At 40.1% G+C, this 231,433-nt stretch overlaps 23 protein-coding genes across 40 annotated transcripts; 12 read left to right on the top strand and 11 right to left on the bottom strand.

Moving 5' to 3' along the window:
* The first annotated feature begins 1,416 nt into the window (after window positions 1–1,416).
* On the top strand, window positions 1,417–20,213 carry LOC114548066 (vesicular glutamate transporter 1). Its single transcript, XM_028567762.1, has 13 exons — window positions 1,417–1,478; window positions 6,541–6,793; window positions 9,277–9,395; window positions 9,498–9,612; window positions 9,727–9,814; window positions 13,926–14,012; window positions 15,122–15,258; window positions 15,759–15,908; window positions 16,193–16,325; window positions 16,918–17,028; window positions 17,236–17,363; window positions 17,856–17,925; window positions 18,112–20,213. The coding sequence occupies exons 1-13, from the start codon at window positions 1,417–1,419 to the stop codon at window positions 18,402–18,404; spliced, it is 1,746 nt and encodes a 581-aa protein (XP_028423563.1). The 3' UTR covers window positions 18,405–20,213.
* Window positions 20,214–25,194: 4,981 nt separating this feature from the next.
* LOC114548585 (B-cell receptor CD22) lies at window positions 25,195–31,046 on the bottom strand. Its single transcript, XM_028568570.1, has 8 exons — window positions 30,949–31,046; window positions 27,999–28,037; window positions 27,603–27,824; window positions 27,216–27,494; window positions 26,710–26,988; window positions 26,340–26,558; window positions 25,582–25,686; window positions 25,195–25,505 (listed from the first exon to the last, which is right to left on the bottom strand). Exons 1-8 carry the CDS (start codon window positions 30,980–30,982, stop codon window positions 25,195–25,197), a joined length of 1,488 nt encoding a protein of 495 aa, XP_028424371.1. The 5' UTR covers window positions 30,983–31,046.
* A 27,425-nt stretch (window positions 31,047–58,471) lies between these two features.
* On the top strand, window positions 58,472–81,955 carry shank1 (SH3 and multiple ankyrin repeat domains 1). The gene is made up of 25 exons (XM_028568569.1): window positions 58,472–58,519; window positions 58,608–58,716; window positions 58,920–59,071; window positions 59,971–60,138; window positions 60,436–60,477; window positions 61,214–61,330; window positions 61,439–61,516; window positions 61,705–61,771; window positions 62,034–62,209; window positions 62,367–62,497; window positions 63,530–63,669; window positions 64,149–64,262; window positions 65,405–65,483; window positions 70,405–70,487; window positions 70,650–70,774; window positions 73,140–73,275; window positions 73,456–73,536; window positions 73,986–73,994; window positions 74,025–74,108; window positions 74,205–74,231; window positions 74,326–74,382; window positions 74,555–74,676; window positions 75,268–75,391; window positions 75,481–78,712; window positions 78,808–81,955. Exons 2-25 carry the CDS (start codon window positions 58,659–58,661, stop codon window positions 79,706–79,708), a joined length of 6,303 nt encoding a protein of 2,100 aa, XP_028424370.1. The 5' UTR covers window positions 58,472–58,519; window positions 58,608–58,658; the 3' UTR covers window positions 79,709–81,955.
* Window positions 81,956–84,129: 2,174 nt separating this feature from the next.
* Window positions 84,130–92,702, top strand: LOC114548358 (protein kinase C and casein kinase substrate in neurons protein 3). 2 transcript variants are annotated; one of them, XM_028568256.1, is made up of 11 exons: window positions 84,131–84,358; window positions 84,485–84,686; window positions 85,879–85,949; window positions 86,101–86,257; window positions 86,497–86,732; window positions 87,976–88,131; window positions 88,525–88,700; window positions 88,795–88,915; window positions 89,322–89,389; window positions 89,525–89,604; window positions 91,654–92,702. In XM_028568256.1, the coding sequence occupies exons 3-11, from the start codon at window positions 85,893–85,895 to the stop codon at window positions 91,764–91,766; spliced, it is 1,164 nt and encodes a 387-aa protein (XP_028424057.1). In that variant the 5' UTR covers window positions 84,131–84,358; window positions 84,485–84,686; window positions 85,879–85,892; the 3' UTR covers window positions 91,767–92,702. The 2 variants fall into 2 exon arrangements, with proteins under 2 accessions (XP_028424058.1, XP_028424057.1); XM_028568257.1 differs by lacking the exon at window positions 84,485–84,686 and having other exon boundaries at window positions 84,130–84,358.
* Window positions 92,703–93,065: 363 nt separating this feature from the next.
* Window positions 93,066–102,078, top strand: LOC114548106 (circularly permutated Ras protein 1-like). Of its 2 annotated transcripts, XM_028567834.1 has the most exons (21): window positions 93,067–93,393; window positions 93,675–93,790; window positions 95,054–95,290; window positions 95,764–95,997; window positions 96,102–96,236; window positions 96,342–96,419; window positions 96,522–96,595; window positions 96,860–97,036; window positions 97,128–97,169; window positions 97,441–97,530; window positions 97,724–97,875; window positions 97,992–98,073; window positions 98,294–98,424; window positions 98,633–98,717; window positions 98,819–98,925; window positions 99,038–99,150; window positions 99,779–99,896; window positions 100,440–100,580; window positions 101,566–101,662; window positions 101,767–101,793; window positions 101,901–102,078. In XM_028567834.1, exons 2-21 carry the CDS (start codon window positions 93,706–93,708, stop codon window positions 101,988–101,990), a joined length of 2,295 nt encoding a protein of 764 aa, XP_028423635.1. In that variant the 5' UTR covers window positions 93,067–93,393; window positions 93,675–93,705; the 3' UTR covers window positions 101,991–102,078. The 2 variants fall into 2 exon arrangements, with proteins under 2 accessions (XP_028423636.1, XP_028423635.1); XM_028567835.1 differs by lacking the exon at window positions 97,128–97,169 and having other exon boundaries at window positions 93,066–93,393.
* A 1,166-nt stretch (window positions 102,079–103,244) lies between these two features.
* On the bottom strand, window positions 103,245–106,800 carry znf668 (zinc finger protein 668). The gene is made up of 2 exons (XM_028567053.1): window positions 106,402–106,800; window positions 103,245–105,822 (listed from the first exon to the last, which is right to left on the bottom strand). The coding sequence occupies exon 2, from the start codon at window positions 105,812–105,814 to the stop codon at window positions 103,811–103,813; it is 2,004 nt and encodes a 667-aa protein (XP_028422854.1). The 5' UTR covers window positions 105,815–105,822; window positions 106,402–106,800; the 3' UTR covers window positions 103,245–103,810.
* Window positions 106,047–115,244, top strand: znf646 (zinc finger protein 646). Of its 5 annotated transcripts, XM_028567051.1 has the most exons (5): window positions 106,911–107,099; window positions 107,831–110,670; window positions 110,898–111,262; window positions 111,521–111,977; window positions 113,546–115,244. In XM_028567051.1, exons 2-5 carry the CDS (start codon window positions 108,050–108,052, stop codon window positions 114,438–114,440), a joined length of 4,338 nt encoding a protein of 1,445 aa, XP_028422852.1. In that variant the 5' UTR covers window positions 106,911–107,099; window positions 107,831–108,049; the 3' UTR covers window positions 114,441–115,244. The 5 variants fall into 5 exon arrangements, with proteins under 5 accessions (XP_028422851.1, XP_028422850.1, XP_028422852.1 ...); XM_028567050.1 differs by lacking the exon at window positions 106,911–107,099 and adding an exon at window positions 106,047–106,212 and having other exon boundaries at window positions 110,898–111,977; XM_028567049.1 differs by lacking the exon at window positions 106,911–107,099 and adding an exon at window positions 106,229–106,554 and having other exon boundaries at window positions 110,898–111,977.
* A 2,096-nt stretch (window positions 115,245–117,340) lies between these two features.
* On the bottom strand, window positions 117,341–126,778 carry si:rp71-1c10.7 (tumor necrosis factor receptor superfamily member 12A). Its single transcript, XM_028568007.1, has 5 exons — window positions 126,419–126,778; window positions 120,202–120,300; window positions 119,974–120,120; window positions 119,313–119,361; window positions 117,341–118,874 (listed from the first exon to the last, which is right to left on the bottom strand). The coding sequence occupies exons 1-4, from the start codon at window positions 126,498–126,500 to the stop codon at window positions 119,321–119,323; spliced, it is 369 nt and encodes a 122-aa protein (XP_028423808.1). The 5' UTR covers window positions 126,501–126,778; the 3' UTR covers window positions 117,341–118,874; window positions 119,313–119,320.
* Window positions 126,779–128,278: 1,500 nt separating this feature from the next.
* rnf40 (ring finger protein 40) lies at window positions 128,279–142,644 on the bottom strand. Of its 2 annotated transcripts, none has more exons than XM_028567826.1 (20): window positions 142,357–142,644; window positions 141,699–141,847; window positions 141,392–141,559; window positions 140,726–141,026; window positions 138,995–139,195; window positions 138,276–138,397; window positions 137,932–138,078; window positions 137,546–137,620; window positions 137,251–137,370; window positions 136,924–137,103; window positions 136,577–136,712; window positions 136,077–136,198; window positions 135,649–135,908; window positions 135,331–135,448; window positions 135,101–135,250; window positions 131,631–131,843; window positions 131,412–131,537; window positions 130,485–130,625; window positions 130,254–130,355; window positions 128,279–128,981 (listed from the first exon to the last, which is right to left on the bottom strand). In XM_028567826.1, exons 2-20 carry the CDS (start codon window positions 141,834–141,836, stop codon window positions 128,805–128,807), a joined length of 2,997 nt encoding a protein of 998 aa, XP_028423627.1. In that variant the 5' UTR covers window positions 141,837–141,847; window positions 142,357–142,644; the 3' UTR covers window positions 128,279–128,804. The 2 variants fall into 2 exon arrangements, with proteins under 2 accessions (XP_028423627.1, XP_028423628.1); XM_028567827.1 differs by having other exon boundaries at window positions 131,631–131,840.
* A 1,302-nt stretch (window positions 142,645–143,946) lies between these two features.
* phkg2 (phosphorylase kinase, gamma 2 (testis)) lies at window positions 143,947–147,361 on the top strand. Of its 2 annotated transcripts, none has more exons than XM_028567665.1 (10): window positions 143,947–144,178; window positions 144,470–144,581; window positions 144,673–144,848; window positions 144,943–144,997; window positions 145,116–145,181; window positions 145,260–145,423; window positions 145,545–145,635; window positions 145,748–145,901; window positions 146,075–146,200; window positions 146,344–147,361. In XM_028567665.1, exons 2-10 carry the CDS (start codon window positions 144,487–144,489, stop codon window positions 146,587–146,589), a joined length of 1,173 nt encoding a protein of 390 aa, XP_028423466.1. In that variant the 5' UTR covers window positions 143,947–144,178; window positions 144,470–144,486; the 3' UTR covers window positions 146,590–147,361. The 2 variants fall into 2 exon arrangements, with proteins under 2 accessions (XP_028423466.1, XP_028423465.1); XM_028567664.1 differs by lacking the exon at window positions 143,947–144,178 and adding an exon at window positions 144,196–144,303.
* cfap119 (cilia and flagella associated protein 119) lies at window positions 147,189–149,307 on the bottom strand. Of its 5 annotated transcripts, none has more exons than XM_028567666.1 (10): window positions 149,243–149,307; window positions 149,078–149,143; window positions 148,955–148,989; window positions 148,772–148,837; window positions 148,507–148,670; window positions 148,335–148,405; window positions 148,102–148,218; window positions 147,883–147,961; window positions 147,653–147,742; window positions 147,189–147,564 (listed from the first exon to the last, which is right to left on the bottom strand). In XM_028567666.1, the coding sequence occupies exons 2-10, from the start codon at window positions 149,093–149,095 to the stop codon at window positions 147,410–147,412; spliced, it is 795 nt and encodes a 264-aa protein (XP_028423467.1). In that variant the 5' UTR covers window positions 149,096–149,143; window positions 149,243–149,307; the 3' UTR covers window positions 147,189–147,409. The 5 variants fall into 5 exon arrangements, with proteins under 5 accessions (XP_028423467.1, XP_028423469.1, XP_028423468.1 ...); XM_028567668.1 differs by having other exon boundaries at window positions 148,507–148,658; XM_028567670.1 differs by having other exon boundaries at window positions 147,457–147,564; window positions 147,869–147,961.
* A 502-nt stretch (window positions 149,308–149,809) lies between these two features.
* Window positions 149,810–156,208, top strand: LOC114548306 (tubby protein homolog). Of its 3 annotated transcripts, none has more exons than XM_028568171.1 (14): window positions 149,810–150,187; window positions 150,583–150,642; window positions 152,757–152,916; window positions 153,054–153,284; window positions 153,480–153,605; window positions 153,717–153,872; window positions 153,962–154,113; window positions 154,199–154,378; window positions 154,494–154,606; window positions 155,024–155,138; window positions 155,240–155,338; window positions 155,433–155,604; window positions 155,704–155,829; window positions 156,125–156,208. In XM_028568171.1, exons 2-14 carry the CDS (start codon window positions 150,601–150,603, stop codon window positions 156,130–156,132), a joined length of 1,680 nt encoding a protein of 559 aa, XP_028423972.1. In that variant the 5' UTR covers window positions 149,810–150,187; window positions 150,583–150,600; the 3' UTR covers window positions 156,133–156,208. The 3 variants fall into 3 exon arrangements, with proteins under 3 accessions (XP_028423972.1, XP_028423971.1, XP_028423973.1); XM_028568170.1 differs by having other exon boundaries at window positions 149,811–150,187; window positions 150,580–150,642; XM_028568172.1 differs by lacking the exon at window positions 156,125–156,208 and having other exon boundaries at window positions 149,812–150,187; window positions 150,580–150,642; window positions 154,199–154,360; window positions 155,704–155,970.
* Window positions 156,209–159,141: 2,933 nt separating this feature from the next.
* Window positions 159,142–163,244, top strand: LOC114547911 (interleukin-21 receptor). Of its 2 annotated transcripts, none has more exons than XM_028567438.1 (8): window positions 159,142–159,285; window positions 160,137–160,266; window positions 160,353–160,558; window positions 160,694–160,851; window positions 161,683–161,860; window positions 162,038–162,137; window positions 162,232–162,310; window positions 162,386–163,244. In XM_028567438.1, the coding sequence occupies exons 1-8, from the start codon at window positions 159,165–159,167 to the stop codon at window positions 162,842–162,844; spliced, it is 1,431 nt and encodes a 476-aa protein (XP_028423239.1). In that variant the 5' UTR covers window positions 159,142–159,164; the 3' UTR covers window positions 162,845–163,244. The 2 variants fall into 2 exon arrangements, with proteins under 2 accessions (XP_028423239.1, XP_028423240.1); XM_028567439.1 differs by lacking the exon at window positions 159,142–159,285 and adding an exon at window positions 159,811–159,895.
* ube2ib (ubiquitin-conjugating enzyme E2Ib) lies at window positions 163,237–179,481 on the bottom strand. Its single transcript, XM_028567440.1, has 7 exons — window positions 179,120–179,481; window positions 177,709–177,787; window positions 177,518–177,601; window positions 174,736–174,808; window positions 166,777–166,886; window positions 165,618–165,697; window positions 163,237–164,022 (listed from the first exon to the last, which is right to left on the bottom strand). The coding sequence occupies exons 2-7, from the start codon at window positions 177,772–177,774 to the stop codon at window positions 163,959–163,961; spliced, it is 477 nt and encodes a 158-aa protein (XP_028423241.1). The 5' UTR covers window positions 177,775–177,787; window positions 179,120–179,481; the 3' UTR covers window positions 163,237–163,958.
* Window positions 179,482–180,154: 673 nt separating this feature from the next.
* Window positions 180,155–197,110, bottom strand: kctd5b (potassium channel tetramerization domain containing 5b). Its single transcript, XM_028568320.1, has 6 exons — window positions 196,688–197,110; window positions 190,404–190,512; window positions 190,003–190,094; window positions 189,789–189,884; window positions 186,246–186,371; window positions 180,155–183,441 (listed from the first exon to the last, which is right to left on the bottom strand). The coding sequence occupies exons 1-6, from the start codon at window positions 197,009–197,011 to the stop codon at window positions 183,412–183,414; spliced, it is 777 nt and encodes a 258-aa protein (XP_028424121.1). The 5' UTR covers window positions 197,012–197,110; the 3' UTR covers window positions 180,155–183,411.
* A 184-nt stretch (window positions 197,111–197,294) lies between these two features.
* Window positions 197,295–206,424, bottom strand: pdpk1b (3-phosphoinositide dependent protein kinase 1b). Of its 2 annotated transcripts, none has more exons than XM_028568371.1 (14): window positions 206,160–206,424; window positions 203,865–204,155; window positions 203,607–203,649; window positions 203,360–203,497; window positions 203,078–203,222; window positions 202,871–202,968; window positions 202,668–202,743; window positions 202,476–202,544; window positions 202,153–202,249; window positions 201,813–201,986; window positions 201,394–201,611; window positions 201,122–201,179; window positions 199,764–199,916; window positions 197,295–199,621 (listed from the first exon to the last, which is right to left on the bottom strand). In XM_028568371.1, exons 1-14 carry the CDS (start codon window positions 206,181–206,183, stop codon window positions 199,508–199,510), a joined length of 1,698 nt encoding a protein of 565 aa, XP_028424172.1. In that variant the 5' UTR covers window positions 206,184–206,424; the 3' UTR covers window positions 197,295–199,507. The 2 variants fall into 2 exon arrangements, with proteins under 2 accessions (XP_028424172.1, XP_028424174.1); XM_028568373.1 differs by lacking the exon at window positions 206,160–206,424 and adding an exon at window positions 205,191–205,543.
* Window positions 206,425–206,776: 352 nt separating this feature from the next.
* tsr3 (TSR3 ribosome maturation factor) lies at window positions 206,777–210,306 on the bottom strand. Its single transcript, XM_028567443.1, has 6 exons — window positions 209,820–210,306; window positions 208,839–209,049; window positions 207,819–208,012; window positions 207,524–207,691; window positions 207,323–207,377; window positions 206,777–206,956 (listed from the first exon to the last, which is right to left on the bottom strand). The coding sequence occupies exons 1-6, from the start codon at window positions 209,938–209,940 to the stop codon at window positions 206,794–206,796; spliced, it is 912 nt and encodes a 303-aa protein (XP_028423244.1). The 5' UTR covers window positions 209,941–210,306; the 3' UTR covers window positions 206,777–206,793.
* On the top strand, window positions 210,258–213,269 carry gnptg (N-acetylglucosamine-1-phosphate transferase subunit gamma). The gene is made up of 11 exons (XM_028567444.1): window positions 210,258–210,452; window positions 210,556–210,610; window positions 210,701–210,768; window positions 210,925–210,979; window positions 211,154–211,237; window positions 211,359–211,452; window positions 211,766–211,880; window positions 211,957–212,039; window positions 212,272–212,400; window positions 212,504–212,585; window positions 212,670–213,269. The coding sequence occupies exons 1-11, from the start codon at window positions 210,407–210,409 to the stop codon at window positions 212,747–212,749; spliced, it is 891 nt and encodes a 296-aa protein (XP_028423245.1). The 5' UTR covers window positions 210,258–210,406; the 3' UTR covers window positions 212,750–213,269.
* chlsn (cholesin) lies at window positions 213,005–227,433 on the bottom strand. Its single transcript, XM_028567445.1, has 6 exons — window positions 227,327–227,433; window positions 226,863–227,005; window positions 226,617–226,736; window positions 219,927–220,138; window positions 216,608–216,689; window positions 213,005–214,366 (listed from the first exon to the last, which is right to left on the bottom strand). The coding sequence occupies exons 1-6, from the start codon at window positions 227,373–227,375 to the stop codon at window positions 214,187–214,189; spliced, it is 786 nt and encodes a 261-aa protein (XP_028423246.1). The 5' UTR covers window positions 227,376–227,433; the 3' UTR covers window positions 213,005–214,186.
* LOC114547913 (uncharacterized) lies at window positions 221,084–223,094 on the top strand. Its single transcript, XM_028567442.1, has 2 exons — window positions 221,084–221,248; window positions 221,840–223,094. Exons 1-2 carry the CDS (start codon window positions 221,246–221,248, stop codon window positions 222,923–222,925), a joined length of 1,089 nt encoding a protein of 362 aa, XP_028423243.1. The 5' UTR covers window positions 221,084–221,245; the 3' UTR covers window positions 222,926–223,094.
* Window positions 225,026–226,141, top strand: LOC114547851 (G-protein coupled estrogen receptor 1-like). Its single transcript, XM_028567335.1, is given in 1 exon segment — window positions 225,026–226,141. A coding segment is annotated over 1 exon segment (1,116 nt).
* Window positions 227,434–227,795: 362 nt separating the features above from the next.
* Window positions 227,796–228,857, top strand: uqcc4 (ubiquinol-cytochrome c reductase complex assembly factor 4). 2 transcript variants are annotated; one of them, XM_028567134.1, is made up of 2 exons: window positions 227,796–228,033; window positions 228,375–228,857. In XM_028567134.1, exons 1-2 carry the CDS (start codon window positions 227,936–227,938, stop codon window positions 228,700–228,702), a joined length of 426 nt encoding a protein of 141 aa, XP_028422935.1. In that variant the 5' UTR covers window positions 227,796–227,935; the 3' UTR covers window positions 228,703–228,857. The 2 variants fall into 2 exon arrangements, with proteins under 2 accessions (XP_028422935.1, XP_028422936.1); XM_028567135.1 differs by having other exon boundaries at window positions 227,798–228,033; window positions 228,378–228,857.
* Window positions 228,858–229,043: 186 nt separating this feature from the next.
* h3f3d (H3 histone, family 3D) lies at window positions 229,044–230,940 on the bottom strand. The gene is made up of 4 exons (XM_028567136.1): window positions 230,835–230,940; window positions 229,909–230,051; window positions 229,600–229,753; window positions 229,044–229,497 (listed from the first exon to the last, which is right to left on the bottom strand). The coding sequence occupies exons 2-4, from the start codon at window positions 230,034–230,036 to the stop codon at window positions 229,369–229,371; spliced, it is 411 nt and encodes a 136-aa protein (XP_028422937.1). The 5' UTR covers window positions 230,037–230,051; window positions 230,835–230,940; the 3' UTR covers window positions 229,044–229,368.
* Window positions 230,941–231,433: the final 493 nt, after the last annotated feature.

Raw genomic sequence — 231,433 nt, 5'->3', positions numbered from 1 at the left:
TTATGAAAAAGGAAATGTGGGAACATAGGGACTAATTTTGAAAAAAATCGTAGAAATGTGGGAACATGGGGCCGTGGCAACATAGGCACGCTCCCGTTTTTTCTACAGTGACAGGTCAAGATATCATCAGTGATAAAAAGGACTATTGCCTTTTTTCTTTCATGGACCTTAATTCCAGACTCAGCTACACCGTAGGACTTCAGCTATCAGAATAAAAACAAAACGTGTGCACCACTTACCATGCAATGATGAATTAATGAAAAAGTAGATTTAAGAGCTTCAAATCATGCATACAGTCAAATTTTTAAATGATTGGTAGATGGCATATTTATAACTGCAATGTAGTGTGTTTCTTTTAAACTCTATGTTCTTGATAGCACATCACTAACTACAGTAAATATTAAAATTACCTTTTTGGTTTTTGAGCTCTTTTGGCCACTTCAATACACAGTAAGCTCCATATCAGTAGCCTATATGTAAAGGGAACATCGCTGTAATAAATTGAAGGTATGAGGTATATAGGTATATGCAGTAATGGGTTATGGCAGCTCTGCCACTGTTGGTATGACGCACAGGACTCATAGCTGAGACGAGAAAGTAAAACCACAAAATCTTGAACCTGTCGTTTTTTTTTGTTTGTTTTTTAAATCAATTTCAATTCAATTTTATTTATAGTATCAATCACGTTCTTTTTTTTTTTCTTCTACTGTGGATCTAGTCCTTACATTTGTTTTATAAAGAATCTCAGGTCATTTAATCTCAAATAAATCCAACTAGGAATCATAACAGCATCCTGGGAGCAGCCTGCCCGTCCCCTGTTACAAATAGCCGATACCTGGGAACTCTGATAATATGCTTCGATCCGTCAGTGTTTTATCTAACCTCTATTCAAGCCTTGTGCCGGTCCAAGAATAGCCGCTGCTTGAATAGTCATTACTTACGCCCGGCTGCGAGAAAGGAAGTGACATGCTACCTTCCACTCACTACACACAACTTGGAGAGATTAGCGCGCAGGCAGCGGTAATCTGGTTTCAGGACCACGGCCAGAGCAACCGTTTGGCCACGAATCCTGTCGAAAGTTGCCTCCAGAGCGGTGTGAACCTAAAGCGGATACCACAGAGTGTGAAGAAGTTCATTTGGACGTTAAAGACTCAAAGTGGGACTGACAATGTTTGCACGGGTCATTTTAAAGACAGTTAAAGCAGATTAAATCTCAGGGTCGCTGGCTACAGATTCCACTGCACAGGAAACTACGGGTTAAGGAGTCATTCAGTAAAATCAAGTTGTTATTTATTTATTTTATTTTTTTAAATGTGTGAGTGAGAAACAAGGGGCGGAGGTAGTAGAGGAGAAGGCTGTGCGCTCAATCGGGAGCGCGCAAAGTCTGCACATTGGTCGGATCCTGGAGTCGTGAGGATGGAGATCCGGCCGGAAAGGTTTAAGGTCGTGGCGGCCAGGACTCTCGGGAAAATATACGGGTATGTAGAATCTCCCTGGTATATATTACAACTGGAAAATGTTAAAGAGCTGCAGGTGTGATTACCTTGTGTTAAAAAAGAAAGTGTATCTTTTGAATTGAATTTATAACAGTCTACAGTGGCTTAAACGTGATTGTATGAGAGTATTTGTCTTATAATAGAGAAGCAAACTGCTCCTTTGAAGATCAAGGTGTCCAGAGGCCTGGGTTAGAGTGTTTTTGGATGACCTGCCACAACATCTGTCCCTCTATAGGCTACTGAATCTGTCACATAAGAAACTGGCATACATAATTTATCACTTTAAGCAACTGCAGTCATGCAGTGGCTGATGAAAAAAAAAAAACTAACAAATATTGTTTCTGAGCACACAAATGCTGTGAATCTAAAACCTAAAATAAGTCTCATAAAGTCTCTTTCTCCTTTGCATCTGAGGAACAAATAAACAGTATTAAATTTCATTTTAGGCCCATCGGTGTAATCTGAAGCCTCGGATCGATAGCTGAATTCATTTCTTCCAGGCTTTTTCTGCAGTGTTTTCACTTTGTTAAATTATGGAAGCCTTGTCACGGTTTTATGTGGAGGCTGGCAATGTTGTTCAGTTTCTACACAAAGTATGTTTGATAAGGTTGTCCATTCTTCCAGAGAGAGTAACTATTTGTTGAGTGTAAAACAGGCCTCTGCGGCCTGTTATTCTGTCTCCCCTGTCATTATGGGACAGCTTAAGGAGACCTTCATTAACCCTCACTCTGGTAAAGGCTTCGACTTTTCAAAAACAGCCAAACTTATGATGATGGGACTGATGGGCTCATGGACCAAGGTAACATGGCAGGAAATAGGTCATTTTTGACATAATGTGGCATTTTAGACCCACAAGACACATGCGCAAATAATTCAAGTGTGAGTTTTTGAGAACTTCCATAGCTCTGCTTTATAACCAGTCCTAATGGCAATAAGCTGTATATTCCGTGACACAACTTCCTCGCTGAGAAAAGGTGTGTGAGGTAATCAGGAGTCTGGCCAGTGATGGATATCTGAACGCGAGAAGGCATTGATGAACTCCCCTTCTTCCTCTCGGGATTTGATGTAGCGTCTAAACACTTAAATCCTCTCCAGAAATAGCCTCTGCTCGTCCAAGCTGTCGGCCCACGTAAATCCCCGCACGCCGTACACCTTGCACACCTCTCTCTCTCTCTCTCTCTCTCTCTCTCTCTCTCTCTCTCTCTCTCTCTCCCTAAGTAGCCCGACAGCTCGTCATCGTGTCCCTTCCCCCCCTCAGGGCACCTCATAGCCAGGATTAGGCCACTCCATATATATATTTTAGCTTTCATTTACTTGGAGCGCACGTGCTCTCAGGTGCTTCCTTGGTACCTTGCTGCCGTGCGTAACGCGCACCGGCCCGTCCCCCGGTGCTGTTCTCTGCGCGCAGCATGCATGCTTAACGGGCTCACAGAGAGCAGGCATAGCCGCGTTGACAGTTGTATTCTTTTATTTATTTTGCACGGAGCTGTATCCGGTCTTTTATTTGTATTTCATTGTTTTCCCTATTCGGTCGTGTTGCTATTAGTTATAGCAATTATTAGTAGTATTTTCCTAGGCTATAGACAACAGTGATTAAATCACCTGAAGTCAACATAAGTTAGACCAAACAGAAGCTTTATCCCATTGAGGTAGAGCTCATAAAGTCACCTGTCATGTAGCTATTTATATAAGGGCTGTAATCGTTTGGTCTATTTAAAACCAGGGAACAACAAAAAATGCCCATCACATTTTCAAAACCCCAAGGGGATGTCATGAAATGTCTTGTTATGTCCAAACAGCAGTGCAAAGCCCAACAAATTACATTACTATAATGATAATTCACATTCACACTTGAGAGCCCTAAACAAGAGAATGTTTGAATTGTTTTTACATAAAAATGACTTAAATTACTAATCAATTATCAAAATAGTTACTGACTGACTAATGTATTAATTTAATAATCATTGCAGGTCAAATCTATAGATATTTATAAATAAATAATGTGCAGTTCCCCTTTGTGCTTCCTGCATCTCATTCCTGAATCTTTTACCTAAATGAACTGCCTTCAGTATAACAATTCAATTCATTTAAATGATCTCCAAAGTGTACTTCAGTTCTGTGACTACAGTGCTTGTAACAGTCCACAGTTGATATTCTAACAATTGAAGTCCAGCAGGAGGTCCTTCGTAGTAGTGCCATGAGGAGCTTTTCAACCTTTAAAACAATCTTCCCCAGTTATTTGACTCTCTCTTATCCAATCAATGATTCCAAGCTGTTGACTCAACTGTGAACCAAGCTGCTGAACCACCCAGACATTTGTCCTTGATGTATGAATTAAGAGATTAACTTGGAGAGAGAACTGGGAATACTCACTTAGAATAGGTCATGGGAATTCAGATTTCCTATATTCCTATATGATTAAAAACCGAGCACTTTTTTTATTGGGTTGAATTGGTTCACAGAAGCGTTGTCATAGTGTAACCAATACAACGGAGAGAACATCAGGTAGCTTGTGAGGATTACAACGGCTTTTCTTTAACTCAGGGTCAGTCATGAAAAGTCACTGCAGCAGATGCAGTACATGTGAAATACAGGCATGTACATTTTGGCAATCGTATTGCAGTGAATGAAAACTCCATGTGGACATCCTCTGGATACTGCGAATAAATTGGTGTTGAAGAAAAAGGAAATGTTGCGAATTGTTGTGCGAGACTGTGCGTGAGCCAGAGGAGTTGACGATAAAAGGCAGGGTTAAAGATGAAGAGGAGACAGGAAGAATGAAGACAGAAGCCCGCCCAGACAAAAATAGTCCAAGAGAGCCAGAGATATTAATAATTCAAGAGTGAGAATCATTAATACTTGATCAGTGTCGGAGACTGTTAGAACCTCTGCTTACAGTAACTAATAAAGCATGTATGTTGCATAACTGTGAAGCTGTTATTTTACTGTTGTTGGGAGTTTTTAGGTGGCTGCTCTGAAAAAGTCCAGTTTTTTAATATGTTAGTATCCATGAAAATTTTAAGTCTCTACGGGAAGTATATCTTCTGGACCTAGATAGCTGCAATAATGGTTGTATAAAGAGCAGCCAGTGCTTTTCTGTGATAGTTTACTGTAAGCTACATTGCAACTGTTTTTCTTTGGTTAACATTGCAAGATAAGGGTATGTCTTTGGCTGAGGTCTGCACTCTCCTGAGTGGCCTTATGGTTTAAGCTGTGTTTATTATTTTTGTGCATTTCAACATTTCATTGTTGTAATGGGGTCTTTCTGGGGTAGCCTGCAGTTTTGACTTTGGCTATTGCGTCAAATTGGCCAAACAGCACAGCATTACACTGTCAGTGGTCACCATAAAACACTGACCTACTGCACAGATAACACATTTTAATTTCAGTGCGTTTGTCCCTGAGGAACTGATAATAATTTGTCAGTTTCCATATGTTTATATGATGTAAATCTCACATACAGTATTCAGTCTATACTTTTTCTTCCAGTTACAGTAGAGATTTTCAACCCAACCACGATGAAGGTTCACAATGGTCGCTGTGGGAGCAGAACGCTGTTATTAATGGTGCGCCCCCGTGGCTCAGTCGGCTAAGAATCATAATGCACTTAAATGTGGTTCAGTTCTAGACCAGGATCCCAGTCCCATTTTCTGTACTGTACAACCAGCTGTCAAATAAAATAGTCTATAAAATACACCCCCATCCCCCAATCCAAGCATTATTCATGCTCTGCGCTGTTGGGTGTTGTATTTTGGCTAAAAGCTGCAGGGCTGAGTGGACTGATATACACTCTTATGTACTGTATGTATCTCTCTACGGTGGTTGTGAATTACATTTACCAGAGGAAATGAGAGGCAGTAGGGATATTTGCTTTTAACCTTTACATGTAGTTATATGAAAACATAAATATGTATAACAAATAAAGATGTGATATAAAAGGGGCTCTATGCTGTATCATCTGGACCTGCAGTGCTCCAGTCTGAACTGAGAACTCAGCATTGCACATGTCATGTTTTATAGAAGACCTGCTGTGTTTAGATACATATTTGATGCCTGTTAGACTGGAGGCTGGCAGAGGTCATGGTTTCTCGGGGTTTCTCAGCAAGACATATGGATGTTATAGACAAAAACAGAAAAAAAGAGTGGAGTAGTTAACGTTGTTTGGAAGGAGAAGAGGGGCATGGATGCACCAGGATTAGAAAAGCTTTTTTTTTTACTCACACTGTATTCCTCCCTTTCGGCCAGTTCTGTCAGGAGATGAATGTCTGCAATAACAATACCCGATATATTAACACCTTGAGAAGACAGGATAAGTCAAAGTTATGTCAGCAAGCTCCAGTGGTGGAAGGCTGACAGATAACTGTGCTGACTGTCTCTTGTGAAGATGCTAGAGTTACCAGTCAAATTGACAGCGAAAGATTGTGTGAACATCTTTTATGAAGCCAAGCTGTCAGTCTACAAGAACAGGATCTGTTTTCACTGCAGCAACCAGAGTTTGGAAAACCTGAGTGGCTCACTGTTTGCTCTTAAAGAAAATCCGCAATATATAAATCTAAGAGTAAACTAAATGTATTTTCATTTTGAGGGCTCAATAACTGTTATAGTTGGGCAGTTGACTTTTTTTTTTATAAAAACAAATATATAAAAATAAATCAGCTGAATCAGCAAACAGTACACTGACTATTGTTTTCCTCAAATATCAGTGTGTTTTGGTGTATATTGGCCAGGTTGCTTCTGTGGAAAGCTATCTTGATAGGGCAAGGGTTGCTATACAACATTGCAAAGGGATATTACAAGAGATAGATAGCCTAGACAATCACATAAACTACACAAGGTGACAGAAGAAATATACAAAGATTTTGGCTCTATCAAACTATTAAAAACAACTTCTTAAAAAAACAGATTCACTACCCCTTACTTTAAGTCTCGGTGTGTATATTCTTGATACAGAACAAAGTGATTGACTTGAGTCTAAACTACAATACTTTTACATATTATGTTTTCCATTCCCTCCCTTTTGGGGTTTCCAATCCCTTCTTAACAGAGCTCTTGAGAAGAAACAGGAAAATGGCGAGACCATCGAGCTGTCGGCGGAGGGACGGCCGGAGATGGTGGAGGAGAAGGAGATGCCCGTAGTGGACTGCACATGCTTCGGCCTGCCCAGGCGCTACATCATCGCCATCCTCTCTGGCCTCGGCTTCTGCATCTCCTTTGGTATCCGATGTAACTTGGGCGTGGCCATCGTCAGCATGGTCAACAGCCACACCGTCTTCAGAGACAACAAGGAGATCATAGTGGTGAGTGGCAGTGGATGAACTGGGAAGTCCACAACAGCAAGGCAAAATAAATATGATTATGTTTCTAGATGATTTATGTATGAGATAAGAGACACTATAATGCCAAAAGTATGTGGTGGATTGCTCTGATTTTTGTGCACTTTTTGTTTGGGGCTGTTTTTTTAAATAGTTTGAGATAGGCCCCTTTATCCCAACTAAGGGCAATCTTAATGCTACAGTACACAATGACATTTTAGACCGCAGTGCACTTCCAACGTTGCATGGGAAAAGTCCTTTCCTGTTTCAAAGTGAGATCCATGAGGAAAAGTTTTTACTAGTTTACAGTCTCTTACTTTATTAATGGTGCAAATGGAAATGGTCAGGTCAAACAAAGGATTGGGTCATCCTAAAGTCTGTCAGTCAATGTTACAGTCAGTGGGGTGATCAGCGTTAAAGTTTGACACAGCTAAGCGATGTGAAGGAATGTTAGATGGATAGATAGATCAGTGGTCGAGCATATGCCCCAGGGGGACCAGTAATCAATTACCAGTGTTGGGCAAGTTAGTTACAGTTACTAGTTACTTCTTCCAAAAAGTAACTAAATTAGTTACTCAGTTACAAATTATGAAAGTAACTAGTTACTTCAGAAAGTAATTATTGCGTTACTTTCAAGTACATTTTTAAATGCTCAAATGTGACCCCACCTCCACCCCTCTTTAACAGAACTTAAAATACATGTGCATGTTCAATTATTTGTGATAAATCTGAATATTATAATGAAATGGACACTTTATACAATACATTATTAACAGAAACAATGTACACAAATCTAAACTATTTTAATGTTGCTGTGGGACAAAGTGAGAGTAGCCTCCAAGCATGTATGTAGATATCATGTTTATATAGTGGATCGATACAAATAACACAACACCTCAACAGGCCACAACTGGGCAAAATTATGCTTGTTAAGCACTATACCAAAAATAAATAACATACACACATATATATATATATATATAGTAAAGTAAAACTTATGTTATTTGCACTACAAAGAGTTTATATACATACACTCTTTGTAGTGCAAATAACATAAGTTTTACTTGTGCGCTGTGCATCGAGCCGGCGTGTGTGTGTGTGTGGAGTGGGTGATAGAGCGAGGGAGAAGTGAGAGAGTGACGGCAATTAGCTTTCGAGCGAGTAACGACTCTAGAGTCATAGTGAGAGAAACAGTGTCTCCCCTGTTCTTTCTGACCACGGTGGGAAATCTGTAGCAGGACAAGTTAACCCTCTCCTTGATTTCATAATGCCATACCTGTCTCTCTCATTGACTGACTCGCTTGTAGGGCTGGGCGTATCAATCTAAATATCGATAGTATCGATACCAAGATAAGCATTGGTATCGGACCGATACTGATGAGATCGATACTTTTGTTACAGTTTCTCTCTGAGTTCATGCGAACACAGCGTCTCTCCAAGTCTGTGCGCAGTGTGCACAGCGCACCTCTCTCTCTCTCTCTCTCTCTCTCTCTCTCTCTCTCTCTGCCCCCTCCCCCTCCCTGCTCTGCCAGAGGCGGAGAGCGGAGAGTCAGAACAGTGAGAGAAGCCTGTGATGATGGCGGAAAGAAAGAGAAGTGGTGTGTGGAGTTTATTCACTCCAGCTGATACAGACACTGCCACATGTGATGTGTGCCAAAAAGTAATTTGCCACTGTGGTAACACCACCAATTTGCATTACATTGTTATATTTATATTTTGTTATATTAATTTATTATTTTTAATACCGTTACATTGTTTTATATTGTTCTAGTTAGTAAATAAAAACATTTAGATTTGCCTAAAATCTTTGTCCTGTGTTTTATCATAATCATAATCAACTAAGGGCAAAATCACAAAATTATTCAATGATCGTGACGTTACAAGTAAAAAGTATCGCTATCGGTATTGGTATCGGCAATATTAGCCCTGTATTTACTTGGTATTGGATCGATACCAAAATTCCCAGTATCGCCCACCCCTACTCGCTTGTGTTGTTCGTTGTGTGTCTGACTATGCGTGCTTTCAAACACCCACCTACCCAACTCTACCTCTGATTGGCTTACCATGACATTTTACTCAACCTCAGCTAATCGTCAGCATTTATGCGCTTGTGTTGTGCACTGCCCACTAACCAAGGATGAACAGTAAAAAAAAAGTCTTTGCCCTCGGCTCAGAGATCTATAGTTGGTCTGATGAAAAAAACAGCTTCAATTATAGTAACGCGCCGTATTTTTTGGCAGTAACGGTGTTATTAAGCTACTGACGCTACTGACTGGCGTTACTTTTTTTCAGGCTACTGAAAAAAAGTAACGCCATTATTCGCATCACTGTCAATCACATCAGTTATCTTGTTTTGATTGTTCTTCCGTCAGCTGTTCTGGCAGATAAAATATCACCTCAGTATGTTTCAGGGATCAAACTCTTATTCAGGTACATGTGCAGATTGATAATGTTTTGCCTCCCAACAGAAAGCTCAGTTTGACTGGGATCCAGAAACAGTGGGAATGATCCACGGCTCCTTCTTCTGGGGATACATAGTAACCCAAATCCCAGGAGGCTTCATCTGTCAAAAGTTTGCAGCAAACAGGTCTGTTAATCCACTATTAATGGTATGCAAGGGATACCTGTAAATTTTTTTGTACGTACTAAACTGAATGTTTCTTCCTGTCTCTATTCTTTCCTCTTCCAGAGTGTTTGGCTTTGCTATAGTGGCCACGTCTTGCCTGAATATGCTCATCCCTACAGCTGCACGGATGCACTTTGGCTGTGTTATCATTGTCAGAATATGTCAAGGACTTGTGGAGGTGATTGACTTTATAGCTTGCTCATAAACACAAGAAATGGGTAACAAGAACGATTTCTATTTACATTTTTATTAAGAACATTTATCATAGTGTAATTTCTTCCCTATCCTGCAGGGGGTTTCATATCCGGCCTGTCATGGCATTTGGGCAAAATGGGCACCACCTCTTGAAAGAAGTCGCCTGGCCACAACAGCCTTTTGTGGTGAGACCATTATCACTGTGCCTGTTTCTCTTTTTGTTTTCACTTTAAGAAAACATTGCTAGTTTAATGCAGCCACATTTGTTGGTTCCAGCAGGGCCGGTTCTAGCCCTTTGGTTGCCCTAGGTGAGATTGAGTCTGAAAATTTTGAGCATTAAATACTTAATTTCCTGCATTCTGGTGAATTTTTATGCACTTATTTTTGTTTACCTTTTTCTGAAACAATTTATACTGGAAATATCTTTATCTAAAAAGGAAACATAGATTACAATCCAAATATAAAAACATAATGTAATATATTGCAGTAAGGCTCTCAGGCATTCTATATTGCTTTTAACTATTTATTCTCCTGTAGATCGACATTTTTTAAATATATCTGAGTCACAACACATGTATCCTAGGCATCATTTACTCTTCCCACTTTTGCTTCTTTTGTTGAGAAAGTAACCTCCTTAAATGTGCATATTAAAATTATTCACCTGAATGATACATGAATTTATTTTAATAAATATATAAACCCCTGGACTGTAATATTTCAGATGTGTTTGAGCAAGATTTCTGCTCATGTTCAAAACTTTGTGCACATTCAAAATACAGTATATCTCATCTGTGTTCTCTGAGGTTTGGAGGAGTCATAAAATAAAGTGATAATACAATAAGCTATTACAAGAATAAAGTCACTATATTTCAGAAAATAATCCACCTGCACCATAGTCTGCTGTGCAGTACGTGATATCTCTGCTGAGACGGTAGATGTCAGACCTCCTGACAGACTTAGAGCCCTGTTTGGGACGCTGGTCTCTGAATGAGACAGTTTAGGGAAGTGGCTGTAGGATACGCTGCTCTACATCGGAGGTGGAAACACAAAACTACGCAGAAATAGGGACACATCTGCTGCAGCATGTCCACAGCAGACCGCGTCCATAGTCCTGGATCCTTTGGCAAAAACTGGTCTGCACTGCTCTGCCGACTTTCCAGTTCCTCATCTCTCATTTCCACACTGTGCTCAGAGCTCCCTGCTGTCTTCACTCCCATCATCCTCAATCACATCTTCTCCATCATCTTTCTCTATGAAAGATACATCTGATATTAACCTCTTATCCTAATTATAACCTAATATAATAAAACACACTAACATGTTAGTGTTACTTAACACCTTTCACTCAAAATGGCTAAACATGGTTTGCTTTAATTTTGATATAAGCTCACCTTGTCTCAAATCCAAAGAGGAGGATGAGGGGTCTGTTGCTACTCCACTCCCTGGTGGGACAGTTTCTGAAACTGAGGGCCATGTGTTCCACAATGTTAACATCTGCTTCTACTGAATCTGACATAACTATAATGTTGACATGATATGTATCTACCGATGAGCTATCAAGCTACCTATGACACTGATTAGCCTATTACTGCTAATTATAGACATTATAGCCTATTCATTTAAAATTAAACATGTTTTAAATGAGGCTACTACAATGGTGTGTTGTATGCAAACAGCATTGTTTGTGTTTATGTATTTAGCCTTTACCTCAGATTACATGTATAACCAAATGATCAAGTGCATGTTCTGCTCTTTATAAGGGTTGTCTCAGTCCGTTTTTAGCACTAACAGTCACGGAGATATTCAAGCAGTTTAGCACCATGGATTTGGTTTTCTAGTTAGTGCTCACCTTTCTTTGAAAAGAAGTCTGTTACCAATTGTTTCCCCTTATTCTCTCCCCCCCCTCCTCCTGTCTTTCCTTTCTTTTTGGTAGCCTGATTTGGCTTTCTTTGAGAAAGACATTTCTACAGCAGAAGTTTGCGCTCCACCAGATGCTCAACTAACAAACAAAATGCGTGCAGATGGACTAAACCATTTGGCGCATTAGCAAGGGTGGGGGGGGTGAGACCTTTTTGTATACACAATGTAGTGGGTCAATCTACCAAGTTATTCAGCCAATACACTAAATTTACATTTCATCTGATATGCATTATGAAATAGAAATATCCAGGTAAAATCAAATATATTCCAGACTTTTCAAGGGCCCTCTCTCCCCTTGGGCCCTGGTAATCAGTATTGGTTTTACCCCCGGTCCGATGCCCCTGGTGTCTGTGCCGCTGCTCGTCTCTATTTCCCCAGAGAGAGTGGACACTAAGTGACGCACAGGTCTGCTTCAGAGCTCCGTGTGTTTTAGTCTGACCTGAGACGGGAAACGTCGCGTAATGAAAGGTTGACCAGTAAACGTGTGGCTGAGGGGGCACCTTAGGATGATCATGTTTAATAAACACGTTTTATTTCGCTTGTCGTTCTAATTCTATTATTAATGGGAAGTAGACCTAAGGGCGACACGGCGCCCCCAACACATTTGACGCCCTAGGCAGTCGCCTAGGTCGCCTATAGCAATCGCCGGCCCTGGGTTCCAGTTTCTCAAAAGTTGATTCCATCTTCTTTTTCGTTTTGGACTGTTGATCAAACAACACCAGGGGCCTCATTTATAAAACTGTGCATAGATTCTATTCTGAAAATTTCCATACGCAAAAACAATATTCTGATTTATAACACCTTGCGGCGCACACTGGTACGCACTCTTCTCGTTATAAATACGGACGTGCGTTACCTTATGCGGTCGTGCACGAGCCTCACGGTCCTCCCAAGGTCGTCCCATATTTGTCCTAATAAGGTCCATGTTAATCAATCAATGAATATTCCAGCCTTGAAACTAGCCCTTGATCACCAATCACGAAACGGAAAAATGGGGGAAAAACGATTCCGTGATTGTGAGATCGATGTGCTCCTAACAGAGGTAGAACGTCGAAACAAAATCCTGTTTGGAAGCCGTAACCCTTGTGTAGTGTTCATATTGTTGTTGCACAGCCTTAATACTTAACAGATTTAGCTCAATTACCAATGATATACATCATTTATGGTTCATATTTGCCATTTATCCCTGTGAGATCACATTTATGATCATATGATCATTTTGTTTTTTGTGAGAAAGGAAATTCAATTATTAAAAAGGTAAAAAATAGAAACAAGATTTTGGATCATTATTGGTGCAAAACAGGTGAAAGTGCTTGAAATGTGACAATTTGGTAACTTCTATGGTAACTGTGTGGGAATAGCATGTGCAGAAAGACAACATTCACACACATACACCTACAATCAGACACGACCACATAAAGACGCACAGACACACACACACACACACACACACACACACACACACACACACACACACACACACACACACACACACACACACACACACATCCACATCAAACAAACATCAAACAAACAGCGCATTTCCCGCGGAGAGCAGCGGAGGAAAAGCGCATTTCCTCCGCTGCACGGTGTGGGAGGAGCCCTGCCTCTCCCCCGTTGCTGGCAGCCCCTCGCCGGGCACCGTTACCGGCTCTGGGTCGGTTTAGCAAGAACGGTATTGTTGGGTTCAGGAAAACAAAAACTGGGTTAGGTTCGGAAAACGGGCATACCATCGGAGTTCACTAAAACGCAGTCTACAAAACCTTGGGAGCATTACGCCCGATCACACGTGTGGTCAAAAGTTTGCGGAAAACTGGGAACATTTTTACGCATGGAAATTCTTTATAAATCCCGACTATTGCGAGGAATGTTGCGACAACAAATTTCACCCTGCTTCAAGCAACTTTTTCTTGCGTAACAGGTTTTATAAATGAGGTCCCAGCAGTCTGAGAACGCAATTTTTTTCAACTGTTTGACATGGTATAGACGACAGTTAAAGGTCCCATTTTGTAAAAATATAAATACTGAGAAAGTATCAAAGCGCTCAATCCACGAGCTGTCAGGACTTCTGTACAGTGTTGATGTCACAACTATACTATAGGTAGAAAGAGCAGCTACAGTGCTGTCAATCAATCAATCCACCTGCTGCAATGATGGTACAGAGATGCCAAGAGTGTAGATTTGGGACTAATCAGAGCAGACTGGGCTTTTTCGGGACAGGGTATAAAGAGACCGGCGTTAAAATGGAGCGTTATAGATAGAAGGTGAATACAGGTATATCGAGACAGACAATGTGTTTTTTTTTTACTTTAAGGTTGTCAGATTAATTGAAATTAATTGAAATTGCAGCCCTAAACAGCTTTCTTTTTTTTCTAGGATCTTATGCTGGTGCTGTGATTGCCATGCCATTAGCTGGAATCCTAGTCCAGTACTCAGGATGGTCATCAGTCTTCTACGTCTACGGTAAGAGACCCTGGACCTTTTAGAATGGAGGTGAAGAAAATCAAATGTAGAGACTTTACACAGGGGCTACTTTTTTCAGACCAAACCATAACTTGGGAAACTACATTAACTTGTGTAGTGAACTGTAAATACATAATTTGGCTATGACTGATTTCAATAGTTGTGTAACGTTAGACCAGTGTTTTAGTCAAGACCATCAAAATCGAGACCAAATCATCACCAAGACCAGAGTGTATCAAGACCGAGACAAGACCAAGACTTTTAGGGGCTGAGACCAAGACAAGACCAAGACCAGACCAGTGCGAGTCCCACACTGCATAAAATGGGAAAATGTTAACCAACCAGTATATACACAACTAGCTTATATTTATAGCTAATATTTCCTAAACCACTTTGTGTGAGGGGTTGAATAGAATTTTGAAGACTTTGAGGCCAGCTTGCTTCGCCAGCATCACTTAGCATACCTTTCTTTATGCTTCCTTTCTAAGTGCCAATAAAAATGTGAGGTGGTCCCAGCTGTCTCAGTTAGTGTTTTCTTTTACATGTTTTTTTTTTCTCCATATAAACTCCTTATGGTTTAAGTAGCCACATTTTATTACCCACAAGTTAGAGCTAGAGCTTTTTCTCCTGTCACCTGCATTCACTTTGTTGGGAGTGCGTATTTAACAGTCACACATTTCAAATTAGAAATGAGTCAAGTTATTGGTTAAATTTAAAGCAGGAAGTTTTACATCCAATCACAGTAATGATGTTAACACATAAATCAGACAATGCACAGGGCAGGGAGTTTAGTGACCTCCCTGCAGCTGTGGTCTTGACCGATTTTGAACTAAAATCCTGAGTCCTCTTTATCTGAGAACGATTAAAAATGCAGTCGATTCCGAGACTTTCAAAAAGTCTGGTCTCAAGACCAAGACCCATCTTGAGTACTATACATTGGTGTAGACACATGAAACCAGCATTCAATCCCTGTCTGTACCGAGGCAGAAGCTACAGTCAAGGTGTCTCCTTTTACAGCTTGTTCTTTTTGACCTTTCTTTCTGGTTTTGACACCTACATTACTCCTCTTTTCCCTGCCCGCCTTCCTTCCTTCCCTTCTCCAACCCCAGGAACTTTTGGCATCATGTGGTATTGCTTCTGGATCCTGGTGTCTTATGAAAGTCCAGCAGCCCATCCCACCATCACTGAGGAGGAGCAAAAATATATTGAGGAAAGCATTGGCCAATCATCACAACATGCAGTAACGGTCAGTACATAGAGTAGATTTCTCAGGTACAATATGATTCAAACACTGTATCACACCACATTGGCTGATGTTAACAGTACTGATGTATCCGCCCTGTCATTTACATTTCCCTCAATTGAATGTGAAAGCACTTTTTTAGTTTTATGCTAAATGTTGAAATAAGGAGTAGATTTGAAGGAAGACTGTAGAGATGGTAAACAAGCAGAGCAATGTCAGAGAAATAAGGGTGGAGCTTAAGAGGGTGTCAAAATTCATCATGAGCTGATTCTAATAATAGTATAGAATATATTTCATCAAAATGAAAGCAAGTCTGTATCAGTGGTGACCTCTGCTCATTTTTGTATGCATTCATGCATTCAATTTACTCCACCCATCCTCCTCTTGTTGATCACAATGTCCTGTTTTTTTTAACAAACAAAGTGGTCATTAATTAAGGTTGACAACATTTTTTTTGTTTTATGGCAAGTCAGTGAAATAAGTAATGCATTTTTCTGTTACAGAAATTCAACACACCATGGAGGTGCTTCTTTACGTCCATGCCAGTATATGCCATCATTGTGGCTAATTTCTGCAGAAGTTGGACTTTCTACTTGCTTCTCATCAGCCAGCCTGCATACTTCGAGGAGGTGTTTGGTTTTGAGATTAGCAAGGTAACAGAAACCAGATGCAGTGTTTCCCACACATAGACTATTGTGTGGATCCGCCTCACTATCAACACCGGCTACCACACATTAAGACAGGGGAGAGAAAGAGATAGATTTGTTGGGCATTGAAGTAGGAGATGAGGACAGCATCCAAATGCGTGCGTGTGTGTGTCTCTCTCTCCCCCCCCCCTCTCTCCTAATCTGTGGAAAACACGTGTACTTCCCCAGAAACAAGACAGAAGTTTCTGTCTTAAATCTATTACATAAAATATATTTTTTTCTCTCTCTAGGTGGGCATAGTTTCTGCGCTTCCTCACCTTGTCATGACCATTATCGTGCCCATTGGTGGCCAGATCGCTGATTATCTGCGCACCAACCAAATCATGACCACCACTAACGTCAGGAAACTTATGAACTGTGGAGGTAAGAAAGGGCCAAAAAGAAGGGAAAGCAAAACTAGATTTGCAGATAAATGCAGTACGCAAGAAATGTAGCTGACTTGCTGTGCTCATAATAGCAGGTAGTTTTTTTCAAAGACATCAAAACTGGAACCATATTAGTATGTACTCAAAATATGATATACAGTATGATGCCATTTTAGAATTTTATCTGGATATAATTAGAAGCTTTTGTAAATGCCCTATTTTTAGTCAGAAGGCTGGTTTAGTCATGTGATGCTGATAAACTGCACAGTATCTCACTGGCTAATTATGGGGTTAACTACCGTATTTAGTCAGCTGCGTGAAAAAACTTGCTGCATAAGGGAAATGATGACTCACTGTAAAAGCAGAAGTCTCTGTCGGCTATTTTTGAACTACAGAGAGAAATCGATAGCAAAGTGAAATGGAGAAGCGGTGTACTTTTCTGGAAGCTGTCAGTGCTGGGGAGAGGTTAGTCAACAGCATTTTATGAAAAGGGAGAAGAGGAAGGCGTCAAGAAAAATGGCCTCAAGTTGACTTAAAAAAGCATCTTGCATTGAGACTTTCTCTGTTTCTATTCTATTGCTCTACATCAGGGTTTGGGATGGAGGCAACCCTGCTGCTGGTGGTGGGCTTCTCTCATACAAAAGTTGTTGCCATCACATTCCTGGTCCTGGCTGTGGGTTTCTCTGGCTTTGCAATTTCAGGTGAAACCATGTTTTTTGTCTTCTTACTGTTCAGGACACTTTCTGCATATACATTGCCCCCATCGATATCAATAAGACCCTTTTAATCAATTTGTTCTTTGAAACCTTTTGGCCACAAATATTACTGTAGAATTTGTAAAGCTTGTGAATATATAACCATTTCCTATCATTTTATGCGATAATATTGTATTTATCCTTCCTCATAAGGTTTCAATGTCAACCACCTTGACATTGCACCGCGCTATGCTAGTATCCTCATGGGTATCTCCAACGGTGTGGGCACTTTGTCTGGTATGGTTTGCCCAATTATAGTTGGTGCCATGACAAAGCATAAGGTGAGAATTTGTGTTAAGGTGATACATTTCTGTCCTCAGTTTGTTGTCTGAGGGTGTGTTTCTGCATATGTAAGTCAACTGTGCATCTCCAACTGAGTCTGGTCATAGAAAATGTTTCTAAAACAACAGCAGAGGTTTCACTTCCTCAGAAAGACTTCTTTTAAATGTTGCCATTTTGCATGTCCAATAGTCTTACAGGGAGAAACTGACCACTAAGAGGGACTGATATTAATCTAATTTTGCACTGAAATTAGCTCATTCGAACAGAGGTCCCAGCCAGAAGTAAGGTTAAATCTTAAGGTGTTTAAGCATCAAGTTTTATTGACCAGAGTAAAAGGTATTCAGGGTTTAAGCAAATGTATCGACACAATACATCAGCAAGCCTCTCTTTGACTGGTTTGATTTAATGTGTTTAACTTAAATAAAACACAAACTTTTTTTCATGCTCGTAATCTCTCTTCCTGTTTTTTTCCTCTCACTCTCCTTTGATAGACACGGGAGGAGTGGCAGGGAGTGTTTCTTATCGCCTCGCTTGTTCATTATGGAGGAGTTATATTCTATGGTGTGTATATTTCCCTCTTAATTTCTGTTTCCACTCATTCCTCCATAACCAGAGCATTAGGGTGTTTAAGTATGCAACAATCTGTGCATTGTTCTTGGTGCAATCTCCTGAAGATTGGTTGTCAAAAGTCTGAATACTATACAAAAACTCTGTATCTTACGGACTGATCATGTCTCTGGGCCGCAGGCCTCTTTGCATCTGGAGAGAAGCAATATTGGGCGGAGCCGGAGGAGCTGAGTGATGAGAAATGTGGCATCCTGGATGAGGATGAGCTTGCAAACGAGACAGAGGAGCTGTATCGCACAAGTGGCGGGGGAGGCTACGGAGCCATGAACCAGGGAGCGGATCCCAACGGAGCCGGAGGCATGGGGGGAGGAGGAGGCTGGGTCTCAGACTGGGACAAAACTGAGGAGTATGTCCAACCAGCCGGAACCAATAATTACCTTTATAGAGGAGAGGGGGACCAAGGGTTAACATAGAACCAGCAGATCTTCTGCCCATAGCCTTTAGTGAGGCAGAAACAGTACATCAACAGCGTGGAGTTTCACTTGATGGCATGAAGAACTTTGAAAGTGCGGATTTAAAAACGAATGTGGGATGGGACCATTTTCAGCAAGTCTGACTGTATTATCTGAACTGAATTCAAAGAGACTCCACAGTGGAGGTGAAGACAATAGTAAATGTAAAATGTGTGTTTGTGTGTGCAATTGTGTACCTTGTGTGACAGAAAATTTAAATAATTTAATTTAGGACTCATCGCCCTCTCGGCAAGCTGTCTTGGGGGTGGGTTGTGTTTTAGGCCTGCTGTGGCTTTTTTTGATGTTTATTGACTGTAATAATTGTAGACATTTCTATATTATCTGACAGGATTTCATTTGTATGCCTCTCACTTAAAATTGAATTATTACAAATCCTTTGGCACACATTAGTCGCAAGCGCACTTCTATTGTTGGGTGAAAACCTATTGAGTTTGATTAATTGGGTTTAAAAAAGTTTCATAAATGGTTGTTGAATTTCCGCAAGCAGAGTATGCCCCTCCATTGAAGTTAAAACGGGGGAAAAAAAACAACACTACAAGAGCTACAAGGTTTTCACACAATATTATGAAAGCTTTTTTTCCCTAAAAACAATGTTTTGTCCTTAATGTGCACACTTTTAAGAAAAAGCATGTTACTTGTGCCAATACAACAACATATTTTTGCCCTGTAGTATTGGTTTACTCATCCACTGAGAAAATAATTGAATATAATAACACTTGCAAATATTACTGTACACAGCTTTCTCTGAAGTCTAAATAGCCCATACGGATATTTTTAGATGCAGCATTTTGATTTCCTTGTGCAAAAATGTTTTATGTACTAGGCCTCGAACCTGTCTGCCTGCTGACAAACTGGGCAATAAAAATGCCTCGTATAGTTTAGAGACACTTTATCAGGTCTCCTTCAGGCCGTTTTCTTCAAAATCCAACATCAGAATTTTGTTTAATATGATTCATCGTTGTTATTTTACTTAATTTACTGTTGTGTTCAGGCGATTCATGCTCTAAGTGTAAACATCAGGAAAAACACTTTGCTGTTGTCAGCATATAACCTAACTACCCCCAAACATGCCAGTCTCTGCTCTCTGTCAGAGTGGCAAGGCACAAAAACCACTGAGCCAAGGCTACGCCAGTTATGTAGCAAAAGTCAAATTTAAAAACTGTGCAAGTAAATGAGAATTTTCGCTATCACATAGTTCTCAGTCAATCTCGTTTAAAGGTGGACTTTCATTACTCTTCCCTTTGTTTGAATTATCATAGTGCAGCAAGCTGAAGATATGTTAAATCATCAGTAAACGAAAGACCAATTAACAATAAAAGGTTGATTATGGACATCAACACAATGACATTTCACCTACATGACCAATTTCTTTTACTTTTATTAGTAGATGTTCTAATGTATCTAGCTATAGCCCCCCAAAAAAAGGTATAAGATTGAAGAATATCCCTGCAACTAACAATTATTTTCCTTGTTGATTAACTGGTCGATTATTTACTCAAATAATTGATTAATTGTTTGGTCTAAAAATGTCAAGAAGCTCTAGCAGCTCTAGATCATGGAACAGTATCACTTTGGCTGATACTGTTCATTGAATGGAGTACTTCACTGATAGATGAAATGTTAGGGTTTTTATTGGTTTTGTCATTTTTCATGAATTTTTTTTTTCTGGATTGTAAACTAAAACAGAGTATGTAAAACTCATGTACACGTGGAAAATATTGTATAATAAAACCTAGAGGTGATAATTCCTGTACGATAATTATAGATATTAGTTATTATTAATAGGCAGTTTATTCTTGTGCATTATTCCAATTTTCCTGTTTTAATGTTTGATATTAGTTGGTGCATAACCTATCTTGCTAAAAAAAGATGATTACAGCTGAGTTAAATTTTTAATCAACTTTTTTATATATTTTTTCAGCACCTGTATTGTCTTGATCGATCCAACTTTTCTTGGCATCACGTATGATTTGGGCACTAAAAATGTAGGTCTTTAAACCTTTGGATACAGTGGTTTCATGTTACCAATAATGCCGTACCCCACTCCAGACAATGTATCGATCACTGAGATAAAGTATAAAAGCATGAAAATGAAGAAGAAAAATAGATTATGATGGCACTAGAACAAGGGACTCTTCCTCGAAAGCATGGTATTATCCTGCATCCATCTGCCAGTGAGAGAAATAGTAGTTACCTGGATGTAACTCTAGTTCTTCTAGCAGGCTTTACTATTGGTTTACCACATCAAAGCTCCGCCTTGGCACCCTGAAACTGATCTTTGCACTCACTGCCCAATCAGGAGGTAGCAACCACACACTATAAAACACACACACTGTTCATCTTTCTTTTGAACGCAGCAACTGGAATAGAACAGGGGCCAGCTGGGCCTGTAGTTAGAGGGCTATTAGTCTCGCATTGGCAGACCTTCCTCCACAGCGCTGCGGAGGAAGGTCTGGCTATAGTCTACACAGCATTCCGGGATAGGAGAAAAACATGCTCTAGTTTATTGGCATTTTTTAAAACTAAATAAACAATGGTCTTTGGTGTCGCTAAGCCCCAGACGGAAAAACGATGCATCTGCAACATCAGACAGGAACTTGTTTCGTGGAACACTTTGAAAGGTTGTTTTAGTTGGGCAACAGAAAACTCAGATTGGACAGATAGTCTAGCTAGCTGTCTGGATTTACCCTGCAGAGATCTGAGGACCAGTTAACCATAGTCCTTATAAATCAACCAGAGTTAAAATGCCAACACAAAGAAAGCGGAAGGTGATGTACATCCGGCTGCAATGAGGGACATCTGGCAGAATTTCTGGCGGCACCTTAAAAATCCCGGAAATGAAACATTGTCGATATAGTCCAGGTAAGGCTGGGTACCGAATTCAATACTTTTTAGGCACCGAACAAATTACCTCTAAAGTATCGAGTATTGAAAAATGCGCACCACAAGCCTAGGGGTCCCACAACCCAACCACACACTCCAGACTCTGAGCGAAAAATGACCAAAAGGCATCAATCTGACCCAGATGGTGCCTCCACTGCAGCAGCCCAAGGTGCGCCACTAGGTAAGCAGCTGACCTCAGTCCGAGCAGGGCAGGAGTCGGCCTCTACCTGGTGCCTCCAGCCAAGGTAGCACAAGTAGCCTAGGCAGCACAAGTAGCCAAGGCAGCACAAGTAGCCTAGGCAGCACAAGTAGCCTAGGCAGCACAAGTAGCCAAGGCAGCACAAGTAGCCTAGGCAGCACAAGTAGCCTAGGCAGCACAAGTAGCCTAGGCAGCACAAGTAGCCAAGGCAGCACAAGTAGCCTAGGCAGCACAAGTAGCCTAGGCAGCGTGCCCGTCCGAGGCCAGCGACGAGTAGCAGCCGCAAAGCTTGCTGGTAGTCGAGGCCACACAGCAACACTGGTGGGTAGCTGGAGATTGTGAGAGTAAATCTCTGCTTTAAGGTGGCTGAGTGAAAAAAAAAAGATGTACAGTACTGGTGCTTTATAGTGTGTGGTTGCTACCTCCTAATTGGGAGGTGAGTGCAAAGATTTGTCTCAGGGTGCCAAGGAGGGGCCCATTAAAGAGTGTAGCTGTATGAAAGCTGAGGGGGAGTTTTGGCATCCGATGATGGTCCCTATTGAAAATACCAAAATAAGCTATTGTTTTACCTCAAAATACAAAGTAACGATAATACCACGATACTGAATACAGTTCTGTCTGTAAACAATTATTGTTGACCTTTAAACACCCATTGAGCACGCTGTCACCATAAAACCTAAAAACAACAATAGTTTCTTGTGTTTAAAAAAAATATACATATTACTGGTCCATATTCCACTAAAACCCGAGCCATACTGTCAGCTAGCTAAGGATCATACTTACAGTAACTTGAATTTTACCAAATTGGTTCAAATATTAGCTAGCTAGACATCCTCAATTGACTAATAATTAGTGACTTTAAAAATAAAATAACCAAACAACATTAACTATAGCCTGTTGACTTTTATTTAATTTAATAAAACTAACGTTTGAGTGGCTTGTCAATGTTTTACATACACTCTCATACCTAGCTAGTCGTTGAACAGATAACGTCAGGTTGTTTTGGAGTCGCCATCTTTTCCAACATCATGACAAAAGTAGTTAATGTTAGTTTGCGGTTTAAAGATAGTCCTCGTTTACATGTCAGCGGTAAATACGTCAATACAGGTGGATTTCAACAAACGTTGAGTCCTCGGATAAATTCCTGTGGTTAAAATATGGACACTTTTGAGGCTGACTTAGGAGTGATAGATAAAGGCCATGTCTGCTAGCAGTTTACCATTGTGAACTGTATGACAGTGTTGCATGGCCTTCTCTATCAACACAGAAACTTCCACACTGGCATATATTTATATACAAGGCTATTTTAGGTCTCCTTCCATCCTACCTTCTGACCTATATCAGTGTAAATTGTACCGGGACTTACAATCTTTATTCCCAGGATCTTTTCCTTCTGTCTGTTCCAAAGGTTGGAACTGAGCTGGGGAAAAAGGCCTTTAAGTTTGCAGCTCCCTCTACATGGAACAAGTTACAGAAATCCCTGAAACAAGAGGATGTTGATTGACTTGGAGGCAGCCACATCTGGCTGTAGATGTTTTGCCTGATGTGTTTAGGATTGTGGTTGACTTTAAAGGACTTGCTGTTTCAGTTGTTTTATATTTCTAGTGTTTTTGTGTATTTTGTGTTTGTATGTACTATATGTGTGGTTGTACTGCTGCCTATCTTGGCCAAGAGTCAAGAGTCAAGAGTTTGAAAAAGAGATTTTTAATCTCACTGAGTCTCTTACTTGTTAAATCAAGGTAAAATAAATTAAAAATAAATAAATAAACAACGCTAACGTCACAAACAAATAACCCATAACGCTCTTTAAGTAACAACAGGCTTAGCCTGGAACACAAGAGGGACTATTGTGTTACTAGCTGCAATCAAAGGTAAGTTAAGTAGTCATTAAATATAGCACCTGTTTTAGGGCCAATAGCATTGCATTATTGCTTTTATGCTTTTAGAATTGCTTTTATGTTGCCCTTCAATGTTGCTTCATGTCTCATTTCAGAGTGTCAGAAGAGAGGAAGTATCTCTTGGAATCAACAATATGATGTTTAAAGAAGGACCAGTCATGTTTACTGAAAGTGATGCAAAGAAAGTGATGGGTATGAGTTTTATTTTATTCCCTAAAAGTTTAACTAGGGTTGTCTCCTCTTCTTTCTGAACTAAACACACTGGTTGTTGTCTTGACCTAATGCAACCTTTCTAAAGATTGTCAAAAGACCAGTTTTGTCGATTTGATTGACCCTTATTTTCATTCCACCCTCTGCATCAGAAACATTTAGAAAGAGTACACCTGGTTTGTAAGCGTAATGGATTCTGATTTTTGAACCTTCATTGGCATTAATTGATTGAAGTTAGAAAGGCATCCAGAGGTTCATCATGTCCATACAGTTTGTAATTAAGTAATTGTACAAACCACACATTTAATCAAAATGGCTTTATTTCAGCACATAAAATACAACAGGAATGACACTCTCTCTCAAGTTCATCAATATTATGCCATTTTTAAATTTTAATGCAACCGCAGAAATTATAGAAACATCACAAAAAGCGTTGGTAAGGTAAATACATTTTAAGACACAAAAGTCAAATCCTTAGACTATTCTACATCTAAAAATGAAACTATATAATTTTATAAGTAAACATAAAAAGAATACACATAAAAAAACTTCTAAAACTGAAACTAGAATTTTATAAGGAAACATAAGCAAATACACATAAAAAAACTTCTAAAAATAAAACTATATAATTTTATAAGGAAACATAAGCAAATACACGTTAAAAAAAACTTCTAAAAATAAAACTATATAATTTTATAAGGAAACATAAGCAAATACACATTAAAAAAAATGTCGAAACAGTTGTTATTATTGTGGAAAATCTTCATAATGCTGTTAGTTGGAGTATATATACATAAATGACTATGCAGGTTGGAATTTAGTTAGTTGACAGGATCAGAGCTAATACAATATTTGGTGTCTTTGTTTTTGTTGGTGTCACAAAATGAATAATTTTCTTTTCTGCTAACTTGTGATGGAAATTTACATTTTACAGAATATTTCATATAATTACCATGATAAATATAATTAAGAAGGAAGGGCATCACTTATTAGTAACTGCACAATGCAACAAAAATCCTCCTTGTTGTATTATTAGGCAGTCTTGCTATTTTTTAACTGACTGTTGTTGTTAGGTCAAAGTATTTCTCCCTGCCAATCGTATGAATACTATTATGATCTAAGATATTTGATACAAATCTCTAGGCTTTTCTTATAGTCCGACACATATAATTCTACAGATTTGAACTTCAGGATTGTGACCAAGACATCACTTGACTTTTCTGGTTTGCGGGAAAAATTACTTTTCTTAAGAATAAAAGCTACTGAGAAGAACTATCTTTCCTTTCATGACTCAGTCTTTTGCTCCTCTGCCTAGGCCTCCATCTTTTCCTCCACTATCTCATATTCTCAGTCTTTGTCCTTCTTCTCTACTTCTTCGTATCCTCCTCACTCACCTCACCTGCTACCCCCTCCATCCCCAGGGTGTGGTATACCCCCTCTTTCCTTCCCTCTTTCTTCAGTGCTTCGTATCCCCCCCCTCCTCCTGCTTCCCCCTCCATACCCAGGGTGTGGTATACCCCCTCTTTCCTTCCCTCTTTCTTCAGTGCTTCGTATCCCCCCCTCCTCCTGCTTCCCCCTCCATACCCAGGGTGTGGTATACCCCCTCTTTCATTCCCTCTTTCTTCAGTGCTTCATACCCTCCCTCTCCACCAACTGCCCCCTCCATCCTAACAGTTTGGTACTCCCCACTTGTCATTTCCTCTTTCTTCAGTGCCTCATATTCACCCTCTTTCTTCTGTCTGCCTGGTGCTTCTGGATTAAGGGTGTCGTACTCGCCCTCCTTTTGGGCACGCTTCTGCAGCTTCTCATATTCGTCTCGTGACCTCAGTGGCATATCCTCGTAAATCCGTCCTAAAAATAAGAAAGGAGTGCATGTGATGCCTTCAGTGTGCTTACAAAAAACTGAAAACAAGTAGTAGTTACTCACCTGTGGCATTTCTCTTCTTATACCATATAAAAAAACCCACAGCTGCTAAAATTAGTATTGCCAGCACGATGAATACACCTGTTAGAATGGGTATCGGAGATTGATCTGAAACAGAGACAGCACATACATAACAATAAATATCTGTGACCCTGTGATAGTTCATAATAGTTGAATTCACATTATTTGTCAGTATAAAAGTGTACTTTGATATATGAATTTCAAAGCATGTGACAACTAACAGAGCTCTGACAGGCCAAATAATCTGTAGGCAAACTGAAGTTGCATTGTTTAGTATTGCACTACTAAAAAGTTGTACAGCTCACACAAGTTGCATTAAAAAAATGGTCAAAATTGATGCCTGATATGCAGAGACATCCTGACGTTTAATCCCTAGCATTGGTTGAGATCCAAAAACACTGGATCCTGCAATTACCATAATGCAATTAAATTATATATATTCTATTGCATAATGAATAGACCCTCGCTGCTTGGTAAATTATTTTGTCATCCTCCTTTACGTAAGAAACTGTGACTAACTGTTTCTCCAAGTTCCTGTTAAGAATTTAAAGTCTCGAAGCCGAAGGTAAGATAACACTGAAGACATCATCAGGGTTATTTTTTAGTCACAAAATACATTATACAGCTTTTCTTACAGGCTAGGCAGTACTCACGATGAGTTAACTGCTCTAAATGTATATAAATGTGTCAGGGGGAAACAATGTCAAAGACCTTTAGCAGAAACAAAAGCAGGAACTCACAAACATAATCAATGCTGAGAGAAGACCTCCCGTTGTTCCACACAGCTCTACATGCGTAAGTACCACTCGCTTTTGGCATCATGACTGCTTGTGTGTAATCCATAACTGCCCATTGCCCATTATTCTTGTGGTACCAACGATAGGAGCTATTATCAGGACAACGTAAACAAGAACATGACAAGCCACTGTTTGCAGAGAGAAATGCCTTCATAGGAGATGCTGAAAAAAAGAACAAATGAGAAGACTGACTTAAAAGGTGTCTACTGGAGAAACAAGTGGAAAGCATACACTATCGTACAAAATAGGGAAAACTTAATTCAATACACCAACAGTCAAAGGCAGTCAAAGAGTGTTTGTTGGATTTCCTTACCTTGGACAAACACATCTTGATCATCAGAGACCACTCTGTATGGGGGCCCTTCAGTGTACGCCTTGTGTTTGAAGGTAGCAATACACCTATAACGTCCCATTGCAGATTCTGTTACATTAGAGATTTTGTAGGTGGGACGGTTACTGTTATCAAGGATTTCATTGTTTTTGTAGAAAACAGTGTGGCTTATTAGATCTGTGCCCCAGGCAAGGCACTTCAGAATCAGACTCTCCCCAACTACAGCAGGCAGAGGATACATTTCCAGCGATACGTCCTTCACTGAAAGAAAATGAAGATTGGATTGGATTTATACCCTATAGTTAAATGACTAAACTAAATATGTATAAATAATAACATTTCTGTGGCAAATATATTATGCAAATAACGGTAACGCTACACTGTGAAAGGGGTCGCTCATAGTCATGAATCTACAGGAAAATGCTCACCTGAATCTGCAGCTCCCATTGGCTTTGTATTACAGAGCATTAAAATAAAAGTAGGCTTACCTGAGGTCCTGACTGTGATTTGGTTACTTCTGTTTTGTTCAGTTTTATCAGTACACCAGAAAACGGTCTCCGGTACATCCAGTCTCCTGGATTGAAAGACCACACTCCTACTGTCATTGCTCAACTTCAACTGAATCTTCTTTATGGGCCCTCCACTGTAGACACAGCATTTCCATCCCCACAGACCATCCTCATTTTCAAGCTGCAGGACAACAGAACTGTCCGTCCGCACCACTGGCTGTCCTGACTTGATGGTGAGTGAGGCACTAGGAACGTAATCTGAATGGTAGGTAAATAAACGATACAATTATTTGTATGGAATGTGTAGCTCCCTTTACATGTTTGGGAGTTTGAACTGTAACACTTATGTTCATGTGGTACATTTACCCAGGACGTTGATTTTGAAATTGTCACTCTTTTGCCCGCTCTCGCTCTGGCATTGATAATTGCCTGAGTGCTTGGGTGAGGCAGCTCCTATCTTCCAGGTGTCGTTTGTGATCGTTTTTTTGTCATTGTCGATGTACCATGTCACGCTGCTCCCACTGCTGTTACATCTCAGAAAAAATAAGTCCCCAGAGAAGATCTGGTTGAGCATGGGTGACACAGAAACTATGGATGCAGGAGAGAAAGGAAAAAAAGACAGAGTAAAGTATTTTTGGAGGCACAATTAATGATATTACAAGAAACCACAAAAGTTGGTTGTTGCTGCAAACTATTGACATTTTACACCTCTGCAAGGTAAGATGGAGGGCTGACACCTTGTCATGTGTGAACACTGATTACCTTGTGGCTTTTGTTGACATCTTGCCAGAAGTGCGAACACTGTAACAAAATATAAACAAATGTCATTCTTTAATAAAAGTCTTTCATGACTAATATTACACAGTTTACAATAGTGTCTTCCATTTAGTGCAGGGCATTTCAATCACTAAGTCAAAATTCTAAATGTTGAATCGTAACTTTTGTTGGGGCGAAATCTTCAAATATTTTATTGTAACTCCAACGGTGTGCCCCGGGTTTACTTTATGGATGTTGAGCTAATTGGGTGTAGTACAGTAGGGGGTGCTGTTTTATTTTGTCTCATCAGACACTGTGTCTATCAGGTACTTCCTGAACTAAGTATTTAGTAAAGAAGCTGTAAAGAAAAAAACTAAGCACTAACGGATAAAGTCCAAGACCTGTCAAGCTAAATTCACGAACATAACATCAACTTCTTCCTCTTCCTCTCTAGTATTTTGTCATTCAAAAATACTTTTTTTATTATTATTTTTTTTACAGCATATCACAATATACTTTTAAAAACATCATAAAACACTGATTGTTATTTGTTTGGCAGCTTAATTGTATAATTTAGGATGACAGGACAGTCTCTGTTTATCGACGGTGTACAAAGGACTATGGAGATTAGCCTGTATGTGCTGTGCGTAAATACCTTATTTAGCTGTAGCTTTACTCAATGTGTTAGTATGCAGATATATAGTCTCACATGCTGTGCAGTTGCACCTACAGCTGATCTGTAGTATTTGGGCTAATTATTGCATAAATAAGGTTTATAGTCCCGTGTATTATCATTCATTTTTTTCATCGACCCAAAGTTCTGCAGTAGCACAAAGTATTCATTAGGTTTTAAATAGTCATTTAAATCTTTTTTTAAAAGTACTATATGTTATACTTCACATGACTTCTGTTTTTTTTTTCATTTTATTATACACGGCTGTAAACATCTTCCTGCTGTGTGTGTGTGTGTGTGTGTTTGTGTGTGTGTGTGTGTGTGTGTGTGTGTGTGTGTGTGTGTGTGTGTGTGTGTGTGTGTGTGTGTGTGTGTGCGCGTGTGTCTGCACACAGTATTTGTTTCCGAATTGTTTTGCAGCATTGTACATTTTATTTTACTCTATTTTTTATGATGCAGTGAATTCTAATCAATATTAAGAGACATATGATTAACTTGCATTAATATTAGCTTCTATAAATCTTTGTATCTAAATCTAAATATTTGGCTTTATGATATAATAATAGAGGATATTGAGAATATAGTGATGTTTCTCTCATAAAATGACTGCAGCAAAATTGTTGATTTTAAATAAATAACTAAATATCGAATCTTGTATGCATGCAATTTAATACTTTTATGAATGACGTACCTACTGTATGTAATTATTACATAGAAAATGCAAATAAAGTTCTGAGCCTTCTCTTAGAATTGATCAATCATTTCATTATTATCAATCTAGTACAGAACAATACTTTGCACATCTACAACGAGACACAGGTGCGTTGGAGGGGGACAAGCAGGTCAAAAGTTGCAAAGAAAACTCCCGCACACTGTCTAACTTGCAAAAAATATATAAAGTTTAATAATAGGCAACGTTTCGGTACTAGACCATCTTCATTCCATTTTTCCTGAAGATGGTCTAGTACCGAAACGTTGCCTTTTATTAAACTTTTATATGACTATATGACTTTCATAATGACAGTGTGCGGGAATTATTTTTGCAGCATTATTATCAATCTACACATTTCTACACAAAATGTTTAGCAGATGTGTAAAAGGTTGTTGTTTTTATTCTAAAATCAGAATAAATGAAAATATTGAAAATATTTTCACATATTCAAATTTGAAAGGATATTCAACATTTTCAAAAATATCGAAAACTATTTAATTTGAATGTTCCGATAAAATTTTTATAAATTGGATTTGTAACTTTCTGCTCCTCGTTTGTTTGCATGCCTAGTACACACCATTCTCTCTTCTTTTAGATATTCAACATTGTTCTAATGCTGATGCAATGCATGATTAATTTGGAAATTATTAATACAATTTTAATTAACCCTAACACCTTGAGTTAATTGTGTTAGTGTAGTCCTGCAAAGAATGAATGTAAATGAAAATACAGTTTACCTACAAGTGTATGAAAACCAGTGTCTGCATGTACGTACATCTGAGTTTACATCAATCAATCATCAATCATTCAGCATCGTTCAGCAATATAGCTCAGTGTAATTCAGTAAAATAACGTCTTCCAGCTAAAAATACTAATCACACAGCTTCATGAAAACATTCAGCTTAATGCACAAAAGGTTTGTAATTTATTGCATTTAAAATTCTGTAATGACTGTATGGAGAGCAAACATGACAACAAATGTATTTACTTATTTCTATTAGCTAAGATAAATGTCTGTATATGATCTCACCTTTTAAATCAAAATATATGTATTAGTTTTCAGATTTTGTTTTAACATTTATTTTTCCTGTCTAGAGATGATGAGAAGTGGCTTTGCCAACGCCCTGCTCCCCTCTCCCCTCTCATCTGTTGCACTGCCTAATTACCTCAGTGATCTTAATGTAGGCAAAACTTTTACACATTTGTTAAATCTTAAATGCAATTCCTAATTTTTTTTAGCTATATGTAAGAACATTTAAATATGTTTTAAGATTTGAAATGGCACTTAGTTGTATGTTTGATTAATTGCCTTTATCACCAAGATTGGCAGCTGCAGTGACTCCACCCGAGGCCTCACCCTTAGTTTCTGTGTTATAATTTCATACACTGCAAAATGTGAGATATGATGTTATAAATACATAAAACATTTGTATAAAAGCAATAGAAAATCTCACCAAATTCCAGCTGAGCATGATATAACTAATAATACTAACAAAAAGGAAAACCTTACAATCCTAAAACAACCTTTAACCCCAGATATCTGGCTTTGTGTTCCATTGGATCCCGCTTACCTGCCAGTAGCAGCAGATGTTGTACCCCCCTCATGACCCTGCCAGAGTTACACAAGCAGAGGAGAAACAACTCAATGTCTAAAGGCGCTGAGAAGTGACCAAACACTGACTGACTGTTTTGAGTCAAGTTGAGGAAGTTGCTATTAAGGCTGAGTCAGTGTTGCAATTCCAGTATCTAAGTATATTTCCCCTCTGCAAAACTATTTCTCGTCAATGGTGTTCCCAGTAGCATATCTTAACCGAACTTAACTGGTACAATTATAAATTTTAACAGAGGAAAAAAGAGAGCAACTTGAGAACTACCCCACAAAGTACTGTATGCAATACTTGGGAACCTTAACACACAATATCATAACTAAGAAAAACAGAGATGAAGGGGACACAGGGCGATTCAAAGTAAATATAGAACGCAAAGAAAAAAGAAGGTGAAACTGGAAGTAGATGCTTGAGAAAGCTTTTAGAGTAGTTACTTCTTTATGACCTCCTGCAAAAAGTTACTACTTTCTATATTACAATTTGGAATGGAAACATATGCAAATGCTTTACCTGCCCAGTCTCTGCTGCACTAAAACAGGAAGTCTGACAAACTACAGTACAGTATAAGGGTTAACTGAAAAGCAGTGGAAGAGATGATTACTAAACATGACAGAAAACCCATGTGGTTTAAAAGCAACTAAGACAGCTAATGGTGAACTCATAGGTCTATAACTAGAGAACCCCAGCTAAACTAAAATGGCAAGCCAGAGTCAAAATAAAAGTGACTCACTCAACTCACTCAGTAAACAAGGCTGGTAGGGAGGCTCTAGAGGTAGCAATAAAGGCACAGACAGAAGAAGATAGGAGCAAGAGAAGCGCTTATATGTTCTGCATCCCAATTTAGGGCCTGAATCCTTTGATTAATAATAATTATTATTATTGTAATTTGGGCTGCAATTCACTATTTCATTGTTGATTAATCTGTTGATTATTTTCTTGATTAATGGATTGGTTGTGTGGTCCATAAAATATCAGAAAATCAGTGTTTCTAAAGCCCAAGATGACGTCCTCAAATATCTTTTTTTGTCCACAACTCAAAAATATTGTGTTTACTGTCACAGAGGAGTAAAGAAACTACAAAATATTCACATTTAAGAAGCTGGTATCAGAGAATATTTTATTTTTTCCATAAAAAATGACTCAAACCGATTAATTGATTTTTCTAAAGAGTTGAGTCGATAATCTAAATATAATAATAATAAATAATAATAATAATCAAAAATGACCTCTGTTTATTAATTGCTTTCCAAGTTAAACGTTTCTGAGAAATGAAGGAGAAACTGCCACAGCTGAAGGATTCCGCCCTTACACAGATCAAAAGCAGAAAACACATGAATCATGTTCATTATTGGTGACCACTGACACCAGTGGGGTGTGAATAAAACAGACAGCGAGGTTTGAGGCTAAAAGAGGAAATCAAAATATGGTTTTGTTTTAAAATGACATTAAAATCATCAGTCAACATGTGACAATTACTATTAATCGATACACAGGTAAGAAGGGATGTTGTGAACCTGTCGGTACACACTCAAAGAGCTTAATAGGATATAGTTATATAGCACTTTGTAATGGTTTATGTGCAGGTCATTTCAGGACACTGTGGTTTTAGGTAGAATAGGAACCAGCTCTTGCTCAGATATTATCTTGCATATCCGATTTGCTCTGGTAGTGTCAGTTTTAAGTTAGATAAAGACAACTGGATCATGGTCAGCAACTTCTTCTTTCATACTTTCTTGAAAAAAACAGAACACATATTTTAATGCATGAAAACTCACGTACTGCTCTCCTGCACCTGAGAAAAGGTTGCATGCAAGCTAAGTGACTTAAACATCCGAAAGCTTCAAAAGATCGGTGTGTTCTCCTGTTCAGAAAAACTGTATGCAGATGTTTCAAAGCTAAAATGCTAAAAAGGCACCAACATATACATGGTATGAAACATGACAAAAACCAAATGTGTTGTTTCTGTTTCTTTATCTTGTTTCTCAGAATCCAAACAGTGTTTCATTTAGTGCAGTGGAGACATTTTTGACTTACTGTAGCAACACTTAATTCCTGTTATTACACATAGAGTTCCATGATTCTCTTTACTTTAATAAGAGGATGTTAAAACCAGACCAACCAGCCACAGTATGACGGTTGAAACACACATTTTGAGCAACTACATTCCAAGAACTACAACGAATGTTGACACATTTCTGAGCAGAAAAAAGAGCAACATTCTCTTTTCTTTTTCTAATTGCTCACAATTAAAAAAACAAAACACAGTTTGATGTCTCTGTTTCAGTTACTTGAAATGGCCACCAGAGTCCAGCACTGCATTGAGAAAATAATTGATGAAAAAGGCCTTACTGCAGGTTGGAGCCTGTATGTGGCTGACGGTGTCTGCACAGTAAGCAGCAGTTTCATTGCACATCATATGATATATAAAATGTTTTAATTTCAATAGTGAGTATGTTATAAGCCATTGATTTGAAGCAAAACCCTCTTTGTGCCTCACAGCTTAATAACTATCAATAATCAATAATTTTCTCTTGCCCTCTACTCTCATCTCTTCTTCTGCTTTGTTTTCATTTTCATTCTGACTCTACTACTCTACTAAGTAAGGGCACTCACTAAAACACACAAATAAATAAATAATAAAAAACCTAGCCAGCATATTCTCACTACTGTATGGTCCATCTGCCCGTGACCCACTTTTCTCTCCTTGCCTTTGGCATGAGAGGCATTCACACAGAAAGCACAAGTTTCTCATTCTCAGAAAAAAAGGACACTGGGCAGCGAAGGCAGCGGAAGCACCAAGGTAGGATGCAAGTGTGATGAATACACACCATAGAGTGTAGCACCATTAAAGGAGAGCACCCACTAGAGCTCTTATCAAGAGTTACAATGCAGGTGTCATGTTGTCCTTAAGAGGTGGGATATGGCAGGATTCAGAGTGTACAGAGTGTACTATTGTGTGCATTAATGTATTTCAACCCAGCTCGCCTTCCTCTGTCCTCCAATGTTCTTTTTTGTTGTCTCTAAAAGCAACCCTAAAGCAAGCATAAGGACAGTTATCACTCAAACACTCCAACTGAATGATTGGGGGGGTGCAATGTGCACGTCATACCTTTCTCTCGCTCTCTCAGCATTGTTTCCCTGTCATGTTCACTAACTAATAGAGACAACAATACCATACAAATAATCAGCGCTATCAGTCCTTAGTGTATTTGTTAATTAACACTGGCACAAGCAGTGACTTACAGATCAGTATGTTTCAACCGAAGTGCTTGTTGAACCATCTCCCACCACACCTTTTCAACGGCCTGAATCTGACAATTTCCTTAACCTTTCAAAACAGACAATCACCCCCCTTTATGATTGCCATGTGTGAGGAGGTGAGAAACTTGGTAGGTTTGAAACCTCTCAAGCTCTCTTTTTTCATTCTTCCATCATTGTTGAGCGCAGAACCGAATACCGAACACCATGGTCTTGATTGCGGTTATTTGAACGCTTATCACGTCTCGCCCCTCTCTACAATGGAAGAGTGTGGTAGTTGTCAACATCTATACACACTTTTGTCTTCAGACGTGATCAGACGACATGTCGTAATAGCTAATTAGTTTGAACCATCTCCCAACCTTAAGATAACACATCAGTGTTAAGGTCATTGGTCTTTAGATTTTAGAACAAGGACAGAAATACATGTTGTTGTTTTTTTGTTAACACTGTATGAACCTTAAGATCACACACAGGTCCGATCCTGTGTTCTAAGATAAGGTGTAGAGGATGCAAAAAAATATATGATTAAAAACATCAAATTCCATGTTTTTGTTATATTAGTCTGTATATTTTAATCTTCATTTTTCAGTTGTATATTTTATGTTTTTACGTAAAGTACACCATGTTTTCCTTCTTCATTAAATATGCTATATACATTAGATAGTTTGCCATGCTTGTAGTTATGGCGTTTGCATCAGGTCTGTCAGTTTGTGTCAGGATTCTAATTTAAAACTTAAATTGTAGCACACTCATTTCATCGGTTTTAATTCTGAATGGATATCTGTTACATTACTATCTTTTAAAGTAGGACAAATTTGACGTTTGATTGTAGTTCTCCCCCCATAGGTTAATCAGTGTATGTTTTTAAAGGGTCAGTTCACCCAAAGCACTAAAAACGTAGGCTGCAACTGTAGGCTGAGGTCTGTGGATCATGCAGAAATAACGGGACATGGTTTCTGCTGCTGTTGATCCTTTCAAATATAATTTTTCAATCTGGTCAGCATAAGAAACACAATGCTCTTTAGCTTCACTGATCTGGGATTTGGTCAGAATTCCCAGCAGCAAGTATTTTAAAAGCTCACTTATAAAACCAGAAATGTCTGCATGGCAAGATACCACAAGGGGTAACTGAAAAAATTGTTTTTTGTATTTTTGTGTGAGTGATTTAGTGATTTAAATGAGTCAGACCAGTGGTCGGTCACCTCCTTGACAGATTCATGAACATTGCACAAACTATTCCACACATGTAAATGCAATATCTGTCATCTTCTATTTCTACCACATAGGTAATAAAGCCACATTTTATGAATGGAAAAAATGAGTCAGGAAAAGCAGTTCTTTATTTCTATGAGGACCTGTTAGAATCAAAGACACAAGGGAGACAAAGAAGCGGCCTGGATCCATCCACTGTGCGTGAAAGACAGGGAAAGATAAAGGGGGAGGGAATGGTATCATGTCTTTTGATTGATAGAGTGACTGAAATAATGAGCAAGAGAGGGAGGAGAGGTTTGAATGTGTGGTGAAACAGTGAGAGACAAAAAAGACAAGAGTGAGATGGAGTAATGAAGAAAAGTGGGGATAATTTAATAGAAGAGCACTTGGGTGCGAGAAAAGAAAGCAGAGAGAGCAACTGACAGATGGATGGTGGAGAGTCGGTACCCAGTGGAAGTACAAAGAGAGGAAGGAGAACGGAGAGAGATCCATCTGAAGTAAGAGAGAGAGAGAGGACGCCACGCTGGAGAGAGGGTGCATGAATGTGTGTGTAATAGAGAGAGAGGGAGAGAGAGTCGGCTTTACTGGGGCATAGAGTAGGTGAAAGAGTGTGTGTGTGCGAATGAAAAACAGAAAGAGAGGCTGCACAATACACTGGCTCAATACTGGCTCACACCGATTTAAAGACTAGAAGGCATGAAAATGTGATTTTGAAAGAGAAAAAACATGTCACTTTTTCTTGTTTTTCAACTGGATCTTTTTCTCAATTTATAATCCCGGCCCCCTTTTTTACTCTCTTTGTGGTTTATCAAGGAGGTCACTGCGGATTCAACGAGGAGCAACACAGCCTGAACTGCAGACTAAAAGGTATTTACTTTTTCATGTTCATGTTTACTCTCATTTTTGGCTAACCCTTTGAAATGAATAACCTCAATACAATTGCTGTGCTTATCTCACAATAAAAGTAATGTAAAGTGTTTATAATACAAAAAGAAACAGTGAATGATTATAGTATACTAAAGACAGTGATGGTAGCATTGTGTGTGAACTATAAAATTAATTTAAAAGACAGGCATTTAGAAGTATTGGGCACACAAAGAAAGAAGAAATGATCTTTAGCAGCAAGGTGTGTGTGTGTGTGTTTGAGGGTGAAAGTCACAGCGCTTTACAAAAAGAATTGTGTGCTGCTAAAAATGTGACGGGGGGGGGTGTTACACGTCCTCTGAGGTCTGATTCCTATGATTTATGTAGGTGGGCAGGAAAAGCAAAGTGGGACAGAGAAAGAATTACAAAGATCACAAAGCCTATAAAGAAAGCTGTATAGTAGTTGCACAGATCACTCCAAGACAGTTTTAAGACTGGTGAGAGTGCTCTGTTGTTTATTAGCTATGGTATACAGCATGAGGAAGATGTAATGAAGATTATGAAGATTTGTCTGCTTGCAGTTAATATGAGTCATGGAAATTAAATTACAAAAAGAAACATTAGGGTGACATTCTAACTAAAAGCATTGTTGTCTGGCATTTTCTTCTGGATACAGTGGGCAGTGATGGGGGAGAAGTTCATTTCTCTAAATGAGCCTTTCATGCTGAATCCAACTCTATGGCCATAATTGAATCCCTTGTGACTAGTTAAGACCCTGTTTCATGTAGATTATTCCATGTTCATTAGGAATCAGAATTGCACATTGCAATATTTTACATCCTCTCCCCCATGGTTACGAAGCAGGCTATGACCTGTTGTTTTACAGTGATACATGCACCAGAATTAATGGGGGGGATAATTGATATAGATAACATAAGGTAGAAATCAGCCAGGGAGTCAGGTGAAAGGAATATTAATACTTGTGCTTATGTAAAGCCTACATTTATGTAATACCTATATTAATACCATCCAGACAGACACTTACAGCGTTGTATTACATTTAACAAATTCAAACGAGAGCTCATCAACACCCACATTTCACACACTTCTTTAGCTGCGACTTGTCAAACTCGTTACCTGCTCACAGTATTTATGGAGTCAGCTGGTGGAGGACTCCAGAGAACTAACTCTCACACATTTGCATGCACACACACACACACGCACGCACGCACACACGCACGCACGCACGCACGCACACACACACACATATGACCAAACTGTCTCTGTGCACTTTCATCCTATAGCGGCAACATAATTGACTTTGCACAGCCTCCTAAGACCTGCCCCACACGCTGTAATGCACAATAAGCAATACTGGCTTTAAAAGCAAATGTTTCTATTGGCAAAGTGCACCTGGGGGAATTAATTTGGAAAAGGAAGAAAAAAAACAGGGCAATTTAAAACAGAGTTGGCACACTAAGATTTATGGCTTCCAAAGAAACACAGAACAATTGATTATAATGGAACAAAGAACATTGGGTGACGTTATCAACGCCAAGGAGGGACTGAGTGATTATACGTAATGTGTTAATGCCAAAAGACAAGTAATGCCAAAAGACAATGGGCCTCATTCACCAACCGTTCTTACGAAGAAATCTTCTTACGCACTTTTTACGAAGATTCTGGCATACACTAATGTTTTCTTAACTTGGATTTGTTCTTAGCTAAGAACAAAATCTACGAACACCGAAAAGCACTCTTACGCACATTTGAGTGATAACAATTTGCTACAAATGATTACTTACTGCATTTTATTTAATTCTACAGTCGTTTACAATGATAGTATTGTACTGTAATGTATTTCTGATCATTTGTTGAAAAAAAATGAACTAAACTGATTAAATCATGCGTTATTTGGTGATTAATCGCTATTTATAGGGCCAAAATGCAGTGGTAGAATGTAACAAAGTACAAATTCTTCGTAACTGTACTTAAGTACATTTTTCACGTATCTGTACTTTACTTAGCGATAAGTAGACTCAATAGTGCATAGCCTACTTTTTACTTTTACTTTGTTACATTTTGCAGCAATTATCTATACTTTCTACTCCACTACGTTTCTACAATGTTCCGTTACATTTTCTGATCAGTTTCCCCCCTGCCAAAACGTCTTCCTGACCGTCACACGTTTGTCTCACCAGTAAAGTTTGGTTGCCATAGATACTGTATATATGGGGCACCGCTGATCCAAGCCGGCTCTGGTGCTGCAGAGCCCGGGCGCAGCGCCGCTGACCCTCGGTAATACAACCTCCGGTAAAAGTGAAAATGTTTGTTTTATATTATTCCCGTTTTTAAATCATAGTTACCATCTATTTCTCTCCACAGCGTCGTTTACTATCCGCCAGGCTGCGTAAGACGCGTTCATATCTCATTTATTTGGCTGGACCTCTTCACATCTTCCCATTTGCGCTGCTTCACACACTTTATTTGCTTACTTGCATGGTTAAAGAAAATAAAATACATCCATGAATAAAACCAACCGCATTCCGATTCTAACAACACATTTCCGTTTTATGCTGGTTAGGATAGGAACTTCAAGCCAGGCCTTGTTTGTGGTAGTGGACATATTCTACTTTTACTAAAGTAAATATGTCTCTGGTTATTTGTACTTTTATTTAAGTTCTGAGATTCAGTACTTCCTCCACCGCGGCTCCGACAATCTCCGAAAACCTGTCTCCCAGGAGGTGCACAGGAAGCGTCATGGGAATTTGCGGGGCGTTTTCTTATGCTAATTGGGAACAACTGGCACGCGCTTTCAGTTACGAAGATGTGGGATTCATCAATCCTAAGAACACAGGTGCGAACAAATCTGCTGTTTAAGAACACGTCATGAATCCGACGTAGACTTTTCTTAGGAACCTTCTTAAGAACATATTTAAGAGAAAACTTAGGAAGATATTGGTGAATGAGGCCCAGTGTTATTATGAAACAATTGAGCGGAAGATATACAGAAATTAATAAATACATAAATTACACTGAATTGGCCAGAAAGCTTAATGTGTCTGTGGAGATGTTTGTGTCTCTCTGATTCAGAAAATTTCCACCACCACTGCCTACTTATTTCCACTCCATCCTGTCCTGTCTCATGCTGTTCTTTCCTGCCTGGTCCTGTTCTGTCCTCTCCGATCTCTGCAGGAAGAGCTTGAGTCGATACACAGGCCGGTCAGTGCAGCAGATGTGACAGTGCTATATGGTCCAGTAATTCTCCAGGGTTTGGTGTGGAGAAAGGGTAGGACAAAAAACTGACATGCTGAGAAAATATTTTCAGTGACAGCTCACTGCTGTGGAGGAGTACAGTTAGACTCTATTAGCTGCAAGCTACTACTGTATCTATGCAGCAGAAATGCAAAACCCACAACAAAATGTTCCTTAAATCAGTCCCATGGGAGTATTAAACTGGACTACAGCTGTATGGAGCTAAGTCTGTGCAAAGAAATGCCACAGACCATCTTTGGTCTGACATTTAAAGTGATTTCATTTAAAAATAACCTTGAAAAGTAATTTCATGTTTAAATAAAAATTTGCATCTAATATGATTTTGAATTAACTTCTAATTGTTATTTGGGGAGCTGGCAGTCTTATTGTTGAGCTCATTAAGATAATACGGGAGAGAAGAGCTGTTTCCCCTGACTCTGCAGGCTTTTATTATTACATACAGAGAGATTTCCCCCAGGGAAAAGATCTGGAGGATTGCCGTAAGCCTTGAAAACAGAAGTCAGCAAACTGCAACACATCCACCATTATGAAGAACTGAAATAGCTCACGTTTACAACTTTTAGTTAATATTTGCACTGATTACAGGGACTTTATCAGGAAACAGTTCTATGTACTTGGCCGTGTTTAAAGCAGGACACCAGTTAGAGTCAAGTGTGTAAATCAACAGGAGTAATACATCACACGATGACAGAGCTGTAGCACAAGTGGGTGATAGACCTTTAGCTATAGCATATAAGACTTACCTCATTAACCTCACTGTTTGCTGATGTAATCTAGCTTCTGGGTTGCTGAGCAGTCTGTTTCAAGCCAGCAGGGTCAGATGGCACTTTAGCTGGTGTTTTTTTGACTCAGTTTAGAGTTGTAACAAGGTAGTGTATATCTGATTAGAGTCGAGAGCAGGTGTAAAGAACACACTTTCCACAAAATATCTTGGAGGTAAAGTGCACATTTAATACCTTCATTGCTTTTCCTGTCTAACATTCAACCTCGTTTTCTAAAGCGATGCTCTCCCAAAACAGATGATGGTTCCATTTGATTGCAAATACTACATGTATCCCCACACTTTCTCTTACCATCTTGCTTATTAGACAATCCAAAGTATATAGTGTAATAGTCATAAGTAGAGTATAAAGTTAAGAATGAAGGGTCTTCCTGTCTGTAGAGCCAATTACACCCCATTACATGGTAGGTGGATGAACTGTAATGGGGCCCGACAGGCATCGACATGGTCCTCACTTTGTCAGCCATGTCTAACCGCATTTATTAGTATCTTGTTGACTTTTGTCTCTCAGTGTTACCTTTATGTCAATGGACGTGCAAGGTAAGTGCAACTGTCACTAGTGGACAGTCTATTTGCGGCTATTTATCTGCCATAAAATCCACCCTAAAGCCTTAATCCTGCACCCATCTCCGTGTGTCTGACTAGCTTGTCTGTGGCCTGCTTTCATTGTATTTGAGGCCTGAGGTCTAGTCAGCTCTGGGACAAGTATAAAAAGTAAAAGATGCCCTTGAAAAAGTTACTTGATACCAGGAATTGTAGTAGGTATAGGTCTGTTTTATTAGAAATGTTTGACTCGGCATCAGCACTTCCCGAATTCATTTGTTGTTGCGAAGCATAAGGCAATCAGCTGCACAGTTGCCTTTGAAGTCTCTGTTTTCATGACATTTTAATGCACTTTCTGTCATATCATGTGTGGAGAGGGAAAGGGAAGTTTGTGTTATATGAAATCAGCTATTTTACTTTTGGTCGCAATTGCACCAACTTATGTTTATGTATTTCAGATAATCAGTCTAAGTTATTAGAGACTGGGTGTTGTGGTGTTGTGCACCCACACAAACTAGTGTCATACACTTAAGTTTAGTTTCAGTGCTGCTACAGACATGGGCACGTGGACCTGGGACCTGGTGTCATTTAATTCGTTGCCGAAGGGAAACTTAATTACTAAACAGGAACAATGTGTCTCATAGATTGGCCCACATGAATGAGCTCATTAAATTGAAATACTAACCGACAATAACAACTGGGAAATATCAAGTTGTTCTGAGACATTAAGTGTGCTTCTTCATTAATATTATGTTAAGACTGAAGGTGCAGATTAAATCATGTTTGCATGGTTTGAAACATTATATTGTGCAGAGGTTCTCAATCTTGGAGTTGGTATCTCACATGGGGGTGACTTGATTTGGGGACGGGGGATGTAGGAAATTTGTAAAACAGAAATATTTGATTCATATATTTAAACAAAAGAGTTGACTTGGCATACATTTTGCTTTCTATATCATCCATGTATAGTTTAGGAATATAATACAAATCTATGCTATACTTAGATTCACATAACTTCATCAAAATGTGCAGACCTGAAAACGGGATCATGGGCCAGAAAAAGTAAAAGTTTAGAACCCTGATTTAGGGATTTCTGTTGTGTGTAAGCTTTAGCTACTGTATCAAACAATGTTTACGGGAAGGGGGAAGTCTCAAAAATAGCGCAGGGGATGTTCACTCCTAAATCAGTGCTGCATTGAGGTCTCCCAGTCCATCCAGCCAAGTTTAGCCCAAGCAAGGCCCTCAGCGCATGCTCCACCTGACCCAATTATATCCAATCTGAGGGGAAAGATAGCCCACTTTGATCTACACGAGACCGTCAGCCAAGCTCAAGCTGACTGGTCTGACACTAAATGCTTATTTCTGCTAGACATTCAGGACAGATGTGTTTTGAGTGCTGCTTAAAGAGTCAAACTTTGTGTGCGATCACAGGGTATGTGTGTATGTGCATGCACACGTGCTTGGAACATCAGGCGAGCAGTGTGTAACCTACAAAGTAAGCCGTGGCCCCTTTTTTCTTAAAAAAGATCGTCCTTGGTGAGGTGGCGATAGGGAGGATCAAGCTGAAACGCAGATCAAAGGAGCAGCATGTTTATTGTGAAATAGAGAGCTGGGAGTGATTATTTTAATCATCCACTTACTTACTGATTAGCAGTGTTATCGTTTTTTGTTTGATTAACATCAGATATGCAATTTGACTAACAGGCGTCTGTTTGTGTTGGATAGGAGAAGTTCCCCTCCCCCGCTGAGGGAGATGCCAGAATGGGTGCATGGAGGATGAATCTATTGCTGGTATTGTTATCTGCCTGTAAAATGAATGAAGGGCGCCATGATTATCAGTTAAGCATTTGCATTTCATCTGATTTTATCAATCACAGATTTAATTACAACTTGAAAATGCTGAGCCCTGTCATCGCAACAGGAAGGCATACAAATCAATGTTTGAGTTCCTCAATACATTTGAATCCTTATTTTCTACGTTTTAGAGAACATAGACATTAAAACTTAAATGATTTGTCCACTGTATTGTGCTTTTGAGTTACCTTTAAAGGGGTGATAGAATGGTTATATATGGTATTTCATGCTGTTCCTTAAGGTCTCCTAATAGGGTATGTAACATTGGTTGGGCTGAAAATGTCTCTTTTGCTGTTTTACTCTGTTAAATGGGACTGGACTGAAACGAGAGCTTTTCTGCCTTATATGGTCTGCTCATGAATATTTAGATGAGCTGCACGCTGATTGGTAGAGCTTAGCAGCACACACACACACAGACACACACATACATTCCCCTCTGTGCCCATGTTCATCCTCCTGTGTGTCAAACACACACACACACACCAATGCTTTCGACACCAGTCCCTGAAGATCCATGTTGAAAAAAAATTTAACATACCGTGAAACGCCGCCGGTAGGCAGCTCCTGCACACCGCCCATTGGGAGTCCACTGCGCCATAGATTTAAATCCACACGTCCCGCTCAATTGTCCGATATCTACTCCTTTTCTCTGGGCCAGTATTCCGTATCTCCTGAGAGAGCTCCAGCCAGCGTGCAGCGGGGTCTTACAGTCCAGGCAGAAAGCCAGCGATCCGGGCAGGCACTGCGCCGCTGTCACAGCATAGGCTAGGCTACTGTGGAGCTGCTGAACTCCGAAACAGTCGTACTAAATTTGCAATTAGCCATACATTTTTGTAAAACGGCCCATATTTGAGCTTTATGTAGTTGATTTCTTGCATAAAAAAGTCTCAGAAGGGAATTTAGTAATGCTACAGCAGACGAACAATGTATAAAGTGTCTGAGATTTGCGCGACCTAGATTTAGAAGACTAACTGACCTCAGATTAGTTAGTGGCCCCTTTTGGGACGTTACAAAGATGGAAGGTAGAGCCAAATGAGAAGGAGTTCAGAAGTTGACGTCAACTTTTAGCTTTGTTCAGATTCGCCCGTTTTCAGCAGCAGCAGTTTCAAATTGTGAGATTTGCAGAGGAAAGAGGTATCAATGGGATTTTGAGGTTCTATGTATGTCTTATTTACCCACCAAACTGTCGTTTTTCAACTATGACTAGGTAAAATCGGTTTTGCATTCTATCACCCCTTTAATGAGTGCTGATGCTACAGACACAGTCATGGTACCCAATTCTCATACCCCAGCTTGGCCCTTCCCCCTTAAACTCCTACGTCAGAGCACCACCCCCAGACCTGATGGCTAGTGATGCACCATTCATATAAACCAAGCACCCTCTCCCCCCCTGTTTAGTGACTCATCCCATCCATCCTGTGTTGGAGTAGGCTTAGAGTGTTCTTGACGGTTCCTCATCACTGGCAGCGTGAAAGAGGCCGAAGGGTGGAGACCCAGTGAAAGAGAGGGATATAGAGGACAGAACTTGGCCGCTCCACTTTTGCAGGACGTAAAAGTGGGACAATCTGTTCCTTGGATCCTCTCCAATTCTACTTTCCGGGGACCGATACACTGAAAATATATCTATACTCATGCTCTGTCCTACATAGGGAGAGAGTGAATGAGAAGAGGAGGAAGAGAGATTGACAAAAAGAGGAACTGACTGTCCATTAAGGTCTTTATAGTATATATTCATTTAAGACTTGCCAAAAGACACTGTCACATCAGCTATCACAGCAAACTCTACAGAGTACTGACAGTAAGATATTTTAACAGAAGATAATTTATATTGATATTTTTATGAATATAATACAATTCAGTGAAAGTGACACATTCAAATCAGTTCAACAGATCCAACATTATTTTTCATTGTGCATAATTTGCATCGTAGTAAACTTGAGTTTGACTTATTAGCCAAAAACATGCATAATGTTTTATTTATATGGAAACTCCAAGGACTAAAATAAACCAAATGAGACGTGAAGTCATTACTACAACTTTGCTGCGCTTTGCAAAAAGCAAGATGTACAGATAAGATCTCAGAAAAGACAAAGACGAATAGAGACGAGAGATATCAGCAACCTCTCTGCAAATCTCTCCATCCATCCATCTTAGCTGTCCAGGTGCTCAAGGAGGGTATCCATTTCTGTCCTCGTTATCATGATTAATCAGTTCCTGATTCTTCATCTTGCTCTCCCTCCATTTCCTTACTGTCTGTGGATCCATGTCGGCCCAGATCTATCGAAAGCCTCTCTCTGAGCCTCTACATGGCTTCTACTCATCAGAAGTCAAGCTGCTCTATCGGTCTCCCATGGGTAGGCCGACTCGCCAACTTCTGAAATCTTCAGACGTCCCTGTTTTCTACTCTTATATTACATGACTGACCCAAGTGTTGAGACAGGAGCTCATAAGCACAGGAAAAACAATTGTATGACAAAATTACATAATGTAGTTATGTAAAAAAGTGGAATAAGCCTTAAGTCTTGCTGACATTACAAGCAACCAGTGAGTGGCTGAAATAAAAGAAGAGATTCAGTGTAAGACAGTGAAAAATGAGTTTTCTGCCTCTGGCAGAAGATGGAGAAAGACTGTTCTTGTCAGGAGAGTGAAATTCATACATCTCTACCACCACTGTTCTCCCAAGAGAAAGAAAAGTCAAGAGTAGTTGTATAGCTGATGGCCAGCACAGGGACAGGAGAGCCAAACAGCTGGCAAAAGTGGCAGAGCGTAGGAGTTGAGTGATGTGACGGGGAAGGCAAAAGCGACACGAGTTGCGACGTACATAATGAGTTGTACAGGCTGAGGAGAATGTTTCAGGAGGTGTGATTGGAGTTGCCATAGTTAGAATGTAAAATCAAACAGCACTCTAAACATGACTCTATCCCTCCTGTCATCCTGTTTATATCCTCACGTTACTGTTGATTTTGGCTCAGTTCTCCACTTACTCTCATTCCTTTTCCAGTCACGGCTGTCCTCACCCTGCTTTTTTTCCCTCAATCTGATTACTCTGCTTTATGCTAACTACAACTCTCACTGTCTTCCTCTCTTGTGTATTCCCCTTTCACTTTTACATCCCAATTATTAGGCTCCTGTCTACGCTCAGCCTGTCCTTCGAATTCCTTATCTTGCCTAGTGCAGACTCAATGTTGTTCAATATTTGATGAGACTTTGTTCATGAATCAACCTCCTCTATTCCCTCCTGGTGTACTTGAATGATAGTGTTAATCTCCCAAACTTTGTGAGTGTTAACACACTGCTCTTTGTCAGCTTTTGATAAGAGAGGTTTTCGGCCTAAATGTGATACATGTGAACATTTTAATCATCCATACAACAGTGGCCAGTGGTTGGTCCTGTAGTGTGATATTCCCTATGAATACAGGCCATTGGTAACAGCTGAGCTTTATTGTGATTATTAATAAGCGCTGAGACCCTTAAATGTACTGCCAGCGCTAGAAAAGTTTGTTTGCCAGCCACACACTTTCTCCAAAACCTTTATTTATGCATTTATCACATCACGTTCCCCTAATGTATCGTAAGTGGTCAGATACTTTTTTCCTCCAGTTTTCTCTTTCTTTCCTCACTGGTTCACTTGCTCTGACAGACGCTGTGTTTGTGTTGAAGTGGCCCACCCTATCACTGACAGAGCATCTTGGGGAATCGACCACAGCCAGCCCTGATCCCTCTGTGGTATCGCTCTTTCGCCCAGAAATGCTCGACTAGCAGACTTCCTTTAGGTCATTGAGACATTAACAGACCAGGCTTGGATTGTTTTGCATACATCCGGTCAATCATCCAAACACTGCTGACTTTGTAATTATTGCTTTCAAAATATGGTTGTCTTGGAAGATGCAGTAACTGCCGTTTGGATTGTCCCATTGCATGAAACAAACCATGATAGGTAGCTGCAGGGATTGGCCATTGGCCAGGTTTTGTACATACTGACCAATTTCTTGGTCAGTCTCTCTTTATCACTTTATATTTTTACAGTCTCTCTTTATCACTTTATATTTTTACAAGTTCTAAAAATGTATTGATTCCATTTCCCTAAACCCTGACCCTAATTCAACCCAGTGGTTCTCAACCTGAGGGACCCCGACAAGGGGTCACAAGATAAGTTGGGGAGTCGCAAGATGAATAACGGTACAGGAAAGCAGAAAAAAACATATTTCTGCAACCCAAAGTTAAGCTTATGTTCTCAGACTTCTTTTTTTGTGAACTGTGAACAGATTGCAAGGAGTCACAAGCCAAAAAGGTTGCCTGAACCCATAAACAAAATCCTGAGCCTAACTCTAATGCCTAACATTACTTAATACTAGAAAAAACTCTAACCTCAACCAACCAGCCAACCTGCATACCCTTGGAGTTTTCTTGGTCCTCACAAAGGACTACAAAGGCATGCAGACACATTTTAAACTGTTCAACAATCAGAGGTGGAGCCAAAGTTGAAAAACCAGCACCTTTTTTTGTTTTCAAGCTAAAAAAACAAACAAAGCAGTCCTCTTGTTACAGTATTTTGAATATGGGTATGCTATGACCTCTTCATCAAATGTTTCTGTTGGATCTCTGGCTATTGGCTAGCTTCTTCATCTCAACGTTATTATTCATGTCAATTACAGGCCACTGTAAGCTGTGCCAGACACCTGTCGATGCCCTTGGTCACCGATAGAGGTTTATAAGTCAAAAGTCATAGATCACTTACTGCTCCTTTAACCTTCATTGGCACCATGTTTTCTACATATTTTACTAAAAACCGATTGACTCTTAAAGTATCTGCATGTTGGTGATCCTTGATTGAATGAGATTAGATCTGTGTCCTAATTTCATCTGATATTTTATTGAGTTCCATCTGTCCTGATACCCATCTATTTCAGACTCCCAACTCATATGATATTCAGAGCACCAAACTGGGAGATTCCCTGCGTCATTCACCATCATTAAGGCGGCTGTTGGCAATGGTCCAGATCTGCATGATGGCAAAGCCCCTGTAGCCAGACTTCACCACAAAAAAAACAGGGCAGAACATATGGAGGCACCAGTATGCCAAATCTGAAACACACTGAAAAAAATGAAACCACCTTAAAGCAAAAAATCCACCCAAAGACACTGTTTTAAAATAACTGTTGTATTTGTGGGTCAATTTTATTGTTTGATAGTACTTTCTTCTCCCTGCAGATAACTGGCCAAATGCAGATGACCTGACATCATGTCAATCAGGATATTTTTTTTAATGTAATGTCAGTTGAGGAAAATGCTTCAGCTATCTGAATCATCGATAGTTATGATCCTCCAGTTTTTATTAAGGGGCCTGCACTTCAAATTAAATTAAATTTGGCATATTCTCGAATTATATCAACAACTGCACACTTCTGGATACTTTTGCTGCGTAAAACCCCTTTAAATCTGGAACGGGGACCAATTTTAAATTATCCAAATAACATCCTCCTTAATGGTGTCCAGGCTGGATAAAACTTACAAGTAGTGGAAGAACAGAGCATGCAGAGATGTGGCAGATAGAACTCCTAAAAGTCAATAACCCCTATGTATTAGAACTAATAGAGTTTAACTAAAAACACAGAGCCCAAAATGATTTACATATACTGTATGTAACCAAACAGTTTGCACCTACTCCAGCTGAGGGTGTGCTAGAGGGTATCAAAAAAAGGTCTGTAGAATAAGTGACATATTGACATGTCATAGACTTTCTACACTGCAACAATCAATGCACCAGCCCTATGTTTTTCTTTTTTGCAAATCCATGAACTCGCCTTGTCAAATAAACCAACTTTTATTTGGTTGAAAGTATACCGCCAGCCATATTGTTGTTATTAAAGCTGTTAGAGCTGCATCGAACTTTGTGCAACAAGTTCAGCCATGTTTCTGGAGGTTGTCACAAAGTATTGTGGGAAAACTATTACCTTGCTGAACCATGTCAACATGCTCAAGGCAGTGAGTACACCAAGAGGTCAGTCACAACACCTCATTTAGAGCAGCATCACAATGACTGATGATGTCTAACAGTGTACATGTATCTGAGGGTGGAATTTTTTCTTTATGGAGCTCACATTTAGCTGTTAGCCCTGGGCTGTGCCTCAGACATAGGTCGGCTCCATTACGTAGCAATGATCTTGACCTCATGTGAAGCTAAATTTCATATCCAAGTCATTCTCTTCTGCCATGAACCTGTGATGCAAATTCATAGAGTTTATATATAGCCTGTCTTTCATCAGCCTGCTATTCCCCGTTGGATTCCCAGTGGCTAAATGGAAAATGTGGACCAGCTGTGTGCTCATTCACACATGTGGATTTATTAGCATTGCCGGTGGCTAGTTTTCTATTATTGCACGTGTCTTTTTACATACTTTCTAATTTTTTTGCTAAGTTCACTCTACAGTATTAATGTAATGCTCAGAGTTAAATGACCAAAGTTTACTCCCTTCTCTGCCTGTTTCCCACAGCATGTTTCTAAGGATGAAGCCAGTCTCATGGGATAGCCATGTTTTGTCTCCATGACAGCTATGTCACTCAGCCCTCTCGGCAGTGACCCCCTGCACAGCAAAGGATGCTGGGAAATAACGAGCACTTTTATCCCGGTCAGGATGACAAAGATGGGGAGGATGAGGAGGAGGAAGAGGAGCAGGGAAGAGAAAACAGAGAAGGGGAAGATGGACGTAACACGGAGAATGGAGGGTTAGAGGGTCTAGAGGAGAAGGAAATGACGGGAGGACGACAATCCTGGGAAGGGAAAGGTGGCGAGGTGGTGAAACCAGCAGCCATTGTGGTCGGTAGACAGAGAGCAGACCGACCACTGAGGCCGGGCAACCTGGTCAACCGGGGTATTGCATACATGTCCAATCAAGCCCTGCTACATCATCAACCAGCCAATAAGCAACAGCAGCATCTCATTGGAGGCAATCAGCAGCCTCATAACGCAGGCCTGAATGCGCTGCAGAAGAGACGAGCTCTCATGGAGCGCAGCATGACCACAGTGACTCCCATGGACGACACTTTCCTGACCATGATGGTGTTCCGCATTGGAATTCCTGATATCAAACAAACAGTAAGTGCATGTTCTCATAAAAAACACTACAGTTTATGCAAACATTTCATAAAACAAACTACACACGGTTCTTCTTGACCCTTAATCTGACGCTGATATAAATCTACAAAACCTGGAATCCAAAGATTCAGTAAAGTCAAGGCAGACAAAATTAATGTAGCACAGGTCAGTTCCTCATATCTAAAATTTGTGAGAAAAATAAGTAAAAATGTTGTCGAGCTCCAATCAAAATCTAACATTTAAAAGAAAAAAAAAGTCTCCCTTGCAAACAGGGCACTGACTGGAGGTCTTTCCAAATGAGGAAGTAGTTCAAGCCAATTCTCTGTGGTATAACTGCCTCAGAGAGAGAGAGAGAGAGAGAGAGATTACTTCAATTCGACAAACTGAATTTCTCTACAAATTAAGGATAGCTCAGGCTACTTTACAATGTTAAGGCAATGATGCATTTGTAAGCTTTACGATTCTCATCTTTGTGCAAGTACAGACAAAACCAAACTTTTTTTCAATAATTTTACTGCAGTGTTTTCCTCTTCATCTGTTTCAAATTAGTTGCTGAGAAGAACCCATGGGTGCTTGCTACATACAGTACATTTTATTTTACATCAGCCAAATAGTTTGCACAAATGTACAAACACATCTCTCATTTCAAAGCATTTTCATTCCAGTCATACAGGGGATTAATCCCAAAAGGAAATAGGAAAAAACACAGAGCTTGTCTTGTGTTGAGCAACCTGCCAGGGCAGACATTCAGTCAACACCATGTAAGCATCTACCTTGGGTCAGGTATGGTCATAATTACTTTCCAAAACTGAAGTCGTATCAATTCACACTTACGGCAGCTTTCCGCTGTACTGCAGTGACAGGTGAGAATTGGCCCGCCCACACACGCCATATCCAGGTGAGAATGATAAATGGACAATCTTCCCTTCTCCATTTTCAACTCCCTGAACATGCTGACTGTTCTACATGTCAGCTAATCTGCCCTCAATATAACAGTAATTGCTAATTATCTAATAGGTTTTTAATGAGTTTGGGGAGAGCTGGGAAAGTGAGAGACTCTGGGAAAGAAGGGATATGTGGGAGTCATATGTGTTGCTCCTAGGTCTCCATCAGCCACAGGCATCATATTCAGCTCTGTAAACCACTGACAAACAGACCTTGCAGCTGAAATAATATTGAGTTGAATTAGGCGAGATGAAGAGAGGGAGAGAGTATTAGGAGCTTGTAAAGAGAGTGAGGGGGGGAAATAAATGCTCTGAAGAGAGAGATGGGGAATGAATAAGAAACAAGGAAGATGTATGCATTTACAAAAACCATAATACTGCACAGTGAAGGTCCAAATAACTCTCCTGAGTGGGGACAACTACTGCCAGAAAATCCTTGATTGTATAAAACGGAACGATGGGTAAAAGTGTCACTGTAATATACAGTGTACATTACATTAGACTTCTCTCCCAATGATTAGCCACTCAATGTCTCTTTCTAACACACGCACGCACATACGCATGCACGCACATCCTCATCATGTGGTCTACCTCCCAGGGACCACCAAGACATTGCTACGGCAACGGGTGCCTGCCTTCACTAATGAACTGGTTGCCATGCCAATGGAGTTGGCAACACTATTAAATAGTGCAACCTAGCGGGGGGTGTGGGCTCGAGGGGAGGGGGGGGGGGCAAAAGGGACATGAAAGTGTGCTGAGCTGTGCAATTTTACTTACAGTTCTCTGAAATGGAACAATAGCATTGATGCATACATCTCATTCAGACCTCCCAGGCCTGTTGTTAAAGCCCTACCCCGGTCAGCTCTGTCCTCGGGCTCCAGACTTTAATAAGAAAAGGACAGAAAAGATGGTCTTCCTGTGTAAATGCAAGAAAATGTAATCATATGAGGAAATGGGCAGTGCACAAATCAGCGTGAAATCTAGTTAGGCATACCACATACACATGATACAGCCAAGGTATTTTTTTCATTGAGGCCAGTGAGCCTCTGGTGTATCACACACAGACATATAGTAAGAGGCGAGGGAGCTTTTCTCTTCAAGGTTTTGTTTGTTCTTTCTCTTCTGGATTGTGGCGCAAATTTGACATTATGCATGCATAGATCAAAGAAGAAAAACACGAAAGGGAAATATTTATTCCGGTATAGAATATTTACTTCTTCATTAGGGGTATAAAGAAAAAGTGATATGAACATAAATAGACCCGAATATCCTGATAGCACAGACCGTAAGGACAGCATAAGTCATCTTATTTCCACGAATGTGGCAGATGATTAATTATTTAAAAGTAATGCATTCATATTCTGCACACGCCACATTCTCATGCGTTCATCATTCACCAACTGATGTTAATGCTACATTATTAATCCATAGTAATAAAATGCTACATATAGCTAAATTGTGTGTATTAATATACTTGTGTGCACACTCAGGCAGTGGTGGAAGAAGTATTCAGATCCTTGAATTAAGTAAAAGTACTAATACTACACAGTAAAAGTACTTAAGTAAAAGTTTGTAAGTATCATCAGGAAAATGTACTTAAAGTATTAAAAGTAAAAGTACTCAATGCAGAAAGATCCTCACATTTTAGAAACTGGAAACGATCAAAACAGTTCTATGTTTGATTAGCTGGACTTGTAGGCCTATATATTGTTGGGTAGTTTAATTGATAATAAAGCATTGTATTTTTATTTTGTGTTTTGTGTGCAAAAATCTTAATTTGTAAAGTAATTAGTAACTAAAGCTGTCAGATTAATGTAGTGGAGTAAAAGGTCCAACATTTCTCTCTGAAATGTAGTGGAGTAGAAGTAGAAAGTGGCATGAAAAGAAAAGACTCAAGTAAGTAAATGTACCTCAACTTTGTACTTAAGTACAGTACTTGAGTAAATCTACTTAGTAACATTCCACCACTGCACTCAGGTTTGCACACACACACACACACACACACACACACACACACACACACACACACACACACACACACACACACACACACAACCACACAACCATTAAATGAGTTTTAATGATATTGACTCTCTCAGGGTAAGAGCTGTTTAATTTTTGAGAAAAAAAACACAAGTAGACTAAGCTCAGAGAAATAGTGTTAGACTAAGAAAGATTATAGCTTCTATTGTGAAGCCTGGCACTTAGAAGCAGAGTCGCCAACCGGGGGGGAACACTGGGTCTACTGTCCCGGGCCCTGGGTCTAAATAATCTGCTGGGGGGGCCAAACACAAACTCCTGGGCTTGAGCAAGACACATGACGGCCCTGCTTAGTAGTATTCAAACTCTTGACTTAAGTAAAAGTAAAAATACCACAATATAAAAAATACTCTATTACAAGCAAAAGTCCTGCTTTTAAAGCTTTACTGAAGATAAAGTAGGGGAGAGCAGGGTAAGTTTTCACACTGCTCATAACCAGAGGTGTGAGCCCCATACTTGAGTAAAAGTACAAGTGTTCTATCAAAAAAGTGACTTGAGTAGAAGTTGAAGTGCTCTTTAAGCACCCTACTTAAATGGAAGTACTAAAGTATTCAACATTTTTTGTACTTAAGTATTGCAAGTAGTTTATTTTAAAATGTACTACTCAAGTACTAAAAGTAAAAGTACAAGTATTGTGTTATGTAGTTATTAAAGAAAGCAGTCAAATTTTGAATATCATATTGTTGGAGTTCAACTTTTTACTTGGTATTAAGGCAGTCACAAGCTGTACATTGCTGGATATGAAGGAAGTTTCTGAAATAAACCCCAAAAGGTACATTAATGTCACAGCTGTTATAACTACTATTATCTGATATAACAGTGGGTTATTAATCACTTATTAACAAATACTGAAATAAAATGTGTGATGTAGTAGAAAGTTAGCAAGCTAGCAAAATACAGATAAACTAGCATCTTCACATCACAGGGTCAAACGGTTAACATTCAGTACACACTGCAGACTGAAACAACTCAGGAATAGCTGAAAGAGTAGCTAGAAAGAGTACAAACTTACATCGTCTCTGACTTCTGAAAAGGCGATCGCCATAATGAAAAGAAACATGACGCGATCAAGGGGATATCTTACGTAACTTACATAATTATTATTACGTAGCCGTATACCTACACACACTGTAACCTACGCAGTCTCCATAGCGTGAGGAATTCACAACAGTAACTATGCAGCACATAAAAAATGTATCCGAGTAAAAGTATTAAACTCATCGAAAATATGTACTCAAGTAAAAGTGGAAGTAGGAGAAAAAAATAATACTCCAGTAGAGTACAGATACAGCCTTTTAGTACTTAAGTACAGTAGTGAAGTAGTTCTACTTCGTTACTATACAACTCTGCTCATAACTCCACCACTAGAAGCTCTATCTCAAAAATCAAATAGCCACTTTGTGTGACTTCTTCTTCTATAGTTAACTTCCTGTTCACATGTGGTCAAGGTCGCAGGTTAGCACAATTTTCTTATTTTTCTGCTTAAAAAGTAAAAAATTTGCACTTTCAATTTTATGCAACTTTGTTAGGTATGAATGTTAAAAATAATTATTTTTCACAAAATAGAGGAGACAATAACGTATCTTTTGATACTTTAGCTGAAGTGCTATGTTGAGCTAACCTTGAGATTAAGCCAACATTAGCACACACGTCAGTTTGGGGCAAGTTGTCACATGTGACCAGCCAGCAAAGGACGAAAACGACGCAAATAAGCAATTCTTACTGACACGCCAGTGAAGACACAACTAGAAATAGAAAAGAATAAGGCTCAATCTTGCAAAAAGCTGTTTCAAAAGTAAGGGAAAATCTGGACCTACGAGGACTAAAGCAGCTAAAAGAAGAAAAATTATCAGATGATGCAGAGTGCTTCTGCCTCGTCTGTGTGGAGCCATTTTCAAACAGTCGTCCAAAAGAGACCTGCGTAAAATGTGTAAAATGAAACAAATGGGCCCATGATGCTTGCACCTTAGGCCAGGCAATTTATGTGTGCCAGAATTGTGACTCTGAAGATGAGTCTGATACAGGGCATCTGTTTAGTTCAGGTTAAACATGTTAAGTTAAGCAAGTTATCTGCAGCATTCCATGCAGTTATCATGAATCTATGTGCAAGCCAGAGAACATTAGAGTTTAAAGTTCAAAGTAAAGTGATCTTGCCACTTAATGTGTTTTGATTGAAATGTGTATTGTTTTTCCAGATTCTCTAGGCATGATTGTTTATATTTCCAGTTCTGGAAATCAATAGTCACAAATTAGTTGTGTTTTTATTTTTAGATAATCTAGTGTGACAATTTACCCGCCGATGGGGCAAATTGTCCCAAGTGCACATTCTCTATTCAACAGTCTACAACTCCGTAATGAGATAAGATATGAAAATGTTATGAATACAACATATGTTGCCAAGACTTCTTTCATTTGGTATGACATTTATACCATTGTGATGTATGGTGCTCAGTAAATGTTAGACTGTGTGTAAAGTGTGACAACATACCCCGCTCTCCCCTACAGAAGTATTATCCGCAAAATATACAAAAAGTATCAAAAGTAGATGTCATCCTTTAACTCATTATGCAGAATGGCCTCTGTTATATTATCATATGTGATTAGTTTAATATTCCTGATGTATGAACATGTAAACTAGTTAGCCATTAGCCGATTAGCTACTTGGTTAGCCAGCTGATTCTTGTTCGTGTGTAGCTATTAGCATGGTTAGAAAAAAACGTTGTCATATTTTGACTTTTTGGGGTGAACCGACCCTTTCATTTTGATACGTGGCATTTTTTCCTCTAAAAACTGACATTATTAACCATTATGATTTCCAACCCAGAGCAGGTGTGTAGATGAGAGAAACATTAGCTTCCTGCTGCCATGTGCTCTCTGTGTGTCTGTCAGAGGTGTCTCCAGTTTGACCCGGACTGCACGGTGTGGAGCGCTAAGCAGCAAATCATCTGCTCCCTCAGCGAGTCGTTGTGGGACACCTACAACTATGGCCTCTTCCAGCCGGCTGGAGATGGACGGGACGCCAAGTTCCTGGAAGAGGAGCGGGCCCTGCGAGACTACTCACAGACCTTTGAGAAAGGGGTGCCTTACCTGGAGGTATGGTCGGAGGTGGAAATAAAAAAAAAAATAACTCAGTGCAGGGGTCATAGCCAGGATTTTAGATTTACTGTAGTCTTGAGTCCAAGTATCCACGTAGCATCGACACCCCCAGGAAGATTCTGACTAGATGCTAAACTTGAAGAGTCTTAACTTTTACAGTTAACTTTTCAGTTACATTGCCTATCAATTTTATTTCCCAAAATGAAAATCTAAATGCTGTTTCTCCACAATCTGGTGACAAAATACTTGATGCATGTACTTGTTGGCCTAAAGGTTGTCAAATTTAAGTATACTAAGTCTAAAGAAATACTTAGAATCAGAATCATCATAAAATATCCAAAAAGTGTTGCTACAACCCCCCAAATTCTCACAAAAGATACAGAGGACATGACTACTGCCCTGACTAAGTGCACTCTATTACTGGACACAAAATACAGCATTGTTGTCAGCACCAAATTGCATAAATGAAAATTTGCCGATTGGTTAACACTGGCGCATTTACAGAAATGTTGATTAATGTGCATTGTCCTAATATAAATATATAAAAAAAAAATAAAAAATCATACAGGAAAAAAAAGAAAAAAAAAGAAAAAGCTTTTTGTGTGCACCTTTCCTCTTTTGCTACGTCTGTAGTTTGATGACATTAACTATTGCACTGCATCATAGTTTGAAAACGTTATTGCTCATAACTAAGTAAAAACCATAGCAATGTTCTACAATTGCAGACAAATAACTCAAAAGTTCACTTTTATTATTAGAATTCCCTTGTTCAACACAGTAAATGAATGAATCTTGACAAAAATAATATCCAACCCATGGATTTAATTTCATTCTGTGTTTTATGTAACCTACAAATTATATTATATTTCTCCACTTTTTAGGAAGTGGGCTGTGAGATGACATCAATACAAAGTTGTCATGCTGTGATACAATTATCTCACAGTGCCCTCTGGTGGTCCAGCTGCTGTAAATGTTGATGTTGCTGGGTGGGGCTGACAGAGTATCCCGCACTCTGGGTTTGGCTTCAAACCAGAGTGTTTATATTCCTGATGAGGCCTTGTAACTAAATTCTGCGCCACAGCAGAATGTATCTCGCAGCTCCGTGAGTGTATGTATTTATAACATGAGTAATGCCATTTTGAATCACTTCAATGCTTGAATTGGACCAGTATTCACGAGTACAGAGTAGTTTCTGTTAGTTTTAACTGCGTGCCACTACTTACTAATACATATATTGCATTTATTTTAATCTTCAGTATTAGGCCAGATTGCTGCTTTTATCCTGGCCAAATACACCTCTGATGCATGAAATATGCAGCGGTATTCTGGCTGTCTGAGGTGCAGTATGTGGTTCAGCTGTCAGCTGCCAGATAGTTTGCGATCCCAGTATGGTACTGATGTGGAGAAAGCACATCCGGTCAGGTGTTTTTCTTTGACATGGTCTCCCATTCAGAGAAAGCGGAAGGCAAACCCACCTAAACACAGCGCATTCACCTTTTGAAGGATGTTGTGTTTATGATTCTATGGGGTTTTTGAAGACAGATTCTCTAGAACAAATCTTTTTTATTTTACCACCTCATTAAACCATAGTATACAGTAGGTGTTAAAATAGACGTATTATCAGTGAGTGCATTATATTTTGATATATGTTAGATCCTTTGATGTATATACATTTTATTTAGACTATCTCTGTAGGGAACCTTTCCATAATGTTGTCAGACACTTAGAATAACAATCTCAGTCAGTGGCTCATGTAGTTTTTTGCTGTGGTTAAAAGAAAACTGCCCAAGATACCTTTATATTAGGTCTGTAAAATATATTTTATGACTATTAGTATAGACCTTTTCACAGATGTAAACATAAAGATTCTAAATGGACCCAAGTTGATTTCCTGTTGCAGTGTATGTGAATGGCATCAACTGACAGGAAGTTAACAAGGGGCCAGGCTGTTGCCTAGCAATGGAATTCCATTGAAAAGGTCTATACATAATCAACATTAAGTCTCTTTTATTGAGCAATTATCTTTTTTTTTAGTATTGACACTTCACAGCTTCACATGCGATGATATAAGCTTTTGCCAAGAAACAGACAACCAAATCTGACTTCATATTTTAAAGAAATAACTCATGGAGCTGTTCCAATGACTTTGAGTGGGAGAATGAATTTCTGGGAACAGTGAGAGAGTTTAGCTGCAGTTAACAAAAGTAATGGTGTTTTAAAGCTACATTGCTGAAATTAACTACATTCAATGATTTGCTCAAAAAGCACAGGCCATCTATCATTCAATAAATCCCCCCCCAAAAAACTATTTTAATTAAATTTCGATTCCCAGCTTTGCTTCTCTGCTTTAAATAAAACTTTCAAATTGTATAACACCATCTGAAGTACAGATTTACAACAAAAAAATAATACTCTTTTTGTTATTTCTACTATGTACACTATCACTGATAAACTGATGAATCATATTTTTCACACACATCTTTTTCTGGTTTTCAGTTTAGGTACAAAACCAGAGTTTATAAACAGACGAATCTGGATGAAAAGGCGCTCTCCAAACTCAGCACAAAGGTATTTCTTCTTGTGTGTCTATTGACTATTGCTGGTGCACATCATTTCCACTCAGACATTCTTTTCCTTCCTCTTCTTCCCCTCTCAGGCCAGTCTGAAGAAGTTCCTGGATTACATTCAGACTGGAGCAATAGAGAAAATGGCAAAAGTCCTCGATAAAGGTCTTGATCCAAATTTTCATGACCCTGACAATGGAGGTGAGTTTGTCGCAACCCTGTGTGTGCTGACTCACACAGTGGAACTCACATTTCTTGACTAGATTCATTCTTTTATTTTAAATACATTATTTTATAAGTGGTATTGAGTAATGATATGAAATACTATAAGAGTAGTAAGTAAGAGAGGGTGGAATTTCACTTACACCTTTCCTTCCTGACCCCTTCCCTCTTCTGTGGGTCAGAGACCCCGCTCTCTGTGGCCATGCAGTCAGGCCTGCAGGTGGAAGGCATCAGGTTGCTGGTTCAGGGCGGTGCTCATTTGGACTTTAGGAGCAGAGATGGCTTCACGCCGGTGCACAAAGCTGTTAGGGCTCACAATCACACTGGGCTGCTGGTAAGGACTTTGAATTAAAGTCACATACATATTGCAAGCACACTCAAGTAGGACAGGCGAAGTGGACACAATAAATCAAATGATTATTTTATGAATTTACAGGGTTTAGGCAAAGTCACATAAACATCTTATATAAAAAGTATTTAATGTTGCAGTGAATACTAGATTGCAAATGCTGTGTCAAATGTGGGAGGGCATAAGATTGTAAGATGATTTGAAGTATTTGACAGTTCCCTAAATACTGTAGGCATAACACTATTGGTTAGTTTAAAGTTGTGACTGCTGTTTCCTTTAAACAATGCACTTGCAATTGGGAACAGACAAGTTTGCCTTTTTGCAGCTCTGGCTGCCTCATGTTGCTTTCAAACACCATGTTAAAGCCACTTTTTTAGGTGACAACTGCTAAACATGACCCACCTTTGTAAAAGTGTTTCTTTGCCAGGAAAGTCATTAATTTGAATATCCCTGCTGCAGCTTCAACATGTAGTATCACACTATCTGGTAGTATATGAGATATCAGTTAAATAATCACTCTATATGATTATTATATAGAGAATTATGTTAAGGTATATAATAGGAAATGTAGTAATATATAACAGGGCTACAGACTGCAACCAAAATTTGAGAGTGTGTGACTGAATTTTACATCCAGTCGCACATATGCGACCAGTAAATTTGTCCCCTTTTTTTACACGTTAAATGTTGAAATGTCGGTACCTATATATATATATATATATATATACATATATAATTAACTTAGGCATGAAAATGTTGCAATTGTATTGATCAGCAGCAGCATCACAAATAAAATAAGGGCCCAGCAATACACCCAATTCTTTTTTCTTTGCCCTTTTTCTTTTACTTATTTCTTTTTCTTTTTTTTTGTCTCTCCATGCAAGGCTCTCTTGTCCCTCGGAGCATCTCCAAACTACAAAGACCTCTGTGGCCTGACCCCGCTGTACCACACTGTACTGACAGGAGGCGACACCTCCTGCTGCGAGACCTTGCTGTATTACAGGGCCAGGCTGGGGACGAGGGACGAGAACGGCTGGGACGAGTCCCATCAGGTACCACTGGACAGTTTAATATTACAAAATATAAATATAAATAAATATCTATCTGTCCATCCATTAATTACCATGTGGTTTCATAATTTCCTTCTTTATTTATATGTTAAGCATCTCTGGTCTTTGTCTCTCTTCGTGTAAACTTAAGCAATGCACCAACATGTCCATATCTGATCTCTGTGTTTGATGTCATGTACCATCGCCCTCACTCTCTTTCAGCATTTTCTCACACCCCTCTCCTCTCAGCCTTCCTCACTCGTCTCTCCATTCTCTCTCCTTCCTTCTCTCTTTCCATAGCACAGGGATGAAGAGGAGTTTGGAATGGAAGAAATACATAAGGTACCCTTCTTCCTACCATCTCATCTTCCCCACCAGACTTTCAGAGGCAAAGGCACTGAGAATCGTGATGTGATATAAAATGCAGATAAACTGAATCAAGTGACATCGTTTTCCTAACCTGTTTAAATCTGGGCCATCTCAAGCTGAGTCCAGTTCAGAAAGAGCATTGGTACTATCTCTTTCTTATTGTAGATATGGGTGCATTGCCTACATTATCTGTCTCTGTGACATTCTGGTAAATTTGCGTTTGTGCTGCGAGCTGGTTGTCATGGTATTTTATTTTGGTTTTGCCGTGCTCTGTGTTTTCTTTTACTTTGTACGTATCTTGTGATATTTTAGTCCCTGCAGAAAAATATCAGGATACATCTCCGACTGCAGAAGGCTCATTTCTGTTGTTTTAATGATTTTTTTTATTCCTTTCTTTTCACCGTGGTGCAATGTAATTGCCTCTGACCTGTTTTTCTATAAGAGTAATTATGGATCTAAATGTAAATGCAACACATATTATCACCTATCATCTTTCTCTTTGTATCTCCTTTGCAATATATATATATATATATATATATATATATATATATATATATATATATATTTTTTTTTTTTTTTTTTTTTTTTTTTGTGCCTAATTTTATTCTACTGAAACAGTCCTGTTTGAACTCACCCACTTCTGTCTCTTCCTATACTTTCCAAATCTAACAATTTGTGGATATTTCTATCACACTCTTGACACTGAAAGGCTTGCCAGAATGGCTTTGCCCAGCATTTGGAGCATCTGCTGTTTTATGGGGCAGACACCTCTTCTCAAAATGCCTCAGGGAATACTGCACTTCACATTTCTGCCCTGTACAACAAGGCAAGTATGGTAACAGATTCCCTTTTATGAAATCATTATTACCATAATTACTACTGCTGTTTTTTTTTAAAGGTGTTAACTCATCACTTTCCCTCTCTGAATGATCAGGAAAGCTGTATCCGCGTTCTTCTGTACAGGGGAGCAAACAGGGAGGCAAAGAACAAGCATGGTCAGACCCCTTTTCAGGTAAATGGTTTAACTATCAATTCAAACTATGCATTTTTTAAATCATGTTTGCGAAGTGAAATTGCATTTGTAGAGTACCTTTGACCAACAGTTTTGTCCAAAACTAAAAGAGAAAAAAGGAGACAACACAATGAAAGAAGAAAAAGCAATAGCTGGAATAATTAAATGGTTTTCTTTTGTATTTGCAGCTAGCTATAATGTCTGGTCACTTTGAACTCGGGGAAATCATCAAAAACCACAAAGATTCTGACGTAGGTAAGCTTTTGTACAAAACTGTCTCTCCTGAGGAGGCTATCGAGTGTTACAATCAGTTCCCAACACCTGCTTTTTTGTACTTTCCTGAATCTATCATGTATTTGCCCTTACAATCTCCCTTTTTTTCCCCCTAACAATCTACTGAATTTCTCCCTCCATTTCATCCTGTCACATCAAACCCCACTGCCCTTCCTCACTTCTTACTCTTTCTTACACTTCACCTGTGATCACTCACCCGTAAACCTCACACCCCCATCTTCAGTGCCCTTTTTGGAATCGCCAAAGTATGTACCCAAGCGAAAAGAGAGCGCCCACACTCTGCCTCTCCCCTCACTTCATTCCCACCCCCTACTGCGCGCTAACAGCGATAACTCCATGACCCAGTCTGACCCTCTGGCCCTACCCATCAAGGCTGCAACCAATCCCAACCCGGGACAGGTACTGAGGACCATTAGGTGGATGCTCATCTGCTGGCTCTTTGTGATATTACATATGCTTTGCTGATGTTACATTTCTTTCTCAGTCTTTGACTCCTAGTAAGTTACAGGATCAGCTTTGACGATCTGTCTTTATGGGACTTGGTGTGTTTCTACAGGGCCAGCGCAGGGCCTCCATTGGCGTGAGAAGCTCCAGCAGCCCCAGAACTCGTACCCGCTCCCCATCCAGAGGGAGAGGAGGCCAAAGTGACACAGAGGAGAGGCACCGGCAGCCAAGAGGCAGACAGGGGTAAGGAGCCTGTGGAGGGACATGAAGAGAGGGAGAGTGCTGGGTTCTTATTCTGAATTCTGTCCTATTCTGTCTTCTAAGGCCACTAACAGGGGTCATTCAATCTCCAGTTACCATCAGCTTTATGCAGGACAATTACTATTTGTGTCTCAGAAGCATTATGTGTACTATTTTTAACTGCAAGAATGTCAACTATTTTAAGTGTGGTATTGATGGACATTTTGTTGTTCTGCAAGTCAACATTAATGGAGGAGCTAGTCAAGGCCTGAAAAACACAGTCTAAAGTCCACAGCCATGCTCTGTGAGGCTGTACAATGGTGCTTACAATGACAAATGTTAACATACTGTTGTTTACCATGTTCACCATCATGGTTTAGCATGTAAGCATGCTAACATTAGCTAATTAAGACTAAACTTAAAGTACAGCTGAGGCTGATGGGAAGGTTATTTGTTTAGCAGATATAAACCAAAGAATTGCACAAATGAAAAGGAAGATTTTGACAAGATGATGTCGCTAGGTACGCCAGATCACCAAAGTCATTCATCGTTTAGGAACTATGTACAGTATGTACCAATTGTTGTCCTGATCCATTCAAAAGTTGTTGAGGGACTTCAGTCTGGATCAAAGTGGGGGACTGACCGACAGACTGGCATTGCCATCTCTTCTAGTTCTTCTAGTTCTAGTGTGTGTGTGTAAAAAAATACATAAAAACATAAAAGAAATCCACAGACATTTTCAAATTTAAAACGATAATTCCTTATATATTAAATTGCATTAATTTCTACCCTACATTCATTTCTTGTATACTAACTGCCAAAACAATAGTCAAAAGTCAATACAAGATTGCGGCATACATTCTTACTGTTGGTGTGACTGATTAGTATGACTCAACTACTGACTGTCTCTGACAAGCTGTATGTTGTCACACTTTGTCTCACTTGTTTTTCCACAGAGTGCAACACAGTCTTATCTCTTGGTTTTATAAGAGTCTCTCTCTCTCTCTTTCTCTCTCTCTCTGTCTCCCACTGTAGTGCAACCTCAACGAGTAGTGGGGGAGGTCAGATGAAGCGTATGTACAGCGCAGTGCCAGGGCGGGTTTACGTGGCCACTCGTGCCCATTCTGCTAGTGGAGACCGAGAGCTCTCACTTAACAAAGGCGACAAAGTTAAAGGTGAGATGTAGCCAAAACTTACAAATGGTGATTTATGAGGAGAAAATGTGCACTACATATAATTTTAATCATGTTGTTTGACAGATAATTAGCAAAACATTCTCCACTGCAGATGATTTTGTGGATTGTTGAGATACTTCACAGTGCAGCTGCAATACAGTCTGATTCTGAAAAATATTCAAGCTACTGCCCCTAAAACGTCAACAGCGAGGAGATGTACATGAGGAAAAAGTGGATTGTAAACAATAGAAATGAGAAGCACAAGCAGACACATTCAGTCATCACAACGCAATACATTTTCTTTGGCATTTCACAGTGGATCTTACAATGTAATAATTAAAAAGGTAGCTTAAGGTAAACAAGGAATGTTGAGGTACAGATATATAACAGTATAAGAGTTTGTGATAGTACTACTACCCAAATCACAAGATATCCATGTATCTATGCTATTCATGTATCTGTTTTTCTATCTGTCTCAGTGTTAAGTGTAGGAGAGGGGGGATACTGGGAGGGAACAGCAAAAGGTCGCACTGGCTGGTTTCCTTCAGACTGCGTGGAAGAGGTGGCGGCTCTGAGCAAAGACAGTCGACCAGGTAAGACTAGCTGGAACTTCATCTCACTTTGGAATTTAAAGGTCCCATGGCATGAACATTTCACTTTATGAGGTTTTTTAACATTAATATGAGTTCCCCCAGCCTGCCTATGGTCCCCCAGTGGCTAGAAATGGAGATAGGTGTAAACCGAGCCCTGGGTATCCTGCTCTGCCTTTGAGAAAATGAAAGCTCAGATGAGCCGTTTTGGAATCTGCTTGTTATGAGGTCATAACAAGCAAGGTTACCTCCCCTTTCTCTGCTTTGCCCACCCAGAGAATTTGGCCAACCCATGAGAGAGAGACATCACGGCATTTCAAACGAGAAAAGTGGCAGTTGGTCAAGGCCACACCCCCATCCTCCACCTTGCCCCTCCCACTCTCCTCCTCAATAGCTTCAGACACAGAAATAACACATCCTAAGGAAAGCTCATTGTGGGACTGGCTCTAGTGGCTGTAGTTCTGCACCAAAGCTGAATTTCGGGAAAGAGACTTCAGATACAGTATTAGGGGACCACTAAGGTCTATATAAAAGCATCCAAAGAGCACCATGTCATGGTACCTTTAAAAAAAATGATTCTGTTGACGGCAATATGTGTAGCTTTTTGGGTTTTGTGGTAATCTATTGAGAGACGGATTTAGCAGCTGACCTACGGTTAAGTTTCATATAAAAAAAATGTTTTTTCTTTTTTTTATCATTCATGTATAAATTAAAAGAAATGTGATATGGCTAGTTGTGAGATAACTCATAAATTTAACAAGACACTTACAGTAATAAGAAATAGCACATAGATTGTAGAAAGGTAATGTTGAAAAATGGGTTACATACTCCCTCAGGCTGGAATTATCCTTTAAGTCACTGTAACACCCAGCACATGTCACAATCATGTTAACCAGAAGGGCCTTTTGCAGCAGACAGTAAGTGACACATGTACAGCACAGACACTTACTTTTCTCCTATTTTCACAGCTGTACTATTCACGCAGCAAGCAAACCATATGCCACGTAGAAGACACACAAATAAATATATTTAATTTGTTTGTGCGTTTCGCCAAAGACACAACACTTCTACAAAAAGACAGAGGTGTCATGACAGAAGCTGAAGGTTTAAATTCAGCATGTGTTTTTCCTGCACGTGTCTTGCAGAGACGCGCAGTGAGAAAGCCAAGAGGAAGCTTTTCCGTAACGTCACTGTCGGAGCCTACGATGGCACTGACGGTCCAAGGTAAGAAAAGTTGCTATGATCTTTAACAATCTGTGATCGGTTGATAAGTATGTTGGGAAAGTTTAAACTGCTGCAAAAGTATAAATGTGAGGGTGATTGTGTTTGTCTTCCCTGGGATGTACAGTATCAAGCTATCCCCAACTTTTCTCGCAACCCTGAACAGGATACCAGTTTAGAGAATAGATGGACCAATAAAATAATAAACCTGATTGGCTGCAGCTGCTGATATAGTTCTAGCTGTGGATTGTGGATCACATGAGTGTGGGCAGCAACTGAACTGTCTGCTCTCTGGTTAATTAATGTAAGGAAAGACTGTGAGACCAGTCATGGTGATTGAAATAGTTGACAGACTCTTACAGAAGGTTCATGTGTGTGTGTGTGTGTGTGTGTGTGTGTGTGTGTGTGTGTGTGTGTGTGTGTGTGTGTGTGTGTGTGCGTGTGCGTGCATGCTCACTTTTTTCACCTATTGTGCTTTCATATCTTCCCGTGTGTCTGTTTTCTGCTGATCCTGAACAGCGCTAGTTCTCTATTGTTTTGCTGCGCGAACACGTCAGCGCTGAATGCACAAGGAGCAGCCATGTCATTTTCGGCTCTGCCCCTTTTGGCTGCCCCTGGGTGAGGGGTCGGGGGGGTAGTTCTCCCCCTCCATGGCATCTGGCTGAGGCGGCTCAGCCCAGGGCAGCTGCGGCTGTGTATTATAAAGCTATGCATGTTTGTTTGAGAGTTAGTGTGTGTCTTGTGCATGTTTATTCGTCATCCTGCTGATGAGTCATGAGAAGGCTGAGACACCAAGCGTTGGTTAGGTCCCTGGGCTAGTGAGAAGGACTTACCAGTCGCCACCCCAGGGTTTCACAGCCTTTTACACATTGGAACTGACATTACCCTTGTGCTGAGCCACTCTCACTGTCATTCGAAAAAGGCATTCACTTTAATGCAGCTGTGTTCTAAATGGATATAGCAGCCACTGGGGTTATATTACCTGTGGTAAGCTGGTTAAGAGTAATTGCAGCACCGTGGTGAAGTGGTGCTCAATTAAGAGCAAGGTGATCCGGAGCATGTTCCCTCAGTGCAGCTAGGCAATTGGGAGAATGTCAATTACTATTTCAGAGAGAGATAGAGCGAGGAAGAGTGTTTGTTAGCCTGTGTGATGATGACAGCTCTGCTCTAGAGGAGAAGAGGTAGCGAGAGGAAAGTTTGCATGTGTGTGTGTGTGTGTGTGTGTGTGTGTGTATATGTAAATCCAGGGAGGGAATCAGCTATTAGTATATCTGTGATACACCAGTCAGTGGATGTGCAAATGCACTGTCTCTCCCTTTGTCGCCTTACATTTATACCCATCCCCCGCATCCTCACACCGCAAGTTCAGCTCTCCATCTCCCCTATTTTGCAACCGAACCCTCTTCCTGTCATGTACCAGCAGACACACACGCACCATGCACTCTCTCCCTGTTGTGATAATCGCTGGTATTCTCTCTCTTCTTTCCTTCACATTGTCTTTCTCTTGTCTGAACTATGTGGGGTGCACCCCACCTCTCTCTCTCTCTCCTCCACTCTCGCGGCTCTCTCCGGCTGAGCTCTCGCTGGAAGACCGGGAGGAGGGAGGAGGAGGTGGTGGTGGAGGAGAGAGCGTGCGCGAGAGAGGAGGGGGGGACATGGCAATGGGGGGATGCGGAGAGAGAGAAATCTCTCTCTCCCTCTCTTCTTCGTGGCCGTCACTGGGCCCCAGAAACAGGAGCGTGTGGTTCATTTACAGGTAGCGGCTGTTTCCTCATTCATTGGCTGGCTATGGATGTGAGGAGAGGACAATGGAGAGAGGGGAGAGGTAGATGATGCTATTGAAAGGCCGTGCCTTTTCAAAGACAGACTAATAAGCTATGTATTCTGTGCGTGCGTGTGTGTGTGCGTGCCTCTGTGTGTGTCTCTGACTGTGCGTGTGTATATGTGCGTATGTCTTTTGTATTTTTCCTTTGCATGTGAATATCAGAAGTGGCTATGGAGACTGCAGCATGTTTATTTCTGTTTTTTCCTCCTGTGTGTCTTTGAATGCTGTGTGCGTGTCTGTTAGTGCATGAAAGGGAGCACATATTGATGCATTTCAGTCAGACAGTGTGGGTGTATTTCATTCTCTTTGAGTCATGATTTCTTTAAGCAGATATTTTCCATTCACCAGGACTTCCCATTTATTCCTGTTCCGTTGAAAATGCTATTGTCACATCCCATATTTGTATATGTATCCTAGTTTGCGGTTTGTCAGTTCTTTTCGAGCTCTAATTCGAGATACCGGTCATTTCTGTGCATGTGTGTGTGTTTGTGTGTGTGTGTGTGTGTGTGTGTGTGTGTGTACATGCATTTGTGTTTATGTATGTGTGCATGCGATTATATACACTGAATGAAATATCCGTGGTTTTCACATATAAATGTATACGTCATAGTGTTAGATTGCTGTGGGAGTATCTCTCCTGTACATACAGTATATTTATGTATATGTACTGTATCTACAACGTCTCCATCCACAGTGTGTGTCACTGACATCCGTCAAGTGCTTCACTTGTGGTGTGTGGGTATTGTCCCCACATAGCCATGTACGTTCAGCAGGTGAATGGTTAAAAAGCTGCCTTTTTCTCAGTAATTGTGGATAGAAGAGGATGACTCAGGAGGGTACATAATAACTCTAGTCCCTAGTAGGCTTACAGCTTCATTGCAGAGTGTGTCCTACTAGCCAACAGGGATTAACCAGGGACTTTCTTTTTAATGGCCCAAATTGGCAGGGCATTCGTGGTCAATGTGGTGACAGATAAGTTGAATAGCTTTAAATATGTAAAGGACATCAGGTGTGTTACTGCGAGCCAGCAACACAACTTAGAACCACCTGGAGGACCAACGCAGGCCATGTTTCCCCATTGTAGAAGTGGAGGGATGAAGAGCCCAATGGATCCGTCCACCCACTCCTTGCTACTTTGATCCTCAGAGAGGGAAAGCATGGTGGAGGACAGGGTGAGAGAAAAAAGGAATGAGGTGTGAGGAGCAGATGGCTGGAAGGCGGCTGTGCGTTGGCGAAACAGTAACATTGATGGAGAACACACAAGGGATGGACCTCAGTAGGGGAAACTAGTATTCGTCTGTTCAGTGCTAAAGTTACGACTTGGTGTCGAAGTCTGGATCTTCAGGCCTGGAGGCCAATGCTCATGACTCTGCTGTACCTCTGTGATTCCACAGCCAAACTGTATTACATGCTCTGCCAGATTAAATACACAAAACCTTGCTGGGTCTGTGCTGTAAGAGATGGTGTGGAATACAATATTACTGTTATTGTTATTTTAGGACCAGCATACACATGGGTGTTTCAGGAGTGGCAGAGGCAGAATGAAGTTGGAGTGATGAGGTCCTCTGCCAGACAGAAAAAAAATCAAGTCTGCTGCCTAAAACCTAAAAGTAAATCAAAATGTTGGCATTTTTTGCATGTGTTTTTCTAAGTGGTTACAAGTTACCCTGCAGACCTGATTGTCAGGCAGCCAATCAAAGGGTTGTATTTCAGTTTAGGTTACAGATAGTTCAGGTTGGATTCAGCGCCACGGTTTTGTGTCTGCTGACTCAAGTGAAAGAGAATTGTAATTGAGAATTTGTATGCAGTCGGAGAGTAAGCAGTGCCTGACATATTTAGCTTGAAAAATCACATTTACGTTCACAACTTCTCATAAAGGTCCAGGTGTGAACCCACATATAATTCACCCAAACTTCCCATTTAAAAGGGGGAGGGACAACAAACCTGTATTCCCAGTGGAAATGGTGTCCTTGAGCATACCAGGGCATTTTCACTGCATTGTTTTGGCAGTCAAGCTATCACTATAAATAAAGGCAATTCTTCGACCAGCCTACTCATCCTGTTCACTCACAGTTCATCCCTTCTAGGAAATCAAACCCTTTGATTTCATTTCAGTTGAATTGTCAGTTTGAGTTAAGTTGAGAAGCACAAACTAACACAGAAATGAGCAGCCTAGGAAAAAAATATCTGGAATTCCTCTTAAATCGTACAGCTCAGCTTAAGCCCCGGGCTCTCTAACAGAACCAGGGTGAATTGACATTGTTAGAAAGTCAAGTTCAGAAATGAGTCATGAGATGCGGCTGTGTGTGGCAGTGTGGAGTCCATTTAACCTGTCCAATATTAGAGAAAGGATTGTAAAGCAACTTGGCCAAAAGTCCCAGACATTGTAATAGAATAATGAAGGAGCTTGCTAGGCCAGCTGTTACACTACGCCAACAGTCTTATAATAAGATTGCATCACTGATGTCTGTGAACATTTCTGCCCCCCGAGGCTGTGGTCTTTGAGCAAGAGGAGCTGTTTGTGGAAGAAAATTGGAGACCTGTCCAACTTCTTCTGGTGCATAATTTGAAGCGTCATGTATGACCGGTAGTGGTGCGCTGGAGTCAGTAAAACAGTATCCTGCAAAAGCTGCCAGAGGCAGTGAAAGCTAATGCAGCGATTTAGGTGCATTTGGAAGTTTCCATTATCAGTGAAGTGTATGTGCACATTTTTGTAATGTGCCCGCCCCCCCCCCACCACCACCCTAGGCCCAGTGCTTGTCAGCTCTAGCAAGATTAGTCCATAGTACGGAATGTCATCTCATATACACTTCCTCCCATTGTGACACTAACTGTATCCCTGCCATCAACCCTTTTGTGCACCAGTGCTTTTTGTATGACATTCTCAAGCCAACCTATCTTTTGCTGCAGTGTGATTTCATAATGTGATGCAGTATAGCTGTTTTCCACATTCAGAAAATGCTTTATTTGCATGACAATACGACTTTTCTGTTGCTATAGAAGTCATATAGCTCTCTTCCAATCCAATTCTCTCTTTCTCCCTGTCTCTCTCCATCCCCCTTTCCCCTTCCCCTCTGCTCCCTCGTTACTCTCTCTAAGTGACTACATCATTAAGGAGAAGACAGTGCTCCTACAGAAGAAAGACAATGAGGGCTTTGGCTTTGTGCTTAGGGGAGCCAAAGGTGAGCCTCTTCTCCCAAATTTACCTCATATTTTTCTGTCTCAGCCTCATATGCTCCTTTTCTCTCTTTTTTAATATCTCGATATCCCTCCCTCATTTTCGCGGCCATGTTCTTGTTATCTGTGTCCACTCATGCTCATCCTTTTTGTCTTGTCCTCTGTAGCTCAGACTCCCATAGAGGAGTTCACTCCAACGCCAGCGTTCCCCGCGCTGCAGTACCTAGAGTCTGTCGATGAGGGGGGCGTGGCCTGGAGGGCGGGCCTGAGGATGGGGGATTTCCTCATTGAGGTAAGAACAAGATGCATTTTGGACTAACACACAAACTGAACCCAGCGTGACTTAATTGTAAACCAGAGATGGCAAAAGTATTCACTTCCCGTACTCAAGTAGAAGTACAGATACTTGTGTTAAAAAATACTTTGGTAAAAGTAGAAGTACTGATTTGTTACTTTTACTTTTACTCAAGTAAAAGTAACAAAGTACAGGCTTGGAAATTTACTTAAAGTATAAAAGTAAAAGTAACCTTGCGAATGACAACCATTTTTATGCAAAGCTACCTGGACCACACAAATGTTAGAGTGCAAGCTGAGAAACCTCAGTGGACATGGAAAAAAGGCTCTTTATATGCCATTGCCTACATTTTAAATGTATGTCTGCCAATAGGCCTAAAACATCACATAATGATTATTGTGACTCTGGGACTCCAGGTTAATAAGATTCTGACTGAGTAGCAAGATATGAATTCAATTGTGATTCTGTGAGAATTCACAGATCCAGTTTCTCTTTTTTAATCTTCCCCTTAACATTTAAAGGAATATACATGTATGTGTGTGTGCTCAAATATGGCTTCTGGAAAGAAAATAAAGGATAAAATATGAATTACTAAACAGACATTAATTAAGAAGTTCCCCATACTTTTAGAGTTACGCAGCACATTCGCCAGGAGTCATTCTTGATGCCTACTATCTCAAACATCTCTCTCAGATAAGGCCAAGGATGACTGGGAATATCTTGCTGCTTGTCTGCCGAATCTCTGGGATCTCCGTTTTCTTCATTTTCAATCATGTTGCCGTCCATACTACTATGTGCTAACGTTACCGCCATCAAGCCGCAATGATTTGCCGTGAATGAATGCCGAATCTGTCGAGTCGTCTTGTAGTGGTGCGTCAAGTGCAACGTATATTCCCATCCAATTAGATTGAATTCGGTATTGATGACGCAAAAAATAATAATGTTAACTCCACTGAAATAATTTTAAACTAAAGTAACGAGCCAGTTTTGTAAAATATAAGGAGTAGAAAGTTCTGATATTCGTGTTAAAATGTAATTAAAATAAATAGTAAAGTAAAAATATCTGAAAAATCTACTTGAGTATTTGTACTTCGTTACTTCCCATCTCTGTTGTAAACCTTGTCTAAGGTCCTGAGTTTAACTAAAAAAACACTAGTCTAGTCAAATATAAGAATTCATGAAACATACAGCAAGAACTACATAGTAAGACAGACACTTCAAATGTTCCCACTAACAGAGCTATACAACAAGTACAACAACCAACAGAAAACACAATATTACGCTTTGAGTGAAGGATTACATTTTACTGTCACTAGTGCATTTTCCAATAACGAATGCAACAAGTGCAGGGGAGTGTCACAACTCCATCTGGGAAATGTAGGAAATAAAGACATAGACAGGCTTAAGAAAAGTGGGTACACCAAAAAAAACTTCACTACACTTAATTTCAAAGAAACTTTTGGGATGCACTGAACCAAACATCACAGATTGATGATACTTTATCTGCGAGCTGGACAACAGAAACACCTTGCAGTAAATATCAATTTATAAGGTACAAGGTACGCACGGCACAGGAGGGAGTGAGAGAGGAGAGGTGTTGATGTAGATGTTACTGCTGAGGTAAATGCAACCAAACGCACACCAAAAAAAAGAACAAAAGGTTAGTTGCAGTCTGTAGTGATTTTACAGTTGGTTGATGGTCAAGTTCATATTCAAACCACAACATTCGTCCACCATATGTTTGCATTAGATATTGTGTTAATTAATAATAGCCTAATTTGTTTCTAATAGTCAGTCGCCTAATAGTCATGCTATAGTTGTTATACTGTGTCTAAGTATATATATATATATAGTGCATTTTAGTCACAGTTGGTGAGGGGTTGCTGTACTTGTGACTGCTGTTCCTTGACGAAGAAAAACTCAGTTTTTAAAAATGGTGATTGTCATACCTTTATTAAAGCTGACAGAAACTGCTGATTAGTATTCAACCTAATATGAGTCACTTACTGTATGTAGCTGCCCAAGCCTTTGTAACTGTGATTTACTGTAGTCACTGCCTGAATTGCTGGTGCACTCGTTCAAAGCCCTGCAAAATTCTTTAGGTTTTAAGCTACAGAATTTTGTAACTTACTGTTACCATCTACCTTTTTCTCATTCTGATTCTGCAACAACATATGCCAAACCTGGAAAAGCTGCATTACGAAAGTGAACCAGTGGTCACAAGATCCTCATTATCTCTGTAAAGAGTGTTTGAATTTTTGTGTCCACTCCCTGTAACAACAATTTTTATTTTATTTTTTTTTTCATTTAAATGGATCAGCTTATTCTGCATTCAGTCCTTCCGTGTCTGTGTATCTGCTAGGTGAATGGCCAAAATGTGGTGAAGGTTGGCCACCGGCAGGTGGTCAACATGATCCGACAAGGCGGCAACAGTCTCATGGTGAAAGTTGTGATGGTTGCTCGAAACCCTGAACTAGAGGACACTGCTCGGAAGAGAGGTAAGAGTCAAACTTTCCTCGTATGTCATTACCAACCTGTGTTTATGATGATGACGATAAAGCTGATTGCGTGTTTACTTCACTCTAAAAGCCTTTTGCAATGTGGTTGTCATTGGTGACTGCATGTTTATACGAGAATACTAAACATTAAGTCTGCATTTGGCTGGCTTCCCTTGGCAGCCCCACAGCAGACTAAAAGACTGACTCCTCCTGCCATTGCCCTGCGCTCCAAGTCAATGACATCAGAGCTGGAAGACATGGGTAAGATGATACAGGGGACAAAGGACTGAATGCAAAGAATAAAGACGAGGGGAGGTCTGGAAAGAACATGTAAAAAAAAAAAATTAGATTTGAGTCCCTGACATTTTTTTTCACATTTGAAATAGCTTTTAGGTGATGACAATGATGATGATGATGATGATGATGATGATGATAGTACAGTACCAGGCAGTATTAGGGAAACGGAGCATTAAATATTAAACAACTTGATACAGAGAGCCAAGACAATTATCCAATACAGGTGCGATTTCATTTTTTTAAATTAACAATAGTTTGGGGAAAGAGCTTTTTGATGAATTTGCACTTTTGATATTACCTGTAAAGGAGAAAGGTTATAATTAAACAGGTTGTGAAATGATGCTCGTTTGGTGCCGTCAGTCACAAACTGCTTTGTGTTTCTTTGTCTTTTGATCCGAATGCGCTGCATACAGTGGACAAAGGTGGGAGAATCATGGATTTCTGTGTGTGAGCATCATCATTTCCGTCCCCCCCATCACCATCACCATCACCATCCCTCTCATCACATCCGTGTTCACACCATCACATGTGTTTGAGTATGTATTTCATCCTTTCATCTGCCTAATACACATGACTACACAGCAGTTCTAGTCACACCTAATTTCTGTTTTCCCGAATTATGTATGCCACAGCTGCCTCTCCATGGAAAAAGAAAGCAGGTGAATATCAGCCTTAATCATTACCCCTATCAGCCCCTGAGCTTTAATTAAAAGTCAGCCTGTTTGATGCTTTTTTTTTCTCCTCTTTTTTCAGAATACGAGTCCTCTCTGGGTCCTGATAAGAAGAGGACAGTCTATCAGATGGCACTAAGTAAGAAATCACTCTTACCTCTCTTGGCATACTGTAAAAGGGTGTTTTTAAACCTTGAGGGGAAGGTAGGGGGCTCACTGAAATCCTCCTTTTTATGGTTCTTTCTTTATTTTATGCTCCCTCTCACTACCTCTCTACATTTCTTCTCTGCCCTGCTCTGTCTTTGTTTTAGATAAACTGGATGAGATCTTGGCTGCTGCCCAACACACTATTACATCAGACAACCAGGGCCAGAGGGGTCATGGAGGCAAGAGGGACCGGAGCAAGAGTATTGTTCCCAACGTCTCCAATGAGGTACTGTTGGGAACTGAAAGGAAATGGTCCTAGTTTTGGTCGTTACAATAACTTGGGTTCCTGCTGGCTTTTTAGAATCAATTTATGTATCTACAAAATATTAACAAATACTGAACAGTTATGAATCTCTCTCCCAGTCCTGCCATACCAGATTCACATATACAACTGCTTTAGGATGTAGCAGATATTTAGTAATGGTGACAAATGATTAATGCTAGCAAATGTTTCCTATCTTTAAAGCAGCTTGGTCTTTAGCTTTTTTTTTTTTTTTTTTTTGTGTGTGTTTTCACTGCCCTCACTGCACTTTACAGAAAATGATTGACAATGCACCACCCACACCAAACCATTTGTTTAAGTGTGAGTCAGGTTGCGTCCATTCATCCATGCTCTGTTGCCTAATACTCTTAATACTCGGACTGGCTGGTTCTTCTGTATTGCATTATACTGTTTATCAAATCAATATCAACTTAACAGCCAACATCAGTTTGATTTAATTATATCTGAGTAAATGTGTCCTCTTCTCTCTTTACTCCCTCCTTCCTTTTAAATTCTCGTTTGCTCCTTTTTTAAACTGGGTTTCGACACCTGAAGCAACCCTATGAGCAGCAGTCATCAGTGAGTATGGTGCAGCCCGGACCAGGTTTTGGCTACAATCAAGCTCATTTTCAACCAGGCCACGCTCAGCATGCAGTCATGATGCGTCAAAAATCAATTGGTAACGCCAGTTGTCATGGAAAGATTTCTGCCTGCTCAATAGTTTCTTTTTAAGTGTCTGTTTGTAAGCACCTGTGTCCTTGTTCTCAGGTGTAACAGAGGAGGAAAGGCAGTATCTTCACCCACCCGCCATGAAGCTGGCTCGCAGCCTGTCAGTGCCGGGACCAGAGGAAATCCCCCCACCCCCTAACACATCTGCCCCAGAACCGCCTTTATCAGCAGGCCCTCATCCTGTGAGAGGACCTGCTATGCCCATACCCCCTGTATCTCAAGCCCACTACCAGCTCCAATCCCAGCCAGGGCATGCTACTCAAGCAGGCTGGGAGAGGGGAGGGCCTGGTGGGATGAACCAGCAGGGCATGGTCCCCACCCTCCGCAGACAGTCTGAAGGACTGTGTATCCGAGAGCCAGAGGTGCCTAGGAGAGGTGGTGGCAAGATGGGAGGGTTAAGAAAAGGCTACAGCAGTGCTACACCACCAACAAGTGCTAAGCCTAAGGCCCAGCAAGCGCCGCAACATCACCCACACGTGGCCAACCGGGAGCAGGGTGGAGGTGTTGGCAGGGGGACAGCCAGGAGGGGTGGTCGAGGAGCTCTGATGAAGCAGTCAAAAGTGGAAGATGGGCTGAGACAGCAGCACCGAGGAAAAGGAGTTGCAGCCAAAGAGAAGAGCTCCATCCCCATCCCCACCATCATTGTCAAAGCGCCCTCCACCAGCAGCAGCGGCCGAAGCAGCCAGGGTAGCAGCGTGGAAGCTGAGCCCCCCCAGGGTGTAGAAGACAACACCTCAGCAGATACAACCTCAGACAGCCCCAACACCAGTCTACCCTCGCCACTCACCCCCTTGCCACCTCAGCCCCTTTCATCCACTTCCATGCCTTCATCAACTGCTGCCCCGTCGGTTCCCTCGCAGCAAAACCTGGAAAACTTGGATTACACGTCGACATACATTACGACCTTCGGAGGAGGAGGAGCAGGAGGAGGAGGGGCGCGCAGGGAAAGGGAACGTTTCCGAGATATGAGAAGAAAGAGTGCTTCTTTCTTCCTCTCATCTGAGGAGGACATACAAGGAGAGGCAGGAGGAGGAGCAGGGCAGGGAGGAGGAGCATTAGGGATGAGAACTCAGCCTTTACAGGGCTCTCAAATGGAAGTGCCCACCCCTCGTCTACGGCCTTCCAAGTCTATAGATGAGGGCATGTTTTCTGGAGACAACTATGTCAACTATTCCAGCAGCATGCCCCCAGCCTTTGGCCTGCCTGAGTATTCTTCCCCTGTCCTCGGTCAGGATGGCCAGCCCAAGTCAGCTCCCTCAATGTACGGCATCCAGGCCACTACTACCTTCATCCACCCACTTACAGGGAAAGTTCTGGACCCCTCGTCCCCACTTGGCCTGGCCCTCGCTGCCAGAGAGAGGGCCCTAAAGGACGACCGCAGGACACGCAGAGAGGAGAGACACTTTGGCCGGCAGCTGTCCACAGTAGGAACATTCCCTACCCCTGTTCAGACCCCAACTCCTTCTCTTTTTGCAACCCCTACACAATCGGCCTACACTTCCCCAGTGTCCGTCCACCTAAGCTCCCCCACCGCCACCACCTCACCTGCATCTATGAGCCGGCCACAGTCACCAAGGATATTACGTTTGGGAGGAGGAGGTGGGGAGAGGATGGAGAGAGAAAAGGAGGGAGGACCCAGGGAAGGTCTCAGAGTTCGCTTCTCAGAGGACAGAAGCAGTCAGTATTCAACCCAGTATTACCCACAGAGCCCCAGGGAGAGAGAAAGAGAAAAGGAGGTGTATGACAGCAGGCCTGTTCCACCAATGCAGCCTCCTCCACCACCGGTTCAACCCGCACCCCGCAGACCTTCCTTTTTGCAGATGGATAGCACTCCCAACACCAGCTACATCCCTCAGTATACTGTCCCTACAGCCTCTTCACAAACACATGAAACTATGGGAGAAGCAGGAGCAGGGGCGGGTGGAGGTCTAGGACTGATGGTTCTCCCTCCACCAGCTCCCTCAATAGATGTAGATGACGAGTTTGTCTTTGTAGATCCCTTGCCTCCTCCTATACAGTTTGCTAATGGTAAGAAGGAGAGAGTCCAGGAGTGTCCTCAGCAGCATCAACAACGGAGTCAACACCCTGCCGCTTTTGCACCACCTCCTCCGCCCCCTCTTCCATCTACCAAGCCCTCAAATGCACCCCAACCCTCTCCACAGGGTGGTGACTCTGCTGCCTCCAGCCTTACCTCCTACGACAGCGAGGTGGCCAACCTTACACAGTCCGCTCTCTCTCCATCTTATCCGTCCGCACAGATATTTCCCCCTCCCTCCGCCAACACCACCTCTGCTGCGGCTTTGTCTGCCACGTCACTACACAGACCCCAGCCCATGTCTCATTCTCACCCCTATTACAGCGGCTCTAACGACCCCTCATTAGGGGGTCACACCCCGGGCCAGGACAGAGGCACAGCCGCCCTCACAGCCACAATGACCTATGCTACCACTACCATGACAGCCACGGCCGCCGCCGCTACCACCACAACCTCGCCGGCGTCTTCTGACTACAGCATGACCATGGCCGGGCCCAAGGGTGGCCTGAGCACAGGGGTCAAAGCTGCTGAGCACACTCATCACCCTACTATTATATCCAAGAGCGGAGACTGGCAAGATGCTGTGGTGGATTCTGGGATTGAGGAGCTGGACAGTCACAGCAGTAGCGACCACCATTTAGAAATGCTGGGATTGAGTGGGCTGAGAGGAGAGAGGGGAGGCATTGGAGGAGAGGGAGAGAGAGGAGGTGAGCATCAAGATCCTTGCACAACCTACTCAGGTGGGCAAACATTTGAGGTGCACAGCGCCAAACTGGCAAACCCTGTGTTTCCAAAGATGACTCATTACAAGGAAGGAGGAGGGAGGGGCATGCCTGTAGCACTACGTAGGCAGAACAGCACCAACCCTGCTCCTTTGCATTTGCAGAGACAAACTAACCCAGAAGATGTCAGGTTAGATGGAGCGTTTGCAGATGAAAGGAAGCGCAAGCAGAGTAGATCCAAAATGGAGGATGGCTTCAACACCACTCTGGCTGCCTGCTTAGAGAGGCCCATGGACACTCGGTCGGTGGGCTGGGTTGAGGTCGGGGAGCATGAACAAGGTGGAGACGGAGTGCAGAGAGGTGGTATGGTTTTAGAGGGCCGCAGAATTCACTCACCTCTTTCAGGTGTGAAGGCGAGCATCATCAATGAGCTGAGCTCCAAGCTGCAACAGATGAGTAGCATGAAGAGCATGGATGACTGGAGCCACACTCCAAAGTCACCCACCATGCATAGGTTTGTTTGTTTTCATCAACCGGCCTTTGATATTAAAATGAAAGTTTGCATATCTGCTTATTTTAACTAAAGTTTGTTGTCTGTGTGTCTCTCAGGTATTCGGCAGATTTCACTGACGTATTTCACAGCCCCCCTTCTGGCCATTCCATCTCGCCATTACCCACCTCCTCTCCACAGCATCGTCAGATCCTGACACCAAATCTGGCGGCCACCCCGTCTGTCTCCCCTTCCTCTCAAGTCCCAATTCAGCGCAACTGGACCCGCTCCCCATCTCCACAGATTTCTACCTCCCCAGTTCATTCACATCCTCCCGTTTCCCCGACCTACTGCCCATACCCAACGTCACCGAAGCATCGGTCCAAGATGCGCAGACAGACTTTTGATTTTCAGTGCAGTCCCACTAAGGAGATGCGGTCTTCAGTGTCACGGCGGCGGGCTCCCAGCCCTCTCATCTATAGCACTGAACAGCCAAACCCCACCCCTCCCAGGCCTTCCTCTCTCCCCATCCTTCCCAGTACACCCGTCTACAACAACCCCTTTGACTTCCCCGGGCCCCTCACTCCTCCTTCGCCTGGCCATCCTCTAGGAGATCCCTACAAGACTTCAACTCCACCACTGTTCTCTCCATCTGCTGTGCCAAGTACAAACCCACTACTTGTCTCGCGCTCTCTCTCACCCACCCATTTTCTCTCTGGAGCCTCCTCCCCCATGCATTTGCCCCCCAGCCCATCCTGCCTCAACTATCCCCATCTCACCCCTCCTCCGCCAGCCAAACCCTTTGCCGTCAAGCCCCTGCCCTACTGGACCAAGTACGACGTGGCCGACTGGCTGGCTTACCTAAACCTGGGGGAACACAGAGAGCGTTTTATAGATAATGAGATAGATGGATCGCATCTGCCTTCGCTCACCAAGGATGATTTCTTGGACCTGGGAGTGACACGTGTGGGACACCGAATGAACATCGAGAGGGCACTGAAGAAACTCACCGACAGGTGAGGGAGGACTAATAGACTCTGGGAGACGTAGAGGCAACAGGTTCAAAGGTCAAAAAGGAACACCGGATGGTGAAGGAAAGTCAAAGTGTCTCATTCCTTCCATGCAAGTTAGCTTGGCCATCCTGTTTCTTCATTAGATGAATATCGTTTGGTTATCTGGTTATCTCATCTTCCCTCCATCCCTTTCTCTTTATTAACCTGTCTTATCAACCCTATTTAGTTTGCTCCGTCTTTATCTCCCATTCTTATTCTTTGATTTGCCCTCCTTCTCTCCCCAGGCGGCTCTCCTCTCCTTTGCATGTCACTACTTCTCCCCGAGACACAGACTGAGAGAGTGAAGGGGTGATTCAAAGATGAAAGAAAGGGAGAGAAACAAATTGACAAAGATGGACAATAACAGAGTTATGTGCACAGGAAGAACAGTGGACATCAATAGGTTGTGTTGAGCTAAGACTAAGGGCTGGATGTGTGTGTGTGTGGGGGGGGGAGTGTTTTCTTGCAGATTTGCTACACATTTAGAGAATACTGTTGACATTTGTGCAATGACTTTTGTTCAACAAAGGGTATGAGAAAGTTAAGAATATAATGAAAATGATGCTCTTCAACTGAAAATATACTTTAAAACTTTTGATGGACAGGCATTTAATTAACACACCATTTTGTGCTGTAAAAGACAAACACATACATACACACACTCCTATTCTCACACACACTGGCAGATGGATTCTCACACCATCTGCTGCTTAGCAGCACTGAGAAAACTTCAGTCTGAGTTCAAAGAAAAATTGAAAAGTTGCTGCTTAAAGGGTAGACCCCGATAAAAAACAGTCACATTCTAACATCAGTTTTGTAGCTTTAAGCAGATCAGAGTATCAAACGGCAAAGTACAGGAGCCAAAGTCAGAATATGAGAGAAAAGGTTTTGTTTGTAAATGTTGATAGAAGAAAATGGACAACAATAGAATTTTTTTTTTGCCATATTCCCCCAAAGGATGCCCCAATAAGCTTTGTATGTATGTACTTTGCGAGCACTAAATAATCTGACATGTTAAACGGGATTCACTATTAATAGAACCATATGTTTTGTACAAAGTGCTGATTGCAATCATTGATTTCTAACTGGTCAGGGTATTTATAACTGTTGAATTGAAGTTGTGCATAATGAGGACGTATAAGTATTGAGAAGATATTGTTGTGAAATAGCCTTTTTATTATTTTCCTCATTGTTCTATAGAAAGGAGAGGAAATACATGAGAGGAAGTGAGAAGGGTTTGCACATAATTTCAAACTGCAAATCATCTTTTTTTAGACTTTACTGGCGTTTATGGCCATAGCACAGGTCGAGATGTATCCGTCCTCTTTGATGCCATAATGTTGACCGCTCTCTCTCACACAGCAGGTGCAGTGATCAAAAAGGGCTTTTTACTGCTTCTCTGTCTGCCTGACTTCCTCAACCTTTAGCCTTTGTGAGTCTGTGTGTCTGATTTTGTGTGTGAGTGTTCGTCAGCCTGCGTAAGTGGCCAAATGCTTTTCCTGACCTACACCTCTCTGTTTCTAATGCCTTTTCCAAAACATATTTATAATAGTCAAAAAACATTGTTTTTTTTCTCACTAGTTGACAATCCCGATATTTCCCCGTTCCACACATAACCCTCAAAAAGAAACACTCTGACCCACTTTTCAAAAGGGTTTTTCAGAGGGATAAAGTAAATACTGTATATGTTGCGTAGAGATGAACAAGAATGCCCTGAATTTTTTAAACATGCCAGTTTAGCCATTTCCCTGCAGTGAATTTAACTGTAAGGCAAAACACATAATTTATAGATCTATATGTAATTATGATGATGACAATGATAACATAAACATATAGTATAATAAAGTTAATATTAAGTATGTAAACGTTTTTAAGAATCTCCGTCTTCCAAATAGTGTGGACAAAATCTTTGAAGCTTTGTTTTGTTTATGTTTCATTTTGGGTTTCCTGTAAAATGCTTTCTATACTGCTCGCCCTGTGGTGACCCCAGTGAAGCTGACACATGTTAGTTAATGTGTTTTCTCTCTATGTGAGTTTAAATTTATGACTCTGTTTACTCATGCTGAGTTGCCTAAATGCTATCTCATGATGGACTATTCTGAGAAGTGAAAGGACTGAGCAGTAGTGTAGAAAGCATTACATACTATGATTTAAAAGAGTATTTTAGGTCTAGTGAAATGCATAATGAATATGACTACATACAGTATGAGCATAAGTATACAGAGATAAAAGGTATATATATATAAAAAAATATATATATATATATATATATATATATATATATATATATATATAAGTTTTGCTTTAAATAAAATAAAAGTATATACTGACAAACTATGATAGAGGTGCAACTAAGGTGTTGAAATAAATGCTAAAATAAACTATGGTCCTGTCGTGATTGTCATTTCTCCTTGAATTCCCTCTTCTGACAGATTCACATAATGATCCAATTTGAAGTGCTGTGTTTGAATTGTGTCATTTGGAAGCAGTTCGTCTCAGCTCTGCGGTGGTTGAACACAACATTGTTTTCAGGTCCAGGATTATATTCCCATCAGGCCCGGTGAGCTAATAGGACAAAAGAGTAGAGCTCACAGGGAGGGAGAAGATGAGATGGCTTAATTCAAAGCAAGCAGTGGCTGCAATCATGCAGCAAACAGAAAGACACCTGTAAGGCATTAAAAAACAATAACTTGAACGAGACAAATGTGAGATTGTTCGCTAGCATGGTGGCCAGAGTGAGGTTCATGGTGGAACAATCTAAATATAATGCTGTTTTTTAATGTTTGTGCCAGTTTGTTTGTCCAGGTTGCCCCTTCTTTGTATTTCTCTATATGGAGTCTGCTCATAGTTGGCAAAATTACAGATGTCAGGGCTTGTTGTCTCTGTGGGGGTGAAGCCACAAGCCAACATTTTTCTTCTCACGGTACAAAAAAAAAACAGCTTCAGAGAAAAACAGGAGGGATTTACACCGTTATTCTAAAAGATGTTCCTTCATTTAGTGTTTTGATGATGGTGGTGGAGAGCGTAGTCTGCTGTCTAACATGGTCCAAAATCTGTGTTCAAATGGGTTGAGATCTGTTGGCTGCGCAGGCCACAGCGTATCATCAAGCAACTGCTTTAATTATGTTTTTCCACTCATTTGATCAGGTTTTTCCTTTTATTCGTCACCCATCTATATTTCAATGAAGGCTGTTGACAGCGTGGTTTGTGGAAAGTAAACAGGGGCACTGCTTTTTGAAACTGATGTTACTCTTGACATTTTCAAATGTCATTTTCAAATGCTGTAAGCAACACAAACTAAATTCCATTCACCTCTATTGAACTTGGACGAGGCAGAAGACTCAAAACCTGGGCACATGAAGCAGAACATGTCTGAATGACTACATACCGGCATCCCCGGGAGAAAATGTAAATCTCTGCCAGGACATACTGCAACTCTCTCAGTTACTTTAGTTTAGTTTGGTTTAGTTTAGTTTAGTTTAGTTTAGTTTAGTTTAAAACACTTTATTTGTCCTCCAGGGGCAATTTGCAGAGTCACATAGAGTAGTGCAGTAATACAATATAGGAAAAACATTTGTTTTAAATCTGTAAAAAATGCAAGGATAAGCTGTACACATTATGATAAGGATATAACAATAAGAATATTAGTGCAATACAAGTATAATAGTATATGTAAGTAGATTCAATAATATATAGGTGCATGGTGATTCAATAAACGTATAGATATAGATAGATAGATAACTGCATTAGTCCAAGCCATGTGCAAGTCACTGTGTGGGTGTGTGGGAAAGAAGTGTTCAGTGCATGAACCAAATCTAAAGTTTAGGTTAGTTGATATTGTTGGAAGGAAGACATTAAATAGCACATGCTGTAACTACAAACCATCTTGGATGACACTTATTTTTATTGCGGTCCTTGAGACATCAAACAAACCAATTGGCCATTTATTTAATTTTAACATGTAAAGGCAACTTGTTCCAATGTCTGTCATCATAGAGCCTAAAGGACCACATACCCTGGTTGCATTTATCGCAAAACGACTGAGATATATATATACCAGATATAGACAGCAGTAAGTAAACTGTAACTCTGTTAACTTCTGGCAAATATCCAAAAGAGTAAAAATCCCACAATAAGTAAACGAGTGAACATGCTGCATACTGTTCTCCCTTTGACAAGCTTTTTTTCTAGGCCTGACCAGAGAGAAAGGCAGGTCACAAAGGGGCACAGGGCTAATGTGGCAGTTCATGGGACACCCACACTCCCCCTGCTGTCACACACACTCACTAATAAGCTCACATGACTCTGTGCCACACTGACACGTTTCTGTGACAAGCAAATGTTCAAAATGAAGGTTCAACATCTCATTAGCACCATATTGAGAGAAACAGAGGGAGGGACAGGCATGGAGAGAGAGAGAGAGAAGGAGGGGGATTCTTCCAGCTGTTTTTGTTGAGAGAAAGTGAGAGGGTGCTAGTCAAAGAGCTGAACAGCCTAATAGGGAGTAAAGCCGGGAGTTAAAGAAGCAAAGGATGGGGTTAAAGTAGGGAAAAGAGCAGGAAGAGTTCATGACTGTGGACTAGAATACCACAGCTGACGGGGGAGGAAAGCAAGAAAGGTAAGTTTCTTCCTCCTTCTTTTGTTTGTCCTGAAGCCAATTATCAGCAGAGTGATTACCATGCAAACGCTCTGATTTGTTTATTTTTTTGCTTGTATTGTCTCTGTGTCTCACGCCCACTTTCAGATCAACGTGTGTGTAACTTTAAGTGCAAAGGGAAAATTGGGTCAGTGAGAGAGGAGAGAGGGAGAGAAGCATGTGTTAGAGGAGGAGAGGCACACTCGGAAAGGGGGAGACGGACATAGAAATGGAGAGAAAATCCTCAGCAGCCCTTGAACTACAGTAACAAGTGGTCACTTGAGTAATCACTGGTGATTCAGAGAGAAATGTAAGTGCTCCCAGGCATGACTGCTCTGTTGCCACTTCTTGATTCTTTTTGACTTCTGGATGGAGTTTTTTTTAGCATTGAAATGCTTTGATATGAATGTTTCTGTGTGATAAAATGAGAGCATGAGCTATTGAGTTTCAAACATCTTCCTTTCCTCTGCATGAGCAAGAACAGAATCAGAGAAAGTCAATAAAGTGAAATCTAAGTTGAGCCTTCATGAACTCCACACCATGTTTCCACTTGCAGGAGCTCATAATGAATAAAATATGATGAAATAACATGACAATATACGCATTAACACCAGCAAGCTGAGGAAAAGAAAGTCCTAGATGAGCCTGACTCTCCGTCATGCTCAGTCTTGTGATGAGGTGTGGTTAGTCACTTTCTTATTACTCAGCCAGCAATGTGGCAACGTGTTACCAAGACAGAAATAGGCCCGAATGTGCCTGCATCTTTTGCTTGTTTGTGCATGCATCTCCCTTGTTTTGTTCAATCTCCCTCCAATGTATGTGCCACTTGTGCTTTGCTTTACATGCTGTGCAAAAATGTCTGCTATCTGGACACGTTATTCCTTTTAAATCCTGCATTCTTGTTTGTTTGCCAGAGCAGAAATCTTGCACTTGTGGTCATGATCTCCAAATCGAATGGGAGACACAGTTGGTTCTAATAGGGCCTTGTATTAGTCAGAGCAAAGGGAAAGATGACCTTTCCCTGCTGTTTATTTTGGGAAGGCAACAGGAAGAATGCCTGAGCAGCTGTTCTATTCCTACTGGCAGATCCCACCCCTGTGGATTCCAGTCTGCCACTGCATGACCCCCCCTCCCCTCACGCAGGGGGCTTCTTGGATGTATCCAAGCACTGTACAGTGTAAATAACACCTCGTCAGAATCGTCAAAGTTGTTATGGCAATACGCTCAGCAACACACACACACACACACACACACACTGCAAGGTCTCAACCGCCAATTATTTCCTATCAGACTTGCCTGCCATGAAGGGGGAATGGCTCTGTTCATGAGGAAGTCAGCCTGCTGTATGCACATTACATTCTGTAGACGTCCAACCTGTTGCATGATAATCAATGTCACCTGTCTGCCAATAAAAGCTCTCTTTCCCTGCTCGTTTTGCATCCCAACCAGTCGAGCAAGTCTCTCATATAACACAAACAGCTATCTCTTGCTTTCTGAGACAGACACGTTCCCAATAATGGCGAGTCTTCCCAAAGAGCCAGCTCAGGATGCCAAGAAACAGAGCTTCTGGATGGTGAGGATTATATTTATGATCAAATCTAAGTAAACTACAACCCTAGGCATAGCTAGTTAATCCAAAAGAGTAATAATGTGTGTTTATGAATGGACATCTTGAGTTCTACAGGCCTGTTATTCTTACATATCATCATCTTTCCTCCTTCCAGCCGGGGAATTATGTGCGTACAGTGCACCGAACTGAACAGTCCTTCCAGGCCTGCAACGACATTGTGGCCTGCTTCATGGAGAGAGCAAAAGTAGAAAAACAGTACGCCCAGCAGCTCAGCCAGTGGAGCAGCAAGTGGAAGACTATAGTGGATTCTCGTAAGTATGGGAAGCTGCATTATGGGGAGCCTAAAAACCAAGAGCATGCATTCCCAGGCCTTTTTTGATCATCTCAGCTGTCATGAAGTTAAAATTACCTCTTGATTCTTATTAAATGGCTGCATCTGTGCTTGAAACTTTACAAATGAGGGTCATTATTTCGCTATTGGTTCCATGACTCACCTCTGTGCTCTGTGTTATTTCATTCCTCAGTCTGTCTTTTTTTTCTCCTTGCCCAGGGCCACTTTATGGCTCGCTCATGAGAGCGTGGCAATGTTTCTTCACCTCCACCGAGCGTTTGTCCGCCCTCCACTCCTCTATCTCCCAGTCGCTCATGGCGGAGGAAGGGACCCGGGTGAAGACCTGGCAGAAGGAGATATTTCCAAAGAAACTCTTCTGTGGGTTCAGGGAGAGTCACGACAACAACACAAGTTTTTCTCGTGCGCAGAAACCCTGGTCTAAAAAGACGATGAAGGTGTGTGTCTTCATATGCTTGTCATGGTGGTCATATGTAGTAATGGAAGTTCGACACCAACTCTTTACTCCTCTTTTTTTTCCACTTGCAAGCTTTTTTAAATAGCTTTCATTGTATATATTAGCAAATGGAGTTTGTGAACTGCCTTAATTAGCAACTCCATCTACTGATGAAAACCACAAGATGTGGTTAAAAGCTCAGAAAAAAGCTAGCAAGTGAACCTTGAAGCACAGATTAAAAAAAAATTGTTTTTTGTCAAACTATTATTTCAAAGGTCTTAAAATGCACAAGAACAACAACAACCGTTTTTAAGTATGCTTTAAAGTAATAGTTCGACATTTTGGAAAATACATAAATAGAAATAGAAAATATTTTTTTTGCTTTCTTGCCAAGGGTTAGATGAGAAGATCATTATCACTCTCAAGTCTTTACGGTTAATATGAAGCTATAGCCAGGAGACAGTTAGCTACACTTAGCATAAACAGCTAGTCTGGCTCTGCCCTTTTTTTCAGTCACTGGCTCTTCCCTACCAGCACCTCAAAAGCTTACTAATTAACACGTTGTATCTTGTTTGTTTAATCCATACAAAAGCAAAAGTGTAAATTGACACTTTGTGGTTTTATGGGTGTTTAGTGCCGGACTATTTCTTGTCCAAGAAATAGTCCACCACATAAGCCCCCTGTCAAGCTAAGCTAACGAACTGTATTGAATGTATGTCCCAAAATGTCAAACTGTTCCTTTTAGTTATGCATACACTTTTCTAGCCACGAAAAAAATACATTTTAGCAATCAATTAAAACAAACTAAATTGACCAAAACCTTAAATCTAAACTTTGCAACTTTAACTGTCCCATATTATAAAAGTGAGATTTCCATGTCTTTTTTGTTTATAAAGCAAGTTGAGGTGCTAAATACTGTGAATGTATTTAATATTCAGAAAGTGTGACTTTAAATGAGTTGTCAGGACTTCCGCACGAATGTCCAACAAATGAACATACAAACAAATAAGATATCACATTTTGATTACTGAGTTTAGAGGTGCTGGTAGGCATATGTACATTTTAACTTTGTACAGAGCCAGGCTAGCTGTTTCCAGTCTTTGTGTTAAGTTAAGCTAACCATCTCCTAGCCACAGCTTCACATTTAACTCTCGACAAGAAAGCTAATAAGCAAATTTCCCCAAAATGTCAAACTTTTCCTTTAAATAAAACCCCATGCATGTGTGCAAATGTGTATTCAACAGCTGGAGAAGGCCCGAGTTGCATATCACAAGTCCTGTCAGAGGGAGCAAATAGCCCTCGACAAAGAGAAACAAGCAAATGGAAACACTGAGATGAGTCCAGAGAAAAAGCAGAAAATCACGGAGGCCAGAGAGAAGATCACAGAGGAGAAAGAAAAGGTGAAGAGGGATGTCAACACACTGCACCAATTCATTCCAGATAGGCTAAGTCATGCGTGTTGAATAAGGGCTACATTTAAATTCACATCCCCTGATTCATGACATGCCACACAGTTAAACATGTTGCATTCCAGGAAAATGTTGTTTGCCTGCTGCATGCAGTGATTCACTATCAACTCTTAGTACGAGCCCCAGCCTTAAACTTCTGTTCCAAGCATTTCCCTTGTATGGAGATGTGTTATTGTTACACTGCTCCGTGTTTATGGAGCCCAGCATGGGAACGGCAAAAAGCACCAGATGATTTATAGATTTTAGATTGTCCTCCATTAAAGAAACACAGTAGATGTTCTGAATCCTCACGGAGCAACTTTTGTTTTTTCCTTTTGCCTGCAGAGTAGAGACCGCTACGAGAAAATGCTGGAGGACGTGACGTCCTACACACCTCGCTACATGGAGGAGATGGAAGCCATTTTTGAACTGTCACAGGAGGAGGAGAGGAAGAGGATCAGCTTTCTGAAGCAGACTTTCCTCTCCATCCACCGACATCTTGACATCACCAACAATGAGAGGTGAGCAACCATCAGAAGACTGGGTGTGAGTATAGTTTGTGAGGGGTTAATGCAGAGCAAGTGTTTCTGTGTATTTACTGTGTCCTTGTGTCAGTGTGAAGGTGGTCTACAGTGAGCTCCACAACACTCTGATGTCCATCAGTGAGCAAGATGATCTTAAATGGTGGAAGAACAATCATGGTCCTGGCATGCCCACCGACTGGCCAAAAATTGAAGTATGTTACAAAGTTTCACTCACAATATACAGAGGGGAAAAATACAGTACATGCACTCCCAGGACGACCAAATTAGAATAAATACTGTATAAAAGTACAATACGTTTTTACAGTGTTTAGCAGAACAAAAGACTACTTTTTTGGAGTCTTACATTAGAACCATCATGACTAAAGGTGGCAATATCTTCTCAAATGAATATGAAAAATGATGTTTTTGTGTGCAAACCTTGATGTATTAGTGTTTTTTTGTTCTAACCTCAGTTAAAGAAATTAATGGTCTCACACAGTATCTCAAACTCACATAAACAAGACCTTTTTTGTGGGAATATTAATGTATATATAGCTGTTTTACTTGACCAAAATGTTGATATATTTGAACACAAACTTCACTACACTCTTCCATCAGGAATGGGTCCCACCAGTAAAAAAACTAAATAGAAAGAAGAGAGACCAGAAAAGAAAAGAGGGCCAACCGTAAGTTTCCCAGTGAAGTGCTTTCAAACTATGATAACTATTTTTTTTTTAAATAAAGAACAATGTAAATTTTTATTCCAAGTCATATTTATGTTTTTTTCTGACTGTTCAAACATCCACGTCTTCTCCTGTTAGTGTGATGATTGGGGGTGTGAAGGTGCGAGCTTTGTACGACTACGTGGGAGAGGAGGGCGATGAGCTGTCCTTTAAAGCAGGTGACACATAAAGTGTGATATGACAACGCTCAAATGATATAGACAGAAGTGTTATTCTCAATGTTTGAAAGCTACAATAGGTAAGAGTTTTATACATTATTACAACCTTTGTATCAGTATAAATCTGAGTGGGAAGACAAGAAATGCATCCCATCTCTCTGAAATGATGCCGGACGGGCTGATGTTACATTATATTATTTCTGGGTATTAAAGTTCAAATATAATGTTTAAAGGCCAACTCTTTATGAAGTTTTATCTTTATCTGTAAGCTGTATGATAGTGCTGTGGTTTTATCAAAGTGTGGAAATAGATGTTTAATTCATATAGCTAGTTAAGTACAGAGCGTACAATTAAACAGCTCTAAACTTTAGTTTTGTGGCTAAAATATTATTCACATCCTGCGAAGACAAAACTTGCTTAAAGGGTAATTACCGTTTTTTTCAACCTGCATCCTATTTTCCTATGTGTTTGTATCTAACTGAATGATGGGAACAACAATCTTTGACATTTGTCCAGTATTACGATCGCTGCAGTCAGCAGGGGCGAAACAAGCTACAATGTAAGTTAATAGAGCAATTGTCCAGCTTGTATTTACCTTCACAAAAGTGCTTGTTTTGCCACTGACAGGCTCAGATTAATAAATAAAAGTGTCTGACAACATTATGGAAAGGATCCCTTCAGAGATATACCTTTAAAACATCTTTGATACCTTTCTGTTTAACCAGAAACAGCTCTGAAGTCGCTAGCGCAAACCCACCAGACTCCATTTAAAAAAGCAATTATTTTAGCGTGTATAGAGCCAACATATTTTCGTAAATCGGTAAACTATGTGTTTATTTCAATCAAAACTAGAGTTGTGATAGTTGGAAAAGTGGAAAGACGACCCACAAAAAGTGTATTTTACGATGCTAAAATTACTGTTTATTTACATGTAGTCTGGTGGGTTTAGCAAACGTAATTTTGCGGATGTTTTTATGTTTTAAAAAAACGATCTTACTCTTTAACAGAAAGGTCGACCACCTTAGAAATCCTTTCCACAATGTTGTCAGACAGTTAAGGCCTTTTTACAGTCGCCGCAGCCGACCTGTCGTGCGTCAATGTAACGTCAAAATGACGTAGATCTCGCTGGCGCGCCAGGATTTTGAGTGCGAGACTAGAGGTCGCGCACCACTCTATTTTTTTCAGCGGCAGGCGACAAAGCAGAAACAGGAAGCATGGACGAGTGCGAGGACAACGGGATGCCAGGACTCTCAGAGTGACTGCAAGTCTCTCTTGTAAACTTACTGGGTTAAGATGAGTTCTTTTATGGTGAATGAAAGGCTTGATCCGACAAAGTAGGTCATTGAATCAAATCAAAACATTGACATCAATGTTGCCCTATTAACTTACATTGTAGCTTGTCAAAGATTGTTGTTCGCATCAGTCACTTAGACACAAAAACATAGGAAAATAGGGTCATGGTTGAAAAAAACAGTAGTTACCCTTTAAAGAGAGATATTTTGAAATTGCATGTATCTCTTCTTATTCTGGTTGATAAAGCATTACAATCTTAACAGATAGTACAAAAACATGAAAGAACCATTTGCAAGGCTTCTGTAAGTTTTGTAACCAGACTTCTGGGCAACTGAGTCAAGCTGAGGTGAGCTTAGCAAACAGCAACCATCACAGTCAACCAAGGCCAACAAAAACAGAAGATATTTTTCAAACTAACAGATAATGTACAATTCCTAACTTATACAAAAATAAAAAGTTGGAAAATTGCACAGGCTTTGTATTTTAGAAGAGTTTGTGAGGATGTAATAGGAACAACATTTTATGGCATTTTTTGCAATGGCTTTAACGTGCATTGTGCTGCTTTAGTTAAACTATAGAACAGTCAAAGTGTCAAATAATAAGTAAGGTGGTGAGTTAGAAAACTCCCATAAGATTGGTTGGTAGTAAAGTAAACTTACTGACGTACTCTGTGTTTCATGACACACAACTTACTCTTCATTAAATCAATTTTTTTTTTATGTTGATGAACAGACTTTTTTTTTTCTGTGGTAACAGGTGAAGTGTTCCTGAAGGTGGAGGAGGAGGACGACCAGGGCTGGTGTCGAGGAGTCCTGAGCGAAGGGAAGGAGGGCTTCTACCCAGCAAATTATGTTGAAGTTACAGAGTGACTTTCCCCTGTCTAATATACAATGTCCTAAACTTATTTATCACAGAAAGTTACTTTTCAAATCTTCCAAAAAAACAAACAATTATTATTATTATTATTATTATATGTTGTCACTGATTCTGAGTTAATGTCAGATATAATCTGTTCCCGAGTATTTTATAAATATAAAATTTGTTAAGACCTTAATATTCTAACCTACTTTGGTTTGAGTAGGCTAATTCTGCAAAATGAATTAACTTATCAAAGACTAAATGTACCGTTTGTTTGTGCAGGAGCTGTATGTGTATTGTGTGTGATTGCGTTTGTTTGTTTGCATGCATGTGTGCACATTAAAACGAAACAAAAGAGAACTAAAGAGGATATTTATTTACTGCCATCATGTCCTTAGATCACTGTAATGAAGAAAGCTGTTACATGAGCTTTACCCAGGCACAGGTTTACAATGATGGGAGCACACAAGGTTAATGTTTACTTAATATGCATTATGTAGAAGCACATAGAAGTTACTTTGACTGAGGGAAAGGATTTTCAAAATGTGTAATTGTTTTGCCTCTAAACCATTTGGTTGGTGTGGGTCTATGGATGACAATGTTGGTCAGTTGGTTGGTCCACCACTTTGGTCCAGACTGAAATATCTCAACAACTATCAAATTCATTGCTATGAAATTTTGACCAGTCATGCATATTGAACCGAAGATGAACCCAAAAGACTCTAGTGAGCCAATGACTTTATATCTAGCCCCACCAGCAGGTTAAAGTTAGTTTGGCGTGTTAGCATGATTGTGGCAAAGATGGTGAACTATAGCCTATCTCATGGCTGTAGACTCTTTTTCATATTTAAAGGCAAACACAAAAGACAAAATAACAGACAAAAAGCAAAAATATGTGTGAATATGCGCCACCATTTTCAAATAAATTTCAAATATTTTCAATTGTATATAATGTTTTTTGTTTGTTTATTGTTTGTTTATTTTGCGATCAGGTACTTTATTTCACATATAAATTAATTTGATGACATGAATTAAACACAGGCCTATAGTAAGATACTGAAAGACAAATAAAAACAAAAGTAGGCCTAATTGGTTTTGAATTATTTTTTAGTTTAGGCATTCATTTCTTCTGTCCTCCGTTTTCCAGTACACAGAAGTCTTGGCATTCCTAAAAACAAATAAAATGACATATCATATGACAAATGCTATTATTTTAAGTAATAATAATATAATAGCATGACATAATATATATTTCACTAGCAAGATCTGTGTATATGAAAGACTATGTCAGGATAGTCTGTGTAGGCCAGGGTATTATTTTACTTTGAAAGGCATCATCTTGAATCATCTTGACCTTCGACCTTTTACTGGCCTGTTTCTCAATACGTCTTATCTCCGTCCATTTTTATTTACGTTCATGAAATGTTTAACTTGAGTTAGGCAGTACGCGATAAATGTCGCAGCTTTGCTCGCACAGCACACTGCGGTATCACTCAGACTCTTTAGGATTAGGAGAGAAACCTGCTGGACAAGATGTCCGACGTCACACATTGAAACATTTGTGAGCCCTGGGAAGGTTTCTTGTTTACGGTAACTTGTACTGTAGGCTCCTGGCAGCACTTGAAGGACTCTGCACGTGTAAGTAGCCTACGTCTTGCTTATTTTGAGAGGATGTGTTCATTTTATATCGCAGGTACAAAAGGTGGATTCCGTTTTTTTTCAGTAGCGCTTAGGCGTGTCAACATCAGGAACTGAATGTCACATGTTCCCCAGAACAACATTGTCGCCTAGGCCACTGTAATTACTTTGAATGTACTAAAACATAACCATGGTTTTAACTTTTTTATCTTCAACAGATTGGACTGTTTGTTTTTTTATGTGGTAAAGACGTTAATGTATCTTCTGTATTGTGTTATTAGGTCCTCTCTCTCACAGGCAGGTGGAGTCATTATGGAATTTGCTTGTGGATTTGTTTATGTGCCGCCATCAGTGAGTCAGAAAGACGCCCCAGGATCCAAAGTCAATAAGCGCTCAGGTGATTTATTTGAAACATCAAAGAAAAATCCAAATTTAGAACACTAATACTTGTTTAAAAATACATGTCATTTTTCTGGGTCCACTTTCCTGTTTAGTTTTCTCAATTCCACAGATCACTTGCCAGACACAGATTTTTTATTTATTTTTTTAATGCAGCTGCAATAGAGTTTGACACATGACAGAATTTCAGCAATTTAAAACATCAACAGATTTTATTGTGGGGTGTGTACAAGGCAGCAAGGAAAAGAAAATAATAGATGATAACTTACAGGAAAAGGTATCAGGTCCAAACAGAAGTAACTGAAAAACCACATGTTAACAGGAAGTGATATTACGAATCCCACTAAGGCCACGCCAAGACCCTCCCTTCAGTAGCATTTATTGGGGGCGGCTGTGGCTCAGTGGTAGAGCGGTTGCCTGCCAATCAGAAGGTTGGTGGTTCGCAGGAAAAGGGTGCAGGCAGGTAGAGATTCAGGTTCTGGGAGAAGAGGCTGGAGAGCAAAGGCAGTAAGCAGCCACTGACTTTGGAAAAGGGGCAGGTATACTATATATACTGACAGGTTGATCGGAGGATGGGACACAGGTGAGCAGAAGGATTTGGGCGTCAGAGTCCGAGGGCATCTGGTGGACAGGTGGAGAATGTCAATGACTGCAAAGCTTCACAGAAATGCAGTGCCTGGGGGAAGTGGGAATGGGAGGTGAAAAACAACTGAGGCAGCTGTCGTCACAGTCAGTCTCAGATTCAAATAGCTTCATTGTTGACTCACCAGTTTGAAGAAATCCACCAAAGAGACACAAAGCTTTCACTGTGCAGACACTATGCCTATCACCAACACGTCACTCCATTCTCTGCAGGATGGCAAAATGTCTTTTTGGAAAATATAGATTCAGTCATAAACTGAAGAATAAGAGAGAGAGATTTAAAAAAGTTAATTCCAATACAACTGCTAATTTATAAATCCGGAAGGTGGATTTTTCCTTTCATCACAGCTTTCTGTGTGACTGGTTGTTTAAGTACCATTATGTATTATGCAATCGGTGACACACACACAACCTCTCCTGTCTATCTTAAAGGACACATTTCTTTCAGATACTTCGCTTTTCTCTGTAAAAGCCATCTGCCACCTGAGTCACATTTCCTTCACAGCACAAAGGTCTTCGCTGCACCAGTTGTTTTGTCTGCACTCGCATTTCTCTTGCAAGACGCTGTTCTCAAATTAACAGCCACTGCATATTTATTTTTTATCTCTATGCTTTTCAGCTCTTCTCCCTCCTGTTAACCGGATCCGTCCTCGCACTCCTCCCCCTCCTCCTCCTTCAACAAACCCTGCAGAAGCCAAATCACCAAAATCCCTCCAATCTCCCTCCAAGGTTATTGAACAGTTGGAAAAGAGCAAAGAGGTGAAGAAGGCTGTGAAGCCCACTGTCTATGAAAATTCAGAATTTCAGGCAGCTACTTCCAGCAGTACAACTCCTCAGCAGACACCTCGAAAAACAGGTACCGTGAATGTGGCTGAATAAGTTTAGTTTCTGTACTGTAGTAGTATTTACCCAAATACCTTTGATTTATTAGTGTTATCCCCGGAGTCACACTCCACTGAGGTCTGCCAAACACACAGAAAAGTTAGCCGCTGCTCTTTCAGTTATTAAAGTTAATGCGATAATTTAAACAAATTAAATTAAAAAAGCCTTTGTTTAATCAGGAAAGTTTGGCTCTCGTTTACAGAAACAATCCAACATATTGGATTGGTACATCCCAAGTGAGAGAAAATATGTTTTTTTATAATATGGGCGAACTAGCCCTTTAAGCCTATAGTTTGATTCATAGATGGAGATTGAGCTGCAGGTGGTGAATCACTGTGTCCACTGCTCTTATGTAGGAATTCCATTGCTCTGCAGCCTACTGAATGTGTGACTGTTTATTTTATTTTGGGTAAATTGTTCCTTTAACACACCGCCACTATCTGCCAGCTCTTCTTCCACCACACATGAGACCTGCAACTCGCAGCCAGTCTCTTCCTTACAGCCAGCCACTCCCTTCCTCCAACACCAACAGTCAGACATTTACCTACGACCTCCCGAAAGATGAGCCCGATTTAAATGCCCATCCCTGGGACCCAAACTACTCGTACACCACACCAGAAGGCACGGGGTGCAAGGTGAAGCTGCCAGCTGACACTAGCAGTGTGTCGGCCCAGACATCAGGTAAACGCACAACTTTTTTTCTCTCCATTTCCATTCATTTTTTTATTTGACAGTATTAAGGAATAGACAGATCATACTTATTCTTTTCTGCTTTCAAACGTCAGTCCCACCTCTTCCTCCGAGACCTTCATTCCTGAAGTCAATGCCAGAGTACCTGGAGCTGTTGCCCACACCCCACTCTCCCTCATCATCTAAGGAATTACTCCCAAACATGTCACTAATCTCGTCTTCTAGTAAAGGTAATTGCAACGGTTTCTGTCACTCTGTCAAAAGAATAACACTAATCACAAATGTTTTTACACCTCCAGTGCTTGTGTTTGATGCTCTTGCTGCTCCCTACTCAGGATCAGCAGATCAGGGGCCTCTGCCGGGGAATCCTAATGTGCTCCTTGTCGTTTTAGGAAAATTACTCTCAGAGGAAAGTCAGTAAACTTATCGTCACCATAAAACCTTAATTATCGCCCATCTAGTTAGATTTTCAGTCCTGTTGGCTTATGATGACCATGATGTTTGCATATTTCCAGTGCAGACCATACAAGGAGAACCCACCCCCTGCTCACAGTGTGGCTCTGTGCTGGAGTCCTGCTATGTCAATGTGGTATTTCATTCCATCTTTATTCTAAGTAGTAATAGCAACACGATTAAGAGGCATTGATTTAAAATGTGAATAATAACTGTGTATCTCCTCGTATTCACTACTGGAAAAAATACAGAGAATGACAAGTGTAAGCATTATTGTTCATAACATAATAGAATAATGGATAACTGGGTTTGGATTGATTGATTGATACAGGCTGCAGAGGGGACTCAGTTTGTGTTGGTAAGGTTTCTCAGTATGTTCTCTTCTTATGATGAACTGCAGGTTGAGGACTGTTACTTCTGTCAGCCATGGAAACCGACCAGCACTCCCAGTATACCACAGTGTCGTCACCAGGATGGCCTCTTTCTGCTCTTTCCTAATGAAAAGCCCCTGTGTGCTGCTGACGCTCTGCTGCTCTTCTGCATCGACATCTCAGGCTCCATGAGCACAACATTTCAGGTAAAAGCACACAACCTGACGCTGATCTGTTTACTGGCTTTCACAAATACAACCTGTGGTGTTTCAAATGATCAATCTCTGTTGTTTTAAGAGGTCAGAGGGAGAGCAGGTTGTCCACAGATCTCGTCTTGAAGTGAGTTTTTTTTTTTTTTTTTTTTTTTCATTTTAACTTTGTAAGACTGAAAAGTGAACACTTTGTGAGTCTAAACTTACTGTAGGTCCAGTTAGAGTTTATTTAAAAAAGGGCAAACTCTCTAAGTAATTTGACTGAAAAAACAACACTTAAGAAATGCTGTTTGTGTACATGCATAACAGATAGTACCACAACAATAGCAGGTGTCCAAAGATGATATCAATCATTATTAATCATTGTTGGTGATAAGAAATCATTGTCTTCCAACCAGTTCGTCCAGGAAGCTGTGTTGCAGTGTGTTCAGAGACTAAGTGAACAACAACCTGACAAACGAGTGGTACTCATCACCTTCAACTCTCAGGTACATACATTGAAAAACTGTTTATTTAATGTTCACAAGAGATTTGTACATTTTCTTTCCTAATTCTATTACTGATTTCTTTCTCTTAACTTTGTGTCTATTTGATTTTTCTCCCCAGCTTATAATTTTCTCATTCAGAAATGCGAGTGAGCACAACAATGACTGCTTTTTCTTCTCCTGTTTTTGTTACCAGGTGACAATGCATGGAAATGAGCATTTCACGTCACATTCCTTGAGCGGTTCAGAGTTAACTGACAGTGACTTTCTGAAAAAGGCTGCAGCCAGTTTCCCCACTCCACCTCCACTCTCACAGACCAAGGACTACTTACAGAGACAAGTCAGGGGGTAAGAAAAAAAAGCAATAATTTGAGTACAATCAATTGCTTTTTGTCTTTTATTACATATAAGTAACTTGATCCTCAAATAACAGATGTGCTTTTTGATTTTCCTCTTGTTGAAAGATTATCTGAAGGTGGGACCACAGCTCTCGGCCCAGCTGCTCTCCTGACGATTTCAATAGCCTCCAGACAGCCGGGGTCCAAGGTAGGTTCGGTCTTATTAAGAAGACAATACCAGATGTATATGTGTATGTTTTAGCCCATGTAGTACATTATACATGTGGCATGTAGTAAATTATCATTTCACAGCACTGCATAGATTTAGCAAAGCTTGTGCAAAACAAATTCTAAAAGCAACCATGTGTCAATTTTTCTATTTTCAAAATAAATACAATCCTGACCTGCAATTCCTGCTGATCTCGAAGGTGATTATCTGTACAGATGGAAAGGCCAACACAGATTTGGGGAATCTAGAGGAAGAGGATATTGATGCTCGTACCCTCCTCTCATCCACCATCTTCTACCAGGAGCTGGGGGAATATGCTGCCAGTCAGGGGTTGGTACACATCATCTCATCAATGTCAAGAATGGAACTGCTGAACAGACTATTAATATGCATTTACATACTTAAAGCACTGTTGCTCCACCGTCAAAAATAACTATAAGTCGAGTACTAATGCTAATATTAGTACTAATAAGGGGACTAAGCTGGTCTAGTGTTGTGCTGTAATGAAGTTCATAATGAAATGTCCTTCTTTCATTAGTGTTACAGTGTCTGTGCTGTCCATAGAGGGAACAGACTGCAGGCTGGATGAGCTGGGGAGACTCGCTGATCGCACTGGAGGGACAGTAAGATGTTTCAACATTTGTCAGATTTTTATATTGAGTACCAGTAGTTTTTATAATGTATATCACTCATCATATCTTGTTATGTGTGTTTTGTCCCCCAGGTGGTGATAGCAAGCCCCAATAGGTTGCACCAAGAGTTTGAACAGATCATTGAGAACAGAACCATAGCTACTCATTGCACTGTCACATTACTGCTGCCCCAATCACTGTAAGAGATGCACTGTATAAACCTTGAATACTGACATTCTTAAATTCTTCATTGAGTGGTCTAGTTGGCACATGAATGCACTTCACTGGACTGATGTTCTGCTTTGGCCCAGATGTATGAAAGGAGAGAGGGAGGCAGGACACAAAGGGACCAGAGAGGTGGGCAACGTGGACCCAGATACAGAGATCACCTTCCAGTTTGGAGTCAGTAAACAGGATGCAGAAGGTGAGAGAAAACGGGTACAGTTTGTCATCCATGTCTGGCCAGCCCCCATATCTAGCAGCCTATGCCTTGATACTTGAAACCCCTGGATGGGCCTCAGGATGTTCCTTAAGGATGTGTCGGCCACCGGATGAATTCCCATGTGTTTGATTCTGTACCCTTGGTACACCACCTTTGGTGCTATAAAGACTTGTCGCACCATCCCATCAGCCTAGCTGTACTTTGTGTTTAGTGCTAATTAGAAACTGTTAGCATGCTAACAGGCTTAACTAAGATGACAAATCCTGGTAAATGTTGCCTGAAAACATCAGCATGTTAGCATTGTTTTTGTGAGCGTAGTAGCACACCAATGTGCCAGATGTTGCATCAGCTATGTGGTCCCCTTACAGGCCAGACCGCTGTTTGACTCATTCGACAATTGCGGCACTTACATTTGCTGATTTTCATTGTATATCTATAAACCAATCCAGGCCATGCCACCATATGTAATATGGTCAAAAAAGCAACATGTATATTCTCTGTGCTCCAAAAACAGTATTTTTTTTTTTTTTTTTTTTTTTTTTTTTTTTTTTTTTTTACAAAACCTGAAACTCTCTTGATTCATATTTGTTCTTTCTGTGCTTCTCTTCAGTGTCAGTGCCGGCCTCTGGTAGCAGGGTGTCCATCCAGCTGCAGATCAGGTACAGGCAGAGGAAGGGACAGTGGATGCTTAGAGTGATCACCACAGAACGAGAAGTTACTGATGACAGGTGATAATGATGTTTTCATAATTACAGTGTTTCTCTCACTTTTGTTTTTTGAGATTACCTTTATACACACACGCACACACACACACCCACACCACTGAGCTGTCTGCATGCTTATGGCCTCCTTGAAAGCTTAAACAAGTCATTATCTTCTGACATCTTTAATCAACGAGGCATTTTCAACCGGAGGACAACAATTGATTAGATGTATTATTTTGTACCAATCTCAGTGAAGCTTTAGGCAAAGCGGTTTGAAAATCCAGAGTCGAGCTGTTGCTGAGATACAAGAACCTTTGTGTCATGCAGAAATGATTGCGCCATGTAAATTGCATTTCTCATCCATTCTAACATTTAGTCACACAGTAAATGGACCTCTCAACTCAGTCTGCTTGTTTCATATACTGAATGAAGGTCGTGCAATTCATCTTCTGAGCGCCAACAAAGTGGCCCCCATGTGTGTGTTTGCAAAGTACTATAATAGCAAGGCTCAAGCTATAAATGTTGAGAAGCACTCTTATGATAAAGATGTGTGGCCCTCCTTCTCAGCTTGGCGGCCCTGTCCTCTCTCTCTCTGGCCATCATTCAGCTCAACTCGTCACAGGCCAGCGCCGCTCTGGCTGTCAGAGGCCGCTTCCTTGACGCCAGCAGGGAGGGAGAGCTGCAGAGGAAGCTGATCGAGAGAGCGATGTGAGTAACAGGAGGGATGTAGGGAACTCTGACTGACATTTCTGTGTGGGCAACATGTAGAATGAGAGTTACTTAAAGAGCCCCTATTATGCTTTTTGTGATTATTTTTTTTTCTCAGTCTTTTAGTGTGTTATATAGTTGTTAGTGTATGTAATAGATGTATAAAGTACAAAAAAAACACATTTCACTCCAAATGGAGTTTTCTATCCCACAGACAGCACTGACACAACTGCCTGAAAACGGCTCGCCCATGTTTGAAATTCCTCAATAATGATGTCATTGATTGAGAAAGCCAGCCCAGTTTGTCAAATGTGCTGCCTGAGCAAGCACAGTCAGCCAAGTGGCTGGAATTTAGTTGACCAATCACAACAGAGTGGGCCAGCTGACCAATCAGAGCAGACTGGGCTTTTCAGGAAGGGGGGCCAAGAGCTCAGTGATTGAAAATCAAAGCATGTAAACCTATTCTAGCAGACCCCAAGAATACAAATATGATGCTGAAAAGGAAGCATAATCGGGGCTCTTTAATGATGAGGTCTGACAGATGGATTTAATTAGGGTGAATTCTGTATACTAAACACATAAAAGACAAACGACAGGTAAAATGAGAAGTCCAGTAATTATGCAGGTGAAGTGAGTTTAAGAGTTTAAGAACGCTTTGCAACAAAACTAAGTAAAACGTTAGTTAAAGGAAAATCAGATGAACTGTCTGTGGCTCTTTAGTTGACCTTAAAATGTTCAAATACAGTACCAGACTGGTCCTGTACTGTACATCTGATGAACTGAGGATTTTATGATTTTAAGACCATCACTATTTTATCTCAAACTTTTGTAATTCAAAGCTTTTAATTTTTTTTCAGTCCTTATCATCTACTTGATAATGCCAGTAAAATGACAGTGTGTGTGTGTCTTTATGCATGCTGTTTATTAGATGCAGAGTATTTCTTAGGCTACAGATATTGTACATAGTGAGTCTGTCTGTTTGCAGAATGCATGATCGAAGTTCAGAGGACCATCAAACATACCAAGAATGGGTTAAAACCATGGACCCTATATACAACAACAGCATACAAATCTTCACAAGAGTGAGTTTTCACAGAGTTTTTTTTTTTTTTAATCAGGTCAATGTCTCACATTGGTTAGAATAACCAGTTATACACTTAACTATTTTGTGTGTTTTTTTTTCCAGCGTAAATCTGTCTTTTCAGACTCACAGGTGAATCAAATAATGTCCTTATTAATTTTACTGTTTAGTACTAAAATATTTTGCCTGCTTTGCTTAACTTTTTATGGTCATTCTTGTTTCATTCTGTTCCCCCCCAGTCTCTAACAGACGCTGGTGCAGCGCTGCTCTACACCATGAAGCACAGCAACAGGAAATCCATCTCACTGAAGAATAAACATAAACTCTAGCCAACTGTCAGCCTGCACCTTTTATCTTGCTGGAAGCAACTCTAGTCATGAATGACAAGGATAAATAAATACTGCTGTTTGACTTTGATTTTCTGGCTGAATATCCCCACATATTTCACAATGTAAATAATGTATTCCAGTGTATCAACATAAAACATGGTCATCTGTATTATACACAAACTCATTTCTCAGAGTAAATGATTCCTTTCAGTCTTACATCAAAACTGCTGGGCTAAGGGTGTGTATTTGACAGTGTCCCAGTGGCAGTTTGTTTTTGCACTGACCAAAACACACAGGAAAAACCGGACTCAGGAACACCATCATGCAGCTTACACATAGATCCTTTCGTGTCAGCAAAACAGATGAAGGTGTCGGTGTTTAATAGTTGCAAAGGTAGTGAGCAATGGAGTACATATAAAATAAGGCTGGACAAACAATAATCATGCCGGAGTTGGATGCCAAAGCATACATGCATTTCTGTGGGGCGGCCCTCACAACATAAACATAACTCTGAACAGACGTCTGTCGAGCATTTATATGAGCTATTATTTGTTAATCATACAAACCAGGCTTCAACCAGAATGTGCAGAAGTAGGTAAAAGCCTCATTTGCCTGCCTGCTTTGTCTCTATGACCGTCTTGCTCCCAGGGTCTGTAGACACAACCTGAGCCTCCAGCTCCACATCAGTCTTTCCCGAAGAGCTTGTCTCCTGGGCCAGGCAGCGCAGGCGGGAGGCAAACTGCTCCATGAGCAGGACAGAAAGGATTACCAGCACATACAGTAGATAACGTTCCAGGCCACCATCATAGGTTTCTGGAAGTCTCAATTAAAACAGGCTCTGGAGCAGATGCTGTCCCTGGTGCCGTTGCAGGTGAAGTCAGCCTCCAGTTTGGTAAAGGTGGAAGGAGGAATCATGCATGAAAACTGTTCATTTAAGCATTCAGAAATGTCACCGCAAATATATACAGCTGTTTGTACATATGGATTGAAGTGGTTCTTAATGTATGTCAAGGTACATTAGGTGTCATTAATGGGAATAAAGTGGGTAGCAGTAAGAGCTGCAGCCCACTGATGGAACACTGCATGCAGTCATTTATGGGTGCAAGAAATGTCACTGTCATCAATACATGTGTTAGTTTAACACCAGATGATGTGCTGACATGACTATGTAAACATCTCCCTCTTCAACATTTAAGATGCTCGTGCCCAGGATATAGTACACGAGGACATAAAAAAAGACCACAAACACATTACTACTTTTTATACATCACGTTTTTTTATTGGTATAAAATGTTATTCATCTGATTGAACATTTTGGAATGCCATTGACTTTCTTTCCTTTTTACTCGACAATGTTATAATACCGTATTAGATGATACTGATAAATACACAGTAAAACAGGTACAAATTGTTGTAAATTCAAAGATTTCAAGACAGGCTGTCATGTAAAAAGCATTATAAAAGACATACCTGAAATTACATTTTAAGTGATCAGCATACATGTTTGCAACACCACATTTGTATGAAGATTACAACAGAGATTACAGCAGATAAGATAATTTCATGATAGGCTACTTATAGTACAGTATATACAGTATTTTAAAACATGAACATCATACGTTACATCTGTCAAATACAATGGCAATGCAACACAGTGACAAAGCGCTGATAATTTACATGAAGGAGACTATTTTGAGCTTTTTGAAAAAATGTTTTCTTGAAAAATAACACTTCATTAGACCCATCATCTAAATAGACTGAAGGCCACTAGCTAAATATTTGTGGAATAAAAATTCAAAAAACAGTAAAAAAGAAAAAGCTCAAAGTCCCTCTTCTTTGATTAAGTACTCTGGCAGAGACTGAAAAGCAGTCACAGGTACAGTCACTGGAACTGTTAGGGATATGGCGCTGGGTTCAACAGTGGAGGAGGAAATCTCACTGGGGGGTGGAGGAGAGGGAAGCGGGTCAGTATGAATAATGTTTATGTCACTGAGTTGTGTGGTGGTCGGGGCAGCATCTGCATGAGTCCGTAAGTGCTTGCGAAGGTATGCAGCAAACAGGAAAGCTTTGCCACAGTGGGGGCAGCTGTGAGGTTTGCTGGTGGAGTGGATCTTCTGGTGCTTACGCAGTCCAGATTTGTTGAGGAAGCCTTTCCCGCAACTGTTGCAAGCATGAGGTCTCGGCTTGGGATGCTGCTTCTCATGCTCCTGCAAGTCTGCCAGCTGTGCAAACTCTGCCTGGCAGGTTTCACAGACATGTGAGCCCATGGATACGATTTTGGTAACAGTCACAGGAGTGGAGTCGATGGAGTGAAGATTTTCATGTGCCTGAACTTCATCCCAGCTTCCAAATGTAGCATCACAGTGAGTACAGGAGAACTGCGGAAGAGTTGTGTGGGCAGTAAAGCCTGAGGCTGACCCGGCCTCTGTCTCCGGTTGTTGTTGTTGTTGTTGTTGTTGTTGTTGTTGTTGCTGCTGCTGCTGCTGCTCAGACTGCTCAGCAAGGTGAGTTCTCTCATGTTTGCGAAGGCTTGAGGACACCACGAAAGACTTCAAACACTCCTCACATTTGAAAGGCCTTTCTCCAGAGTGCACACGTCGGTGCTTGTTGAGGCTGGAGCGCTCAGCAAATGACTTGTCACACTCAGTGCAAGAAAAGGGCCTAAGACCTGTGTGGACAAGCATGTGGCGCCGCAGATCCCAGGATGCTACAAAGGCCTTGTCACAACTCTGGCATTTGTAAGGCCGCTCTCCAGAGTGAACACGCTCATGCACGGCCAGATCAGCTGGCTGCCGGAACCTCTTGGAACACTTATCGCAGGGGTAAGGCTTGAAACCCAAGTGCGCACGCTGGTGGCGCCGGAAACTGGAGGGGTCAGAAAACATCTTGCCACACTGTGGGCAGAGGAAAGGCTTCTCGCCAGAGTGAGTGCGGAGGTGAGACTGGTAGGAGGAGAGCTGGGTGAAGCCTTTACCACACTGCTCGCACTGATAGGGTTTGTTCTGGGAGTGAATGCGCTGATGGCAGGCCAGGGAGGAGGAGCGGGAGAAGGCTTTGCCACAGTCTGAGCACAGATATGGCTTTTCTCCAGTGTGGGAGCGCTCATGGTTTTTCAGGTCCTTCAGCTCTGTGTACGTTTTCCCACATTCATCACAAGCGTACGGCCGATGGCCTTGATGGTTCCTTCTGTGTTTTCGGAACACAGAGGGATCTGCAAAACTCTTACCGCACTCAGCACAGAAGTATGGCTTTTCTCCTGTGTGAGAGCGCAAGTGCACCTTTAGTTTAGACAGGGTGGGGTAGCTCTTAGAGCACTGACGGCAGGAGTAAGGACGCTCTCCACTGTGCTGTGTCATATGGATCCTCAGGCATATAGCTTGCATAAAGGCCTTACCACACTCTGTGCATACAAATGGTTTCTCCCCAGTGTGAGAGCGGCTATGGTTGCGTAGCTCTGTGGGTGTCTTGTAAGCCTTGTGACAGTCGGGACACTGAAAGGGACGCTGGGCTGAGTGAGTGCGCTCATGCTTTGAGAGTTGAGCCTTGCTCGAGAATGTTTTAGTACACTGAGAACATGAGTGCTGTTGCTGACGGTCCTTTGCATGTGCCGAAAGCTTGTGGCTCTGCAGAGATGACAGACTCCTGAAAGCCTCTGTGCATGCAGAGCATTTGAAGGAAGCTTTGGCTTTTGGAGGTCTGCCTCTGCCACGTTTTTTTGCAGGCTGATCCATCACCAGCTCTTCCTCTTGTTGGCTCCCTTTGTCCTGTGCAGGAGGGGTGTACTGCTCTGCAAGAGGTGGGCTGCCAGGCTGAGGAGAGGCCATCTTTATATCTGTAAATAGATTATATTAAAAATAATATTTGTAATAATTATGTAAATAAACAAATCATAAGAATAAGAATATGAGACTGAAAGATTGTTCCTCAGACATCAGGCTAAAGTCTATAACAGATATGAATTAGGATAGCAGATCGTCAGTGACAGTGTACCAGGAAAAAAAATCTGTATAACGTTATAACAATACATATGTATGTGGGTGTGCATTAAATCACAAAATGGCTGGCATTAGGACCTCAGGGACAATAAGCTAACCGCTTTGATGCCAGAGGAAGTTGGCGATGCAATGACAGAAATCACTGTGTGACTGACATGTGCCCGACCGGAATCGAGGATCAAAGATCACGAGTCAGTGCGATGGAGTTAACAAAACAGAAACGATATGTACGTATTCATTTTCGTTAGCTCTCTCGTTAAACAAACTCAAAATGGCTGGCTCTAGGACCGGTGTCCAGCTGCACCAATTCACTCGACAGTGTCGTCACCATCATGAACGTGGTTGTGCGGGATGGATTTGGCTAAAATTTGCTCTCTTTGCATCGTGTGTGCATTAGAGAAACAACGGTTTCTTACCTGTATATGGACATTAATACCTGGCGCCTCGGTACACGACAGCATTTACTGTGAGACGGTGATTGCTGTTGACTGTCTGCAGGGTGGGGGACGGCTCTAGGACCATGATGACGAAAGCTCTCTGCAAGCCAAGTGTGCAACGTTTTAATGCGTGTAAGGAGTAAATAGAAATATAAAACACATAATAAATGTATTAGAAACCCATGGTAAAACATGGTAGTTCTATTAAAGTTAGTTATTATTCATTAAGGAAACGTGCCAAGCTGAAGCGAAGATTGTGTACAATGCTCATAAGTCAACGGCAGAGCTAGCTAGCTAACTTTAGCTAGCTAATGTGCTTTAACGTTAACGTTAGGTGTTTTGCGAAAACCAGCAGCAGAATATTGAGATGAACATTTAAGTTATTTGTTTTTATTTGAGTTTAATGATTGCTATGTGGTTACTTAAACGCTAAGCTCGCCGCAGTTTCTATTAACTCGTCTTATATGCTTTTAGCCTATCTAGCTACTTCCGAGAGGGAAGCATTTCTCTGCTGCACATTTCCTGTTTCCTAGCAACAAGCGCAATGTGGAAATGGGGATGGATGAAAAAAAGACAATTGGAAAAAGGGGGTTGCCCTTTACACAATAATAACCTTTTTTTAAAGAATGAATGGAAATATATCTTTGGATGATGGAATTGAACCAGTACTGCAACAGGTATTCAATTCGACGTATTTGCTTACGCTGTGATTCCGCATTCAAAACGACTTCTTGGCTTTTTGGTGCAATGTTTGTTTAGCTAACGTTAGCCATGAAGATGCTAGCTGGGAGCGCGCTAACGTTTGCCCAGTGTTCCGTTATATAAATGTGGCCGTAGTAATCTCCCCGCTCTTCCTTATAACCTGGACGAGTATGTTCATTATAGTTTTGTTTATAATGTCGAAGAAAATTGGTGTTTGCAATGACAGTAAATATGTAGAGAGGCGTTTCCCGGTTTATTGACATAATGTTAGCTAATGCAGTTAGCCTGCTAGTGCAGTTAGCCTGCTGGTGCAGAGATGTAGCTAGCTAGCTATCAGGCTGGATACCGTTTCTAGCTAACTGCATTTAACTTAATAAGTCTGCCCATGATGCTGGTTACCTGCTGCCAGTGACACATTTAAACTACCGCATCGTGGTGGTTCTTTCTAAAGATGTATTAACTTTTACAAATTTAAATCGGTGAACAGACCTTTTTAAGGCATAGCAATTATGAGAACAGTTAGCTAATTTGTAGTGTAGAACTATTGTTTGAAGAATAAACGAATATCTTTAGGAATAATGAGTAATAGGATATTTGTAGCTTCATATAACATCTACACGACTCATTGCATAAAACTGAATACTGTTACATACATTGCTAATGTATTCACCACAGTTCTAACTGGCATCTCTTCTGTCTTCAACAGCTCTATTTGCCCGCTTCTCCTAAAATCAAGCCACTCTCCTAAGTGTGTGGAACTGGTTCTCAACATCTTCTACTGTGTTACCTCCCTGGACACTCCTTGGACCTTATTGTAAAGAACTATCTTTCTTGTATACAGACAATACCAGGCATCTAATGCATTTCCCTCCTGCATATTCATACACTTTGTGTCTGGTGCTCTTCATTCAATTGCTATCTTGTAATGGCACTGCAAAACACTGGCAGGAAAAAAGTTTTCCCTTGCAAACAATGTGGCATTGTATGTCCTAATATGCCCAGTCTGCTTAAGCACATGGATGCTCATCTTGAACAAGAGGAAGAACGCAAATTTAAATGTGATGAATGTGGACGTGGTTATAGGCATGCAGGTAGCTTAGCTAACCACAAAAAGACTCATGAAGTAGGTACTTTTCAATGTAACATCTGTGGTAAAGAAAACTCTAATGCTTTGGCCCTGAAGAGTCATCTCCGGAGCCACACTTCACAGAAAAAGTACTCCTGTGCCGAATGTGGGAAAGGTTTTCGTCTGGCAACACAACTGACTACCCATGAGAAGGTTCACCTTGCCAGGCGAGTAAAGGAGCAGTCGTTTAGAAAGGTAGATATGGACTATTCCACACATGAAGTTGAAAATGATCACCCACATCATCTCAGTGAGCAGTCTGCAAGTGCTGGGACTTCTACAGAAAATAGCCCTGCTGAGGACAAGACAGAGGTTGTTTATAACGCAGAATCTGAGACTTCTGAGGATGCAGCAAATCGACCTTTCAGATGTGATTTGTGTGACAAATCATACATACACCATCGAAGCCTGACCAATCATAAAAAGACTCACCAAGTGGGAATGTTTGAGTGCACAGTGTGTTTCAAACTGTTTAATAACATGGCGGCACTCTACAGCCACCAGAGATCTCACAAGGCAAGAAGTGTGACAGACCCTGATTCAATGGGTGGGTCACACACCGCCGTACCACCGGACCAGTTTTCACCTCAGAGCCAGGATGATCCAGGAAATTTTTGCCATTTGTGTCAGGTACTATTCCCCAATGATGAAGAGTTCCAGGAACACATCCAAATGCATAACTCTTCATCTCTGTCGTTTGGCCTTCAAGATACCGTGTCAGAGAACCATAATATATCATATGACAGCAGTATTGCTTCACCTGAGTCAAATTTTTATGCATCTCCTATAAATAATGTTCCCTCAGTATCCTCAATAGATAATCATTTAGGCTTTGATCAGCCACAGGAGCAGATTAGAAGTAACAGTCAGGTGTACTCGGACTGCTCCAACAATCAAACACCACCTTCCAGTAGCACTCAGGGAGAACCCCCAATCATAGACACGAGCATTCTCAATCCTGCCCTGAAGCACGCTCAAAACACTGACCGTGCAACTGAAATGGAAGAGACTTCAACTGTAGGTTCCGACGAGCGTCCCTTCAAGTGTCATATATGCGGTAAAAGCTACCGGCACTCTGGGAGCCTCATCAACCACAAGAGGTCACATCAGGTTGGGATTTACCAATGTTCCTTCTGCAGAAAGAGCTATCCTCACCTGGCTGCCCTCAAAAGTCATCTTCGTCTCCACAAAGCTCAGTCATCTTTTGGCCTCAACGATGAGGGAGACTGGCTCTCCTCAGAGCCTCTGACTCTGGATAACCAGCAGGGCAGCTTCTCCTCTCAAGATGAGGAGGAGGAGGAGGAGGAGGAGGAGGATGATGATCACACTCTCCCTGTGCTTGGTATGGATCAGGAGAATGGAGTTGAACACAACAATGGAGCTTTGTACCATGAGCATTTTAATCAGAACTTTTCCCAGGATATGACTGTGCATCTACCTCACAACGAACACCTGATGCAGAGACACATGTGTGCAGACTGTGGTGAAACATTTGCAGATATTGCAGGGATTAAGTCTCACAGTTGCCCACTGCTACAGCAGCAACATGACACTACTAGCAGTGACTATGGCAGTAATATACATTTCCAGGACAATGATCACTGTGCCATTGGAAATCCAGGAAGTCATGTTGAGTTCCATGGTCTGAATGAAAGCCACGGCCCAAGTTACTTTGAACAGAACTTCCGTGACAATATGAACAGTGATCAGCTGAATGGTGGCGGAGAAGGTGATAATGCTGAGGAGGAGGATGATGATGACGGAGATCTTTATCAGTGCTCTTTATGTGGAAACAGCTACACTAGCATGATGGCTCTCAGGAGCCATCTCCGAGGCCACACACAGTCCCACGATACTCCTGCAAGCTCAGGGCCTTCCTCCATGTCCTCCCATGAAGAAGTGAAAGATGATGAGACCGGAGAGATGATGATCTGTAGCACATGTGGGGAAAGTTTTGCCAATAGGCAGGACCTGATAACTCATCAGCTTCTACACAACAAGGACCAGGTAGATAATGCTACTCATTTACATATGAACAACAGTGATGTGCCTGGAGGCAAGGAGGAAGCACAGAGTATCATCTGTGGCAGCTGTGGCATCTTCTGCACCAGCTACCATAATCTTGAGAACCATGGTTGCACAGCTGAGAGGACAGATGAGTCCACACAAGGTAAAGAGGAAATTAATGTAAATGATGTTGCCCAGCATGAAGACACAAGTCACGTCAAAGAAACTGTTGATGCCGAAGATCGTCAGTACAAATGTGATCAGTGTGGGCGTTCATACAGACACGCAGGCTCCCTGCTTAACCACAAAAAGTCCCACAAAACCGGTGTATTCAGATGCCTCGTCTGCCAGAAGCGCTTCTACAACCTGTTGGCCCTTAAAAACCACCAGAGGTCCCACTTTGATATTAAGAGGTTAGTTCTAGCAAGAATACACATCGTTAATACATTTAAAACTCTTACATAACATTTAAAATACTCATGTTGCAAACTGTGAATACATGTTGGAAATTATGAATAATTGTAAAGAGTTGCCTGTAGAGTTTCTGTTTTTTTGTTTTGTTTTTTGCGATTTGTTTTGTCATCATGGCCCCCTGTTTGGTAAAAACAGAATTAACCATATGCCTTGTCTCCTCCCCCAGGCATACTTGCAATGAGTGTGGAAAAGCCTTCAAAATTCAGAAGCAGTTACTGAATCACCTGAAAAGGCACAAAGAGAACCAAGCTAAAATCCAGGACCTCAACAACCAGATCCAGGCCCTCATGCAGATGAATGGGCCCAGGTCAGACGGAGAAGTGCAGTCCTTAACTTCAAATGCCAATCAGGCTTTTACTTTGTCTCGGCGCTGCAAGCAGCTGCCTGGAAGGAAAAGAGGACAAACAAAGCGTGAGACTACAGTCAAATTAGAGGATGCGGGTGACCAACGGCCTTTTGCCTGTGACCAGTGTGGGCGTACATACCGCCACGCAGGAAGTCTAGTCAACCACAGGAACTCCCATAAAACAGGTGAATATTACTGTTCAGTTTGTAACAACACTTACTCCAATCAACTAGCAATGAAGAACCACTTGCGCACCCACTTTGCATATAAAAAGCACTCTTGCCAAAACTGTGGAAAAGGCTTTAGGGGAAAGAAGCAGCTATTGGCCCATGTTTGTGCAGGCATCAGAAAGGATGTGGCCGCAGGCAGGAGGGGTCTAAAATCTAGAGCGTTGAAGTGTAAGGAATGTAAGCAGGTCTTTCTCTCTGTTGACCAACTGACAGCCCACACCTGTGATGGACCATCAGGCAGCATTGATGCACAAAGAAACATGTCTCCAAATAAAGTGGAGCGCCCTTTCACGTGCAACATATGTAATCGCAGCTACCGTCATGCAGGCTCACTCCTGAACCACAAAAACACCCACAAGACAGGACACTTCAGTTGCACCTTCTGCTCTAAGCCCTTCACTAACCCCATGGCTTTACGCAATCACACACGCATCCATACACAGAAGAAAAAGTATGCATGTCTCACATGTGGAAAGGCCTTCCGCCTCGCCAGTATCCTGCACAACCACCAGAGGATCCACAACCGGGTGGCGAGTCACTTCAGCTGTCCTGCATGTGGAAAGAGCTTCCAGGGCAGGTCTGGCTTAAAGAGGCACCGCTGCCGCAGAGGTCAGGAGAACTCCCCGAGAACTGGAGTCCAGCAGTCAGAGAGGGGAGACAAGTGCTTCATGTGAGTTACTGTCTGATTTTGAACTGAGTATGTACATTTTGTTTTGTCTATTAGTCATTATGGGGACGTTTTTAAATATATATATATATTTTTTTTAATATTGTTTAACAAAGCTGTCCTGACCATACTGATAGATTAGCTCATGGCTGGTAAGTTACCAGAAATTGTTGTACAAAAATGTTAAAGAAAAGTTTACTGACAAGTTTTTATTTTTCAACTGTAAAGTGTCCCACACAGTACACATCTTAGGTATAATTAATTTTAACAAATTGAAAGAATCCTTATCAACAATATTTGTTTTTGTAATGTGTTATTGTTAATGATAAGGCAACACTTGACTTGAAATCCAGACACAATGTCTGTGAATTTTGGAGATATGGCCAACAGATTTTTGTCTCTGCAAGCTTGTCAAGCAGCTGCCACCTGATCAATCACAAGGATTCAGTCACATACAGGACAGATGCTTATAGATCATGATAACATAAATAAAGCAGAATGCAGCAATAACCTCGCCCCCCCCACACACACACACACACACACACACACACACACACACACACACACACACACACACACACACACACTCACACACACCTCTTTAAAAACTTGACTATTCCCACCGTGCAAGAGGAACAAAACACCAATTTGAGTGTGGGCATTTTGGTTCCTGAAATTATTGCAGACATTAAATCTATACCAAATAAGTTGCCCGACCCCGACGGGCTTACGTATTTTCCCTTCAATTGGCACCAATTCTTCAAGCAATGTTTAACGGATGACCAACGGGACTCTACTACGACTAAACATGGCTTGATACAACTGAAAGTGGTTTAGAGTTCATTTCACTAATGCTAGATTGGCAAAGATTGATCTGAACATTGAGCCATTATGCCCTAAATGTAGAGGCCAGCCAGTAGACTTAATGCTCGTGTTCTGTCTTGACATATTTTTAAAGCTTTTAGTGAATTGTGTGAAACCCAATTTGACCCTGACACAGTCTGTGCACTCTTTGGTTTAACATTGAAGAAATGCTGTGCTTTCTTACCAAATAAAGCTTATGTGGTTATAGCTTTCATTACACTCCCTGCAAATTTTTCAAAATGGAAGCAACACACTCCTCTGTCCTTTTCTCATTGGCTCAAAGATATCATGTTATGTTGTTTTTCTTTCTTCACCTGAATGGATTTTGTGAGCTGTAATCCTGTGGGTGGGTGGTAGGGTTGGGAATGGGGATTTCAATTTGTCAACATATTTGATGAAACTTCTTTGTAGTTGGGGGATGACTAGGTGAATTGAAGTCAAATATATTCCATGTTTTGTATTTTTTTTTCTCTTGTTTGATAAAAACTTTGAAAATCAATTAAATATATTTACAACAAAAAAATATCTCAGCCAACCGTTATTGTAATTTCAAAGTATTGGTATCAGATCCAGTATTGGTCAGGCTATTATTTTGAAAGTATAATAATTTTTTATAATGGTATATAGTTAAGCGTTCATTGTTTTGGAAAATGATTTTAGTTATGGCGTAATATCAGGCATTGAATATTAACATATCCCTACTGCAGGTGTGACCTGTGTGGGCGCTCCTACCGCCACGCTGGCTCTCTCCTCAACCATAAAAAGACACACTCCGAAAACCTCCACCACTGTACCTTGTGTCTCCAGACATTTCCTGACCCTCTCACTCTACAGATACACTCCCAGATGAGGCGTCACTGCTGCCCCGAGTGTGGCAAGACCTTCTGTCTGGTCGCACACCTACAGAGCCACATGGAGGTGCACGCTAAGGACCGGTCTGTGGTCTGCAGCCCCTGCCAGCAGAGCTTTCCCAACACAGCCAGCTACCAGCAGCACCAGGACATGCACCACAGGGCTCAGGACCTCTATCAACAAGGCGTGGATGAACCTGTAAATGGCAACATCTGCTGGGACTCAGGAATAAATCAGACCTTAGTGATGGATGGGGTGCACAAGCAGGTTCCACCACCTTTGTCCCATATTCCAGGAAGCATCGCTCATTCACAGAAGAGTAACGAGTCTGCTGGTACAGAGGAGAAGAGCCATGTGTGCGAGCACTGCGGGCGCACTTACCGCCACGCCGGCTCCCTCCTCAACCACAAGAACAGCCACAAGACAGGCTCCTTCTTCTGCTCCATCTGCCAGAAGGAGTTTACCAACCTTATGGCTCTCAAGAACCACCGACGCATTCATACGGAGCCCAAGCGCTACCAATGTCTTGAGTGCGGGAAGGCGTTCCGCGTGTCCACTCAGCTCATATGCCACCGACGAATCCACACCAAAGAGAAGCCTTTTGCCTGCCTTCTGTGCGACAAGAGCTTTTCCAGCAAGTCCAACCTGCGGCACCATCAGAAGATGCACCAGAACGCCCAGGCCTACGACTCCTCTTTTAGCATGGATGCCAACGCGTTTATGGACTTGGACATGGGGTCTTTCCTTTGAAGTCAGATTCCGGAGCGTACAAGAGAAGAGGACAGCCGGTCCTCGGTTATTCATCCCTCTATCAATAATTGTAAAACAGTATTTATTTTTTTCAGAAAGTGCCACTTGGTCCTGACAAAATCTCCTTTGAAGACCTGCACATTTCATTACTGACTTCCTGTCTTACCTTCACAACAGATGGTGACATCACTCAAACGTCGCCAAAGGGTTTATGGGTCAGGTTTTTAATAAGGCCTGAATGTTTCCCATGAATACACAGGATCCCACAATACAGGGCGGCTGATGATATTAGTCGCAGCTCATTCCTCAATGACAAACCAACCAACCAAAGTGAACAGTGCAGCCCAGGTCCATGTTAAGAACATTAACACTGATAACATGTTTTTATTTTATTTTTTAACACAGTACTGTTCTAATAGTTATTTATCCTCTTATGCTATGTTTAATTGTGTCCAGTGCCTCTGTAAGTTCCTTAGGAAACAAAATATACAAACTATATTTATCTCTGAATCCTTTCGTCAGCTTTGCCGTCAGCGTCAAAGGACTGCTCACTTTCCTTTTGGATCTCACATAGGGCAAGCCTGTTGTTATTAAGTCAAATACCTCTGGGTGTGTCCAAAGGTCAGTGGCAAAGTGATTTACTTAAATCATATTATCAAGTTAATAGTCGTACTGCTAATAATAACCACGTCGAGTGACATTGTATGCTAAAAATGGATGTATTTAATAATTTATTCCTGTTATTTTATGTGCATATTTTAGTAGAAAAGCTTTTTATGAATGTTGTTTTAAAAAAAAAAAAAATCTTCTAAAACTCATGTAGCCTTTTAAGGAACGCCATCAGTCGATTTGTATTTACTTTTTTGGTTCTCGTTACAACAGTCAGGAATGAATGAGCCAAGCATTACTGGCAGCACTCAGGGTAAACCTTCAAAAGGAACATACCTGATGTGGACAACATTGTAGATAATCCGTTTCTGAGCTGAGCATTTTCTTTTAAAATTGTGCCATTTCAACACTAATAATTTAGCTATGTAATGGTTGTCAAAGTCACTTCAACAGTTAGCTGCAGTGCCACATGCAGTGCATGCTGTTGAGTTATCATCCATCTTAAAATCTTTGAGCATCAGTTATGTTGAAGTGCCAGTGCCTAAAATGTAAGTCAATTGTAGCATTTTAATGTGAACAAAACTCCTCTCTCACTGTTCTAGTTATATAATGTAAACCACAAAGTTGATTTTATATTGCCCATTACATAATTAGATTTTTTTTAATTTAAATCTATTTTCTGATTTGTGAACCTTTTCAACCGCCAACCGTTAAAACGTCTTAAAGCAGTCGGTAACAGAAGTATTGCAACAGTGAAGTGAAAGTGGTTCCTTTTTGTCTCCATGAATTTTCTTCCCTCACAAAGGCTTTTGTTACAATCCCATATAGTGACTGTATTTTTTAAAGAAATTCTGCTAAGCACAAGTATTACTACAAACATACCAGGGCTTTATGGATTAACAAGGACAAACCAGTTTCATCTTCACTGTCCTTTTCATGAAACACTTTACGCTCTGTGAAAAATGTGCAATTATTGATTTTTTTTTGCCAAGTTGTCTAATGTGCCTGCTGTTCCTTAAGTAGTTTCTTATCAGAAATCTAGCTTAAGAGAACACATGGCCATTGTTTTTATAATCTAGTCTGAAATTAGATTTTCTTTATGCCTTATACATTACATTTCATGTATGTTTGGCACTGGTCAGAAGTTTGAAATACCTCATGGAAAGCCCTGCCTACCTAGCAACTGCTACTTGCCTCATGCAGCTTAATTGTAGATAATACACTGTAATGATAGAGATAGTTATCAGTTCAAATGGAATGGATGAAGCATCAATTTTAAGGTTTTAGTTTTTAGTTTGCAGAAGCTGTTTTCTCCAGAAAACGGTCGTTTCTCTGCAGTTTCTCGTTTTCAGAGTTATATTTGCACGTTTGTAGATGTGACACTTGTAGCCTAAGGAGGACAGGAAGTCTATAACCGGCCTGTTGTCGTCTGTCGGGGTTCCAACAGGCAAAGAGTCGACTGTTCAATAGTTCACCTCAGCTAGTTTGCGGGTCGTAATATTTAAGCAATATGCTGAAAGTATTGTTTCAGTGCATGAACAAGTACATCTCGTTTGTTTTTGTCTTACCATTGTATCAAGTGCAGCAGTTTCAGTATACTGACACTAGCCTTGACAGACCATGGCAACTTGCCATTTTCTGACATGATATAAAATCGTATGTATTAATTGTAACGATTTAGATTATCTTACTGTAACATTTGAATGCCACGGTAGCCTACACGTAACGACACCTGCACATTTGAGTTTAAACTGTCAACTTATTTTTACAATGTTCTCCATCTAATCTCCCTGTGGCACTTAACATATTCACTCCTCTGTCATTGATCACAATCACAGCCTGGTATTTGTGGCTTGTGTTAATCTCAGAGCTCTTTCTGTAAATATTTGAAGGAAAATATTGGTTGGATCTATGTACATTCAGATTTTCCTCAGCAGGAGAAAACTGCTAGATTAGCTATCGTGTAATAAAAAAGCATATACCACATGTTCTGATTTATTGGATTTCCAGTGCTCAAAAATGTCTGCTCTCAATTCATATTTATATAACTATTTTGTCACTCTGAAACGTAGATTTTTACTTCTTTGTTAGAACTTAGTATAGAATATAAGCAAATTATTAAATGAAAGTAGTTGAAATGAATTAAAAGACTTGGAAAGTACAATGTGTTTTTTGTCCATATTCTTCCAAATGATACTGAATGTGTGTTATCTCTCTGTACATATTGAGATGCTTAAGATAAATGTTACATACCAGAAAACAGAGCACTTTGCATATCAACAAGACTTGCATTATTATTGGAAGTTGTTTTATTGTGAAAATACATTTGGTACACAGAGCAGTTTATAAGATTGCATTAAGTAAAAGAAGCCAGTGCATGTACAGTATATACAATTAGAAATAGAAAGCAAGAGAAATAAGGGGAAAATGTTAGTCATTGCTCAGTATCATCATTAGCTGGCCTGCTGGAAGTTTAACAAAAATCCTCACTGGAGTCCCTTTAAAAATGTGCTTGTCACTCGCAGTTGATGCAAAACAACACCGCAAGATACTTAAAAAAATAAATAATATACAGATCTAAAGAGAAAAAAAAAAGGAAGTGTCTGTATTTTAACTAATTCCCTAATTTTCCTGCCAGAGGGCAAGCGGTATAAGCACAAGCAGACGGATCCAAAATATGACCTATAAACACTGTCGGTCACCTAAAAATGTCGGTAACCACATAGTGCTGATGCTTTGAAGATAGAAAACATCCCGTACTATAAGAAGGTGGAAAACAACAACCCTGGCCACCATGGTTCTCACTGGCTACAAAATAACAAACCGACATCTCGACATATATCTTCAGATCTCAAACGATTCGACAGGTCAGAATTTGAGTAAGCATAGTGATTGTGTAGCTCCACCTAAAGTGCTGTAGGGGTCATTTCCTTCACTACACTACATTCCTCGCAACATTAACACATGTTAGCAGTTTGGGATATTGTGTGTCTAGTGTTTCAAACATCCTGCCCTACAAGTGTTAGGGAAGTAATGTGTGAATTCTGAGGTTGTGATAGAAAGGAAAGTCCAGCTAACATCTCCTAAAACATAGTAACATTAAAAAAGACAAGACAATATTGTAATAACCTGCAATAAAGGGTCTGTGTTGATCTCAGGAGACCCAGTAACAGTGACTGTTAATCAACAGCTTGCTCAGGTGACTAAAAGAGCAGGTACACACAGGTACTGGCAGGGACGGAGGCTAGAATACATTTCACCTACTGTTAAAGAGCTACATTCAAATGGCCTTAATGTGCCTAACAGTTCACATGTGATTTATCTTTAAGAGGCTGTTATGGTAAATGACCCGTCTAACCCCGCTGAATAGCAGGAGGTCAAACTGCCGCCCAGCAGGCAGCAGTAGCTGTGTTACATTCATCGGAGTCCTGCTGGGAAATACAATACAGAATTTCTCTCTGAAGAAAGTACTGTAGTATTTCTTTTCGAATCAAACATCTGTAAACCGACAAAGGTCTTCCAGACCAAAACATTAATTAAGTGGAATATGAAGGCACAATATGTGAGAATGATACCACTATATATATTGCTTTTACTATACAGAGGTGTGAGAGTCCTTCCTGTGGTCGCTGTCGGACCAACACTGAGGGTGAGATCTGAGCACGTCTCTTCTCTCAACAGTCTAATAAATTAAAATGGTCCAATTCTGGTGAAGAGATACCCTGCAGTCAGAGTATACAGTCCATGGTCCAGAAGTTCCTCCATCCGGATTCTGAACCAGTTGCTCCTTGGTTCTGTCACATCTGTTTCCAGAGGAAGATGAGGCTGTGGGGGCCATGACAGCGATTACAGTCACAAAAGTAGATTCACATTTAAATTGATATTGATATTACTAGATTGAAGCTACTGATATCTGGTGGCTTACATTAAATCTGACTTTATGCCAAATTAATTGTGAAAGAACCAAAAATGAATCTATTACTTTAATTACAACATTAAGGTGCAAAAGAAAATCATATTCATTTTCAAAATTCATACTTTTTTGGTTCTTGATCTAATGCACTTCTCTAAAACACTTTCTTTAGTCATTGTTACATGCCAAATCTATTCAAATAACTACAAAAAAATTACATGGATTTAGTTGGGGGGTTTTTACTGCCAAAATGTACCAGCACTGGCTGAATTAGTTAACTCATCAAAGTATGTATTTCAAATTCATATATTGGTCTAACCCTTGTGTGACAAAGTGAAAATTATACCTACTGAAATGTTTAAGCTTGATAAAGTGGCCCAGCAGTTTCTTCAATGGGTTCTGTAATAAATCAAGACAGAAATTAGCATTTTTAGCATCCCAGCAAAGTGATTGCATATCTAACATGTCTGCAATAGGCCTTTTTCACAGCAGCCATTTTGACATGTCATAGTGGGAATAGCACAGGTGTTACTAATAACATTAACTTTGCTCTGTTATGGGTCACAATACAGGACCCTCAAACTGAAGCAGCTAAATGAAATTAATGTAATTGTTTGTGACTGTGCTTTTCCTAATGTGACACGTTAAAATGGCTTCTGTAAAAAATATACAGTATATATAAGAAGAGACAATACTCATTTTGATGGTTTGTGACACAGCTGCAAAGCTTTCATACCAGAAAAGGGAACTGAATACGAATACAAAAATTACAAAATTTTGCATTAATGATTCACGACAATTTCTTATTTTCAACCTCGTGTTGGACACACTTAGACCATATTTGACACTACAATTTTATTTTGCCAAACAAAAGTGAATTACAGTCTCAGTTTAAGAACATAGAACACTATTTTCAATTTCAACCATTCTTTTTTTTTAGGGTGAAATATGTATATTTATTTACATATTCCAGTGTGAATAATATCAGATTTCACGTTTAAAGAATCTCACCACGTAGAGGCCGTTTGTGTGACTTGCGTCGATGCACCATGACCCCGATAATCAGCGCAGCGCCGACCAGCACCACAGCCAGCACTGAGAAGCTGGTAATGGCTGCCATTTTCCACACGTCAGATGTCTCATCCACAAATTGGTTACCTATTGGTTGAAGGAAAAGAACTTTAACACCGAAAGAAAGGATATCACTGGATAAATACATTTACCGATTCACTGTCTTACATGTGTTGCATGACGGGGTCTTTGGGTACTGCTTGCATGATGCACAGGGCACACAGACATCGAAATCAGGGTTCCAAAACTCTAACCTGCCACACTGACCTGCACACAACAAAACATAACAGTTTAGTTAGGTTTGAGGGCAAAACATTTTTTATGATTTATGAAATATATAACCTATATATAGCCTATATGAAATATTATGATGTAGAGCAAGGCCATGAGAACACTTTTGTTGTATCCCTTTTTATTTTATTAAATCCTCAAGCTCACCACTGCCCTGTTGTCTCTGCATTTTTGGGCCTGCAATTTCCCTAATCGTAACACTATGACTTTTTATCACTTTATTCAACATACTATACTATGACTCTTACATCACTTTATTCGACATACAATCATATGACTTTTTAATCTCTTTTTTGACATACTTTACTATGACTCTTCCATCCTCTATTCAACATGCTATACTATGACTTTTTTTCATCACTTTTTTCGAAATGCTGTAATATGACGTTTTTATCACTTTTTTCCGACAAACTATAGATATGATTTTTTTATTACTTTTTTCGAAATACTGTACTATGACTTTTTTTTGACAACTAGACTTTATTTGACATACTATACTATTACTTTTTTAACATGCTATACTATGGCTTTTTATTACTTTTTTTGACAGGCTATACTATACATTTTTATAACTTTTTTCAACATGCTATAATATTACTTTTTTAATCATTTTTATCGACGTGCTTTGACTTTATTCGAAATGCTACTCTTGACTTTTTTATCATTTTTTTTCTACATACTAAACTATGACTTTTTCAACATACTGTAGTATGACTTATGTATCACCATGTTTTTGCATACTATGTATCACTTTTTTTATCACTTTTATTTTTAGGTCCAATACATATATTTATTTATATATATTATTGTATATATATAATCATAAAGTCTTCTGTCAGGTCCTATAGCTTAGAGTGATGAGAGAATGTTTAGGAGACAGAAGGTTGTGTGTTTGAATCCTGTAAGTTTTGAGGTCCAATACACTAAGTGAAAGAGACAAATATACCCAAATCACCAACTCTTCTCTTTGGTCAGGTAACTTGTGTATTCCAACCCTGAGTGGTCCAACCAGATGTAAGTCCTACAGGACTGAAGACTACCAATAGATTTGGATAACAGTTGTGTTCCTTTCAGTTTCTCTGATCACTTTTTTCGTCATGCTATACTGTGACTTTTTTATCACTTTTATCGACATACTATACTATGACTTTTTTTTTAATCAATTTTATCGACATGCAATACTATGACTTTTTTATCACTTTTTTCGACATACAATACTTTGACTTTTTTCGACATACTATACTATGACTTTTCATAAATTTTATCAACATGCTATATACTATGACTTTTTTTATCACTTTTTTTGACATGCAATACTATGACTTTTTTATCACTCTTTTCAACATACCATACTATGACTTTTTTGACATATCATACTATGACTTTTTTTGACATACTATACTATGTCTTTTTCATCAATTTTATCGACATACTATACTATGACTTATTTCGACATACTATACTATGACGTTTTTATCACTTTTTTGACATACTATACTATGACTTTTTTTATCACTTTTTTCAACATACCATACAATTACTTTTTCGACATACTATACTATGACTTTTTTTATCAATTTTATCAACATGCTATGCTAGGACTTTTTTATCACTTTTTTCGACATACAACACTATGACTTTTTGGAGGCCTGCTATACGAAGACTTTTTTTTTAGGTCCAATATATAATATATATATATATATAATTATATATATAATCATGAAGTCTTCTGTCAGGTCCTATAGCTTAGAGTGATGAGAGAACGTTTAGAAGACAGAAGGTTGTGTGCTTGAATCCCATATGTTTAAGTAAGTTTTGAGGTCCGATACACTAAGTGAAAGAGACAAATATACCCAAATCACCAACTCTTCTGATTGGTCAGGTAGCTTGGAGAGATAACTGAATGATTAGAAGACAGAAGGTTGAGGGTTCAAATCCTATATGTTTCAGTAAGTTGTGAGGAAAGTTACATTAAGAGAAAAACACAGACTTGTGTATCACATAACACATATCCTATGGTGATAAGGGAATGACTGTAAGACAGAAGATTGTGTATTCCAGTCCTGAGTGGTCCAACTAGATGTAAGTCCTACAGGACTGAAGACTACAAATAGATTTGGAGAACAGTTGTGTTCCTTTCACTTTTCTTTTTTTGTCATGCTATATTCTGACTTTTTCATCAATTTTATCGACATGCTATACTATGACTTTTTTCGACATGCTATGACGTTTTTATCACTTTTTTTCAACATACCATACTATGACTTTTTTTCAACATACTATACTATGACTTTTTTTATCAATTTTATCGACATACCATACTATGATTTTTTTCAACATACTATACTATGACTTTTTTATCATTTTTTTCAACATGCTATACTGTGAGTTTTTTCGACATGCAATACTATGACTTTTTTATCACTTTTTTCAACAAACCATACTATGACTTTTTTCGACATACTATACTATGACTTTTTTATCAATTTTATCGACATACCATACTGATTTTTTTCAACATACTATACTATGACTTTTTTATCACTTTTTTTCGACATGCTATACTATGACTTTTTTCAACATACTATACTATGACTTTTTATCACTATTTTCGACATACAATACTATGACTTTTTATCACTATTTTCAACATACAATACTATGACTTTTTTCGACATACTATAATATGACTTTTTATTCACTTTTTTCGACATACAATACTATGACTTTTTTATCACTTTTTCGACATGCTATACTATGACTTTTTATTCACTTTTTTTCGACATACTATACTATGACTTTTTATCACTTTTGTCGACATACAATACTATGACTTTTTTATCACTTTTTTCGACATACAATACTATGACTTTTTTATCAATTTCATCGACATGCTATACTATGACTTTTTAATCACTTTTTTCAACATACTGTACGGTTTTTGAGTTTTACTATTTATATGAAATTTTTCATGACATACAAAACTATGACTGTTTTAGGACATTTTAATGACATATGACTTTTATGAAATGTTTATGGCATACTATATTATGACATTTTTATGACATATGACTGCTTTTATGACTTGTTTATGACATACAATTTTATCACATACATTTGCAAGATTCTGGAATAAAATAAAATCACAACCAATTGACTCGCAGGAGAGCTGGAATCATATAATAGAGTACTTGTGAGGAACTTGTTGGTTTTCATGTTCTCATAAAATGAAAGTGGGAAATTCTTACTGATGCAATTTGATTGCAAGAGAGAATTACTCAGTTACTTCTGGTACATGAACAGGCAGTGCGTGAAGAGCAGGATGTGTTTTCACAGAGTGCTTCCTTCGAATTGTTTTGTGACTGTGTGCGTGTGTGACTTCCAGAGAATAAACGAACGTGAGAAAGAAGTTGTCAGTGGTTTAGCTCTGAGAGACAAACGTCTCCCTCCGTGGACCCAATGGAAAGCTTCATCTCTTTCTTTTGGCAGCCAGACAGCTGAACAATCAAAGCTGTGCACTTACCAAATGATAAATAAAAGGAATTAACCTTAACACTAATTGCAAGCTGTGTGTACAGTAGAGAATGTTTTAGTGTTTTAATAATGTAGGGTTGCTCTGCTGGTTTCTGGCTTTGGTTAAGAGGCACGTTTGCCCCCATGGTCATGCATCAAGTAGTGAATATTGTGACATCCAGCTGACCTCCACAAAACAATATTACACAGACCGCAGCCTATTCTAGGATGAATGAAACAATACCAAAGTTTCAGATAGCGTAACAAGGAAATAATGATAATGATAATCTTTCTTCCTACTCAGTGCCACACGTGTAGTTGCATGAACAACTTCTTTTGTGTCCATCATTATAACAAGGAACCACCCCAAGCCTAAATTGAGTCATTATTTGTGATAAATGTCATGTTCAAACTGGCTGCTTTGCTCACCACTGAAAGCAATACCAAAACTACCAGAGAGATGAGTCTGACGCAAACCAAAAGTAGTTAAATGGACGTGTCGGAAACTGTGGACCGCTTCAATGAAAACAAAACCAGGTAATGAAAATTGCAACATCAAGCTGAGGAGCTGACACACCAACTTTTTAAAAACAGTGTTACGACACAAATTCCAGCTAACGAGATTAGGGAAACTATACCAGACATGACAGGGTTACACGTAAATGAAACAAGAAAATATTCTCGAGATCTGTGTGTAATCACAATCATCATTCTTTTTTCAGTGTAAATACTCAGGACTGGTTTGAACATAGTGCTGCACATCATTTATCAAAACAGTGCAATTAATCAATATAAAGTAATGGTCTGAACTCTGACATCCAAGTGAGGGTTACAATATGTTTTCTACTGTTATTAATTACAATGTAGTATTAGTACTACTCTGTAAAATAATAATATGCCAGTACATGTAAGAGACCTGCATTCAAAACAGTACTTCAGTAGAAGTACAGAAGTATTATTAGCGAAATGTGCGTTCAAGTACTCTTATTATGAAAAACATCCCCTGTGGATGATAAATTATTATATATGACACTGGATTGTTAATACTGATGCATCAGTGCATATGTAGCATTTTACTGTTGTTGCTGGTTAAGGTGGCGCTAACGTTCCTCTAATCTTTGTGAAATATTAAACAATTGACCTCTTTAGTCTTAAGGAAACCATATAAGAAGTCTATGTGTATATGTCTCTTTGGTGGAACTGAAATACCTGTTAACCAGTGATTCTAAGTCATTATTAAGCCAGCTGCAGCCAAAAGGCACTTGCTCAAAAAGTCATTTTTAAAGCATTTTGACCTCTAACTCTCAGGTTATGTTACAGCCACATGCTCAGGCCCCTGGAGACTCTCCATCCTCCACAGCCTGCCCGCCTGCAGAGCTGGACTGACTCATTTTATAGCTGTGGTCACAGCAACAATGTGTCACAGTTCTTGTAAGCATTTCTCCTGATGACTTCAGTCCGACATCATCCCGCTTGTCTCCCGCTCGAGGGTTCAAAAGGGCACAGAGAGGAACTGAGCTGTGACTGCTAGTTGACCTCCGTCCAAACCAAAACCACACCGAAGCGGAGCGTTTGTTGCTCAATTCAGATAACTACCTGAAACTGCTGATTAAATCTCAACCATGTTTCTTAACTTTAAGTTTAAGAAAGAAATGATTCTGCTGGGTGTTTCAGTGGGACTCCTCATGATTTATTCTAATGGGTTACTACACCTTTTTCACACATGCATGAATGGAAACACCATCAGTCAGCATTATATTTTAGCAACAGGGATTATCATTTGCCTACCACATAAGTTTCTTATGATTCAGCACTTTAAATCTGGCAAACAAGAACAAGTCTGGAGCCATTTTTCTGTGTTCCCCGAGCAGAAGACCTTGGCAAATCTCAGCACCTAGCATGACAAAGTGTGTTTTAGGGTGTGGGGTGCTGTGTTTTGTCATTAACTGGAAGGGGGTGGGTGGACCAACAGCTGATGTCCAGATGTAGCTATGTTTTCACACGATAGGATTTTAACCAAGCATGTTTTGATTTAGTGAGTTAAAATGCATTTGGTAACTTCAATGCCTGAGGAAATTCCTAACCCATGCAATTATTATTTCAGATTTTAGGTTCCCAGTGCAATCTGAGTCTGGTGTTCTCCACTGGGATTAAATCCAAACTTCAAACTATTGTGGAAACCAAGTCAAAAACTGTCTTTTTTGGAGTTGGTTTGAGACAGTAAAAACATATCTTTGAGCGAAATGGACACAGGCAGTGCACTCTGTCTATGTGTCCTTACCGAGGGACACGGATGGATGGGGTGAAATAAGGCGATCGGAATGCGGAACCGGTGAGAAATGCAGCTGGTAAAGGAAGCGGCTTTGTAAGCAGACCCACTATGACTCCATTATAGGGAGACCAAATCATTAGACTCTAATCCATGTTCACAGAAACAAGGATACCCAACAAATGTTCATAAATCAAATGTAGAAATGAAAAACATCATGTTTTGTAATCATAGTTAAACGAATACATTAGGTTTCATTTTACAAAAAAAAAAAAGAATAGTTGTTGAAATATAAAAACTCATACTACTTACTTTTCTGTGCGCTCACACCGTATACATTGATCACAGTCGCTATAATAAGTCCGCACAGCGCGCAGAGAGCGTTTGAAGCCATGTTGTCGGCGGGTAAAAAGCTGCTCGCTGTCGGCTACACAATTCCCGAAAGTTCATCTGATTAACAATCCGTGCTGGTTTTCAGCATGGAAAAGCGAGCATCAGAGTGAGTCACCCGGAGGACTCTGAGTCTTGTTTTAATAGCGCACACACCCACGCTAACAGTTCAACTCCTATGAGTCATTTCCTATGTACTGTACTGCTCGGATTCTCTTTGCGCACTAACCGACTCACAGGAAACTCCTCTACCGTAGTTATGTGGTTTAATTTGCTTCACTTCGAGTGAAAGTTTCAATTAAAGCACTTCAGGTATGAGTTTCAATACATACATTTCAAATTTTATTGCCACACCCTGTTTTTCTCCACATTTTTTTCTTTTTTTTTTTTACCAGAGAGCCTGTGTAGTCTGGACTTAATAGTGTTCTCATTGTTATTACCACGCCTGTCGACGTCATTCCCTCCTCTCTGCCAAAAAACACAACTCTCTGGCATGAGTCTGGGTCCCATGCACAGAGAAAGAGGAACAGCAACTGAGGCAAAAACAGATGACATTTAATAGAAAAACTATCAAAGCCTTTGGGAAAGTCTGCTCAAAGTTAAAGTGAGATAAGATGCGTTTCATCTTTGTTTACTTGAGTGCCTTGTGTAGATACTGAACAACTGCGATGTTTTCTTTTTTGTAAATTGACATTTGAATAGTGAGGGTCCCTGACGCAGAGTGGTGTTATTAACGTCTGGGGCTGGGTGTAGCCTGTTGCTGCAGCACAAATATGCAATAACAAAGCCAGTGAACTCGTGCCTGGAGTGCTATCAGGTTGGCCCTGTCACAGCATTGTCTCATATACTAATGAAGAAAATCAGTTACAACATCTGTTGCTGTGTGGCATACAAATGATCACTTAGCACAAAGTCAAAATTACTAATTTATTTATGACAGGTTATGCACATTCATATGAGTAAACAACCACTGCCAATGTATTACTACCAATCAAAATTACTCTTAATTTTTGCCAACAGAATAGCCAATTCTTGAAGAAGTCTTACTTAACTGCTCCCAAATGCCTGATAAACCTTTTTTTTTTTTTACAAATCAACTTTTTCTCTGCAGCCTGGAACATTTTATGTGTGCTACATGGTGCAAAGTGCCTTTCCCACAAGAGCTAACGTCAAACAGACGCTAACCAACCTCCCAGTAAATAGTTCACATCATCCAAACTGAGAAAAAGGGGTTTCATTGGCTCAATTAGGTAAGAAGCATGTTGTTAAACAGATGTTTTTGTACTCTGTCACGGCTAACCTTAAAGAGGACCTGGAGCAGCACAGCCCACTAAGGACACCCATATGAGCTGACTTTCCACTGCAGTGATTTCATCAGTAATGAGGCACTATAAGCTGCAGATGTTGTGTCAAATACTCCAATAGGAACCATAGCAACAGCGCACACACACACACACACACACACACACACACACACACACACACACACACACACACACACACACACACACACACACACACACACACACACACACACACACACACACACACACACACACACACACACACACACACACACACACACACACACACACACACACACACACACACACACACACACACCCTTGCCCAAGGTGATCCAAACGCTCCTGTATGTGCTGACTGGGTGCCAAACTAGCTGAGGTCTCTCAGGCATTGTTAATACTATAGCCTAACCAAGGGAGTTACACAATTCTGTCTGTTTATAAATTAGAAACATATTTAGTTTTGCACATGCAGTTCTCAAGTTTGTAAAGCACGGATTCTTTTAATTTTGAAATTTAAATTTCACTGATTTTACGGGATTTCCAAAAACCAGCAGGACAAAACAATTCAAAGAAACGCTTCATTAACAACCATGTACCACTGCAGTTCCAAGTTTTGCAATACATTAAAAAAATATATATTTAAAAGTGGGCCCAGTTTGTTAAAAGAGAGGATGTTTAACATGGCAAGTATGGCAAGGACAGGAAAACAGTGTAGAGCAGCGCAACATGTAAGAATATCACCGTGTGCACAAAACAACTGTGTTTATTAACTACAGCACAACACTCTCAGTCAGATGTGTCACTATCTGTTTGGTCAAATCACCAACTGGCAATGATGCAGTAAAACAAGTCTTTCCGAAGAGAGATTAAAACGGGGGAAACATCTCATCTGATATCCCCCAAATGTCCGCCTCTTTGAGTAAAAGTCTTGTCTTTTCTCTATTAGTTTCTCTCCTTTGGTTCTCTCTTCGGTTTTCACTTTTAACTCTTCTGTCTGTGAATTAGGTGATGTAGATGCGGTGAAAGTCGTTGGCTCCGAAGGCACAGTTGCACTTGGGGCACTTCCTCTGTCGGGTGTCGTAACGCATCTTCAGACATTCGTAGCAGAATACGTGGAAACACTTGGTGAGCACCGTCTCCTTGTCTCGCGTGTTGCAGCAGGGGCAGCGCAGCTTGGCCTGGAGACAGAAAACAAAATACATTGTATATGGGCCAAATACTGACTTGCCAACACTTTTATTACCTCCATCCATTGTATGGTAACACAGATCGAGGATGTCACGGAGCTCACCTGTCCTTTTCACTTAATAATAATGTCATTACATTTTCTAATGACACTGCAATTTTATCTCTGCTGAAAAAGAACTGATTATTTTATGTAAATCCAAAAGTTTGTGAATAGGTGCGACGATAACCACCTTGTTCTAAACGTTTCCAAGACTGAAGAGATGGTGTTTGACCCACAGGCCTGTGGTCATCCACAACCAAACCATCACTCAGGCCCACTCATACAAATATCTTGGCGTTTATATTGACGAGTCACTAACCGGAGCACACATGTCGACAGTCTCTGCTGCAGACTGCAACAACGGTTGCATTTTTAATGTCGTTTGCGAATTCATGACGTCGCAAAAAAAAATTATGTTGATATTTTATCAGGCAGTCCTGGAGAGCATGGACAGGTATGGTATTACAGCTTGGTTTGGCAACCTCTCTGTGCAGCTGAAAACTAAATTGTTACGATTGATTCATACTGCATGGAAGATCATTGGTGTTAAAGAGCACTTATCCATGCCAAGTATTTATGAGCAGGCTTCTTTGTGACAAGCAAATACAATTGTTAGCGACACGTCTCACGTTCTGCACGCAGAATATGAGCTTCTGCCATCCGGTAGGAGGTTTAGAGTTCCTCGCTGCAGACCAAACCGTTTCAAAAACTCATTCATCCCAGTGTCTATTAAGCTCCTAAATAGCCGCAAGTAAAAGGCAGAACAGGCCTGCACGACAAAATTGAAATTCTTGTACTTGTGATCTCTCTTTTATAATGTATTTTATTTATTTATTTATTTTGAGCAATGTTTAATGAATGCATTGCATGACACCATGTTGGGTTTTCTATACACCATCAGGACCATAGTACTGTTGTATGGTATCTGTTGTTTGTACATGCTGTCTGTGTTGTTTGTTTTCACTATGGCTGCAGCATGGGTTAAGAGTTTACTTTTTGGCCCATACTCACATATGAAAAACAGCCAGTCGAGCTAATTACAAAGGTGTAGTAATTTTCATTACATCACATTACTTTCAATAGACTGTTATAGTTCTGTCAACAGTATACTGCAGATTGTGCCATAAAGCTGTCGGTTGTTTTTATAACTCCCTCGACACTAACAGGTTGATTAAAGCCATACATTTCTCTGCATTTAAGAACAAAGTTATTTCTTCCTGACCTTGTACTGGTTGATCTCCTCCTGCAGGATCTCATCAGCATCAGAGTACACCTCCACCTTCTTCTGTTTCTCCAGCTTCCGTCTCAGCCTCGACAGATCCTCCTAAAAGGCATCAGGAGAGGGGGTCGTTTAACTGCTGATGTGATCTTCCAATCAGAACTTTAGGAGTAATTGGTGAGAGTTTCAGAAAGAGTTTGGAGGGATTATCCCCAGTGATGAAATACGACATACCTGTGCTCGTTTTAGGTTGCTGCTCTCCCTCTCCCGGGCGGTGCGGTTCTCAGCCACAGAGACCTGGATCTCCTTAAGCTTGGCCTGCGTGTGCTCCAGCTGCACCTTCAGGTCCTCTGCCAGCTGGGCAGCCTCCACTGCCTGCAGCAGGGAAGGAACCGGACACACTCAATAAAAAAAAAAAAAAAACCTAATGATGGAATTCCTGAGATGTAATGTAGTGGTAGTACAGTAAGCTTGGATAAAACTTGACATTCTGAGTCCATTATTTGTGCTTCAACTTCAAAGATGTGGTTGTGTACCAACTTAAACATTTTGCATGTTTTATCCTATTTACTCCAGATTGTGTATATTTTCCATGTCTGACGACCATTTTCCAAGTTTTTAGATCCTCTTTATAGCTGCCAGGGAACCACTGGTTTCAGTTAAAGTAAGCAGCTCCTTTTGTGTGTTTTCTGTTCTGTTTAATTTGATTGTCATGGTTGTTTCTACTTGAAAATCAAATGTGGAAAAAAATAAAACACAAGATGACCTCATTAGCATTGCAAAATTGCTGTCTTGACAGGCACTTGGGCAATGTGAGCAAATTATCCATATTAAAGAACATATTAAAGTAGGCGCTTAACTACTTGCAAAAGTGTGGGAATCCTGACAGACAGGTGGGTTTCATCTGCAGACAATGTAGCTCATTAATGCAATGTTTTGTGGAAGCAACCCCACAAATCTTGGGTATCAGAACTTTTCACGAGCACCTGAACACACCAAAATGATAAAGTTCGACTTTTAGCACATGCTATTATCCAGATCCTTTTATAATGCAGTGTTTATTAGTAGGAAAATCGACATCTGGCAGCAATCAAATGATCCGGTGATTAGTAAACCTTAAATGCAAGAACTGACAATATGAGTGATGGCCTCTCTCCTCACCTTCCTCTTGTTGAGTTCTAGTGCTTGTGTCCGGACAGCCAGCTCTTTTTCCAGAGCGGCAAGTGTGCTCTGGAGGACACCCTCTTTTTCCTCTAACTTCTGCACAACTAGCAGCTGGGCATCCACCTGGAGAGTGACCGTAACAGTTAATACTTCAATGGCCTTGACACAATGAAAACCATCAATGCTGCATTTCCAGGTTAAGAAGTCACACGTCACCTGGGTTTTGAATGTAAGAACTTGGTCAGCCAACTCCTCCTTCTCCTCTTTCAGCAGCTTGTAGATCTGGTTAGATTTGATCCGCTCACTCATCAGCTTGAAATTGGCGTCGTCCTTCTCCCGTAACTGCTGCAACAAGCGGCTGTTCTGCTCCTGCATGTCCTCGAAGGCCTGGCCGGTTACATCCATCTCACTCAGCAGGGCTTCCTCCTCCTCAAGAGACAGAGGAGTCAGGGATCAAAAACAATGAAGAGACAGTGACAGATAGTGCCTCTCGACTCATTTTAAACCCAGTGAGGTCTATCTTCATCATCTGTAGTTACAAAAAAAAAAAAAAAAAAAAAAAAAAAACTAAAACTAATCCATGTGTATGAAATAAAAAGACCATTCATTTATTACAGATTGAAAAATGAATCACCAGCATTCTTCCTAACTCTTTCTTTATGACGTCTACAAAACATCATCACTACACACATAGACAATATGATCCTTCGGTTCCTGTACCGTACGGAGTCTAATTAGCCTGAATCAATATTACAGTTCAATCTCTTTGGTAGATTTTAGTATGAAGAAGCACAAATGTGCAAAATTGTTAAATTTGAGTGTGCGGTCATCATATTACATGATGGGATTTATTACATTAGACCTTCAATGGCCTATTTAAGGTTTTGCATTCTCCACAGCACTATGCATGTAACTGTAACCAACTTCAATCATCAAATCCACCAAACGAGTCAATGGCAGAATAAGCTGTTTGGCATTGGCAGAGAAGATTTGGCAAATTTTTCAACGGCGCAACCCACATACTCACCGCTGCTGCTCATCCCACAAATGCCTGTTCCTTACAAATGGGGCATCATTTGATAGGGAACTACACAGGTTTTCCAACGGTATAAGACTTATTGCCAAAAAGCATTGTTACCACAGAGAAATAATCCACCAAACACAAATTTCCTTACTTTTTGTTTTAAGTTTAGATAGCAGAAGGGGAGGGACATCTGGCGTGTCAGGATTTATCCCGGCAATTTACATCCATTGAGCCAGATTGGCCTATTTATGACTATGTATCTCGAGGCACAATCACACCTGGTTTGTTTTCTGTGCTGCAAACATATAACAAATTTCACTTTGCTGCATTTGCTTCGCGCTGCCCACTTACAAGCCAAATGGGACCCATAAACAAAAGTCATATGATCTCAAGTAGCTTGTTTATTGGGTTGTGTTGGCAATCTGTCACCCCACAAAGTTAAATTCTGGCAGCCAGGAACTAAGGAGAACAAAACACATCTGAGTCCAAAACAGTTTAGTTGCTGTACTTTAACTTTATACCAGATAAGAAGACAAAAGTAAAGAGTTGAATACATCAGTATCAGTTCAGACTGTGTTTTGCCTTCTTTTAATTATGTTCTACTAGACCTCCCAAGCATGAGGAGCAGCAGGCTTTCAGATCTCAACATCTGTCTCCTTTAAGATAATAAAATAAAATGGTATGGAACAGTTAAACAACTTAAAACACGGTCATGACACTTTTACATTTTGGTGTAATTTCCTGTATTTGATTTAATTACAGTCCACCAGTACACCAGCGATCCTCAGGACTCATTGGGTGAAGATAATATGATTCATATTAAGTAATAAGCCTCAAAGACTTCAAGATCATATTCAATGCAGCACTAAGGTCAACATTTGAATGAATATTATCGTGACAGTATTACATTATCTAATGTGGGTGTATCCCCTATGACACTGACATTACTATCAACATTTCACCCCAGTCAGTTAATGGTTTTATTTTATTCCATCTCATGACACTTTACTCTCATACTCCCTTAGTTGTCTGACAAATGAAATTTCATGAGAGTCTCAACATTTACAAGACAGCAGAGCCAAGTAAGCGAGCTCAGATCTGACAGTGTTTTACATACTTCAAATTTATCAGGGTGCCTCATCCAAAAAAGATTTGCCCCACCCAGCCTAATTGTTTTTTCTTAAAATGTGAACGGGATTATCTCATAGCATCCCCCTCCTTCTCTCTTGTAGCAGGTTTACAGCTGGAACACACCACACGCTTAAGTGTGGCGTAGCGCAGTGGTTCCCAACCTTTTTTCCTTGGTGCCCCCCCCTACTCATGTCTAAGAAAAGCTTACTTTACCTCAACCTCAAACCAGATAAAGACTTGCGCCCCCCCCCTGGGGGTGCCCGGACCCCAGGCATAGCGTATATACGTGCCTGATCGTGCGCCTGGCCATTCATATCGGACGCATATATTTCTCTCTTTCTCTATTACCTTCCTAGCTTGACACATACACTCGCGTACCGCTCGGCGCAATAAATAGAGGAGACTCTAGGCGCCAAGCACCCGGTGTGGCCAGACAGCTGGATAACATGGGCGCCGAAATAAATATAACTGCGCTGCTATACGCGACGCTTATGCATACGGTGTGTTCCAGCGGTTAGAAAGCACTGTAAATGCATTTTTGCCAGATAATAAAATAACAGAAAAAGGAAATTAAAAAAAGAAATCAATCTATGTTGTGCAAGACATTAAATAAATAATGGCAGAGCTTTAAAAAAAAACAAAAACTATATTGTCATAAAATAAAGATAATGAATAAACAAACATGGACATTGTCAAAACTAAAATGTAATTACATTTGATTTGTATATTAAAAAGGTAATGAGAATTAGCCTTAAAGCTGTTTCTGTAAGGACAAACCAAAGTGTCTTCAGGGATTTCTTTTTTACTCTTTTCAACAACAGTGCTGCCATGCTTACAGCTTTCGAGTGCCAAGAGATTTGTATATTTATAACTGATATAACAGAGAGAAACTGCAGCCAAAAATAATAATGAAAAACAAGAAAAAAAAGCAACAACAAATTATGCTAACATATAGGCTAGTTAACCAGCTGACAATATTTAAATTCCAGGCCACAGCGTCAGCTTTCAATTCCTCTTTTGTTGTCTAAAATTAGAAGAACCTCTATGTTAGGCAAATGTGATACTCATTTCACTACTTTCATTCGTAACACAGCTGGCTTGTTTGTATTCATATCTGTGGCTGCTCCGAAGGCTTAAATCTGACATTTCTCCATATAGGGCTGATGATTCATGTCTCATTTCATGCTCGTCGGAAATTCTTAATTTGTTTAAATAAGGGAAGAAGTTAGAATTTTATCAAGCTATTGTGTCAATTTGCTGCTATGACTAACTGTAGAAAATGTGTATGGACTGCATTTAAAAACCTTTAGGTAAAAACTGATGCAAAATTATTTTTAAATGGTTACAAACTGCTGGAAAATAAAGAAAAATGATGGAGAGGCTGATTGGATGGTGAGTCTTTTCCCCTGGTAAAGCATAAGTGTACTAGATAGAAGTAAAAATAAAAGTGGTACACATGCTCAGCCTCCTGCCTGAGTTTTGTTCCACTCACGTGCTTCGATATATGTTTGAGACAACAAAACATGCATACCTGCTTCGTGGCAGCGAGTTTCTTCTGCAGATGCTCAATGGTCTCTTCTGCCACTCGGATCTTCCTGAGGGCATCTTCATCAGCCAGCTTCTTGCTTTCCTTTCTCTCCCTCTCCTCCAGCTCTCGCACTCGCATTCTCAACTCATCCACCTGGGTGAGATAGGGGTTACCAGATGCAAAAAGAAATGTGAAAAAGTATGCCCGAAAGACAATGACACCAAAGAACAAACCTCTGCTTTAGATTTACGTTCAGCTGCCATGAGTTGCACTTTGTCCCTCTGCTCCTTTGGAGCCGACTTATACATGTCCAACAGGAGCTTCATCTCTTTCTGGGACTCCTGGGCTTTCCTGATGGATTAAAGAAGACGAAGACACTACATGTACATTAGCAATCCCATCAGTGCAGTTAGTTGACTGGATCTAAGCGTGCACACATATGCTTAAAAAAAGACATTGTTGCTGGTAGAAAAGAGCAAACAATACCAACATACATATATATATATAACATATAAAACATTAAAGTGAAGTAGAGTAGAAGAGGGATGTACTTGAGTTCTACTCTGAGCATCTTCAGTGTGTCCGAGTCCTTCCTCTTCAGCTCGTCGCTGCGCTGCCTCTCTCTCTCGCGCTCCCTTTCTCGTTCAGCCTCCCTCTCCCTCTCTCTCTCCCGGGCCCGCTGTCTCTCCAGCTCCTTCCTCCTCTCTTCCTCCTCCTCCTGGTCCTCATCCTCCTCTTTCTTCACGTCAATGCTGTCACTTGTCGTCTCCTCTAGAATCAGAACCCCTGCGTCGCCACTTTGACAGCGCAACTGTCGACAAAGCAAAAATATTTTTTAAGAAGGACTATATTTTACTGATAAAGCAACATGGGTTAGAGGAAATGTATCACTACTGATGTTTTCGGTTATGTTTAGAAAAGCCCTGGATCACACTGAATGAAACGCAGCAAACATTTGACCGTGAATAACGTCATCTACCTTATTGATCTCCATCTGCGTTTCCCGCAACTTCCTCTTATAGCGTTGCACGTCACCTTTCAACTGCAGGTTGTGGTTCTGAAGGCTGCTGATTAAGTGTCGCATCTCCCTGTTGATTGGTCCTGAGAAAGTAGAGACAAAGAATGAGAGGCAGACGCACACAGAGCACAGTCAACGTGTGGTTTGGTTTTGAGTCATACAAGAATATCTGGTGATGTAAATGATGAGCTCAACTGTATGGTGCACAGGAGTGACATTATAAGATGCAAATGATATACTATGCACTGGTCCCGCAATAATAAATCCCTGCAGTAACAGATGATAAAGACTTCAAATTACAGTAACCACCAGCTTGCAGTGCACAAAACATAATCCATCTCTAAATACAGGTATAGATTTACAATTACAGTATATACTAATGCACCATACTATGGCATGATTTCCCTTCCCTCTTCATAGACTTGTTGATAGATGTGTGGAGGAAGTGTTTCGAAAGGTACCTGCTTGCTCGTTGGCTGCCAGGTTCTGCTCAAACTCGATGCGCAGCATCTCATACTCTTTGCGCACCTGGGCCAGGGTATCCTCCAGCTGGATAACCTCAGTCCGCAGCTTCTTCTGAAGGGACAGCTCATCACTCTGAACAGTTGAAAACAGTATAACGCACATACAGGTTTAAGTTGCTAGGGCAAAAAAACTGTTGGAATTGCAACACTGGGCCACGGCCAAGATGCAGTGAAGGAATCTTACGTTGTCTCTAATAACACTTTCTTTTTTTTCTTTAAGTTTTTTTTTTTTATATATATATATTTTTTTATATAACAGATCAACTTTGATTTATGAAATGTACCTCCATGTGCTCTATCTGTCGGAGGTGGGCGTTCTTAGCAGTGAGCAGGAGGGCCCGTGCCTCATCCAGCTGGGTTTTCACCCCGAGGGACTCATTGTACAGCAGGGAGAACTGGGACTGCAGACATTTGTACTCTAGAGTCTCCTTCACAACCTCTTCTGGAATATTCCGCAAGTCCATCTGAAAAACAAAAAACAAAAAATAAAAAATTACAGTGAAGGGTGAGCATGATTTCAGCCACAGATTTACAAAATGAAAAGGGTTCTTGACAACCAGGTGTAGTGTTACTGATGCTTCTACTCTAACAACCAGAGATAACATCTTCACCTTGAGCTTCTCACTCTCCCTCACAGCCTCCTGGAGCTCCACCTGCAGTTTCTCCAACTCTGCCATGCGGCTATTAGCCAACTCCTGGTTGTGCTCCAACTCTGCATTGAGACTCTCAAACTAAGATGAAAACAAAGACAATGTGTTATAGATAGGAGAATTGTTGTGCATGATATAAAAACCCTGCTTTGCCAGCACAAACCGGCATCTGAGATATAAAGTAAGTTATGTGTGAAGAAACAGGCATATGTCACACAACACGAATTGCAAAGGGATGCTTCCTATGAATGCTCACCTTCTGAATGTTCAGTGTAATCTGGCCTCCAGGAAGTCCACCTGAGCTGCCGGTGCTGCTGTATCCAGACTTCAGCTGCAGACAGCACATAGAGAACATAGGTCAAAAAAAGAACTAAGACAGAAAAACATTCATATGACATCACTCAGACAATGCTTATTTTGTAATGTTTAGATGGCTGATGCAAAAAATACCACTCCATCAATGCATGCCTTGACAGCAGGATGTGCATCAATAAGAGCAGCTGGCTTGACATGGATTAATGCTTAGAGTCGTATCACTGAATGAATATGCCTCGTGGACAGATGAAAAGCATGCGCACACGTACATGCGCACACACTAAAGAAAGAAGCAAGTTGCACACTGACAATTGTATGCAAACACACCTGCTCCATGGCTTCTGCCAGATGTTTGTTGAGCTTTTGTTCCCTATTGCGGAGTTTCTCAATGTCCCACTGAAGGTCCTCCACCGTTGTCTCCATCTCAGACACTTTGGTCTCCGAGCTGGTCACCTTGTCCACTAACTCATTGTACTGCAATAAGGGCAAAGTCATGACCAGAGCGGTCATCAGTGATAAGTATACACCAAACGCAATGGCTACATACACACAAAACACATTCATACAATTTTCACATCCACATACTCTAACACACACTCTTATACCCACACACTAGCACAAATATTCACCACACACACTGACATCTACAAACAGTGCCAAGGACATCGTACCTCCATGGACATCTTGTGGTGTCGGCCCTGCAGGAGAGTCGCCAGGTCTCGCAGACGATTGTTCTCCTCCAGCAGAGTGTGGTTCATATTGATGATGTCAGACTGGCTATCGTCCTCACATGCTGCCAAAAAAGATCAAGATAGTTGTGCCAAATTAGAGTGGAGCTAACAAGTGGCAAAAAACACTGCTCACATTTGTGTACACCAACAACTCTATAACTATTGGTAGCAGGTAATTAGTTTTAAGGAAGGATATAAAATGTGCTGCAGATGTTCCCCTTTCTTAATTGTATGTTTGCGTGTCAATGGTAGGGCTGTCCTCGACTAAAGAAATTCTTAGTCGACTAACACTTATACGATTTTGTCGACTAATCGATTAGTTGATTTAATTGACAGAGCTGTGCGCTTTGAGGTGGTTAAGACTAGAAAAGCACAATATAAATGTAGTTAATTAACCATCTGTAAAACTGAGTTTCTTCACAATTAATCCTGCAAAAGCACCACTTTAAATCTTGTGTTTACCATAAATGTGCTCAGAAGTTTCTTGGAAATAAGTAATTAAGCATGAATAAGCATAAAAAATGACTAATCGACTAAAGAAATCTTAGTCGACTAAGACCAAAACGACCGATTAGTCAACTAATCGACTAAGAGGTGGCAGCCCTAGTCAATGGCTTATCATATATGAATGTGTCAGAAACAAAAACATCTCCAGTTACCTGCAGCCTGGACTTGCTTGCACATATTGTCGATGCGGCTGTGCAGCCTGTCAAAGACACAAACCAAGCAGGCAATAGCTTCCTTGCTAAACTGCATGCGGTCTTGGAGATTCAGGGTGAGTTCCTCCTCGCTGCTGTGCTCCAATGTAGTCAGGAAACCCTTGGCATTGTCACTCACAGGAGCAAGGGGCGGCGATGCATCTGAACATGTTAAGAGGTGGTTATTATATGAGAGGTTGGTAAAAATCAGCAGATGATCAAATGATCAAAGCATTAAACTTCAGCTAGAAAATTGGAAACTGTGTGTGTTGAGTTTGTACAGCCCTAAAAAATGGGCATGTTGCAAGTTCTCATGACATTTAAAGCATGCAGCAATGGACGAGGCAAATACAGATAGAGAGGTTAGCATTGCTTTACAATAGCCTGGAATTCTACATGCTCTTTGATAGAAGTCTACCAAAACAAAAGAAAGCTAAAACACTCCCAACGTTTTTCTCTTCTCGGTCAGATTCAGTAATATAGTTCTTGCCTATTCCTTCATTTTCACAACAGGTAATCACCTTAAACAGCGAATACATGCTCTTACATCTTCTCATGCACTCTACCTGTGTATAGCAATAAAATGATAAATTTGAAACGTTTTTGCAAAAGTTACACAAAGTTAGCAACAAGAGTATCAAGAGTAGCAACATAACAAAAAGATGGGCTAAGTTGAATACCAGAGGGGGACTGATATTGAAACCTAATGTGGAGTCATACACATGTATAAACTTTCATCCAAATTCTATTCAGTGTTTCCCACACAGACTAATTTGTGGCAGTGGGCCGCACTATCAACACCTGCCGCCGCACATTGCGTTAACGCTATTTAAAACACGCAGCTTATTCGTCCAGCTGCATTTCCTTTCCCTGCTCTCCTCCGTCTCTCTGTCACTTGCGTCTCACTCACATACACAGCCCCTCCCCCCGTGCACACAGCGTCTGTCTCCATGACGGGAGAAACAGGAGAAGACAGCTGGCGAAATTCATAAGTTCACAAAAGGTTGGTATCTCGTGAACACCTTTACACAATCACACATTTAAAAAGTGCTATAAAAATATTTTATATTCTGAATACAATGTTGTCAGTGTGTTAATGTTGGAGTCCCGACCCAACTCTTAGCAAACAAGCGATTGCGCCTGCTTTAGAAAGTTAACTAGTCGCAAGTTTGCGGTAAAATGCAGTTGGGTTGTTGAGGTCAAAATACTATATGTACCAGCTGTGAATTAAATAAACTTATAAATAATTGTATGTCATTTTTTTTACTCTTGAGGACCAGCCTGAACCAGAGGTATCAGTCTGAAACAGAGCTGAACAGTCCGACCAGTGTAATTAGTTATTTTATTAATTTGTTTACAATATTTTCAGGCTTCAACCAGTGCTGCTCAATCATAAAAACAGGGTCAGGGAGAGAAATAGATAGATTTGTTAAGCACTGAAGAAAGAGTAGGAGAGGAGGACAGCATCCAACAGCGTGTCCTCCTCAGTTTTTGATACTTCATTGTATGAAAATAAGTATCTCACCCCCCCGCCAGAAATTGCCTTCTAATCTGTAGGAAACACTGCTATTAAAATAAAATAGGGTCAGATAACCGATTAAATGGTCATATTATAGCAGTCCATAAATGCAGTGAGTGATGGAGACTTTCCAGAGATCAGCTTGGTCAGGAAAACTGTTTAAAACTGCTTACTTGTTGTTGAGTCCTGTGGGGGCTTTGTGGGTGTCACCAACTCTTCTGACCCAGTAGGAGGAGGGGGCTGCTTCTGCTCTTCTTGACGATCCTCCTGCTGCTGCTGCTCTGCCGGCTCCCCCTCATTCTGAGCCTCTGGGAGTGGAGGTGGAGGCACGGCAGAAGTTGGTGACGCCAAAATGACACCATCTTCCTCCATTGGTGTCGGTTCAGGGAGAGGGGGCGCTGGTGGTGCAGGGGTAGATGTCACGGGAGCATCTGGTTCAATACGTTTGCGTAGAACGTGCACATTCTCATCCAACTGAAAATCAGAAACGCAAGGATTGAAAAAGCATTGCTATGGGTATACTTTCTGTACATCAAAAATCAGTGCTATTGCAAAAACGGAGTCCTGCAATTTGTAAGATATTTTGACTGCCATTACTGTGGTACTGCTAATTGGCTACTGTGTGTTTACATGCGCACAAAACAAATAAAATACATATTACTATAGATGGTCAGGTTAAAGCAAACAGTTTGATAACATTTACATGTTTTGCATTTGTTGTTTGTTTCTTTGACAGAATGAGACCCCCCCTAAATGTGTTTACATGGACATTTCTTAAATCAAGTTTCAGCTCAAAATGGGGCATAATTAGGTTAAAACAATGTAATCAAATGTGGTACCTGCGACCAGTAGCGGTTGACAATCAGCAGGGTGGTGTCATCGGTGGCTTGTCTCTTCTCCAGCTTCTCAATTTTCTCTCGTAACTCATCCTCCATAGTCTGTCTCTGCTCCAAGCGCTCACACAGCTTCTTATTCTTGAACTGGAGGACCTTCATGTCCATTTCCTCCTGCACAGAACAAATACAAACACCAAGGTGAGGAATGTCAGAGATCCTGAATGTTGTTTGGCCAAAAAAATACTTCAGATGAGCTACAATGTATAAGTCATCCATGGTGACTCGTAAGAGTAAACAACAAATGACAGACCGTAGAGGAGACTCCAGCTATGCGTATGGGCTCAATAAGAGTGGTGGTGGTCTTCTCCTCTTTTTTGCTTTTCTTCTCAGGTGGGCCAGGGGGGCTGTCCCCTCCTGAGGGACGTTTTCCTCCCCCAGCACCTGACATATTTCCTTCCCCTGTAAGAAATCAAACATGACACGGAATCTTTGCGTTGGTAGCGTTACAGCTTTAAGAAACTACAGATTAGTCTGCAAATGGAGAACTCTTTAATTTGATGACAGCTAGCAACGGCATTAGCCTTGAATTACAGCGCAGGGCCACTGCTTTTAACTGTCTCCGAATACTGCTATTATGGTGTTTATATGAAAGTATGTGTTTCTGAACGGTTATGCCGACTGTTATTGTATACACTGCTGCATGAAAAGCTACCAACTAATTTTAACTTTGCATTTCTGTTAAGCTTAACCAACATTAGCAAGCCTGCTAATGCTAGCTATGCTAATGCTAACGTTAATTCTTCGAAACCTGGTTAGCTAAACGGCGCTCTTTGTCCAGCGTATTTAATGACTGGTGGTCCCCATTTTTATTCACGGACCATCCCTACACGCGTAAGGTATTCTGTAAAGAAACTATACATGCAAAGAAATGAATAAACAGTTTTCTGACACGTATTAACGTTACAAACCTTCACAAGGAGCGATTGAAAATGTAACTCAGTGCATCAAGTGAGGCTACAGGAAATGACGACCATGTCCTACTTCTTCTTCTCCTTCGTGTTTTACAGGTGTATTACCGCCACCTTCTGTTTCGGAGTGTGGATCTACGGAGCCCCTAAGGGACATGAGCAAAACTAAATCTAAAGTTTAGTTTCATGACGTGAGCAAAAAAAAATCTAAAGTTTTGTTTCATGTGCTCACACGAAAGTTGTGCTCACGTGAAACTTTCATGTGCGCACGCAAAACCTTTTCATGTGCGCACGTGTGAGCAAAACTTGTGTGAGCACATGGTAGCCAGGGCCGTGACAGTGACAGATAGAAATGACTAGTAGGCCTACAGGAGTTAGTTGCACTATATTTTAATCTAGGTCTTCATTATAAGAACATTGCTGCTTTGCTTGCAAGTCGTTACCATTATATTGTTTAGATACGACATTTAAAACAGATTTTAAAGTCTTGTAATCTGTTCCGGAGCCAGGGATACAGCGATTTGGATCGGCAATTACTTTTATTTATGAACAGTTACAAACATGTGGCCAACTCCATGGATAATGTAAAATGCAAGGATAATGGATTAAACATAAGGAAAGAGGATGTTCGACGAGAACCCGGTTGTTGAGAACAAAAAGCTTAACGTGGATGAATTTCAAAACTCCGCACCAAAATGATTATATTTGTATTCAGGAATTCAACTCATGTAAACCCGAAAATACAAATAAAAAATCATTTCGGGACAACTGCTTGGATTTCGGGACTGTCCTTAATTTTTCGGGACGTCCGGTCACCTTACACTTAGGACAAATTGAAGCCTTTTGGCATGTAAACTCATCTTTAGCCGCCATCCTTTCTAATCGGAGTTCTTTGCTGCAGCGCTGCTGACTGTGGCACTGGCACTGTTCATAACAGCGCGAAATGGGTTTCAAAGCGGCGCACATGAAAACAAATCTAAAGTTTAGTTTCATGTGCTCCCGTCAAACTTTCATGTGCGCACATGAAAAGGTTTTGCGTGAGCACATGAAACTAAACTTTAGATTTTGTTTTTGCTCATGATCTCCTTAGGAGCTCCGAACGGATCAGACAATCGATTTGCAATATAATTCCCTTAACGAAACAAAAAATAAATACAATAATCAATCAATCAAAATATATTAATAATAATAAAATACAATAAATAAAAACCTTTCACACACACACAAACCCTCCATGCTAGTGCACAGTGCCCTCAACCTTGGCAATGCATATCTTCTCTCCTGTGCCTAGAAGGCTACCTTTTTTTTTATTGCAAAAAAAGGGTACAAATCACATGTGAATAGCCAAAATGAAGGCTACCTCTCTTTCCCCCTCTCTGTCCCACTTTTCTTGCCGCATTTGACGACAATTACTTCCGCAGAGTAAAATGTTTTATTTAATCTAGATTAAATAGTGTCAGTCCAAGAAAGTCCTTATCATTAACATGTTTTTGCCTGCATTTACTCTAATTAGACTTTTAATCAAGATTAAATAAAACACAATGAAACCTGAAATTAACCATATTGCAACCTTCACTCCGGCCTCATGGGGGCAGTACTGCCACAGGCTACAAGCTGTTTGTGTTGTAGCTGAATGTAAACAGTGTTCAGGTGCTAGCTAACGGTTGTTAACATTGTAGTTAACTTTGATACTGTCGCCGCTGAATCGCACACAGTTATGGCTACACGATAGATTCTTCGAACTGAGATGGCACTATTATTGTGATTCCTTTTTCGCCGTCTCCCGCTACCTCTTGTTCTAACCCTCGTTAGATTGCATATGGTGAGTAGCTTCCTGTACGGTCAGTGAACCTGCTGCAATAGCAAGGCCAAATCAAAGACACAGCAAGCTAACTGTGGTGATGGATCAAATCCACATTTCCGAATAACAGCAGAGGAGAGAGATGTGTATGTAGCAAGCAAATTCCTAAAGTATCCTGTTAACTATAATTAAACTGAAGCAAAACAAAACACTTCCTTGTCAGGCGTTAGCTCAGTAGTTCCTGTTATTAGACAGACCATGCAGCACTGTTATAAAGTGAGACATGTGACTAATAGTTTGTTGTTAATATAGATTCATATGCTGTAACCATGACCAAAGACATCGTTGTTGGAGATGAATTACCAGAATGGGTGGGGGCCAAGGAGTTTTACCAGAAATATGACCCTAAAGAGGTGATTGGCAGGTGAGTTCCGCAAAATTAGCTGAAATGTGGTCTCAGTTTTCTATTGAGATGATAAAAAGCCATGCTGTGTTCTGTATCAATGGCATCTCAGGGGTGTGAGCAGTGTGGTGCGCAGGTGTGTGCACAGACACAGGGGTCAGGAGCTGGCAGTGAAGGTTATTGAGATCACAGCGGAGAAGATGACAGCCCAGCAGCTGGAGGAGGTGAAAACCTCTACGCTGAAGGAGATCCAGGTCCTTAACATGGTGAAGGGACACTCCTCCATTAGTACGTTGGAATTCTGCTCTTTTGAAATGCAAGACACTTAAATGTATTCTTGGAGATTAAAAAGTGTTGACACCTTTCTGTTGATTCCCTTTAGTCACTCTCATTGATTCCTATGAGTCCACAACCTTCATATTTTTGGTGTTTGACCTGTGAGTATTACGACAAACCGCTCAAATGCAATACTCTTTACAATTCCCCCCCTAATATGTGAACAAATAATTGTGAAGTCATTGTAGGATGGTACCAATCTCATGTTTTCATTTACAGCATGAGGCGAGGAGAGCTTTTTGACTACCTCACAGAAAAAGTGACTTTGAGTGAGAAAGAAACCAGGTAAGCTCCGCCATCATTACTTTTTTTAAAAGTGGTGATTTAAAATCGATGCATTTTGTAAAAAACATTGCTCTACAGGAGCATGATGCGAGCTCTGCTGGAGGCCGTGCAGTACCTCCACTCCCTCAACATCGTCCACCGGGACTTAAAACCTGAGAACATTCTCCTGGATGATCAGGGACACATCAAACTGTCCGACTTTGGTTTTTCAGTGCAGCTACAACCTGGAGAGAAGCTTAGAGGTAACTGTAGTATAAAGTGAATGATTGAAAAGCAACGTTAACGAGCCGTTTAGATTTGTAAATCATTTGTATAAACGTAGACAGAGGTCAAATTATCTGTTTTCGCTTTTATTCTAATTAGAGCTTTGTGGGACACCTGGTTATTTGGCGCCTGAAATACTGAAATGTTCCATGGATGAAATGCACACAGGCTATGGCCAAGAGGTCGATCTGTAAGTCTTTACTTTTGTCAATAACATTTACGTGAAGTAAAATAATCCCGGGTGTTGTCTTGAATTTTATTTCTAATTCCTGCCTACCTGTTTTGATAAATGTGTTGCACAGCTGGGCGTGTGGCGTGATCCTTTTCACCTTACTGGCCGGCTCACCGCCGTTCTGGCATCGCAAGCAGATGCTGATGCTGAGGATGATCATGGAGGGTCGCTATCAGTTCAGCTCACCAGAGTGGGACGACAGGTCTGACACTGTGAAAGATCTGGTAAGGTGATATTCTGTCAACTGAGTTTGAATTTGAATAATAAAATGTTAATAATGTTCATAATATCATCCTTTTATTGCTCCCTGTTATTGTTGTTTTCTGATTGTTAGACAGCAGAATCTACATTATCACACTTGTCCTGACTTTCAATCATTTTTGCTTGTGCTGCTCAGATTTCCAGGTTGCTGGTGGTGGACCCAGCTGTTCGTCTCACTGCTGAGCAAGCTTTGGCACACCCCTTCTTCAGACAGTATCAGAAGGAGGACGTGCGACTCTTCAGTCCCAGGAAGACATTTAGGGTGATTCATAGCGTTTGGTTTTTTTCTTCTTCTGGCAGCTAATTTAAAATGTTAAGCCTTGAAAAAAGAATGGCTGTGCAGCAGTATGTGAGGAAGCAAATACCCTCTCCATTCTCACCTGCTTTCCTTTCTTGCCTCCTCAGGTGCTGATAGTCAGTGTGCTGGCCTGTATCAGGATGTACAGCCGTTACCGCAGGGCTCGGCCGCTGACTCGGGAAGTGCTGGCCAGAGATCCTTACTCCCTTCGCGGTATTCGCAAACTCATCGATGGCTGCGCCTTTCGCATCTATGGGCACTGGGTGAAGAAAGGGGAGCAGCAGAACCGAGCCGCTCTCTTTCAGAACACAGCTAAGGTCATGCTGCTGGGCCTGGAGGACTTTGAAACATAAAAGTTCAACCTCATACATAACCACGTTGATTTTTATTTAAACATTTGCATGTGCTGTCATGTCAGTGTTTGTCTTGTTTAATTTTAAGATGAGAAATTCAGGGGACCGAGACGTTTAATGCGCACCGTGGTTCTGCAAGTTAAAGATAAGCATGCACATCTTATCTGCCCTTTTGATCCAAGTTTGTGGCTGTTTGAAACTCTTGTCAGGGCATCATGTTTGCAGTGCCACTCTGCATTAGAGGGCACATTGCACAATATAACACATCACATATAAGCACATTATGTGTATTTAGGATTTTTCCTGTTGATCGTCAGTTATAACTGAGGAGAGGATGCGTTTCGAAGCACTGTGTGGCTGAAGTGGACATCAAAGCACTCTTATTAATTATTAAATAGATAATTATATACACATAATGTAACAAGGTTCAGATTTACAGATATGCCAGTGTTACAAATCAGTACCAGAAAATATGTGAAACATTCAAGTACGGTATTTGGACTGTCCTGTAGCTGTTAGCATGCAGGCGTTACTCAATAGGAAACCCACTCAAACTAACTGTGAGACTAGACTATTTTGTGAGTGTATTTCCTATAAAAACTAACCAACACCATTTATTTCTCAGTTCATTCTTTAGTTTAATATGTAGCACTTTTCCTGAAAGTGCCTCCCTGAGAAATGTACAGTAATTGTACAAATGCAGATATAAATGTACTGTATATGAAGAAAAAAGGTTTCATTGACAATAAAACTGTATAACATTGAACTTGAACTTGTCGTATTTTGTGAGTGCTCATTGGAAACCAACATTTCTCATCCGTTATTTTTTGGCCTTGTGGTTAGGCTGTGGGGAATCTTGTGCACTGTTGTGCTGATCTGCAATGTCTTTCATTCGCTGATCTAATTGTCCAGACACAAGCGTCATCTGCTCTCTGACCTCTTTCTCGATCAGTGCCTTCAGTTCTGATTTTGAACCTGAAAGTGAGAGAATGAAGCAGTTACAATACAACGTTTGTGCATTTGATTTATTTTGGCACAGTCCTTTTGTGATTTGTGATCCTACCGAGTAAGGCTCCCTGCGGCTCTTCGATGGATGCTTTGCTTTCTGTATTTGGCGCTGCTTTTGTTTCTTTTTTAATCTCATTTTCAAAATCTGGTGCAAGAAAAGTATTTAAAAGTATTAATAAATCTGGTCCATTGTGCTCTAAAATATCAAAAAGATTCTGTACTCAACGTAACACACAAAACTGAACTTTTGTGCTACTTAAAGTGCCGATACCTTGTAATTATTACCTGGAGCAGAAGAATCCTCCATGGTAGGTTCATCCTGGTCTGAGATCCCAGAGTAAGTCAAAGACAAATCAAGTTTTACCTGTGAAAAAAATAAATATGTAGAATACTTATTATTCTCTCCAGGTATATGTGTATATATATTATTATTTTTACTAAAACCCAGTCTTATAAAAATGAATGATAGTAGATTTTGCTTGAAACTAAATTTCAGATTCTTACCTGTGGGGTGAAAATATATTTGTAGAGTTTGTAGTGTCTCACATAGCCGTTATGGATGTACTTTAAGATACAGTTCACCTCCTCAGAGCTGAAGAGGTTGATACTAAAGGGAGGGCGCTGTAGTGGGCAAACACAAAGAACCGTCAGGATGAAACATTGCATTCATGAAGAATTATGGGTTTTAAAATAATATTCGGAATAAAAAAAGACTTTGATTTGATTGTTTTACAGACCCTGACTGAGTGACAGAGAAGTAGCTCCTTGCAGTATTTGAAACACTGTTCTATGTTGTCGAGTGGAGTTTCTGCAAGAAATGAGTTTTAAACACATCCCAATTACCATTGTTAGCTGCAGAGGTAGCTTGTACTTTGATTTAATATAATAAGTGATAATAATATCATGTACCTATGTTAGCCTCATGGATGGACTTGATGATAGACAAGAGAGCAGAAGTTTGTTCCTTTATGAAGTTGCACTCCCTGCAAAAAAGCACCGCCTGGACATACAACTCCAGCAGAACTCCTCTTTTTGGTTCAAGTAGGTCGACTCTAAACGCACTGCATAAAGCACTGTTACAGAAGAGAAGAAGTGTGACAGACAGCTATGTCAGTGCTGTGCATGTGATTGTGTTTAAATAGACGAGTTTCTGGTCATAAATGGGGGCAGAAACCTTTCCAGATCAGGAATGGAATGCATTTTGTCGATCTCCTCCATGTCATGGTAGCCTACATCTGTCCTGAAAACATCCAGGGAATAGAAACTGGGTTAAAGACATGACATTTAGTCCTGCAAGGCAAAGAAAGCAGCAACCAATCAAAATGAACATCATCTGGATTCTAGACACAGCTCTCACCATAGCATCACTTTAGCTTTCAGGGCCTGTGGTACCTGCAGAACAAAACAATGAATTACATGAAGGGCAAAAATAAAATGAGCCCAACATTTAACTAGCTAGGATCAAACTTGCAGAGCCTACCTTTGTTTTCGTATTCATTGTTTCTTTAGCTGAATTAAAAATTGAGCAAACTGCAGAAGTTGACAGCTGAAAAACACAAGTGCGATTGATTTGATCCAGTTATAAAATAACATACAACACACAAAAAAAAGGCTTATCAAAGTAATCAATTTAGCGAAACCTTACAGTGACTAAAACAGGCTTCAATGAAGCTGGATCATTTCCTGTTTTGGTTACGTCGTTGTATCCTAGCAACCACATCCTTTTTTTTTTCTTTTTCCGGTTCAGGAACTTTCCGAACTGTCTATGGAAGTTCCATGGTTTATACTGTCTATGGTTTTAGGCAAGAATCATATATATATATATATATATATATATATATATATATATATATATATATATATATATATATATATATAGGGTGTCGCCTACATGATAGGCGACAATAAATAATAATCAATATGCTTATAGTTTTAAAAAGAATTATTGTACATTCATGGTAACTCAGCATCACTCATATTTTATTCTATTGATCTGGTGACTCTGTTAAAAGACTTAATACACAGGAACAAATACTGAAACTAGACAGAATACACAATTAACATACCCTAAGACTATATGATAGACTAACATAAAAGAAAAAAAGTATTATTTGTAGTGCGTCACAAAATTCAGAATACACCTAAAAACACAGCTAGATACAACAGATAGCCCACTACTAATCGCTAATAATAGGTAGGCCTAACAAGCAATTGCATCAGTGTACTAAAACGGGATGAAACCAACGCTATAGACGTAATAATAGACGGATGAACTAATAATAAGGACATGAACAATGTTATTTTCTGATTAAAGACACGGATTTGTTATTGTTTTTTTAACTCCAAGGCTTTCCATCCTGCTGCATGGCAGCCGTATCCATGGCAACGAGATAAACCTGGCTGCGTGTCCCGCCAACCGACTCCTGTTTTGTTTATGTTTTCTGTGATGTTTTAGGTGATTTTTAAATGCCCTCTAGGTGGTATTCTGTGTAACGGTTGAGTACAGTAAGGCACGTTAGGGTGAGAATCGGAAGCTTAGGGCAATTTGTGGTGACTGCTGCGGCTTCCGTTGTTGCTTGTTTACGCCTGGGTAAGTGATGCAGACAGCTTGTAGTACTAGCCTAAATGGAGTGACAGGAGCAGGTCATCACCACCTTCCTGTTTCTCTTGTCTCACGTTTCAGCTGTAACATTAGGCCTTAGCATCTCTATAAAGCTGTCATGGACAGCCTGCTTTGCCCCCGAGACTTCTTGCCCATACTGACTGAGCTGTGCAGTGCAGTTTAAGAACATTATCCCCTTTTAATCCACTTTGCCTTCTGCTACAGGCAGGTGGACAGACTGTCAGATGGAGCAGGGTGCCACAATCAGACACACGCATCCATATTTAATTGCTCTTTTATTTTGGAACCATTTCTCACTTTGAACTTTGATGTTGGATTTCATCTGTTGTTTTCCTTAATTATCTACTGATTGTAATTAGCAGTGAGACTTTTAGTCAGACATGGAGGACCCAGACATACGACAACAGAAGCTGGACAACCAGGTAAAGAAACGAGAATTATTTAAGTAGTTGATGTAATTTACACATGAAATAGCCCAGATATGTTTTGGTTAAATTTAAACTGGTAGCTAGCTAGCTACAGGAAATGCAATGTACTTCAAATGCCTTAAAAGTGATGTTACTAATTAGAGTAGAGTTGTAGATGTGATCCTTTGTCAAAAACATATGTGTAGGATAAATATACTTATCATAGTCAATGCTGGGCTGGCAGTGGAGCAAAGAATATAATGTATTCCTTGTTTCATTAGCTGACAAGTGGTTAAAACTGAGGCAGAACTTTGAAAAGAAATAAATAAAGCATTCTTGAGTCTCATGAGGTCATGGCTACCTGTGTCACAACTACGTACCTGCTGTTTGAAGCTACTGCTCAACTTTAAGTCACAGGTTTGTTTATATGGCACAGTATGTAAGCTGCTGGCTTATATCCAGTAGAGTACTACATAAATACATTATAACAGACAAAACAGCAGATAATCAGTGCTAATAAAAACCAATTATTGGCCTAATACTTAGCCTGACATGGTCATACTCAGATTCTAGTCAGAATGTGAGTCTGAAACCGCTCCATTGGGCTGTGATTATGGGGCGTGTTCCAACCGAACCATGAAAAAAAATGCCTCTGCATTCATTGGATAGACCCCAGCTCCAGATAAAGACTCCAACCAATCAGAGCAACGGAACTCAACACTGTGTATCGTCTCCATAGCAACCACTCTTTGCACAATGCATTCGCGTGCATTCGTTCTAACTTCCGACTTTTAGACTTTTTTGAAGCTGGATATAAAATTTGTTTCTTGTAAATATAAATGTGGATAACGTTAATGATAGTGACATGCTCGCTACAGTTGCATTTCTAGAGATGGATCGGCGAAAACACGTTTTATTTCTCTGATTCACGGCTTTGTTCTAGCGCCGGCGGTCCCTCTCTTCAGTCTCTCTCTATGTCTCTCCACCATATAACGCTCTCTCTCTTCAGTCTCTCTCTATCTCTCTCCACCATATAACGCTCTCTCTCTTCAGTCTCTCTCTTGCTTTCGGGCAGTGGTTGAGGCTCCTCCGCTGAGGATTTTAAAATGAATGCGCTGTCGATATCTTCTGTAACAGACGCGATGGTGGAATCTACACATCTCAACAAATTCAACCCAAGCGTTCTTTGGTGACGTGATTGATTCTGTTACTGTTGATCATCTGTCCGACAATCTGATTGGTCCGAACAGATCCTGTTCGGGCAATAATTGCTTCTCAACGGAGCGACTCCAGACCGAACTTCCCGACCTCTAATTTTGTGGGCGGGGCTAAGTTTGGCTGGCATCCAGGCTACCTAATAGTAGGCCTACTACTAAAATAGTAGTAAACAGTAACAATGATGCATGGGCACCTGCATTTAATTTTTTTATTTTTTATTTCAACCAATATAAGTTAGGCTATATTATAAGTAATGATCTGAATTATCTCAAAATAGCATTCAAACCCCTATCTGGTTCCTTTCTTGGTGAAATAATAGAATATAATGTTATAATTCCGACCCAAGAACATAGCTCAAGGTTTATTTATTGTCATTGTACAACAAAAGAATTACACAACGAAATGCAGTTGTAGACCCTTTATGCTACACAAGACAAACAAAAAAAACAGTAATGCATTCCTAGTGCATTTTTTGAATTTGCATCAGAAGGGACGCAAATAGCACCAACAAAAACCCTGGTGAATTCTCTGGTCAGACAATATGGCCAACATCCTTACATTAAAATTAGACTTCAGGGAAACACAAACCTTATAATACCCATGATGTTTAGCTTATGGTTTGTTGACTTTAGTTATCATCATATGTGTTCAAAAAAACAAAAAAACAGTAGTACCTTGAAATGTAATAATAGTAAATGCCCTACCTACACTCCTGTACTTAACAGCTAACCAACAGTATGTACTGTAAACAAGTATGAATAAAAAGAAGTTCTGAAAGTGAGAAAATTGCACAGGAAGACATTACTGTATATACAAAGATAAAAAGCGCTAATTCCTCTGTAGTTGTAGCCCCACATATGAACATTGAGTTGACAGTTTGAATAAAGTCTAATACCACACTTTTCTTACAGCGAACCCTTTTGATGAAAAAGCAGCAAAAGAAAAGGGCTGATTCCCAAATGGTGGTAGCCAATCGAGATGCTCGCCAAAAGAACCGAAAGCACAAAGCTGCCCGCTCTGATGAAACACCTCTGTTGATCAGCCAATCCCTGAGCAACACTTCCCTGAGTGGTTAGTTTTAGAATCTTTATTATTATATGCACTATTTATTTATTTAATAATAGAAAATGTAATTCCAATGTATGGTGCAATTGTGTTCAGTCTCTTAAATGATATTAAATACACTTGTTTTTCTTTTTTTCCTGGAGATCAAGTTGAACATGCCCATGATAACCCATTGGATGAGATCACATTAGGTGAATGTGACATGACAGCAAGAATGATGTTAGATGAGGTGTCTTTAGAGAATCCTGTTACTCCCAAGAAAATGAACTTGGAGATTGACAAAGAGCCTGAGGTGAAGTGTGAAGTGGAGAATAATGCTCAGACGGAAGGAAAAAAGACAAAGAAGAATGAAGTGAAAAAAGAAAAAGCCAAACGTAAGAATATGCAAAGCAGAATATTTTGTTCTAATGTTATGTTTTTGTCTTATTTACGTGTGCGCGCGCATATGCAAATTACTTGCTCAATTTCGAGGATTAAAATACTGTAGTATGTGTCACACACATTGGGCCCTTGTAAATGCACATTTTATAAATAATTCATCAGCAACTCGCTGCTTTGCTTTCTATCAGATATGGAACAGAACAATGAAAAGGAGAAAGAGAAGGAGAAAAAGGAGAAAAAAACTAAAAAAGACAAAGTGAAAGAATCTGAAGACCCAGAGAAGACAAACAAGACAACCAAACAAGAGCGTAAAAGTAACAAGTTCCATTTATCATTAATATGTCAGTACCCTCTGCATAATCTTCTATGTATCTTGTGTTTAAAGTCACAGCTTTTACAGCATTTAAGTGTCTCCTCTTTTGCAGAGAAACACTTGCAGGAGGCTTCAACTCAAGAGACAGAGTCAGTGGTGGAGATGGAAAGTCCAAAGAAGAATAAATGTGATGAAAGCGACAATGAAGAGGAAGACAGGTCCCAGAGGCCTGTCCCTCAGTCGCCTATGAAGAAAAAACTCAACACAAGTGAGCGATAATCTGGCCCTGTGCATTTTATGATGGACAATAATTTAAAGCTCCTGTAAAGAATACATTTGTGTGTGTCATCTCCGCAGCCAGGTGCCAAATAAGTGACAAGAGCAAAGAGGGAGAAATCCAGGAAAAGGAAAAAAAGACAAAGAAAGCAGAGAAAACTCCACCGAGTCTCGCTTCCCTTAACTCCAACTACAGGGAGGGTTCATCCTCAGGCAGTGAATCAAATGAAAGAGTGAGACCTAATAAGTAAAAACTGTTAAGTGTATTGTCAAAAATGTGGCAGTAAACACTTATTTTGATCATCTTTCTTATTTCAGGCAACATCTCCAATGTCAGTGGAGGATCTTGAAAAGTTTGCTTTGCGTCCAGCCCCCAGAGATGTGACGATCCAGTGTAGGGTCACCAGGGACAGGAGAGGCATGGAGAAGGGCATGTACCCAACTTACTACCTCCACATGGAGAAGGAGGATGGCAAGAGGGTCGGCACTTCTGCACAAGTTGAATCTAAACATTGTGCACGTGGATTTTTAGTTCTGATGTCATGATCCTGTTTTCTTGAGCTGTCATATTTCTGTTCTAAAAAAAAGTGTTTTTCATTGTGCCATCTCCAAGGTGTTTCTAATGGCAGGCAGAAAAAGGAAAAAGTGTAAAACATCCAACTATCTCATCTCCACTGACCCGACAAATCTGTCCAGAGACACAAACTGCTACATAGGAAAACTAAGGTACAACTCATTTATTTCTACCTTGTGAAAAAAATCTAAGCCAAATCATTTTCATCGCTTCTTTAAGGTGAATTCCCTAAAATCTTTGGATCATGAAACACTTTCCAAAAAGTTAGATTACATTTAAAAATCCATTTTGTCAGGGCGGCCTCTAGCTCACCCATTCGCCCCATGTAACATTGACTGGAAGGCACTTGGAATAGGCAACGGTTGGGGCAAAGAGTATAGAAGTAACAAGAGGCAAAACTCAATAGAACATTGTATTGCGTTCAGTCCAAGATGGTGGAGCTTCACTCTTTAGAATGTTAAAATATTTTTTCAAGGAAGTGAATGCACTTCCACGGTCGTTTTTCTTAATTTAGGCAAAGTTGATAGATGATTTCTGACCATTTATCTGGTCATACTCATTTGTTTCAGGTCCAATGTTCTGGGTACAAAGTTCACAGTCTACGATGGAGGTGAAAACCCAGAGAAGAAGCCCTTCGTCAAAGAGTGTGAATCAGTGCGGCAAGAGCTGGCAGCAATTTGCTACGTGAGTCCAAACCTAACTACTTTATATACATTCTTACATCCCACTTAACAACGCTTATGAAGAGATAAAACCTGTTACGTGTTATTGTTACCATGTTCCAGGAGACAAATGTGTTAGGATTTAGGGGTCCCAGGAAAATGACTGTAATCATCCCTGGCATGTTGGAGACCGATGAAAGAGTGCCCGTTCATCCAAAAAATGTATGTTTTAAAAAAAGATTCCTTTTTAAAAGCTGTGATGATGCAGATTATGTGTGAGATATGTCCGAGGAACTAAAATGTAATCTTATTTTAGGAACTTGAGACTCTACTGGTCCGCCATGTGAATAGCAACACAGAAAACCTGGTCACACTGGTGAATAAATCCCCGAGCTGGAACGAACAGACTCAGTCATATGTGCTTAACTTCCACGGCCGGGTCACCCAGGCCTCGGTCAAGAACTTCCAGATCATCCATCCGGACAACGGTAAGATGTGACTATCCTCTTCTATCATCAACCACAAGGAAAATGGCTGCCTTGTCTTTATTCCTAACTTCCCCGTCATCTTCACTTCTCTTCCTGCAGATGATTACATTGTGATGCAGTTTGGCCGTGTAGCGGAGGATGTCTTCTCCATGGATTACAGTTTCCCCATGTGTGCCCTGCAAGCCTTTGCCATCACCCTGTCGTCCTTTGATGGTAAACTGGCATGTGAGTGACTCATGCTGGTGTGCCTCATGTACTCAACTGGATCCCTGATATAGATAGAAACTTATAGTTTAAGTTAAAACTATACTGATAATTTTGCACAGTCATTTTTCATGTTTTGTATCCTGGTGCATTGTAACACTTTGTATATACTAAATATGGAATAACCTGCCACAGACTTTTAGACTTTAGAGGAGACTTGTTTTATAGGTCCAGTATTATTTTACAGCAGATTTTATATTGAAGTGGAATAAGTCAATTATGTTCATTTAACAATCTTTCTTTTTACATTTGCCAGCTGTGTAAAGGACTCGTGCAATTAAAATATTGAGGACAACTGTGTAAAGAATACTAAGGAAATATTAAATGATAATGATACAAGGTTGGCATGTCTATGAATGTTTTTGTTGATTTTAAACAGAAATTGTCTGGTTAATTTTATTATTCTGATCAGCAGATTGCTTTTCTCAAAAACTTTGACAACTTTATGCTGCCGCAATCGCACCCTCAGATCTTCATTAGTCAGATTGCATGTTATTTGGAGTCAAAAGTTACATCTTTGCTATCATTTTTATCGCAAAGAAGGAAACATTCTTATCAAAGTACTTAAAAACCTAAAAATAAAGTGCTCATATCAGATGTGGCGGAACTGCGACAAGTTGCTGATGGAGTTATCAGGTTTTCTGCTCTTGCACAATATAGACTTAAAATTATTCCCATCTCACAGCAGCTTCATTGCAGATCTTGAGTTTTCAACACAAGTTTACGCTGCTTCACATGAGGGGGACAGAAAGTCATTTAGGTTTCAACAAATAAAAATAGGCCTCCTTTATGCTATGTGGTGAAGTAAAGTGTTTAGACAGATATTTTGGATAGCAAAAACCCAAATGAGACCTCTGTTAGCGCATGGACTTGACTTGTCTGCGTGGTTACATGCTATTTACTTGTTTCCTGTTCAAATGCTCTGAAACAATTTGTATATATATATATATATATATATATATATATATATATATATATATATATATATATATATATATATATATATATATATATAAAAAACGTAGCCTTCTTAACTTTTAACCTTTAGCAACAAGTGTGACAAGTGATGATGTTGACACGCTAACCAAACCATCCCCCCCTGGACCACAAACTAACAGTCTTGTATAATGCATTCAATTAAATCATGTTTTGTCCTAATTAGACTGAAATAGCTTGAACATGGTCAAACTTCTTGCATCCTCTTGATCGATTGCAAATTACTTCATGCACTGTGTATGAAGTAACACTAAGAGACAGTCTACTAGTGTGTACGTTACTAACACTAAATCAACAAAATTGTCAGAGGAAGGCAGCTCACTAAACTACACCAGCATAAAGTGAGTATTGGCATTTGGGGATTTAAGTGCTTGCTTACTAACAGTAACCTCCAATCGATCCAAAGCAAACATATAGGATCACCACAACACACAACCAACATTCATCTGATCTCCTGTCTCTGCTCTACACATTGCACAACATTCTTGTAAGCTGCACGATAATTCTTATATTCCAATTTCAGGTTGGTTGGGCTTGCTCCACTTTTGATGACAAAGATTTAAAACATCACCAATAAAGTGTTTTGGCATCTCAATAGGATTTAAGGTCAGGACTTTGATGAATTCAGATTACATGCTGCAAATCTTGAATACATACAGATGGTGTGGACATTCTTTAAGGATCTCTTGGTCATCCTTTTATCACGGCAAGTCTTCCAGGTCCTGAAGCAAAACCATCACACACCACAGCATAAAATGTTCTTTTATGAAATGCAGTGTTCCTTTGGACATTTGGGGTCCAAAGAATTTGTCCCAAAAGTCTTGGGGATCATCAAGATGTGTTCTGGAGAAATTGAGACGAGCTTTGATGTTCTTTTTGCTCAGCAGTGGTTTTCCTTGGAACTCTGCCATGCAGGCCATTTTTGCCCAGTCTTTTCCTGATGGTGGAGGCATGAACGCTGACTAACAGTAAGTTCTTTTACGTTGTTGTGGGGTCTTTTGTGACCAATCGATCCACAAACATAAACTGTATTCCTTCAGCCATTTGTGGATAATGGCTCTCTGGTGTGGTTCGCTGATTCCCAAAGCTTTGGAAATGGCTTTTAAAACTTTCTTTCTCAATTGTTCCTGAATTTCTTTGGGTCTCGCATGATGTGTAGCTTTTATCTTCAGCTTCAGTCAAAAACAGCCCCAGACTTTACTGTATAAAGCTAAAATACATATTTAAGTGATGCCTTTTTGTTAACAGGTGTGGCAAAAACTTTAAAGATGGTTGTCAGTGGCATAGAGAAATTGAACTCATTTAGATGGACAACCCTTATAGTATGTTTTAACAAGGGGGCAATTTTTTTCATATGATGGTTTGGATTTTTTTTTCTCCTTTAATAATAAACACCTTCATTTACAAATTGCATTTTGTGTTACTTGTGTTGTCCTTGACTTTTGTTTAATTGGTTTGATGTTCCGAAACATTATTTGTGACACACATGCAAAGGAACAGGAAATGAGGAAGGGGGCAAACACTTTTTCACACCACTGTACATTCACATAAGTCACTTTTTTTGTTATCGAGTGTGAAAAACTTTAAAGATGTGTTGTCAGTTCATACATAGAGCCACATGGAACATTTAGATGGACATCCCTTTACTAGTGAAGGGGAATTTTTATATTGTATCTGTATGCACAATTACAATTGATGATATATGGAATGTAATATTTAGCACATATTTGCAGACTCTCTCTGCAGATTTCCTACAGCACAGGAGCTTTTGAGTGACAAATCGTTTGCAGAGCTGCAGGGACCTTTGTGCAGTAATTAATGTTACGTGACACCATTGCATGTGTATTTTTGGTGTCTTGTCAGCCTGTTGATAAAAGTCAATCTCATCAGTGCTGGTATGACCTGAATATCTTCCAGTTTTGTGCCGGTAAAACATTTACAGATTCAAAAGCATTATCAATTTTGGATTTTAATTGGTTTCTAAAGCAATTAAAATAGGTCTGATAATAAGAAAATATCGCCAAATGTCATGAAAAGAACCAAACTCAGTGCAAAGTATGATAGATTATGAGGTTGTGACCTGAGACTCAACATTATGTTTGCCTACACTGTAGCCTTCTCGCACACTTTCCATTTACAGCTGCTCTCTTAAAAAAGCACATCCTCTCCCAGCAGAGACACGTGAGTGATCGCTATCACTGTGAACAGACTCACTGATGCCTCCCTCTCTGTTTTATTTTTATTTTATAAAAATGCTTTAGTGCAACATGAGTTAATTGAGACCTCCCCGGACCGAGGTGATGTCTGGACCTTCTGGTGTGATGGATTGTTGCTCTCTGCTGAGGCTGAAGCCAATGCTGCTGATCGTGTTTCTGTTCGGATCTACTAACATTGTCTGTCTGCATGGAAATCCTATCACAGGTTATGTCTCTGCCAGTTTGTTTTTATTGTTTTATTTTTTCATGTGATAAAAAATCATGATAATTAGATAGCTTGGATTGTAAGTTCATTTGTACTTTGCTTGGTGCAAAAGCCAAATGAATAACTGTAAAATGTGAATGTATGATAATTTAAAAACTAGATATAATACAACATAGACATTAAAAGTTAGAATAAATGGCTCAGAGGCTGTGTTATTTGTTTACCTGACTCTGATGAGGACATCAGCTATGGTTTATTTGACCTCCTGGGAAAAGTCTGGGAAGCTTTCCTATTATAAAGGGAAAGTCTACTATCTTTTATTAATGTTGTAATGTTAGGTTTTTCATTCTACAATAAACCAAAAATACTTACAGTTTTAGATGCCAGTGAGTCATTTATAAATGTTGCCCTTTTTTTTTTTTCATTTTACAATCACCAATTAAAGGATAAGTTCACATTTTTTCAAGTCTATCCTAAAACAATACTCACATGTCCATATGGACATTAACAGTGTTAGCGGCCTCCGTAATTGTTTCTTCTGTCCATACTGGCTAAAAAGCGATTTTAATAGAAGAGATGGGAGACTCGTTATAGGTCTGCAGCTTTAAATGTGAGTAAAGAAGTTGTTTTCTTACAATAACCCATAAAGCCCACAGTTAAAAATGTTATTAAGTGGTTCTTAGACTGGATGGTTATGCAGTCGTCTTGCAGAGGGAAAGAAAAAACTACAAATACCGAGAGAATTCACCAACTATAGGGATCCTTTACTTAAATGAGGTTACAAAGTGACACATAAAATATCTGCTTTTCTCCATACACTCCCAATAAAACATTGCCTGTATATGTTTTAGGTGTGGACCATGATCTTCGCTGTGTCAACGATTACCTGTTCACCATCAACTGCTCCCTGAGCATCGCACCATCAGAAAACTGCTTAGACAGCAACAGCTGCTACTGGCTCACTTTCAAAAGCAGATATAAGTGAGTTTTTTTTTTTTACTCACACGTATTAATAATATATGACCTTAAATGTGATGATGATATTGTTTCATTACTGCTTTGTGCAGAAATACGTTTGTGTGTATGCTGAAAAACACCAATGGGGATTACTTCTGCTCCGTTAACACATTCAATCCAATGCCTGATGACGACAATCATTACTCTGAGCACTTTGACGATTTAGATTCTTTTAAAATCTCGCTATGCCACAACAAAACTGATGGGTCTGAACTGTGTGAAAAACTGGATGACGAATACACGCCTGTGACAAACAGTAAGAAACACAGATTTTAGTCTGTTCTCATAACCAGACACACAGAACACATTTGTATATAGTAAAATACTGAGGTCTGCCTATTTAAAAACCTGCCTTTTGTGTACGTTTGTCTTTAATGTGTCCTCCCTTCAGTTAAACCCAACGCACCGTGCTGCCTCACAGTCACCCACAACTCAAGTCAACACCTCTTCACCTGGAGAAACACCTATGAGGAAGTTGGTCAGGACTCCGATATGATGGACAACTTGAAGTATCAGCTCCATTACTACAAAAGAGGAGACAAACACAATGTGAGATTCAATGCTAAACCAGAATGGGGTGCTTTGAGTTAAAGAATAACTCCAGCTTTTTAGGAAACAGGCACTTAACATCTATTGGTAAATCAATAATGGATTAATGGATTAAATCTAGTAAATCAATAATGGATTAATGGATTACATCTAAAAAAAAAGAAAAGAAAAAGGTAATTAGTGTATTGAAGGATACAACAGAGAAATGTACAAATTAGAAATGTAAAGATTAATGAAAACATTAATTGGGAAAAAATGACTTAATCAATGATACAAAAGCTATTTTCAAAAAAGCTTTTTCACCTCATTCACATTTTAACATCTTCAACAAAGAACATAACGATGGCTCTGTTCCACCCCGGTGTCCCAGTAAGCATGGCCGGATTAACCCTGCAAGGAGGTTCAAGTTTGCTGTTGTTCATCTACTGAACATGCCGCTAGTTTATCACAATATTAAAGCTCTGAAAACTAGATTTTTTTGACACAGGACCCCTGTACCAAAAGGGCTCAGGATTAAGTAATAATGATATATGATATACTTAAATAATACAATTTATCAACAAATAAACCCCCACATTTAATCAAATGACAGCACTGATTCTGTCAAAATAAAAAAAGAGACACAAAGCAATTGAGAAATTTTAGATTTTAACTATGAATCTCTTTGTAGTAACATTAAATAATTTACCTATTGCAATTTTCTTGAATGATCGTCCTGTCACATATCCGTAACTAATAAATCGGTTTGTTTGAGCACAAACGGGCCACCGTGAAGGACACTTCTCTCCTTTGCAAAGTTTCACTACATAATAACCTGTTTATCTATCTCAGGTGTTATCGCATGAAATTAACTCAGACGACAAGAATTATTCTGTGGGTAATCAGAATTTTGTACCAGACACCAAGTACACTGCCAGAGTGCGGTCAAGTCCTAATCAGGCTACTTACCAGGGACAGTGGAGCGACTGGTCTTCTGAGCTTTACTGGGAGACGGAGTCAGCTGTGAAAGGTGAGTGTTTTCCATATAGTCAGCTGATCTAAGCTTAATGAAGAGGATCTTCAACTTAAAGGCAATTTGTTGAGAAAGCAGCTATTGTAAAATCATTATTTAAAAATCACCCTTCTGCATCTAGGCCAACAATTTTGCCGATTTAATTATTTTCTACTGCATTTTTTGTCCATACAGACCTCCCATCAAATTCATTTGTTTCTGGACTGGTTAAGGTGCTCGTTCCCTTATTTATGATGGTGACATTCATCTTACTTTTCTGCTACGCTCCATTTAAGTAAGGTCCCCCTCCAGCTTTTGACTCCTCACACATACAGTTTCTTACAAGCAATACACACTAAATATATATTTTTTATTCCTCACACTTACAGGTGCCGGAAGAGTGCCTTCATCCCAACTCCAGCACCCTATTTCGACACCCTGTACAGGGACTGCCAGGGAGATTTCAAGGTAAGTTTAACTTGTCACCTACAATACTGACAATTATCTTATGAGAACTGTCCCTAAACATGACTGTGATTATAGAGCTGGGTGGTTACTCAAAAAAACACATACATGCTGAAGACAGAGGAAACGCTCCAAATTGACACGCTAATCGAGTGCGCAGTTGGCGAGGAGGAAGAGTGTCAGCCCCACTTTCACCACCAGCTCATGGAGGGTAGCACGTACAGCAATATAACTGACCCAGGCTGTGATGCTTCTCTCCTGGGGATCCCGTACGCTGTGAGCACCATGGCTCCGTTGTCATTTCCAGGGAGCTCACTCCAGAGTCTGACCCTCCACTCACAGGGAGGGAGTCCTACTGAAGGAGACTCAGGGTGTTGGCTGGAGAGGGACCCTCCCTGGTACTGCAATGAGTACTGCACCCTGAGCGCCTTCCAGCAGAGTAGTCCAGTCACAGCAGAGCACCATGGGGGGACCATCAACAAAATCCTGCCCAACAGGGACGATCAGAGCGGAGGCCATCACTGGAGCATAAGCTGATCCGTTTGTGTGTAGTAACTGGACAGTAAAATAGTGTAAAGTTGAACTTTAAATATTGTTGGGCCTAACAGTTCAACTACACACATTTACACAGGGAAATGTAATGCTTCCAGAACACTGCCAACTGCTTTAAGCTAATAAATAATTACAGTATATTCCTAATTTTAGTTATTTTTGGCTATTATAACAGTGTGCACCTATCCATAGCATTATGCATTAAGTTGATTATATGAAATAGTAATTTTATAACCGTTAGCTTGCATCAAATGAGTAAATTAACTGGGAACTAAGTTGTTTTAACAGACTTCAGACTTTTATGACTCAATAGATTTGCATGGTCTCGGACACCAAGTTGAATTTGCTGTATATTTTACTCATTTAATAAAAAAAGCTAACATTTTGTAGAAAGTTTTATTTACGCCAACACAAACATGAACAAAGCACCATATAACCTTAAAGTCTGATACAGAAGTAAGCCTACCTGCCTTAGTCATCATGGCTATTTTTTATTTATTTCATAGCAAACACTCTGAATAACAAAAAGACAGCCAAGGCAGAAGATTCTATCATATATTACAGCATGCTGAATAGAAAACTTGGGAAAGAGAATTAGACAGAGCCATCTAGAGACACTAGTGAGATAGAACAGTATAAAAGTGCCATTCATTATACAGCAGTTGAAATACTGACAATGAAATAAGCTAATTTTACATTACATTTATGGAAAATAAAGGGAGGAAACAATAAAGGAATATAACCTGTGAAAGAGCAATATAAAACAAAAAGACATTTTCTTCCTTGAACATTGATGACAGCCAGCTTGCATGGAGATGATGAAACTGGTAGCGAGCGGTGTCCCTTGCACCACATAAGACAATTAATGTTTAAAAGAAATAACCAGGGTGCTGAAGCACCCATCCCCTCCCAGCATTATGCGCCAACTGGCAAATAAGAACACAAAATGATAGGTCGGATGGCACAGAATGTGTGGAGTTTAAATAGAAGTCTTTAAGCAAGTCCTGATGTGAGAGGCGCACATTCATTGAGAGACTGAGCGGGGAGGTGATTCTTGTTAAACCCATTCCTTCTGCCACAGCGGAGCAAGTCTTCGCCCTTACGAGGGGGAGAATTTTTTGGCTTGTGCTCGAACTCTTTTTTCATATTCTACTCTGTTTTGGCTGGAAAGGGTAAACAAAGAAAATGCAGTTACCATGGTGCTCTGATCGCTTACTCAAATCAGGAACCATTTTCAAACTAGGGCTGCAACAAATCGATAAAATCAATAAAATTTGATTACTAAAAAAGTTGGCAACGAATTTAATTATTGATTTGTTGTGTCGCGCAACTATTAGGCCACCTAGTCGCGGAGATAAAAAAAAAAATTGAGTTGAGGGCCGAGTGGAGCAGCGCGGAGCGAAAGAAAAGAAAAAAAGAGCAGAGCGGGGGTAGAGGAAATACGGAGAGAGACCGGAGAGACCCGTAACGTCGTTCTGAAACACTCGGCGGAGGCAGAGAAATCAGTACGACCCAAGTCATCCAAGGTGTGGGAGCATTTCACACTAAATAAATCAAAAACGTGTTAATTGCAAGATAAGCAAAAGAGACACGGCATGGCAGGGGCCCACCACGGTGATGAGTCAGCACCTAAAACGTAAACATGTTGGAGTCCTTGATGAGGAGGAAGGGAGTTCAACAGCAGGGTAAAGTCACTACACTATCCTACTTCTGTTCCGTTCTGAAGTGAGCTCTTCTGGTGCTGCTGTTTACTCGTTATCCAGCTGACTAGCATGACAAGCTAGCGTTAGCTCGGTAATAACAGTAATAAAGCAGGGGTGGTATACTTTGCAAGACTAAAGACACTGTTTCATTCACTCGCCTTTTTTGGCCCATTAATTTTTCATATATATATAATATATGAGCTGGGAGGAGGCCTCGGGGAAGACCCAGGACTAGGTGGAGGGATTATGTCTCCAACCTGTCCTGGGAACACCTCGGGATCCCCCAGTCGGAGCTGGTTAATGTTGCTCGGGAAAGGGAAGTTTGGGGTCCCCTGCTGGAGCTGCTCCCCCCGCGACCCGACACCGGATAAGCGGACGAAGATGGATGGATGGATATATATATTATGTGCTTTGTCCCATATCAGTTATTGTTGACAAATATAATAGTGTGTGGTGTATAAACGAACTTAACTTGCATTTACTATAATGATGGTAATAATTTAATGAATAAGTGTGTGTGTCTGTCTGGTCTGTATCTGCTATTTGGGTTACTTACCTTTACACAACTATTAACTAAAACAATAAGTATGCATGTACTGAGTTGATGTAAATTAATGCTTTTTTTAATCAGATTCATTGAAAAATTAATCGACAGATTAATCGATTATTAAAATAATCGTTAGTTGCAGCCCTATTTCAAACTACGACAATTTTAAGGTCTAATTTTTTTATTTATTTACAATGAGAGCGCTGCGTAGCACTATGCTACAAAGCCAGCAGCGTATTCAATAATGCACTTCTCATTCACACACACACACACACACACACACACACACACACACACACACACACACACACACACACACACACACACACACACACACACACACACACACACACACACACACACACACACACACACACACACACACACACACACACACACACACACACACACACACACACACACACACACACACACACACACACACACACACACACACACACACACACACACACACACACACACACACACACACACCAATGTCACTCACCAGTAGATTGTGTAAGCCTCTGCTTGGGCTGGATCCTGGATATTTGGTTCATTTAGGAGTTCCTGGATACCTAATAAGATCTGTAGGATAAATGAACCAAAATATATTTTTTTTAAATTAGCAATTCATCCGTTTTGCATTTCCTTATAAGGCTACTTATATATTTGTTATAATTTGTTTGACAGATATTTAGAAATGATGTTCGGGTCAGGCTCTGTCACATCCGCGTGATACGATTGGGCCTCTTGTGCGCGCCTGTGTTAACGTGCGCTTGTCAGGTTCGGTTACTGCTCTGTCGGGCTCGGACAAAAAAATGCGTCCCGATCCGCATTCTAGCTGTCATCCGTTCCCTCTGCAAAGAAGTCACCCTGCGGTGGGGAGCAAAGGGACTGTGCGGCCGCTGGCTAATGTTAGTTAGCTAACGATAGCTTGCTACTTCCACCCACCTAACATGCCTTTGTGCTACACAAAAAATGAGCCCAACAATTGTTTGTCACTCTGACAACAGCATTCTGCTTTCCTACAATGTGACAAGAGGGATTGAATGAAACATCAAGTGGTTACATTTTACTAATTTAAAGGCCGGCCGGCTAGTTTGTGTAGTTCATCTAGCACCAACCACTGTTCAAAAAGAGGTCCAACGTTAAAGTCTTTATATTAATTTTCACGGTAGAATATTAACATTAGTTTACACAAGTAGTTATGTCGTTGTCGTTCGACTTATGTACAATGAGAGAACGTACATAAGTATCTTATGGACATATTGTGCAAAAGTAGATATTCCAATCATTTGAACCTAGTGTTTTTTAGAAAAAACATTTGATGTCATTTTTGGCCAGTTGACAGCTCTCAGGTGTATTGGATTGATCAGATGAGATTTAAAAAAAAAAAAAAAAAAAAAAAAAAAAAAAAAAAAAAGCCTTCTGTGTGCACTTTTCACTTCACTACCGTTTTCAAGCTGAATAGCCAATCATGTTACAATGTTGAATAGTCGACGTGCAGCTACAGTGCGGGACACCGCAAAAACTAGGGCTGTGTCGCTTTGGTGTCAGAGCATTTAGAGATACAGTATGAAACCAAAGAAAGAAATAGAAGCCTTTTAAAAAAATCTTTTGGAAAAGTCTTATAATGTAAATAAGGTTTGCGTGGCAATCCTAACCTGCTTTATTGTAATGGCCGGTCTCCAGTCCTTGTCCTCCTCTAGAATAGATAGGCATACTGTGCCTGATGGATACACATTTGGGTGAAAGAGTGGAGGCTCAAATTTACCTGAAAGACAAGAAAATGTTAAGTGCACTTATGTTTCGTATCCATTACAAATGTCAAGATGAAACAAATAAATGTCACTGGGCTTTTTCAGAGTATACACTGACTGAACTGTTCCACTAAAGGCAGCAACTTCTGTTGTTCACACAAGCAATGGCCTAAGGTTATTTGAATGCGACATTCAGACAACACCATCCCTGTTGCTGTATATTTTAAACTTCGTACACCCCAGTGCCCGGACGTAATTTGATTTACACAGTAGGCCAGTATCTCAAGTAGAAATGCCCCAATCATGATTTTTTGCCACCAATACAGATTGTCAATGAGCCACATCGGCCAAGAAACACCCAATACAAATGGTTTCTATGTATTTTTTTTTAGCAGCCAGTATAGCTGCATTACAGTATAGGTCACTTTGACTGCTTTGTAGTGCATCAGGCTATATTGAATTTTGGTATAGGGCGCCATCTAGTGTTGACGCACTCTGTTAAACTGTGCATGCTACGTAGTTAAGTGCTAAAAAGTAGTTTAAAAACAGTCAAATCTAATGAAGGTAAAAACGCAGGCACAGGTAAACACGCTTTTACTTAGTCTGTTCAATCAACAGAACAGTACAAAGAACTAAGGAGCAATGCAACAGGTAACGTTAGCCTACAGCGAGTCTGAAAAAGGACAAATGAAATATGCAATGTAATTATACCATATTATTATCATGGTCATACAGGCAGGTGCTCTCTAACGTGGTTTGCCGTTTGGGTGCTGCTCTTTCAGTCTTTTCACTTTTGTTGTCAGCTCCGCTGGGGTGTCTCCAAGTGCCTTATTACATTTGCTGTGTTAAAATTGAAACACAAACTGCTTCAGCAATTGTTATATCCTGTTTTGCCTTTGCGTGTAAAGGCTAGCAGGGATAAGGAGTTGGGCTAGTTAGTTTTTTCCTTGTCCCGGTTGGCACATCTGGCTGATGCAGTTGAATGAGCGTTCGTAGCTATGTTTCCATTCACTAGAGCGGTGAAGCAAAGCGTCTTATACACAACTTTCTCTCCGTTGCTGTTGTAAACTGATTGGTACCCTGAAGGCGGGTCTTCCAACTCCCTTTCAATTATGTTCACCATAGTGCATCAATCTACATACAAAATAAAAAATGTTAAATTGCCCACTAGAAAGCATTATTGCTGATCTGCCGATTGAGTATTTGCGATAATGATAGGCGGGCTATCGATGGGGGCATCCCCAATCTCTAGGCAAAGTGTTTAATGTTTGGAGCGGTCAAATTGTCACAACCTATTTAGTGCCATGACTTTATCAGCTCTCAAAATCATTCAACACACAAATCATTACTGTTGTACTGCTGTACAATGTTGCAAAATGAACAGTAAAGTGTAAAAGTTAACATCCAAATCATATCAACACCAATGAACAGAAACAATTACTATGACATTGCTTTTAGATCAGCTCCAATAACCTTTGCAGTGTTTAGAAGTTATTCACAATAGAGGATGTAATAGAGATTACTGCTCTGTCGGACGCGGGCCAGGCTCGGACAGAAAAATGTAGCCCGATCCGCACTCTAATTCGCAAGCCTTCCAACTAGAGCTGGGCGATTTGTTTCCCTAAAAAACTCCTTCGATCCCCCCCCTCCATTTAAAACAAAATAACTGCGAACTGTAAATATATTTTAAAAATATATATTTATTGTATTTAATTAAAGTGCATCAACATAAACAAAATTGCAAAGGCATACCCTTTCTCTAAGTTAAAAGTCACTGTGCAGTGTACAACAAAGATTGTTAAACATCCAAATTATTTATACTGTATTTGGATTAAAAAAAAAATAATCGATTTTTTGAAAATATGAATCGATTTGACCTACCAAATAAATTTTTTTCCCAGCCCTACTTCCAACTAAATTATGGTAATTACCATTTTAACAGCTAGAAACCAAGCAAAATGCTAGCTCTGAAATTAAAACAAATCGAGTCCAGAGCTGCTATCAATAGCATCCACATGGACCGAGGTATCTCAACGAATCCTAAGGAGATCACTGCCAGTTTCCAATCCTTTTATTCAAAGCTGTATGAATCCTCCTGTAATCCAGATCCGACGCAGTGCCAAAAGTTCCTAAAAGAGTTAAACCTGTCTCTTCTCAACCCAGAGGAGGCAGAAGAACTGGGTCAACCTATTACGTTAGAGGAACTCAAATCAGCGTTAAAAACAGCTAAGAAAGGGAAAACGCAGGGGTTGGATGGAATTCCATCAGAACTCTTACTACAGTTCTTTGACACACAAGGACCTATCATTTTACAAACTTTAACCTCTGCCATAGAGAGGAGCACCTTTTATCAACAATCCAACACTGCACTAATTTCGGTCATACACAAAAAGGGCAAAGATCCTACGGAGTGCTCAAATTACAGGCCCATCCGCCTCATTGGGACTGATATTAAGCAAAGTCTTGGCACTACGCCTAGAACGCTTCATCGAGAAGCTAGTCCACCCTGACCAATCAGGGTTTATACCAAAGCGTCAAGCTGCAGACAATATACGCTGATTACTCCATGTAATAGAAGAAGCCAAAAATCTCCCAACAACGGCAGCAGTTTTATCACTGGATGCGGAAAAGGCTTTTGACCGCCTAGAGTGGAACTACTTGTGGCAAGTAATGGAGAGGCTTGGTTTGGGAGCCAAATTCATTGACATGGTACATACTTTGTATGCAAATTCCACGGCCATAGTCTCAACCAATGGCCTGCATTCTCAGCAATTCCCCCATCGCGCAGGGCTCCAGACAGGGATGCCTGCTATCTCCCATGCTATTTGTGATCTCTTTTGAACAGTTAGCTCAGGCCATAAGGAAAAATAAAATATGTTATGTCCAGATTAAATCCAATAAAAACTCAATATCATTATTTGCAGATGATATTTTATTGTACGTCTGACCTTGAGGACTCTGTTCAAAAAATCCTTAAGATCTTTAACGAATTTGGCTCAATCTCCAGCTATAAAATCAATTGGAATAAATCTAATCTGCTCCTGTTGAACAACAAACTTGTGACATCAGCTATAAGCAGGGGTTAAATTGGGATTGGTTATGTGAGGGGGCTCTCCCTAGGAGGGTCTGGGGGTATGCCCCCCACCAGGAAAAATTTTGAAAAATAAACCGTTAAATGGCACTTTTCTAGAGAGTTTTGTGCAAAGAAAAGGAGAAATTGAGTCTTACATGATATGTGCAAAACTGCAAGGTTAAGAGCCTATACTTTGCATTGTTGTAGTATCAACAGGTATTAGGGAATTCAGCATTTACATTACGGTTAATCAGTCATCACTTGATTACACATTGTATTACCTTGTTATGATATAAGAAGTGACCGATACAATGTGCCAAACAAAATGTGCCACGTGAAGGGACAGTGCAGCATAGGACAATAGCAACAGCTGAGAAGATTTGGGTCTGTGGTGACCAGGTCCACCTCACACAAACTTCCTTCTCCCAATCTCTCTCTCTTTACTACAACACACACACACGGCACCGAGTGGGGCTCTTGGATGCTCAGAGGAGAGACACGACAGCGAGAACCGGTTCAACGGCTTGGTCAGCGACATGAACTCGTAGCGGCCGTTGGAGCTTCCGAGCACCGGGCTTCCACCGCTGCGAACGGGGTTTTTAGCTTTAGGAGTAGGCATTTTATCTGTTAATCCTACCGACGTAGACACTTTGGCGTTATGTAGTTGACCCGCAGTGGTGAATTGTCTGCAGTTCTGGCCAGAAATATCATGTTTTCAAGAATCACTTTCATTGCATGACGCATTTATACTGCAAGCAGGCACATCCAGACAAACGAGCAGGCTTATGTGCCGGGGCTGAGCCCCGGAGAGCCCCGGCCCAATTTAAGCCCTGGCTAAAAGTTATACAATACCAACCCAAAGCAAAATTACATATTTGGGCATCACCAGCCACGCATCACTACAGGAAGTTGTCCAGGACAACTATGAAAACTATACTAAGTAGTGTTCAAAGGGATCTGACTAATTTGTCTGCGCTGCCGGCATTGCTATGGTCCAGGATTGCGGTTATTAAAATGAACATAGTTCCTCGTGTGAACTTCTTAAGTACAATGATCCCCTTACTAGGCCTTTCGCGATAGTCAATAAATCGAGTTATCGCATGATAAAAAAAAATGAGCTCGATAACTTTTCCGGCCACGATAATTTCCATTTGCATGCTTGTTTGTTTTCCTCGTCTCTCGCTCTCTCTCTCTCTACCAAAGAGACTGGAGGACCACTCTCTGTTCCTTAGTTTAACGAAGAGTGAACCCTCTTGTCAGTCGCATGGTCTTTGTGTGGGCGGGACTCCAGGCGGAGAGAGAGTTGGAGCAGGGTTTCCTGCAGCACTTTGCAGTTAAGGCGCCGTCAAAAAAAAAAAAAAAAAAAAAAAAAAAAGTATATGAGCGATATCCACTGTGTTACTCGGCGTCCCGTTTTCTTCCTTTCATTCCAAACCACACAGCTGACAACCTGCAGGTGGAGACGGGCTCGGACATACACGCCGCTGGACTCGTCAGTCTCGCAAGCGGTTTCAGGAAAGTGGCTGCATGTGTCCGACAATGCACAGAACATTAACGGTACAAGCCTACAGCTGTCCGCGGACACGGAGTGTGGAAAGTATGTCAGAGTTGGTGCCTGTGTGTGTGTGTCGGCCCGCCCCCACGAAGCTCCGACCTGAAGAGGAGCAGAAGCCGCACCTTCGCCAAAATGAAGACTAAAAAACAGAACTATTTTGGTACATTTACTCGCCACGTGGCAGATAGCCATACATATAGATTTTATTTATTAATTATATATTATTTAAATGTAATATTTAGTGTTAAATAATTGTAAAATGTAGTACAGAGTCTCTAGTCTGAGAACGTGTCACAAACGGCAATTCCACAACTGTACATCAGCGTGAAAGACGACATACCAAAGGAGATCAAAGACATATTGTGGATATTTAAAATGTCTTCCAGTTCCAGTGTTAAATATTCTTTAGAAATAAAAGTATATTGATCTTTGAAAAGGTGTACCTGTATTATTATTATTATTATTATTATTATTATTATTATTATTATTATTATGACATTATCATTATATTAGATGCAAATGGTCTCTCGATGACAATATTATCGTTTATCGCAATAATTTCTGGGACAATTTATCGTCCAGCAAAATTTGTTATCGTGACAGGCCTACCCCTTACCCCCACGAATAAATTTCTGGAAGAAACTTGATGCCGTAATCCGGCAGTATATTTGGAATAGTCAACAACCTAGGCTAAAATACTCTACCTTGCAACGTACAACGAACACGGGAGGCCTGACCCTCCCCAACCTTAAAGTGTACCATAGAGCCTTTCAGCTACGGGCCCTCAAGAGTGTGGACAGACCCCTCATCTACAGTCCCATGGAGAGAAATAGAGCAAAATCTCACTTTAAGTCTGACACTGCAAGACCTCGCCTTTGCAGGTATATGTCCAAAAAAAGTGTATGCTAGCCTATGGCCCTATTATCACCAACACATTGACCAACTTTAAAAACCGGTGGAGGAGCAACTTCGCTACACCAATAAGTGGCATTTGAGCACCCCAATTTGGCACAACATGCATTTAATGTCTGGTAATAAACCTTTTGTTTGTAACCAGAGTGACAGAAGTATTTATACTCTAGACCAGTTATTTAATGGGGAAGGTTTGATGAGCTTTGAGGACCTGAGAACAAGCTTCGAGATCCCTAGGACATCCTTCTTCCCCTTACCTTCGCTTAAGGTCAGCCCTAAAATGTTGTGGAGTACCATGGGGAAACCGTCTCGAGACTCACCCAATCATTAAATGGCTTGTTGATTTTCCTGGGAGCGAGAGCTGAGCCCGGAGGGGAATGTAATTAATTGGGAGACAGTTTGGGACAACATTTCCGACTGTTCCAAGAACCCAAATGACCAGCAGATCCACTTCAACATATGTCATAGGACATATTGGACTCCTCAGAAGAGATACGTCTCTAAAGTCAATCCTACTCCACGTTCTGTCAACCTGAACAAACTGGAACTTTCCTGCACATGATCTGGGAGTGTGAACAGGTACATGAGTTTCGGAATAAGACACCAATAATATCTGATGTGACAGGATGTCAAATTCCTACTGACCCGATCGTTTTGTTACTTAATGACGACTCTAAATTACATCTCATTGGGAGACAAAAGAAAGTTTGGTTAGCTGGCTCAACCGCAACCAAGAAAATTTTAGCTCAGTGCTGGCTCCCCCCCCCAACCCCACTCGCTTTGTATAAAACTGTGGTGGGCGTATTTTCTGGACATAGTTATGCTTGAGCTCTCTACAGCAAGGATTAACAAAGCCAAGTCATCACTATACAGCGGTGTAAAAAACAAAACAAACTGGTACTCCGTATTAAAGCCAGGACACACCAGCCAGAAGGCCGACCATCAACAGAACCTTCGCTGTTCCTTTCACACTACCGATTTCGAAATCGGGGAGACTGATTAATAGCCATTACACACCAACCAGACGGCCGACCCTCGGCAGAAAAGCCAGTCGGACTGATCAGTCTCCCCGTGTTGGTCCAAAAAGTTCCACAGAACACACCAAAGAGACTAGACGTAATACGCCTCCATAACAGCAGGCGGCGCTACTCTGTATTGTTGCCCAAAAAAAAAAAAAAAATGAAACCTGGCAGCTGACTGGACGAACGCGTCACATGGGTTTGTTTTCTCCGGAAATTCAAAGCCAGACTGTCATGGCGGCCGTTCAGAATACGATCTCATATTGTACTAAAATAGTTCACTGAAACATGTTTCTGAAAACACTTTAAGCGAGAAATAGGCCATGCAGTTGCTGAATCTGTCTTCATTTCAGCTCAACCGGTCAGTTTAAAAGATTTGTCAGATTTTGAGAGACTCTAGTCACGCTCTTTCCGCTTGCCATTTCCGGGTGAGTCCGACTGCCCTGCCGGCGACTGAACATGTCAGGTCGGCCAAAATGAACGCTGACAGCCCCTCAGATTGATGACGGCACGGGACACACCGAACAGACTCGAGTCACTGACCTTGCCAGACTGTCCAACGGCCGATTTTCAGCCCTGTGTGTCCCTGGCTTTAGTCGACACAGAAGTTCATGTATTGGTACGAGAAAAAATAAATAAAAGTATTGGAACATCTCTACCTTGTACACTTTCAGCCCAATAACATCATCATGGATTACTGCCAGTTGTAGGCTTAGAGCTACTGCTTCAAGTGTGTAGTATTTTCCATTAATTATGGCATTCTATTCTTGTTTTTGTCTGTTTACATCATGCAATTTCCTTATTGTAAAAGCACTTTGTGCTGCATTTCTTGTATGAAAGGTGCTATACTGTACAAATATTATAAAATGTATTATTACCGCTTTTTGCAAATCATTCAAATCAATTATGATGGCGGCAGGGATTCCACCGAGGGGAAGTGAATGAGGGCATGTTGAATTACTAATAAGACAGCCAATATGGAGGCTCGTTGCCCATCAGTCTTGAGAGGGTTGGGAGGTCCTGACATTATCTGGGCCATTTTCAAACAAACTCATTATGTTTTCTTTTACTAGCTTATTGCGATTGTCAGTTTGCATAATGCAAAATGTACACGAAGGAAGACACTTACTGTGGTGTGCGTCTGGCTTTGCATTTTAGATGAAGCGTTTTTTCTGTGCAGAGTTTGCTATCAAGTCCATCTACTGACTGCATAACGCAGATACATTTCTACTACAGCTTTAGTGTGTAGTATTAACTATTACAGTTGTGTTTAAGTTGAGCACAGGTCAGACACATTAACTCACATTTTGGAGGTGAAGAAGGGTAGTCATCCTTGAACAACATGCGCAGTTTGAACAGGCCTCCTTCCCATGGAGTCTGAGGAGACACAGAACCATTTGATTTATATCCACCCAAAATGACTTAAAACCTTGTTATTACCAGATTCATTTTAAAAACAGGTTTCAGGCTCATCGTTGTCCAAGCTGTTACTAAGAACGATCAACTTTTTACACCCGATTTGGTCCCTGAAAATTTGGCACTCCAGTATGCACAATAGGAAATGCAAAACATTCCTCTATAGTTGTATTATCTAATATAATGTGTTTAAAAACCTTCTGCAGAAATAACATTGAGTTAGTTTACATGGACATTAGTATCCCGGTTATGAGGCTTATTCATATCCCTGCATACATGATAAATACTACTATGCCAGTTACAGCATTCTGTTTGTGCATGTGCCTCTGAGGTTTGTTTTTTAAGTTGGGAAATAGGTGTCCTGTAACCTGCCCACTACAGACTTGAATAGGTCAGCATCCGATGCCTTTACCCATCTAAACTACTAAGTATATTCAACTCTTTCATTACAGAAAGACAAAACTGTTTCCTTGTCGCTCCAGAAGTGAGATGCTTTCACTTAGGAATGCACAATTTCGTTATTTTATTATCATCGCAATATCAACTGGCGCAATAAACCCATCACAAAAGCTGTGACATATCGCTAAAGACATTTAGAGATTTTTTTTGTGTTAGTTGAAAGAAATGTGCTAGTTTAAAATGTTAAATGTTTTAGTGGTGCTTTTTATTTTCAATTCAAAGTTTAATTTGTTCAATAAAAGAATATGTGAATTTAAAAATGATCGCATATTCCCCACATTTTGTCATACCTGCAAACTCAGAAGGGCTGAAAAAGGTGACACATCACCCATATATATATATATATATATATATATATATATATATATATATATATATATATATATATATATATAGTGTAGTGTTACCGTAACTAGCGTCCCGTGCGCAATATTTCAGTTCCCTCTAAACGTCAGTTTTCAGAGCATCAGAGAGAAGCGCAGGCATTTATGTGGCACCTAAATAAGGCACCGAAATCTGCGTTGCTATTCGGTCCGGCAGATAACGGTCGTTAAGGCACCAATGCCGTATTAGCACCGGGTCTCGGACCCCCCCGCAAAAAATAAAAACTTCGGATCTACACGATTCACGTGGATGACATTTTCCCATTCAAAACGGCGATTTTTGCCGAAAAGCTGCAGGTATAAGTTTGCAGGTATGATCGTTTGCATTTCTGTTACAGCACTTGGCTGAAGCTGTGCCTGCACAGGAGTTCTGGAATAAAACATCAATAATATCTGATGTGATAGGATGTCGAATTCCTACTGACCGATTGTTTTGTTACTTAAGGACGACTCTAAATTACACCTGCTTGGGAGACAGAAGAAAGTTTGGCTAGCCGGCTCAACCGCAACCAGGAAAGTGATAGCTCGGCACTGCTAATTAGAGGAGGGGGACTAGGCAAAGTGTGATTTATTTGTTTGTTTGTTTTGTTTTTCTCGAGACCGCAGAGGGTGGGGGGTGGGAGAGGGTTTTTGTTCAATTGTATTGTCTGTTCTAGATTTCAAAAATATAAAAATAATAAAAAGTTAATTTCAGGATGAGGGGAATACATGCAACAATATCAGTCTTTCAAAATACTCCAGCTAGCATATTTAGGTTTCTCATAAACGGGATAATGGTTTATCCAGGATATGGGTTTTATATGCTCAAACACAAAAACTGGATACTCCAAAAACCAGATCATAACCGGGATACTCAAGTCCAAGTGAATACACTAATTGTCTTACAAAGCTCACTGTATTTAGCAGCGGTTGCTATTTAAAGCATTTATGTATCCAAATCCAAGTATTCGTTCATTAGGTAGGTGTTCGGTTTTTAATTTGGCGATTCAGATATTCGTTGTTTTTTTTTTCTTCTTCCAATACTGCATAACAGGTTCTTTAAAAAATAAATGCCTTTAATTAAACTAAAACTGGTGTTTTCAACGTGTTTTAGGCCAAGGACCCCTGAGCTGAAAGAGAGATACATATTGTAAGGCTGCACGATATGTGGAAAATATGCAATAACGTTGAATGTCACGTCAACGATATTACTTGCATAAAAAAAAAAACATTAAAGTGTACTCAGTTGTGCCTTTCTGCTGTTGTCAGTATTCTTCTAAAATACAAGAAATTGCTTGTTGAATTTAAAACAAACTAAGGAAATGATTTCTAAAAACATTTATTTAACAAATAGAATTTACTATAAAGAGGCAGAACTACTGTAAAAAAAGTGACAGTTACATCTTAAAGTGCAGTTTTCTGCCGACATATTTTTTTTTTTTTGCATTAACAAAAAAATGAGGGTCTTTTGCGATAAGTTGCAGCCTTTTGCGATATGTATGTTGCGCCAGTTGATATTGCGATGACGATAAAAAAGAAAATATATATATTGTCCAGCCCTAACACATACTGTATAAAATTGAGTTGCATATTACACTGGGCCTACAATAAAACAGAGTGGCCTAAAGCCTTTACACAGACCTTTTTATGGTGCATACAATACTAAGTTATTACAATAATAATTGTCATATATTTATACATCATGTTTTAATGTTAAACATACATGCAGCAGTAAACCCTTGAAGCTTATTATTCACTGTTGATTAGTACTGAAGCACCAAAGCCCAAAAATTGTATTCAGGACAGCCCTACAAATGTGTTCTGTATGCTAGACTATAAAACATATTACCCCTTTCTTGCCAGGAATAGCACATTCCCAGTTCATAAGATTCATCGTTCCATCTGGATTTTTTGTTGGTACAGCAACAAATCCCTGAAATTGACCAGGAGAGTGTAAACAGTTAAGACATCCATGTTTACCAGAGAACTTGATGCTCAAATAGTGAAGCCAGAACAGATGCATCTCATAAGACAACTTACAAAAGGATGGTCCTTCCGCCATGCCTTGCGCTCCTGGGCAAGCCGGCTCAATGCAATGCCTGACATGATTTGTGTACTCCTGTAATGGAAGAAAATGTCAAGTCAATTTATATGAAGCCATTCCTAACCAGGTCTGACTTGGCAGCAGGGAATCACAAGCCTTTGTCCACTTTGTAGAGGTCATTGCCTTAAAAACTTGAACTGACCTTGTTATCATCGATTGTTTTTAGAGTTGACATGATTTGTCAATTAAGTCATTTATAAAGCATTAAAGTCAAGGAGGAAGCAAGGATTTCTTAATTGATTAGCCCTTAAGTCTAAATGAAGGTGTTTTATCGGTTATATCACCCAGATAAAATGAACGTTATGATTACATACTATAAAAATGTTCTGACAGTCCTCACTTTTACCAACTTAATTTTTATTTTATTTTTTTACAGGAGGTGGCTATAACGTTACACCACGGTGTTGCCAGTCCTTTCAAAGTTGAATAGGGGCTCTAATTGAAACCCTCCGTTGGAATGTCTAATGATCTCTACAGAAATGATGACTTTAAGGTAACTATATTAAAACGAGGATTAAGCAACAAAACGGCACCAGCAATTACTACAGACTGCCCACGCAGCATTTACCAACTTTATAACAGTGGAGTTGTACTCTATATAGCCAACTTAAGATGTAATGTTAAATAGTTTTAAGCCTTACAGTATTGTTTAAAGTATCGTTTAAACCACCATGTCTAGCTAGTTCGCTAAGGGACTAACGTTGACCTAGTCAAGTTAGCCGTGGGTGATAACGTTACATGTCTTTTTAAAAAAAAATAAAAAAAAAAATAAAAAGATTATGCTAACGTTACTTCTTCGGTTGCGCCTGGTGTTTAACTTAAAGGCCCCGGGAAATAAAACCATTAATGGTTAATTTCTGCCGTGTTTGTTGAGTTTTACTGTAAACTTACAGTCAACACAAACGTCAACAAACTGACCATAAAAAAGCTAGCTATTTGATTAGCAAGCTAGCCGGTTAGCTTGTTAAGCTAGCTAACTCATGTGCGCCAGAATCATGCTATGTCCCAACAGGCACTGGCGCTGTTAGCGTCTGACACGGCCTGATGCAGCACAAAAATGCGCAATTGCACTTGATTTGAACACAATTTTGGATGACAGAAAAGTGATAACTGCATTTCTTCTAACGCTTAACGATATCTACTCTGGAATAGCAAACAGGGATGTGAAATATTCTACAGGAATCAACCAGATCATAATCCATTAAAGAATAGGGACAAAGACCGCCAGAGCTAAAAGGCGCACATTTGTGCATTGCCAAACTAGCGAGAATGGCGCAAACTGAAGCGGGTAAAATATCATAATACACGACAAAATTAACATGTTCCTTCTTCAAGGTGTGCTCCTACCTTTCAGTGTGACTGCGCTGGCTCTGGTAATTAGGCGAAATAAATGAATCGTGCTCAAATCCCGTTAAACCTTGCAAAGTTTCCCTCCTGAAAAACCAACCGCTCGAAGACAGACACTGAAACGGGGAAGAGAAACAGTCATCCGTCGTTTACTTCCGGCTTTGTTTAAATGCCGCTAAGATCCATGGATGCGCGTTTACTTTTGACGGTTTTTGAGTGTGCCTCTTTAACTGACGACGATTTAGCCGTACGATTTTATCTGATTGTTTATTCGTTTCCATTTCATTCGAGCAGCATAGCTTCCGCTAATAGCACATAGTCCATCACAAGCACCTTTAAGTTGTTGGTGAAAAGCTTTGCGGCTGTTGCTCACCGCTCACGCGCTGTGCCGTTGTCTAACGTTACCTGTTCCGAAAATAAAACAAGCAAAAAAAATCTAAGTTTTGATATACACAAGAGACGTATTACGTTTATTATTAGGGATATCTGCTGCTGACATGTGTTCATTTCGACTATATTTTAGATTAGCTTTCATACACCATGCGTGAGATGTCTCATTCTAACAAACAGGCGGATTTCTATCTTGTCTTATATAACATCTTTGCCCAGACGAGATCGTTAACCCAAACGACTACATTTGACAAATTACATGTGTACAATAACTCAATCGTTTAGTTGACTGAGATTTGTGGCTGTATGAAACATTTTTGAATACTGTTTTATAATCCCGTGTAAATAAAACGAAAAAAAAAAAAAAAAAAGATCGTCTACATTTAAACAGGCACGTTTCTAGGCAACTAAACCATAGCAACGTGTTTTGAGGAAGTGACACAAGAGGTCGCCATTTAATCAGAAGCTGATCAGAAGTTAGGATTTGGAAACGAAAAAAAGTATTTGTTGAAATGATTTATGGTTACTTATACTCACAAAAAGCTAATCTTGTGTGCTTTTGTTTAAAAACGGAGCAATTAAAAATAATTTACACTGGCCAATCCACAGTGTAAAAACATCTGAAAAAACAAATGTAAACACACATGAATGACAACATTTTTATTGGGTTTACCTTATGCAATACCATATAGATCTATCCCCTTAACCTCATAGTTTGTAAATTTTTAACATTGCATAAGATCATATAGAATAGTGATCTATGTAGTGATATGAAAACTTTATTCATCGATGTAATTGCTAGATTGAGGAAAAAGGACATCCATTCCCTCTGATTACAAGTGTGATCATCTTCAGTCATGCATTACAGTGGTCTGTGGCTTATGACTTGAATGCAAAACAAACCGGGCACTTATAAGTATTAGGCTACAGCTTTGATACGTTTGTCCATCACATGAAATGATTATTGATGCCAAATGCTCAACCAGACGACCGTTATGTGAAGGGCATTAAAAGGTAATGCAGATACTAAAGAAGAAGGGTAAAACACCTCAGACCAAAGTGTATTGAATGAAGTTACAACTGAACCCAGCAAACCAAACACAAAAACACTCTAAATCTCATTGCAGATAAAAAAATAAAAAATAAATCGCAGGTTATACTATTAAAAGTGAGTTTCTCTGCCATCAGAGAAGGTGGAAAGCTAGATTGTCTGCAACGCTCTAGTATAGGCTGTCAGAAGTGGATGGAGTAACTTACTAGGTAGCACGTCTGTGTGAATATCAGTTCATGTGGAGTGGGGAGTAGTAGTTGCCATTGGTGCAGTCACACAAGGCAGACAAATGTTAACATGTGTGAGGGAGTGCAAGACAGTACATAATTGGAAGGCTTCAGAACACTATAGCAAATGTAAACATAGCCTAGCTCTGGCAGGAAATCCAGTCTACTTTGATTGAACCTCTTTGCAGATGTCAAATTTTGCACTTTAAAAGCCCTTATGTGTTTGTGTGTATATCTATATCAAAAACATGCATCCATACTCGTTTCCCCGACAATATAAAAATTGTTTTAGTCAAGTGTATACGTGTACATGTGAGTAAAAGGAGGTTTTCGTGATGTTAACAAGTCTATATGTACAAAGTGTGCCAGCATTAAGAAAAGTTTACTCATCCCTGACACTAAGATCAATGTGTACAATACTCATAAGACATTGGATTTTGGTCATTGGGAAAAAGGCAACACTAAATGATTATTTGTGAATTAAATATTCAACCTACGAAAACCACACATTCAACCAGAAAACAACTTTCTATATAAAAAAAAAAAAAAAAAAAAAAAAAAGTTCTAAAATGCAATATTTACATTAACATTACAGGCCTTAAAGCAATGTGCACAGTGTTGTTTTCCACTGTAGTGCTTGTAATGCTGTGTACGAAATCTACACAATTCAAAAAGCTTATAAGAATGTATCGCAATGCAGGAAAAATACAATTTTTTTTTTTAAATGTAACAGTCAACTTCATAGCCAGCCAAGTATAGCTTTGTTATTGGTTATCAAAACCGGTTCCAGGCATGTTATCAGTGAAAGACACCGTGTTCAGCATCAGCTCTTTCCATCCTAAATCTCTAGAGTTCTGTACAAACAATGCAAAACTGAAGTAAACATTGTCAAGATTTTCTCATTTTTAAAGATCCAGTATAAACAACTTCCGTTCCAAGTTGTGTTTTCTATACAGTGTACAAAACGTGCAGTTTTTTTAAGAGTTAAATATTAATATTGAATTTGGATTATTTACATCAAAACAAAATCCTCTGGATATGAACAGAATCAACAAGTCCTTCACCACTGCCTTTAAACAGTTCCAGTCCCCAAACCTCTCACACCAAAAATACTTCCCCTCAGATCCTAAACATGATGTTCCCTCAAACATACAAATTAGTTAAGGAAAATTCAGAAGTTAGTGGGGAAAAAAAAAAAAAAAAAAAGACATTATTGTCTCGAGGATGTTTTTCCTTACAGAAAGCAGGACAATTCATTTTAAATAATATCACTGTAAAACAGAAATCCCATTTAAAAAACACCCTTGACTATTTGGGCAGTTAACTGTTGACTTATGAACATGAGGAGTTAACACAAATGTCTAAACTTGATAGAAATTTGCACTTACATCATTTAGAGAGCAATTTTACTTCTTCACTAAAAGACCACATTTGCAGAAGCGACAGAAATCTTACTTTGAAACAACATTTTGAATGTGTGGTTAAATGTGTGCTTTTAAAGTTTTATTTTTATATTAGAGATAAGTGAACTTCCTGAAAACATATTTATTTAATCCCACACCGGCCACACCTGTGGGTAATTGTGTTACAAGCTACAAGAAGCTACACTAGCAACACGTTTACTTATCAAGCCAAGAAAGCCAATAAAGAAGCATCTTTAATCACCATATTAGGCAGATATTCTGCTGTATCTCTAGATCTCTCTTATTTAGTCTATGAAGTCTCATCTTGAATCACCATATTAGGCAGATATTCTGCTGTATCTCTAGATCTCTCTTATTTAGTCTATGTGAAAATGAGACTTTAATATTTAGGTTAATTACAGATCACCTCCTCCTCACGAATAAACGCTCTGCAAGTGATAAATGACCTATTGCCTCTTTACCTACAGTATCAAATCACGGACATTTTTGGTTCACAGTTTTCATTCTAATCTATGAATATTAAGATTAGTTTAGTTTTTGACAGTGAATAGATACAGAAAAAGAGATTTCTGAATCAAAGTAAAATGTTTCAAATGCATCTGAAAATGTGTGTGTTGTATAGCTGGGATCCTCATGATCACAAATCTCAGTAGAACTGTTTGAAATCTTTGGGAAATATTTTATCGATTTGTTATTTGGGGTGAATTTCACACTTAATAGCGTAACTCTTTAACATGCGCTAAATAAATGCACAATTCCCTTCTTAACATCTCTAAACAATGATTTTAAGGTTTGATACTTTGTAGATACAAAGACCATACGGATTGATCCCTTAGCAGACTCTTGAGTTGGAGGATGTAAGATTTAACTCAACAGATGACCCTGAGTGAATCATTGGCCTTTCATGACGACGGCCATATGTTCTAGCATAAAACATTTATGCAATTCCTTACTTTCAATTAGAAAAAAATAAAACAAAAATAAAATAACTTGCCGCTAATTCAAAAAAAAGGTCCAGTTTAAATGTACAGGCACATTGTCAGTAAACAGACTTATTTACATCAAGAAATAAAAACAAACGAGGGAAAACGCAAAATAAATTCACAACCCCCTCTTTAAATCTCCATTGTGCCAAACGTTCTTCCACAAAGATGATATGTTTGCATCATAACACCTGGAGCTCATAATACTGAGTCCTCTTCACATCCGGGAACCTCTTTCCTGCAGGATCTGCAGAGACCAAAGAAAAATGTTAGAATGAACACAAACACATTGTACCACACGCCCTGAAAGTCATTTAGTACCGGACTCTGTACAGTCCTCTGTATTTCAGTATTCATAGTCACTTTATAAGCTGGTTGGTATTCCTGCTACAGTGCTTACTCTCCCAACCAGGAGCACTCATACATTTGAATAGAGTGCAGAGAAAAAGGGAAACGCCTGCACAAGTGAGGAAAACAAAGCGTTTTGCTAGAGACTAGGCAGTAAATAGTTGTGGAGCATATTCTGGGTGAGCTCATACAGCAGAAAAGCTTGTAAGGTGGAATCAACCTTGCTACTAGAAAGACATGAAAAACACACACACACACACACACACACACACACACACACACACACACACACACACACACACACACACACACACACACACACACACACACACACACTTCAAAAGGTCTATATCCAAAATATGGGTTTCTTTTTAACTACCTAATTTTAATTAACCATTTTAATTAACAACGCGCTTCGCAAGTACAACAAAAGATCGGATCTCCACTCTCATTGAACTTTGGGTGTTTAAACATTTTTTTTGCATTTGAAAAACAAAAATTTAAAATGTTTCAAAACAGTATCCTCACTGAACGTTGAGCCTTCTGTGATTATTTATTGACCATGACTTCAAAAAAATAAGTGTAAAACTGGTGGTAGTAAGTTGGTGTCAGTGGTGTTTATACATGGTAGTGAAACGGCAAAAAAGCACCAAAAACATTTGGGGGGGAAAAAAAAAAAAAAAAAAAAACACGTCAGAAAAAGTGTTGATTTGACCCGGGAGGACAAGTGCATGGTCGAATGGAAGACAACACAAGGGTTAAACCTCAAGTCAAGTGAGATTAGGGTTGGGCGATATAGATGCCTATGCCTCGTCATGAGACAAATTGTCACTTTTACTGCAGTAACAATACATTTAAATTAACCTTTTAATGATTCTTTGTACTGAAAAACTAACAAATTTATGGATTACGGCTAAAGTCTAACATAGAAAAATAAACAATTACGCTGGTAAAGTAATTGTTTCAGTCAATATTGACGTAATGTGATTTGCAAATCTAATTTTGCCACTGATCGTAATAAAAAACTATATATGTAGTTTGACAGAGCTATCTTTAACTGTAGAAATCCAGTGTAAAACATCCTTAGATTAAACTCAACTTTCGAGTCATTTGAGTCAATAGGCCACTTTATGATTTTCAAAAGCATGAAGACAGACATGTATTAATAGTTTGACTTTAAAAACACACCTGTGCTGTCCAAGCAACACTACAACTACAATTTCTGACAATGAAATGGACAAAGGGAGCGTTGTAACCATCCTTTCCCTTTAAAATGTCATTGAAAGAGGGACAATGAGTCAAACTGCTGCAGCTGATGATTCAGCGTGGCCTCCATTAACTAAGGCTGTGAGCATGACAATAATTACAAGGGTCTTCTCCGCACTGCTGAAACAAATGGAGCTCTGCCCATCTTGTTTCAGAGAGCGTCACCTGCTAAGAAGTATTCAACCAGTCTCAGCAGGAACCATCTGGCTTTTGATCTAGCTGTGGCTTGTAAACTCTGAAGGCCAAAGATGATTTTCAACATGGATTCTGTGACTTTGCTCTGGTTTAAGTATATTTATCAGCTTAAGTTGTCTTGACTGACGTTTTCAGTAGTGTCACCTGCATCAATGAGGCACGGGGAAGGAAGAGAGGGACAAACCATGGCGGCTCGGTGGAAGGACTACGAGCAGTTCAGCGCTCAACCCTAACCAGAGTCATTCATTTTATAATACGTCCCTTTGTCCGCGCTCTGAGCAACATGCTGCATGCAGACACCACAGAAGAAGACAAGAAAGCCATGTCGTAAAATGAATGGATGATGGAAATGAATAGCGGTGCGAAAAATAAAACTAATGGATTAATGTTCAAAAGGGAGTACCACTAACAACTGGTAGCGTGGAATCTTTCTATCAAAATAAACTGTAGGTATGTGTAGTTGCCTTTAAGGAGCGGGTCCCCGGGGGACAAGCTGATGGGAGTCTGAATTTCTCAGGGCGTGCCTCCTGCTTCACACCCAAAGCACTTAAGAAAATGACAGACCTTGCCAATCTAATCTGCAGACCTATGCTCTCTTCATAGCCCCAGCACAGAGGATACTGTTTAGAGTTTTTTTTTTATTTCAGGTCAAATCTAACCAGTACATACGCTGAATTAGGTCTCGTCATCTGCATCAAGATTAAAGTTGTGGGCGCCCAGATAGCTCAGTTGATAGAGCGGGCGGCCATGTGTAGAGGTTTACACCTCGACGCAGCGGACCCGGGTTCGATTCCGGCCTGCGGACCTTTGCTGCATGTCGTTCCCCCTCTTTCTCCCCTTTCACTTCTTCAGCTGTCCTATAATTAAAGGCCTAAAAATGCCCAAAAAAATAATCTTAAAAAAAAAAAAAAAAAAATTAAAGTTGTGCATGTGTGAATCTAAAGAGTAGAGAGTTATGAAAGATCAAAGTTATGTCTGCTTTGCTTTAATTTATACGTTTTGACTTCTGATCACTTGTGGTTTTACAGGCAAGCTGTTTTTGTTTTTTTAACTGAGGGACTGGATATTCACAATGTTCTCCTTCATAGAGCTTTCTCATCAATAAACTAGAGGTGCTTTCAGTCTCCTTGTGGCGTGTTCATAAATGCGATTCATTTAAAACATCCAGCACAGGCCATCATTCACAGATGTTTGCTGAGCATGGATTTTCAACCTGGCCTCCCCACCCACTCACACGCTTACCTTGGCCTTCTCACTGGGCTCACTGTTTGTCCCGTACGATTGATTGTGCAGCTCCTTGGAGACTACACACAGGAACTCGGCTTGGTCTTCGTTTCCGTAGTTGTAAGATGAGCCTATGCTGACCAGCTAGAGAGACACGAGAGCAGAGCAGAGGAAGAATTGGCCTTAGACTGATAAAATAGAGGCAAAAACTGGGTAACTCATGGTGGGAAAACAGAGGTAGGGGAACAAAATATATCAAATAAGAGGTTGACAACCAATCAACGAACACAGGGGGTCCACAGGTTAATGCAACTCAAATTTAAAACTTCCAATATATTATTTTGGAGTTTTATTAATTAGACACAGCTCCAAACAGTTTATCCAGACTAATCCAAGTATGGTCTGTGTAACCCTGACTTTGAAGTTTTTATTTTTTTGCCTTTAATAGACCACATAATATGGAATACAGTGGGGAGGACATCAAGTTCCTTGGTGAGATTTAAACTCAGGATGTCATGGTGGCACAATTATATGGTTCACTGAGACCACTAGGGCAAGCCAAATTTGAAGTAATACACCAAAAGAAGATAGTTACAAAACCTATTTCAAAAAAGTTAAGGGCACATAGAAACGTGTGACGTTTAAGTCATTTCATCTATAAAACAGTTTTCAGGACCTGCAGAAATGCCAGCATTGAAACCCAAAAGGGTAAACAGAAAACTGAGTTAAAGTAATTACACAGAAATAAAATGGTCCACAAAAACAAGGTAATGATAATAAAAGAAATAGCCCAAAGCAGCCACAGACAGAAAGGGATAACCAGCAGATAGTTATTGAATACCAGTGCAAGGACTCGACCACAGGAAGCAAACATGCTGGTGGAACGGTGGATTTGACTTGATAGGACCAGGCTTGTTTAAAGTGAATCGATGAAGTCAAGTGTTGAAATCTACAGTATCTCCTACAAAGCAAATAAAAAGGACTGAACCACAAAGTAGGTCACACCCATCAGTAACACTGGTTCTACGTTTTAGCTCTGGGACTTAAGACTTGATTTGTTAGTAGAACCATGAGAAAGATTTTCTCTGGTGCTTCAACTGCCATATTAAATGAGATCAATACTAAATACTATGAGCAGCTTTCTACAACTCTACTTCATTTTTCTGCCAACTCTTTAGCTGCATGTCTTACCAGTCTACCCCAGGTATTGAGAGAGAACGGAGACCAGAACCCAAATTCAACCAAATGAAAACATCAGTGAAGCTACTGCTTGTAACAACAAGTGGCATTTTTTATTTGAGCATTGAATGCGTCCGTCGGGATAAGAATTGGTAAGAGAATAAGCATGGCAAATTTCTAATTTTCCTGTTCCAAGTCATGTCAGATTGAATAAAAGACACAGGAGGACACAAGAGGATAAATAAAAAGGGATGACATCGATAAGATCTTTATCAACAAACCACACCTTGAAAAACATGAGAAAAAAAAAAAACTGTTCCTGATTAACTGCTTTTACTGTTGAACGTTCAAGTGTGTGTACACTGCAGGCTACATGTATACTGTCTGTACCCAGGTGTGCATGTTCAGACATGCATCGCCTCATTAGCCACTGCTGCCGGAGACTTGTTGTTGTTAAGCAATCTCTCTCACATTAGGAATCAAAACGCAGCAAAAAAATAAAAAAAATAAAATAATCTCAAACTAGCTACCGTGGATTCCACTTGTCATGCTGCTAAAGACTCAACACGCACCAAATCCTAAGACTTTCTGGGTAAAATACACTTCAACAAATTGTCTCTATATTAATGGGAGTCTTAAAGCAGCAGTAGGTCATTAGAGCTTATCTCCCCAAAAGACTCTCCTGGGCTGACGACCGACCTTAAGGCTTTGCATAAGTAGTGCTTCTAGGAGTTTCCATCTGACCCGTGTGAGGAGATTAGAGAGATTTCAGCTCTCTGGGAGATCCAGTGATCCTTCGTGTCAGAGAGATTCATTCACACATAAAAACACACTTCAAAACACCCTAACGTGGGGGGCTTTCATTAGAAATATTAGCTTTCAGCAGCTCCAGCTGAACACAACCTCCTATGGAAACTTGGACTATTCACTCTTAATGTTTGAATCTGCTTCAATGACAAGGTAGATTGCCTGCTGGGAAGATAAAAACAACATTTCACCTCTAAACAACCAGCATTATATTACAGCACAGGCCCCATAACAGCCAAGTGGCTATAACAAAGAGGAACACAGAAATCTGTTGACAGGCCTAAAACGTGTGAATGCAGTATGAATAGCAAAATAGCATAATTACACAAAAATCATAGACAAGAAAAAAAGGTGTCATGTTCTCTTAGGGCGCTTTCACACCTGCCTCGCTGAGTTAGGTTGAATCAAACTAGAGTTTGTTTGGGCAGGTGAGAGGGCGGCAATTGAACTCTGGCTCGCACCAAAAGCGGACCAAAAAGCGTACCGAGACCTGCTTGAAGAGGTGGTCTCGATACGCTTTCAGTCGAACTCTGGAGCGGTTCGCTTGTGGTGAGAACGTGATCCGTACTCGAACCGCACTAACTACACGTACTCTGCAAGTGTGAGCTAATTTCTCTTGTAGCCAGGTGAGTTTAGCAGCCTGCAATGCAGCAAACTGAAGCAGCTTGCAGTGTTTCCATCACAGAAATAGACTGCGGTTAAGCTCGCAGTTAAGCTCGCCGTCCGTCACTCGCATCTCCGTGCAGCCGGGTTGAGCAGAGCTAAGTCTCGGTGACCAGAGCAGACGTAGGAACATCTCTCGCGAAACAATGTCTGATCATTTTAATGAAATGAGCTGGTGTGACCATGGAGATGCACGAAACATGCACTAGCCCAGAACACAGGACTTTCTTCCTGTATTTACTTTCTTGCTCCCGCCCCCAGACACATCCGACCAATAAGAGGAGTAGATGTTCTTGAGTGATTTGTAATGACGTATTTTGGTACGCTTGGATTTTTCCAGGTGTTAAACCATACCAAACCGAGGGCAAATCGCTCCAAGTTTACAAACGCACCAACTGACTCGGACCAAAGCAAACAAACTACAGGTGTGAAAACGCCCTTAGCCTCACTGGTAAGCAAGCAGTACAAATGAACACTGAAAAGAATCAACTCAAATGATGAACAGCTATGTGCCTACTTGGGACAAACAATGGCCAATGGGTTGTGTAGGAACAACAAGGGGACCATGCAGTGACCGGCCCGTGGACAGAAATTTGTTAGACACACCTCTCCGCTGTTGTTTGGCAAAGCAGACTCCTCTCCCTTCACCTCCCTTGATACAATCAGCAGAAACTCTGACTGGTGGGCCCGCCCGTAACCTATACTGACAAGCTGCAACAACCAATCAGAGCACAGAAGGGATGCCCGGATCATGTATGCGGACATTGTGAAAGATGTGATTTGCTGTTTGGCTTGTTAGCCATTTCCAATATTGGAGGATTGGACTTTCTGGGTCAATGTGAGCATAGCGGGGTGGGTGAAGCACATGAAAGGAGGATTTCTGCTGCGGTGACTCTGCAGGAAGCAATTTACCTGTTCGAACTTCCAGCCGTCAGACATGGTAGACACCATCTGTGTCAGCTCCTCCTCCTGGCACTGCAGCACCCGGTACACATGCTTCATTGGAACCTGAGAGGACAACGAACGCATAACAGAAATGGGATGGAAAGGGAGAAATAACGCACAATTACTGTAATAGGATGCATCAAATTCATGAAGAAATCTATTTTAATAGAACTTTGTGTACCTGTGATGTTTTACAGTCGCGTTCCCTGATCTTGTCCTTGAGGAGCTTTATTAATGATGTGATGTTGTAGAATTCGGCTTCTTCTAGCACACCTAAAACCGTAAAAAAAAGAAACGATTAAGCTTTTAAGGCAGACTTATCCTGCTACTACTAACAACGGCATCTACTTTAGGGTTTTGCTGAGATGTGAGTGTAATGTGTTAAAATCTATACTTGAAGGACATGTAGGCCCTACATTCTTTGTAATCATTGCCGTCACATTACCTTTTAAAAACAATAATAAACTCAAATATTGACAAACAATATTTACAAGTTTGTTACCAATTTGTTCACTGTGCTATAGACAACTGTATTTGGAAAACATTTCTTAAAGTTCATCTCATATTCCACAGAGATGTTACCTTCCTCTGCCAAGTCCCTGTTGAGCACCAGTTTGCCATGCCTCAAGTAGTTAAGCACTGGCCCAAAGTATGCAGGGTCTCGGTCTATGAGATAGGCACCAGTTTCATCCTGAAAAGCAGGAGGATGAGATTAATAGAATAATACTGCGTTCACTGTCAGAGTTTTTAAGTTGAAGAAAAAGTTTAACATTTAGGAAATGTGCCCGTTTCTGGTCAAACCCACACAGATAGCAATTGAATTCTATGCATCCAGTACAAGCAAAGCAGTGTACACACAGAGATAAAAAGGGATTTCAAATCCTCTCATTCAACACTTGTATTTTCCCAAATGGGAGTTCCTTTATAAAAAAAAAAGACAATGTGCAGGTGTATATTTTTAACAAACACAATCTGTGTGTGTGTGTGTGTGTGTGTGTGTGTGTGTGTGTGTGTGTGTGTGTGTGTGTGTGTGTGTGTGTGTGTGTGTGTGCATCAGTAAATAAAACTCATGGGAGGAAAATTATGATGTCAGCTCCTGTGCTGATAATCACTACAGGGGGAAGAGCTGCACACGTACGACTGCTTTGGGATATCACTTCACTTTTCCCACAGGCCTTGGGTTTGATCCCGATTTCTTCACAACCACTGGGTATTCCCCTATTTCTGTAAGTACTGTGATTAGACAGTTTTATCTTGTTGGGGGTGGGGGGGTGGGGGGGAGGGGCTAAAACAATTAGAGCAGAACATAAAAAGATTTTGGAACAGCAAGCTGAATCCACCATGGGGACCAAGAGAAAGCACCTTGGCTTGGCAACCGACAATTAGCCTAGTCTGGTCTCCTACATAGTTGGCCTAACACATAATGAGTCTGTTTGAACAGCAGTTAAACGTGCATGGCATTTAGTAATACACCCAGCACGGAGGACAGGCCTTAAGCTAATTTTGTGCCAATTCTCAAAACGCCACAGGGCGTTTGACTTCGCATCGGTCGAGTATTATGGCTTCATGAGCAATGTTGGCAAATAAGCAGCATTGCTGGTCGGTGCAATATTGTCATATACTGCAGTCCATGAGCAAACTCAAAACAGCCAAGTGAACAATGAAGACCACATTCGTAGCTGCCTCGTCTTCACAAGCCCAGAGACGGATTCAACTCAAAATCCCATTAATCTTTCCAATAATGAGAAAAGGTCCCAGTACATTTTCTTTTTGTAATGAATCTGCACCCTCCTGGCTGGTTGACCTCCTTTCCTATGCAAATATATCCCACTGGAGCCCAGTGAAGCTCTATTCTGGTCTTATTGCTCTGTGTCAGTTTCTTACATTTCCATAGTCACTAAAGTTTAAGCACAGGCGGGCCCTACGTGAAGGAACCAGACGAGGCCAAAGCTGCACAACTCACCACATTCAAACCACACCGTACGTAATGGTTGATTTTAGCATAGAAGGTTAAGCTTCTACTCTTGGCCTGTATGAGCATTAGGGTTGGGTACTTTCTTGGGTACCGACCGAATTACGTCAGTACTACTGAAGAAAGATTCACATTAAATAAAACTGTGCCAAATTTCAGTACCTGAGAGTGTGAGCATATCTGTCTCTCCTGCATGTTGACAGAGAGCGGGGCTCAGCTCTAACACATGCACGCACGCTGATAAAAATGGTAAAACTTAGGGGACATTTAGCCCAATTGTTGGCTCCCTCCCCTCAATTCTCTTCTAGCTGACACTATATCAACTATCCAATACACAACCAGGAACAGGTTGTTGAGTTGTTTTGTGGACGTTTTCCTTGTCTGGATTTGTTAAACTTGGGATGGGATTGAACCAATGTGGGTCGATGTGGGCCTGTAAAGCGCTATAAGACAATGTATGTGATATATCCGAGATTACGTTATGTTCTGCCTCGGTTTAGAAGTGGTGAATGTAGGCTACAGCTCACAGCAACTTAATACGATATAGCGTCTGGCTTTTGTTTGTTAGTGTTGGCAAATGGCTTTTATTGAGTTTAATCTCCCCCCCCTTATTTAACATTACAGTCGCGATGTTCCTTTCAGCTATCCGCTCGTGCTCCACGAAAGTGAAGAAAAGTTAGTTTGGTATATCCAGCAATCAACGTTGGATGAAACGTTGGAAGCAGGAAAAACTGCACTGGAGCCAAAGGCGGTACCCCCCTCCACTGTTAAGTGTTCTGTGTGTGGCGTCTAATACCTCATACATACAGATACGTCTCGCTTTATTAGATAGACAAACTATTGCATACTGCCTCAAAACACTCAAAGCTGCCATAGGTGTACTCTACACTTGTGTAAACCCTCTGCTTCCTGGCCTTTTGTGCTGACAAGCCTGTTGCGGGTCCTCTGGGTGGAAATGGGGGACTTGGGGTGACAGTGACCCAGTTAAGAGAAAGATGATTATGGGGGCTTTGATATAGGGGCCCATGTACACAAAGGGGACAGTGTATTTAATTAAAACACAAAAAAGGCTGTGTCTCTGGGCGCCCAGGCTTGGGAGCACTGGGCAACAAGCAGAGGAGTCTGGGACAGCAAGGGAATAGGGCTGTTGGGATGTACTGTAGACGGGCACAAAAAGAGAAAGGATTAAGATTTGAATTAGAATGCTTGAAGCTCAAAACGTTCACCATCTTGATGCAATAATATGAAAAAAAACTAGCTTATCTATGAATAATAAGGTTTTAGTTAAAATCTTGAAAAATAAAAAAATAAAAATAAAAAGAAGAAGTGAAAGCTTGAAATTAAAAATGCTAGACCTACATCATGGGACAAGGCCAACCGCATAAACCAAAAGACAACAGATGATAATCAACAGATACACTGACAAGTGTCAACACCGCCTACAATAACCACCAGAAATAGGTCAGCTCAGTGTAGGTCAGGCATGCTTCATGGTGTTTTGTAGTTTTGCCTTGCAAAAATATTGAAAGCGTAAAGCCTTGTGTATATACATTAACGAGAGCCAAGTCAAAGCAGGCCTAACCATGACTGGATTCAATATGAAGATAACTTAAAAATTAAGGTAAACAAAAGTTAATTAGAAGGGTGGGCTTCACAGCAGAGGGAAGTGTAGAGTATTAACCTTATCATTCTTTTCCTACACACAATACATATCCTCCCACAGGAAATACCATTGCGACCCAGCCTTCAAGCATGTGATGTCCAATCAGGCTATTTGCAGAGACATTTAAAACTGAAAGTTAATCTTTAATTCAAATAAATTAACAAGTCACTGCATGTCTTTACAACACTGGGTGTACACCAAACCTTTGCATGGAACAATTCACCAATTCAAGCCAGACAGGTGTGGGTATATTCACTGCTAAATTTTATATAGACTTTCAAATAATACACCAGATCGTTTTTAAATGAAAAAAGCAGCAACGGCAGCAGTGAAGTCATTCCAATTGGCTTAGACCAGGAAGAAAAAAAGAATTCAAGTATTATTATACTGCTCTGCCTTCACTGCAGTCAAGCTGGAGTACAAGCCCACTGCAGAAACACTGCTTAAAGATGTTGCAGTAGATGTTCTGAGTCATGTGACTGTAGCTACTTAGCCAAGTGGAAGTCTGATCCTTGTAGAGTAGGAGCCAGGAGTCCCTCCAGAGTACAAGCAGTAATGGCATAGTCAAATAGGCCTTCATCTTTTAAATAAAACACACACACACACACACACACACACACACACACACACACACACACACACACACACACACACACACACACACACACACACACACACACACACACACACACACACACACACACACACACACACACACACACCTCATAATTCAAGATATTTAACACTGTGCATTTAATTGAGTTTAACCTTTTACCAACGCTGGGAGAACTTCTCAATTTTTACCATTTAAAACTCTGCATGGCAAAACACCATCAATGCATTTTGCAGAACCATGTATGATGGAGCAGTGCTGCTGGCAGTAAATGAACAGCTCCCTTTTTGGTCCCCTAAAAGCTTTGCTGTCATGATGAGAGGTAGCTTCACGGCTAAGCTGGCAAGCCAAGAAATGACTGCAGCCGAAGTTTCTCCTGGTAGAACGAGAAACGTGTATTGCAATAAAAGAGGCTGGAAGTGAAATGATTGGTCTCGTCAATGACTGACTTTGGTGTGGAATACGTACTTAATACCTTATCATAAACTGATTCGCCAATGGTACTCTGCAGTGTCCTCTTTGAGCACTTACTGCAGGAAGACAGAGCAGGAGGAGACCAAGATATCACCGTTAAATATTTACGTTGCCTCCCACAGTGTGCTCAGGCATGACATACAAGTTGAATACGGCAGTAAATGCAGCCATATTTCTCTCACAAATGCTGCAGAGAGAATTTCTTTGAGCAGCAAACGGATATAAATATGAAAAGAATAAGATGTTGAAAAAACAAGAATACTTTGTGATTGGGTGCTTGAAAAATTGATGCAGCTCTCAAAGCCAGAAAGCTGGGTCTCTACTTGAGTGGTCCTGAGCTGAGCAGTTTGAGAGCAGGAGTTTGCCAAAGGGGTGGATGCCTATTGATGTGCAACTCTCAGCTCGTTGATTGGACAACTGATATTTGGAGCAATACCTGCTTATAATCTTGCATCGTCAATTAGTTACAAAAGTCTAACAAACCTAGTTATAACAATATCTCTCTAGAGTGACAGGAATGATTAGCATGTCAATTAGAAATTAGGATAAACATTTTAATAAGAATATTTATAAATACAAGTCCACATCTTCTGTTATTGCTGTTCACGTGACCGCACTACCTCTACTTTCTCCCTGATCTACCCCAATGTGCAAAACAGGCTCTAGTCAACAACATGAATAATGCAGTTCTCCTCAAGAGTCCTGCTGAAGCACATCCGCCTGTGTGACTGAGAGAACTGAACCACTCATTTCCTTGGGTAGGAAACAATACTGCATTCGCCCAAAAACAGAGCTCTTCAATGATCCGTTACTCTGCTGGGCTTCCCATTCACATGTAGGGGTTATATGCAAAAAACATGGCCTTCTTGGTTCAGTTGCAGATAAGATGAAATCATGTCAATGTATATAGTTTGAGACACAGAAGAAAGTGAAATAATAGCCAGTAATAACCAGTCCTTTACTGGAAACTACCTGAAATAAGACTGCCTGTAGGCGAGAGGTACGGTAATGGTTTGAGAGTCTGATACACACTTAAGACAAGGGATTGAGATGGACTGATCCGTTGCTCATGGGAGGATAAACTGACTAAAAGCAAGCTGATTATTCAGAGATTAAGATATTTGCATGAAAATACGAGATGAGCTACGGAGGGCAGGGGTGAAGATTAAAATGTGCAAGTAGATGAAAACAATGAATAATGGGGCTGTAAAATGAACAATGAAAAGCTGGACACACACACACTTCTGGAGCATTGAGGCCATTCTGGCAGATGGGTGACTTCATCCCAGCTCTCAGTTGTCAGCAGCACCTCACCCCACTTGGCAATGACTTATGTGCTCATTATGGGAGCCTGACCACCAGCTCAGAGGCTGATTACTGCAAAGCAAACAGAGCCAAGTAACAGACTAACCCCAAGAGAGGGAGGGTAAAAACACAAATTGATCGCGCAATGAAGCTTTATATGTGTAGATAATTTGGTTAAGTTAATGATAGCACTAACGCTAGTAGACATTAAAAACCTTGGATGTGCCAGAAAAAACTAATACCAACGTTATAAAATAGAAATTTGTATTTTCGCTATTGCAATACATTTTCGATATTACAATATTATGCTACAGTTGCTGTCATTATTTGACACCGCACCTCTAGATGAGTGTAGCGCAATGCAACGGCCTCAGATGGGGAAAGTTTCCAACTATTGTGGCGACTTGATATTCTCAGTGGAAAAAACTATAAAAACGGTTAAAACCCTTAACTATCGTTTAGGCAACACTTTAAACAACACATTTAGGCAACCGCAGGACCTAGCAACTTTTTATCCTGTCAAATACACGTAACAAGCCAGCTACACACACAAACTAGCAGCAGGATCGGATGTCATGTGGTGACTGTCGGAATCTAGCTAGCATAGCTTGCTAAGGCTAGTTAGCCACAAAAAAAATAGTTAGCGGCAAGTATAAAAAATAAACAGATTTTTCACAAACCTGGGCACCTGATTAAACAAGCTGGTACGCGCAGTCGCCAGCCACCCTAATTGCTTTACAATGCAGTAAGCAAATATAAACGAATTTAACTAATTGGGAAATAAAATGGAGTTAACCAACTGCGCTCCTAACTACAGTGCTAACTAGCTTAGCATTTACCTTGTCGGAGTCGAGCTCGGGGTCAGCTTGGCTCAGTCTGTACAGAAATGATTTTGGATCTCTACACAGCGTCTGTCTCGTTGTTAAAAAATACGTCCCACCGACGTTTAGTCGAATCCATTTCGATGCCCCAACACCGGCTGAAATGTTTCTCTCCGCCGGAGAATGGGCCAAACATCTCCGGTGAACGGCGCTGCTTGTCTCGGAGCTGTTCTCTGCCATCCCTCTCCTCGTCTCCTCCGCCCTCGCCTCGGCTGTGTGCGGCTGACAGGAAATATCCAAGCTGCAGCCACTAACTTCATGCAAAGCAGGCTGCCAGCGCATCAGCCACTCCTACCAACCCACTTCACCAGCAGCTCTGTCAGACACTTGTAAATTATTCCAGAGAAAAGAGGTCCTCCCGAGCTTGATCCCAGACGCTTCAATATGGAACAATGATCACTTGATAACGACAGCCTTGAAATGTCATAGCGTGTGAAAATGTAATTTAGGGTGTCAAACACCCTATTCATATTTACAGTACAGTATTTCATGCTTTAACATACTCGAGACCAACCAGCTTTAGGTTGTCTGCAACAAAGTGTAAAGTAATTTTCACGACACAAAATCACTGATAATGGGCCGGTCCTTTATTTACATGCTGCAAAATGCGAGATGCCATTGCCACTGAATGCTTCTGCTTCCACTGTGTCATGACTGTGGTCGGTAACAGAAGACAGGACACATGGCTTTATTTGTATGCCTAAATCCCTACATGCTTTAATTACTGGACTACCAAGCATTAAGTGGAAAATTCATCATTCAACATCTACTGACCTAGCGCACAAATAATCAGAGAGAGAATGAACAGATTCATTAAATTATCAGAATATGATTAAATCACTGAGCAAATAGAAAATGTATGATATAGTAAGAAAAAAGCTGTAAAATATTATAGTTTACAATAATTATTCACATTCAAAGGCTTTACATCTCAATACATACACAACATGGCCCCTGAACATGACTTCAATCCAAATATGATTCATATATTAGAATTTAAATAACACAGAATGAACTAGGAGGCTAAACAACAGCCATCAAATAACCTTATACAAGAATAAAAATACAAAAACTGTATTCTAATATCATTGCATTACTTGCTTCAGATTTTAATAATACATCATCTGTACATCACAGTTCTAGTCAGTTACAAGCCAGGTAGAGTATTCCATACACAATGTAACCGACTGCCATCGACTTGATTCAAACAATTTTCCTCACTAGAGGAAAACACTTCTCTAGTGCTTCCTCAACTTTATAGACAGATACAGCAATTTCATCGGTTATTTGGATCAGATAGATATCTTTTAACTGACATCCAACCACATCGAGCCCCGGGCCCCAGGGTCTTAGGGTCCTATTCACCTATACTCCAGTCACACACTGCACACACAGACTCAGCTGAAGGAAGAGGACCTTTGGAAAGGACCTTAAGGTAATATGTCAAAAATTAAAAGCATTATGATAATACATATTGCTAAAAGAAGAGCACAAGTTAAATCAATCGCTTTAATTTCTATTGGGCCAAACGTCAGAATGAAGGAAAAAAAAAAAAAAAAAAAAAAAAAAACGGGCCAATGAACCCGATGAGGCAGTTCTGCCATTTCGTCCAGGGACAACAGCTTTACTGTGATTGCTTCAGAGAATGATAGTATGTGTATGTATCACTGTTGATGAAGGTTTTCTGTTCAGCATATGGTGGTCAGCACATAAGATTTAGTTTTCAATAGGACGTACTGAAGATGAGCCGACTATCCTACCGAAAAAGAAATTGAAGAATTCACACCACAAAGAAATAGCCAGTGAATGGTATAGAACAGCCAAATCATCCAATAATATTTGCTATGGTTGCCAATGCAGTCAAAAATACCCACCTTTAAACTTGATAAACTATATCTCCAGTGCCCTGGGAGAGAGAAGCGGACAAGGCTGAGCTACAAACCTGGCCATGCAGGAAAGATAAGCAAGTTATGATTAGGAAGTTCCAGCTAGTGGCATGTTTACCCACCCCGTTAGCTATACATCCTCAGTAACAGCTATGGAAGGCTCACACTTATACAGAGACTGATTCAGACCCATGTCTCACTGCAGACTGGCACTCTGCTTTGTTACATTGAGACCTTAATTGAACTTCAATAAACAAGTACCAAGAGACTAAAAAAACTCAAATACCGTGGGAACATTTGGGCGTAGACAAAAATATATATAGGATTTGAGTTTGATAAACGTGTGAGACTGAATCAGCTTACAGTATCGGTTACAACTATGGAGTATATGCTCTAGAAGTGGGGCCTGACAACAGCTTGCACGTACGATGTAAGATTAGGATATGGTTTAATTAAAATATCAGGATAGGCTCTGTTTCACAAAAGCTAGATTTTGTGTTATGGTATCATTGAAGCAGGAAACCAGTCCTTGCATTTGAGATAGTCCTAGCGGTACCCAAGCTTGCGTCACTCTAAAAAGGACAAGCTTGCCCTTTTCTTCCCCCCTGCAGAATGTACAAAAAGCAGATGTGCATGGTGGCAGTCTTATCATCCATACATGGAAAAATGCAATAGAAGCCTCACAGAGAGCACAAAGAACAAGCAAAGCAACCCTGAATCCAAAGTTGTATTTCTCCCATGGTTCTACTCAGGAAAACAAACAAGGTCTAGATGCCAGCGTCTCTAAGAGTTTGTTTACATTGCGGTGATGAAGGGCACTAAAGAGGGTGTTACTCTGCTCAGTGATTGGCCTCAGAGCTAAAGAGGAGTGGCCACATGAGGAACCGTGCTCCTATAGGCCAGGGTTTTGGTGCTTTTGATAGATCTTTCTCCACACTTCCTGGATCTTCTTGCACCATCTGTCAGCATTTCCGCTGGGGTCCATCAAATAGTAAGTTCGGTTAGGCTGCAAACAGCACAGAAAATGAAAAAAGAAACAATTAAAAAAAATAAACCACATTTGAGGAGAAACCGTAATCAGTGGGCAAGTATCAACATGCTGCTGGAGGAAAATGCTGGACAGACATCAGAAATAAATAGTCCGGTACCGTATGAACAAAGAAGGTTTTGAAGTTCTTGGCCTCAGGGCGTAGCTCTAGGGACCAAGGAATCTCCCCTTTCAGGACCTTGTTTACAGGATCCACGTAGTACAGGTGTGGTCCTTCAGTAAGAAGCAGCTGTCTCCGTCTAGCAAACAGACCCTGCAATGGAATGCCACATGTCTCGAGACATTAGTTCACCAACAGAGGGGGCTATGAGGCCAGTGAGACTTCCATCAGCACAGCAGGGAATTCCCCTTTACATCCTATGCTAACAGTCAGAGCATCCTATGCTAACAGTCAGAGCATCCTATGCTAACAGTCAGAGCATCCTATGCTAACAGTCAGAGCATCCTATGCTAACAGTCAGAGCATCCTATGCTAACAGTCAGAGCATCCTATGCTAACAGTCAGAGCAATACTATGAGAGGGGACTTCATTCATCATTTATGATGAACCAACCTTAACAAGAAAACCTGTTTACATTTTACTACAAAACACAGCTACTGTATAGTCTAGCTGGCAGAAAAATCTCCATCTATAAAGATTTAACTTAAAAAAAAAAGGTTTAAAATACCAATATCATTTTTAAATATATAATATTGCTGCTATCCGAATATTGGTTCGACGGGTAGGCATTCGATTTTCAATTTTGGGATTCGGATATTTTTATTTTTTTTGCAAATTTGATAAAAGGTAAAGATAGAACGACCGTTCATAACGCTAATGCTCTAGTGAGGCACTGGGAGGCTAAGCATTCATTCACCAACACTGCACCGACCATCACTTGTCAGCAGTGTTGTGTGTAACTTTGTAACGTGTTACAGTAATGTAACTACTTTTTCCAGGTAAAAAGTAGTGTAACGCGCTACTACTGAAAATTTGCTTTTCAGAGAGTCCAGCAAAAACACAGTTCTTTCCATTTATTTTGAATGCCTGCAGCAAAAAGTTAAGACCGATTCAACTTTTGGAGAAAAGCAAACCGAGGTCACCCTGCGGTGGACAATCACGTAACCGGAGATCAGACTCATCAGTCCATATCGCGGAGTGAGAGTCCCGCTAACGTTACTGTAAACAGGAAACATCACTGCCTCTATCGCTTCAACTAAAAAAGTTTGAAACACTATGAAGGTAAAAAACAAAACACAAGCACTGAACTGTAGAGGAGTTTGTGTAACAATAAGTGTGTCCTGCAACAACAAAGCAAAGTCGCGGCAACTCTCGCTTCATCTCTTTTCTTTTTCTACGCTGCCTTCACGTGCGGTCAACCCCCGACCCCGCTGTACAGCCCTAATATATAATACTATACAACACAATACATACAAGTATTATAAAAATCTCAATTATATGGCTTAGAATTCACACACCTTTCGTTTATCCACTGGGCCCATCTTCAGGATCAGGTTATTCTCCACAAACTGGTGCCTGTGTAAATAAGCAACAGCAGATTACTGGCACCCACTCCCTTTCACTCAAACATTCATTTTCTTCAACAAATTAACATTATAATATAATTTTGTTCCACATTTCTAAGATATGAGCAAGACTTTAATACAAGAATGATTCAGATTTAAATAAAGCAATGACCAGCACTTTAATACACAAAGATTAACAGGTTGAGACATTGGAGGGGGTTTACCATGGGTTTCCAATGGTCTGTTTGTCCAGCAATAGCTGCTTCTCTTCTTCAGTGAACTGCAGGTCCAGCTCAAAAGAGTTATTGTCCAGGTCGTGGATGTACTGCTCAATGTTGCTGCTGGACCTCTGCGGGGGCGTGGACTCATGTGGTGACAGGGAGTGTGATGAGCTGGACTGGGCCACCTGCATGTTGCTGAACTGGCTCAGGAGGTCATCGTACTGAGATTGGAAATGAGACAATAGAGAACAAACATAGTGATGTTTGGCTGTAGATTTGTGGTTTGTTCAGGGTTTGGGGGGAAATTGATTTCTCAACAAGGCAAAAACTTAGGTTTGACCTAAGTTTTCCCATGAATAATCTAACAATGGACTAAAAAAAAAAAAAAAAAAAAGAGACCTAGACGTAATAAAATCTCTTACATTTCCATAGCAGTCCTCATCATCCTCAGACATGGCTGGCAGGTAGGGGGTGAGCTTGGGGGGTGTCTGTAGGTGTAGGTCACTCCAGGAGATAATGTCGAAGAAGGGGTGCCGCCTCAAAGGGTCGTACCCTCCCATCTCTTCACACCCAATCCGCTTCGAAGGGTCCAGTGACTAAGGGGAAAAACAGAAACATGTGTTTCCATTCACTAGAAAAGCGCTGCCCTGTAAATAACAAACACCAGCTGACCACCAAATATACATTAATTAATGTCCCCACAGATATAAGAAAACTTTAATTGTATCTTACATATATGAATCATGGTTCTTGATCACCTACCAAAAGCTGTTTGACAAGATCCTTGGCTTTGGGAAAGAATTTCTCTGGGAATTCATACTCCAGCTTTATTATCTTCTGGAATATTAAGTACTCATTTCTACAATGAATGAAACAAAAAAAAAAAAAAAAAGATACTGTTAGGGATATTTCTGCTAGAGCAATATTGCTGGGGCAAGGTTGTTTATTATGCCTAGCATTTATTGCACTTAAAATAACATTAAACTTCAATGGTAAAATAGAAATACTACATGATCAGCCATTATTGAAGCATGAAATAATGACAATTAACTGAGGTGTGACAACAACATCCCCTTGGTACTTACCCAGCTCTGAATGGTGGTAAACCAGCCACCAGCTGATAGATAATACATCCCAAGGCCCAGAGGTCAGAGCTAAAAAAAAGGAAAAACAGATAGAGGAATACATTTACAAATGTGATACTACCCTTATCTGACAAACATAAAAACAGACCAATGATTAGTATGTATCAGTTGCATGATGTCCAAACCTCATACCTCTTGCAGGCGGATTTTTCCGTTAGCAGCTCTGGAGACACATACTGTGCTGTTCCAACAAAGGAGTTTGCTCTCGCTGCCAAACGATGCAAACAAATGGTAAAAAGACTTGAATAACTTCATACTACTTACAGAAAGTAAAATACCACGTTTGTTAAACTTTATGCTGAGAAGTACAAGTAAAATCAGAATTTTGGTTGTACCTTGTTTACTGTCTGATGATAACTGTTTTGCCGTCCCAAAATCTGTTATCTGGATGTGCATCTCTTCACTCAGAAGAATATTCTCTGGTTTCAGATCTCTGAAATGAGATGAACCACTTGTAATTTATGGGATAATAAACATTTGACAGAGTTTGAAAATGATATAACGAAAAAAGCAAAAAGGATAAAACAAACAGAAAGTCTTACCTGTGTATTATCCCCTTATTGTGTAAGTATTCTAGAGCGCAAACTATTTCAGCGGAGTAGAATCTAGTACAGGTCTCATCAAAAGAACCAATTTTGCGAATGTATTTCAGGAGCTCTCCATTCTTAGCGTAGCTGAGACCAAAATCTAAGAAAGCTAGTTAAGGAATAATGTGACTACTAGAAATCAATTTAAAAAAAATACCATCTCAAATTTTTTTGGACACAAAACAACTATTAAGTGGTCAATATACCACATGCCTTGACAAACCCGTTAAAGGATACACAACTTCTCATCATCTTGAAATGTGAAGTACAGCTTGACGAAGAATGGGTGATCTAGATTTGACATCAAATCCCTTTCTCTTTTCACGTACTGGGCTTTGTTCTCCTTCATAATATGGCGCTTCTCTAAAATCTTAACTGGAGGAGAGAAAAGAAAATGTCAGGATATAATGGTATAAATACACCCAGCAACCTTTCCATCTTGATAATAAAGTATCATTCACCAAGCTGGTGCATTATTACTTACTTGCATATTCTTTTGCCGTTACCTGCTCTCTTGCCAGGACAACCTTAGGATAAAAGAACAGAAAAAAATATAACATGGCATGTTAGTTTCTTGACAGACTTTGGGAGAAAATCTTGTAACTCTTAGGGCCTGTTCTGTCAATTCCCCTCAAATGAACTGAGGATGACTCATCAAAGTGCATTATTCAAAAGATTGCTAGCATGTAGCAACATCTACCCAGGTATGATTCAAAAGCTAAGTGGAATGCAAGTTACATACCGTCGAGAAGGAGCCTTCTCCCAGTATCTTGCCAAATCTGAAGTCCTCTGGCTTCTTCTTACGCGGCTGAGGGGCCTGGACAGCCGGCTGTGTACGGAGGTCTGAGCCCTGGCTGCCGGCAGACGCTCCTACAGCACGGGCCTCTGAGGCTGAGCCCTCCATGCTGGGACAGAGGCTACTGCTTGCGCCTGGGATAGCAAGTGGCGAGCAGGAGTCAGGGTGGTTTCTTACCATTGATGGATGCGAACAGGAACAGATGACAACGCTGGGCTGAATGGGCACAACATCATACTGCAACAGGAGAGGGAATATTGAGAATATATCAGTCAGCAAGTTGATGCTGTTGTAGTTCTTGTTTAAAAAAAAAAAGAAAAGAAAAAATACACCGAAAAACTAGTACTGAATCATCCCTCCATTGTGACTAACAATCGATATGCTGACAGGTTTAGGCCAACCATATGAATGCTGGTAATACAATATAATAATAATAATAACAACAACAACAACAGCCTCCAATATCAATTAACATTAACACATTATCATTTGAACTGGGATTTTTTGAAATATTTTTCCCATCAATCTGTAATCAAACAATTAGTTTTTTTTTTTTTTTTACAGTGCATCATAAATATTTCCTGAAATATCCCTTAAATGGGATGACACAATATATATATATATATATATATATATATATATATATATATATATATAGCCCAAATTAATATATACAATTTGTTGCATTTTCTGGTCCTGCAGACTGTATAATGAAGGCAATATAATGTCATACAAAACGAGCAATTACCCAACCTATTCCAGCAGATGTTTAACACTAGAAGAGATGGGGCTTAGAAGATCTGGATCATATAGAGTAGACGCACCTTTCAAGGCTGTCAACTTAAATATACTGCACCTAATATTCCTGGTAGGACATTAACTTATAATTAAAATATAGCCTACAATTTCAAGTGAGACCACTTGAGGAGCAAAGTCTAGAATTGATAAGGACATGCAACGAATATTGGAGAAGCCGATTCTGAGCCTGGTGGTCCCACCCTCAATTGTTAAAGTTGCGAAAACTGTCAAAGTTACTGCTTTCATGTGACAGTTGTAACGTTACTTAGTATCAAAGCTGAAATTAACACATCTAATTTGTATGCGTATGTACATGATCAAACTGACATGGCAGCTAACGCGAACAAACACTGACGAGAAACCCACCAAATGATTGTTGAAGGTTCAAAGACTAGCTAGCTACATACAGTGACAAGTTGTGTTTTCCAACAAACTGTTTGGTGCTTGTACCAATGAAAGTTATTTTTAACTTACTGAACTACTGAAACACTCAGTGCTGATGATGTTCAGCTTACAGCTCAGTTAACGTTAGTTAGTTCAGTTGGCCTAGCTTCTTCTCATTCAAAAGCAAGGTGTGGCCATTTAGCTGTCTTATCCGGACTTGACTGTATGGTTGCCAACTAGTCGTATAACTATCTACTGATCCATTACTGTTAGTCAACCATGTAATGGTTGATAGAAACGTCAGCTAATGTTAACCTAACCCTGTGTACGTGGGTAACAACAGGCCTGTGCGAACTTTCTTTGCTAACTAGCACCTGCTAGTAAGCTAACGTTAGCTCCTGCTGCCTTGTCAAATGATGCCGGCCATCACTGACAGCGAGTTATAAACTTAACGCTAACAGTCAATTAGCTAGCCAGCTAGCTAGTTAGCAAGCCAGGTAACATAAGCAACTTCAAAGCCGTATGCCATTTTCACATAACTTTAATTAGTAATGTTCAAAGTTAGTGCGCCGACATTGATATGGAAATTTGAAAGTTAATGGGTTGACAATCGAACAACAAAACGTTAACCTTAAAAAGCTATCTTATATCCAATAAAGCTAATGTTAAATCGTTAGCAAGCAGGAGCAGCGTCCGAAAGCGCGAACATGTTTAGCTAGCTAGCTAACGTCAGCCAGCAGATAACGTTAACGCTATTGCCCATTCATCTTATAAAACTAACAACAAGCACTAGTAAATGCTAACACAACACCGCATAATTAAAAGAACCCATTATAATGATTGGTCAACCCCGATTAAGGTAGCAAACATTAGGTGTTGTGTTAGCCAACTTAGCGAGCTAACGTTGCTAGTGAGTCGTAACGTTAAACGATCTCTTGCGGCTAGCACCGCTCTTTAGATGAAGGCCCGACGTAACTATTTGTTGTCAAACAGCCGCCACACTGTACATTTCGAACACCGGCTTCGAACTGTTATTCGTGTTAAAGTTGCAACACTTACCAGCTGACTTGTAGCTCTTGCCATGGGAGTTTTCCACGAGTATTTATTTGGAATAAAATAATTAGAGAAGCTCCAGTAATGGCTGCCTCTGCGCCTTCATTTTCGAGTTGTGACGTCGTTCCACAACAATGTTAACGCAGGACAGCAGAGGAGAGTCCCGCTGTGTCCGCCCCCTCGCCACATTTACAACCTACTGAACTTCATTTTACTGATAGGGATTGACGGCAGCAGTTGTGGATATTCAAATACCGCAGTTAATGTGGCCTACAAACTATCTTTGCGCCAGTCTGTTTTAGATTCACTTATGATGCTGCTGGGTAGAGATTTATCTACAGGTCTTTTATACAATTTCAACTTCTAAGGCTGCTTCAACTTATGCGTATAGCCCACAAGTCTGCGTTTATCCTTCAAACCATGTGTATCCCAACGTATACCTTAAACTGAATGAAGGTTGCAAATATTCATTTATTTTGTCTGTTTACATAAAACAAACACACATTTTCAATTTTTATTTTGATACTAGTACAAAACTAAATCCCAAATAGACTTCACAAGTTATGTGTGAGTCATTAGTGTTGATAAAGTTTTGCCAGCCCTTGTAGTAAAATACAAAAATCCATAGTTATGATATGCTTTATTGTGATGACTTTGATAAAGTTTGTTCCTCTTCTTCTTCATCATGATGATGTGGGACTGTTCTTGACTCATTGTTGCATTCTGTTTTTTCATCCTCTCCTTCATCTTCGTTATCCTCTGAGGTGTCCGTATCCTCACTAGAATCATCATCTTCAGGTGCACTTAATACAGAAATGAGAGTTTTAAGAACTTAGTAACCATACCCATGGAAAACTAACTGGGAATGTACAGATTTGTTTTAGGAATATTTGGTATATCCAAGCAATAGGACCTACTGGCTTTTAGTTTTTTTTTATTTTAGCTGACGGTTTCCTTTCCGTTACAAATTAATTTGTGACGTATAGGAGGAAAAAAAATGCTGATTCTATAAATTGACCACCTTTCCGCAGTAAAATGACTGGATCAGTACTAATAATTTATTAATCATATGTATCACTAAAAGGTTTGAAAACAAACATGCATCTAAGGGGGGTAATCACCTCACTCTGATTATAAATGTATAATTATGAGCAATATTAATTGCTTACCACAGACGTCTGTTGAGATTCCTACATTCTACTCCTGAGTTAACATCAAATGGATCTGTGAACAATATAGATGATTAGCTTTCGTTAAAAAGAAAATTGCTTCAACAATAGATCTTAACTCTGCAACAAAATACATCCTTGTCACATGTAGGGAAAACACTAAATGGGAGCCCATGTTCATTTCTTTCCCCCCCATTTTACCAAACTCCTCCTCCTCTGGTTTAGATGTGAGATACTCCTTTTCTACACAGAGCAGCTCTTCCTCTGACAGGCATGCAGCATAGCGGTCCAGCAGAACTTTATTGAGATCCAGGAACACTCTCCCCCACTTGAATTTATTCAACAAGAGCATTGCGAGTTCTTCAAAACCTGCAAAATCAGATACAGGGTGTTACGCGTTACACTGACGTAACTTGTAACAGGATACAAAAAAAGCAATCAGGAAGACAATATAGTAAGCTTCATAATTCCTGAATAACTAAAGCTAAGGCCTTACCAACAATGCAGAATGTGGCAGCAAAAGCCTCAACACAGGATAACTTGCAAGGCTTGCCGTAGTTGACGGGGTTTGCAGCTACGAGGTATGGCAATAACCTGGGGTGAGTTCCGACCATCTTATTGAAGGGAGTCTCCTCCAATTTAGCCCAGGAACAATCGATCACTGCTAACCCATTTTGGGCCACAATCTCTCTGTGCATAAAAGTCCATACAATAACTTATTTTATTCACAATAAGATCACAATAAGAGAGATGTATTAAAGACAATTCAAACTAAACATTTATTATGGTATTATAGTAATATCATTTTGCTATAAAATAAAAAAACAGTAAATTAACATTTACAAGTTGGGCATATATAATAGGGGTGGGGGGAAAAATCGATACAGCATAGTATCGCAATATTTTCTGTGGCAATACAAGTATCTATCTTTTATTATATATGTGTTGGTCAGTTTGTCTGCTTGACAATCTGATTTTGCAGCAATACAATTGAAGTGAGATAAACAAACAGAGAAATGTATCTTTTTAGATAAAACAGATGTTGACAAAGTTTCCTTTTGGGGACATAATTTGAAATTGGGAAAAATTAATATATCGCAGAACATTGCAATATGTTTAAAATCGCAATAATATCGTATCGTGACATAAGTATCGTGATGATATCGTAAGGCCTCTGGTGATTCCCACCCCTACTATATATATATATATATATATATATATATATATATATATATATATATATATATATATATATATATATATATATAGATATAGATATAGATATGGAATATGGTAAAATAAGGTTTGTATCTTTGTTTCATTTCATTATGAAATATGCTTTTTTTGGCTGTTAATCAGACATAAAACATCTTAAGATCAAACTTTATAGATTTAATTATTAACTGATTAATCTAAAAAAAAAAAAAATGACTTGATTAACTGTTATATGTGGCAGCTTATGGTTTATCTTATGACTCTTCATGATGTGTTATAATGAAAAAGAAAAAATACACACCTGTCTGCTGGGGTCACATACTTTGTGCCCATCGGACTCAGTATGAGTCCATTAAATCTCTGATTGAGGCGCAGGTTGCGTACAAAGCCCTTGCGTACCAACTTTCTGCCAGTACAACGTTTGGGATCACAGTGACCCAACTCCCACATGGCAAGTGGACAAGGCAGTTTCACCTGAGAGGCCTCTGCTCCCTCCTCTGGGTGAAAACTGGCTGAAAAACACAGTGACAGAGGACAAATTGTACATTATGATGAAAGTGTACAATATGATGCGAGTGTGAGCACTCTTACTCAACTAACTTACAAATACTCTTTTCATGTTTTTTTTGCAACTTTTCCTCAATGACATCGATGTACAACCAATTCATTGCTATTTACTTTACGTCGTCCACTATATATTACTGCTGCGTAATTTAACAGATGTGGTGTGCTTTCATATGTTAAATCAGCACATTTGCAAAGAAGATGAACAGCCAACATTGTTTCAATCATTAAATTATAAACTTAAGAAGTTAATGCTGCAACATCTTATGGCCCAAAACTAAAATACAGGAATGTCATGTAAATCTCTTTAGCTCTGTCCTTCCTATTAATATTTAATTATCTATTTATGTATATATTTATTTAGAAAGATAGACAGATAGATAAGCAAAAGAGAAGAAAAAAATTTCATAAAAACTACAATACTACAAACTTAGCAATACTTTTCGACAACAGCTTAGAAAAATGACTTTTTACTGTACATGCAGGTGTAATGATGTGAGGTGGACGTAGTGCAATTATGTACAGTTAAATGTTAAATTAAATTAGTCCAGTTATGGGTCAGCTAATTTTAAAAGGGGATGAACGATGTATAGACACGAGACAGGATAACTATTGTTCTGTGTTAAAACTTGGTCTTGTAGCCCAGATGTAAAATATGAGGCAAGCACAAAACAGTTCAAACATAATTTTGGATTGTAACTAGTCAATTCATTATTACCTTGAAAAGCAGTGTGCATTTCTTCTGTAAAGGCCTCTACGGATTTCCCCTTCATTTTATGCCTTTTTTCTTTGCCCTTGTTGTCAGGGCGCACAAACTTGTCCTGTTTCTTACGTCCCATGCTGCAACCAGTGGACAGCTAGCTAATTAGCTACTGTCAGATTACAGCCTGCATTAAAACTAACCAGCCTCTGTTTACGGGATTTAGCTACTCTAACATTAGCTAGCTAGCGTCAGATAGACAGCACCCTGGCCAGTATGTCTAAAGTATTTAAACTACGCGTACACAATTCACAACTTATAGGTTGTCACAATACAATTTGTATTCGCCTGCGTTTATCCTGCGCTGCTTTTTACACCATTTAAAATACAGTTTAGTTAGCTTTGGCTACTTTCACTGTATCGTGGAAAGCACGTCGTCGTCCAAGACGTAAACTGCGCATGCTCTAGTCTTATTTTGATCACGTGCAATGTCATCTGACGAATGACCACCAAAGCAGGAAATGAAGAGAACAACGATCCAATGCTAATAGCACAATTTCATTTTGACATAAAAAGAATCAGCCTTTCGCTGCTTTTGTAACAGAATGCATAATTTATTAAGGCAGTGGATGGTCTGTGTGTCTCTTTCAAGTAAGTGCTTATATGCTGTGTATTGTTTTACGTCAGTAATACCAAACCATATGCGCCACATTTTGATTTGAGGCGAGTCTGATGTCGACTGTTTCTTATACAGTAAACCATGGATTTGCCGGTAAAATGAAGATAGTCGAGGAGCCAAACACATTTGGGTACGTTAAGCTAAGACATATCTGTCACAGTGTGCACCTTGTTGACATTAGTACCTTCCTGACTCATTTTCTCTGCGTTTGCGTATTTAGGTTGAACAATCCTTTTCTGGCTCAGGGAAGCAGACTACAGCCTAAAGTGACCCCATCTGCAGTGTCTGGTAAAATAGTCTGACATCATTTAAAGCCTACATTTGATTAAATCCTTGTTGTAAAGGGGTTACCAGTACAGTAGGTGTTGGGAAAGTTATCACGATATTTTCTGTCTCAATTACTGAATTCACGTATCATATCAACACACCAATGTCTTCCTCAAGGCCCCGCACATTTTCATCGGCTTGCTGGGAAGTGCTTCAGTCTCACAGAGTCAACGTAAGTATTTTACATCACATATCATGTGAGCACTACATTTAGGTTTTTATTCCCCGTTTCCACTGGCCTAATACAACGATACTGTTTTGGATGCCGATTGTTTGAGACATGCATGTTACATCAAAGTTTCTGGAAATGCATAACAGGGTATTTGTGTGCCTGGTCATATTGCAGGTACAAATATGAGTTCTGTCCATTTCACAACATCACCCAACATGAGCAGTCATTTAGATGGAATTCCTACAGTGGGATCCTGGGGTAAGATGTGGTTCCCTTACCTTAAATTACCTACACTTACACCTTTTATAGCAAAATACCAATATGTAAATTATTAGCAATTAGGTTTGTTGTAAGAGCAGCCTTTGTGTGTTCCTAACAGGATCTGGCAGGAGTGGGAAATAGCAAACAACACTTTCACGGGCATGTGGATGAGAGACGGGGATGCTTGTGGAACGAGAAACAGGGAAACAAATGTTAGTTTTAAATGTTTAAACTCTTTTCTGATAGTTATTTAACAAAATTAAGGAGCTCCCACTGGTTTCTTTTAGTGTCTGTGTTTCTCCTTAAATAAGACAGATTAAATAACACTGTAGGAGATAATAATGAATGAAACCCTAAACAGTGAATTCATCAGTTCAATATTTACATAGTCTAGACACATTTGATTTGAAAGTTTTGAAGTCACCCCAGAGCTATATAAGACAGATAACTCTTCAATCGAAACACGATTAAATCAACAATATTGACACTAGAAACATTTTCGTGTTTCTTTTCATGTTTCTGCAGGTGATTTTTGTCTGCAGTGCAAGTAGCAAGCTTGCTCAAGTCTCAGAGCCCAGTACTTGTATGTACTCGCTAACCTTTGAGACTCCACTTGTTTGCCATCCACATTCCCTTTTGGGTAAGACAAAAGAACAATCTTAAGAAGGCAAGTCAATGTAATAGGGATGTCTTATCATTTGTATGCTCTTTTTAAGTGTACCCGACACTGAGTGAGAAGCTCCAAAGGGAATGGGATGAAGCTGCGCAGGCTCACTATGAAGGTCTTATTACTGAGCAGGTAAAGTCAGTTTGGCTGATCACTTGCAAGCTGATGAAATGTATAGGCGTACTTAAGGTTCCCCGAGTGTTTTGAACACAGACCTATAGTCCTTTGTTCCATTTTCATTAAACATTATACTGTACAGTAATTTACATTTCAAAGCTTAGCCCTACTTTTTTCCCATTTTTATTCCAGTTTTAGTTCTAGTCTAATGGTCTTGCCACTAACACACACTGTATGTTTGCTGCAGGGATACAACAATCTTTTAAGGGATATTTTTGACGACGCTGGTCTCCTGAAGAGCCAGAAAGTGAAGATAAAGCTGCCAGAAGTTGCAGCTGATTCAGGAACACACAACTCTTTACAGAAATGTACAGAGGTGTGTACATTTATGTACTCTTCCAAATAATAGCCTACAAAATAAGGTATATTAGTACAGTACTGCTGAAAATGTGTGACAGAAATTGTATATTTTCTTAAAGGATTTCCAAAAACAGAGAGAAGAGATTGAGAGACTGCATGCTCTCCTCACTCAACACAATATTACCTTTGATTCAAAGCAAAGTAAGTGAATTGAACTCTGCTTGTCTTCACTTGTTCAAGTTGTATATAGCGCTAACATTATTTTGTGCAATATCTCTGTTGCAGATGAAGCAAAAGGCACAGTGAGTGCGACAGTTAAGGATCAACACCTACGGGGAGACAACGGCCTTTTTGATCCGCAGTAAAATAGAACAATCCCCCACAGCAAGTGCCCTCCACCATTTAAAATCCCCTGAGTGCACGTGAAGATTTTGTTGATCTTTGTGAGCGACAAGGACACTCGCTGGACAATATCGCTGTCCCTGGTGACAGCACTAAATGTTAATTTAAACAAGTGACACTGAGAAAAACTGAACTCAAATGAGGATTAGAAACTTTTTCTTCTTTTTTTCCCCAGACACTTTCGTCAGTCTCTTAAATAAATACAATTCTGCGACAAATTGAGAATAAACTTTTTTTAATAAAGTTTCGAGAGGGGGAAAAGTTTAATGTATTTATGTTTCAACATTTGAGTCTTCAGCAGGTTAACACTTATGATAAAATTAAGTTCCTAAACACTGTTACAGGTGAAGATTTATACTGTATTTGGTTGGTGCACTGAAAAACTGGATACCTTTTGCCAGGTAGGAGACACTATGAGAAAACATAACAGTATAACTGGATTTATTTTTTAATGGACAGGACATAAAGCATTTTATGAAATAACTGGTGTTTTGTGTGTATGTGTGTCAGACCAAAAAATAGGATTAACAGATAGGCTTATGTTATTTATGTCTCTGGGATATTAAGAGTACTGCAATTGGTTATTTTTATAAATTCACGAAGTGATGTCACAAGCACATAGCGACTCAGTTGTTTCACCTGAAAAGTGTATAACCTGAAAATGTACCTTTGTGGTGGCGAGGGCCTACATTCTCTCTGATCCAGCAACCACAACTGGCAGCTGCTCCTATACAGTACCTACTGTATATATGCTTTGGGCATGGATGAGATGTGAATTATGGGTACAACAAAGCTTGGCTATATGGATATTATGGACGACCACACCCACACATAATGAGACGGATTTAGTTTAAGAATAGGTCTACATTAATCCCACAAATGTATGAATTTTGAACTACTGGGCTGGAAAGAAGAGAAGAACTAAAACTAAACTATGCTTATACCTTGAATGGATGAGAAAAGTGACTTCAGAGATTATGGGGCTTTGACACACATAAAGATGTCTTGACTACAAACATTCCTGACACTTTAACTCCAAGTCTCTCAGCATTCTGTTGCATCTTCATTTCTCTGCCCATAATGTGCCCTTTCATTGTCAAATCTATTACTCATTGAATATGATCGCCACTATTGGACAATATTCAAATAATGTGCAATAACCCTGCATATCACACAGTATATAAAACCACTTATTTTTTCATATGTATATAGTGTCTCAACTGTGCACCTTACAATTACAATCAAAACCCATCCTTCCCCCTTAAGGACCAGTCCAAAAAACTACATATAAATCACGTTTTAAACCTAGCTTGAGACCACGGCGGTCATTCAGTCCACTGACCAACAAACATGTTTCAGTCTTTTTCTAGTGGGCTTCATTTTGATTGATGGTGGTGGGTTCAGGAGAGCAGCTGGATAACTTCTCTGGCTCTGTGCGCCCTCTGCTGGACATCTGTGTCCTCTGGTGCTTGTCCCGACTCCTCGACCTGCACTAAGGCCTTCTGCACTGTGATGTCTTTGGCTCCTCCACGAAGCCCCTCCAGGTACTGGAGCAGCACGGAGAACTTCTCGTCTGGAATCTGAGAGAGAATATTTTATATGATCGTGTTGCTTGAATCTAGTCGGCTGTCTATTAGTTTAGATATTTTACTGTATAAATAAATGAAAAAGCAAGTAAATAAATAGTTATTTGTAATATACAGTATCTATCTCAGTGTTTCCTCTAGGATTTTTTTTTAGCAGTGGGGGCAGATCTGTCGGACCGCTGGCAAATGTTTTACTATTAAACAGAACTGACACTTCGCTGCAACACAAACAAATATATTTATTCACACTCAATGAGGCATATTTTGATTTTGTTTTGATTGAACTGTATTTTTGAGGAACAGTAGGTCTACAAAATGAATTTTACAAGAAATTCTTCATAGGGAAACCAAAACTCAAAGTAGGCTAAGTATGAAACCGTTCATAATAAAACTAATTGCATATTTGCCTCAGTGGCAAAGTTGGCAGCCTTTCAGTGTGCATTGGATTTTTCTTGGCTTTTGGAAAAATAACTCCAAGGCTGGGTTACACTAGAACGACCAGGACGGTCATCATTTTGACCGTTTTGAAATTTATATGTGTAATAACTTTGCTAAATAAAACAAATACAATCCTGCTGGTACCTGACTTTAACTAAAATAGTCTGTACTTTCATTTAAAATATTTTTTATATGCTGTACATTACACAAAAGGCAAATAAAATCCAATCACTTTTACCTATTTTGGCCATACTGTCATATTGGCCGCTCGGATTTTCGCGGTTTTGTTTTTAATCTTTTGCGTGGTTGAAGATGCATCTTGGTTGTTTAGTAATAATCAGAGAAATGTAAACTAGCGGTCTCGAGTAACAAGTGTGGGCAATGCATCACTGATGGGCCGAGTAACGTAGGCTACGGCGTGGATGGTTCTGAATCAGAAGAAAAGCACCGGGCGATCGCTCTGTGAAAGGTGCAGTACACGTAGACCAGGGGTGGCGAACCTGTAGCTCTTGAGCCACATGCAGCCTGCTCCTTTGAGGCTCTTACTGTGTGGCTGGGGGCTGTGTTATTGGTAGATTTTTTTTTTACTTTTTGAAACATTTCAGATAAGTTTAAAAAAAAAAAAAAAAAAAAACATTTGAATGATGCATTTGCCAATTATTTTAAAATAAAAAATAATGCAGCAGAGTTTTTTTTTTTATGAACAGATTCTGCAACCGGAGGAAAAAAAGCTGCCACAGATCACTTTCCTCATTAACCCTTTTACTGCTGATTGTTTGAAAGCCCCTCTAGTGACAAATAAGCCTCAACAGAGTACAACCAGACCTAAAAAGGATTGTGAATAACAAAGACTGTCAGGTTTCCCACTGAGTCAATCTAAGTAAGAAAAAAAAAAAAAAACTATGAAAACTGCTATGTATTATGACTTTCATTAGATCTGGAAGTCACTGTTGTAATATGGACGTGCATGTGTTGTGTGGCTTTTTGCTATGGTGCGTGTTTTTTTGTGGCTCTTTATGCTGAACTGGTTGGCCACCCCTGTAAACAGTAGCTGTCTACGTGTTCATATAACTTTATACATGCTACAACTGGCTGGAATCATTGCACACATCCTCTCCAAGGAGTGCACCAGCTGTAAAATGTCCCGGAGGAAGTTCATGCAGCAACTGGCAGAGGAGCTGAGAGCGGCGTTTATGGAGGAAAAAAAGGGCAGCGGCGCACAGTCCGAGCAGCGCTGTGCCAGAACTATAGACTAATAATACAGGCTTAAATTAACTGACGATATAAGTTATACGACTTACAGTTGTCAAGAATGCACACATGCCATCTCAACAGTGTCTCTTTTCTTTCTCCCTTTTCTCCAAGTGTATATATATTTCTGATACCGTGGCGGGAGAAATCTAACCGTGGCGGACCGCCACTTGCCAATCAACATAGAGGAAACACTATCTATACTGTATGTGTGAATTATATATAAAAAATTCTAAAAAGATGGCATGAGAGAGCATCTTTAAATATATGTTGTTCATAAAGATTGATACACTAATGAACTTTTCATAGATTCACCTTTCTATTCTACAAAAGTGTCAACCATGCTATATTCATAAAATGCTAATAAAAACAGCAGTCTTAAAAATATATATTTTATGAATGGAGATTAGAGAGTGGGTGTAACTCAAACTAACAGGAAGACATCACTGAGGTCAATACCTCCCTCACTCTGTACCTCAGCTGAGAATAATCCCACATCATCACCATAATCATCATCATCATCATCATCACACTGGTTCGGGTTACCTGTTGGGAGTCAAAGATGTGCTGCAGTAACCACGTCTGCCTGGTCTTCTGGAATTTCCACTCTGCGCGGTTCTCAGCCCAGCTGCAAAGACCAAACCGATGCGAGTTGTAATTACAAGAAAGGTGTTGATTTTTTTGATACCGCAGTTTGTTGTCCGTATTATTATGCTAGGTTGCTTTATACTGTTCACTGTATTATGTCCTCCCATATACATAACAAGGGGCAGGACCTTGTCCTTGAAGAGGCACTCCAGAGATCTGGTGTCTTAACACAAGAGACAGATTAGAAAAAGAATAGTCAAAATCAAAGTAGTAGAGGCCAAGGTATCCTGAGTTTTCAGTCCCTAATATGGGTCAGTCTAAATAACACTGGATCATACAGCACGCTTTTCACAATGTAATGTGATAAGATCTTTCATTAGACCCTGCCTGTCTGGTAAACACAAACCTCTTTCAAACTCAATACCCCAAGTTAGCAACACTGGCTTTCTGTTACAAATGTTTTGTCTCAAGCCAAAATCATCAAGGTTATTTTTCCTCAGACTTTAGAAGGATCCTTCAGATCCACAGGAGCTATTATACAACATTTTTACAAGGTTGTGCTCCTTATGATATGGTATACTGAACTTAATGTGTAAAATCTGACCACACACACCACTATCAACAATTACCTTTGACACATTCTCAACATAAGTAACCAACATAACCACAACAGTATTTTGTTTTGAGGGCTGTATGGAATTGCATCACATTGTTCAGGTGTTTCCGATTACGTCCTTTTTTGCTGTGAAATGTAATTTAACCCTCATGCCCTCTTTAAAAAAAAAAAAAAAAAAAAAAAAAAAACTTAGAGGCTTGGATATGTCAAAGATAAGCAACAAAATTAATTTAATTGCATTAGTATTTTTTACATAGTGCCAGATACTCCCTTTTGACACCTTCATGGCAAAAATGTACATGTCCAAAAAACTGCTGTGTTATTGCTTATGGCATAAAATTTTGTAGGAAACTTTCTTTTCAGCCAAAATTTTCAAATCCAGTGTTTTTTACTCTTACATGTCTTTTATACTTAAATGATTCATTTTTTACCTTTTGGACACCTTCGTGGCAAAAATGTCCACGCACACAAAAACTGTTATTAAATCATCATATATCAATATTTTTTTCTGCTTTTTTTCATAAATCACTTAAACAACTTCTAAATTGCTCAAAACTACCAAACATTTAATCATTTTCTGGATTTTAACCCTAAATGCCAGTTTTAAATCTTTGAAGTAACAATTATTTATGAAAAACCCAACAAAACATTAATTATTTTCCATAAAATAAATCATAAGGGAATGGGGCTTTGGTGGTGATTAGAGGCTTGGATATGTCAAAGATAAGCAACAAAACTGATTTGATTGCATTAGTATTTTTATGTAGTTCCAGATACTCCCTCTGGACACCTTTGAGGCAAAAAATGGCCCCATTCACTTCCATTATAACCACATGTTTTGATCTCACTGCCTTTACAGTATAAAACCATGCATTCTGTAATGTCAGCATTTCATTTGGAAGAAAACTAGTCATATTTGACATTTTTACAGTATTTCACCAGATTCAACCATTTTGCCCTTGTAGGCAGATGCATGAAGTCATTGTATTTTTGCCAGTTATATTATGGAGCTGTGTGTGTGTGTTTGTGTGTGTGTGTGTGTGTGTGTGTGTGAGAGAGAGTTTGCGTAAACCTGTAAGCAAGCATTTTAGGGCTGAAAAAAGGCATCTTTTGAAGGATGCATTTCATGTGTCTTTGAAGACGTGCTTGAATAAAAACATTGTCTCCTGCATGTGCTGTAAACTGGTGCTTATCATTTCAAATGGTTTGTGGGACATGGTGGCCCTGAAGACTGGTCTCCCACTATGGACATCCCACAGGCTCCGGGTGGATTCCCCTTTGGACCGGTACACACCTGCCAAGTGAGAAGTCCCATGTATGTTCGACTCTCTTGAGCATCCACATCACTCCCTCCTGAGATTGAACGCCCCCCCGTTTCTCCTTCTCTAGAGCCAGGTGCATGAACACACTAATAGTTGGTTTTGTTTACAACAAATGCAGGAGACAATGTTTTTATTCAAGCACGTCTTCAAAGACACATGAAATGCATCCTTCAAAAGATGCCCTTTTTTCACCCAGATTTACACAAACTCTCTCTCACACACAGACACACACACGCACACACACAGACACACGCACACACACAGACACACAGACACACAGACACACACACCTCCATAATATAACTGGCAAAAGTAAGGTGCGCTTTTTTCACCACTAAAATTATCATTGTTTACAGATTTACACAAACTCTCTCACACACAGACATGCGCACACACACACACACACAAATATATAATATAACTATAATTTCATGCATCGGCCTACAAGGGCAAAATGGTTGAATCTGGTGAAATACTGTAAAAATGTCAAATATGACTAGTTTTCTTCCAAATGAAATGCTGACATTACAGAATGCATGGTTTTATACTGTAAAGGCAGTGAGATCAAAACATGTGGTTATAATGGAAGTGAATGGGGCCATTTTTGCCTCGAAGGTGTCCAAAGGGAGTATCTGGAACTACATAAAAAATACTAATGTAATCAAATCAGTTTTGTTGCTTATCTTTGACATATCCGAGCCTCTAATCACCACCAAAGCCCCATCTACATATTATTCATTATATGGGGGAAAAAAAATCATTTTTTGTGTGTTTTTTTTTTATAAATAATGACATACTTCAAATACATAAACTGGCATTTAAAGGGTTAAAATCCTGAAAATGATTGAATGTTTGGTGGTTTTGATTAGGTTAGAAGTTGTTTAAGTGATTTATAAAAAAAAAAGCAGAAAAAAATATTGATATATGATGATTTAATAACAGTTTTTGTGTGCGTGGACATTTTTGCCACGAAGGTGTCCAAAAGGTACAAAATGAATCATTTAAGTATAAAAGACATGTAAGAGTAAAAAACACTGGATTTGAAAATTTTGGCTGAAAAGAAAGTTTCCTACAAAATTGTATGCCATAAGCAATAACACAGCAAAAATGATCACAAAATGAAAAAAACTTGAGAAGAATTTACAAAAATGGCCGAGGAGGGCATGAGGGTTAGAGATGGCCAGTTTGTGAACCATTTGTGGTCTTGTGGATCCAGAGCAGGGCTTAAATACCTGAATAGTAAGTTGCTGGTTAAGTGGATGACAGAGATGGGGGTTGTTTTGGCAGGAGGCCAACAAGTTGATTCCCTGGTCCTGTACTAAATGAGAGTGGGTCTTACCAGGTGAGGTAATTTAAGGCCTGCTGAGGTGCAATGGGTCCAGATGCCTCAGTTTTCGGTAAGGTCTCTCCCTCAGCTTTAAGCCTCTTCTTCTCTTCCTTTTTCAGGATCTTCTTCATCTTCCTCTCCAGGACACGCTTCTCCTCGGTACTTAAGTCCTCCTCTCCCTCCAGCTCGTGTGTCCCCTCCGGGCGATTGGGTGGATTGGAAATCTGGAAGTCGCACCAAGGCAAAACAAAGGCTCATGGGGCGTTATCTACATTAACAGGCCTTCCTTTGTAGACCCTTATCAAAAACCCTTATCCAACATCCTTAAATAACTCTACACTGACTGAATGGTAAGAAAAATAACAATAACAAAACAGTTTACTTAACAGCCATTTCTTGCCAATTTTCAATATTTTACAGTTTTCTGGGTCAGTGCAGAGCAAATACTAGATGCTTAAAATATCTTAAATTTAACGTAAGATATAAAATAAATATAACATTTTCTTTTGCTGAAGACTTTAGACATGTGAAAGCTAAAAACACCTTTTTGAGTTTGAATCACTTCCTGTTTCACTGCAGCTCAGAGGGACGTTTCCTGTATCTGCAGCTGCAGCAGAATCACAATATACTGTGTTTACTGTGGTGTGCAGCATCCCTTCAGCATTCGAATCCCTCGCAATTCACATGTACAGCACACGTTTGCACAGTTTAAAAATAACCACCCGTTAAGTCTGTTTTTGCCCAATCACACAGAGCAGCCACAAAAACCAACAGGCGTTGTGCGAGTGAACAAAATTTGAATTTCAGTTTCAGGATGGAGAAACTTTGCTGCGATACAACACTACCATAGGCAAAAAAGTAATATTTTCCCTTTGTAACAGGGTGAAATTAATTATCTAGCTCTTCATTTGTCTGCAGGATACTTCATGCTTGGTAAAACACTTGTTTAAACTTAAGGAATAAAGAACCAAATTAAAGCCATTTAGCTGCAGTAGCCAGTAACCATGGCACAACTTAAAGACTGTGTTTAACTCTCAGGGGAAGTTAAACAAGGGACGCAGTATGCTCTGATTTAACAGACCTCAGTCTGCACGATGATGAAGGAAAAAAAAAAAAAAAAAAAGAGGGAGGGGAGGAAAAGATTTTGATCACATGGCCACGAAGTCATTCTGAAAGTATGCTAGCAGGGTATTGCCCATAGAAATATAAAACGTCCTTCACAGTGAGTGGCCGTGTCCATGCAACGAGCATCACTTTCAGAGCTTTGAGTCAATCACCAGTGTCGGGCTGCTGGATACAAAACAGAAGACGAGCGGGTGACGAAAGCAAACATGGTAAGTGGAAATGTGTTTTTACCGAGAAGGCAGTTCCACAAAAGGAGAGCAGACAAAGACTGGCCAACGGGGACATGTGGTCGTAGAAAAGATTTTAGAAAGCAAACATTTTGACAAAATCGAGTCAAAATGTTTCCTTTCTAAAATCTAGTCAGCACTGTATATGTTTTAGAGACAATAATGACTTCCACTTAAGTTCAAATTTTCGCCCAACTTTTGAGTTAATTCAGGAAGGAAATGCACAATATGTGGTAAGAGTATGTTTCTGTGGAAACCCAATTTAATGATTCAGGCTGAGCAATAGTAAACACTGTTGAAAATGTTTCAGAAACAGCTAATAAATGAGCTTATATACTCAAACGTGGTTGCTCTTAACAATTTCCACTTGTTTTTTTGTGCACTAAAAGAACAGCTGATTTACAGACACCAGGTAATATATAATATACAAATACTTCTACCCAAAGCACCTGAACTTTACTAACAGTTCATTAGATTTCTATTCTCCCCTGATGGCAGGAAATGCTTGACAAAGCGGGTGATGCTAAAGAAGACAGGATGTCATCAGTGCATGTTTTCTCTTTTCATTTTTAGTCTACTCAAAGTGTGGACTTGGTGTTGAGCACCACATCTCCATTTTCCAACAATTCCACCATCGTGGACAACACCACCTCCATCACGGACACCTGCACTTCAGCTGCCGACCCTTCCTCTAGCTTAGACGAAATTACAGCCAATGACATAACCTCCAGGGCAAACTATGTCTACAGTTTCTTGGCGGGGCTGGGCTTTATCGCAGGCTGCTTCCTGCTCTACAGCTTCATCCAGACCTACAGAGCCCAGAGACGGCTGGCCTGGCTCAAGTGCCTGCTCTGGTGCTTTTGTGGCATCCAGCTGCTGCTTCTGTTTCTCTCTCTCCACGCTGTGGCCTACAGACCACACTACCTGTCTACCACAGGTTTGGGCTGTGCTGCTCTCTCCTTTACCATCAACACAGCCTCTCTGAGTGGGCTGCTGCTCTTAGTGCTCATGGCTTATGTCCTAACCCTGGATCCTCCATCCCATGCCCTGCTGAGGAAGCATTGGGTCTGTGCGGCTCTGGTGATCCTGACTTCTATCCTGATTTCTCTACTACTGGCTGGGCTTGGAGCACCCAGAGATGATCTGAATAAAAACGCCAAGTGTTTTATGGATCCAGTCAGTGCCGGTGAGTCGTATGCAGCAGCTAGGTTGTGCCTGGCTTTTTTGATTCCCTACATCCTTCAACTGGGATTTCTAATAGGTGGCTGCGTCCGGCAGTGGAAATCAAAAGGGCGTTTCCTCTCCGGCTCTGAGGAGGGTCCTGTGTTCCTGACCGTCACCGTGGTCATGTTTTTCTGCCAGCTCTTCTACAGTGTGGCACTGGTGAGAGGAGCACAACTACTACAACAACAAGAGAAGAAGGAGCTGAGCCATCATGAGCGGGCGTTTCTGAGCGTGGCTGAGTTTGTACTGTTCTCAGGGAGCAGTGTCAGCCTCCTGCTAGTGCTGCTCATGCACAGGCCGTGTCGAGAGAGTCTCCATGGAGTGTTTAGGCAGCTGAGGGACGGCTGTCGAAGCCCAGGACGCACACAGCCCAACAGAAACATTATTGCTCCCCACATCGAGATCACAGACACCCTGCAGGACATAGAGTCATAGAGGACAAAAACTCTCATCTAAAACAGAACTCTTCCGATGCATCAAAATAAAGACTTTTGCGATCTGATGTATTGGACATATTCTTAATCTAACTTTTGAAATGCTTTCAGTGTTTATTTTTCTCGTAAGTGACTATTTAACCGTTTTACATGCATATTTTCTCAAAAGTTTGCAAAACTATTTTTCAAATTAATTTTTTTTGTACATTTGTATTTTACAAATAAATGTTTTGCTGTGCATCTCCAGAATTGTGCAACATGTACAGTCCTTACAGTCACTGTCGCAATATGTTCACACAGTTGTTATAAATCAACACTATGCATAGGACCATTAAAAAAAAAAACTTACTGTTGGCAGTATGTGCAATTTTAACTATCTTTAAATTGCTCTTAGGCACACCTCTTTTCTCGGAAAAGAAACTGTTTGCATAAACACTACTGGAAAAACCTCCGCAATTCCCAGAATGCCACATCAGAAAAACATTAGGTCAAGGAAAATAAAAGTCTGACTCTAAGTTTAGGCCAACAGTGTCAATATAATTTATTTTATTATTTCTAAAGCTGTTAAAAAGAACCAAAACAAGCCAGACAAGTGATAATGAGAACTTTCCAACTTCTTTCAAGAAATTGATAGGCACCAGTTCTAGGAATAACTGACCTGCATGGATCATATATTGCATCAATGCCAACACAGAGTGGCTCAAAACCAGAGACCAGTAGGAAAATTAATAGAGGAGCTGGTTTGCTTAGGTTTTTTCCATCACATTTAATTTTAGACCTGATTCACACTGTGTAGAATCATAGTAGCAACACAGATCTTATAGGAAAGTCACAAAATCATTAAATGCTAAATGTGATGCATTACATCATCAATATAGCAAATCACATCCGGTCTCAAACAGGTGCCTGTAAACCAAAACCAAAAGCAAAGGGGCTGCTAAATACACAATCTTTTGTGTTTTAAGGAGTCTGAAAAAAAAGATGAATTGAGACTATTCCAGTCTGTCCTTCATCTTGTTTTGTGTAAATAAACTATTAGTCTGTCTTTGCTAAAAGTGCCAGGACTCCCATATTTATATATTTTAACATTCTACAATCATAGTCGTGTTCGCACTTCACTTGACGTAAACATTAATGTAATAAAATAAGTCTATATAAACATACATAGGGGATATTCATTTTGACTACTTACTGTATTGCTAATAAACTGAAGTGAAGCTGTGATAAAAAAAAAAACATTGTTTTCATATTTGGCTGAAAAAAAAAAAAATTCCAATTTTTGCAAGTAGGTGTGCGCACACGCCTGCATTGTGTGTTTGTTGCTGTAAGTAGTGGGTGGCACCACAACACTCTGGATTTTCTGTCACACCTGCTTACAAAGTCACCACCATCGGGACAGGGAGGATAGGAAAGACCGCAATGCAGTGCAAGGAAACTCAGGTAGGTATTTTATATGAATCACAAATTAATTATATCAAAGCTAACTGACTATTGTCTTATAGTTTTAAATTATGTTAAAAGTCTGTTAAATGTACCACTGATTTGACCAACAGTTGTTCTAAAGCAACTGTAGCACAACAACAATTAAGATTATTTTTTCATAGAACTGACAGCAGAGGGGGAAAAAAATAGGACTACTAGGCCACCCCACTATTGCAATTTTGTATCAACAGAAGGACGCATTCTCTCTTTATCCTAACTCTGAAATAATTTTTAAAACGGCAGCCAATCTGACATTTTAACAGCTACAGTAGAGCTAAAAAACACTGATAAACTATGGTGTTTGAAACTGATCCTGTATAATAATCTTGAATAGAATGGTATATGACATTTTGTACGAGTGGGTATAAACATATATACAAGAAATATCCCAATTCCTGAGAAGCTGAAAACAAGCTTGACTTAATGCATTTCTCCTCTCTGTACAGAACAAAAAGTGGGCTTCACTATACTGCACATCCAAGAAGACCCCGGTGCCGAAAGAGGAAACCAATGACACCATGGTCTCTACTGGGGCTAAACCCTCGGAAAACTAAGCATTATGGCAACTTATTGATTAGCTACTGCTAACACCAGATCAACACTAAAGTGTAATATGGACATGACCATGTACGTGGACTACAGAGTCTTTACTGTTCAGATAAATGACACAAAGGCAGCAGTGTCTGATTTTCTGCAGGTATTTTCAGAGAGTAGTCAACTTTATATTATCAGCTTCTTCCTCTCCAGCCTCTACATTATATTCCTGTTCCCTGTCGGTTTCATCGGGAACATCCTCATCTTAGTGGTCAACCTGTACCACAGGGGCCACTTGACAGCCCCGGACCTCTATTTTGTGAACCTTGCCGTGGCCGACCTCGCCCTCGTGGCTGACTCTCTGATCGAGGTGTTCAACCTGAAGCCAGGCTACTATGACAGGCCCGGCCTCTGCACCTTCATGAACTTTTTTCAGCAGGTCAACATGTACAGCAGTGTCTTATTCTTAACCTGGATGAGCTTTGACCGCTTTGTCGCACTGACTGGCTTCATTGGTCGCAGTATGCCTCGCGCACGCCTCAGCTGCTGCCTTATCTGGGCGTCTTCGTTGTTGCTCACCGTGCTTCCTTTCGCTATAGCGCAAAGGCAACACGCTGGGGAACTCCACTTCTGCTTCGCAAACGTGACCCAGATTCAGTGGCTGGAGGTGTTGCTGGGTTTCTTGCTGCCTTTCTCCATCATGGGTCTGTGCTACTGGAAAATAGCACAGGTGCTCCGACAGGGCAACAGGGGTCACGATGGCCCACAGCAGAGGCCTCGCAGGCAGAAAGCCCTGCGGATGATCTCAGCCGCAGTGTTAGTCTTCTTCCTCTGCTGGCTCCCGGAGAATGTGTTTATAAGTGTTCACCTTCTAAGAGGTGACGCAGACAGCGGCACGCTGTGGCAGGATTACCCCCTGACCGGTCATGCTGTCAGGCTGGCGGCCTTTTCTAACAGCTGCCTGAACCCGCTCATCTACAGCTTCCTTGGGGAGACCTTTCAGAATAAACTGAGGATCATATGGGCCAAGCTCAGGCACAAGTCAGCCTCAGGAAAATCTCTCACTGTACCAGCGGGAAGCACATGTGGCCATGCAACATGCGACAGACCAAGGCGGTCCGCACATTAAAGCTCTGACATCCTTCCATAAACTGTTCTGCCCCTGCCCCCCCAAAAAATAAATTCCAACTTCATGATGTAGGGCACACAGATAATAGATCATGTCTGTGTCATCAGTGTAAAGACATTAAGGGACAATGAAAATGCAAGGGCTCCAACTGTTGGAAAATGTGGAGCGTGTGGAAACGCTTGTGTTGAATCAGTTATTTAAATGTATACCATTTATGGGAATTTTTTATAGTGTTTTGATAAAGTAAATTAATTTACATTTCAGCTTTTAAGACATGTCTGATGCCACCTGGATTGAAAAAATCAGACCAATGTTTGTCATATAAATGAATTTAGTAATACAAACTCAACTATACGAATACCTCCAAAAACTATAACTTTCAGCTGTTCTAATATGGGTTTTCAACACCTTCAAAAACCTTGTTTTTATGACTGGGTTATTACCAGCCCAAGAAAAGAGCATTCTGCATATAGGAGCATAAAAAAAAATAATCAGTCAGAGTTCACAGAAACCGAAGAAACCAAATGGAAACAGCTAACGCTCTTACCTCACTTTGCTTTGTCTTCTGTGTTTGCTCTGTCCTTTGTTTCTTTTTGTGTTTCTTTTCCTTTTTCTGTTTTTTATCATCTGCTGTGATTGTCATATGAGGAATCTGTACTGGAGCCTCCTGAATTAAATAAACAATCATGATTTTTAATTCTTTCACGTTGTGTCATCTAAAACAGGCACATACGTCTATGGGTACAGGCATATACGTCTATGGGTACAGGTGCAAGTTACTGCCACAACTCACCTCTACTTCCATCTTTTTCCTTTTCTTTTTTACTTTAGTGTCCATCATTTCTTCTTCATGAACCTCGCTGACATTTGAACTCAACTTCTTCCTTTTAGGCGGCTTTGTCAAAGATTTGTCTTTGGCCATGGGATAATATACTCCTACAAACAAAAGCATACGCATACACATACACTGTGGTATTTAATGGGCATACAATAAGCCTAGAGGAGGATTAGGGGTTTTGCTTACTTAACTTGCTGTGATAAACATTTCATGACATTGAAAGAGAAATACAAGAACAGTTTGACCTCAAGTACAACTGATACTCGACACATGTAAACATTTTTCACAGTCAAAAACACGTGTTACGCTGGTTACTGTGGTTTCTACGGCCCCCACATAAAAATGCCATAACCACTAAAACGTAATCATGGACGAAACATATATCTTATCATATTGTTCTTATATATAAATGTACTTACTTAAACTGCGACAAAACGTGTATAATTCGAGTAAGCACAGATAGAGCATGGACCTCAACCGGAAGTGCTGTCGGACAGATGAAGCGTGATTGGACGGATATCTCCCCTTGTTTTGTGATTGGTCAATGGGTGAGACTGCTTCAAAGACCCTCGTAGCTATCATATTTTATATACTTTATAAATATTAAGCAAAAAATATGGTTTCTTGAAGTGAGTGTGGTTTGGAAATATGTTTCAGTAGAAAAATAACACAACATTTAAACACAGAGAACAGTTCATTTAAAGTTAGTGTTAAAACATAAAGCAGCTGGTAACAAAGACTGCTATTAAATTACACCAACTACTAGAGTTTGTGTTTCTCAGGCCATATATTTAATATATTAAATATTAACAGACAAACCAAGCCCATCATAAAGAAAAAGAAGCTAGTCCTCTGCGTTTTAGTGGAACAGTCAAAACCAGTGTCTATGGTTCAACAGCGGCACCGGAAGAAATTCAAGGTTGCACAATGATTACATGACCTACTCATGGACCTACTAAGGTGTGTTTGATAAGAAAACCTTCAGTTTATTTCAACGTCGTGTGTCCTAAGATGACCAGTTGTCCGAGATGTCTACAACAACAGGACGATTTTTCACCAGCCTGACACGCATTGCTTTTAGGCGAGGGATAGTGATTCATAAAGCTAACGTTACACCGACTGTGAGGTGAGTGTACATCTGCTTATAGATCCCACGTTGTATTTGTTGTATTAGTGGTGTGGCTCAATGAAGTTTTAATCCTAATGTTACCCTCTAATGTTACTAACCTACAGATTTTGTCAAGTAATAGGAAATTTAAGCTAGATGTTATATATATACCGTTGGGTAGTTTAATCTATACCCGGGCGTCATATTTAAACTGATTTTGTATGTGAAATCTAAATCTTGTCAAGTCTCCAAAATGCAACTACTGAAGCACAAGTACATCATAATTATACATCAGTAAAGCACTTAAACATGGAAATTTACTTCACATTCGTAATTGATGTATTCGTGTTCTTTGTCAGCAGACTGAACGGTGTGCGGTTCCTAACTCTGACCTCTCAGAGGTTAGCGGAGTCCAAAGATGGCAATAAAGAGGTGAACAATGAACCTATCAAGTTCTCCACCAGTAAAGCCAGTCACCGAACCTGGAAAGTTGACCGCTCCATGGGGAGCCAGTTTCAGCGGCCCTGGTGGAAGGTCCTCCCCGTCAGCCTGATATTCACCAGCTTTCTGCTGTGGTGTGCACTGAGAGGGGAGACCAACATTGATGTACAGCTGGAGAGGGAGCTCTATGAGCAGTTACCGGGCTTGCTTTCAGACGAGGAACAGGATAAAGCCCAAGATGAATAAAGTTAACAAACTTGAGATTTGTATATATGAGGTTGTATTTATTGTGAAATGTGTCAAGTATTTTAGGCTATGGCACCGAATCTCTTAAAATGTTTAGACTAAGTTGCTTGCTAATGTTCAGTTGTCAACATACAGATTAAAATGTAACAATCTGGGTTGTCTCTCTGGCTGTAATTGCTCAGTTTTCTTCAGCTCACTACATAGTCTTTAGCATGTGAGGAGCTAATAGGATCTCAAGTTTCATTACTAAACCCAACTTTATTGTAGTAGTACTTCACACTAAGTATATCCAAAACACACTCAACATTTGGGGAAAAAAATAAAAATTTCAGGCCGACAACTTGAGGTAGCGGAAAGTTTATTTACAGCACAACAAGAAATCCTGTGACATGCACACACAGGGTAACAAGATATGGATTCTAAAATAGTATGCAAACCTGAGAAAGTCAGTGGAATATTGTTTCAGCATTTACAGATATGAAGCTATTCTACAGTGAATAGGACAGTTTGAGAAAGTCAAGAGTGAAATGAAAAAAGTACAAAAAGGAAAACAAGCCTGAAACCGCAAATTAGGTGGTACACATGCTGTAATAGTTCCAAGATTTACAAAACAAACCCCAGTCAATCCCACCCACCCCACTAAAAAGATAAAATCCAATGAATCATTTATGCACGCTCTCCTCTAATTCGCCTGGCCAGCTGAATGTCCTTGGGCATGATGGTAACCCTCTTTGCATGAATAGCACACAGGTTGGTGTCCTCAAAAAGTCCAACCAAGTAGGCCTCACTGGCTTCCTACACAAGGAGACAGAAAAAGCAATGTTATAAACCCTAGCGAGCTAGAAGAATAACCTGTAAAACAATAACCACATGTAAAAATATCAAGTGCCATCTCACCTGCAGAGCGCCAATAGCTGCACTCTGGAAACGCAGATCAGTCTTGAAATCTTGAGCGATTTCCCTCACAAGGCGCTGGAAAGGCAGCTTCCTGATGAGCAGCTCGGTGGACTTCTGGTACCGACGGATCTCACGCAGAGCAACAGTACCAGGCCTACAACGACAAGTGAACGCAATTAAACACCGGGGACCGATTCCAACTGGACAGTTTGGGGAAAAAAAAAAAAAAGTGCAGTTATTTGTTGCCTCAGATTTACGATCACAATAGCCTTGATACACCACTAACATACATGAGCATAGCATGTGTACCTGTATCTGTGGGGCTTCTTCACTCCGCCTGTGGATGGCGCGCTTTTCCTCGCCGCTTTGGTCGCCAACTGTTTCCTAGGCGCCTTTCCTCCGGTGGATTTACGAGCGGTCTGCTTGGTACGAGCCATACTTCACCTGCCGGTCTGAAAACAAAGATTAAGCCAACAACGAATGAAATAACAAAGATTAAGCCAACAACGAATGAAATTTCATACATAACATTACCGTTCTTAATACGCTACTTTTAATTGGCCCAATTCCTACCCTAGTGAAGAAACGTGACTGTAGCAACTTCACAATAGACACTCTGTTATAGCCCACAGTCTCATATAGAACTAACAATTTCCTTACACATTTTTCGGCAACAACGGTAACGTTACTAGAAACGTTTCGTTAGTGGCAACTCAATGTGTCAAGGGACGTCTCTTAATGTGCAGACATGGTATAACCTGTGTCGATACGCCGATGGTTTATTTAAACAAAACAAGCCCATTGCCTGCCGCGCCACCATTAAGCTGCGGGATACACACACGTTTCTTTGCTGTCGTTAGCGAGCAATTTTAAACCTAGCACCGACCCATGCAAAATGGCGCCAGCTAGCTACCACTTAGCTAGGCTTTAACAACGTCAACAATAAGCCACGGTAGTCCCCTAAATCCACTTGATATGACCGTTCAAGTGAAGTAAACCTTAAATGTAAGTTTAATTGTAATAACGTGTTTCTTTGAAGTGAAGTATCTCGAATGTAGCTAGCGGTTAGCCGACTGGCTATGGCGCGCGCCGTTTTGTTGTGAAGTGACTGACGAAGTCCAACGTTATATTACCGTTTCTTAACGAAATTAAAGTGCCCTATATAGTTGATAACGTTAGCCATCAACACCGAATGTAGAAACACGCAATACTAATAGTAAACGCTCACACTTTACCGTTCAGTTTTTCGTTGTCTTTCCGGGAAAGTACCGTATCCTTGCCGTGCGTCGTTTGACTATTTTGACTGTGGGGGTGTGCAGGAGGTGGTATTTATAGTCTGAGAGGAGCGCCGCTTGAAGTCCCGCCCCTGAGCTAACAGGACTGGTCCACAGTCAAATCCCTGAGTGGAGGAAATAAGGAGGATCACTGCCTCTGCATTTAAAGTAGAATGTAACAAGAAGTGCCTTCTTTTAAATGGAGGTGTCTACATAGTTTGAATTCATTCATGAACCCGAAACTGCATCCTCTTAGTCCGCACAGTGTTGGAATTAGCAATTGGTTTTACATCCTTAGGATTTATCAAATATTTTACAGGAGTGCTCACCGAGCTCAAATCAAATCCCCTTCTTTTCTTTGAATGGAACGAAAGGGAACAATGCTGTCCTGTTAAACAACATATATGCTAGTTATGTGTAGAAATGAGTATTTCAGCTTCAATAGGCTAATGAATTGGGAAAAGCGTGGTCAGTGGCAGTCAATGATGGAAAAGGGATAAATCCTATCGAAGATTAACACAGGGCATATTCTGTTGGGATGCAGTTTTATTTGCACGCTA

The sequence above is a fragment of the Perca flavescens genome, chromosome 21, assembly GCF_004354835.1.
Source record: "Perca flavescens isolate YP-PL-M2 chromosome 21, PFLA_1.0, whole genome shotgun sequence".
In the NCBI taxonomy this organism is placed as follows: Eukaryota; Metazoa; Chordata; class Actinopteri; order Perciformes; family Percidae; genus Perca; species Perca flavescens.
Note: the sequence above shows the minus strand (reverse complement) of the source record. Positions and strands in the feature narration are given on the sequence as shown.

Excerpts from the sequence above, each read along its gene's own strand:
- pdpk1b (XM_028568371.1), bottom strand. The coding sequence starts at position 206,183 with ATGGCAAGAGCTACAAGTCAGCTG. Across the intron at positions 202,969-203,077 it reads AATAAGGGGATAATACACAG|AGATCTGAAACCAGAGAATA; the intron begins GTAAGACTTTCT and ends ATCTCATTTCAG. Across the intron at positions 202,744-202,870 it reads ATCATCAGACAGTAAACAAG|CGAGAGCAAACTCCTTTGTT; the intron begins GTACAACCAAAA and ends ATCGTTTGGCAG.
- chlsn (XM_028567445.1), bottom strand. The coding sequence starts at position 227,375 with ATGCTCTATCTGTGCTTACTCGAATTATACACGTTTTGTCGCAGTTTA. Across the intron at positions 227,006-227,326 it reads CACGTTTTGTCGCAGTTTAA|GAGTATATTATCCCATGGCC; the intron begins GTAAGTACATTT and ends TTTTGTTTGTAG. Across the intron at positions 214,367-216,607 it reads ACATCTTTGACTCCCAACAG|ATTCCAGACGAGAAGTTCTC; the intron begins GTAACCCGAACC and ends ATTCTCTCTCAG.
- LOC114548358 (XM_028568257.1), top strand. The coding sequence starts at position 85,893 with ATGGCGAGTCTTCCCAAAGAGCCAGCTCAGGATGCCAAGAAACAGAGC. Across the intron at positions 86,258-86,496 it reads GAAGACTATAGTGGATTCTC|GGCCACTTTATGGCTCGCTC; the intron begins GTAAGTATGGGA and ends CTCCTTGCCCAG. Across the intron at positions 88,916-89,321 it reads CCGACTGGCCAAAAATTGAA|GAATGGGTCCCACCAGTAAA; the intron begins GTATGTTACAAA and ends CTCTTCCATCAG.
- h3f3d (XM_028567136.1), bottom strand. The coding sequence starts at position 230,036 with ATGGCTCGTACCAAGCAGACCGCTCGTAAATCCACCGGAGGAAAGGCG. Across the intron at positions 229,754-229,908 it reads AAGAAGCCCCACAGATACAG|GCCTGGTACTGTTGCTCTGC; the intron begins GTACACATGCTA and ends TTGTCGTTGTAG. Across the intron at positions 229,498-229,599 it reads CAGCTATTGGCGCTCTGCAG|GAAGCCAGTGAGGCCTACTT; the intron begins GTGAGATGGCAC and ends CTCCTTGTGTAG.
- uqcc4 (XM_028567134.1), top strand. The coding sequence starts at position 227,936 with ATGTCTACAACAACAGGACGATTTTTCACCAGCCTGACACGCATTGCT. Across the intron at positions 228,034-228,374 it reads AACGTTACACCGACTGTGAG|CAGACTGAACGGTGTGCGGT; the intron begins GTGAGTGTACAT and ends GTTCTTTGTCAG.
- LOC114548106 (XM_028567834.1), top strand. The coding sequence starts at position 93,706 with ATGGAATTTGCTTGTGGATTTGTTTATGTGCCGCCATCAGTGAGTCAG. Across the intron at positions 96,420-96,521 it reads AAAATTACTCTCAGAGGAAA|TGCAGACCATACAAGGAGAA; the intron begins GTCAGTAAACTT and ends GCATATTTCCAG. Across the intron at positions 98,718-98,818 it reads CTGATCGCACTGGAGGGACA|GTGGTGATAGCAAGCCCCAA; the intron begins GTAAGATGTTTC and ends TTTGTCCCCCAG.
- si:rp71-1c10.7 (XM_028568007.1), bottom strand. The coding sequence starts at position 126,500 with ATGGCTTCAAACGCTCTCTGCGCGCTGTGCGGACTTATTATAGCGACT. Across the intron at positions 120,121-120,201 it reads GACCCCGTCATGCAACACAT|GTAACCAATTTGTGGATGAG; the intron begins GTAAGACAGTGA and ends TTCAACCAATAG. Across the intron at positions 119,362-119,973 it reads ACACAAACGGCCTCTACGTG|AACCCATTGAAGAAACTGCT; the intron begins GTGAGATTCTTT and ends GATTTATTACAG.
- kctd5b (XM_028568320.1), bottom strand. The coding sequence starts at position 197,011 with ATGCGCTGGCAGCCTGCTTTGCATGAAGTTAGTGGCTGCAGCTTGGAT. Across the intron at positions 190,095-190,403 it reads CAGGGACTTGGCAGAGGAAG|GTGTGCTAGAAGAAGCCGAA; the intron begins GTAACATCTCTG and ends TTACGGTTTTAG. Across the intron at positions 189,885-190,002 it reads GCGACTGTAAAACATCACAG|GTTCCAATGAAGCATGTGTA; the intron begins GTACACAAAGTT and ends TTGTCCTCTCAG.
- ube2ib (XM_028567440.1), bottom strand. The coding sequence starts at position 177,774 with ATGTCAGGCATTGCATTGAGCCGGCTTGCCCAGGAGCGCAAGGCATGG. Across the intron at positions 174,809-177,517 it reads CTATTCCTGGCAAGAAAGGG|ACTCCATGGGAAGGAGGCCT; the intron begins GTAATATGTTTT and ends GTGTCTCCTCAG. Across the intron at positions 165,698-166,776 it reads CGGCCATTACAATAAAGCAG|ATCTTATTAGGTATCCAGGA; the intron begins GTTAGGATTGCC and ends TTTATCCTACAG.
- znf668 (XM_028567053.1), bottom strand. The coding sequence starts at position 105,814 with ATGGCCTCTCCTCAGCCTGGCAGCCCACCTCTTGCAGAGCAGTACACC.
- cfap119 (XM_028567666.1), bottom strand. Across the intron at positions 148,219-148,334 it reads TTCTCTGTCACTCAGTCAGG|CGCCCTCCCTTTAGTATCAA; the intron begins GTCTGTAAAACA and ends TGCCCACTACAG. Across the intron at positions 147,565-147,652 it reads GCCGCAGGGAGCCTTACTCG|GTTCAAAATCAGAACTGAAG; the intron begins GTAGGATCACAA and ends TCTCACTTTCAG.
- tsr3 (XM_028567443.1), bottom strand. The coding sequence starts at position 209,940 with ATGGGACGTAAGAAACAGGACAAGTTTGTGCGCCCTGACAACAAGGGC. Across the intron at positions 208,013-208,838 it reads TATGTGACCCCAGCAGACAG|AGAGATTGTGGCCCAAAATG; the intron begins GTGTGTATTTTT and ends TTTTATGCACAG. Across the intron at positions 207,378-207,523 it reads ACCAGAGGAGGAGGAGTTTG|ATCCATTTGATGTTAACTCA; the intron begins GTAAAATGGGGG and ends TATTGTTCACAG.
- LOC114548066 (XM_028567762.1), top strand. The coding sequence starts at position 1,417 with ATGGAGATCCGGCCGGAAAGGTTTAAGGTCGTGGCGGCCAGGACTCTC. Across the intron at positions 6,794-9,276 it reads ACAACAAGGAGATCATAGTG|AAAGCTCAGTTTGACTGGGA; the intron begins GTGAGTGGCAGT and ends GCCTCCCAACAG. Across the intron at positions 9,815-13,925 it reads GGCCACAACAGCCTTTTGTG|GATCTTATGCTGGTGCTGTG; the intron begins GTGAGACCATTA and ends TTTTTTTTCTAG.
- LOC114548306 (XM_028568171.1), top strand. The coding sequence starts at position 150,601 with ATGGAGGACCCAGACATACGACAACAGAAGCTGGACAACCAG. Across the intron at positions 154,114-154,198 it reads GCAGTGAATCAAATGAAAGA|GCAACATCTCCAATGTCAGT; the intron begins GTGAGACCTAAT and ends TTCTTATTTCAG. Across the intron at positions 154,607-155,023 it reads TGCTACATAGGAAAACTAAG|GTCCAATGTTCTGGGTACAA; the intron begins GTACAACTCATT and ends CATTTGTTTCAG.
- shank1 (XM_028568569.1), top strand. The coding sequence starts at position 58,659 with ATGGCAAAAGTCCTCGATAAAGGTCTTGATCCAAATTTTCATGACCCT. Across the intron at positions 61,517-61,704 it reads ATGGTCAGACCCCTTTTCAG|CTAGCTATAATGTCTGGTCA; the intron begins GTAAATGGTTTA and ends TTGTATTTGCAG. Across the intron at positions 74,383-74,554 it reads AGTCTATCAGATGGCACTAA|ATAAACTGGATGAGATCTTG; the intron begins GTAAGAAATCAC and ends TCTTTGTTTTAG.
- LOC114548585 (XM_028568570.1), bottom strand. The coding sequence starts at position 30,982 with ATGAGGGGGGTACAACATCTGCTGCTACTGGCAG. Across the intron at positions 27,495-27,602 it reads TTTCAAAATCAACGTCCTGG|ATTACGTTCCTAGTGCCTCA; the intron begins GTAAATGTACCA and ends CCTACCATTCAG. Across the intron at positions 25,506-25,581 it reads TAAGAAGAGAAATGCCACAG|GACGGATTTACGAGGATATG; the intron begins GTGAGTAACTAC and ends TCTTATTTTTAG.
- gnptg (XM_028567444.1), top strand. The coding sequence starts at position 210,407 with ATGCATAATTTATTAAGGCAGTGGATGGTCTGTGTGTCTCTTTCAA. Across the intron at positions 210,453-210,555 it reads GGTCTGTGTGTCTCTTTCAA|TAAACCATGGATTTGCCGGT; the intron begins GTAAGTGCTTAT and ends TTTCTTATACAG. Across the intron at positions 212,586-212,669 it reads TACCTTTGATTCAAAGCAAA|ATGAAGCAAAAGGCACAGTG; the intron begins GTAAGTGAATTG and ends TCTCTGTTGCAG.
- LOC114547911 (XM_028567438.1), top strand. The coding sequence starts at position 159,165 with ATGTCTGGACCTTCTGGTGTGATGGATTGTTGCTCTCTGCTGAGGCTG. Across the intron at positions 160,267-160,352 it reads ACTTTCAAAAGCAGATATAA|AAATACGTTTGTGTGTATGC; the intron begins GTGAGTTTTTTT and ends TGCTTTGTGCAG. Across the intron at positions 160,852-161,682 it reads AAAGAGGAGACAAACACAAT|GTGTTATCGCATGAAATTAA; the intron begins GTGAGATTCAAT and ends TATCTATCTCAG.
- phkg2 (XM_028567664.1), top strand. Across the intron at positions 144,998-145,115 it reads ATATTTTTGGTGTTTGACCT|CATGAGGCGAGGAGAGCTTT; the intron begins GTGAGTATTACG and ends TTTCATTTACAG. Across the intron at positions 145,182-145,259 it reads TTGAGTGAGAAAGAAACCAG|GAGCATGATGCGAGCTCTGC; the intron begins GTAAGCTCCGCC and ends ATTGCTCTACAG.
- znf646 (XM_028567050.1), top strand. The coding sequence starts at position 108,050 with ATGGCACTGCAAAACACTGGCAGGAAAAAAGTTTTCCCTTGCAAACAA. Across the intron at positions 110,671-110,897 it reads TCCCACTTTGATATTAAGAG|GCATACTTGCAATGAGTGTG; the intron begins GTTAGTTCTAGC and ends CTCCTCCCCCAG. Across the intron at positions 111,978-113,545 it reads AGGGGAGACAAGTGCTTCAT|GTGTGACCTGTGTGGGCGCT; the intron begins GTGAGTTACTGT and ends TCCCTACTGCAG.
- rnf40 (XM_028567826.1), bottom strand. The coding sequence starts at position 141,836 with ATGTCAGGTGCTGGGGGAGGAAAACGTCCCTCAGGAGGGGACAGCCCC. Across the intron at positions 141,560-141,698 it reads TAGCTGGAGTCTCCTCTACG|GAGGAAATGGACATGAAGGT; the intron begins GTCTGTCATTTG and ends TGTTCTGTGCAG. Across the intron at positions 131,844-135,100 it reads AACTCGCTGCCACGAAGCAG|GAGGAGGAAGCCCTGCTGAG; the intron begins GTATGCATGTTT and ends CTGTCTCTTGAG.